Source organism: Lycorma delicatula, chromosome 9 (genome assembly GCF_047948215.1).
Source record: "Lycorma delicatula isolate Av1 chromosome 9, ASM4794821v1, whole genome shotgun sequence".
NCBI classification, from domain to species: Eukaryota; Metazoa; Arthropoda; class Insecta; order Hemiptera; family Fulgoridae; genus Lycorma; species Lycorma delicatula.
The window spans coordinates 3,772,207-3,995,871 of NC_134463.1; the positions used below are offsets into that span (position 1 = coordinate 3,772,207).

At 30.1% G+C, this 223,665-nt stretch overlaps 3 protein-coding genes and 1 long non-coding RNA gene across 6 annotated transcripts; 2 read left to right on the forward strand and 2 right to left on the reverse strand.

Moving 5' to 3' along the window:
* The first annotated feature begins 46,692 nt into the window (after positions 1-46,692).
* Positions 46,693-185,732, forward strand: LOC142330594 (uncharacterized). The gene is made up of 3 exons (XR_012757815.1): positions 46,693-46,838; positions 180,026-180,309; positions 185,591-185,732. It is a non-coding gene; the product is annotated as an uncharacterized LOC142330594 (long non-coding RNA).
* On the reverse strand, positions 174,049-179,728 carry RpS29 (ribosomal protein S29). The gene is made up of 3 exons (XM_075375985.1): positions 179,568-179,728; positions 177,074-177,173; positions 174,049-174,154 (listed from the first exon to the last, which is right to left on the reverse strand). Exons 1-3 carry the CDS (start codon positions 179,627-179,629, stop codon positions 174,146-174,148), a joined length of 171 nt encoding a protein of 56 aa, XP_075232100.1. The 5' UTR covers positions 179,630-179,728; the 3' UTR covers positions 174,049-174,145.
* Positions 185,733-185,995: 263 nt separating the features above from the next.
* On the reverse strand, positions 185,996-204,386 carry Ppcs (phosphopantothenoylcysteine synthetase). Of its 3 annotated transcripts, none has more exons than XM_075375981.1 (7): positions 203,740-204,380; positions 201,458-201,588; positions 200,113-200,213; positions 195,685-195,899; positions 194,512-194,697; positions 191,250-191,447; positions 185,996-190,198 (listed from the first exon to the last, which is right to left on the reverse strand). In XM_075375981.1, exons 1-6 carry the CDS (start codon positions 203,857-203,859, stop codon positions 191,271-191,273), a joined length of 930 nt encoding a protein of 309 aa, XP_075232096.1. In that variant the 5' UTR covers positions 203,860-204,380; the 3' UTR covers positions 185,996-190,198; positions 191,250-191,270. The 3 variants fall into 3 exon arrangements, with proteins under 3 accessions (XP_075232096.1, XP_075232097.1, XP_075232098.1); XM_075375982.1 differs by having other exon boundaries at positions 185,996-190,057; positions 203,740-204,379; XM_075375983.1 differs by lacking the exon at positions 191,250-191,447 and having other exon boundaries at positions 185,996-190,057; positions 203,740-204,386.
* A 2,416-nt stretch (positions 204,387-206,802) lies between these two features.
* Positions 206,803-223,382, forward strand: twr (signal peptidase complex catalytic subunit SEC11 homolog C twr). Its single transcript, XM_075375984.1, has 5 exons — positions 206,803-207,137; positions 209,724-209,833; positions 212,146-212,295; positions 213,550-213,727; positions 218,927-223,382. The coding sequence occupies exons 1-5, from the start codon at positions 207,090-207,092 to the stop codon at positions 218,975-218,977; spliced, it is 537 nt and encodes a 178-aa protein (XP_075232099.1). The 5' UTR covers positions 206,803-207,089; the 3' UTR covers positions 218,978-223,382.
* The last annotated feature ends 283 nt before the right edge of the window (positions 223,383-223,665 follow it).

Below are 223,665 nucleotides of genomic sequence, written 5' to 3' on the forward strand. Positions count from 1 at the left end.
TTGTAAAAGTAAGTAAAAATACTGAGGAAAAAAGTTAAATTATTTATATTTTTACAAAAAGGAAAAACCGATAAAAATAAATAAAATACTTACGAAACCTTAAATAAAGTATTTCTTTCTATTTGAATTTAAAAATAATTATTATAAATTATTTAAAAACCACTTCTGATCAAAAATTGTACGGTACCATTTTTAACAACTAGGATCAAAAGTAAAGTACTAGAATTCCCCTTTGAACTTGCTTAATATTTGGATATTTGTTTTAAATAAATTTGTTTTTCTCCAACTTCGTAAATATTTCTCTTTTGTTTTATTTATTTAGTAGGCTTATGTTCCTTAATGTTATTATTTAACTTATATTAATTTATTTAAATGTCGTTTTTGTATTTACCTTTTCCTTTGTGCATCTAGTTTTACTTTTTTTCTTTTTACAAGGTTTTTGAAAACTTCCTTCGTGATTTTATGAGTTTATTTTATGTGTATCTATGCATCCCCATTAATACATGAATACCTAAAAAATAAACTATTATTTATATAAATTATTTTAATTATAAAATTAAAAAAAATGACTTACATGAAGTTAGTATTTATCTAAACAAATCTATTTCATACAGTAAACTGTGAAAAGCGATAACTCTGAGAGCAACAGCCCGCACATAATTATTAAAAAATTATTTTCAGTTTTTTAAGTTCTATACGCATATAGAGTGGGCGAAGCCGCGATGGGGAATGCTAATGTGTTGCATACAAAGAACAGCTGAACAGCTGAAGTAAAATAGAAAGGAGTAAACAGTCATTACCGCATACAAAAATAACATCAATAACTGCATACGTATTTCATTATTAAATAATAATCAAAAGATATAAAAGAATTTACTAAAAATGCATATAAATAAAAAATTAAAGTATAAAAAAAAAATTATCAAAGCAAATTAATTAACAGCAAAAGCAATGCATGTATAATGCAGTTATCAATGTAATAGTTCTATTATACATATATATATATATATATATATATATATATTATCATTATGTAATAGTAGAAATTCGGATTTTTAATCTTTTAAATGGTTCTTGAGACTTAACTTTGCTGTTTCAGCATTTATATATTGATTGAAAGCAAAATTAAAGTACCTTTTAAAGTGCCTTTTGTTTTCCTTCTGCGTGTACCCCGCCCCACAGAGCCAACCCCTGTAATTAAGTATAAACTCACACTCCGGCGGGGGGGGGGGGGTTCCATTGCCTCAAACTACCTAGGCAGCAACCCTAGGCCCCGCAATTCCTTACTAAGGGCCGCCCCCCAAAGCAGCCGGAACTCAGTTTTTTCTACCATGCCTATAAGGAGGGGACCCCCCGAAGGAATTCCCTCTCCAGGACTCCGGCCTTTACCAATCGCCTCTAATGAGAAACCCCCGAAGGGATCCCTCACTAGGACTACGGTCTTATTTCCCTCCATGACCCTGACGAGCCAAGAGGACACCAGACTCACCTGGCGAATATGTTGTCCTTCACCGTTCGCAGGAGGTCCGCATAGGACTTCCCCGCCGCTTTTACGAAGACGGTCGCTGTAGGCGGCCCCACCGGCCTCTTACCTGGAATTCGACTTTTCAACACTAATTAGCCGGTGCGCTTGCGTCAAGGAAAACCGGGAATTTACAATCATTCCTTCTGCCAAAATATTCCACTAGCCGGCGCAATTAGCTACCGATCTAGCAGGTCCACAAAAAACGCCTAATTATCCGCCATTACCACTTCAGGGATGGCCTTCATAAAGCTTTGAATCCCCCCTTAGCGGAGTTAACGAAAATAATAAGTGGTGCTCTCAACTTCAACAGCATCACCAGATAAAAAGGTGGTGTTCGACTTATCGACAAGCACTTGGCGTGCCTGTAGGCACGCCAAGTGGTCACTGTAGGCAACAGGTCACTGACCAGTTGCCCGACCCGAAATGCTCGAAGAAGGGCTGAAAAGTGTTGAGGGTGATCAACATCCGCCGCTAAGACTAATAGCTACATCTGAGGAGCTCCATCAACTTCCATAGCATCCGTTACCAATGAGGAAGTACAATACGCCTTTTCGGCCAACTCCGTTGAACTAATCGAAAAAGAGCCTCATCAGAGACCCCTTCCTAAATGGCCTGAAGTAAGTCACCCTGATCACATCCCCCATCAGGCATCTGGGTCAAACCCCCCCGGGGTCTGAGTGGCCACTTCCTGAAGCAGCGCAGCCCGCTACGAAGCCCCCTCTCCGCTAAAGCAGGAAAAAAACAGATGATTTAAACTCCGCAGTAGACCCTTCGTACCAGCACTCAAATCCTTCTAACATCTCTTTATCTCCATCTTGGTGTTGACATTCCTGGAGACAAGACAGTCTAGATTACGAATAGGAATGCTCAGTTAACCTTGCATGGAGATCCAATACATGGTCGCGAAGAGACACCTCCTCCTCTTCTACAACCCCTCGTCATCCATACTGGCCATATCGTTTCTCGAATCGGTTCCATCCAGGACCAACGCTCCTACCACCTGACCCTCAGCAGACGATTCTGATCCCCTCTCAACCACTCGCAGCTTCTTTTTATCATCTTCTTCCGTAGGAAAAACCCTCAGTCTCCTCTTCCCCGACTACTTCTCCAGCTGTTCCACACTTAAATCCACGCTGGCGACACTAGAAAACGGTGAAACGTCCCTGTCGAAGCTGCCCATGTCCATATTTCCATCTTCAGAGGCTACTGACGCAGTAGCAGTCTACCGTCGGGGACTGGGTAACCCAGCTGCAAAACTGTCCTCCTTCCGCCTGGACCTCGAGCGGGAAGGCCCCAAAGACCGTCTCAAATCAGCATTTACGCCACCTGACCAGTAACTGCCATTACCACTAGAAGATTCCGCTTGGGATACCCGGTTCTTCCTCCTCCCATGATGTTTTTTAGTTGTTAACTACAGAATTAGTTTCCAGTTTTGCCTTAATTTTTTTATGTGTGTGATTATATTCAAATTTTTTTACAGCAAGACAATTTTTTAAGCTGAGTGCCATTTATGTACTGTTGTTATTCTAAAATTTATTGTATTACTTAAAAATATTTTTTGAAGATAAACAGAACATGGAAGGTTTCAGAAATAATTTTGAAATAATAAATAATTTTGAAATAGTTTGACGCATGTGTTAGATTTATTTATAGTTAAGTAAATAATTTTATTTTTTATGCGCTAGTATTCTTTTGAATTAAAGTATTATTACTTTTTTTTATGGAATGTACCCTTATAGGCTTATTATTATTATATAACTTATAAAAATATTTTTTTTTTTTTTTTTTTTTTAATATTGCAGGGTTTAATTGTTTGTTTTCATTGATATAAACTACTTACAGGTATTTTCCTACATTAATTCATAAATAGAGTAATTCAGTTAGAAATGTTTGACATCTCCCGCTATTTATTTGTATCTATATAGATATATGTTCGAGAATGTATATATATCTTTGTATATGTGTGCGTGTATATGTGTACTTTCGGTGAGGGTATGTTTATTGAGGGTATCCCTTATCGCAGACCCTTGTTCTCCCCTATCATCGAATGGTATATGATGTAACTACATACGCCGGTCGCTCGACAAGCACACCTCCCTCTGAGGACTTGATTTAACATCGGTGTCCAAAGCACACCACATGGGCTACGTACGTATCGATGATTCCCACTCAAAGCTGTGATTGAACTAATGTCTCTTTGACACTTCAGTTTTACATTAATTAAACATCCCCAATTTATAAATAAAAAAAACCCGTTAGTGTTTTGATAAAAAAAAATGTGGAAAATGAGGTTGAATTTTCTGTTAAATATAAGTAAATTCCCTGAAAAATAAAATACGGGAATTTGTACTCTACTTTTAATCGGTATAAAGCTAAATGTATGATGTTTACTCGTAATAATTTTCCCTTTTTTGATTTATTTTTTACAGGTCAGTAGTTTTTTGACTAGTTAAATGCAACTCTTCATTCCATTGGGTTTTATGCTAAACTCTTGATCTGAATAAAATCGTACGTCCCGAATTCATATACTTTATTTCTCTTCAATAAGATACACGTATATATTTTCTGTAGTATTTTATCTTCTATACATCGTTTAATATCTAAATAAACTAAACCTGGATTTGTTAATGAAAGAAATGAATTATCCTAGTACTTCTTTTATGAAATTTTCAAAGGTCTAGTATTGTTTTAAAAACTATTTATTTCATACTTTCCCAACTTACCTCGTTTTTAACATTTTCTTTAATAAAATATTTCAAAAGCCTCAGCTTATAATTTGTTTTTGTAGTTTCTTTGATTCCTTTCTACAAAGCATCCGTTATCCGTTTTACAGAATTTGTAAAACATTCTTTATAATTTCTAAATGATTCAGCAAACCTTTGTTGTTTAAAAAGTTTATAAATATAATTTTTACTTATAAAGTAAAATAAAAACTTTAAACAACCATGCTATGCGTCAGTCCAAAAAGAAAGTAAGATATCTGACTTACCAAGTGATAAATGTTCTATATGCCTTCCATCTACTACACAAATAATACCAAGATTATAGTTTAATTTTTCCCTAATGCGTTTTAAACTGCAGGTATGATCTTGCTTTTCATCTCACCCAAATCAACAGGTACTGGTAGAACATAAACACTTAGTTTCACATATTCCCACTAGAAAAAAGTGTAATGTCTGGGTATGTTAGGAGCTAAGAGTGTATGCAGTACCAAGTCTTGGGCTCTCGTAGTCCTTATCCAACGTTGAAGCAATGTTTACTAAGAAACCGAAAAACTTGACTGTGCCAATATGGTGGGGCTCCATCTTTCTGAAAAATAAATTCATCAGGTCTTCGTGTTGTGGAAAACCCCCTCTTTCATCATTTTAAGATAAGAATTTCCAATTACTGTGTTTCCTTCAAAAAAAGGTAAGGGCCTTAAATGTTTGTAAATGAAACAACAAAAAATATTAAATCTCGCTCCTATTGATTCTCAAGTTCCAGTATGTGAACATTGTGACGTGAAACTTAACTGTTTAATGAAATGTTGCTTTATCACTAAAAACTAACCCTGATAAGTCTTCCGTATCATCTAAGAGCATATCATAAAAATGTGTAAATTTTCTTTTGTTAGAAAAATTTTGTCCAGTTGTAATCAGTACCGCTGAAATTCAAGCGTCTTAGTAACACACGCCAAAAAATCAAATGCGGGAGCGCATATTCTCGATTAAAGTGACGAGTCGAATTTCAGGTTTCGGTGAAAAGTCTTTCGAATTCGTTGTACGTTTTCCTCTGAAGTGTGCGGTCATCCTGGTCTCTTCCCATTATATAAACACCCTGATTCTTCCAACTGTTTAGACTAGGGACAAAATTTCTCAGTAGATCGATCTTGAAACGCTGTCGAAACCCACGCTGAAACATTATTTCGGACTTGCTAAATTGTACAACATAAAACGCCTTTTGTTGCGTAGAAGCTATGTTGTTCAGGACTGAAGTTAACGTACGTTTGAACTCTAAAATTGCGATCTGGCGGCCGGCATTTCAAACTGTAGTAACCCCACTTTCAAATTGTGCAAATTTCATTCATTGACCAAGTGTGGTGTATCATTTTGAAATTGGGTCATTCTTTTTGATACACGCTGTATAAGTAAATAGTTATTATGTATTTTTTTCACAAATATGTTCAATTTTAAATTGTTTATGTATGTACTAATATTTATTTTTCTAATTCTCTTACAACTACCGCAGTTATTCTTCCGTGAAAATGCGTGTATAGTTCTTAATATTTTTTTTAATAGTTCTTTTAGAGTTTTTTAGTTATTTTATTCTAATACTCATTTACAATTTGTTAGTTTTCCTTGTTAATATTGTTTTTGACATTTTTTTTACACTTCTTGAACGATCCTTTGTAATCTTTCTATTTCGTTTTTATAATTCTTTTTTTTTACGTCTTTCTACGGTATTACATTTTCTATTAAAGGAAAAGAGTATATTTCGATTTATCAATTTGTTCCTTTATATACAAAAATTTATTAATTTGTTGTAACGTAGAGATAAGAAATATTTGTGTATTTCTTTCTCTAATTTTAATGATGTTCACTATGTAAACAATTCCTACGATGTAGATTAATTTGTGAGGATGAATATCATCATTTTTTTTTTCGTGTTGATGTATATAATATTTTATTTCGCTTAGAAAAAAAGATAACGAGAAGCAACAATACTCGTCAATAATATTAATTTTTATAATTTTTTTTTATTAATTTTTTTTTCTACCGTCTTCTTCTTTACACCTTCTCCTGATCTTCTATTTCTGTTTTAATCAAACCTTCTCTTCTCATGCTATGTCTCAGCCGGTTGGAATTCCTATTCTGAATAACCTTCGATTCTTCTCATTACTTATTTATTTCTCACTTTGTCTTTCCGTTATACTTCTCCTGTACACCAACTTGAAATTCCTTTAGATATTATTTGTCCTTTTTTCCTTAGAATACATGTTTCATGTTTGAAGTATACGTATACTTCAAACATAACATTTTACAAGACTCTTCTTAATTCTGTCATTTTATTAATATCTTTCTGAGAAACATCCTTAACCATTGCTGTTGTGGTGTTCTTTCATTTTCACTTTTATAATTTTCTATTAAAATTCTTCAAGTATCTTTCTGTTTTACTTATATCTCTTCCTTATTTTCTGCAAACGTTTATCGATGGTATCTCTCATAAGAGGGAGGAATAAAGAAGAGATTAAGATGAGAATTTCAATATCAAAGGAAGCCGTTTTTTTAGAAAGATAAACCTACTGTACAGCAACATGGATGTAAATCTGAGGAATAAGTTGGTAAAATGCTATGTTTGAAGTATACATTTTTACGTAGTGAAGCATGGACGCGGGGAAAAAGGAATAAGATAAGATCGAGGCTTTTAAAATATGGATCTAGAGGAGGATGGAGTAGATAGAATGGGTGAACAAAGTAATGTAGATGTAGTAAGAGTAAATGAAGATACAACAATATCGGCGACTATCAGAAGAAGGAAATGATACTAGATCGTGCATATAATTAGGGAAAATAAATTCAGTTCCTGAAGGCTCCATTGAAGTTAAAAAAGAAGAGTCGGGAAGAGGCAGGCTAAAGTTAATAAATGACACAAAGGGTAGTGAAGGTTATGATGAGACGAAAAAGAAAGCGTGTAATAGAAACTTATGGAGCCAGGGATTTGCCAGCAGGCAGAACACTATATGATGACTTCTCTTAATCTAATTATTTTCTTAAATTTATTAGTGTACTTATATACTTTTTCATCATACTTGTAATATCTTCTATTTTTATTATTATTTTGTGTTTTATTTTCTTAAAATAACATATCATCTTTTATATATATATTTTTAAATACTTTTTCAAAGCTTGATATCCATATTATTTTAGGATAAATAAATTTTCATAATTTATTTTTACTCTTAGCATAATTTGCATGATAATATACCTTTTTAGGTTTTTTTTTTTTGTATATATAAATGTAAACTTTATCATATGTTGGATTGTAAAATTAATTAAGTACTTTTTTTATTGTTACAGGAATAACGTTTTTGCTACGGTCAAACTTCGTAAGACGAAGACTAACGATCGTTCAGCTCCAATTATTCTGTGAAATTAAAAAAATAAACATATTAATTTAATTATTACTGTTAATAATTAAAAGTTATATTTATACTTATAATTTTTATTTATTAACATGCAATTAATTAAAATGTATATAATTTTGTTTCATTATTATATTAAGTTGATTTATTTATGTATATAAATATAAAATATAACTATAAAAAAAATATATATATATATGCATCATTGTAAACATTTTCTTACGGTGCTGATTCAGTTACAATTATTAGCCAGTATTTATATTATTATTATTGATTAAATAAATAAAAAGGAATAAATTTAATGTATAAATTTTATTATTTTTTACTAAAAATGTATGTACAGTTTACTCAAAATAAAATTTTTTTTCTAACTTAACTATCGAAACAGTTTTTGCATATCATATACGTAAAACAGTATAAATTACGTAACTATTTCAAATTAATTATATTAATGGAAAGCTGGGAGGAATGTAAATTAGACTGAAAAAGATATAATTTGATGAGATATAGTGTAATATAAATATTTTGATGTCTATGAATAGTTTTTTAAGGCTATTGTCAATATATAATTATAATAAATAGTTTGTAATAAGAGTAATTACCAATTTATTTATTAAAAATAGATTAAAAAAAGAAATTAAAATATTAACTTCATCCCATGCGTATGCATGTTTCATTTTTGCTCGCTTTGATTTATTTAACAAATTAATATTAACTTACGCATATAATATACTTTATTTAAATTATGTACATTTATTTTCAATTGAATGTTATTACGTAAAAAAAATTGAAAATCAAATATGCATTTAATGTTTTTTTTCTTTTTTTTTAATCAGGCTTATTAAACTGCAGAAAAATAATTTTTCAATTAATTTATATTTTCTTATATACACAAATGTAACCTTAATTATGCTTTCCATCCGTAAATTAGTTTATACTTGATTAATTATTTTTTTTTTTAATTAAATATTTTTAAAAAATCGTTTTACTTCAAAGCATTTTATAAAAATCTTTAATTTATTTAATTTCATTTTAAGCTAAGTTCAAATATTATAATTTGTACATAATCTATACAGTAATATAATCCGTAACTATATCAAAATAAGATAATGAAAAACATAAAATTATTCCAGAATTTTCAATACGTTAAAATTAAATTATTAATTTACATAATTGGAATTACTAAACAATTAATTTGATTTTTTATTATTTAAACACTCATTTAAACATGGGTACAGTAACTTATTTAATAATTGATTTATTAATTTTATTTTTTTAATTGTACCTCCAAATATTTTTAGACAAATAATAATTTTCTCTTAATTCTACTTTCTTAGCGCTACAGGCTTCGGTAGGCCCTAGCTCCTTCACAACTGCATTCTAAGCTTCAGTAACTCTCCGTCTTCTAAACGTCCATCGTTACTAAATCCTACAAAATATTTTGGCAGAGATATGACCCTAAAACATCCCTTTTCCTTTTTTTGTTAAAAAAAATTCTCTTTTATTATTCCTTTCAGTACTCAAATTCCATCCGTTCTTGTAATATGACCTAATCACTATATTTTTTGTGCAGTCTTATCCTTTTTCTTGTATTCAATTCTTGATTCTTTTCTAAATCAAATAAATCTTCAAAAACCGGTTCAAATATTGTTCTAAGTTCTGAAATTTTAAATAGACGATACACATCACACATTATTCAAGTCACCGACTCTATCTTAGTATTAAAGTTATAAAATCGGGCTTCTATATATTTTTAACGTTGTATTTTTTGTTAATAACTGATTATCTAAAGCAATTAAATTTATCAAGAATTTGTAATAGTATGATAAAAACAATTACAGGATAAAAACAAGTCGTATTTCATATATATATATATATATATATGTTATAATTTGTGTGTGTGGTGTGAGTGTGTGCGTGTGAGAGGTGTTACAAACCTCTTTATTGTAAGAGGTTTATATTACTTCTTTCTCTTTAAAAGAAAACACAAAAAGACGTTATTAAATATGTAAATTCACGCTATGCTATTCTATTTTCTTAATTTCCCATAAAAATAATTCCCAATCTTATTCTAACGGCTTTGATTGCGTAAACGACACCTGAACACTCTGAATCAGACTAATCTTTTCCCCATTACTGTACCATCATCGTTTGAAAAGTGCGTAAATAATCTATTAATACTTTAATGATTTCTTTTTCATTAAAATTAATATAATTTTTATTTAAATGCATTCCACAATTTTTTTTTTTTTTAATTATTTTATAATTTTCTATATAAGTTCTATTCCGTCCAATACTAATTAAATGTAATTTATTGATTGATATAATTATGTAGATTAATATAAAAAGAAATTATACAAGTATAAAAAAAGAAAAAAATAATGAAGATTAATATTTAGATGCCAGAAATTACATATTTTTAGATAAAAAATGTATAGCCAAGTAGGACTTGTTATGAATAATTTTATTGGTTTTGAAATGTTTTTTTATTTATAATTATATATAGTGGATAAGTATAAATTAATCGAATGATATTAAGCCATATTTTAAAGAAAATAATATAATTATATACATTTTATATAGTTTATCTGTAAATTTAGTTTTTCTTCTTAGATTGTAAAATATTACCTTTTATTAAAAAAGGAAGGAGAAACATTTTTCTGTTTAATAATTTTTTTTCAATTTTATAAGTAAAATTGATTTTGTTATTAAGTGTTATGTTTGTTTTTTTATGTTTCTAACAATTTTAGATTTTTTATTTTTAATAATTCTATTTATTTTTTTAACTACTTCATGTAATATATTTTTTTTTTTTGTTTGAATACAATGAGTTCGAATTTTAAAGAATAGAATTTAATTAATATTTTCCAGACGAATTAAAATTGAAATTAAATTAAAAAACATACAAATTTACATGAAGATAATATTAAATTTTTTAATTCACTCTGAAAAAACGCATTATTATTATTATTATTATTATTATTATTATTATTATTATTATTATTATTATTATTATTATATTATTATTATTATTATTATTTTTATGAGAATTTTATTTAAATATATAACATACTTCCAGAAGATAAACGTAATTTCACTACAAATAAAATTTCAATTTTATTTTTATTTCTAAGATAGTTCCAGTAGACTGGAATTAAACCTCTCTGAATTAAAGGTTAATGAAAGCATTTTGAATTTGAATTTTTACTTTTTACTTTTTGAATTTGATACTTTTACACTTACAGGGAAAAGTAAATGTTATTCTTTAAGGAAGCCTGAACGTATTTTTAAGAGTATTCAATTTCTGAAGAAAATCAATATAGCGAAATATAGGTAGTAATTAAATTAATCTTTTCAAGACCAAATCGGGATAATCAAAAATTTGGATAATTGGAAAATTAAAAAAGGTTTATTATACGTACTGGACATATAATTCACCTGTTTAATAGGAATTATATTTTATAAAAAAAGACGAAAATAAATGTATGTCAGTAAAATTAAAAAGATCCTCCAGAACATATTTTCAATGGTATTAAAAACAGAGCAGTAATAAGTTTAAAAAAATCCAGTGAGTAGAATACTTGCTAATGAAAGAATCAGAATTTAAAAAAATTATCTGAAAGAAATTATAATTTACTACTTTGCTGTTCTATAAAAAAAAGTCATTTAGATACTTATTGATAAAAGAACTTACAAAATCGTATTGAAGAGAAATTGAACTAAGTTTAAAATTCATAAAAAAAATGTAATTTCATAAAAATTGTAGAAAAAAAGAATCGAAAAAATTACAGAAAGTTTAGTAGAATAGAACTTAGTGACAGTCAGTAGTCAAAATAGTATTTAAAAATAATATTTCTTTTTTAAAAAATCTGGTTATTTGTATTTGCTTTAATGTTGATCTTCCTTTACAATTTACAAGATCTCGTAATCGTTTTAAATGATTACCAGAAAATCTGTGTAGCATCCTTTTTTTGTCATTCCAACCAGTCCACAGCAATAGACTAACATTGAAGAACGTTTTCGAGTGACGACTTTGGATGTAAGTGATTATAACATTCCATTATAATTCACACTTGACCAATTAATATGTTTCCATCAATTTTTGTAGAACTTAATTTTATAATTAATTAGTTTAAAATAAGCATAAATTTGCATATGTTTTATGCCATACGAATTGCAAGAAAATCAATTAAAAAATCCGGTTAAAACAAAAATCAATGAAAATATTTTTCTTGTTGATATAAAATTTTATTTGGATAGTATTTTAGATTTTTAAATAATGCATTATTTTTTTTTTTAATTTCCTCCATTCTCGGAAAATCGGTATTCCACTGCATTGGTTATAGTATATATTTAAGATGGAAAAATTAAAAACATTAAATTTTTAATCGGAGATGTTCTTTTCAATCCTGGATAGAAATTTTATGGATGGAATAAAACCAGTCACTGCTTGAAGAACTTTAACTTTTCCTCTAGTTTGAGATGTTTATTCGATCTTTCAGTTCCTAAAATTACAAATAGCCTTCATAATGAGGATGTTAAGATCTGTAAAGAGTCGTAAGGAATTTTATCGGTAGCTACATAACTAAAATTATTGAAATATTTAATAAATCAAGGCCTCCTAATCACACCTAAAATAAAAGTATTCATAAAATTAATTTCATTTTTAGTTTTCTATCGCTGATGTTTGTTTTAACAATTTATTTTAAATGAATCCCTTAATTTGAATCAATCATTTCATTTCTGCATCGGTATGTAATGCTAATATTAAAAATGTACATTAATTTCTAAATTCATGTTTGGAAGTTATAAATATATATATATTTTTATTTTTTTTTAAATTATTGTGTCTTTCTGTATTTTAAGTAAATTCTGTTTTCAAAGATTTTTTGTAGTTTCTATTTTTTGTTATTTATTTGATGATTTTATAAATAATAACTTTATACAGGAAAAAATATATTTTTTTTAAATGTATAACTATATAAAAAAGCTATTATAACACTGGTTGTAGCGTTATACTTTCTGTTTGATGTTGTAGGAAATCCAGATTGAAATCCAATTAAAGGTTCAGTTAATTGTAAATAAATCTGTTAGCTTTGTTTGTTGGGGTTCAATTATCGGTTTCAATTTCCTTTATCAATATTAACATCCTGATAGGATAACAACTGAATTGTAATTATGCATTAAGCTATTCATTCCAAAGCTCAATTTTCATCAAAATAAAGAGTACATTAATAAAACAATAAAAAAATCAAGATTTTTATTGATTACAACTTAAAAGCTACATCTATTTTTTTTTTTTTTTTTTTGTTTTTTTAGAAAGCGCGTACGTAAAACTTAAATGTCTTCGGTAAGTTGTTGGAAAAGAGAGGAAGTTCAGGTTTGAGGAAGAGATTATATCCCTCTAGTAATTGGTATAGTAGCTAATTAACTGGTATTATTGTTTTCAATTACGTAGTCTATATTGTATTTTTTGCTCAATTGTTCAAACTTTTAGGAACAGATTTTTTTTTTTTTTTAGAAAATATATAATTTTTTAACAGAGAATTTTTTCTTCTACAATCTTTCTTAATTTCATTTTTTTAGTATAAAACATGTAAATAAAATATTTTCGTAATTGTTTTATGATAAATACTTTTTATTATATATTATTTTATCATTATTATTACTATTATTATGTTTGTTTATTTTTTTTTTAAGATAAAATTGTATAATCATTATTAATAATTACTAACCAACCCATAACATACGTTCAAAAAATATTTATATATGATAAATTAACTAACAAATATTTTATACAATATTTAAAAAATATATATATAATTTTTATTATTTTTATGATTCGTATAAGAATTTTCTTTATTATTATGTTTATTGAACAATGTTCATTATTACTTTATAATTTTTTCAATATTATTGCATTTCTTATTAAGAATATACACGTAGAATCCATAATTATGTATTTTATACTGTACTGCATATTTTATTCAAATAGATAATATTGTATACCCCCCACTTAATTCAACATATATATATTCTCTTGTGGAATAGTAAAAAAATTAATTACTTAAAATAATAATAATAAACAGAACCTTTGTAAATGGATATGTCCTTATTATATAGTACTTGTTATTTACTGTTATTGTTTTTATTTTATTTATATATATGTATATTATAAAAATAATATAAGTATATAAATATAACAAAAAAAGGTGTTTGGGTAGTATATTTTATTGAGGGAATATGATGATTATAAATTAACACAACTTATATATTAAATTTCCCTCTCTCTCTCTTATGTGTTATATAAAATATAGTGTAACTAAAAAGCAAATTGTTTCTTTAACCAAAAAAGTATTATAAACAAATATATATATTGAAAATTTAAATAAAAAAAAATTACTTATTGTTACTATATATGGTGTTGTGTCTATTTTCTTTTTTTTTATTGTATGCATATATTCCAATATAAAATATTTGATAGATTTTTTTTTTTAAATGGCATCCCATTTTCAGGTTCCATTTTGTTTGTTCTTTTAATTGCGATTTTCTATTTGAAAATACATAAGTAATTGTATTTTATTTTTTATTATTTATTTTTTTATATAGCAGCAACACCTGACTTTTTTTCTGTTTAGCCTCCGGAATCACCGTAAGGTATTACTTCAGAGGATGAATGTGGATAATATGTATAAATGTAAATAAAATGTACAGTCTCAGGTCGACCATTCCTGAGAAGTGTGGCTAATTGAAACCCAACCGCTAAAGAACACCGGTATCCACGATCTAGTATTCAAATCCATATAAAAGTAGCTTGCCTTTACTAGGATTTTATCTTAGAATTCTCGACTTCATAATCAGCTGATTTGCAATGTCGAGTTCACCACAAGATCAACTCGGTGGGTTAGCAATAACTGACTTACACTCACTTACAGTTACTTACGGATGATAATAAATTTTGTAGCGTCCGAAAAATGCTATGCCTGACCGAGATTCGAACACGGGACCTCCAGAGGAAAGAGTGAGATGACTACTCCGCGATGGAGATCGACGGAATATTGATGTACTCTAAACATAATAAATTCATTGAATAAAATTTTGTTTAGTGGAATCTCTTTTGTTTTAAATAAACGTTATTTTTTTTAATATACGTACATATAAATAATCTAGCAGCTTTATAACTACATATAAATAATATAACAGCTACATATAAATAATATAACAGCTTTATTAAAAGGAAACATTGTGTCGGAGTCTTCTTTGATCTTCAGAAGGCTTTCGATATGACCTGGCGTCATGGTATAATGCTCCAGTTACATGAATGGGGCATTCGTGGCAATCTGCCTATACTGCTCAGCAACTACATGAATGACCGTACCTTCCAAGTACGCGTCAACAATGAATATTCATGTGAAAGAATCTTGGAAAATGGCATACCGCAGGGTTCGCCGTTGAGCGGTACCTTGTTTACCATTGCCATTAATAAATTGATACTTGCCATTCCAGTAGAAATCAGCAAAAGCGTCTATGTTGATGATCTGGCAATTGTGTATGCCAGCAACAAGACTGCTATGGTGAGGTACAAATTGCAACGAGCGATCAATGCTCTAAATGAAGTTGCAAGGAACAACGGATTCCAATTCTCACTAGAGAAAACGTGCTGTGTACACTTTTGTAGGAAGAGAATTCCTCATCAAAGTCCTGCGTTGACAATTGACGATAATCCAATACAATATAAAGATAGCGTAAGATATTTAGGACTAGTATTGGATAAATCCCTTACATGGGGATTACATATACAGGACTTGAGTGATAGATGCAAAAGAGCCCTAAACATTATAAAATGTTTATCGAATTTAAATTGGGGCTCAGACAAAGAGACATTATTGAGATTGTATAAAGCATTGGTTCAATCTAAACTAGACTACGGATGTATCGTATATTCATCCGCTAGAAAGTCGCACTTAAGAAAGTTAGACGTAGTTCATAATAGCGGAATAAGATATGCAACAGGCGCTTTCCGCACAAGTCCGGCGGCTAGTCTGATGTCTGAAGCCGCAATAATGCCACTACATTATAGAAGAGAGATCCTTTTGTTAAGATATGCAGCAAATGTATGGGCTTTCCCTGCTCATATAAATAATAAATTGTTTACGAATCATCCTATGGCTGCAGTATATGAACATCGTGCTACCTATTCCAGACCAACCGGAATTAGGTACCACGAATTAAGAAGAAAATATGAAATTGCTATACCAGAGACACTAGCAATTTCTACTAGAGAAATACCGCCATGGCTCTTGCCAGAGGTAAATACAAGTTTGGATCTCTCTCAAGGAGAAATAAAAAAGAAACCAGCAGTGATCATCCAGCAGGAATTTTTAGCAACCGTCAGTAGTTACGAAGAACATATTAGAATTTATACTGACGGTTCTAAAACCGAACATGGTGTTGGATGCTCGATATATGTAAATGAAGAAGCCCACTTTTGGAGACTGCCAGATGTAGCCAGTGTCTACACGGCAGAACTCACTGCAATTCAGCAAGCTTTTCGCTACACTGAACACTATTGCGAAGAGAGAGTGCTAATATGTTCCGATTCATTAAGTGCACTCGTCGCAATTCGGAACAAGAACATTAAGGATGTCCTATTTGCAAACATCCTGTCCATTTTATACGTACTAAAACAACGAGGACAGCGATGCGTATTTGTATGGACTCCAGGCATGCTGGTATTACAGGTAATGAAATCGCAGACGAAGCTGCCAGAAAGGCAACAGTCTGCGATGACTTGGATGCATTTCCTGTAAGAGTGGCAGATGTTAAAAACCGTCTAACAAACATAGTATGAAACAAGTGGAACGCTGAATGGAGGAGTTTAAATACAAAATTAAACTCAGTTAAAACTTCTCCTTATAAATGGAAAAGCGACTTTAAGTTGACTTGCCGTGAACAAGTAGCGGTGACCAGACTTAGAATCGGTCACACGCGATTAACAAATTTATATTTGTTAACCGGCGAAGTGAGACCAATGTGCGGTGTTTGTAATAAAACACTGACAATCAAGCATCTAATAGAAGAGTGTACAATATATGAGTACCTCAGAAAGAGGTTCCGTCTTACAAATAATATTAGTGCTGATCTGGATAATGGAAATGAAGAAAATATAGTTGCATTTTTACACGCCAGTGGACTTTTTAAAAGTCTATAAAATGGAAGTTTAAAGCTGTGGTAAAAGATACTCTAAGCGGTAGTTTTATATATACATATAAGGGAGTCTCGAAGCGTGGCACGTATAGTGACGGGAGGTAGCCCTCTTGCCTAGGCCATTTTGGCTCACCTGCATTCAAGAGCAGTGAGTCGGGGTGTGTCCGATGATGGCATGGGGGACCCTCAAGGGTGGATTGAGGGCGCGAGGCTATGGGTGTACGCCGTGCATGCCTATGGCCTGATATAAGAAGGATTCAACTGCCACGGCACCCTGGCACGACTGATATACTGCTCAACGGCTCTTCTGGTCGCCCCGAGGGTGCTTAAACAAACTATAAATGAGACTTCGTAGAAGAAAGAAAGAAAGATATGGTATTTATAAGTTTAATTTTAATTTTAATTTCATGGTCTTTTGAGAACCTATCTCAAATTTTAATATTGGGGCCCTTTACACCCCGTAAATGTTTGTGATTGTCCTTGTCTTTTATGTTTTAATGTTTATTGTGAAGTTTGTGTTTTTAAATAAAATGTAAGGGCCCTTTACACCCTTACATATGACGATCCTGATGGAGATAATAATTTCTTTTAAAGAATGTGACGAGGGCTAATGACCTTAGCAGTCGATGCCCGTAAAAATTCAGTTAAAAAAAATAATAATAATAATCTAGTAACGTAATGGATGACTTTCCCAGCTACGCCGGTCAAGTCGTACCTTACACAACGTTTTCACTGAACTGCAAAAACCTTTCTGGCTTTTGCTATTCAATCATTAAAAGTCTTAATTTAATTTATTAACAAACGTTTTAATTTAAGTATAAAAAAAATTTTTCGAATTTTTTTTAAATTTTAAGGCCCCCCTCATAAAGAATAAATAAATTTAAAAAGAATTGTTTAAAAGTATTGAAAAATATAACTTTAATGCTATTAATGAAAAAAAATTGCTACTTATTTTGGATCCGGGGTATGTTATACGTAGGTGCCAAAACTATTTAAATTTTTGTTTCTCTTAAAGCGATAAAGAAATTAAAAAAAGAATTTAATAATAAAAATTAAGAGTTTGAGCTAAAAAAAAAAAAATTATATTTTTTAGAGATGTGGAATAATTTTTTTTTTTTTTTTTTTTTATAAAAATTCATGTATAGGTTAAATTTAAAAAATTTGCTAAAGATTTTCTAAATCTAACACTCTCTCCAACAAAGGCTAAAATAAAACGTAAAAATTTTCAAATATCTCTGTGTTTAAATTCCGGGGTTTATAATTTTCGAAAATTGTAGACATTTTTTGATAATCTTACATATTTGATGTATAAAATACCAAAAACTATTTTTTAATCCTAAAAATCAAAGGGATATTTAAAAAAAAATTAATATGATCAATCCCTCTTATATAGAGATATTTGAGTCAAATCTGAAGAAAACCGGTATAATCAATCCTGAGATATAAGACCAAAAGCAGTGCAAAACATTGCATGCGTATGCACGCGCGTACATATATATGATTTTTTTTATCTAGATGAACTAGTTGGACCCTAAAGCTTAAAGATTTGCACAAAAAAAATCCGATATCCCATTTTTGACACGACCAACATACTTTCCCCTTTAATATAGCTGGAATAGCTATTAAAGGGAATATATTCGCCGGGAAAGTAAAATTTTTCACTGAAATCCATGTAATGTCAGTCCGGTAGAAGAATAATCCTAAAGAAGATCCTAAAAGAGAAAGATCTTGAGAGAGTTCGTTATATATAAAATGTATTCATTATTTTTTTGAATTGATAAAATCTAATAGAATTTAATTTTATGAGTGTTGTCCAAATTTCTTTTCTTATATTTATGTAGTTTCTTTATATATAAAAACATTAGTAAGAAATAAATACTTTTAAAAAATTTATCAAAATTCTATGAGAAAAGTTTTTAAGAAGGGTGAAAAATTAAATACTATTTCTGAGAAAAATTAATAAAAAAACAAAATAGCAGATGGGATAAAAAGATAATCGGAATATTATGCATTTCAGAGATCAAAAAATTAATAGTTTTCATAAAAAAAATAGGCCTACGTAAAAATTTTATATTTTCCAAACTAAAACCAAAATAAAACAATATGACAAATTGAAATAATATTTCATTTAAAATAATGAAAAATTTGGATGAAAGAAAGAAATACAAAGACTATGAAGTGTAAAACTAATTAAACAAAAGATAAAAAGAAAAGTAAGTTAAAACTCTTGGCTAAAAGAAAAAACTAGATTTGAGCGTTTTAAATAGAAATGGTCAACAATGGTCGGAGAGCAGGTTGCTCATATTCGGAATGAAAGATGGACTAAAAGATTATATTTGCCTTAAGACTGTATGAAAGAAAAAAGCTTCGTAGAAGACGATGGATGATATAAAAAAAACAATTAGATGAGAGTTGACCAAGACAGAAGAAGACAACCGACATCTTAAATTTGACGCGGTAAGAATGAACTAAATTAAAAAGTAAAGCAATATAACAGGAAATTACTCTTTTGTATCAGCCACATTAACACTTTAATTGGTTTCCCAGTAAAAAAAAACACATGATCACCAAATATTTTAACCAAACGAGTACATTTTTACGTATTTTAACTTAATGTACTAGGTTTCAGGATCTACACAAATTACGAGGGTTTTTTTTTAAGGTCCGATAGGTCACGAAATTAAAACCACAGTGAAAATAAAAAGTTTTTTTTTTCTAACAAGTACTTACATAGTTACGCTATTTCTCTACATAGTCGCCACTCGGATTTAGACATTTATCGTAGCGTGGTACCAACTTTCCAATATCCTCGTCATAGAACGGAGCCGCCTGTGTTTTCAGCCATGTTCCTACGTTGGTCTGCAGCTCGATGTCTGTGGCAATATGTTGTCCTCCTAGCCAGCATTTCATATGAGCAAAGAGGTCAAAATCGGATGGAGCAAAGCCCGAGCTGTATGGTTGGTGATCAAACACTTCCCAACGAAAACGCTGCAGGAGCTTCTTTGTTACAGCTGAAGTGTACGGCCAAGCATTGTCATGGAGCATTGTCACCGGGCGCAATAGCGATTTGCAATTCTTTGCAAATCCGCTAAAAATTAGTTGAGTTGATAAAATATTGACTAAAGATATTTTTATGTAAAATTTCCCCTGAAACAGAATAAAAACACCGAATTTTGTGTTTAGTTAATAGTAATATATACTGTAAGTCAATATTATTAGTTGACCCACTTCTCATATAATTACAAATCCTTCTTTTCTTCTTGTGTTTTTCTTTTTGTGTGTATATAATTCTTATGTTTTTCATAAGAATTTTCAGCGATAGAATATTAGAGAAATATTTTCATTGGTTGTAGTTGATGGATTAAAGAGCTATAGACAATAAAAAAAGGTTTTAAGGTCAAGACGCTCTCAGCCTAACAATGACGACATTCACCAGTTAATCACAGGAAAGTCATTTTTACGAATAAGGAGCAGGAGCTTAGGAGGTGCTACAGTAACTGCAGCCGACAACAATGATTTGATGCCAAACCGAATCCTTTCTTCGGATTGTATGAAAGAATTGAGAATTTAACAACTGTTCAAAAACATGTGATATATTCTTATGAAAAAGAAAATGTAATAGTGATTTGTACCAACTGAAATGCATATTTCTATATATATTTATTGTAATCTTATTACAATTTCAACCAGAACTCTTTTTTAAAATTTATACATCGAATTATTGTGCCTAATTTTCCAAAGGATTTTTTGTTTTTATTCAGAAATTATAAAAATTATTTTAAAATAAATAGCTCAATATTTTTATGCTACTTCGATTAGATCATTGATGTTGTTATTTTATTATTATTTATTTTTTACCAGGTTGGCGCACGAAATGATCCAACATTTGGATCGATTAAAAAATATATATTTGATTGGTAATACAGAAAAGTAATATATAATGTGTTTACTATATACTGTTACCACATATATGCCTAATTTAATATCGGTGGCAAACACGGTGGCAATTCAGATGCGAGCTGTCACACAGTATACGGATGCGCTGATACAAGCATCATTACGGTAGCACAGATGAGCGCGCAGTTCTCCCACCATAGCGGCGCTGCAGCCCCACCATTCTCAGGCTCCAATAAAAGAGCGTGCACGAGAGTGAATTTTTAATTCATCGTCGATCACCACCTGGAGAACACCAAGAAGACAAAGAAGAAGATGGAAGAAGACAAAAGAAGGTGGGAAGTGGGAACTCCCGGCGGATGCCAGCATCCCCACCGAAGCAGCAGACCAGGCCGGCCCGCCAAGGGAGCTGCAGGACGCGGACGCGGACGCTACCTTCCCGCTAGTGGGCTTCAATCGCCCTGGCCGCGGACTCGTCAGCAGTAGCCGGCCCAGCGTGGGATCACTGGGGGAGAACCGCCTCGGCCACGCCGGCAAAGGACGACCGACGCCGACCCGACACTGCGGGGCTCTGGGGGCCATCACTGCCACACTGTAGTGGAGACCCAAGCCCGCTCTGACTTCAATGGACGAGCCGCAACTTCCCGACTACGCCGGAGATCAGGTTCCAGACACAAAAACTCTTCTCAGACATAACGCAAAAAACGGCCCTTTTCAGGACCACTACAAGGTTATGAATTATGAACCGTCGAAGCCATTCGACGACAACAGCCCTTCTCAGTGCTAGCATAAGGTTTGTAAGTGTCACATGCTGTCGAAGCCATTCGGCGACAATACCTGAAGATTATGTCCTGCTTATCACATGTTCAATATGTCCACCATCATGTCTAGCAACTTCTTCAACACGAACTCCTATGTTTTTAATAACTCGACGACATATCCTCGGTTATCTCGTTGCACGCCTCAATGATCAGCACTCATAACTTCATCATTGTACGAGGATGTCAAAACCTTTTTCATTAGAAATCCTCAAAGAAAATAATCACACAGATTCAAATCAGGATTGTTCGGAGGCCAGTTCTGTCCACACGCAAAACGATTAAGAAATCGGTTTGAAATGACATTTACGTAAAAGTTTCAAGCAGAAAATCTAAAACAACATTAGCTGTGTGCGATCTGGCTTCATCCTGCATGAACCACTCGTTTTCTAATTGAAACCCTTTGGCAAGAAGCTGTGGAACAAAATTAATACGCAGTATGGTTAGATAACGTTTGTTCACTGGCTGTTCAAAAAAAGAATGGTCCTATTACCGCATGACTTAAGATAGCGGCCCGTACCGTAATTCTTAGAGCGTGATGCACCTTATCACGAGGCACGTGTGGCTTTTTGAAAGCCCATAACATTGTTTATACATATATTTTTACATATACGTACATTAAGTTTATTAACAACCCCGTCCAGTTGAAAATGAGCCTCATCTAAATACCAAACATTGTTCAACAATACGTCTTAGCTCAAAACCCATTCAGCGATTGCCATTCTTTGATGTTTGTTGTTATCTGTTAATTTAGGCAACGCTGTTATTTTGTACGAATAGAAATGTAAATTGGTTTTTAAAATTCGCTGCACTCATTACCTAGAAATCCCATATTGTGCTGCTGCTTTTCTTGTTGATTTGCTCGGACTCCTCAGCAACGCTGCTCTGACAACTTCGACATTCTGTGAAGACGAACATTGGCAGGCCGTTCTCACTTTTTATCAAATACAGAACCATCACTAATCAATTTTCCGTAAAGTATACGTATTGTTTTAAATAAGGGCGACCACCTAGTTTGAAAATGTGTACGAAACTGTCTTTGTGTAAACCCCACACTTTTCGTTTCATTAAAAAACAACACAGTCTTTACGTGTCTGTCTTCCTTTGTTAGCCATCTTGAAACGATATAAAAACAGCTCACTCGGAAAAAGAAGGAACTAATTAATATTCATGAACTGCTGTCACTCATGCCATATAAAACACATTAATAATTATTAATCTAAACAATTATTGCCAAAAAAGGTTTTGGGTCATTTCGTGCGCCATCCTGTACATATGATTAAGAATTTAATAATGTGATGAAAAAGACCAGATGCTGCTACATTAGTATCTTACTAGGGAAACGGTTCAGAGACAAACTTTTCATGAACGTGTAGTAAAACGTGAAAAAATGTTATATCTTATGCAGTAATGAAACAAATACCAGTGTTTTTCAGATTCAAATATTAACTAGATTTCAAACATTTATTTCTTTTATTTATTTTAAATAAATATAGATTTTAATGTGAATACGTCTAATGAAATGTCATAAAGATAGAGGAGAATACATGAAATTTCGATGAAATAAATCATGATAGACTTAAATCCCAAATCTAAACGTAAAAATTAAACTTTACCAAAACAAATTGTGTATTGATGTGATAAATATAAGATTAGAATCAAGCACAAAAGATTATATCACATCAGCAAAATTGATAAAGATGCCACTTTTATGATGATCTGAATGAGTTAGAGCATTTAGACAGCGAAAGTAGCTATGCGCCGCCGAGCAGCTCAATACCACACCGGTTTCAGTTGACAGTAATAATACAGAAAATGATGTAGAAATGTTAGACATAATTCAACGATGAAGTAACTTTTTTTTATTTCATCAACCGTGCTTCAAATATAGAGATCATATAAGACTTATTCACATAAACATTTGCGGGTGAGTCCCTCATATACCCTTCCTTAATTTTTTAAACAGTTTTTCTTAAATAAACAATTAATCTAAAGTAAAATTAACAAAATAACACAGGAAAAGTAGTAAAAGTAAAAAAGAAAAATATGTTCAAAGAAATTTTATTTCTTTTTTAAAATGTAATTAAATTTTTTTTTTTAATTTATAGTTATTCTTAATTAAAGTATATGCTTAATATTAAAAATGCAATCCTATTTTTTAGACGATGAGCATTTAAATCTTGTTAATGGTTAAGTATTTCTTTCCTTATCACAATTAAATCAGAAGTGCTGTAAAATCGCTCTTGACAAAATGTTGAAGGCGGTGTGATTAAATATATTAAAAAGAATCCTTTTATCAAAGATCGACGTTATTTTTCCTGTATTCAAATTTTTTTTGGAACTTTAGGATCATGGTTTAGAGTTTTCTGTCCAACCTCGTTATGCTAAGGCAGGTAGTATATAGTGTTATTAAAGATATGAAAATTTTTAATTCTGACAAAAGGTTAGAAACTTAAACTTGGAATACGTTTTAATATTTGAGTATTTCCAAATTGTAGTATTAGTCCGTTACTAATCTTACGCATAGTCGCTTGAGTTCACAATCTGAAAATGTTACATGTCGTCCTAAATAAATACGGTCAGAAGGGGTAGAAGAAAGATTACGTCTTCATTCAATTAGCAGCACTGGGTTGGCAACGATAACACATCTCTCAGATACTTTATCATAAGAAATATGGTAGCCGCCATTTTGAAATTTTTTTTTTATGAAAATCGCTACACGTACATCGTTTTGCCAAAAAGCAAGAAATATTATACCAAAACTGCCTTATCAGGACATAGGCTAAAAAGCCAAACTGCCAAGTTGAAAAAAGATTTCGCTTCATTCGAACAAAAATATTACTTTGCGTTTAAATCAGACCATCTTGGTGACTAAATTATTGAAATTATACTGGTAAATCAAAAGGGTTGGTAAACCAAAAAAATTATTGACTAAAAAGTTTTAATCAGACATGTGCGCTACGTAAAAAATATAAGTTATCAAAAAAATTCTAAAGTATAAATATTTTTGTGTTTTTTTAAAATTTATGTTACAGTTGTAGTTTTATTGCATTTAAAGACTATTTTATAATTTTTCTTCCTTACAAATCTAGTATTTACAATCGGTTCTGATTAACGAACCACAAGTAAATTACATTATAAAAAAGCAAGAAAAGAGGGTTTTCCAACAGCGAACACCCACGTTAAAGCGTATATAAATAAATAGGCATAAACATACAAAAAAAAGTCTAAATAAACAAGTACATTTGCATTAATTGGGATCACAAAGATTCAAGAGATCATAATAGTCTAATAAAAACACACACCAAAATAAAATCCACAACATTATTAAAAAATAAATCCCTTTCGGCACGCCGGAAGGCGGAGGTAGATTTCACCGGTGCTAAGTAGGGGATAAAAAAGATTTCCACCTTAAAGTTAAGAAAAACTACTCCTCAATACGGCAATGGTCGCATGTAAAAAAAAGTTTCACATGCTTAGCATACAAGCTCCATCTTTTTCCAATTCCAACAATAATTTGGTCGTCCCGTAAGGGTTGGTCATATCAAAAATTGTTACAGACAAAAGTTTTAGGTAATGTTTAAAGGCCTAACGATCACTTTATACCGATTCGATGCTGTGCCTATTACAGGAGGTATGATTTTTTTTACGTCGAAACCCCTTTTTTTCCATCCCCTGGGCTAATAGTTGGTGATAGCAAAAAACTTTACTTTAATAAGTTTTAGGTTTTTTTTTCAAAGAATAGTAGAAACTTTAAACGCGTTCAATATTTTACTTAATAAGAAAGTTATAGCGATATTTTATATTTTCTAAAAAGCTCCCCCCCCCCCCATTTCAACCCACGTGGTTCGATTTTGCCCATTAACAAAAATGACCGAGATTTTTTATCGTTATTTTATGTATCAATTTTAAAGTGATTGGCGTAAAATTACGGCAGTTATCGGGCCCACAAGAAAGTGAAATATATACAGTATATACATAAACTTTTGAACTGACGGTGGTTTTGGGGTCTGGGAGATATGAGACGCGAAGATATGTTGAAATTTTCCGGAAGTTGAATCCATGGTACCCATTACAATAGGTAGCTTTCTTATGAAATCTACCTAATAGAAAGAGACAAACATAATACCAGCATAACAATAGCAGAAAGAAATAAAAGGGCGATAGGCTACTCACTAAGACTTAGTAAAGACGTTAATGACATATCTGATACCGAATCGGTTCATATGTTACTCGGCTATCCTTCCAGCATGTGTTGGCGTGTCATTCGCCGGCCATCTTCACTGTTTCTAGAAGATTAACTGCTAAGAAATACAAATGATTGTCTAATCGCTGTCTGTAACTTAAAGCAAACGGTTTGATTTCGTCGGGAACATAAGGCAATTCAAAGTAGTCGTGAATTCCTCTGAGGGAACCACAGTGCCTGTACAATGGATTGCGCCAGCTAGATCTGAAAACGTCGTATAATTTCAACTTACTTTTGCACGTCGTGCCCTATAGCTGTATGCCGTATGTCCAAACCGCTTTTAGCATCACCTTGTATATCTAAATTTTATTGGTCGATTACTGGCGCGAGTTCGTTCCTGACAACCAATAAAGCATCTTATACTTGGTGTTTAAGTTGCTCTTTCAGGTGTTACTTCCATGTTAAACGGCAATCAAAATGGAGACCAAGGTATCGAATCCGGTCAGAGAGAAGGGCGACTATCCCGATGTCCACTTAAACGGGATAGTCGTCCTTCCTCAGTTTTTTCCTCGAGTTTTATAATTTTACTACAATTTTTATTTTGTAAAAATTATAATTTATAAATTATGATAATTTAAAATAAATAAATGCAATAACTTTTTAGTATAAAATTACCATAACCTCTTTATAAACTTTTATTTTAATTTTATGGTAGTAGAATTTGCTCAGTAGTGAAATAAATCACTCGAAAAAAGCGTGCAAAAAATAATCACTCAATCCGATAAAAACAAATTACAGTCTGCTTAAGTAACCGGAAAGAACAATTAACTACAAAAACAAAAAAAAGATAGTGAGAAATGGTTCACTTTCAATCATTTAGTCCTGTAATATTTTTTTTTAGTTAATGACTTCTTTTTCATTCTACCGTTAAAAAAAATACACGCACACCAAACACCACACATATACACTTACACTAAATAATTAGCTTCGGGTGAAAAAAGTAAATTGTAAAAGATTAGTCATTACAAAAGGAAATCTTTTTTCAGATTATATAAAAGAATTAGTGATAAATTGAAAAAAATATATAATAATAATAGAAATATATAGGTGTGGAATTATGTTTTTACACTTATTTCTTGGCTATCTATAAATAGTAGGGTTTTATCAAGAATTGTAAAATCTTCTGAATGGCCTTGAAAACATCTTCGAGCCGGTTATTAGGGATTCATATTTGAGTTCTCAATGAAATTTCCTAGTATATGCAGTTATTAATTGGTCGCTGAGAGAGCTCTGGTTACTTAAGACTGCATTTCTATTCCGACCAAAAACTTTCAACAGAAATATTTCAAATAACTTAAAGTGATTTTCATGCACCCATGTTGCGACAGTCTTCATTGGGCATTAGGTGAGAGTGTATGAAATCAAAAGGAAAAAGGATAACGGAACAAAATGAGATGTTATTTCTCATTTAGTTCCGTTCTCTCTTAACTAATACTAATAAATGTGGCCAGCTTATCTCTTACTCTATTCATACTATTACTTTAATTCCAACCAAAATAATCATGAAATTAATTTTTAGATTGTTATTCTACTAAATACATTTTAGTTTTGACTGATGAATTAATTCTAACAGAAGCTTACAATAAAGCTTGTATGTGGTAATGCTTAGCGTATAAAAAATTCCATCCATGACTAGGATTCAAACCTGGTATCTCCGGATGAAAGGCCAAGACGCTACATTCCTCCATGGAAATCGGCAAAAAAATATTATTTATTTGAAATTTATTTATTTATAATTTAAAAATTAATTTTTAATTTGCCGGTCAAGAAATTATAAAAGCGGGCTGCTAATGTACACGGCTGAATCCCGTTCATTTTATCAGATTATCTTCAACATAGATTTTTGCCGTAAAAGAATGTAATCTATCCTCCCTTTCATCCCTGGTTCCACCTAGTCTAATTATTAATTCATCAGTTTTTACAGTATATCAATTCAATCAATATACTTGTCTTTCTTTGGTTGTAGACGCAAACGATTTAGATTTCTCAAATATTTCTCACAATTTATTTGTAATATTCCTTGCTGCAACAACAATATTTACTTTAATTTTATTAAGCATGGCCCGTTGGTATTTATATGTAATTATTTATATAATAGTTACCACTTACCAACAATCTTTAATGGTAATGTTCGAGCGCTTTCAGATAATTAATCCATCCTCAGGAACTACGATGTATGATACATTATAATTATTTACTTTAAATATATTATTAATTACACTAAATTGAATTTTAAAAAAATATATAAATATAACAATTGATCGTCAAAAGGTAAAATAAAGTTAACGTTATCCGTCATATCAATATGAAGATCTCAATTGTAATGTTTATTCCACTTCATTTCATTTCCATTTTATTTATGTTAAATAAACATTACAATTTAGACCTTCATACTGACATGACGGATAATGTTAACTTTATTTACCTTTTGACGATTAATTATCATATTTATTTTTTTTCTAAATTCAGTTTAGTATAATTAATGATATGTGAAGTAAATAATTATAATGTATAACACATCATTGTTCCTGAAGATGGATTAATAATCTGAAAGCGCTCAAACATTACTATTAAAGATTGTTGGAAAGGGGTAACTATTGTAAAAATAATTTTTACTTTTGCTCAGATTAGCATGATTTGATTGAGTTAGTAATGATCAATTATGGCTTCTACCTGACTATACTATGACGGTATTCTCAAGCATTTTATCAAAATAATACTCTTCGATTGTTGGTTGTACCATAATTATATTACATTTTATACTTAAATTATTTCGTAATTAATTCAGATTTAAACATATTCTCGTATCGTAGAATAATTTTACTTTAGGGAAATTTCAACATAATTATCTTTTTGTGGAAGATTTTGGAATTTCGTTTACCTTCTTATTATCTACTAGGTGGAAGATTTTGGTATAGTTATGTTTCAAACCTTTTTTGTATTCTGAGAATTCATATCATTGTGGTTATCGTAGAACGCTGATGCTGTTTAAATATATTAATTGAACAGTAGAAATTATATCGGTTTCACAGCATACCTGTAAAATAATCGGTCTTCGGTCTTTTATTTTTTTTTTTATGACCTTTCCTTGTGCGTCCGATCACACAAAACCTTTTCTGTGAGTGAAGTGAATGAATATAAAGGTCCTATCAGAAAAATAATTTGTCGGTCTTCTCTTCCAAAGTCTAGTTCATTCTATTTTAAATAGCTAATTATCTTGAAACCAATATCACTTTTCTCCAGCAAACGTTTTCGATTATCCTTGATCAGTTTCCATCTAAATTAGATATTTTTACACGACTGTTCAAAAAGCAGTGTAATGCATTTAAGTTGTATATACAACCTACATACATTACAATAAATGCAAACATACAATATATACAAACATATGGATGTTTGTTCCACTTTAACAGCTCAGTGGCTTACCGTAATAGATCTATGACCTTGCGTTGGAATCCTTACATTACCGAGAGTATCTTAGGCTAAATAAATAATTATATATATATATATATATATATATATATATATATATATGTATAATAAATTTTAAAAAATCAAAAAAAGGATTATATTATATGCAAATACTATACAAAAAATTGTCACCCGCATGCTCTTTAATTATCCTGTATTAGTAATTATCCTTTATTAAAGAGCACTTTTTTGGGCATTCGTGTTTTTTAATTTTTTAATATTTATTTAAAAGTTTTCTTAGCATTTTTCTAAAACTAAAACTACTTTTTTTTAAAAACTATTGACTTTGATTTTTTTTTATACGATGTCGTCTTTTACCGAGTATAGTATTTGTTTATTCTCTCTTAATCTACTACGTTTTAGTCAACTCTTTTCTTAATGAATGGACTGAAATGCTACATACATTGGGAGGTTTTGAAGTCGAAGTTTTCATGAGGCTTTATAATAATAAGAAAATGAATGCAGAAAAATGCCACGAAGAGAATATTTCCTGGGATAAGATAATACTCTTTTCTGTGGTTCGGGAATATTATTTATCGTAAGATTAACTACGGCCAGCCTCCGTGGCGCGAATGATAGCGTCTCCGCTTTTCATCCGGAAGTCCCGGGTTCGAATCCCGGTCAGGCATGGCATTTTTACACACGCTACAAATCATTCATCTCATCCTATGCCTAACGGTGGACCTGGAGGTTAAAACATAAAAAACCTAAAAGATCTCGTTACAGTTTCTTATAAAAGTATTTTGAATATTACAAAATTATAAATCGGTCGTTTTAATATTTAATATTATACAATTGATTTAAAAAAATATATATATACAATGTAATTTTTACTCTTGAATCTACCATTGGGTGCTTGGAGGAAACTTACAAACATATAACTAGAAAATTTTTCTTTACAATATAAAAAAATAATTATTAAAATATTTTATTACAATTACAAAAAAGGATAGAGATTGAATTGAAAACGTCTCTCTTTTTTGTGTCTTTGTTTGTATTTTGAAGTTTTTTATTTTTTTGGAAAAGCAATAGATATTAACTGCAATAGATATTAAGCAATAGATAAATTTACTGCAAGAAAGCTGTATATGGAGATGTTAAAAAATACCGAGTGACCAAGAATTATCTGAACAATTTTGATATCTTATTAGAAAACTGTAACAGTCCTATTATTGAGTGGTTGGGTTCTCTTTAACAGGTAACTCATAAAATTTCCCTTGGCAAATACGAAACAGCGCTGTGATTGCACATGTAACCGAATACGTCAGTCGTCATGAATCCACAGATGTAAACACAATGCGTAAAATGATTTATTGAAACAAAATCAGACGCACAAGTTCAACGCAATTTTAGAATTCGATATAACTTAGAGCTGGGTAGCTCTTTAGAACAAGTATTCGTTCATGGTGTGATAAATTTAAAGAAACTGGGTTTTGAATATCGGAGGGTGCAGGCAGGCCTAGAATATCACATGAAAGTATGGAGATCATTCATCAGTCATTTGGTCGCAGCCCTAGGAAGTCAACTTGAAGTGCAGCGCACGAGTTAGTTAAATATTCTGCGATTTACCACTCATAATATTTTATTCAAGATAAAATTTAATCCTTATAAATTACATATGTAGCAGTACATTACACCACAAGATCGCCCTGATAGAAAGGAATTTGCTGCGGAAATGATGGAAAGAGTTTAAAATGATGATTGTTACCTTAAAAATATTATGTTTCCAGACGTGACTACAATTCTCATGTCTGAAAAAATGAACAATCAGAATGTTTGAATATGAGGATTACAGAACACTCATCTTACACTTGAACATATTAGAGATAGCCCAAAAATTAATGTTCGGTGCCAACTGCTTCACGATAGTGTGATTGGATCATTTTACTTTACGGAAACGGCAGTTAACGAGAATATCTGTCTGGATTTGTTAGAAGGATTTTCTTATCCTCAGCTTGAAGAGTTGCAATCTGAAATCATATTGTAACAAGATGGAACGCTGCCACATTGGGGTTTATTAGTGCGTGAATCCCTCAACAACACAGTCCCAAATCGTTGGATTGGACGTGATTAACTGAGCCGGCCAACTCAATCGCCGGATATAACGCCATATGATTTTTTTTCTTTTGTGTTTCATCAAGAACAATATATACAAAACTCGTGTAGTAAATATTGATAACCTTAAGAAAGAGCGTTAACGCTTTTGAACTCATAGATGTAGATATATTACAACGAACATGGCATGGAATTGATTAGCGGTAAGATATTTTGTGAATTACGAATGATACACAGATTGAATGTATTTGATTATAGTTGAAAAAAGTTTTAATGTTTCTAAATTCATACAACCCGTTTTTTATCTTAATAAATAAATCATTTACTCAATATCAAAGTTGTTCAAATAATTCTCGGACAACCGGTATCTTTATATGCGTGAAATAACTCGGATTGTTTGGCCGGGTAAATTTCTCATCCCGTAAAAATTAATAAATATATTTATCATACGTAAAAAACAAAAATCGGTTTAGTCCTTAAAACCTTTATAAGATTTATTTTTAAAATAAAATTTAGAGATGGAAATTATAAAGAGTGTTGTACTGACAACATTATTTAATCTAAAAAGAAATATAAATTTTTATAATATAAAAGCTCGTTTGAAAGCGAGTGGTGCGTGATAAACAAATGCAATATAAACAAACAAAAATTTTTTTCACAAACACTCGTTTAGTCTGTATAATATTTGCGCTTCGTAAACTTTTGTACAAACAAATAATTTTTTTTATATAACTTACACCAATATTTTTCTTTTCTTATGTTTTTCTAAAACAAACGAACTACAACACAAAAAGTTTTAAGTTTTTTTATTATTTTTTTTCAAAACATTCTACCTTTATTATTTCTATTGTAAATGGAAAATATTCTTTCAGAGATCTCACCTTCAGTATAATTTTTTTTATATATTTACCAAATAAGTATATTTTACCGACTAAAAATTCTGTCCATACAAATCGTGCAGAAATATAATTTTTTTTTCTTATAAAATTTTCAGTCGAAGAATTTTATTCGTAAAATTATAAAACTGAATCTATTGCAAAAATCTTTTTTTTTTATTATTTTCTATTTCAATCGTAATAAGAATTTGTTTATTTATTTGTAATTTATACGGAAAGTTTAATTCACATTTCAAGAGAACTTTTTCTTCTCTTAAGTAATATAACAGTAATTTTATTACATTATTTATTCTTATATAATTAATATTACAAAATTCTGTAAATGGTTATTGATTTTGTGTAATTAAATCAATAAATGTAACTTAAATAATCTAAAGTCATGAGATTAGAATTGGTCTTCTATTTTCAATTTATATTGAAAAAAGAGCATCTAAAAACCTATGATAGAACAAGAGAAAAGAAAGACTGAAACTGTGTGTGTGTGCGCGCGCGCGCGCGCGTGTGTGTGTGTGTGTATAAGTGTGTGTTGGAAGTATATATATACAATTGGAACTTCCTTGAAACCGATGATTCGCTAAAATTGCCTTTACAGGATGGCTGGTTGTGGTCTCAGGAGAGAGCTGGGCAGTAAGGAGTCCCCCTACAGAAAACCACATGAGTGTTTCCAGCTGTACTCTTGGGAAAGAAGAAAAAAGAGGTGTACAAATTGCGAGAGGAAAAAAGAGATACTTCGTCACTTAACGAACTCTTTTCCTTTTCTCCCTAAACACTCTTTTTCTAAAATCACTAAGTCTTCTTTCCATCTCTCCTCTCTTATTTATTCATTTTTTTTCATTTTTAAAAATTATTTAATATTTCCTGAAGTTGCATATATATATAATTTCTGAGCAGAAGCCACAACAAACAAGGCTTACAAACAATATATATAAAATGTCGTGAGTAATTCATAATCAACCGCCCAGCAAAACGAAATTGATGAAAATGTGTATACATGTTCTTCTTACGGTGTACGTGTACACTACGAGAGGATTTTTGAAACATTCAAGTTTAAAAAGTTAAAATGGAGTAACAATGAAATTACTATTTTTTTCTTTTTTTTTTCTCCGAAACAAATGAACATATTAACTTCATTTTTAGTTGTGTATAATCTTCATGTAAATAGATAAAAATTAATTTCAAGACTTGAAATTCGACTTTGAAAGAGGTGAAGAAAGATAAAAGTAATGATTTCAAATTTTCCCCATTTCCAATAGTATTAAACGAGATATTTATTAGATTTGGGCTTGCAAATACTCTTCTGATAAATAGTTAAAAATCATTTCTGGGTCTGTTGAATTTCAATTTTTTAAGGAGTGCAACGATGTACAACCAACACAGCCACTGCTAATGTTACTGTATGTGCGACTGGCAGCACCTGCCTCTGGTTACTTAACTGAAAAACATATCATAAAAAAAACTTGACCACGACGGGAAACCCAAGTACCCATCTCGCGCGGGCGAAGCCGCGACGGGAATGCTAAATTATATATATATATATATATATATATATATATATATATATATATATATATATATATATATATGGCGGTTTCATTTCGATCGCCCTAGGCTATTTCCTCGTGAACTACGCGCAACACAAAAAGAATAACCGAAACATAGTTACTCTGATTAGAGAGGAATATCTCATGATGACCTTTAACTTGACCTTATTTCCAGGTTAACACGATTTTTCCAAATGGAATGACCTATTTTTGACCCCACCAATGAAAAAGCAGAAAACTTTACATTGGAATATATAGTCTTATATATGACTTTCTTGAAGGCCAGCTCCATACTGGAGCTTTCTTGAAGCCCATACTGCTAACCATCAGAGATAGTTTTATACAATAGTGTAGTCAGTTTTATGATCTTTCCCATAGTTTGCGAGATAAATGGCCGAGAACACAAATATTTCAGGAATATCGTATGACCTTCAAAAACTTGTAACCCATATAACACTATCACCCGTTCAACACTATCTGTGATGGTTAGCCGTATGATATTAAAAAAAGGGTCCATTGGAATATGATATCACATATTTCAACAAAAAAAATTAAAATTTTCTGAGTTTTTATTGGTGTGGTCAAAAATAGGTCATTCTAATTGAAAAAAATTGTATTAACCTTGAAATAACGTTTAAATAACCTTTAAATAATTATATGGAAATAATCTTTAAATAATTATATTTAAAACAATGCTGTATAGCTTATGAAATATTATAAAAGAAAACTAGGAATGAATGATTTCTTCTTGTTTCTTTCATTTTGTTTAATTTTATTCGTGAATTAAGTCTTATTTAGCCATAGATTAGGTAATAAAAGAAAAAATGTTATAATTATTAAACTATTATTATTCATATAATTCTAAAACTGAAAATGAGATATTTATAAAAATTAAATTCATTTAACGAATTGTTATATCAGACAAGGCTCCATAGTTTGCTAGGAACAATAAGGTGCACGAGTGTTTTGGGGTGCCAAATGTTCGTGAGGAGATATGGCGGACCAGTAGGAACTACATACCAAAGCTCAACAACTATGTGAATCACCTAGCGCTGAATCTATTTGACAATGGTGAGAAGTAAGACGATAGAGAAGGCTGCATGAACTGGATCTCGCTGATTTTTTGAGAGAATGGTCGATAACTGGAATGCATGACTCCTGGGATATACAATGGTTATTATGTTAAAACTCGTTTAAACTTTTAGAATCTATACTATTTTTATCTGACTTTAATATTTGTGATTGTTCTGGATGATTTTAATGTTTTGTGTCTTTATTATTTATCTGTCTCTCTCTCTATGTTATCTGCCTTTATTATATCTTATCTGTTATTTTTGTTGTTATTAAATAACTGCTTTTTTTGGTGTCATGAGAGATAATGCATATTATTGATATCGTATTCAAGGTGGGCTATCTTTGGATGGTTTCCTGAGATGTAATTCAGCGAAACATTTTAGTTATGGTCGCATAATTTTGGCCACCAATTGTAAAAATAAAACCACACTCATGCGGTTTTCTGTACGGAGACTCCTTGCTGCCCAGCTCTCTCCTGAGATCACAACCAGCCATCCTGTAAAGGCAATTTTAGCGAATCATCGGTTTCAAGGAAGTTCCAATTGTATATATTCTTCCAGAATCACACACACATACATTTTCAATCTTTTTTTTTTCTCTTGTTCTACCATAGATGCTCTTTTTTCAATATAAATTGAAAATAGACCCAAATTCTAATCTCATGACTTTAGATTATTTAAATTACATTAATTGATTTATTATACACAGAAATATATAGTAATCCACTCCGCCGACAATCCTTTTTAGTAATTTCCTTTAAGAACATTTATTATTTTTTTTTTTAAAGTTACATATAACGTTAAAAAATGTTTTGAAATTCATTTACCTGTGAAAAATATATCGTCAAACAAACACATTAAAATTATTGAAATATCAAAATTGTGAGAGAATTTCCTTTGTTTAGACGGTATCGTAACAAGAGTTATTCTTTTGCATTTTATATGACCTCCTCTATGAATCATGAGACCTTGCCGTTGGTGAGGGGGCTTGAGTGCTCAGGGATACAGAGTAGCTGGACTGAAGGTGCAACCATATCGGAGAGGTATCTGTTCAGAGCCAGACTAAGGAATGATTCCTGAAAGAGGGCAGCTCTTTCAGTAGTTGTTAGGGGCGTAAGTCAGGACGACTTAAACGGCCGTATCAACATCACTCAGTCCTCTGAGTACTGCGCAGCTGAAAGCAATGGAAAACTACAGCTGCTTTTTTTCCAAGAAAATGTGGCTCTCTGCATTTTCACATAGCAATAATGGAGGCGCCTTCCTTGGTAAAATATTTCGGAGGTAAAATAGTCCCCCGTTCGGATCTCCGGGTGGGGACTACTAAGGAAGGGGTCACCAGAAAATTAAAAAATAACATTCTACGAGTCGGAGCGTGGAATGTTAGAAGCTTGAAAAAGGTTGGTAGGCTAGAAAATTTAAAGAGGGAAATGGGTAGGACAAATGTGGATATAGTAGGAATTAGTGAGGTTCGGTGGGAAGAGGAAGGCGACTTTTGGTCAGGTGATTTTAGAGTAATTAACTCAGCGTCAAATAATGGGCAGGCAGGAGTAGGTTTCGTGATGAACAAGAAGATAGGGAGGAGAGTGGAGTATTTCTAAACGCATAGCGATAGAATCATTGTAATAAGGATAAAATCAAAACCTAAACCGACAACGATTGTTAACGTCTATATGCCTACAAGCGCCCATGATGATGATGAGGTAGAGTGTGTATACGAAGAGATTGATGAAGCAATTAAACACGTAAAAGGAGATGGAAGTTTAATAATAGTTGGAGATTGGAATGCAAGCATTGGAAAAGGCAAGGAAGGAAATATAGTGGGTGGTTACGGGCTGGGCAAAAGGAATGAAAGAGGGGACCGACTTATAGAATTTTGCACGAAGTATAATTTAGTAATTGCCAACACCCAATTTAAAAATCATAATAGAAGAATATACACTTGGAAAAAGCCAGGCGATACTGGAAGGTATCAGATAGATTATATCATGGTTAAGCAAAGATTTAGAAATCAACTCGTTGACTGCAAAACTTACCCTGGAGCAGATATTGATAGCGACCATAATTTGGTGATAATGAAATGTAGATTGGGGTTTAAAAACCTGAAGAAAAGGTGTCAGATGAATCGGTGGAATTTAGAGAAGCTTGAGGAAGAGGAGGTAAAGAAGATTTTTGAGGAGGACATCACAAGAGGTCTGAGTAAAAAAGATAAGGTAGAAAATGTAGAAGAAGAATGGGAGAATGTTAAAAAGGAAATTCTTAAATCAGCAGAAGCAAACTTAGGCGGAATAAAGAGAACTGGTAGAAAACCTTGGGTTTCAGACGATATATTGCAGCTGATGGATGAACGTAGAAAATATAAGAATGCTAGTGATGAAGAAAGTAAAAGGAACTATCGGAAATTAAGAAATGCTATAAACAGGAAGTGCAAACTGGTGAAAGAAGAGTGGATTAAAGAAAAGTGTTCAGAAGTGGAAAGAGAAATGAACATTGGTAAAATAGACGGAGCATACAGGAAAGTTAAGAAAATGGTGTTATAGAGGAAGAAGAGGAAGTTGAGGAGGATGAAATGGGAGAAACAATACTGAGATCTGAATTTAAGAGAGCATTAAAAGATTTAAATGGCAGAAAGGCTCCTGGAATAGACGGAATACCTGTAGAATTACTGCGCAGTGCAGGTGAGGAAGCGATTGATAGATTATACAAACTGGTGTGTAATATTTATGAAAATGGGGAATTTCCATCAGACTTCAAAAAAAGTGTTATAGTTATGATACCAAATAAAGCAGGGGCAGATAAATGTGAAGAATACAGAACAATTAGTTTAACTAGTCATGCATCAAAAATCTTAACTAGAATTTTATACAGAAGAATTGAGAGGAGAGTGGAAGAAGTGTTAGGAGAAGACCAATTTGGTTTCAGGAAAAGTATAGGGACAAGGGAAGCAATTTTAGGCCTCAGATTAATAGTAGAAGGAAGATTAAAGAAAAACAAACCAACATACTTGGCGTTTATAGACCTAGAAAAGGCTTTCGATAACGTAGACTGGAATAAAATGTTCAGCATTTTAAAAAAATTAGGGTTCAAATACAGAGATAGAAGAACAATTGCTAACATGTACAGGAACCAAACAGCAACAATAGCAATTGAAGAACATAAGAAAGAAGCCCTAATAAGAAAGGGAGTCCGACAAGGATGTTCCCTATCTCCGTTACTTTTTAATCTTTACATGGAACTAGCAGTTAATGATGTTAAAGAACAATTTAGATTCGGAGTAAGAGTACAAGGTGAAAAGATAAAGATGCTACGATTTGCTGATGATATAGTAATTCTAGCCGAGAGTAAAAAGGATTTAGGAGAAACAATGAACGGCATAGATGAAGTCCTACGCAAGAACTATCGCGTGAAAATAAACAAGAACAAAACAAAAGTAATGAAATGTAGTAGAAATAACAAAGATGGACCGCTGAATGTGAAAATAGGAGGAGAAAAGATTATGGAGGTAGAAGAATTTTGTTATTTGGGAAGTAAAATTACTAAAGATGGACGAAACAGGAGCGATATAAAATGCCGAATAGCACAAGCTAAACTAGCCTTCAGTAAGAAATATAATTTGTTTACATCAAAAATTAATTTAAATGTCAGGTAAAGATTTTTGAAAGTATATGTTTGGAGTGTCGCTTTATATGGAAGTGAAACTTGGACAATCGGAGTATCTGAGAAGAAAAGATTAGAAGCTTTTGAAATGTGGTGTTATAGGAGAATGTTAAAAATCAGATGGGTGGATAAAGTGACAAATGAAGAGGTATTGCGGCAAATAGATGAAGAAAGAAGCATTTGGAAAAATATAGTTAAAAGAAGAGACAGACTTATAGGCCACATACTAAGGCATCCTGGAATAGTCGCTTTAATATTGGAAGGACAGGTAGAAGGGAAAAATTGTGTAGGCAGGCCACGTTTGGAGTATGTAAAACAAATTGTTGGGGATGTAGGATGTAGAGGATATACTGAAATGAAACGACTAGCTCTAGATAGGGAATCTTGGAGAGCTGCATCAAACCAGTCAAATGACTGAAGACAAAAAAAAAAAATGCATATTATTGATATCGTATTCAAGGTGGGCTATCTTTGGATGGTTTCCTGAGATGTAATTCAGCGAAACATTTTAGTTATGATCGCATAATTTTGGCCACCAATTGTAAAAATAAAACCACACTCATGCGGTTTTCTGTACGGAGACTCCTTGCTGCCCAGCTCTCTCCTGAGATCACAACCAGCCATCCTGTAAAGGCAATTTTAGCGAATAATCGGTTTCAAGGAAGTTCCAATTGTATATATTTTTCCAGAATCACACACACATACATTTTCAATCTTTTTTTTCTCTTGTTCTACCATAGATGCTCTTTTTTCAATATAAATTGAAAATAGACCCAAATTCTAATCTCATGACTTTAGATTATTTAAATTACATTAATTGATTTATTATACACAGAAATATATAGTAATCCACTCCGCCGACAATCCTTTTTAGTAATTTCCTTTAAGAACATTTTTTTTTTTTTTTTTAAAGTTACATATAACGTTAAAAAATGTTTTGAAATTCATTTACCTGTGAAAAATATATCGTCAAACAAACACATTAAAATTATTGAAATATCAAAATTGTGAGAGAATTTCCTTTGTTTAGACGGTATCGTAACAAGAGTTATTCTTTTGCATTTTATATGAGTATATATCTGTACCTGGGTGGCATACAACACCATGTCACAATTTCATCTTTCTGAGATATAGCTCATCAAAGTTTGCTTACTCATTTCTCCCTTACTGGCTCTATTAATTGAATTACTTTCTGTATGATTTTGGTATTTGTTTCACTATTATGGTCAGCTTTAACACTCTAATACACTTTTATAATTTTATTTGTGTTTTATTAAAAAAAGTGGACATGGTGTTTCATGCCTCTAAATTAATATCTCTTATTTTTCACAAATATTAATACCATCTCCTTAAACATTTTTAAAACAAATTGTTTGTAAAACTAACAAGACAAATTTAATTATTGTTTCTTTTAATAATTAACATGAGTATAATAAATGTTACAATACAGAATAAATTTAAGGTATACATGATAATGTATACAAACTTATTATGAAGATTAACAATTTAATGTAATTAAACTAGAGTTCAGGTGAAAAACGATTTAAGAAAATTAAAATTATGAAAGTATAACAAAAAAATGAATACATAGACTGTTGTAAGTAGCAAAGAAATAAATATGCGTTAAATTTCATTATTTAAGAAAAGTTTATCACCTTTTTCATTGTAAGATTATTATTATTAAGTCCTTTCTTCTAATTTAATGGTTTCTTTCAACCCAATGGTTAAGTAAAAATGTACTTTGTCAATTTAGAATGATTAAAAAACTTGGAATTTAGAATGATCAGGAAAAACATTAGAAATGTCATTAAAATAAGCTATTAATTCTAAGTACACTCATTTAGACTATGTGAGACGCATTCAAGAAAAAAGGAAAAAACACAAGAAAAACAGTAACACATTTTCAATCTCTATCTTCATCTAGGTAGTTGCTGGCACCACTATTGTGTTTTAAGTTTCTAAAGAACATATGACATTCTGTTGGTAGAAATGGTAGTAGTCAAATTATATCACTGTATTTATTGGCAGAAATTGGTTTTTGAATGTTAGAAAAATTTTCTAAGGTCACCCACCGGTAATTTAACATTGTTTATTCTAATATTTCTCTTAAAATTTATTTTTCTGAACTCGTTTGCAGTAAAAGAAGTCTTAAAATAGAGTGTACCAATGTCTGCTTGCCGAACTTGCAGATGAACACTGTGGGATAGTAACACTTGTTCTTTATTTTCATCAACTTTTTGGTGTATCAAAAGTGCATCTTTTGTATAAAGAGATTTAAGTCCTTGAAATCTTGAAGTTCCATGTTGTGTACTGTAAATTTAGTTGAACTACATCGAACAAACTGTTGCCAGTCCCATGGAGTGACAATAGACAATGTTTTACTCTTTATCCTTGTTTTTTCGATAACTGCATGAACAGTGTCCACCTCCATATGAGTGTATCCTTTGAGTAAAAAGTTTTGGTTGATGGTTTTAATTTTTAGATACTTGCTTAAAATAAAAAAAAACACATCACAATTTGTACATTCTTATTCTGCCCGTAACAGTTATCTGACCATATAGTTAATTGTTCTACTTGTGAGTTAGAAATGACATGGTCAGCCCACTTTAATATGCACGAAGCCATTTCATTGCCTCCTCTTTTGCCTTTTGACTCATCCCACATCATACAATGGGATGATCAATCAGATGAATCATATTATGTGAAATTCAGTGTCCAAGATTTTCTTTTATAAAAACTGACAGTGTTTGTTAAAAGAGGTATAGGAAGACACTTCTGTAAGTCACCAGTGAGAACCTTGTATTTTGGGTTACTTTTAGACAATTGTGTCGGTACTCTTTAAATCATATCTGGTTTTAGATTCTTCTAAATGTGAATCATGATCTTTCTTAATTTGATATTTTTCTTCGTTATTCAAATTACCCTTCAAGTGAGCAATGAATGAACCACATGTGTCAGTCTCAGGTGATTTGAACGAAAGATTAAATTTGGTATTAAATGCATGACGATAAGTGGATTCAGCCACAATATGTTCAGACATGACGTTATTTTCAGAACAGTACAGCAAGAACAACTAGTACATTTTCACAACTGTTAGTTCTGATCCTAAATATTGTTTTGCAGTCCTCTCTCTGGTATAATGGCTCTCATAAGCCGGAAAAGAGGAAATGTGACGGATGACAATATCAGTCACCTCTTCTAGAGTTTTATTACTTGGGGTATGTTTACCTTTCATATCTCGTTTGATTAACCCTCCTTGCTGTATTTTTTTCATAATGTTTACTACACCAGTGTTTGAAATTGATAGAGTATTCAAGAACATTATCTTGCACACCCTTATCTTCACATTATTTATTTTAAAATAGTAAATTAAAGAATTTTCCTTTGGCTTACTACCATCATTTTTCCTAGAATGAGCAATAGGGATGCTTTCTATGCAAGAGCTTACAAACTGTCTTTTTGTGTCATTGCTTTTTTCAGCATCCCAGTACAGATTAAAAATCTGTAATCGATCATTTTCTAAGATTTTTTAACTACATTGCATCCTACAAGAACATGCACCTTTTATAGTTCTTGCTTTTACATGCTTATCCTTTTTACTGATGTACTCTTTCTCTGCCGCATAATTTTGTTTTCGTTTAGTATACAACCATTCATCAGTATTTCTTACCCTTTTTCTGCCTTTCTTTTCAATAAGAGATTTGTTTTTAACACGCCTCTTAGGTTTAGCACAATTGTTTTCAACATCACAATCATTATCTTCATTATCTGATGTGGAACTTTGGCTACTTTCAGGTACATAATTCATATCGCAATCAGTATCATCATTAAAATCATCATCATCATCATCGCTGCTTAAAAGTAAATTGAAAACCGCCATTTTGTTTCTATAAATCCTAGAAGGCTGAAATTTTTACAAAATATTTTTAGAACCTTCCTTAGAAGATCTGTACAATTTCAATAGAATTGGTGGAGGAATGGGCAAGTAATAATACTAAATCAAAAGCGTATACCTCTTCGTTGGACACACGGTAAATTTAAAGTTAAATGTATTTAATCGGTTTGCAACTTGTAGTTATTATGAATATAAACACAAAAACCTTTTAAATAATTTATTTATAAAATAAAATAATAAATGCACATTTTTTTCATATAAATAAATATTTAAGTAATAAATAAGTTCTACGTTTTACAAAAATATAACACAAATATGAGTTTTGTTGGGTTTTTCTGATATGCCCTGTTTATTTTGTTACTTCTCGCGTATTTATAAAAATTTATGATGTAATATCGTCTCATAAAAAATGGTTAAATAATGACGTAGATAAATAATCTTGTAAAACTGTTAACTATGTTGATCTGTACGGCTTACAGAAAAGATAGCGATCTGGTATTGTCTATTTGTACGCAATGTTAATATCTCGGTGTTCTATGCACAAACATTAATATGTCCGCATTATAATGTTCTGTTTTTCGATTTTTTTTTTTTTTAGGTTAGTTTTAATTAGTTAAGAATGTAGAATAATGTTAAATTTGTGAGTTAGATGTGTAGCACAATTTTTTAAAAGTACTTTATAAGTTACTTTTCTCCGTATAGCAAATCTGCTTTTGACTAACCTAATTACAAAATGGTAAGTGAAAGTTTGCGTTTTGTTAATATTCTAATATTGTATGTTACTTTGTGAAGTTAAAGTGATACTTTGTGTATCGCTATGTAACAGTACGCTGTAAACCGTTGATGCAAAGTGTTTTTATGGGTGACACGACTGTATGAATTAAAACTTGCCCTACTTTTATGTAAACTCGCAGTGTCCTAGTGGAAAAGTGCTAGTCTTGTGTACGTATGTTCGTAAGTTTAAAACTCAGTGTGTATGTGGAAAAAACAACAATTCAATAAAAAATTATGTATAAAAAAAATTGCGGGACGCATAACAGAAAAGAGCCGTCTTTGCTTAATGACTATTGGGGAAGGAAAACTATCAAAGAGAAACACTCACGAACCGTTCAGTAAGATAAAAAACTTGTACTAGATGAGAATTTAATTTGTATATTAACATTTTTATCAATAGAGAGGATTTGTTATCGTAAAACAACTGCTGACATTCATAAAATAATGATAGCATATCCGTGTTATCATTCGTTAAATTCTGGATACGACTCCTAAGTCAGGCATGCCATTTTTCAAAAGATATAAGTTAACATATTTCATTCTCCTTAATGTGTTTGGTCAGGAACTGTTCCGATAGTAAAAAACTAATTAAATTTCTACTGGCTCACCTTAGAAAAATTAAGTGAGAAAATGAGTCAAAAAGAAAAACTTAAAATAAATACAAAACTTAAAAAAAATTAATTAATATAAAAAATGAAAAACAGATTAATAACTAAAAAAAATAATATTGTGAAATCTCGCTTTTGGGTAGTTTCAGTTGAAAAAAAACAGGCTGGTGGTATATTTATTAAACCAGTATAAAAATTTTTTAATTCCAAAGTAAGGCTGACCTTTTAGGTAGATTTCTTAAAAACGCTACATATTATAATGGGTACCATGATTCGACTTCCGGAAAATTTCGATGTATCTTTGCCAAAACCACCGTCAGCTCAAAGTTTTATACATATACAGAGTGTCCCATATAAAACGTAACCCAGCAATCACTCATCCATGAAATTTCAAAAGTCAAGCTTTCTCCCCTACTTGTTACTAAAATGGACTCGTCCAACATATGAACATCGCGGTGACGCAGTAGAGCACTACCGATAGTAACAACAATGCAATCATAACGTTCAGTGTATTGCTAGAGACGAGATGGTGTTTTCGATAGATGAACGTGTTTTCATTGTTTAATCGTACTTCAGTACTATATCAGTGGTTGCAGTACAACACAAGATTTGGTTTGCCATAAGTACCCAGATAAACCAGCTCCTAACAAAACATCAGTATTAAGGTTAGTTGCAAAATTTAGAGAGACCGGTTCTGTTAATAACAAGGAACACAAAAGATCTGCGTCAGTGTTGAATACAGATACAGTCGCTGAAATCAAAGACCGATTACTCGCCTCGCCAAATAAATCGATCAGACGTTTGTCTGCTGAAATTAATTTGTCTAAATCGACTGTTCATCGGGCGATCAAACGATTAAAATTACGACCTTATCGCATTCAAACGGTTCATCGACTTCTTGAGCCCGACAAAGAAAAACGGCTACAATATTGTCAACGGTTTCGTCGATTTCTGCGTGAGGGAATTAACGTTATGGATTCGTTATTTTTCACAGATGAAGCACGGTTTCATTTGTATGGCTACGTAAACAGCCAAAACAGTCGAATTTAGAGTGCTGAAAAACCCCACGTTTATCACGAAAAACAATTACGCCCGCAGAAGTCGGGCGTGTGGTGCGCGATATCGCGGAAGAAAATAATCGGTCCTATTTTTTTCGAGTACACCGTTAATGCAGAACGATATCAGGATATTTTATTTCAGTTCATCGCACACTTGGAAGTGGAAGACAGACACTGCCGGCTACAACATGACGGTGCGACATCGCACTACGCAGGTTCAACTTCTGATTTCGTCGAGGAATTCTTTGGTAATCGTGTTATCGGTCGAGGCTTGAGGCCACCATGATCTCCAGATTTGACTGCGGCGGATTTTTTTCTACGGGGTTACCTCAAAGAAAAAGCTTACAGCAACAAACCACGAACACTTGAACAACTGAAAGTCAATATTGAACAAGCTGTATTAAATATCCAGCCACAAACTGTGAAAAAAGTTGCAAGAAACGCTGTAAAAAGAATTGAAGCTTCTATTCAAGAAGATGGCGGCCACTTTCAATATTTACTCTAAATGTAAGGTAATGGATGGTAATAATAAAAATTACATTTACATTTACACATGCCTTTTTATTATTTCAATACCTACCAATATAAGGTTGGTTGCGTTTTATATGGGACACCCTGCTTATATATATATATATATTTCATTTTCTTGTGAACACAATAACTGCTGTAATTTTGCGCCATTTACTTTCAAATGGTTCCTTAAAAATAACTCGTCACAAAATCTCGGTCGAGTGTTAACGGCCAAAATCGGACCATGGGGTGGAAATAAAGGGTTTTTTCGAAAAAATAAAATATCGCTAAAACTTTCTTATTAAGTAAAATATTGAATTCATTTAAAGTTCCTACTATTCTTTGGATAAGGGCCTAAAAGTGTTGTAAGTAAAGTTTTTTAATATCGGCAACTATTGGGATCTTTTTGAGGATAGACTATGTTTTTTTGTAATAATGTTGGTTTTTTTTTTGGTGTTTATGTGCATGAATATGATATATTTTTCATAATGTTTTATTTTTTTTTTATTGGCCCAGGAGGTGGAAAAAATTGGGGTTTTGAAGACAGAAAAAGTCATACCTCCCTTAAAAGACACAGTATCGAATCGGTTTAAAACGGTTGTTAGTCCTCTAAATATTACCTAAAACATTTCTTTGAAACAACTTTTTATATGAATAACCCTTACGGGGCAAGGGATGACCCAAATATTGTTGGAATTGTAAAAAGATGGGGCTTTTCATATGCTAAACATGTAAAACCTTTTTTCACGTGAAACCGTTGTCGGATTAAGTAAATTTGAAGTTTTTCTTAACATTAAGGTGGAAATCTTTTTCATCTCCTACTTAGCACCAGTTAAATCTATCTCCGCCTTCCGGCGCCCCAAAAGGGATTTTTTATATAATTTTTGTCACTTACTAATTTTAAGTTTATTTTTTGATTTTTACATTTTTTTTTCAAATTCTTCTGTAATTCACTGATGAGGATTATTAAAACTATAAAAATACTAGCCTAATTTTACCTATAATTTTAAAAACAAATCTTAATTAATTGTGAATCATTTACAATTAACTCCGTGATCATTTATAAAATGTAATGTTTAATTTATTATGTAAAATATTTAAATTTATTATCTGAAATATAATATTTATAAGATAAATAATTAAAATTAAAAATAAAACCGCTAGAGATCACAGAAATATCCATTGTAGGAGTAAATTACTGAGTAATTCATTAGGTACTCCTCTCTAGTTACGCAAACAGAGCTTTTCATTTATATCGTTAGATGGAGTGATGTTGCTAGCGGATTAGACTATTAATCAACCAGCTGGACGTCTGCCATTTAAATAGTGATTTGATACAGGTTAGAGTGTTGCGTATGTCTGTCTTCTATTGTAAACGTAATCTGTGATTAAAAGTTATAATTAATTTTTACGTATAGGTGTCTGTGTAAATGTGTTTATCTTTATTAGAGTTACACTATACAAGAGACATGAATATATAAATTAATAGAAGGTAAAATTATACATTCACTTAAAAATTAATGTAGCTTAAGATAGATAACATATCACTTATCTTTGTTGTATATATTCTGTATTTAAAAGTCGTTTACTCTTTGCGTAAACAACAACCTGTAGTTAGTCGATTGATTAAGCGTAAACAGAAAAATGTGTAGTATAAGATTTATAATTATAATTCTGTTTCGTTTGCTTTTATTATTTGAAAACGGTAGTTTTGCAGCTTATTATGTTTAAGTCCGAATTTTTTATTATTTACCGTCATCTACTGGTTACTAGTTTATATTTTAATTATTTATTACCATCTTGAGACATCATCAAATTCGATTACAGCATTAAAGAACACGTGAATTTCCCAAGACTGAATAACCGATTAGTTTTAGTAGTATCTCTGAACTTCCATTTTATAAAATGAGTGTGCCAAAAATAGAAAAAATGGAAATGAAGTAAGTAAAAACAATACCGTTTAACGCTGGGAAAAATATTAAATGATTGTTATTTAATATTTATAAATATTTAGTATTCAGTAAACAACATGCAGAAAATCTTGTAGATAACATGTTTTTACAGTCATTGTAAAAAAAATGTATATTTTAATTGGGAAATTCCGATAGTGATAATTTTAAGTTCCTGAATCTATACAGTTTTAGAATCTAAATAAAATAACCAACAAATCTCTTATAATTATGTGTGTGTGGGGGGGGTGTGTTGAGAGTCTACGTGTGTGAGCGTGTTCGTGTGTATGTGTGTTGAGCGAGTGTGTGTGTGTGTGTGTTTGTGTGTGTGTGTGTGTGTGTGTGTTGGTGTTGGGGTATTTAATTTCAGACAAGAAAGTAGACCTGATCTTGTCTGGATAAATGAAATATGTTTTACTAATATTTGTTAGAGCTGAGAGCTGCATATTCTATACTTATGTACAAAGTACTATACAACTTTAATAAAACAAGATTACGTACAACAAAATTATCGCATCTCATCCATTATTGATATTGTTATTAATTTAATTAAACATTACTACTAACTTGAAATTTTTGTAAACAGATTGTTTTATAAATATAATCAAAAATATTTAATAAATATTTTTTGTGTATTAAGAAATGATGTCTAACTTGTATTAGAAACTCATTCATTATTTTTCAATCGTTAAACACTCTATTGTACGTATTACTATTATTCTACGCTAATATCAGGGTCTGAACAAAAAAACAAAAATAGGTAGACTTTAATCTCAATGTGCATGACATAGGAATAAAAATTATTTAAAATTCAATTATATTTACAAATTTGACAGTTTCGATAATACTCGTAGCGGTAAACTTTCAGATTAAATTTAAAAAATTAATGCAAAGTAGCATTTATAACAAAATAATATTAAAAAAGGTTGCGCGCCGATAGATTATTTATATGTAAAAAGACAAATTACGAAATTTTTTTTGAGATTCAAAAATAGCATTGATTGAATCAAATTTATTGAATTATTAACACTGGTAAAATAGTATATTAAGCAGGAGCAAGTATAGAAATCGTAATACTACTGCGGTTGCGTTAATAAGAACAGATACGGAAGTAAGGATTGGCCGAGACTCTATTTTCATTCCTCGTACGCATTATGTGTTTTCGTTTTTTAAGTTACATGTAAACATAAAAATTTGACTATGATACATTTATAGCCCGTGAATAAATTGTATATATAACGGCGCTTCTCTTACCATTTTCTAATAATCTATAGACTTCAGTTGTAATAAAATTATAAATACGCCGTCATTCAAAAGAGTAATATTTCTAAATTTCAAGTTCTTTCATCCTTGATCTCTTGTAGCGAAAGAACTTCCGTTACGAGTTAACGGCACAAATTGAATATATCCCGAAAGGTTTTTGAGATTCATGAAACGAAAATGGGTGAAATTAATAAGTAATTCCACTTGATAAAAAAAATTGTATTGTAGTTAAATTATTTAATTATAATCCTTTAGTATTAATCCTTTAAATGGAGTTTCGTGAAATACTAGATTGTGGATACGAGTTTTCTTCGGCGGTTGGGTTTCAATTAACCAAACATCTTAGAAATGGTCGACCTGAGACTGTACAAGACTACACTTTCCTTACACTCATATATATCATCCTCTGAAGTAATACCTGACGGTAATTCCCGGAGGCTAAACAGGAGTTAATCCACTACTGTGGTTGACCAAAATACGCTATAGTCTGAATGGTTATTTGAATAACTTTCTAGGATAGCTGAAGAAAAATTGTTTTCAGACCGGTTGGGATATGTTCTTATCACCGTTTAGTATGCGATTAGGTAAAGGATTAACGATTGTGGTTGTTCAACGTTATTCGTATTTGTGATTGAGCACAAAATAAGGAATAGTGATCGGTTGAATTTAGCGCATTCCAATTTGCCAATCCCTTCCGACGCATTGATTTTTGTTAAATATGCTGATTTTCACTCGGTCAAATGTACTCATTCTTGTGATTGATTATGAAGATTTAGTATTCTAATTGATTGTAAATCGCTGTAATCTAATTTATCTGAACAAATCACTATTAGATTATTTGTGTCGTATGAATGTTTCGCGTAATACTGTCATTGGTTATATGAATACTTACTATCACTGTTTAACGTTAATCAGTTTCGATCGCTATGGATTAGAATTGTTTATCGTATATCCGTTATTTTTCTTTCTATTTTAGCACATCTATATATATAAAAATGAATGTTTGTCTGTCTCTATGTCTCTTATGCCTTCCTAAACCGTTCATCCGATAGCGATGAAACTTTGGGGAATGGTTGGACGCATGCCAGGGAAGGATTCTGAATTAGTTTGGACCCGCTAAGTGTCGCTGGCGTCGAGATAATTCGAAAAATTGTATTTATGGTCCGATTTGCCTCATATTCAGAATACGGGTTACTTACATGGAAAGAATTATCTATGCAAAAAATGAACCCGCTAGATGGCGCTGCGGTTGAGATATTTAGACAAATTTTATTTGTGGACCGATTTGGTTCATATTCAGAATATGAATGTTAGTTAAGTGAAAAGAAATATTTTTGCAAAAACTATACCCGCTATGTGGAGCCAGTGTTGAGATATTTACGAAACAAACAGACTTTTTTATTCTATATATATATATATAAGGCGTATTCGTATGTGTGTCCGCTAAAGACCAAAAAACTAATGGACCGATTTACGCTCGGGCAAAAGTGAAAAAGGGGAAAATGGAAAACGGGGAAAAGGGGAAAAGGTGGAAAAAGAAGGGGAAAAGAAGGGGAGAGGGATGAGGGAGAAATTGGAAAATGAAAAGGGGAAGGAGAATAAATGAAAGGTAAAATTTGCGAAGTTCAGTTTTTTAAATTGTGTTTATTCAAAACTCTCTCTCTCTCTCTCTCTCTCTCTTTCTATATATATATATATATAGCAATATCGAACCATTGCCGGGTCTGCTAGTAAAAGATAAAAATTAATATTCGTATTATCAATCGGATCTCTTTTTCTGTTCAGCCTCCGGAACCACTGTAAGGTATTATTTCAGAGGATGGTATGCATGAATGTAAATGAAATTGTAGTCTTGTACAGTCTCAGGTCGACCCGTTCCTCAGATGTGTGATTAATTGAAAACCAACTACCAAACAACATCGGTATTTACGATTTAGTATTTAAATCCGTAATAAAATTATCTGCCTTTAATAGGATTTGAACCTTAGAACTCTCGACTTTGAAATCAGTTGATTTACGATGACGAATTAAACACTAGACCGTAATACTGAAAATAGTGATTGTGGTGTCTTTCGTAATTTTTATTTATTCATAGATATTTGGGCACTTTTATCGAATACCGGCGCCACTGGTTATTTATTTAAATATCCTACTTTTTTTTTTAACAATATAGGAATGTTATTTGATTAAATTCCTCAAACGGATGGGTAAGATAAGAGTAGTTTCCTAATCACAGTGACATAAATTCAACTTGATATCCACATCTAATGAAATTCAGCCGGTTACTTAGAGTTGATTCAGTGCGTTTATCGTGAAAGCAGTTTAATTTCTCTACTGAAATTTAACATGTATGTTGGGAATTTACCGAATAACGAACAGGATGCCGTTGAGTTTCTGTAACCGAGTGACATTCTACCCGGAACCAGGACACGTTGCAACAGACATGCAATACGTCTTTATGGAACTTATATTGTTGCATGGCGTTTCAAAAACGTAGTTGCCCGTCCAAAGTCAATACACGTTTCATTAAGAACTGAAAAAATCAAATCCCAGCTTCGTGACCGTCGTACTTTTTCTATATAGTTGTGCGTTCGAATTATTAAGTATCGGTGTCACTGTGATCTAGGTTCGGAATACGGTAGTCGACTGGAATTATTTCATTAAGAGAACTGTCTGTCGATTATATTAATAGCACAAAGGAAGGTAAAATTAGGGAAAATAATATGACGGTCAAAGTCGATGATACGCTGTTCTTGAGACGCAAAAATCATATTGGTTACGTTTACCCACAACAATGGGTTTCAGCGGCATTTGTCGTGATAACGAATGTTTCGTTGTGAAATTTTCGGGCAGATCGATTCAAACCCTGTTGAACGTTATTAAAGAACAATATTTGTATGGGAACATATACTGGCATTCCAAGCGTGTGTACCAAAGCGATGCACTGGAAACGAGAAGCCATTGCCAGTTAACCGTGAATCATCCGAACCATTTCGTTGATCCTCAAAGCGGTGATTACATTCAAACCTGTGAACGCTTGTGGAGGTCGCTGAAATTACGGAATAAAGAGCACACAGGAACTGCCACGCCCCATTTGGAATTTTACTTCGCCGAATTTATGGAGCATCGCGTGATAGGGGACGAGAACGTTCAGAAAATAGTCAGTGTAAAAAGAGACCATTGCCACCAGAAGTCGCCATGTAGCAGCAGTTATAAAGTAAATTTTCCGTGATCTTTAAGTTGGAATAAATGTAGTATATAAATTAACAATCAATAAACAAATTAGTTGGAGAAAGCCACCGATTTGAAGGAAACTAGGTATGGCGCGGAACAAGGGAAATTCGCTAAAAATATCTGTAATTCATAGACGGTATAAATTTTCAAATCGCAGATTATTAGGGTTTTATATAAGTATGATTTACGTTTTCATAAATATATATGCGTCCAAAAAATGAAGTAGGATACAGTAAATAACGTCACCTGAACGAACATTTAGTAAAAGAATGGTACTTGTGTATTAACGCCACCGCAGCTACAGCTTTATTTAAAAAGTAGTCAAACGGATCTCGGTGGAAAATGAACAGTCTCTTTATTAATTTTAATAAATGGTTATTTATATTTATTTATTTTATAAATATAATTTAACCAAACTTAACCTACGCTCGCTAACCTTGACTAATTAACACCGTAATTTTTTGAGTATTTATTTAATAAATTCAGTAATTATTGCAATTATTTAAATAATCAAAACACTCCTGTTAATTAGTCATAATCCGATTGACTACTTTGTTTTTAAATAAAGCTGTAGCTGCGGTGGCGTTAATACGTAAGTACCAAAAGAATTATCCTAAGCAATAAAAATTAACGTAATCATAATATAAATGCACTATAAAAAGCAGTTGCTTGAAACTGTAAAGATAAGATTAAAACTAACAAAATTCTTCTAGGTTAAACGAAGCCAACTGTAAAAACAGATAGCTTCTTTTAACATTATCTTAACACATTATATTTTGTATAATGTACTACTTTTAGGATATGTCAATCAATTTGAAACCGCTATGTTTTCCCCACAAAAAACAAAAAATTGCTTACGTTATTTCTAACGTAATGTTGTATCTAAAATTTTTATTTTTTAGACGATAAGTAGTGTATTATTACAAGTTTTTCCATGTGTTTTAATCATAAAAAATACCAGTATTATTTGGCATTATTTAAATTTAATATCAGTGTTAATTTTTTAGATATTTATTTATATACAACTACATTTATTTAATAGAGCCGCTACGCCGATCTGAAATTATATAGATTTTTGCGTTAACTAGTGAACAGTAAATCTTAAATTTGATTGCTGCTTGATTATTATGAATTTAATTGAATTTACTTTAAATTTATTTAAATCTGTTCATTATACTCGAGATATCAACAATTGAATGATAAATTTTTATTCCACCACTATTTTCGTACGCATGCAAACGACGAATTTTTCATAGAAATCGATATTTGTTTTGTTTATTTAATTAATGTTTGTAACGAGTGTTTAATTTCCATGGTGATTAGGCATGTTTCTTTTACTCCGTGCTAGCGTTCGTTTTTACGTACTTTCGGTTTACCCTACTTGTTTTTGTTTGTTATTGTTTTTTGTTAGATCGGTTTGAGTTCTGTTTTATGCTTTTGTTCCCCGTTTTTATTGCTTTATTAATTCAATAAACTTTATTTATACCTGAGTTGTTTATAATAGCAACGTAGGTTAACAGCGACTATTATTCTATTTTTACTTTTTTATATTTTGTTGTATCAGGTGTCGTTTATTATTTATTTATATTTATATTCATTATAGATTATATATTATACATATTTTTATTCATTTTTTGGTGTTTTACATCTACTTTAGTTGGTAAAACTATATTTACATAGTTTGTTTACAACAGCCGTTTGTTGTTTCTCTACTGTTGGCGTTCGAAGATTATCCTCTTCGTTTCTTCTGATGTCTGATTTCGAAGATCCGAAAAGTGAAAAGGACTGCCGTCCGGTCTCGAGAGGAGCGGAGAGGCCGTTGCGGGGTTGTAAACCTCCCAAATGTTCGTCTGGTAACTCTGAGTCTGATCTCTCATTGCGATGCTGTGGTTTATCTTGTAGGAAAGGTAAAGGAGGATACCGGTCGGATTTTAAGCGGAAGGAAGATAGGGTTGCTCGGTTGGAAACCCGCCGGATTGCCGTAGCGGAATGCACCGGATCAGACTCTTCTTCGTGGAATGACAGTCCTGATCCCGGACCGTTGTGCGGTGGAAATGGAAGAGTGTTTTGTGGTGGGAGGCAAATCTAGCGTTAAGCGACAGAAATCGTTGTCTCGCCAACAACGTCCTCCCATGAAGCGGAGATCGTATACGGATCTCCGCTGGTAGTTCTATGACTTTGACGGCTAAGTCCCGTGGTGATTCTGGTCCTGATCTCCAGAACTGTGAGGCTCAGGAGGCGTGCCCGGAGCTGCTGACCGCAGGATTTGCAACCGTCCTGGACGATCTATGTTCCCGGGCTGAGGTGTTGGATTCTCTCGTTAAACCGTGTTCTGAGGTTAAGCAGGATGTTAAGTCGACGTCTGCGGCCCTGGTTGGCTTGGTGCAACGGGTTAGGCTGATTATTTCAACCGGTTGGCTCCATGAACTACCTCGAAAGATAGAAGTGACCGCACAGACAGAGGAGTCTGAGAATCAGAGGTTATGTAGCGTTTGTAGAGCAGGAATAAGGCCAGAGTCTGATAAGGCCACTCAGACACTCAGAAAGATCGGAGCTGACGATATAATCAGCAAATTGGAGAAGAGCATTGATGACGACAATGTTCATGTACTTGCTGCCAAGCATTGGGGTGAGGATGTTTTCAAGATAATAATTATTATCAGGATAATAAGTAGTCTCAAATACCAAATGATATTTACTCAATTTTTCTGAACTTTTTTTTATTAATATGACACGGGTTTTTGCCTTTTAAGTTTCTTGCAAAAGATTTTTTTTTACATAGTTATAGTTTTGGTAGACCTGTCTAAAATTTAAATAAAAAATTAGAAATTAAATGAATTAGAAAATAAATAATTTCTTTTTAATAATTTATAATCCCAAAATGTTGACTACTTTTTACGAATTCGAATAAAAAAAAATAACTTTGTAAAGTTTTTTATTAAAATCTATTTGTCTATTCGTGTTATAATAAATTATAGTAATTTAATTTTAAACTTTGTAAAGACAAAGTAAATAAAATTTCTATAAATATTTAAAAATAGTTTCCTTTTTTAAATATCTTTGTTTTTTAAATGGAAATTGATAAAATATTGGAATTGCTTAATAAAAAATATACATACTGTTCAAAAAATGTTTATCATAACTGTAAACTTTTTATTAAAAAGTAAAATATTTTCAATACAAATAGTGTTACATATCAGTACATATAAATCTCTTAAAATTCATTGGTTATTTATTTTCTTGAATTTTCGGCATGGTGGCCCTCCAGCCTATGTCGCTTAATAGCACCCATCCGCTATCATTATGGTTCTACCATTTCAGTTTTACTTTTCTATTACCTATGTTAGTTTTTGTTTAGTCAATAAATACCTTTTTCCTTCTAGCATTGTCAACTGTTTTAAGTTTTATTTTTGTACTCTTTCTCCTTTGGTTTTTAGTTTCTGCTTTAAACTTTTTTAAATTGCTGCATTTCTTTTATGAAATATTTTATTCTAAGGTTGTTTTTAGTTTACTATTTTTGAAGACCTTCTGGTTCTTTAAATATTTATTTACTATTTGTAAGTCCGTTTTCTTGTTTCTGTTAATTTTAAAACCTTGCTTTGAATGGTTAAGAAGTGTTTTTTGTTTTTTTAAATGTTGTTAATTAATGGACTAAATTTTTTCGATTACTTTTGTTTCTTGTTTAATAAACGTTGATATTTTAATTATCTACGTAGGACGTTTCCTTTTTTATGGCTTTTATTTATTGTTTTAGAAGAAAAATTGTTTATTTACTACTTGTAAATAAATATCTAAAAATAAAAAATATAATTTTCGTGATGGGGCCCTCCACCCCACCACGCTTAATAGCATCTCTCCACTATGTTATGGTTCTATCATTTCTGTTTTTACTTGTCTTTTACTTATTTCTTATAGTATTTTCAACTGTTTTTAAGTTCTTTTTTTACTTTTTCTCCTTTGGCTTTTAGTTTCTACTGTAAGCTTTTTTAAACTGTTCCATTTCTTTTATTTATGAAATATTTTAAGGTTTTTTTTTAGTTTTTTTTTTATGAAGTTTCTTTTGGTTTTTTTTTAACCTCTGGATCCACCGTTAGGCATGCTTGCTACAGAGGATGAGATGAATGATTTGTAGCGTGTGAGAAAATGCCATGCCTGACCTGATGAAAGGCCGATACGCCACCACTCGCGCCACGGACGCCGGCCTGTAAACTAGACTTTAATATTTAAATTGTCTACGTAGGTTTTTTCCTTTTATGTGGCTTTTATTTTCTTTATTTAATTACAAAAGCTCTTTTCTTATTTTTATATAACTTGCAGACTTGTAGGCTTTGTTAGACTGAATTTGAATAAGGTTTTAGTTCTTAAGCGAAGTTTGATTAATGTACTTCTATCAAATATTGAAATAGAGGTGAATTTTAACGTAACATGTCGTTAATATGTTACATTAAACATTGTTAAAGAAAATTTGTAACTTTTTGCTTTGTTAAATTTTTTATTTAATTCTTAATATAATAAAAAAGAAATTCTAATGTTATGTAATACGTAAGCACTTGAATATTCCCTACTGAGATGAAACAGTGTATATAATCCATTGTTTCAAAATAGTAACGGACACATTTACACATAGCGTTATACCACATGTCCCAGTCTCTTTTTACAACTGTAATGCATGTAAAGATAACAAGACGCAAGACACACCAGTTAGAATAGTCTTTTCTGGTTGTAATGATGTTAACTATTCAGACAGCCCCTGTATTCAACATAGTGAAAAGTCCTTTGTCCGCCAAATATTAATTGATTATTTCAGTGGACTTGGCATGCTGATATGTTTGACTCAATGAAGAAGGCAATAGGAAACATTTCAGTCACCACTTTTCTTAGTAAATGTGGCATGGTATGCTTTCTATTCTTGATGATGGCTCTGCCATTTTTAGAAGTAATTTATGACACATTTCAAGTCATCTACAACTATTATGCCCTTATGAAACCTAATCATTCATAATAATGCATAATCATATTTGCTATAAAATATTACATCAGTTATTATGCATATAATATTGTGTGTGTGTGTGTGTGTGTGTGTGTGTGTGTCTGTGTATATATATATATATATATATATATATATATATATGTATATATATATATATATATATATATATGTGTGTGTGTGTGTGTGTGTGTGTGTGTGTGTGTGTGTGTGTGTGTGTGTGTGTGTGTGTGTGCTTACACGCGCGCGTAAAGCTGTTAGAAAATATAAAATAATGGTAAGACAATTAATATTGAAAATGTCAGTGATCGGGATATCTTATGAAAAAAAATGATAATTACAATCAATGTTAATAATATTCATTAAATTCAGGAAAAACTGAAAATATGTGTTTCGAAAATTCACTTGTTTGAATCCAAAAATTATTTTTAAAAAAGTGTGGTTTTTGGTCATACAATTAAATTTTAGTCAAATTTTTTATATATACTCAGCATCAGGAATGATGAATATAATATTCGATGCGATCTATTATTTTTTGCATGAAATTATAGATAGTACATGTACATTATGTTTAAGAAATAAAATTAGTACATTTATATTTATAATTTTGTAATAAAATTTTAACGTTAAAAAATGAGTAAATTAATTATTTAATTATTTTTACTTCCTTGTATCAAGTAAAGAAACTATTGTGATCGCGAAAAATTTCGGTTTTCAGATTTAAACGGAAATATCGATTTTTACCATCCCTGAATTTATTTTGACTTGTTTCGGCGTGACGTCTGTACGTACTTACGTATTTCGCATAACTAAAAAACGATTAGCGGTAGGATGTTGAAATTTTGGATTTACGACTGTTGTAACATCTAGTTGTGCACCTACCCTTTTGATTGCAATCGACTGAAACAAAAGCATCCAAAAAAACTCAAAATCCATAAACAGTTTGGATTATGGACTTTTTCTTAACTGCAGTAATAAGCCCTCATTGAGAGATTTCAACAATATGTCATAAGTGGTACTTATCTTCATCGGTTAAAGAGTTATAGCCAAATGAAATTTTAATTAATGAAATACTTGAATCTTACAAGGGGAAGGCACATCGGTTCGAATCCAACTTCATTTCCTTTTTTTTAATTTAAATATATTGATTTATTAATAATTATTAATTTTTGATTGTAAAATGGTTTTAACAATAAATAATAATCTAATAATAACAATAAAAATAAAAAAAATATGAGAGTTATTAATGAAATAAAATGTTACGTTCTTTTTATTTAAAAAACAAATATGTAATCTAATTTAATAGTCGTAAAGGAAGTCATGTAATGTCCACATCAGGATTTTTGTTTCTAAAATATATTTCTAAAATTTATTTAATTTATTTATTTCGAAAATTCAAGTTCCATTCAATTTTTTCTCGATCTTTGCTTTCTTTTTTTATTAACTCTAGGTTTTTATTTTATAATCCATTACAAATAAAATAATTTCTCATTAAAAAAATAAGGTACTTAAAGTTTGTATAAAGTTTTGATATTTTATTTTATTTTTTTTTTTTATTTAATCAGAAAACTGTCCATCATTTATTTCTTTTTTGTTACCATTTTAAGTTAAAAAATAAATTAACGCTGCATTAAATATTTTACGGTTTAAAAAATTCAATTTGTAATTTGTTTGATTTAAAAAGAAAAAGTATTTTTTAAATAACATATTTGTTTTATAGTTTTTATATGCGGATAATTTGAGTAGACTTGACAAATTTACTTATTTATGTACAATTATTTCACCAGTTGTATAAAAATATTTTTGATGAAAGTCAAATCACGATATATGCGTGCACCTAACCGATAGTATTTTTAACTTTTTCTTTATTTCGGTGTTCATAAATCAATTACGAAGGAAAAAATATCTGTCTTGTTTTATAGTCGGAAGGTAAAAAAGATATATTTCTACTTTTTTTTTTATTCTTTTTCAAAGCCGAAGAGATATTGTAACGTTTTGTTGGAAGCGATTTATTGGCAGTAAGAATGAAGGGGCTTGAATCAGAAAAGAGAAATGTGTCAGACAGGTTGGAGGAAGATAGTTGATACGGTACGATACGATTCGGTTTTGTAGTCGGGGAACGAACGCAGTACTGAATAAGTCATGAGTTGCCGACCGACTGGCTCTTGACTGGAACATTACACGGCATCAGCATGCTGACTGTAACTAAACCAGCAGCTGATTAAAATCGTATCAGGAACCTTTTACCAGAATACTACATACCTTATTATATTGTATTAGAAAACTTATTGGTTAATACGATCAGGTTTTATCTTTGTTTCTACTTAAAACGAATTTTAATTACACAAATCTTATTATTATGTTTTTTTTATATACATCTTATGCTTTATTTTTATTTCAGGTATAAATATTTTTAAATTTTATTTAAATACTTAATTTTTTTCATAAAATTTCAAACCATAATTTAAAAGATCGATCAGTCACAGCATGTGTTAATCTTAATTAGTTACAACTAATTGAGTATTTCAATTAAAATATGAAAACTTTATAACCATGTTTATTTCGTTTTTTTAGCAGTTAAATAAAAATTGTCAAATTTTTATTTCCAAAAAAATCCATAAATTAAGAAAATATTTTAGAGGAAAATTTTCTTTAATTTTAGGAAAAAAGTAAGACGGCATATATATATATATACATTCTTTTTTTTGGATAAATTTTTCAGGGATTACTTTGTTTTATTTTCACTGAAAGATAAATTTTATTCATTAAAATTATATAGATTATTATTATTTAAATTATATTTTTTCATTTTACTTATTCGTTGAAAATTAATTTTTTCATCTAAAGTTTATTTATTATAGTCTCTGTTTGAGCTTTATTTATAATTGTTGGTGTCAGAAAATGAATTAAATGATTTATAAAGGATTTTTGTAATATATAAGTATATATGTTTTGGGTGTACATACGGTATATCTCCAATAAAAAAGCATGGTGCTTTGGTTTTTTTGCTGTATCTGCTCACATTTTTATTTTGAATGAAGCGCTATCATTTAGCGGAAAAATATTGAACTAACAACTGTGTAATAAAGTATAATTACAATTTATTATTAGATTATAATCAATGATTAACAATTTTTATTAATATTTAATTATTTATATAACTATTCTTAAAACTGATTAATAAAATAAAGCTATTATTAGTTAATATTTAGCAGTAAAAAAAAAGGATTCTTTATGTAATGAATTATTTAAAATTACGTTTCAACGGACTGTGGGAAAGAAAGGCTAACAGAGCACAGGGTACAGGAGAGAGTGGGCTGCGCGCAGGCGCCCGGCTCACACGTGTCCGCTCTGCGCCAATGGCAGCTGAGTAAAGAGCAACAGCTGGCCCGGCAACTAATATAACCTCACACGAACACGCACAAAACTAAACGAAGAAGACAGCGTCCCCAAACCAACTCCCTGTTATCAATATGGATAGCGTTAAATATTGTGTTTCTATTAAGAAATAATAAATTTTATATCTACTCTCTCCTTAGGCCCATTTTAAATATAAAAACAAAAAAATGTTCAGAAAAATATTCTTTACACACATATATTTCTTTTCTTTAATGAATATCAGTAAAATAATTAATATTCTCACAAACATGTGGATGCGAACACGTCGAGGGTCCAGCTGGCTCCGTCCCCTGGCAGATGGCCGGACGAGCGAAGCGAGCCTGACTGGCTAGTAGTAATAATAAATTAAGATAAACAATTCAGATAAATCAGTTTTATTTAATTTCACCGGTGTTTAGAACTGGTACTTTCTAAATTACAATCGGACACTCCGTTACAAAATTAAACACTAACCTTATGTATTTTGTATTTTTTTTTTAATTCCAATTTCATTTCTTTATTTTGATTATTCATTTAAAATACTATTTTATTCGTTTAAAGAAATGTATATTTCATCCAAACAAGTTTTTTCTTACAAAGAAATCAGAAGAGTTCCCTATTAATATACTACTTGTCAGTTTAAAAGTGAAGTAATAGTAATGAATAAATAACGTGTAAAAAAGCTTCAGGTTACGTTAAATTCAGTTTAATTTAGAACATTCTTTATCTTTCAAGTATTACTTTATTGTCATTTCATTCTTTTGAAACGTAAAGTAATACGTTTAAATTAATTTTATATTACAACAAAGAATTACCAAGTAATAGTCTGATAAACGCCATCTTTATATTTGTTAATACATTTCCTTAGAAGTTTGTTGAAGAAATAAATTTAATTTCCTAGCTTTAGATTGCATAGGAAAAAGTTTCGGCACCCTTTCGTATACCGGAACAAAAGAGAAATTACTAAACTAAGAAGTGTCTTTGTTACTATGGTAACTGAAGACAATAAATTGAACGCTTTATATGGCCCAGTTACTTCAAGACAATTAAGTTAAATCTTTTAAATAGAATACTTCTCGTTTTGAATAAGTATTTTATACTTTCGTAGTAGATGAAGAGGGGTTGAGAGAGATACAACACATGACATTTTGTATCATGTTTCTCTCTCGACGGTTAGATTCAAAATACAATAAAGTGATCTTGTAATAATTGAATCTGCCTGTGTTTTAATGAATTAATTTTGAGTGTTTTATAATTAAATTATGATTTTAAGTTTGATCTACTCATTACTACGTTTTAAATGCAATTTTTCATTTAGTACTTCATAAATTGCAATTAGCCGTTTTTCCGTTGTTTATAATTGGAATACAAGAAAAAAAAGTATGCTTCCTAATTAACGGATCCGTTTTTTGTAAAATAATGACTTTTAAATAATTTAATAATATTTCTTTCTCTTATTATTATAAATATTACACATTTTTTCTACAACTAAACTGTAAACGTAGACGCCATTTTGTATTAAAATGGCGTCTACGCCATTTTTTTTATTAAAAAGTTCATAGCTAATTACATTGATCTGTCTTTTAATAAAGTCATGATATAAACAAGGCACTGGTATTCTAATCATTTAATTTTACGTTTTATTACTTTATTTTAAAATTTTATTGTAAATAATGGTACTTTAAATTCACGTTAAAATAGCTATTAAATTTATATAATATGCCAAAACAAACATATTCTGATTAAGAAAATTACGTACAATTCTGCTGAATTCCTTAGAATGCTAATCTGAGGATGTTCAATTGTTAGTGAAACACCGCTTTCCACTCCATAACCATAATTTTCGTTATTCCGTGTATATAATTTCTATTCTTTAAAAACACAAGATTTTTTTAAAAGTATTACTAGCATCTATGATATAATAAAAACTAAATATTTTATTACTGTCTTGTCATTATAATAATGCATGAGAAATTCCTAAACAAAAAAAAATAAGAGTAAGTTTTAATATAGAAACTTTTAATCTAAACTTACAACTTCAAACTTGACGTGTTATTTTTTTATTCTATACTTAGCAACACTCTTTTATATTATTTAATTTTTAATACATTAATAAATAATTCCTGGTGATATTTTCCAGATATCGACAAGGTTGTAGAGGAAGGAATTTTGTTCAAAAGCTTAAAATTAAAGTAAATTTAACTGTATACAATTTATCGATATATGATATAAACTACCCCTGTATCACCCCTTCCATCGATGACTTTATAAAAAATTAATGACATAAATGTCTCATAATTTGAAATCATACTGCCCAAATTTTAACTTTATATTCACCCCTTTCGGAGATATTAAATAGACTGACACATACGCACACATTTTTTGTGATGTTTTTCCGGTTTTCGACTTTTCATGGTCCCTAAGTTAAAAAAATATATAATTATATCGATGGGTGAATTTTGATATAATATCAATACTTTTCCTCTGTTACGTGTTATAAATGTAGGAAAAGTGAAATGAATTTTCAAAAAATAAAATTTTAAATTATATTTTTATACTCTAATATTTATTAGATTGCATTTTAAAAATAGTACTGCTTTCATACCATAGTAATATACGAGTAATTAAAAGACAATGGAAATGTTTGTTCTCTTAAAGTGAAAAGATGAAATAACTCATGAAGTAAGTTAGATTTAAGAACAGAAGAGATTTAACAGTTTTATAAATTACTGAAGTTTATCGTAGATCTTTAAAAGCACTTTAGGCAAAGTTTCATTCATAATTATTCTTCCGCGAAGATTATTATGGAGATGTATATATTATATATGTATACACGCGTGCGTACTCACTCTCTCTCTCGAGTGCGCGCGCGCGAAAACACACACACACAACTTCTACATAAATATACCATAAGTTGTAAGAATACTTATGTGTGGATCAAATACTGATAATTAAACCTTATTACGGTAATTTAGTGTAATTTAATTAACCTTATTACGGTTACATTTTAAAACCGAAAATCATATGCTGTGTTGTTTATGTCTTTAAGACATTTTTTTCCTATATGTTTTTTTTTTTTTATATAGTTATATATATTTTCTTTCTTAAAGAAAGAACATTAGAAATATTGAAAGGAATTTCAATATTAAAAAGAAAAAAAGAACAGATAAAAAAAAGTGGCAGTCGTGGGGCTGGCCGACAGAATATAAAACTTCAAACAATCATTACCGATCATTGGTTAATAATGACATTTTATTCTATTACTGATTTAATGCCATGCGCCTTAAATTACAGAAATCTTGTGGACATGACATTTTCTATTTATTTTGCAATAGGTCCAAGTTTATTAAGCATTACTATACGTAGATCTTCATTTATATCTAAGTTTGGATCGTTGTATAATTGTCAAAAGGATTTATTTCTGGAAATCTATTTGCGACATTTTATATTTCTTCTTCATAACATGGAGTTTCTTCTTCATAACATGGAGTTTCTTCGCGGCATAATTCACGACAAATTATATATATCTATATTTATAGATTATATCTATATTTGATTCAAACTCTTTTATTTTTTGTAGAATTAGATCTTCATTGTCGTCATATATTTGAATGAATTTCATGTCTGATAAAATATCTGTCTTCATTGCGGAATGGAAAATGCAAAGTGACGATTTCTTTTTTATATTCGTTGAAATCTTTAACCATATCATAATTTCTATAATGTATAATTTTTGGTTCATCACGAAGTACATATTCTGCTTTGGTATTTTTTCTGTATTTTGATTCAAATTGCGCCAAAGAAATGTCTTCTAAATAATCTGGTATTTTCTCATACTTGTCGAACCAATTTTCTCTCCATATATCAGTACAATCGTCTTCCATATTACTCAATTCTTTCATAGTCTTTTTGATTCTCTGTATTTCAATGGGCCATACAGTAGAAATGAAAACTCTAACTGTTGATGTTTTTGACATTGGCTCTCTTAATAAGTACCATGCTGCTTCTTGACTTATAATTTATGTGCGATTTAAAATATTAACACTTATGTTTTTTGATACTTCGATTATATCAAACTCTGGATGTTCATTCATAGTTTCAATAATTTTTCTTTGCAAATTACTAACGCCTCTATTAATTTTATTGACATAAACTGCACACGAATATTCTTCTGTGATAAAATGAAAAGCGATGTTTGATTTAACCACATTTAATAAAAATGGATTGAATGTGTTGTGCCATTTTTCGCGTGGTTGACGTTTTAGAAATATTCTTGGTCGAATAATACCTGCTCTGATGATATTAACATATTCTTGATTTGTTTGTAAACTATTTTTTCATAAAAATCATTCATATCAATATAATCTAAATTTTCTAAATTGTTTTCGAACTATAGTATATTTTTTCTTATAATGTGCAAATCCATCCCCATTCTTCATCGGTGTTAAAATCATTGTTTTTTTTTAGACGGCATAAAAGGAACATCAAATCTACATTTTTGTTTTCGTTTGGAGTAATTTTTTATAACATGTGAAAGTATGTTTGTGTTTGCAATTTAATATAACCAGATGATTCTGATTCTGAAATGGATATCAGACAATCTATAAGTTCTATAGCCTTGTAGTTTTCATTAATTCCATCTTTAGGACCGTTATCAAGCCATGCTAAAATGTGAGCATGACGGCTTCCTCTATGTTGGAATTCAATTCTTTTAATATAGTGAATTACTCTGTATTTTTTGAAAGGACTCGACCGTTTTGATTGCAATATTTTGAGGATTACATTAAGTAATTTATTAAAATAAATTTCACATGTAACTGCATCCTCATTAATTAATGTACTTTTTCCCACATAGTGTAAATTTGCAACAGCTTCAAGAGATATTTCTTCTTTATTTTTTAGTTTATACAAAAGTAGAAGTAAATTTGGCCATCCTATTTCATTAGCACTTTTGTAAAAAAAACTGTGGGCTTTCCTAGTTGTCTGATCATAGCAAAAAGGTATTTTTTTCCTTTCAGACCAATACCGTGTTGAATTTGGAATAGAATGCAAAAAAGCCAAATTACTTTCAATGCATCCTTGAATGTAATTTCATTTTCAATCTGTTCTTTTGTAATGTTTGTATCTTTACCGACGTGCTTAAATGCAATTGTCTGTGAATCACGTACTCTTAGTCTTATTATTTTCATAGCCATATATAAAAGGTGATGTCTTATTCCCCATCTAACTGAGCATCTTAATTCGCTAGTTGCCATCATAAATGGCGTAACATTAACGCCATCTCTAAAATTGCGGAATTGTCCATAGTATATTTATGTAAATGGTAATTCCTCTGCATGTTCGTCAAACAAAATACTAATTGGAACGTTATTTTCTCCAGGAGCTATTCGTAAATACATCTCATCATTCCACATTAATGTCTGTTGTTGTGACATTAAAGTTTCTTCAATTGGAATATATTCAATAATTTCATGTTCATTAACTGCTGGATAATTTTCTTCAAAAAAATTGTCATTAATACTAATGTTTTAGCCTTCATAAAGAGGAGTTGTTATTAAATATTTTAACCACTTTTTAATTTCTCTTTTGTTAACCAATCCGTATACATAACTTGACTTAAGGATTTTTTTTTATATGAACAGTAACAGTATGGTCATCGTCAACATTTCTTGGTAACTGATTAACCATTGTATTAACTTCTATAGGAACATTAATAACTTCTCCATAGATGCCTAATTGTCCCTGAACATGACTTAACCTTCTAATCCGCATGAATGTTATTCGTGGTAGAATAAATCTTTCCGATACTAAATTTAATGTTAATTTTTTCAAATTATCTGGCATAGGAGGATGTTTGAATCTATTTTAAACAGATAAAGGTGATATTTGTTTTTTAGTAATTGCAAATAGACAAGTTGAGCATATTTTAATTTGTGGTATATTATCAGTAGTGAATAGTGTTGTTATAAAGTGAATGTTATTATTTGATGTAACTTATGTATTCTGATTATTTTTTTAACAAAATTGTTAATATTTTGCGTAAACGAATCGGAATCACTATCTGAATTGAATGTTCAATATTCTGGAATACGTGAATGCTTATCGTTTTTTGTATTTTTCGAAATAAATGGAACATTAACGTTTGATGAACCTGCTATCTGTGATGTGTGAGTTGTTTGCAATTTTTTATTTCTGGTTTTATTTCGAAATCGTTGAGAATTTTTTTTAATAATTCTTTTCTGTCAATATTTTGGTTTTGATCAAGAATTTTTTTTGTTACCTTTATATCTTTTGCAACGCAATTTCGATAATTCTTTTTGTCTGGTTTTTCATCGGACATGTCTGTTTCTGAAAATTTTCTCTTTTGATTTTCCCTATATCGCTCATTACGTAATCTTCGTAATTCTTTTGAACGTCCATCTTTTTTATTCATTTTATAAGCATCATCATAGCTTTCTTCATCTGTATTTCTTTTCTGACTGTTAATTGAACTTAACTACTACTATCTTCATTATCCTCCATAATTGAATTATCCTAATAAAAAATGTAGTGAATTAACTATAAGTAAATTATTAGGAATTGTAAATGTAAAAAAATAATATTTATAAAATATATGCTTTATTTTACTATGACTATATATACATACATAGTATATAATATATATATATATATATTATATATGTACTATATATATATATTTATAGAAGTATAATTTATTGCATTATTTTTAGAATGTACTAATGTACTGTATCGCATGTATTTAGAATTTTATAATGTACAATATACATAGTGCTGGTCTTGGTTAGTTCTCTTAAAATGCAAGAGATGGCGTTGATTGATGTGAGTTATTTTGAATAGAGTTAAAAATTACTAAGTAGGTATTTATTTAATTAAAATAAATTATTACTGCTAAAAATAAATATTTTATTAATTCAAACTGATTTTTAATTGTTAAAAATTATTTCATCTCTAAATTAGCTAAAACCAACTATTTTTAAACATCCTATATTAAACTATTTTCAAGTACGCGGTCACACATCAGCGCCATCTGTTGTATTTTGCGAGAACTAACCCCATTTCTAAAATATGTAGCTCTACCGACTAGTGACGATTTTTTATTACGAGTCAGCTCTTTTTTTTCCCACGCAAAAGTCTATCCCAAAATCTCCGCACAACGCGTCTAAAGAAGTTTTCACTTCAATATTTTATTAAAAATTTTGGTGCTAAATTTTCAATTTTTATTACATAGTTCTTTGAAAGTTCATTATTTTAACTGAGTTCTACTTTCAGACAAATATTTTAATATTGTCTTCTTAATATTTCATCTAAAATATTCCTGAAAAAAATTAATAATTTGTTAAAAAAGCGATTTTATTTATTTCTAAATTTTAAACAAATTGACTTTTTCAATTAAAATTAATTGTTTTGTTCACATAATTTTATAATCGTCATACTATTGTAAATAACACAAATAAAGCTTTTTTTATACTATTGCTAATTATATATCTGATTTACTGAACTTATGTAGTCCGACTATCCCATGAACATATTTACGTGATTTATTTGTATTCCAGTTACTCCAGAAAAATCTGTAATGATTTTCATAAAATCATTTAGTTGTTTTAATTGTTGTCCTCTAAAAATATATATTTACACTAGTGTCCTCCTCGCTCCTTCGCATGCTCTATATGGTTACTTACGTTTCCCCTCGAGGTCAATTTTTTTTTAATGTTTTTAGTTAAGTAACCAAAGGAGGCGTAGCCAATCACGTCGCATACACAATAAAAATAGCAGTGGCTGTGTCAGTTGATCCATTGCGCTGTACTACATCACATCTCTGAAAATTCGAAATTAAAAAAAATCCCGAAAATGGATTTTAGATATTTATCTAAAGAGTATTTGCAAGCCCAAATCTACTGAATATTTCATTTAGTGTAGCTGGAAATGGGGAAAATTTGCATTATTCAAAGTATTTAACCTTTCTTCACTCCTTTCAAGGTCTAATTAGATATTCACAAGAAAATTAACACATCAAAATTGAAATTGATATCTTTATTCGTTACCGAGAAAAACAAAAATAGTAACTATATATATAAAATTGCGTGTTCGAGGTTCGACCAGGATATTGAGAGACTATCAAACTAAAAATTTCTTTTAAATACAATTTATTACTCTAGAAACATGTAAACAAAATATGAAAATAATAATAATAATAATGACAAAAATAGTAAATCAAATAAAAGGACAAGATTTGTTTAATGATAGTTAAATTATACAAACCAGAATACAGTCCAATTTACTAAACACGTTAAAATGTTGATAAAAACCAATATTGCATTAACAACAAGATTACAATAGAACAATATAAAGTTCATACAATTCACTTTCTGGAAATATTATTGCTTTTACTGTTTACAATAGAACTACTCTAACTTTATGAATAAGTAGAATACTGTACTTTACTGTTTCCCAATAACTGATCGAACAAGTTCCTGCATTCACCCACTGTCCACTCGTGAAGTAATCTTCACTTGTTGCTACCACACGCTTACTGGTATCGCCGTCTCCGCAACTGCGTCGAACTCGGGCTTGCAAAACTTCTCTGTTTTCACGTCTACACCGAAATGGCCTCGCAGAACTACTGACTTTCTCCGCTGGTCCCTGGCTGTATTTATATCCACTAGCCTACAGAATCAATATCCTCCTCATCCCTTTAATTGTTGAAGTGTAAGAATTTTTATCATCCGCGCCCTTACGTTTTTCTCATCCCTTCTGGTTGAACAGCAGCTTTTGGAGGTGCCACTGCCTGTATTACAAATAACAAATTTTTAAACGGACCGGTTACTCTGAAATAAGGATTCCTTTTAGAAAGAAATCCGTTACCCTGGTCAGTTACACTGGTCCTGTTACAATATATATATATATATATATATATATATATATATATATATGTGTGTGTGTGTGTGTGTGTGTGTGTGTCCTTTCCTACACTGGTGATGATTGTCTACTGATTATGATAGTTTAACATTCGAAACGACAGTCAATGTTGAGATTTGAAGTTAAATGTTTTTGGAGCTTAATCCTGTTTTCCAATATATAACGATAAATAATAATTAATAAGCAAACATAATTTAAATTCAACACATTTTTCAATTACATTTTAAATACGTATATTGCCGACCGTTAAGTCTAATAACAAAAAACTTCAACGGCTTTACTAATTAGATTACTGACGTTTCTTCATTATTTCTCTCTGGATTGATTAATTGCATAAACCCAGGGTCTATTCTAAGGAACTCTTATTTGTATAAAATCAGTTAGCGCTCTTTTAATATTAATTTAAAAACTATTAACTTAGATTAAAAAAAGTTATATATGTAAATATATAATTTTGACAATCTCCAAGGCGGAGTGGTGACGTCACAGCCTTTCACCTGGAGGTCCAAATTTGAATCCCAGTCAGGCATGGCATTTTTCACACGGTATAAAATTTTATTTCCATTTCCTACGCACAAACTTCAAGCTTATGTGGTAACATCATATCAAAAAAAAAAAAAAATATATATATATATGTAAAGCTGTAAACGGCCTACTAGGCCATAAGCGCAGTACACATCCGTGCGCTTACTACGAAAAAGTTTTAACTAATATTGACTTCGTACTTTAAAATAAGCATAGGTATTCTTAAACTGGACGGTATAAATTCTCTCTCGTTAGCTGGCTTAACTAGATTGCTCCTAACTGTTCAATCTTCTAGCTCGATGATCGTTTATTTTAAGTACTTTTTACACCATCATAATAAAATTTAGCTGTGATTAAGTCCATCTTTGTAGAAGAATTTGGCTTCCCCAACTTTGTCGACGACAGCTGAACATTGCAGATTCATTGAAAAACTCACACGGCCTAGCAATACGGCCAGCCAATGACTGACGCAGACAAACAAGGTGAGAAGTCACGCATGCGTTGTAAGTGTTTATGGTACTAAATTTAAATACCCCTTCTAATATCCAATTGTAAACTTGTGTAACTTACGTATTTTCACGTGCACTGTATTAAAAACGAATTCAAATTTAAAAAATATCTACAATCAAAATTTAAGAAAAACTTTTTAGAATTTTTTATTTATTTTATTGAAGATTGGTAAAATTTTATAACTTTTACCATATCATTCTTGTTTCTTTCCGCATAAATTTTAAAAAGTTTTAATTACATGCAAAATTTTATTAGAACGCACGCCGAATCTATTATATAAATGTTATCTTATAAACTATATTTCAACTTAAACCATAAGTTTGTACGCACAAAACAGGTCATGTTCAGATATATAAATCATACTATTCGTACGTTCAAAACTTTCTACGAAGTGAATCTTCGAAAGGTGTTCTTATGTATATACGGTACCACAAGCAGCAATGCAGTATAAGTGAATTTATGACAGTTTTAATGACGCTATCATTCTGTTTTATTGCCTCCATAAAGTACATTAATGTCCTATTAAGGGTTGTATTCACTTTTCTTGATACCTTTCCACTTAGTGAAACCAAATCTACATTCATTTGTATATATTTGCAATTTACTTTTATAGTTTCTATGTCTTTCGTATAGTAAAGCTTGATTAAATTTTATACAGATAGTCGTATTCATTATTATCTGTTATTATACTAAGTGGTTTTAATGTATACTTTACATACACACACACACACACACACACACACACACACACACACATATATATATATATATATATATATATATATATATTGTTTTGTATCCTGTAAAAGAGATTTCTGTGTGCATAATATTTCTATTCAGTTATAGGGTGATAATCTATTTTTTCATCAGCTGAATAAACGTCTCCGCTTGCGGAAATCGGGTTTTAAACATTTATGTTTAAATAAAAGCTTCATTATTTTTTACGTTTAGTAAACTTATAAACTAACAAAATCTGACAAATTTCATAAAACAAATTTACAGTGAAAAAAGGAAAAATATTTTAAACTTTAAAGTCGGTGCCGATTTTATGAACCATATCTGTAATTATTATTAAATTAATTTTATATAAGAAAATTATAAAAATTTTCATCAATTACCTTCGGTTAAAATCTTAGACTTTTCCACGGTAAAATATATGAATCTTTCATTTAGAAAGATGATTTATAATTCGCAAAAAAAATTCTTATAATATTTTTTCAGTGATAATTTTAAGTCTATCTTATATAAGAACATGTTTTTTTTAATTATTTCTACAACAAAAGTCAAAAGTACTTCAAAAAAATGTTAAATTAGATTTAACCAAATAATTAAACTAACTCTAACATTGAACCAGTTGACTGAACTCTTTTTTTATCATAAATTATATTGATTACAGATATATATATATATATATATATATATATATATATATATACTCGTATTATTATTAAAAATAAATTTTTCTTATAGAGACAAACTAGATCGCTGGATTCTGCACTGAGACATCCAGGTTTAGTTAATTTCATGACAAATGAATGTGTATAGCAGTGACTGATATATGCGTAAATTCTATCAGGAATGTAAAAGGCTAAATAGATAAATGACTTGTGCTTTTGAACACATTCAAATCGGAATGAACAAAGAAGATAAAAAATTATACTAATTTGGCAACGCTGTACATTTGTGTGTTGAACTCACTTTTACCTTCTATAAATTTGGCAACGCTGTAGATTTGTGTGTTGAACTCACTTTTACCTTCTACGGGTAAGTAGTTCAATTCCATTGTTAGTTAAGTATTTTCAGCCTTGCTTAAGACTCGGTGAGCTGCGTGAGATTTTTTTGAGTTCATTAATTAGTAGTACACCGATGAGAATGTCATTCGTGGCATTCGCATCGATGTCATCCTGGCCGAGGCGGTCTAGAATATATCAAAAGCCGAGGTTTCGAAGTTGACCTCCGGTAAAGCCCATAAGGGCTCGAAACGGAAGGGGAGCGGAGGATGTCTTCCCCTAAGTGGTCAGGATGTACATTTGTTTAAATTGCCACCGGTTCGATTAATTGATCGACTTTAAGAGAGTGCGTCATATTTAATTAGAAAAAAATTAATGTTACATATATTAAACAATTTTTAAATGCGACGTTGCCATTTTCTACTATGGTGATTAATTTGTGCTTTTGACCTATAATTATGATTTGTGTTTTTTCTACATTATTTTCATTCATTTGTGTTTTTGTCTTATTTATAATAAATTTTGTGCTTATGTCCTCTATTCACGTATAAACGGTAAAAATTATAGAGCAGGATAGATATATTAATTTGTAGAGTAGATAATTTAGGTCGTAGTATGTAATAAACATGAATGAATAGAGAATAATATTATTTGACTAATGACGTTAAAAAAGAAGTAATCATTACGTGTATCTTTAGCGTCTTAAGTTTATTAAAAGATGAAAAAATATATATATATTTTTTTATAAGATTCTTTCATGTAGTTTTTCGTACATTTTTGTATATTTGCTCAAGAAACAAATTAGTTTCTTGTAATAAATTACATATATTAATATTTTCAGTAATATATTTTTGTAAAATATTTACGATAATATTTAAGATTTTTAGAATTTAAAATTAAACGAGAACTGAGAATTTAAGATTAAACGGGTTTGATTTATCATATATAGATATATATATATATATATCTATATCAAGAGTTGTCAAGGGTTATTAAGAGTTTATATATCTTACATTAAAAATAAAATTAAAAATATTTTTAAAAGATTTTTTCGTTAAAAAAATTGTTTTTATAGTACTATCATTTGATCTCCTAATGTTAAATTTTTTTTTAATTAATTACAAATTTTATGTATCTATGTTTTAACCGTACTCAAAATCTCGTTAAAAAGTCGTAATTTTTTATTTAAATAAAACAAAAAAGAATTTAGTATATGTGTTTTTTGAACCTGTAATTAAATAACTTTTTTTAACAAACCAAATGTTCTAAAGATAATTCAAGCAGAATGGCTGCGATTTTCATTAGGTGAGTTTTAGTAATAATAATAATAATAGTAGCAGTAAGAATTGTAACAATAATAACAGAAGAACCACGAGTAGAGTAGTCGTCCTGTGGTTGATAGAGTACAAGTGAGGGAGTGAGAGAGATGTAGGGCGGATAGGCGTTGGTAGGAAATAGAAAGGGAAGGTGGTAATTGTAATTTTGGCATGAACAGAGAGAAGGCCTGCTGAAACCCCTCTTCTCGCTTGTGACAAATGCTTTCTGAGAACAATTGTTATTAAACACCGACGCATTAATACACGTCCTCGTTGACTAGGTGGTATATCCTTCTCTTTCTGTCCCCTCCTTTTACTATATTATCTCTCTTTATCCCGCTCTCTTGTTTCTAATTCCCTTCTCCTTTCCGGTGGTAACCGCCTATCATTTTCCTTACAAGATCTACGAATACAAACAAACCTCTCTATCTATGTGTTTGTGCAAGTGTGCTTGTTGTTTCGCTCTTAATCTCTCTATTTTCCTCTTCTACCTACTCTTCTTCCTCTCCTACCTCTCGCTGAAATTGAATCTGTATGAAACAATTATCAGTGAATAAATTGAGCAAACTGTTTGGAAAGCAATCAGTTAGGTCGTAAATTGATGTTAATAAAGGAGATGATACTATCTCACATTATAATTGTTGCTTATAAATTTATCTCAAATATCTCTAATACTAACGCTATATAAATAATCGTATTTTAAATGTCTACACCAGTATTTCACTAATACTCATTAAAAATCAGTTTTTACGGTGTAACTAAAGTTAAAAAAATTAATTATTTCGTATAAGAAATTAATTTCTATATTTAATTTTAAAACATGTGGAAAATACGAAATAATTTTGAGGGATAACCCAGGTGGTAATTAATTATTTAATGAATAATTATTTAAGTAAATTATGGAATTGATGTTAATGAAAGTGTACGTGTTGATATAATTGTAATGTTTATTAATTATATGTTCTATGTTTTCGTCTAAAGCAATGAATTAAAACAAAATAATATTAGTTCCATCTGTTTTCAGGTACTTCCATTTTTTTATTATTATTTTAGTAAATAAACATAAATACTTGGAAAGAAATTGTTTTTCATACAAAATAGACTTGAAATAAAAACCAGTTATCAATGAAAAGTCAAGTAAGATTTTTCCGAACGAACATTCTTCTTATTGTTTCTATTCTGCCAATTATTAATTCATTTCTAACGTAACTTTTACTTACGCTTCCAATGCAAGTTAAAAATAATATATGCAAGTTAATATAATTTATTTATTTCGTACATTGAAGGTTTTATGGCATTTTTTTTCAATTATTAAAAAGTTAGTTTTTTTCACCATTTTGGGGTTACATTTGATTTACAAAATTGTTATTCATATATTTTATGCATTTAATTAATCTTGCATTAGTCCGTTTGAACCAACTTGATAGTTTAACACCGTTATTGCGTGATGATTAATAAAAAATTTTAATTTTGGAGACATTTTGAACCAAACCCGACGGCCAATAGCAGCAATCCATGTATTTTTTTATTCCTGTAAGGATGCTTAATCCAAATCCGAGATCAAAATCCGAAACAAAAAGCGTTCACTAAAACACAGACAAATTTAATTCAATAAAGAACTTTTTGTTCGTTGAAAAATTATACCTAAATTTAAAATTTTAAGCTCTAGTATAAAAAATTACCGAATATTTTCCCTCTTATACATTTTTATTCGTATGTATACCGTGATTCACCAAGTATTAACCTTTCTCATGTAGCCAATTACTGAAAAAGTCATAATTTGAAGAAAAATATTCACGTAAATAAAGTTTATTCTCAATTTATGGTTAGCAAAATATAATGCCACTTTTTCTACTGAAGAGGTAAAATACGCGATATATTCTTTTGAAGAACATATTTTGAATTATTTTTCAAGAATGAACTCTCCATCCTTAGAGCTTTAATTGCGAGGAAGCAATAACTGCTTTATATTTATTGACTCCTATTTTTTTATAATAATTCAAGAAATGTACCGCAGTAGTATTCACGGAAATGTTTGTAAAGTTTAAATTTTAATCAAAAAACATTATTTTTTAGGCCTTGTATTCTATAATTTTGTTAACTGCTAATAAATAAGTAATATTTGAAAACATTTATGGAGAATTAATTCTTTATTCTACCTTAAATTAAACGGGTTATGTAATACTTTAAGAAGGGACATTTTTCATCACTATGACTGTAAAAGAATCTTTTTCTTTTGACAATCCATCATTTGATTCATTAGCATTACCCAGTTTCATCACTTCTTCGGTCTTTCTACGCTTCTCTTATTAACTGGCTAATATTTAACTGCTGCTTATTCTGGTATGAAGGCATGCGAATACAAGTTCGATCTATCTTTCCTGATCAAGAATAGCTGCTGTCCAAGATCAGCAGCATTTAACATCAGCATCAGCATTACTGGTCTGCTAACCTATTCGGTAGTCTTTCTTTAGTAATTTTACTGATATATCTTAGAACTGAAATTTTATAGTTCATTTTCGCTTAAGATCCATTTTCCTAGATGCTCAAGAGTCTTATGCAAACTCAGCAAACTCAAAACCAAACCGCTGCAGACTAGTTGTGACATGTAATATTTTAAGAATGAAATGAAAAAATGAAAACTTAAATTAAATTCTGTATTTAAATTAGGAGAAGTTTTAATTTTTACCATAATTTTACAAAACGTTTAAATTGAGCACCCTGCACTGCGATGCATTTCTGTGTTCCAGAATTCTGAGCCACCTGACACAAAAAGTTGTCAATGCCATCGATTTCTTGTTGAATATTCGTCCTCAGTTCATCGATAGTGTGGAAATTCGATTCATAAAATCTATCCTTAAAATAATTCTAAAGGAAAAAATTGCAACTAGACAAATTTGGGAAACTCGGAGGCCAGTGCACTTTGCTGACTGTTCATTCTTCTGTAAAATCGCATGAACGCGTACTAGTGAATCGTTTGATGTGTGACAAATTCTTTGTTCTGTTGAAAGACCCGTATTCTTTTTTAAGATCTGTTAACTGACCGTAGAATTCTTCAAAGATTGTACGGTACATTTCTATATTAACAATTCGCCAAAATATTGACCCCGCTTTAAGTTTATCAGTAACAGTACACCGTACATCATTTTTCTCATCAAAGTAGACGTTAAAACATCCGTGATAATTTATTGCGCGAATTTACATGCTCAAATAAATGAAGTCGTTTTTCGTCGATATGAAATACAGATCGGGTCAATAAACAATGTTTATGAGAAATCAGCCAAAACGTAATAATTAAGACGTTTTATTTTGCAATATACTTTAAGTGGTTGTATCGTTGATGCAGAATATATTTTTAAATTTATATCGTGAAATATCTTACTGCAAGGTGTGTATTTTACATTGCTTTGTTGTGATAACTTGTGTATAAATTTTTTCGGATGGCAAAAGTTCTTCTTTGAATATCAGTTGGCCGATATTCAAAGAATATAAGTTGCTCAACCCTTTCCTCGATCGAATAAGGCATTTTAGAAAAATACAACTCCAAATAATGAAGCTTTACTGCACTGAAGCATAAACAAAATTACAACTGAAAACCATAGTCGGTAGTAGTCACATACACAACCAATAGTGTCACTAGTAAGAGTAGTGACGGTAGCAGCATTGTTCTCCTAGGGTGGTGCAAATATTGGTATTATTAAAAATAAAAATCATTGTCTCTTGCATAGGTTCACAGCCTAAATACCGGAAGTATTGGATATATTACACTACTACATCACCTATGATGATCTTTGATCTTAGGTTTTCAGATAACATTTTTGAAAATGCTATTATTTTAATTCTTATTCCCGAGAACTTCAAATTGTATACCGTACTTAATGGGTGTAATTTCTACTCAGGCAACCACAAATCATCTTCATTTTACTGAAATATGACTTGATAGCAGAAAAGTATAATTTATAATTCCCAATTTTTATACCTATTGCTTTATTATCTAATCTTCCAGGTTCTTATTTGACCATCTAAATACATATTAACAGTGTAATAAAACATTTCACCGTAGTATAAATCATTTATTTACATTTACCTCCATTGTTTTCTCTTTTCCGATATCTGTTATTACTTTTATGAAATAAAATTAAGTAACTGCCATGGATATGAATCTGGCCGGCCTCTGTGGCGCGAGTGGTAGTGTCTCGGCCTTTCATCCAGAGGTCCAGGGTTTGAATCCCCGTCAGGCATGGTATTTTTGTACTGCATGCTACAAAATTTGTATTTCATCTCATCGTCTCAAATAATACCTAACGGTGGTCCCAGAAGCCAGAAAATAAAAAAGGATGAATCGAACTACATTTCGTAATTAATAAAAGTCATAAATGTAAAAACATTAAAAATAACAACGAAAAATTTGAAATCATTTTTTCATTAAAAAAAAAATGATTCCGTTTTTTACTTCCTTACAAAAAGTAAAGGAAGTATTGTCATCGCGAAAAATTTTGGTTTTCATATTTCAATGGAAATATCCATTTTGACAAGTTTCGGCGTGACATCTGTACGTACGTATGTACCTCGCATAACTCAAAAACGATTAGCCGTAGAATATTGAAATTTTGGATTTAGAACTGTTGTAACATCTATTTGTGCACCTCCTTTTCTGATTGCAATCGACTGAACCAAAAGTGTCCAAAAAAGCCCAAAAAGCCCCCAAAAAAATTTAGATTTTGTACTTTTTCTTAACTGCAGTGATAAGCCCTCATTAAGCCCTCAACGATGTATCATAAGTGGTACTTATTTTTATTGGTTCCAGAGTTATAGCCAAATGAAATATTTGGATCTTAGAAGGGGAAGGCATATCGATTCGAGTCAGACTTCATCTCCTTTTTTTAACTTTTTTTAAAATTTAAATTTCTTTTTTTTTTTTTGTCTTTAGTCATTTGACTGGTTTGATGCAGCTCTCCAAGATTCCCTATCTAGTGCTAGTCGTTTCATTCCAATATACCCTCTACATCCTACATCCCTAACAATTTGTTTTACATATTCCAAACGTGGCCTGCTTACACAATTTTTTCCTTCTACCTGTCCTTCCAATATCAAAGCGACTATTCCAGGATGCCTTAGTATGTGGCCTATAAGTCTGTCTGTTCTTTTAACTATATTTTTCCAAATGCTTCTTTCATCTATTTGCCGCAATACCTCTTCATTTGTCACTTTATCCACCCATCTGATTTTTAACATTCTCCTATAGCACCGCATTTCAAAAGCTTCTAATCTTTTCTTCTCAGATACTCCGATCGTCCAAGTTTCACTTCCATATAAAGCGACACTCCAAACATACACTTTCAAAAATCTTTTCCTGACGTTTAAATTAATTTTTGATGTAAACAAATTATATTTCTTACTGAAGGCTCGTTTAGCTTGTGCTATTCGGCATTTTATATCGCTCCTGCTTCGTCCATCTTTGGTAATTCTACTTCCCAAATAACAAAATTCTTCTACCTCCATAATCTTTTCTCCTCCTATTTTCACATTCAGCGGTCCATCTTTGTTATTTCTACTACATTCCATTACTTTTGTTTTGTTCTTGTTTATTTTTATGCGATAGTTCGTGCGTAGGACTATATATATTTAAATATATTGATTTAATATATTGTAAAAAATTTTAAGATTAGTAATAATTCAATAATAATAAAAAAAATATGAAAAAATATCAGAAAACTTTTAATTTAAAAAAAATGTGTATATGTAAATAATAGTCGTAAAGGAAGTCATGTAGTGCCCACACCAGATTTTTTATGTTGTCAATTAAATATATTATAAATCAGTAAAAGTTTAAAAAATTATTTAATGATTTCTTTATTATGAATATCCTTTTGATGTGGTTTATTTATACAGTGTTAGATATTATATCGATAGAAATTGATGAAATTAAAAAAAAAAACTAATACAGTACAATATTGAAAACTCGAATTCCAGAATGTATCAGCTTTTATTTTTTCATCTTAGTATTATAGCCTTATAGATATGATTAATTAATTATTAAACGTAAATTTAAATGTAATAAAAAGACAATAATATTTTTTCCAAAGTCAAATTACTAAAAACAATTATCTCTTCAGCATTCAAGTTTAAAAGAAAATTGGAAAACGATGAGATAAATGAGAATTTGTATGTCGAGTAGAACGGAACAGAACAGAGCAAAACTTAAAATAAGTTAACGCATGAAAAATGAAGCCAGCTATGGTAGATAATAATGAGTTTCTTGTTACTTTTAAGCTATCGCCATGAGCGTTAGTAGCATTTTGTAACAAGTTTTATGTCTGTTTTCTTCCCTGTTTCTTTTATTTTATTTTCAGAATAAATTATCTGTTTGCCGACATTCATTCGTTATAAAGACCTCTTTTTTCGCTTTAAATGTACGTTTATCATTAATTTTTCTTTTATAGTTTTAGTTGAAATATCTCATTGGGAAATTTCATTAGATATTCTCGTGGTTATTTTATGAAATTTCTTTCAATGATTGAAGGTAATAAAGAACCGAATTTATTATTTAAACGCAAACATACTTCCTCTCTTTTTAATTCCCTCTCTCTTTATTTTACACTCTCACCCAAAAACAGCTATTCATTATTTTAAAAATTTATTTTCTGATTATGAAGTTACGATGAACAACTAAATATAAGTAAGTTACGATGGCTTGTAATTGGTTTAAAATTTGGTTAGGCAAAATATTGTTTCACCTAACCACAGAATATGTTGCAAATTAATGTAATCTTACTAATAAAAACCTTAGATATAATAATATCAAAATCAAACATGAGTAAATAAAATAACAGTTGATTTTATTTGTTTGTTTTTTTTTTATATTGGAATATGATAACTTCTCAATAAAAAAGAAATTGAAGTATTAAGTGCGATTTTTTTTTTATCTTCAGTCATTTGACTGGTTTGATTCAGCTCTCCAAGATTCCCTATCTAGTGCTAGTCGTTTCATTTCGGTATACCTCCTACATCCTACATCCCTAACAATTTGTTTTACATACTCCAAACGTTGCCTGCCTGCACAATTTTTTCCTTCTACCTGTCCCTCCAATATTAAAGCAACTATTCCAGGATGCCTTAATATGTGGCTTATAAGTCTGTCTCTTCTTTTAACTATATTTTTCCAAATGCTTCTTTCTTCACCTATTTGCCGCAACACAACTTCATTTGTGAATTTATCCACCCATCTGATTTTTAACATTCTCCTGTAGCAACGCATTTCAAAAGCTCCTAATCTTTTCTTCCTGGGGTACTCCGATCGTCCAAGTTTCACTTTCGTATAAAGCTGCGCTCCAAACATATACTTTCAAAAATCTTTTCCTGACGTTTAAATTAATTTTTGATGTAAACAAATTATATTTCTGATTGAAGGCTCGATTCGCCTGTGCTATTCGGCATTTTATATCGCTCCTGCTTCATCCATCTTTAGTAATTCTACTTCCCAAATAAGTGCCAATAAAGATTTATAACGATGATAAAGCAGGATTTGAGCCTATAAACCTTGAAAATATTATTGTTTGTTGTTTCAAGTGGAAATATGTATGTTCTTGGATTATATTTCTACGTGCGATATTTTTTTGAGAAAATCAGTGTTAATTTTTGTGTTAAATTGTACTGAATCGGTTAAAGACTATTATTATTATTGTTGTTGTTATTATTATTATTATTATTGTTGTTGTTGTTGTTATTATTATTCTCTTGGGCAAGTCCAGTAAAAAGCATCCTGGCCGGCCCAAAGGCAAGGCGCAAGAGCTACAACTATTGTTCTGACATGCATTGTATATGGTAACATGAACTATTGAATACTATGGGTGAGATATATGAATGAGACAAAATACCAGACATGAAAATTTATGAACTGCCAGATGTTAACGGCCACCATACCCCCCCCCCCCCCGCAGCACCACCTGATCGTTCAATAACAAGCGTTATCTTATCGCTCGAGCTTGTGATGTACCGACGGACCAAGCGGCATGTATCCAGCAACACAGCCTTTTGCATTGGTCGGAACAGATTTGCTGGTGCTCCAACGGATCTTAATGAATCATGTAGAGAACATGGAATCTCTCCCATCGCACCCAAAACCACCGGGACTACCATTACGCTCTCCTGGTCCCAAATCTCCGTGACTTGATCTGCAAGATCCCTTTACTTCACTAGTTTTTCCGTGTTTATTATTATTATTATTATTATACAGGTGATTCATGAAGCATGTGACAAACTTTCAGAACATGTTCTACCGGTGAAAATAAACAAGAAAGTTCATTTAAACATAGATCCGTAAACTCTTTGTTAATGAGTATCCGCTGGCGAAAGATTTCTGCATGTTCGGTAAATTAAGCCAAACTTTAATTCTTGGGATCCAAATTGAGGAACCTATGTGGGAATTCCGGGTATCGAACGTAAGATTCCGCTGCTAAAGATGTATGTAGCCAACCGTCTTTCACCACTCGTGTTAATACTAGCGATTTTCATTAATTCTATTAAACACATTCTTCGAGGAAATCGGTAAGGTAACTAGATTGCTACAGTAGATAATAAAGTCTTGTACTTCAAGGATACTGTGCTGCCATGGAGTTCTTCAATCCGGAAAAACCATCGAGAAGAGGTTATTATTTTCCGTTTACGAATAGGGCATACTAATCTTACATATGGACACCTAATGAATTAGACCGATATACCCTTTTGTGTTCGCTGTATCTGCCAAATGACGATACATCACATCGTTTTGGACTATGTATTCTACCCTGCATTGCATCATATATTTAAATTAGGAGCTAACACCCAAGATATTCTAGAAAACAATACGATATATGCCATCTAATATCTTATTGTTTCTTAAGGCTGTTCATCTGTATTGAACAATTTAATAATTACTGAAATACATTTTTTATAATACTGTATTATGTTTGTTCCCGGCGATAATAATGCAAAAGCGTTTTTCGCCCTAAAAAAAAAATTGAGGGATTGTATCTGAAATCTGACATGAAATATTGAAAAAAAAAATAGAACCAAGAACCTAACCTTTTTAATGTTTTGTGAGAAATCTGGGGTAAAAGACAAAAGATTAGAAATCGAAGAACACATGACTTCATGTTTGGCGCAAAATAACTTGTTAAACGGCTAATAAACACTTAAAGTTTTTAAGCAAAATGTGTAAAGAATTTGAATCTGAGTAAACTGGATGAATAAATATGGATGACATATCTTTGCGTTTCAGATCCCCCAGACTCCAAAACCACCGTCAGCTCAAAAGTTTATATATGTATATATATTTCACTTTCTTGTGGACACAATAACTGCCGTAATTTTGCGCCAATCACTTTCAAATTGATACATAAAATATAACGACCCAAAATCTTCATCGAGTTCGTTAATGTACAAAATCGGACCGCGGAATTGAAAGTGATGGATTTTTCGAAAAAAAACAAAATATTGCTATTAAGTAATTTGCTACTAATTAATTTTTATTCGCTATTAATTAATTCTTATTTAGTAAAATATCGAATTCGTTTAATGTTCCTACTATTTTTTTGGGTAAGGGCCAAAAACTTATCTATGTAACGTTTTTCGATACCAACAACCACTGGTCCAGGGAGTGGAAAAATGGAGTTTCGCAGACCAAAAAAAAATCATACCTTCCTTAATAGGTACATTATCGAATCGGTTTATAGTGGTCGTAAGTCCTCTAAAAATTACCTAAAACCTTGGTCTGAAACAATTTTTGATATGACCAACCCTTACGGCAAGGGATGAGCAAAGGTTTGCTGGAATTGTTAGAAGATGGGGCTTGTCGTATGCTAAATATGTGAAACTTTTTTCATATGCGACCATTGTCATATTGAGTAAATTTTAAATTTTTCTTAACTTTAAGGTGGAAATGTTTTTATTCCCTACTTAGCACTTGTGAAATCTGCCTCCGCCTTCCGGCTTGCCGAAAGGGATTTTTTGAAATTATTTTAATTATGCATTTTTATTTAAATTATATAGATTTTTAACCGAATATAGTAATTTATAAATATATTTTTTTTAATTCGTATCTATATGAAACTACGTAAAATTTAATTTACGATCAGTGCATCTCTATATCTTTGTCTGTACGCACACACGTGCGCGCGCGTGCGATACAATCAAAAGATTTATAATAATTGAGAAAAATCTATTCTAATTGGTTTTACTTCCACAATATTTTTATATTTATGACACTGGTATAAAAGAAAAGGTCGTATGTAAAATTTATAATAACTAATATAAAGATAATAATAATTTTTTAAATGCATTTAATTTTCCCTGTATTTACACCAATTATGATAAGATTACTAAAGAAGGAATAAATTAATATTTAATTAAACGTGAGAACGTGACATATGCTTGTAATCGTTACGGTTCAAATAGAATACTTAACCGTTTCAAGATGTTCTCTATATACTTCCTTAAAGTACTGATTTGACCCTTCCTTTCCATCAGAATATATATCCTATGGGAATTCACCCTAGCATAGTCTCTTGTGGGGTGGTTTTGTAGATTATGACCTCTGGGACTTCTTCCAAGACCCAGTCTGTTCTGTAGTAGATATCTTCTAACTAAATCTTAAACGAGTTTAAATGAGTATTTTCTCTTGATTCTTGTTTAACATATTTTTTTATCATTAACCTTTAAAGGGCGATATAGACTTATATAGTATTGTGTGTTCAATTATGTTAAGACATATTTACTTTCTAAATTTTATATACTATACCGTTATATTACGAGTATAAGCAAATTTTTATAATCAATTTCATACTAAAATATTTATTAGAATGATAAAAATAATAATTTTCCATCTATAATGGGTAGTTTTATTTATTATTTAGCAATTTAGAAGACAAATATTAAAATAATTAAATTAAATTTGTCATTAGGAAAAAACGTGATTCCAAAAAAAATTTATATTTATTAATTAATTACTTAATTTCTAAGTTTTCTTAAATTGTTTAATATTATAGTAAATATTACTATACATCTTTTCGTTAAATTAAATTTTAATGTTAATTGAACCGTAAAATAGTCATTTTAGAATATATTTTAAAAAATCCGCTTTTGTTAATAAATTGTAAAAAATTAAAAAAAAAAAAGAATGATAATTTTTTCTTAATTTTAACCACGATTATTTTGTTAAATCCATCTTGAGAAAAGAAGGTGAAATTTTGTTTGAACATTCCTAATATACTATGAAAGATAATATAAAAAATGTTAATTTTTACGCGTTAGCGAAATCTTGTTTTTACTTCCTTGTACGAAAGTATTGTGATCGTGAAAAATTTCGGTTTCCAGATTTCTACGAAAGTATCCATTTTAACGACCCCTGAATCCATTTTGACTAGTTTCGGCGCGACGTCTGTACGTACGCATGTATCTCGTATAACTCAAAAACGATTAACCGTAGGATGTTGAAATTTTGGATTTAGGACTGTTGTAACATCTATTTGTGCACCTCCCATTTTGATTGCAATCTACTGGACCAAAAGTGTCCAAAAAAATCTCAAAATCCAAAAAATAAAATTGATTTTGGACGTTTTCTTAACTGCAGTAATAAGCCCTCATTAAGAGCTTTTCAACGATATGTCATAAGTGGTATTTATTTTCACTTGTTCCAGAGTTATAGCCAAATAAAATTTTTATTAATTAAATATTTGGATCTTAGGGGAGGCACATCGGTTCGAACACAGACTTCACTCCTTTTTTTAACTTTTTTTTTAATTGAAATATATTTATTTATTAATAATTAATTAATTATTAACATCTGATTCTAAAAAATGTTTTAAGATAATAATAACACGACAGAAAATATGAAGAAATATCAGAAGTTTTTAATGAAATAAAGTTTTATATACTTTTCATTTTTTTTGTATTTATTTGTATTTTTAATGTAATTTAATAGGCGTACAAGGAAGTCATATGTTGGTTACATCAGATTTTTTGTTAAAATATTACTTCACTTAAAATTATACTAAGTTTTTATTTGGATTCAGCCCTGAAATTGAGAGAAGATACCAAATATATCAATATTACTCCTTACAGTTTTCTTAGAGAATTACATATTATATGTAATTCATGTATTATTAATGTTTTCAAACATTACAACTTTTCATTCCAACGTACAACTTGTACGTTGGATCTGGAGCTTATTATACTGTATTACTTTTAAAAATTAAAAATAAAGTATGTTTTAAATTGCATAATCTCTCTTCAGCCCACTTGTTTGAGTAGGGCCGTTTGGAAAGTTCTCGGCTCCTTCTTCTCGGCCTGACAAAAAGATCAAAAACTTTTTCAGAGCTTTTTTTCCAACGGAGTCACTGTGCTCGAGTATGATCTTTCTCCAATTCATCTTGTGGATAGAATTAAATACTTTGGTGTGTGGATGGATAAGAACAGGAGTTTTGGTCCACGTATAGAGGAAGCTTGCAATAAGGCTGAGAAGGTGCTAGCGGCAGTTTCTCGGCTGATGTGCAACACGTTAGGCCTAAGGAGCGAAAGAGGAAGGCAATTGCAGCAACGGTGGCTTCGGTGTTATTGTATGGTGCACCGGTGTGGAAAAGAGGATCGGATATCCAAAGGTACAACAGTAAGATGGCATCGTTAACATAGGAGACTGCTCCTGCGTGTATCATGCGCATATAGGACAGTCTCCTATGATGCTGTGTGTATCATAGCCGGCTCACCGCCATCGATCTGTTGGAGGAAGAGAAGGTATTGAGATTCAATGGGACACCTAAAAAAGAGGCGAGGGCGAAAATAATGAACGATTGGCAGGAAAGGTGGGCAGCGTCTTTAAAAGGCGGTTGGACGAGGAGACTTATCCCAGATATAGGATGCTGGTGGACGGCGCCATGGCGAGATTAGTTACAGTCTCACTCAGTTCTTATCAGGACATGGTGATTTCGGTGAGTACTTACATCGGTTTAAGCTCCGAAGATCTGCTGTTTTAGGGATTGCCAAGAGATCGATAATGTTGAACACACTGTGTTTAGATACCATAAGGATGAGACAGACTTATATCATACCATAAGTGGGATGATATAAGAGACACCAGAGACTGTAATCAATAGTATGTTGACGAATGAAGATATGTGAATGGAAGTGTCAAATATGGTTGGGAAAATTTTGAAGGAAAAATTTGAACAGGGAAACCCTAAAAAAAAAAAAAGAGATAAAAAAGGGGTTACGAATTATGGCGGCGTCTAGGGACAGGGAGGCAGCTCCCATGACTAGGATGCCTGGGCATGCTCACCCACAAGAATGGGCATGTCTGTGTACTTACGATGATGTCAAGGGAGACCTTCAAGGTATGAGCGGGAAGGCGCGCTGTGAAGGCCATATGGAATATGTCCGGAACATCAGGATAGGGCCGGGAAGGGCAGCTCCTACATTGAGGGGTATCTGGACTTTCCCGAATGGAAGGTTCGGTTATCTCAGAGATATGAAGGAGACCCCGATGGGTGAGTCCCATAGTGGACGAAGACAGGATGGGTGGGGGTAATCATCCGCCATTACACGCGGGGCCGTCTAACGAGATGCCTAACGGCGATTCCTGGTTGCCCATGTATGTTAAAAGATGGATAAAAAAATTTTAAAAAAAAGTTTAAAGTGATTTAATTTGCCTGCCTCCGTGGCTCGAGTGGTAGCGTCTCGGCCTTTAATTCGGAGGTCCCGGGTTTGAATTCCGGTCATGCATGGCACTTTCACACACGCTACAAATTACTAATCTCATCCTGTGAAGCAATAGCTAACGGTGGTCTGTAGATAAAAAATAAAATTATAAAGTGATTTGACCAGCTCTGCAAAATAAGCGATTGTATGAGCTTTTACCTCATCATTTGAGATGAATTTTCATCCGGCAAGCCATTTCTTTAAATTCTGGAAAAAGAAGTAATCGCTTAGAAGCAAATCCGGTTAATACGATGCATGGGAAACCACTTGAAGTGTAGGTGATGGATTTTTAGAACAACAATCCGAGACTTGTGTTGCAGGCTCGTGGTGAAAGAGCATTTTATTTTTGGATGTTTAGCCTAAATAGAACCCTTCAATCTTTTCTTTTTTTATCAAACCCCGAGTTCACCGTTAGGTATTGCTGTAGAGGATTAGATGAATGATTTGTTGCGTGTGTGAAAAATGCCATGCCTGACCGGGATTCGAACCTGGACTTTTAGACCGAGACGCTACCACTCGCGCCACGGAGCCCGGCGAAATCCTTCAATCTGCCCAAAATTAAAGCCTAACATTCTCCCTGATGATAGTCCTATATTTTTTACAGGTAGTCTATGAGCACAGCACCACGAGAATCCCAAAAATCGTAACCGTAATGCAGATGCAAATCTTCCAAATGGAAACATTTTCGCTTTCTTTTCACTTATACCTGCTCTTACGCACTTTACACTTCTTTTTCGCAATTACACATGCTCCCACCCACTGTTTGGACTGCTGTTTAGTCTCTGAAATATTATGATGAATCCGTTTCATCTACTGTTATAAAATGTTGAAGAAACTCGGGAAATAACGTTTTAAAACGTCTAAACGTACTTTGGGATAGTGTCCAGTCAAATACCTTTTTAGTGGACTGTTAACAAATTCGGCACCCATCAAGCTTTCTCATACCCAAAACGCCGAATAAAATTTAATGTACATGGTCTATCGAGATGTTTTCAATACTAGAAAACTAGCGAACTTTAAGTCGACGATCATTTAATGGGACATTGCGAACTTCTATGACGATTTCATGGATCATAGCGGTTTTTGGACGCTCAGAGTATTCATCACCTTAACAGGTTTAAATTCATTCTTAACAGGTTTAAACCATGTTTAAATTCAGCAGCAGCCTACTTTTTTACTATCGAAAACGAAGGGAAAGAATCCTATATAGTGGAATCTAATTCTTTTTGTATATCTTCGGAAATAAACCTTTAAAAATAAAGTACTTTATAATAGCTAGAACTTTAATTTTATCCATCTTTTTGAGAATTTCAAGGTTTTTTGTTTTACTCGATCGTCACAAAAAACAAACAGAACACAGCATGCTATTTAAAGGACTATCACAGTCATTTGGTGTATCCACCAACTCTGTGGTAAGCCTAACCGAAAGACTTAAGTAAATTCACCTTTAATATCTCCAAGGCTAAGTTGGAGTTGTTTCAAAGATGTTTAATTTTCCTTAGCGGTTTTTTTGTATTATTAATTGCCTACAAAGATAAAAATTCTAATAATTTTTTTATACTTAGAATAGATTATTAAGGTATTTTTAGATGTTAATTTAAACCCCCTTTGTATTGTTGTTATATAATACTTTGGATTAGTTTTAATTATAGTTAAGAGTACTATTAAAGTTTAATTTTTGTATATTGTATGACTTCTTTTTTTTGAAATATTTTCTCATACCAAATTTTAAATTTTATTAATTGTGATTGTTTAATTTTTCTATAAATTGTACTTTTTTTTTTTATTTAAGTACTTTTACATTTAAGTATTTGTGCTTTATATATAAAGTGGCTCTTTAGTTATGAAGGTAAGAAAGAAATTTAAATTGAAGTATCTATTGATCTGTATGATAAATGAGCAGAAGTTACTTACATTAAATTTTCTTAATTATTTTTATTTTAAATTTTGTTATAGATTTAGAGAAAAGAATGGGGTAAAAATTTCACAGTTATATAAAAAAAATGATGTTATATTTGTTTGGGAAAAAATTGAAGACAAGGTTTATAACAAAACGAGCCAAAAAAGTAACCAAATTTACGTTGCATATTTTTTAATAATATTCTTATTTTGATGGCTGTGATCGAATTAACTAATTTATAAATAAAACATCATTAAAAAAAAATGAAAAATTATACAAATAAATAATTACAAATATTATGTATTCTTAATTTGTATTTGGACTTATCGAGGAGAGATCTGGCCCATTTATAAGCTATCTGCGCCAGTATAATCAAAATTGTTACCAATTCAAAATAACATGTACTTAATTAAACATAACACTACAATGTGCTTGTACTACAAGTAATTGAACGCGTTGAAATGTGTTAACATTTTCATCGCAAACCAGAAAGGACGTCATAAAAACAGTCTATTTAACCATCAATTCGAAAAATTCTTCTAGAAGATTGAAGAAAGATTAGAAATGATAATTTTTTTAAGAAAACAACTATAAAAAATAAATTTACTATTAGTTTTTCAATAATTCATTATATAGTCCGATTTTTTAAATATTTCAACACGCATGTACAATTAAACATCTCGGTATGGCTTATCTTTACTCGTTTTAGGTAGATTTCATCACTCGGTTTAGGTAGATTACCTATTGTAATGGGTATCATGATTCGACTTCCGGAAAAATTTGACATATCATCGCGTATCACATCCCCCAGACCCTAAAACCACCGTCAGTTCAAAAGTTTATATATACATTTACATATATACATATATGTATATATATTTTACTTTCTTGTGGACACGAAAACCATAATTTTGCCCCAATCACTTTCAAATTGATACATAAAATATAACAACCCAAAATCTCAGTCGAGTTCGTTAATGGGCAAAATCGAATCGTAGGGTGGAAATGATGGCATTTTCAAAAAAATAAAATATCGGTGTAACTTTCTTATTAAGTAAAATATCGAATTCGTCTAAAGTTCCTCCTATTCTTTGGATAAGAACCTAAAACTTATCTAAGTAAATTTTTTGATACCTCCACTCATTGGCCCAGGGGGTTTTCTCCACTCATTGGGAAAAAATGGGGTTTCGAGGAAAAAAAATCATACCTCCCTTAATAGGCACAGTATCGAGTCGGTTTTAAGTGGTCGTTAGTCCTATAAAAATTACCTAAAACTTTTGTCTAAAACAATTTTTGATATATATATATATATATATATATGTATATAATAATAATATAGTATTAATTGCAAATACAAAAAATTATTACAGAAAGAATTATCTCAATATACAGCATTTTTTTCTTATACAACGATATTGCTTAGAGATGACCGCAGGGAGAGAATTCGTAAGGGTTGAAACTCATATTAAAACTGCACTAGCTAGGGGAATATAGTAATTGTTTTGAACAACCCTTTTAAAACTGCTGTTATATATTTCTGGCGCGCCTGAACAGGTTTTTAATGCAAATTTTCGTTGTTAACTTTGGGTTAGAATAGTTTTAGGCGACAATAACGTTGAGAGACAATGCCGTTTACTGTACTCTCACTGGATGGAATTACTAGAAAAGTTAGAGGGAGTGGTTAATGTTGGGTTTCTGTTGTTTTTTGGTAAAGAGGGAAATATTTTTTATTAAAATACTCTATACTTTTGAATTTTGCTCGTAAAGTGAAATGATCCCTTTTTTATTATCGTTGTTGTTGCTGTGTAAATGCTTTTTAATATAATATGACATGTTATACTATTGTAAAGTACTTGTTTGTTCTTTTTGTTTACACAACATACAAATTCATAAATTATTATGAAACATTAATTAAGCGTCATTATTTTACAAATTATAAATAATTTTAATACGAGAGATTTTATTTCTATTCACAGATTTAAATAAATAACATTAGAGTTCAGAATATTTCTATATTTGTGACCATTTTTTATAATCATGGAAAAATTACACATTTTTAAATCATGTTTTTTTAAACTTACAAAATAACAAATCTACAAGAGGTACCAGAATCGATTTCTATGAGATTAGTGATGTTTATTATACTTCCATCACCTCAAATGAACAGATAACACACTTATAATAGTAAAGTAACCTGAATTTCAATTGGCTTTGCATTTTGATGTATTCAATTGAGAGACCACTTTACAGTTCATTTTTCATATACACCTGACATGGCATGCTTGTTGTTTGAATTTCACCATAAGAACGTAAGCGTTTTGTTTGGTCTTGAGTACCGATTTTAGACAACACATTTTTCTCAGAAGATGGTTATTTAAATGAAAATGAAGTTTAGCATATCACTTCCATAAAATCAGTTTCCATTTTCAATAAAAATAATTTTGGTTATTGCTGTGAAAGCAATAACCAAAATTGTGGAGGATAGTGAATATCCTCCACATAAAACTTCCAAAGAGTCGTAAAAAATAATAAAAAAACTTTAAGAAATCAGAGAAGACCGACTTTTCGTTCTCGATGCCCACACTATTTCGCAGTCAGAAACGCACTAACTTTTAGAATACAACGCACTACATAAGTTAGATTAGACATAAGTTCGAAATAGAGGCCGATCTGCCAATCCCGCTTCATTGCAAGACATTGACATTCCCGATGCTGGAATGACATTCTCGTGCTGGAGAGAGGTTCTTTTTGTACAATTCCGGGCCAGAAGATGAAAACAGAATATTATTTTTGCCACAGTGGAGAACCTGAGATGTTCTCTGCTAGCCCAATAATGTTCGCGGACGGTACTTTTAAGACGGCGCCAAATCAATTCATGCAATTATTTACATTTCATGGTATTTTCCAAAGGCATGTCTTCTTAACAATAATAGATGATCAGCAACAAAATTAACAAGATATCACCCAGCTGGTGGAGGCCACATTAACATAAGACCGCCTGTGAAGAAAACACATTTAGCAAACCAAACACACATTGCTGAAGTTGTTATGTCAACAATATAAAGACCAACAACGCATCACAACTTATTTTTTGACCGTTGCGTATAGACTAAAGGTGAACTCTGCAGAATTTATTGATGAATGAAATCTGTAACAACTAATTAATACGTATATATCATAATTACTTCTGGGATACATACACATTAAATAAATTTAAAAAATATATTTTTATTTACCTTGGTAAATGGACTACACAAATATGCGACGGACTTTATTTAAAGGTCTTCTATTAGGCAATATGGTAAATGGACATTACCTGGAGTGAACGTAGGTGCGATGAACGAAACTGGTATATGGACTAAATAATTAATTGACATTACCGTAAGTGGACCTTACAGTGTAGAACAAAACGTCCTGAAAGCGTTCATTTCTTCCTCCTTTTTGTAGGTATTGAACTTATTTTCTTCTATTCTCAATAATTTTCTTCTTTTGATATTTATTTTATATCTCATTAAAGAGTTTCTGTCCTTCATATCCTAAATCGCGTAAAAACACTTCGCACTGATGAACGTTGTTCAATTTATTTTCCGTCTTTCATCGCTGATCACATTTTTTCATTTTCTGTACCATTTTTTATCATATTTCTTAGATAAGACTACTCGGTTTCTGCATCATTTATTTTCATAGCTGATTACTTAGTCTGAATTTTGTTCCAGTTAACTTTAAAATTTACCCTGTAGCAAAGAATTCAATATTTCTTTCACATTTTTTAAACAAAAAATTCTTAGATCCATTAACTAATTTTTCGAGTAATTGAACACAGACATGTAATTGCTGACGACAATGGACTTATTATTTCATCCCAGTGACTACTTGTAAAAAAATAGAAGTTTAATAAAAATACTTAAATTAGTTTAAGATCTAATTTAAACGCTTCTAAAATGACAAATTAGTACAATTTTTTTGTAAATTATAACACTTTTTTAAAAAAAATTGCTTAAGTTATTAGAATTTTACATCAACTTAATTTTTCTTCTTTATAATAATAAAGATGATAATTTAACTAAAGTCATTTTAAGTAAATTCCGCTTACTTTAGAAAAGTTTTTACATTGAAGTGTGAACAATTTCGTATAGTTTATTCAAGCTTATCTCTTTGTTTGCATACTTATGAGTTTGCAGGCTTCTTAACTGTTTAGTTTGTAGACAGAGTTATATATACTTAATAGTTTGTAACTTCTCAGGTATTCTGGTCGTACTTTAAATAAACGCGTACTTATCTGTAAAATTTACTAAACATTTTCACAAGATTTATTTTAAAATAAAAAGGTTGTTTGCATAAATTAGATAAAATTTATTTTAATATTTTTCAGTTTGAATTTTATTGTCTTTGTATCTTTAATGGTGATTTTAATTTGTTTAAAACATTATTCTTTCTTAAGAGTTTAGTTAGAGTTAGGCCTCTTTTTATATTACCAATTTATCTTAAAATTTAGAGTTAAACGAAATTTCGATAATAAATTTTTATTTGGGAAAAATTAAATAAATTTATTATTTATTAATAATTTATTATATCAACATATAGAATGATTCATGATGACTGAAACAGTCTTTCGTTAGAAATTCGCCGGTAAGAGTCCGCAAAACTGGATGGCACGGCGAAGTCAACGAACTATGTTTACAGTTCTAAACATGACCTAACCTAAAAGTGGAATGAAAATGGGGAAAAAAATAAAAAATAAGTATAAAAACATATTATTTCAGTTCAATTAGATTTGTAATAAAGAATACTTTCAAAAGACACCTCGAATTTTGTTAGACAACATTTGTTTTCTTCCATTTGATGAACTGTGGATCTCGAATGTCACTTTTCCTCAAAAAGGTGAGTATACAAATCGCACCGCTAGGTAGCTATCAAGCAGCGCTTGATAGTACTAGATAGCATATAGAAACTTACTAATGTACTTGAAATAATAAAATTTAAAAGAAAATATACTACAGTTTGATTTAATAGTAAATGTTCTTATGTAAATGAAAATTGAAAAATTTGTTACAAAATTCTTACGGACCCGATTTCATTTGTATGTAATACATATCACATTTACAGAAATTATTACTCGTTGTTTAATAAATGAAATCGGGCCGGTAAGAGTTTTGTAACAAATTTTTCTATTTTTTTTACTTGTTATATGGAACGCTTAAACATTTTTTATTACCTATTATTGTATATATATTGTCTATTACATATATTTAACGTGTATTTTTTTAAACAAAATTCTAAATTAATAACAGATTTTGATAATAGAAATGTAATGAATTGTATACAATGAACTTTTTTTGGAACGAGGTGAATGTTTTTTAGTTATAGTTCATCGATTTCTTTTCTTGCAAAGGGAGTTTTCTGGTAGTTCTGTTATATGTTTTTATCAGATAAGTTTTGTTGAATATTTTTTTTAAGGGAAAAATTCCATTGTAAGTAAAACGAACAATTTGGAAATCGCTTATTTTTTTCCATTATTACTTAGTACTAGATTTGTATAGTTTTGTAATACACCGTGAAGTTATTCTGATGTTTAATTTACATTTTCGAAATGTACGAAACTTAAAGTTTACGAAACTTTAAGAAAATTGTTTAGAAATTTTGACAGAAAATCTTAGCGATTATTGTAGAATTTCTTTCCATCTTTTCTCTACGAGTATATTCCTAATTATATTTTTCTCAAAATATTATTTTTTAAATGTAAAAAAATAAACTCTTCTTTAAAATCAAAGCCGTTTCCCACTTTGAAGTCGGCGTTTAATTCTAATTAATTGTTTGTAAGTTATTATTGGTTGTTTTAAATTTTCTCCCATCTTCTGAATGTCAACGCTTAAAAAAGAATTAGAAATGTTCTTTTTACCTTTTTTTTTATGCGATTCTATTTCTAGAATATTTTTTTTTAGTTTTTAATAAAAAACTTTTTTTGTTCGTAATAGTATATCCATCGTCAAAATAAAACTTTAATAAATTTGTAAAAAAATTAAGTTTGGTTTTAGAATAATAATAATTATGTAATTTTTAAATCTCCTTTTTTGGATGAAAATTGGGAAAAATCATGTTTTAGGTAGACATGATAAGAAAGCTACCTATTTTAATGGGTACCATGATTCGACTTCCGGATAATTTGACTTATCTTCGCTTTTCACATCTCCCAGATTCCAAAACCACTGTCAGTTCAAGGCTTTATATTTCTTCGGAAATGGGGGGGGGGCTTTTATTACGGGGAGGGAGTTTTTAAGCGATCTTGTCTAGTCCACCCCTTTACCGAACACAGTTTAAATGGTGTAAAACTGATAATTATATAAAACTTTTGATTGAGACAGAAGTCATCTGATGGAAAATGATAGAATATTTAGGAAAATTGACCAACTGCAGAAAAGAAAATTCTTTAATTGTTTATTTGGATGAATCGTATATTTTAACGTCCCATTCGACGTCCATTAACGACGAAAAAATCGAAGTTGGATGACAGAGATGCATAGAAAAAGTGACGATTAATAAAAGTGATCAATTAATCATAATCCACGCTGGAGGATAAATAAGATTCATTCTGAACGCGATCTTAAATTGCAGACGAATTCAAAAAGCGATGTATATTACGACACGTCAACAACAATTTCATAAAGTGGGCGTGTGAAAAATTAATTCCTGATCTTCCCCCTCCCAGTCAGTGGCTGTTATCGACAATGCGCCATACCACAATTTTCTTTTAAAGAAGCCTCCGAATTCAAATTATAGGAACCAAAATCGAAGGACATATTAAATTACACAGAATTAAAAAATAAAGTACGATTTTGGCGAACTATTAAAAAAACACAGGCATCAGATTCCACGACTTCCACTTTACTATCCCTATTTAAATCCGATTCTAGATGGTATGGTCGGGTCTGAAAAGATATGTTGGTAGTAATAACACAATATTTTTAATGTCAGATATTAAAAAATTGGCTGAGAAGAAAATGAATAAAGATGTTGGTAAATCCATATTGCGAACGTGTAAAAAAAGCTGAAATTGAGTATAATAAGATGGAACCAATCGACAAAATGACGGATAAATTTATCATACATCTAGAAAATTGTAGTCAAAGTGACTGTTCCAATGAAGACAGAGTAGATGGTGAACTTGCACAGGAACTGGAGATATAATGCAAATTTCAAGTAAGTGTTAATAATAGTACAATCAGCAATGAAAAAAGTCGTACAAAAAAAAATAATAATTTGAAAATTCTAAATATTGTACAAAAAAGAATTGTATTAACATGAAAACGGTAATTAATTAAACGTGCTGCCCTATTAGATGGGTGTAAATGTTTTCAGATTCGGTAGTAATGTAGTCTCGACCTTCTCTAACACAAGCTTTTATTTTAATTGAACGCACTGTACTTACTTTTCCTGTGTTTAGAAATAAATTATTACTGCAGTTAACGTGATTTGTTTTTATTTTTAAAAAGTTTAAATTGCGAAATTTTGCATTGGTCCGCTTTTAAATATAGATACGTACCGATCTGAACTAAATATTAATTTTTATATTTCACGAATAACAATTTGCGATGAAAAAAACAACATTTTATCACGGTTGGATGTAAATATAAAAGCTGGTTTAAAGAAATGTAGAAAAGAAACACCACGTAAAACACAATAATAAAGAAAAGGAGAAATTAAATAAATATTTATGGAAAGAAGTTAATTAAATGAGAAATTAGTACATTTAAACTTAGAGAAAAGAGTAAGCTATAAGCTATTAAATACGCGAGTATAGAAAAAATGAAAAGAAGAAAAGTTTTTGCATGAAAGATTTTAGTGGTTTTCTTTGATCTTACATTTTGATTTATATAGAACAAAGTTCTTTTTAGTCTTTTCTTAGTTTTAAGGAAAAAAAATTCCTCCCTGTTTATATATACCTTGTTTTTTATTTATTAAAAAATAATCATCACGGAGTCACACAGAATTGCGTCATTGATTGTTTTCCTGTAGTAAAAGGTTTCATTTTGTAATAAATTAGTTAAAGTTAAAACCAGTAAAACACAATAATACACTGAAAAATTACTTATTATTTTCTGAGTCTTTATATACCGTGTGGCTGAAAAGTAACTTACATCCTCTAATATTTTTTTATAATTCAATTAACTTTATGCGGTTTGTGTCATTCTTCCTAGTACCGAGAGGCTACTTCAATGAAGGTATATTTTTCACTCTTTTTAATTTTTGGGTGTATGGGGCAACTCAAAAATTTAAAATATACCAATGATCATTTATAATTTCATTTTAAAGAGTTCGATGAGACAAGAAAATGATACAATTAATACTAAATTCTGATCGTCCAATTCAAAATAACAGCCAATAATGTGTTTCAGATAACTAGACCTATGATCGCATGCTCCCCTTTATTATTTTTGTTATTTGAAGTATCTCAATTCTCTCTTTGGAAATCTTCTACGGTAAGAGAGACTAACTCAGTAAGTCCTAATCTAGAGTATTCGGCCTTCACGGTGGATGCAGGGCAGGGATGACTTAAAAATATTAAATGAGACATAGTCATGTGATATGTTGTTTTAAAGTTCCTTGCAAGACAACCGAAACGGTATCAAAACTGACCATTTTAACCAAAATGGTGACCACAAATATCATTACGTTAATTCGAAATTGAAAAAATTAATTATTAAAATTTTTCAAATACTTCTTGTAATTAAACTTGAATTTAAAAATCTGATGGGGGCATCTCATAACTTCCTTGTACGCCTATTAAATTACGTATAAACATTTTTTTTTTAAATCAAAAGTACACAAAATTATATTTCATTAATAACTTCTGATATTTTTTTCATTTTTTTTCAATCAGAGGTTAATTATTATTAATAAATCAATATATTTAAATTAAAAAAGAAAGGTTAAAAAAAAGGAAATGAAGTTGAAGTCAAATTTGAGCCGATGTCGATATGCCTTCTCCTTGTAAGATCCAAATATTTCTTTCATTAATTAAAATTTTATTTGGTTATAACTCTGGAACCAATGAAAATAAGTACTACTTGTGATATATTGTTGAAAAGCTCTCAATGAGAGCAACAGGACACGCTGCTAACATCCACAACACCCACGCGTTACACACCTACACAGCCGTCAAGACAGAAATCTTAAATAATCTCACCACTTACCAGTAGCCACCATCAGACGCACGAGCAGAGTGTCTCCGGCATCCCCAACACGTACGGGGGAAAACCAATTGACACTAACAAAGTGATTACTTTTTACATTCTGATGATGATGTACGAGTAATAACGTAATAAAATCCAAATTACACGAGGACTTATTTATGTGTATATTAAATTGAAATGGTTGATTGAATACTTTTTAAATTGAAAAACTAATCTTTTAATCCCTTTGTCTACTTATATCACAATCCCAGTAGTAATTTGCATCCTATATTACGGGATAAGTTACAGCTAAAAATGGTAAAGCTATGTACAAGCAACACGTATCACCCACGCTTGGTAAAGTTAAAAATGATGACTTCCTGTAACCTTCTGTACTGTACGAAATATAAATTAGGAAAAAAGCATCCCACGCTCATTGAAATGAAGGTTATCCTTTAACCTTTATTTCTGTTAACCAAAAGAAATGACTATTTCATAAAATATCATTATTATTATAGAAAGTAATATTAACTGGTATTCTTTTTTAAGTCCGTTGAATTCGTCAAGTGTAACAGGTTTCTTATAACAAATATTTTCGTACGTATAAATCAAACTTAAAATTTTCACTTTGCAGTGGTGAAATGGCCAACCGGTGTTTATATAGTTCATTTGAATGCTTTCACACAACGGACAACTCTGGGAATAGGTTTTCTAATTTTGCTTAAGGAAGCCTGAGCCTCGTTTTAGCAGGCTTTTATAAAATCTAGAAAAAAAGGAATTTTTGCATCGTATTTAAGCAACTCTACGCAAATTATTAATTAGTAATATGTTGATTTACCCTGAATGAAGATACTACAAGCTAACCTGGAATTCTAGGTGAAACCGGCCATTCTTACCGAAAAGAGATCTGAGATATTCCTTATAGTGAAGTAGCAAACATACATATCTTTCCTTTAACCTAGATCTTTTTCTCTCAGTGTTTTCAGCGGATTTTTCTTATGTATTCATTGGTTTCATGTTAATTTTTGAGCCACTTAAAGTTTTAGCGTCCTTAATATTTACATGGTTTAATTGAGCGATTCTATCAAAACTGATAGTTTCCTAAATAGTTAAAAAAAATGCTGACAACACAGTTGTAGGACTTTACCGCTACGCGGTTTTTTCTGATGCACGGCTTACATATACTATTTAATTTAAAATATTTATATTTTTATTTAAATGTAATATTTTTTGTTTATTTAATTCAATGAATCTTACTAAAGCGCGCGCGCAGATCGTATTTCATTCGCGCCGGTATGGTACTACTAGCGGTCACTTTAAATACTTTGTTACGCTTTAAATATTATTCATTTATTTAAATCTACCGCTCACCTATGACGTTACAACACAACTGGTGCCGGAGGATAACAGAAAAAAAGAAAGACAATTACAGTAGCTCACTTCAGTGCTACACTAGCGCTCCTTCTGGTGAAAGTGGGTACCAATTATACGCTCTACCCTTTTAGCCACTAGTTTATTTAGAGAATTTTTCTGGGATGTGGGTGCGATTTTGCAAAATTTTTTTGCAAATATTATTTTTTAATTGTAAACAAAAGTGCTTAAGAAGAAGAACACCGTAATTAGGCGAAATCTCGAGATACTGAGAGTTACCTTGCTGTACAGCCTCACCCCGTTTACCTTTTAAGTTGAAAACTTAATGTCCCATATATAGAAGTAATCTGTTTGGTCAAAATCGGTCGAGTAATATAATAAAATGATTTAGAGGTCAACATCCCTAACACGTACTTATACACTAAGATCCGGAAAATTTCCATCCGGTTTTCGGGTTCCTTAGGTGTCAAAACGTAAACATCCGGTAAAAACCGCCCAAATTGGACCCATTACCATACTTTTACCTTCTAAAGCTGTAGCTGTGCTATAACATAAGGCGGGAAAGTCAAAGGTTAAGTCAAAGGTTAGGGCTGAGGTGATTATAGGGTAAAGCCTGGTTTTCTAATTTTTCGTAATACAATATAATCAAAAATTATTTCCCAGAATTATATATTAATTAATGTATATATAATTTTTTTTTAATTTTTTTTTTTAAATGTGTAATTAACAAACACGGTAACGGAACAAGCATTACTATAATACAGCAAGTTTTATTATGCTTTTTTCTTTCAATAACAAGTAAAATCGAATTCAACGAGAGATTTTTTTTAATTTAATTTTTTAAGAAATCGTGAAAATGGTGAAATTAATTAACCTATAGCGTGAAAAGTGAGTCCGTTTAATATTATTCAGCTCTCTTTTCTAATTGGAAAAATTGGAATTACCATATTTTATTTTGCTTGGTTGGTTTTTATTCTAAGTCCTTTCAATATACATAGTTCATTAGTTTAATCGATCTTTTTTTTTTCATTTTTATTAATTAATGATCGAGTTACATTTTTTTAGTAATAATTAATTTTTTTTCTTCGCTTTAAAATATTTTATGAATATTATCATTTTAGATTTTATTAGAATAATAAAGTAAAATTTTCACACAGATTTTGCAGTCCACTGAAATAGCCTACTTTGAATTTCAGCTTTACTGTTGAATAGGTAATCAAGAGTAAACGTGACCTTCAGTTGTACGACGTAAACGTGTTGTATATTCATCCAATCAGGAGAAGACAGTTTACCGTCTACCACCAGTTAATGGTAACTTAGGGAATTGAGTTTCTGACCCTAATTTTTTTTTCCAAGTAATCATACCAAATTCAACTAGTACAATGTGTAAAATAATCTAGTATTAATTTTCTTAAGTAATATAAATAGAACGTAAAAAATTACAATAAAGAAGCATGATGTATTTTTTATGTAGTTAATAATTTTACTTTAATTTTTATTCAGATGAGTTCAAAAAATTAAATTCAAATTTGGAACGATAAAATTAAAATACTTACTAAAATATTTTATGTAAATATTTCTTCTAAATTAAATTTAAAGTAATTAAGATTAACTTTTAAAATACAATTTTTTTTCATTCAAAAATATTTAATGACGAAATTATTAATAGGGATCGTAATGTTACGATAGTTTTATTGAATTCAAGACAATCTTAATTTTACTTTTACTTTTACTTTTTTTTAAATTTAAATATTCTATTAAAATAAATGACTCGGTAGCTCATTCAGTAGCAACTGATTGCTAAACTGAAGGTCTCTGTTTCGATTTTCATCAAGAATTAGATTTATAAGGTGAGATATAAATCTCATTTCTATATAAAGAGACAACGTCTTTTTCGTTTGTTCCCGATAACTGCGAAACTACTGAACCAATTATTACGAAATTTTAACTGGAGTTTTCTTATGATGCCCGGAATGTTTACCATAGTTCAAGCCTAACCAATTTTACTGTTATATAAATCTTATATATATAAAAATGAATGTTTGTTTGACACATATGCGTTCCTATACCATTCATCCGATTGCGATGAAACATTGGTGAGTTGTGCACACGCCCGCGAAGATTTCTGAATTAGTTTAAACCCGTTAGGTGGCGCCTAGGTTAAGATATTTAGGAAAAAACAAATACAGAAACTGACTTTTTCTTCTCTATATATAAAAGACAAATTTCTTATGTGTGTCCGTTGTAGACTAAAAAACTACTAGACCGATTTACGCGCGAGGAAAAGGGTAAGGGAGAAAGGGATAAAGGTAACGGGGAAAAGGTAAGGGCGAAAAAGAAAGGGGGAAATATGAAAACGGGGAAGGAGGAAATGGGAATAGAGATACAGAGAAATAGGGAAAATGTGAAAGGTTAAATTTTGTAAAGTTTCGTAATGTTCAATTTTTTAATGTTTTACCAAACTTTCACTTGTGTTCATTTGATCTATATATATATATATTTTTTTTGTCTTCAGTCATTTGACTGGTTTGATGCAGCTCTCCAAGATTCCCTATCTGGTGCTGGTCGTTTCATTTCAGTATACCCTCTACATCCTACATCCCTAACAATTTGTTTTACATATTCCAAACGTGGCCTCCCTACACAATTTTTCCCTTCTACCTGTCCTTCCAATATTAAAGCGACTATTCCAGGATGCCTTAGTATGTGGCCTATAAGTCTGCCTCTTCTTTTAAATATATTTTTCCAAATGCTTCTTTCTTCATCTATTTGCCGCAATACCTCTTCATTTGTCGCTTTATCCACCCGTCTGATTTTTAACATTCTCCTATAGCACCGCATTTCAAAAGCTTCTAATCTTTTCTTCACAGATACTCCGATCGTCCAAGTTTCACTTCCATATAAAGCGACACTCCAAACATACACTTTCAAAAATCTTTTCCTGACATTTAAATTAATTTTTGATGTAAACAAATTATATGTCTTACTGAAGGCTCGTTTAGCTTGTGCTATTCGGCATTTTATATCGCTCCTGCTTCGTCCATCTATAGTAATTCTACTTCCCAAATAACAAAATTCTTCTACCTCCGTAATCTTTTCTCCTCCTATTTTCACATTCAGCGGTCCATCTTTGTTATTTCTAATACATTTCATTACTTTTGTTTTGTTCTTGTTTATTTTCATGCGATAGTTCTTGCGTAGGACTTCATCTATGCCGTTCATTGTTTCTTCTAAATCCTTTTTACTTTCGGCTAGAATTACTATATCATCAGCAAATCGTAGCATCTTTATCTTGTCACCTTGTACTGTTACTCCGAATCTAAAATGTTCTTTAACATCATTCACTGCTAGTTCCATGTAAAGATTAAAAAGTAACCGAGATAGGGAACATCCTTGTCGGACCCCCTTTCTTATTACGGCTTCTTTCTTACGTTCTTTTATTGTTACTGTTGCTGTTTGGTTCCTGTACATGTTAGCAATTGTTCTTGTATCTCTGTATTAGAACCCTAATTTTTTTAAAATGCTGAACATTTTATTCCAGTCTACGTTATCGAATGCCTTTTCTAGGTCTATAAACGCCAAGTATGTTGGTTTGTTTTTCTTTAATCTTCCTTCTACTACTAGTCTGAGGCCTAAAATTGCTTCTCTTGTCCCTATACTTTTCCTGAAATCAAATTGGTCTTCTCCTCACTTCCGCCACTCACCTCTCAATTCTTCTGTATAGAATTCTAGTTAAGATTTTTGATGCATGACTAGTTAAACTAATTGTTCTGTATTCTTCACATTTATCTGCCCCTGCTTTCTTTGGTATCATTACTATAACACTTTTTTTGAAGTCTGACGGAAACTCCCCTTTTTCATAAATATTACACACCAGTTTGTATAATCTATCAGTCGCTTCCTCACCTGCACTGCGTAGTAATTCTACAGGTATTCCGTCTATTCCAGGAGCCTTTCTGCCATTTAAATCTTTTAATGTTCTCTTAAATTCAGATCTCAGTATTGTTTCTCCCATTTCATCCTCCTCAACTTCCTCTTCTTCCTCTATAACACCATTTTCTAATTCATTTCCTCCGTATAACTCTTCAATATATTCCACCCATCTATCGAATTTACCTTTCGTATTATATATTGGTGTAGCATCTTTGTTTAACACATTATTAGCTTTTAATTTATGTACCCCAAAACGTTCCATAATTTTCCTGTATGCTCCGTCTATTTTACCAATGTTCATTTCTCTTTCCACTTCTGAACACTTTTCTTTAATCCACTCTACTTTCGCCAGTTTGCACTTCCTGTTTATAGCATTTCTTAATTGCCGATAGTTCCTTTTACTTTCTTCATCACTAGCATTCTTATATTTTCTACGTTCATCCATCAGCTGCAATATATCGTCTGAAACCCAAGGTTTTCTACCAGTTCTCTTTATTCCGCCTAAGTTGCTTCTGCTGATTTAAGAATTTCCTTTTTAACATTCTCCCATTCTTCTTCTAGATTTTCTACCTTATCTTTTTTATTCAGACCTCTTGCGATGTCTTCCTCAAAAATCTTCTTTACCTCCTCTTCCTCAAGCTTCTCTAAATTCCACCGATTCATCTGACACCTTTTCTTCAGGTTTTTAAACCCCAATCTACATTTCATTATCACCAAATTATGGTCGCTATCAATGTCTGCTCCAGAGTAAGTTTTGCAGTCAACGAGTTGATTTCTAAATCTTTGGTTAACCATGATATAATCTATCTGATACCTTGCAGTATCGCCTGGCTTTTTCCAAGTGTATATTCTTCTATTATGATTTTTAAATTGGGTGTATATATAAAAAGTTTCTTTTACTAAATTTAATATCTTTGTCTCATCCATCATTATTTAATTAATATCGACTTCATCAGTTTTTATGTGCTTTACTAGATTTAATGTCATCGTCTACAAAAGATCAATTTGTATTAGTACCGTAATATTCGTTAAAAAAAATGTTTGATAACAAAATTAAAGGGAATAACGACTATTTACATATTTTAAAAAATTTTTATGATTTGAGGAATACTGAATTTTGATATCAATATCGGCTTTTTCAGAAAGTTATGTGTTTTACTAAATTAATGTCATTGTCTAACATGGCGGCGACCCGCGAGAATTCATCCCCACACCAGTAAAGTAGCACTGTTGATTTTTATAAACTGAACTAAGAAGTTCTATCAAGGTAAGCCATACACATTATTGGCATAGATTCGACTTTAAATTCGGTATTAATATTTTCATGACGCCTAGGTCGACGAGGTCACATATTGGAAGAAGAACTTTTAGAGCTAATAGAAGTTATGATTGTAGTGAAATATACACCAAAGCGTTCTCAAAAACTTGAAGAGTAACGTATACTCTCGGCTCAATATCGAGTTCAATATTCGAGAAATACCGTAGGTTTCAAATCAATTTTTGATTATTACCCTGAAAGCAACCTGAGAACGATTTACAGTCAATGAATACCTAAACAACAAACACAGTATCTCACCGACCAGTTTCCGACAAGTAAGTTTCAAATAAGTAAACTTCAAATAGTTAAAAGCTGTATTGTGGTTTTCCCCCTTCTGATAACTCCCACAACAAATAACTCAAAAATTCGTGTCTTTTTCTCTTTAATATTTTTTTTTTTTAATAGACTTCGAATTGTCTCATTAAACCGCAGTTCAACTAGTTTCTCTTATAAATCGATTACATCAACAACATTTTACCTTAAATGTAATCTACATCTACTCTAGGTTGTTCAGTTTTAGTAGGTCCTTGAACCGAACTTACATGTCTTCATAAATTTATTTTAATAATCAACATGCACAACACCATCATCATCATCTATTAAATCTCTGCTAACTGAAGCAAGGTTTATAAACTGGTCAAACGCACGGTGTGATAATATTAAGACTATACAAGTTGAGTTTTCCTAGAAATGCATTAATGGCTTCTTTCCTAAATATTAAATGGCAATTGTCCTTGTTGGAGCTTATTAGGAGAATTCAGTTTTTTAAACACACCTGAGAGATAAAGTAGGTTTTTTCATGGCAACATGGCAATGTTGCCTTGAAAAAACCTACCCGAATTACAGTTTTTTGGATCCCCTCAAACTTTCTTGGGATCCCTGGAAGTCTTATGTGGATCCTGGCTGGGGTAACGCTGATCTAAACGAACGGTAAATAAGTGATTTATAAACAATAAAACGTTATTAATTTACTTATAATTGGTGGTTTTTATATGACCAACTTGTATACGGCTGTAGCTGAAACAGTCACAAATAAATAAGAAGAAGAAATACATGATGAATACTAATCAATCTTTTCCAAACACATGAAATTTTTGAAGAAAGTCTGGTCAAGAAGATAAACTACATAAATCTCCTAACTGTAGGAGTGTGTATGACAGATATATATATATATATATATATATATATATATATATATGTGTACGTGTGTGTGTGTGTTAAATTATCCTCGTACTTTACCTCTCCATCTTCTTGACCCATTTTTGCTTGGGTATCTACCCAAGTAAAAGCAATGAATCGACCATTACCCCTCCATCTCTAATGCTGAAGAGGCAATAATCGGAGGAGCAATAGTTTCCTTGTAGTGTGGTGAAAATATAACTTTAGCACGTTATCTCGGACCAGAGTAACTATGACTGGAAAAGAGTACAAATGCAAACCGAGGATTTGAAAGCTCATAAAAATTTATAATCGTTAAAATATGACATCACTCTAATTTGGTTATTTGCCGCCAGTTGTAAGCTGAATTTATTTGCTTTTCCTGCATGCCCACCCGATCACAAATCACAGCAATAGAAGGCATAACGTTGGTTCTTCAGTGCATTTCGTTCCTATTCGAGGTTTGTGTAAAGAATCGACTAATTAATTTTCCAATTCGTAACAGATTATAGTTAGATCCCGCTAAACATTCTGCATATATTTTACGGTCGGAGAAAGAATCTCTTCATGTCGTTTCTGTTCGCAATAATTATATTTTAAGCATCACGCGTAATGTAGGACAAAATTATACTGTTTCACCTATCGTTACAATTCTTCAAATTACCTTAAGGAATATCATCGGTTGATAAATTGTAAATAGAAAGGTCGTGTATATGTCAGTGAGGCTCATAAGACAATAAAAGATATAACAGTGGTTTAATTTCGACAGGTTTAATTTCATAATTTGTATGAAAGGAATAACGCAGCTGGTTCTTTTTACACAATAAAAGGATTTTTTTGTTGTAAGGTATGACCTAACGGAATTAGAATAAGATTAAAATTTGTAAATATAACCGACAATTAATTTTAGTATTTTTGTATTAATTTAAAAAACTCTCAACGTTAATCAATAGTTCTTAAATCGAATAATACAAATATCAAACTGTTTTATGTTCGCTAATAAAATAAACTTTTTTTATTCGTTGTTATTATTATTTTTAACAATAACAAGGTATCGTTGGTGTTTATTCAAAGAATAATGATTTAATGGATAAATAAAAAGGGGAAAGGATAAAATAGAAGAGAAACATTATTTAGAATAAGGGGAAAATAATAAAACAAGTGAGTTAGAAGAGGTGCGTGACATAGCAAATGTAAACTGTATTACGTTACAACATCCGGTTACAGGGGAGTAAGATCAGATTGTCATAAAGTAACTATTAACCAGATAGACATTCTAACCCTTTGGTCTTCCGAAGTCACGTGCAGAGTATAACCATTAGTAATACTTATACAACCCCCTATCCTTTTCATTAAAATCCTCTAATATTCTGTTTCTATTACAGTATTTACATTTATGTAATGTACATTTTTATATCGATAAAATGTTTAAATAATAATCTGGATCGTTCAAAATTATGTGTAAATATTTTAACATAATTTGTTTTTAATTACCTCACACATAATAAACATTGTAATCATTTTTCAAATTTTTTTTCTCGGTAAACTAATTCACCAGAATAGCTTACTGAGAAGCTTGTGCGTGGAAATATGGAAATGGAATGTAATAGTATCGTATTAAAATGCCATACCACACCGGGATTCAAACCCGGGACTCCCGTATGATACGCTATCACACCGCTACGGAGATAAACGAGATGATAAATTTTCACTGATTTTTATAGTTTTTAGTATTAGGTTAATATAATTATCATCTTATTACAACACAAATTTTCTTTTGCACAATAAATTTTCCCCTTCTTATTTAAAAACGAAAAAGTGGAAAGATACAAATTTAAAACTGTTTTTCTATAATATATATGCTTAACCTGAAAGATTATAGGCGATGTACAAGTCACATCACATAAAATAAAAATCAATACATCCACAAGTTAATACAAGTCTGTTACATGAGAATTCGAGACATTTTCTAAGTTATGATATTTAATTTTTTTAAATTAATGTATTTGTAAAATAGCATAGAATAGTAGGAAAGTGTACAGGTGATCAGGTGATATTAAAGTATGGAAACGACTTCATATTTTAAAACTGAGTTACAAGTGCGGATCTACATAATTAAAAAAATTACTACTTTATGCTGTGTTTGAAAGTTTTGTCTGCCATCTTGGATCCGCCACATTGAATAAAATTTGTTTATATAGTAAGGTTGACATGTGGTATATGATTTTAATGAACTTATAGGAGAAAATCTATGGCCAATTTCTTGATAAATGCTTTCGTTTTCCAGTTAGCAATCGAAAGTAACTAGTAACTTTATTTCATATTAACTTCAGAATTACATCCAGCAACAATTTTTTAACAGTTAATGCTGGAATTAATGACCAAACACTAATAATAATAATAATACAACAGCCTTCACGGTAATAGATAATAATAATAATAATGCACAAAACAAATAATTTGTAAAAATACTACAAATTAGATAGCTAGATCAACTTATATTATTTAATTTAATCATCACAATATTTAATTTTAAAATTTAGGTAAATGTTCGATCCTAAATTACTTAATACAATTAATTTTGAATAATTTAATCGATCAAAAAAATTCTCCAATTAAAAAATGTATTACAAATTTTAGAGTAAAATAAGTAATTTTAAAGTAGTAAATTAGTTGTTACTTTAAAACAATGCAATTTGTGTTACGTTACAACAATCCAAGTTATTAGATTGTTAGCAGGCATTCCCCCTCTCACCCTGATTGCTCGCATGAGGAAGAGAGTTGAGGAAGGGGAAGACTGGATAGTGGCGCGTAGACGGCTGTTCCAGGAGTGGCAGGAACGGTGGGACCAATCGACGACTGGAAGATGGACCCACCAATTAATAAGAGAGGTCGAACCGTGGGTCAACCGCAAGTTCGGGGACTTGAACTACTGGTTGACCTGACTACTGACGGGCCATGGCTTGTTCCGAACTTACCTCCACGGTAGGAGAAGAGCAGATGACGAACTGTGTCGATACTGCAGAGAGACCGATACCCCAGAGCACAACATGTTCGAATGTAGGCACTGGGAAGGTGAACGGCGCAGATGCGTCAACGTCACCGGACCTTTAACAACTGACACGATAATACAGGTGATGTTAAGCACAGAGATAAATTTAACACTGTGGTGAGATATGTAACACATGTATTCACAACCAAAAGCAGAGAGGACGGAATGACAAGAGACGAGGGATAACCTCCACAAAACGCGTCAATGAGTAACATACACTACTGGTGGTTAGGAAGACCACAAGACGTAAACTAAACAGAGAGCGAAGGGGTGAAGGACAGCCCTCTGCAGAGCCATCACTCGTCTGCATCTGTGCGGATGGGTGCTGGTGATGAGGCACGGGGACTCTTGACCTCCTGAGCCCAAAAGACACCCCCGAGGTTGTGCTATGCTTGACTGTTGATCCGGCCTCGGGTCGGGAGATACGGTGAAATAGGAGTTTTAGTCGGTAGGGTACGGGCACACATAGGTTCTGATAACAACATCTAGCCGAACCTGTACGAGTCCGACACTCAAAATGGTATGGGGGCACGTAAATGGTATTTCTCCGCAACACTGATAAAAAAAAAAAAAAAAAAAAAAGTTATTGGATTCTAATTTTCGCTTCTTACTTAAACAAACAATGTGTTTGATTATCTCTAAATTATTTACCTATTGGAGAATTAAGTTATTAAATTTCTTTTCTCTAGTGAAAATTTTATTATTATTATTATCTTCGTTTAATCATTTAGTTGTATCAAATAATAATACATCCTAAGTGAAACCAAAAGAATAACTTTCTTGATGATGTACGGTTACAGTAATACAGGACAGCCTTTACAAGAGATATGTGATTTTTTAATAGATTTCAAAACAGAGAACCACTAATTAAATCAACTGTGACCAAGATAACACAAGGATTTGAAGAAACCATAACTGGAAGAAATCGGTCGTTTTTGCACTAATACAGTACGATTTTTCCTCAAAAATTATTTTCCAAAGCTAAAACACTGCTTTTTTGTGCATGATACTTCAATAGTTTTAACTAGAAATTTTGTGTCGTTCTTTTAAAATAAATAAATAATTATTTTATTATGAATTTTTTTCCTAATTTGTACAGTCCAATCTGTTCAACTACTGAACAATAAGCAACCCCTTCCCATGGGTTCACTGAGATGATATGTAAATGAGGTGTAGACTTGTACAGACTCAGGCCGATCATTCCTTTTTTTATAGAGGGGAGGAATACCATTACGTACAAAGTGTCGGACTCGCTAACAGGTTCCGTTAAGATGTTATTGAGTGAGTATGTGTGCCTGCTCCCTACCGACTAAACCCTCACCTCTAACAGTCTTTCCCCTTCTGAAAACTGCTTTGGGGCATAACTTCAGAAAGAAGGAGCTTACCTTCCTGCATCGGGCATCAGGGTGACCACGGGTTCACCGCATCCAGGCGACCCCCACAGGTTCGGGAAGGCCCCCTGGACATTCACTCGCAGCCCTGTTCTCCGCACAGAGCTCGCAGGCGCCCGTCCGCTTTCTTGCTTCTTCCTCCGTCCGAAGCATCTTCATATGGACTAAGCCAAATTAATCACAGCAAGCTAGAGCTCTTCTTCGGTTAGCCTGGCAACCCATAAGTCCCTCTGGCGGGAACATAACCTTCGTACCCAGGAGTACTTCTAATAGGATTCAAACCTCAAAACCTTCGATTTCGAAAATCTACTGTTAAACAACTGATTTGCGACGACGAGTTAACCGCTAAATCAGGCTGTGACGTATTATAATTTGTTTTAAATTTTTACACAACTACCCAAAAAGGAACTAATGAATTTAGGATGTATGTATGTTTGTTCCACCGTAGCAGCTCAACGGCTTAATCGATTTAGATGTACGACTCCGCGTTGGAATCCTTACGTTCCCGAGAGTGTCGTAGGCTATATAAATACGTATATATGTATATATATATATGTACACACACAAACACATATTTATGTTATTTAAAAAATTTGAAAACAAAAATGTACTATATGCAAAATTGTCACCTGCTCGCTCTTATATTACTATCCTGTGTGTTTTATTTGGTAGTCATGATTTTTTTTTTAATTTTTAATAATTATGTATTTTAAAATTCAAAAGTATTTAAAATTATATGAGTATACTGCCTATAAATGTTAATAGGTATCAGTTCTCTTTAAAACTTACACGATCTCATAATATTTTTTTTACTAATTCAGACAAATTTTAATGTTAAATCACTGTAATAAATGAGTGCGGTATGAAGTTAATAAATATCTAAAGAATTTCCTTTCATATATATATATATAATAAAAATGAGAAAAAATTTATTAGCGTCTGTGTGTGTGTGTGTGTGTGTGTGTGCACGCGCTTTCAAAACGCATTTTGCTATGAACATCTCAGTACAATAGATAAAAAACAAAAGGCAAATTTATTATTCCTAAAATATATATATATATATCTTTTTTCATAATAAAACTCGGTAAACTAGCGAGAGCGATTTTGTTTTATGAACCAACCCTGAAATGAGGGATAAAAATATATACGCGCACTCGAATACACACACACCGAGCAGAGAATTTCTGTACACATATATCCGTACGTACATAGTTAACTTTCCACTTGACATCGTACTCTGAATTTCATTTAAATGGACAAAAATCCTCTAAAACACACTTATACACATGCACACACATATAAATCTGACTCATTTTTAAGAACGTTAAAATAGGATTCTGTAGTCAGAAGTAATTCCATTTTTAAAGCTGCGTGTGAAAATGCAGTATTACTTTAGTAATTTATTTAAATAAATATTATTTATTAAGACAGCTAAATAAAATACTAATATTACTTTAGTATGCAGCATATAAAATTTAGTTAAGATCCTGGCCGAGTGCATCTCATATTAGAAAATAAAAATGGTACGAAAAATTTACATAATAGCATAATTTTTTTTTATTTGTGCGTGTCTATTTTTTATAAAACGTTCAATTATTAATCATATAACTCCAAAGGTTGCCAAAATATTACCTTTATTATTTAATCCTTTAATGTTTTTCCTGTGTTTCCGTATTTTTAAAGTTTAAAATAACAAATAAACTTAACCGAAAATTACTGGCCATAATTTTTTTTTTTTTTTGTCTTCAGTCATTTGACTGGTTTGATGCAGCTCTCCAAAATTCCCTATCTAGTACTAGTCGTTTCATTTCAGTATACCCTCTACATCCTACATCCCTAACAATTTGTTTGACATATTCCAAACGTGGCCTGCCTACACAATTTTTTCCTTCTACCTGTCCTTCCAATATCGAAGCGACTATTCCAGGATGCCTTAGTATGTGGCCATAATAATAACCAAAATAAATTTAAAGTATATTAATCGATTTTAGTTTTTTATTTTTTAATTATTAATTCATGTTAAATATTTTTGCAGAAAATTTACAATTATATGATTTTTGAATAATATTTGAGAATACTGAAAACTTTACAACTTTTAAGATAATAAAATATATATTAAATCCTTTTTTTATAATATTCCTGGTTTTCCCTTTCTACCGCGCACATTTTCATTATTAATCTAGTCTTATACGAAATAATATGACTTTTAGTTTAATTATAGATAGAATAACCGTATTAAAGGGGAAAGTATGTTGATCATGTCAATAATGGTCTCAGGGGTTGTAACTCAAATATTTTAAACGGTATAAACCATTTATGAGAAATCATTTTAAAGGTCTCTTTAAGCCACGAAAAATGGCATAAGTAAAACATTGGTACGATATCTTTACCCAAAATGGCGACAGGATAAAATTTGTTTTTTGAAAAAATTACATTATAGTTTAAGGCACTGTTATCGCAAATAAATCTATAAAAATTTGATTACATGGATATTATCGAATAAATTTAATTATTATTTTTTAATTATTTAAGCATTACACGTTTGCTTATTTATTTACATTCCATTTTAATAAATGTTCGAAATGACCTTTTTCTGTTGTTTGATAATATGCCAGTCGATCGTAAAATGATGATACTGCATTACTCAATGACTCCCTGGTGATATTTTGTGCTGATCATCGAATTCTGTTTTGTAAATAATCGATATCTTGGGGTTTATTATAATAAATAAACAATACTTTTTAAGCGGTCCCAAAAAGAAAATAATGCAAAAGAAATAATCAAGAATAATAATAAAGAAATAATCCAATGGTGACAAGACGGATGACAACTCACTGGCCATTCTAAAAAATGTACCATTTAAAATCTCATGTATCAGAAAGCTTTTTTTACGTAATTTACTAAATTTTCATAGTCATATTTGTGCATTATAACAATCTTTTTTTTTATAAATAAATATTTGGCAACAAAAACAAGAAAATTCGTTTAAATAAATAAAACAACTCTGTTATAATTGAACCAATTTGTGAAATATAAGATTTTATTTGATCGTTATTTTTTTTTTGTCTTCAGTCATTTGACTGGTTTGATGCAGCTCTCCAATATTTCCTATCTAGTGCTAGTCGTTTCATTTCAGTATACCCTCTACATCCTACATCCCTAACAATTTGTTTTACATATTCCAAACGTGGCCTGCCTACACAATTTTTCCCTTCTACCTGTCCTTCCGATATTAAAGCGACTATTCCAGGATGCCTTAGTATGTGGCCTATAAGTCTGTCTCTTCTTTTAACTATATTTTTCCAAATGCTTCTTTCTTCATCTATTTGCCGCAATACCTCTTCATTTGATCGTTATAGACATACTAATTATTATTTTTTTCTTTTTTGTTTGAAGCTTAAACCTTTTGTAGCGCATGAAAAATGTTATGGCTAATTTAATTTCGAATCCGGGAACCCCAGATAAAAAGCCAAGACGCTACCACTCTGCTACGGAGATTGGTGGAATACTGATTAAAAATATTTAAAAATAATTATCTCTATAAAATAATAAATTATTAATTTTGATTGAATATTTTATTTTTATTTTGTCATTAAATTTATGATCGCATTAAGAAATAATATCATTTGTCAGGACAATGTTTTTTTTTCGCACGTAAAAATTGTAAAAATAAACTTTTTGTTGAAATTTATTACCATAAAATACTTTACTGATTAAGGAAACGTACATTTTAAAAGACATACACCCTATGCAATTATGGCATATACTCAATAATCTAAAATCTCTCTCCAATCAGACAGTTCGAATAAAAAATAATATTATTTACGTAATTCATAAATTTTAATAAAAATAAAGAGTTGAAAATCTTAAAATAATTTACATGTTTGGGGAAAAATACATGTTTACTTCTTACTTTTTATTTTATTATTAAAGAAGTATTAAGTAATATTTAATCTCTCTCTTAGGAACATTATTTTCCAAAATCTGATGGAATTACTCGTGAAGGAGAAGGAATCTAAACCAACCTTTATCATATTCTTACTTAATTTACGGGCGACCTCTCTAACCTCTTAGATATAACGGATAAATTCTGACATCTATCCTATCAAGCTTCTATCATCACCCTGGCATAAAGAAAATCACGAAGCAAATATTGTCAGCTGTCAATATTATGATAGCGCATAAAAAAAAAATAATACTGATATGATATATACTAGACGAAAGTTTTAATGGTTTTTTTTTTTTAACGCGGAGGTGATAAATAATGTGACAGGGATACAACTGTTTGTATAAATGTACAGTTAAATTTTTATTTCTGAGTTTTTTGTACTTACTTTTTATGCAAATCAACCTGGTATATACCTACTGCTAATCGACCGCGGTAAGAATAGTTTTACTAACCGAACGTTGTGCTGAAATACAAGGCGTTTATTTTCATCAGCTCTAAATATAGCAGCATTATGAAACAGTTCATAATAGCTGTAACTTATTAAAAAAGGTAACGAAGTATAACGAGGTGCTTTTTTGTGGACAATACATGATATTCAACAATATTATTTGTGATAATTTTTTATGTATTATGTTTCACCTAAAAAAAATTACGAGATAAAATACAGCGTAAAATATAATGAACGAATGAAATTCTAGAATGATGACCGTCTTAGAGAAATAATTTAAATCATTCAAGGGTTAATACTTAAATTCAAAGCACATACAACCGCCAAAGAAGGTTACAGTAAGTTAATCTTCACAATCTTCACCGAGCGAGTGATCCATTCCCGTTATAAGTGCTTCAAAACGGTTGAGAGTGAGCAGTTTACAGTTTTGTCAAGAATAAGATTTGTTACATTATAGATATTGAATTGTGTTGGAATTACGTATTAGGAATTAGGTAAAAGAATAATTATATAAACTTGTTTGATAGAGTTCATATTATTAGCATTTATCAGCTGTGTTGCTTGTATCTTTGTAATTTTTTGTATTCATATTTTACGAAAATAGATTTAATGTAATGGAAATTTTACTAATAATATATGAGTATGTAGTGCGTTGTACTATGAAAATCGTGAGTTTTTGACTGCGAAATAGTGACGGGGTCGGAAATGAAAAGTCGAATTTCTTGCATAGAACTGCACAAGAGATATTTTTATTTTATTTTATTCGGTGAGTATGAATTTGGGTTTCACGAAAATAGATTTAAAGTAAATAAAATATGAAATAATTTCTAAATGATTCTTTTTTTTTTAATTTTGACAAAGTTCTATATGAGGATCAGATAAATTCAATCCGTAAATGAACGCCGTATAAATTCAATTTATAAAAGTACAAAACCTTACGAAATTTACTAATATTAAGAAAAAACTTTTTTCAAATATTTCCCTTATAACATTGACTATTAAACACATGTTATAATTATAACTGTTTTATTTATAAAAATGTTATTTTAACTAATTACAAACTTTTATTCCTTAATATTATTGCAAGCACATTTTCTTTAGTAAGGTAATGTAATAAGTAATACAGTTTAATTGAATAACTTTGAAAATTAGGTTTTGCGATTATACAAATAACTTTACTGTAAAAAGAAATTAAATTACTTTAGTAGCTTTTTTTTTAATATTAAAAAAAAACATTTAGAGAAAAAGTTTCTTAAAGGTTTATAAACCTAATTTCTGTTGAAGTATAAAATCAATTAGCTAATGATATCCTACGAGTTTAAACTTTGTCTTTAAACTTTTTTTTTTTAAATTTAGGAAAAAAATATAACTTTTATTTTATTCCTATATTCATTCATTTCCATAACTTTTATTCGTAAAAACAATTTTCTCCGTGAAAAAAGTTCATATTAAAATTTACTTTAATTCGACAAAAAAAATATATTTATATAATAATTATAATTTACTAACGAAATCATAAAATACATGAACATAAATTATATGTTTTTTTTATATCTTATAACATTCATAGTATATACATATATACATACAAAACAACACATGAAAAACGTTTTTTTTTTTTATTATATTTTTTATTTATAATAAAAAAAAATTATATTTTATATATTTATAACTTAAGTTTCGTATAATATAAAAAATGTTTAACTTAAAAAAATTAATAAATAAAGTAAAAGTTTCACATTTTTCTTATAGTAATATTAATTATAATAGTTCAAAAAAAAATGGAAGTAAACAGTAAGAGTATACCAAAATTTAAGGAACTGAAATAAAACATTTTACAATAAAGTGTACTGTCATAGTATACTGGAAGATCCAACAATTTCAGACAATTCTAGAAAGGAAGTAAAGTCCAGGAACAACAATGAAACAGTGACAAGACAAAGTGTAGTAGAAAGGACTTTGCTGCTTCCTTTAGAATGAAACTCGTTCCTGACAGGCTTTTAACTACGTCGCTTTCTTCGGTTCCTTTCTCTTTATAAGATAATTTTTCTCCTTCGTTATCTTTTTGTGCTTATGAAATCTGTATCTATGTAAAAAAATATTTCTTTAATAATTAAAACTAAATATGAATTTTTTTTTTTTTTTAAATCTGTTAACCCAGCTAAAATGGTTTTCTTCTTTTACGGAAATATATATTAAAAATATTCCCAATTACTTCTATTTTTTTTTTTTATTTCTGTACTTTAAAAACGTTAGCAAGAATTTTATTATTACATAGAAGGTAAGTAGTAGGTGTCGTTTTAAATAGTATTAACGATATTAATAATTAATCAAAATATTAGCTACCATTTTGAAATTTATGAACTTGTTTACACTGTAATTTCTTAATTTATTAAACGATGTTGATATAAATATGTATATCAAATGTTATTCTGATTCCTCAATCCGGTCTGGAGATATAGATTTTTCATTAATAAGCACAAAACGGTGGTCAGAAGGAAGAAAAACGAAGAGAAATCGACATTTTTGTTTATTTTACACGTAGAATTCGAAAATGTATAGTCAATCTATTTTCCCCTTTACAATTGTTTGCTTATCAATCAGTAATAATACCAAAAAATTCCCGTTCAATTAATAATAATAAAAAACAGTATTTGGAAAAGAATCGCCAATCTCGGCCTTTCATCCGGGGGTCCGGGGTTTAAATCCCTGTCAGGCATGGCATTTTTCGTACGCTACAAAATACCATTTTCACATTCCAAATTCCCAAGCACAAGCTTTAAAGCTTCTATGGTACTTTCTGTGTCCGAGAATATAAAACACAATCATATTTTCCACTTCCAGTATTCAACAGTTTTGTCTGCCTTGTCAGTTCGTACCAGCAGTTCCTCATTTGTACAAGCTCCTCCCATATTTGGGTATAGGAGCAGATGCCCCATTGTCTGGATCTCCCATAATCACACCTATCACTGTCTGCACATTCTCATCTCATCATATTACTTCGACTTCAACCCTAAGAATCGACTTAGTCCCTAAGTCGATTCAGCACCTGTCAAGTACTTATGGCAGCTGATATCTTCTACGGAGTTCTTCTTTGGGTACGAAGTCCATTTCATCTAGTAATATCTCAGAGCTAGATCTTAGGTTGAACCTTCAGAGGTGCTGTTCTCTGGATGAATCTTCTGTGGTGAATTAATTCAAAGCAAAAAAAATAATTTTTACTTTTGGCCATTTCAACTTAATTTTTTGCGTAAATGATCATCACCAAGGTAGAAATCACCGTCATTATCAGGAGATTATTATTACTAAGGAGAGGAGTTAATATTTCTCATCCTTCAAAACAGGATTTTTAAAAAGTCTGTACGAGAGAATAATTTAAAACTTCTTAGTTAACACTAAAAAAATAACACTGAGAAAGTTTTTCAGTGTTTGGAGGTAATAAACCAATCAAACTTAATTTATCATTTCTCTGTGTTTTACTGTTTCAACCCTAAATATATATTCCAAACTTCATTTTATTTTATTTTTAAAAATTAGACGTTTCAGGGTTGAAATAGTTTTTTTTATTTTTATTTCCTTGTACAAAATAAAGGAAGTATTGTGATCGCGAAGAATTACGGTTTTCAGATTTCAACGAAAATATTCATTTAGATCATCCCTGAATCCATTTTGACTAGTTTCGGCGTGACGTCTGTACGTACGTATGTATCTCGCATAACTCAAAAACGATTAGCCGGGGAAGCTGAAATTTTGGATTTAGAACAGTAATAACATCTAGTTGTGCACCCTCCCTTTTGATTCCAATCGACTGAACCAAAAGCATCCAAAAAAGCCCAAAATCCAAAAAAATTGTATTTTGGACTCTTTCTTAACTGCAGTAATAAGCCCTCATTTAGAACTTTTCAACGATGTATCATAAGTAGTACTTATTTTCATTGCTTCCAGAGTTATAGCCAAATAAAAATTTAATTAATGAAATATTTGGATCTTACAAGGGGGAAGTTACATCGGTTCAAATCCGACTTCATTCTTTTTAACTTTCTTTTTTTTTTAATTTAAATATATTGATTTACTAATAATTATTAACATCTGATTGTAAAAAAGTTTTACAATAAATAATAATTCAATAACAATAAAAAAACAATGAAAATATATCAGAAGTTATTAGCAAAATAAAATTTTACATACTTTTAAAAATGTGTATATGTAATTTAATAAACGTACAAGGAATTCATGTGGTGTGCACATCACATTTTTTCTCATGTAATTAGAAGGTAAATTTTAACTTTTTTTTAATAGGAATTAAAATTGCATATAAAAAATTAAAAACATGTATCATCATCTGATTTTATTTACAGTTTCTTATTTATTACTATTATTATTATTTTTTTTTTTTTTGATGTGTTTAGGGGCATCGACTGCTTTGGTCATTAGCCCCATCCCACTTCAAAAAAAAGGAAAAAAAAAAAGGTTCAAATATTCACATTCTTATGAACCAAAAATTTACGTTCTTCTAACTTCGAATCCAGAATATTACTTTCTAGGCTTTCCTTTCTGCCATCCTTTCTTGCGTTTCTCCATTCTTCTGACGGCCTCAACCTCTGATGACAGCGTATCTGAGGCCTCAGACATGGCATCGTATTCCTCTCTTTCGGATGCCAGTGACGTTCTGCGGCTGACGTCAATTGATGAAAGTTTCGTCGGTGCTGTTAGCATCTTTGCTAGGGAATCTAAACTAATAAGCGATGCAGTCTCCGCGGCGGATGAGCTGGACTCTATCTCTACTGCAGTACTGGGTCCAGCTGAAATAGATGCTCTCACCGAAGCTGATCTTTGCGCTTTTGGAGGCTCTATTGGTACAGGTTTTATATTCTCTACGTCTGGTGGTTTCTCAATAATAACTTGCACCTCCATTTGCGTAGATTCAGATTTTCTTGTCACAATTTCTTTAAACTTGTGACTAGACGACGGAGTGATCCGTTTCTCTTTGCTAGATAAGTCAAGATTTTTATTCTTACTTCAGTCGGTGGCTTAGTAATCGCAGGTTTAGCTGGTGATTTAAACTGTGCTGGTGCGTCTCTGATGTCAACGGCGTCAGTCCGGGGATGAGCCTTCTCATCTTTAATTTGTTTTCTCTGATGAGTCGACTCAATCTTTGAATCAATGAATCAATGATTCTTTCAATCATTGTCGCAAGACTTGGTGCCATCGTGCCCATCGATGCCCTTTACAGTTAACGCAGGTTGGAGGGTCTTTACATGGGTCCCTCTCATGTGTTTTTTCTCCACATATGCATATTTCCTGCGCTTCACATCTAGCTGTTGTGTGTCCGAATCGTTGATACTTAAAACATCTCATCGGCTGCGGAATAAATGCTCGTACATCAAGCCGATGGATGCCAGCTCGTACCTTTTCAGGAAGATTCGGCCTATTAAATGTTAAAACATGCGAGGCCGAAGGAACAACTTCACCATTTCTTCGCACGGTTAGTCTGCGACACTGAGTCACTCCCTGACTCGACATTTCTTGTACAATTTCTTCTTCTGTACAATTAAGAAGATCGCGACAAACAACAACTCCTCTGGATGAGTTCAGTGTGCTATGCGGTTGGACAGAAACCGCAAATTCACCGATCTTCTTCAACGCCTGGCTTTGCACGTCGTTGATAGTTTCGATGACGTGTAAATAATAATAATAATTATTATTATTATTAATAATAACAATAATAATAATTATGATTCGTGGGTACCCTTATAACAAATATTCAGCTGCATGGTTTTGTAGATAGTAAGACACGGCAAGAATTTTGACGGTTATCAAAAAAATAAGCTTAATAGAAAATTATTTGGATAAATAATTTTGAAAAGGATTTACGGAAAGTGGAAAGAATCGCACACTTCCAAAACAGAAAATAGAGAATCAGATGTTTATTCCTTCAAAACAAAAAGGATGAGTGAATATAGAAATATTTAATTAATTTAAAGATCCAGGCAACTCTTAAATATTGCAGAATAATGAATTCGTTCAATAATCAATGACGGTAATCCGATTTAATATTAAAATTCTCTCTAAGTCGTCAAAAAGAGGGGTTTCCGGTTTTAGTTAACCTTGAAAATATTTTACAGGTTAAGGTTTTTTCCTGTAACTCCGGTGCCTGTGAACCGGTTCTCTTGAAGATCAGTAGGGGTCTATTCCCAATAGGTTTACTTTATTGCAACTAACTTTAGTCAAAATCGATTAAAAATTGCTCCCAGTAGAACGAAAAAAGCTGGAAATCTACCCTAAAACTATTTTTGGCTCTATTTCCGATTTCTCTGATTCAATTTGCTTGAAAATCAATAGAGCTTTATTCCCAGTAAATTTACATCATTAACCCACCAAGTTTTGTGAAAATTATTTAAGATTTCCAAAACGTAATGAAAAGTTGGTCCTCGTCCCGTAGACATCCCTAATTAAATTTTGATCGGGTGCAATAACGATTTCTACAGTTCCTTTGAACATCCAATAAAAAAATATTTATTGTATTATTGTTTAAATATTTATGTTTCTCGGTTAGGATACCAAAACTTAATCAAAAAATATTTCTAGTGACATATATAATTGAACGTTTAATTTAGTTATTTATTTAATCACCTGACAGTAATAAAATATTATGTATGCTTGACCAGTGCTACATAGGCTTTTTATATGCAGTTGATAAGCATCAAACCAATCTCATCTCATAAAATAATTATTTTTAAGAAAATAAAAGGAAATGTAAAAAAAATTCGCCCAGTAGAACGATAAAAAGCTAAAAATTGACCCAAAACCCCTTTTTTTGGCTTTAACTTCAATTCCTGTGGACTGATTCGTTTAGAAAACATTAGGGTTCTATTCCCATTAATCCTCACTATTAACCTCACCAAGTTTCGTCAAAAATTAGTTAAAATTTGTGTTCAGTAGAGCGGACGAAAAAATCTAATACATACATACATATGTATATAAACATGAATTTTATGTAGCGATTTCCAATTTTTTTGGAAACCCGCTACTCTAATAAAGAACGCTTTGATTATATTTTCATAAAAAAATATTATGTTGTGAAAAAATATTATATTAAATAATATAAAAATAAGTCGGAAATATTACGAAATATTTTATTAAATTCTGTTATGAAATAATTGGCAATTAAAATTTTAATTTGTAAACAAATTGAATCTGAAAATGCTCGTATAAAAATCAAAAGACCAAAGAAAAGATAGTTCAAAAACTGTTCAGCCCACACACATTGAGTACAGTATTTGATATTCAGGAACAGTAAGGTATAGTTTTAGCCTCTACAAGATGTCAATGTTTTCAGTATACCAACCGTTTTACCCTCAATTTTTACAAAAGGATAATAGTTTTTTCCCCGTGGATTATCGGTTATGAAGACATATATTACCATCTTCTAATGTATAACTGGTTTTAAGTTTATTTTTATCATCAATTAGAAATTATAGTTCGAATTTAAAAATTTAATATTTTGCCGACTTTTCGAAGAAAATTACTGTGTTACTTCCGGTTGCATTGTGTGAGTGAGGGTGAATATGAATTTTCTTTACGTTTTGGGGTTTCCTTATACATCTTTATATAAACCATGACCCAAAAACAATGTAACAAAGTTTACATAAAGTAACATAACGTTTTTTTGTTTTTTTTTTTTTTGTTTCTTGTTTCTTTTACCTATGTAAAAGATTTTGTGGCTGGAAGATCTCCAAAACTACTTGATCAGTTTCATTGAAATTTATATATGCTGCAGTAGTATATCTGAAGTTGTGCATGTGAAAATTTTGATGAAGACTGGTTGAGTATTCTTGGGCTACGCTTAGTTTAAGATCGAAAAAATTTGAGCTGGGCAAGTTAGAAGCGTGGTTTGTTATGATGCTGCAAGAATGTTGGCGTTTATTTTTGTAAGCGATTTAATTATTTACCAACAGATAGTAAAACAAGAATATTAATTTTCTAAAACAAAATTTTATATATAAATAGTTGAATCAATCATTTTAAATTTATTTTGTATAAGAAAATAGTGTAATCTTTGTTTTTAAACGTTAAAAAAAATTATACGCGTTTGAGTTTTCCCATTTTTTTGTAAACTTTTAGATTTGAATGACTTGTGATATCTTTTCAAACAAAATAAAAAAACGTAAAGTCGGTTTACTTGCGCAGAACTGCATAAGATTTTTTTTAATGAAATATCGTTTCTTTTAGTTTAAAAATTGAAATAGAATATTTCAATTACATATTCGAATATATCTAACCGTAGTAATTTAAATACTGTTCAGATTTTTAACGAGTATATGCTTCGTTTTTGGGGTTTTTTTTAATATAAAACGAATTAAATGATATTGATCAGTTAGAGGTGACAGTATGGTTTCACATGAGGGGTGAATTAGTAGTGAGTGACAGTTAAATAGCAACAAAGGAGAGGTGAGATTTTGCAATTGATGTGTTTTAGGTAGGGGGCTTGAGGGATGTTAATAATGGTAGGGATGAAATTTTCTGTCACATTAAATGGACTGAAATAACCGAAAGGGTAGATTTTTTTTTATTAAAGTTAATTGATAATAGGTTTATTTCCCATTTCTCTTTTTCAAAAAAAAAAAAAATATATATATGTACATCTGTCTCTCTTTTTGTTAATTTCACACAAATATGCAACGTATAAAAAATATTTGTAATTTTATTACACGTTCAGTTAATAATGCAATTTTATTTTTGATCCTTGAGATAAATTATAAAAAATAAGTAAATTAAATTGCGAATGCTTACATATAGTTACGTCATACCTTTACTGATGACGGAAAGGAACTGAACGCAAAAAGAGCGGGAGATTTATGTATCTCCCTACTAATCGCAGAACCTGGATTAAAGTCCCTTGCTGCTATATCACTCCTTCATCGAAGGGGGGGGGGGTAATTATTTAACGGCGGTTATAATTTTTTGTTTTATTTATGGACGAAATTATGTATTACGTCCCGATCCTTTAGATCGGGGAGAATTTATTTGGCAGGGCCTGACCTTGGGTGACTGACCGCGTATGAGCTTCGTTCCCGCAGCGTGAATCCCGTGAAGGTCTTTCAGTGCTAAAGCCTTCCGGCCTTGCGAAGACTCATGCGCCAGCGGTGACATAATTGTGAGATTTTTGGAGGTTTGGATTCCAGTCCACGGTAGCGGGTCGATCATTATTATTCTTTCTTCTTGTCTCCTTTACCCCGCCTTTCCGTAAAACCGGTTGTAAGTAATTTACAAACCGTAAACTTTGAATTGTTTCGTGGCCCTGAGAAGGTTAACACGTGGGAAAGTACAGATCTCTTCTGTCTTCCGTCGGGCGGCTGCTGGGCTTTTTCTTCATCAATCTTTGCTGACCGTCGGCAGTCTTCTTCAACTTCTTCAGTTAGGAAAATAAGATGGTTCTTACAATTGATACAGCAATTTTCGCGTTCGCGAGAGGGGAATGCGGCAATCGCCTTATTTCTTATTTTAATTATTTCATTTAGCAAGATGTTTTCATAAAAAGAATATTTCTTATTTTCTCTAGGCGCACGTTTACCTAGTAAGAAAGGTTTCGGAAGACCGCGAAGCCGATTTATTGATGAGTTTGAAGCTCAGTAACTTTCTTTGATTTAACTGTTAAACATCATGGTGATCTTATTTGATTCCTCAGTCGTGTCTTTGTTATAAAAAAAAAAAGATTCAAATACTGTTGAATAAATCTGATAACAATTTTTTGTTACTTTTTAGATTAACAAGTGTTTACGTCTGTTTACGATACGAAAAGAAGTGGGCAGTTAGATGACAGTCTTACAAGAGAGATGCTTACTGCAACTTGTTTTTTTTTTGTCTTCAGTCATTTGACTGGTTTGATGCAGCTCTCCAAGATTCCCTATCTAGTGCTAGTCGTTTCATTTCATTTTCCCCTCTACATCCTACATCCCTAACAATTTGTTTTACATATTCCAAACGTGGCCTGTCTACACAATTTTTTCCTTCTACCTGTCCTTCCAATATTAAAGCGACTATTCCAGGCATCCTGGAATAGTCGCTTGTTAGCCAATAGAATTTTACCAAATATCCGGGAAAATTTTTGACAAGAATTAAATAATAACGTACCGTTTCATAAGATAAGGCACCATCTCATTATTATTTAAGGACACGGCAAATTTTAAATGAACGATTTTCAAATCGCCGGGTAGGTCGTACAGGAGTCGTAGAATGGCCTGCCATGTTCCCAGACCTGTCCCTTCTGGATTACTTTTTGGGAGAACCTAAAACATAATGTTTACAAAAAAAAACCTGCAGAAATTGACGAATCTGCTTATGTACTAACAGACATCATACACGTTAGTTATAAACGTATATTACTTGAGTCTATCACATTGCCAAGCTGTAAAGGGAAAGCATTTTGAACATTTATTGTAGAACGATATGCTTTCAGTATTTATTTCATTAGTAATTTACGATCGAAAACATTTATTAAAAACTTTAAAATAAATATTGTGATATTTAAAGTAATTAATATTAGCTGTTTAATTTGTTGTACTGTTAATTATTAGTTATTGCTTATTATTATTAACATTATAGCGCAGTTTAAAGTTCATTATTTTATGCATTATGGATGAAAAATGCAATAAAATTGTTCTTGCAGCGCGTTTTACCTCGATTTATTGTTAATACCATTTTTCCATTACTGCAACTTTGAATGTTTAAACTCGATAACTAAAACACCAACAGAAAAACGGGTTTGTTTTTTTTTGTAAAATTTTAAATCAAAATCAATATGTCAAAATCATATGTTTACCTAACTAATTTATAAAATTAAGTTTAATTCAATATGGCGGATCCAAGACGGCGGACAAAAACAAGAAACCCACGATAATGCCAAATTTTTAACTATGTAATTCATTTCTTTCTGCCTCCAAATGCCTCTCAGATATGCAGTATAAAGCTGTTTCCATACTTAAATATCACGCGAGATATATATACATATTAACTGTGTTAATCTCAATGTTATAGCATCAGAAATACAAAATTTAATTGTCTTAAATTATTGTCAATAATCATTTGAACCTTTGGGATTTTATTAAATATATAAACTTTGTTACAAACTTTTGTTGTAAGTTAACTTTTTATAACGTATTTTTCTACAGGATAAAAATGTACGTAAACTTATATTGATTTATTTTCTTTAAATCTGTTTGAAAGAACAACTTTTTGGATCGACAAGCTTGCTTGGGTTACGAGAAAGGGAGCTGTAGGTTGATATTCAAATAACGCAGGTGTGCCAACTTGACAACATTAATATTTATGACTTAATTTTAGTGTTGGACAAAAACTCTTCGTATACTATATACTCACACGTATACTGAACGGCGTTATCTTTCTGTTCCATGCTTCTTCTTTATGAATACAATCCCAGTTTAAAAACACACATACACGCCCCACGTTTATGCGCAAACACTCACATTTAACACATACATACATGAATTTATGCGCATGGTATATGCTGATTTTTTTTTGTATCAGCAAGCTTAAATCTGTATCTGTTACCCCTCGCTTTATTATATGAAGGATTAACATTTTACTTTAATTTTTGTATCTATCTAATTTTTGTTGTATAATTTTAAACAGATTTATCCATTTAATCTTTGTTTAAATTCTAAAATTTACCAAATTCTTTTTTCATCTACAATAAGTAAAATTATCTATTAAGCGTAATATTTTACCAACCTCTCAATAAAACAAAATTTTATACTGTATTAAGATCTGCTATTTTCTGCATTGTTATAAGTTGATATCTGTTTGCCGAAAGTTGGTAGAAATTAGGAAAATTACCGAAAAAACTCATCTCGTTCTTTCCTTGTTTTCCAAGTAGTGAAATTTCGTTCCATTACCTGAGATAAAAATATTAGTATTTAAACATATTTAAGAAAAGAATTTTATCAATTTTACATATTTATGCCATTGGTTTTTCCATTTCAAAATTTCAACCATTTTTTTTTTAAATATTGTTATTTGTTTCTCATTAAAAATGAGAATATTTTTTTTTTAATATATTTATAATTTACTTAAAAAGTTAATTAACTTAAGCCTACAAGTAAAATATATTTATAGAAGTTTATAATTTTAATTAACAAAGATTTGGAAAAAAGAATTGAGAAGAAAGAAAAATGTCAATTAAAACTCCAAGGATCGCAACCACATACAGTGAAGAGCTTTACAACTAAGTATGAAATGCTATTCTAAATTAAGTACGTATGAGATGCTATTCTACCATTACGTGAAATTACACTTTACTGACAACTGAAATAGTATCATTTAAAAAAAAATTATTGCCGTATTGCAATTCCGTAAGGGAAAAATTTGTTTAATATGTTATCGTTTCGAAAAATTCTATTCTTGAGTGCATCAAATTTTTTTTATATTACTTCACAATGAAGTTATGAAAATTTTAACTGCACTAATGAGGAAACGGGGTTTTTCATATTTTTTTTTTGTATAAGTACAATTGATAAATAAATAAACTTCTTCTCGTAAGAATTATTGAGAAAAGGAATTTAATTAAATACGAGATAAATATTAAAAATTAAAAAACACGACAATCAACAAAAAAAATATTGCTCCTCAATATAGAATAATTAAAGAGCGTGCGGGTGACAATTTTGTATATAATGTAATTCTACCTTTCAATTTTTTTAAATTTATGTAACATATAAATATGTGTATATATATATATATATATATATATTGTTACCACATATATGCCTAATTTAATATCGGCGGGCAATAACGGTAGCAACTATGTGAGAGAGGCGCACAGTGTACGGACGCGCAGATACAACCACCACTCCCACCGCGCAGATGCCTGCTCACTTCTCCCACCATAGCGGCACTGCAGCCCCACCACTCTCAGGCTTCTATAAAAGAGCGTGCACGAGAGAGAATTGCAATTCATCTTCGACCACCACCTGGAGAAGACCAAGAAGAAGAAGAAGATGGAAGAAGACAGAAGAAGTTCCTTGGCCGGCTCAACGTGGGACCTCCCGGCAGATGCCAACATCCCCGCCGGAGCAGCAGGCCTGGCCGGCCCGCCGAGGGAGCCGCTGGACGCGGACGCTACCTTCCCGCTCCAGCTCCAGCTCGCCGAGCTCAGCAGCAAGAGCCGACCCAGCGTGGGATCGCTCGGGGAGAACCGCCTCGGCTGCGCCAGCGAAGGACAACCGACATTGCGGGGCTCTGGGGGCCACCTGCCGCTGAGGGAAAGCCCGGTCGGACTTCAATGGACGAGCCACAACTCCCCGACTTCGTCCGAAGACCAGCTTCCGGACCCAACAGCTCTTCTCAGAGCTAACGCTAAAAAACGGCCCTTTTCAGGCCATCGCTAGGTTATGAGTTATGTGCCGTCAAAGCCATTCGGCGACAATATATATAGGCCTTTGATACTCTTGGTAACGTAAGGATTCCAACGCGGGGTCATACATGTAAATCGGTTTAATCGTTGAGCTTCTGCGTTGGAACAAACATACGTACATACACATGCCAAATAAGAGCTACCATGTGACACGATCGAAGAACATAATTTAAATCTATATAAATATAATTATTAATATAATTTGCCTGAATTACATCATTTTTGGAAGACTGGTTGCGAACATATAACAACATTTCCGAATAACCGTGATCTGTTACGTCGAGAGTATACCTGATGCATACAAATTAGCCTTCAACTTACTAAAAAATATCCCGTTTGAATTTTTAAAATCGTACGATTAATTGCAAAGACATTATAAGAGCACCCAACCAAAACAGCGCCCCACGAGGGACCCTGTTTCTTACCAGTTGATGGTGATGATTGGTCTAGCCTCGCACGAGATGCTCGCATCATCTCACCCACCTGTCCTCACACACTATGACACTATGCTACGGTAGAACAGACATACATACAATACATACATCCTAAATACATAACACTCCTGTTTGGGTGGTCTTATAATAAATCTTAATACTGTCTCTAAACATTAGATACTAAGATTTTTATAAACTTTACAGATTTTTCACAATCTACAAAATTTCCATTCCATCTTCTCTCGTACTAACTTAACGTTTATGAAGAGAATTAATTAATCAAAACAAAACAAAAGTTACCTTTATAAAATTACCCAAACGTTACTCGTAAAATGAATTATCGTAAACTGAATCTAGAACTTAGAATATTATTATTATTATTATTATTATTACTATTATTAAATCGTAACATAATTTAAAATATATATTTCTTTTTATAAACAAACATTGAAATTTAATATAAATGTTTGAAATATGCAAGCAAATTTTATTCTAAATATTTATACTATTTTCTTTTTAAAAGAATTCTATGTTTATTTCTTACAAAATAATATTTCCTATACTTTATTGAATATTGAAATGCAATATTTTTGTATTCTTTATCGAACGTTGGCTATTTCTTTATATTATTACCTCTGCAACATGCTATTTTGCTGTCAAAGCCAAATAAACGTATACGGCATGATCTCTCTGCAGTATAATAAAATTTCAACACATTACACAGCAGTAGCTCATGACTTACACACTTTTTTTTTTTTTTAAAGCGTTGAATGCTAACGTAAAGAGGAATAAATAACCTATTAGTAATTCATGTGGAAGTTCATATATTTCAATATACGCGCGTGTGTGTGTGTTGTGTTTTGTGTACACACACGCACAGACATAGTAATTAATGATATTACTCGGACATTACTCGTCATTTTTATATTATTATCCACGTAAGAAATTTGAATTAAGTTTACAAAATTGTAATAAGTTTTATATTCCAACTTTATCACTACTTTTCTGAAAAACAGTCTACGGGCTCATTCATCAGAAAAAAATAGAAATATATCGATATTCCAGAGAATAAACTCTGTAAATTGCAAGTTCTTTTATTCTGTAGGGATGAGAACTTCCGTTTAAAGTAATTGACGTAATTGAATATTTTCATAATTCTATAGGTTTTTAAGGTTGGTATGAAACAAAAAGAAGTAAAATTTCATGTTAGCGAAAAACATATAAACCCCACCCCGAAATTTGTAAACATTAATTTACAGATATTCCCATGGATAATGAGAAAAATTAAAGTTCCAAATAAAAGGCTGACGTAATTATTACAAAATTTCTTTTACGTGTAAAACTATTAAACACAAACAAAAATTAAACAGCTGGAACGTTAACTTATCATCTACAATAAAGTATCTTTTTTTTTCAGATGTAATTAAAAAAATTAATTCATAGAATTAATCCTTTACGTATTTAATGAAAGTCGTAATGATTAAAAGAAAGTGTAATCTGTTTTCATTAGATGAACTAAATGCGTACTAAAATTTAATTTATCCTTACCGGAAACTTTAACATAGTAACAGTCTAAATAATTCCATATTGCGGTTGTTCAAAATGTTTTTCTTTTTTTTGTTGTTTTGAGTAGTTATAAGTCTTAATAGTTATTTTGTGTTTAGTTATAATACCGTATTAACGTCGTTGATATCGCAATTAGTAAAAGGAGTGTCGTATTGTGATTGTCCAACCTTTGGTGTTTTCCAATTGGCCAGAGTCTTTCACTGTTGTGATTGGTTAAGAAGAACCATTATTCTTATTGGTAGAAAATCGATGTAATCTGATTTGTCTAAACGAAATTAAATTATTCAGAAGAACTCCGAGTTGGGGGGGTAGCAAAAATTAAGTATCTGTGAAATTCTAGAATAATTATGTATAATAAATTACAGTTAGACTACATATCTTTATCCTTTTGGTACCGAATGAGACATGAAACAAAACTCGGTCATTCGCTCGGACTGTGTTTGAGCCCGGAACACAATTTTTACCAGTTGTAATTCCACCTCTCTTGATTCGTTAATAAAAACAAAAATTAATTGAAAGTATAAAACTAGTTATGGCGTTATTATAAATACTCAAAGCTCTTTCATTGCAAAATATAATTATTTTCGTGTGATATACCCTAATTTGGATTTAAATATTATTAAAGTTAGACTTCGGCTTTTATATTTCCATGTAACACATGCAGGTGCTTAATTTAGAAGGAAAATTATTTAACCTTCAAAGTTCGCAAGAAATGCTTATACCTTAAAAACCCCTAAGTAATAGAATTTTTTCTTTTAAAGTGAGTTTAACATTTTAAGATAAAAAGATCTTTTAGTTGTCATTTTGCCGCTTTTTAGAACTGTTTTTCTAGAATTAAATAAAACGGTTTTTTATGCTATTATTTTGTGTGTTTTTCTTTTTTTTTTATTGTAAGTCACGTAGATTTCATTCAATACACATACTCGTGCATTCATATATTCTAGGTTATATAAACAAAGCTTATATATAAAATTTTACAAAGCACAGGCTTAAACGTTTTTATTATATTTATAAAGAAAATGTTAATATATTTTATATTTACGAAAAATGTTTTTTATTCGCTTAAACCTTTGATTTTAGACCTTAAAATTAAATAATTGAGGACTGGAAAAGGTTATCCATGTGATAAATTGTTCAAAAATAAAATCTTTAAAATTTACATAATTTTTTTTCATTTACATAAAGATATTATATTTATATTATATTTTTCCTTTACTAAGTCTTTCTTTTTTCTCTATGACATAGAAAATGAGAGCAGATTTGTTTTTTATGGCGTCCTTAAATACTATTGCGATCATAGATATATCAGCTATAGGAAACAAAAAAATATTATAGACGTTTAAATCATTTGTCATATTCATAAATTTATTAAAACTACTGCATTGTTCACCAAATACGTATGCCAGATTAAACGGGACCATTCGTTGACCATTGGTACAAAATGAGTTCCATTAATTCTTTTCGAAGATAAAACAAACGTACCGTGATTTTTTATATTAGTTATTCAATTGTTAATGATCTTAAAATAATTAATAAATTCATAGATATTCTTTAATCCTCACCATCTGACATATGTAACAAAAAGTGCCACTCACTATGTTCCCAACTTCTCAGGACGAATTCAACTCATTCAAATGAGTTTAGTGTTAACCGTATGACCTGCAGTTTTTATTAACAAAGAAATGATCAGATTTTAACAATCTTTAGTATTTTCAAAAATTCGGAATGAATGTGTGACTTTTTTGATTGAAACGTTTTAAACAAAGTATTGAAACGATTTTTTTTTTTAATTATGTACGCATTTGTAGTTCATTCTTAAAGATTTTCTTATAAATCTATAAAATGAATATTTTTGTGAATAATCAATGAGAATTAAAATAAATTTCTAATGTATATTATTTAAGTTTAAGAAATTAAACGTAAATAATTAACGTTTATAGTATACAATGTACATAGTTAAACTAAATAACCTTTTTTTTTCTTTTTCCTGTTTAGTGTCCGGTAATTACCTTTCAGATAATACTTCAGAGGATGAATGAGGATGATATGTATGGAGTGTAAATGAAGTGTAGTCTTGTACAGTCTCAGTTCGACCGTTCCTGAGATGTGTGGTTAATTGAAACCCAACCACCAAAGAACACCGGTATCCACGATCTAGTATTCAAATCCGCGTAAAAATAATTGACTTTACTAGGACTTGAACGCTGGAACTCTCGACTTCCAAATCAGCTGATTTGGGAAGACGCGTTCACCACTAGACCAACCCGGTGGGTTAAAAAACTAAATAACCCAAATGTTAACTACATAACGTATATGTAGTATATATATATGTGTGTGTGTATGTGTGTAGGTGACGTTTAGCTTAGGTGATTAATACGTTTATAATATTACAGAATACATTATTACTATTATTATTTTTAGTAAATTAAAGTTAAAGCGCTCCCACAACCATACACACGCGCGCCCGCGCGCGTGCACATAAATCACATTTCCTTTCTGTCTCTCTGTATATACTATATACTTATGTATATACTTACATGTGTTTGTATGTTCCGTGTGTATACATGGAAATCAAATCACTTATTTTCTTTGTATCTGTATATCTCTCTCTCTCTCTCTCTCTCTCTCTCTCTCTCTCATTCTCTCTCTCTCTGGATGTGTTTGTGTCCACGTGCGTGTGTGTGTGCACGGAAATCAAATCACATATTTTCTTTGTATCTCTCTCTCTCTCGATCTCATTCTCTCTCTCTCTCTCTGTATGTGTGTGTGTGTGTGTGTTTGTGTGCACGTGTGTGTGTGTGTGTGTGCACGGAAATCAAATCACATATTTTCTTTGTATCACACTCTCTCTCTCTCTCTCTCACTCACACACTCACTCTGTCTCTATCTCTCTGGGTGTGTATGTGTGTGTGTATGTATGTATGTATGTTTGTGTGTGTGTGTGTGTGTGTGTGTGTGTGTGTGTGTGTGTGTTTGCGTGTTTGTATGAACTCAAATTAATTTTATATAATTAATTGATTGTTTTTAACTTAGACACGTAAAATGTAGCAGTTTATATTTTTTATCATTTTTCGATTAGATAAAATCAATTATTGTAGGAAAATTTTATTTAATGTTAAAGATATTTTAAATTCAAAAATAATCTTTTTTTTGCAAAATTTAAAATAATAAAAGTATTTTATAATCTGTATTATAATAATACTATGACAATGAATAAGCAATGCATTACCAAAAGCTTTAATTCTTCATGTGTAATAAATAATCAACTCTAGCATTAACGATATAAATACGTTTGAGGAAAAAATTATGATCTTCAATAAAGTGTACCGCAGAATGTTGTAAAACACTTCTACAAAAAGATTTTAGTAAGACATTGAAAAAAAAGATAGAATTTAATTTAAAAAATTTCTAAATTTTGCTTATTAAATTATACTCAGAACCACCTACAAAATTATTCTCATAATGATATTGTAGCACACGATTACATAATATGAGCACACTCATATTAAACATACAATTCCGTGTTTAAATTAAATGGTGGTTTTAATTTTAAAACACTTAGTTTAGGTTAAAATATAAGGTGTATTAACACGTCAAATAAATTATTTTTTTTAACATTATTATTAATTTCCACCTTTTTTCCACTTTAAAATTATGTTTATTTTTATTATTTTTTTTTTTACGAATAACAAATTTTATAAAACACAGAGGAAGTTTTCGACTTGTAATTAATGTTCCAACTTAATTCAGCCACCCTCCAACCCTCAGTCAGACAATCAGGAAGCCTAATCTATTAGGGGTGGCGAGCACTATGCGAAGCATTCAGCCTACCGTATTTTGCATAATCCTTCCCCCGCAGGACTACTTGACACCCGTCCATTGTCTGACCCTTCACCCTACTCTTGTGACCGTTACTCCAGTACACAGACGCACATATATATTTTTCGTTATACATCGCTAGCTAACCTTCACCCTTTATAACTCTTTTGTTTATAGCATATGTACCGCTATCACATATGTTTTCATCAGTTACCACGTACATTTATCACAATATCCAATTAATATTAAACAATACAACCTATGATATTTTATATTTTTATAATAAAAATAAAATTTATTATATTGTAATGACTTTTATCTTGTAAACATTAAAGTTTCGCGTTTTTAAAGATTATTTATTGAGTTTAGAGTTCAGTTTGTTTATTATTCTGTGACAAAAGAGATAAATAATCAAACTAAACATTTTTATTTTGGCAGATACATAGTCTTTATTTAAGAATATATATTTTAGAGAAAAAAGAGAATACAGCCAAAAATCTAATCTTTTCTTAAAAGGTTTTTGAAAAACTCTGATAAGATGAATCGATAAGAATAAATTTATCAATTAATATTTATGTTCTTAACGGCTGCTCAAATTTTTAAGAACGAGGTATTAACCTTTTTGTCTTAATCCTACCAAAGTCACTGGATAACACAAATTTAAAAGAAAAGATAAAAAAGCATAAAATATTCTTATTTAAAGTCAATAGAATAAATACTTCCATCTAGAAAGTGCCGCCGTCTTGAATTCACCGTTTTCTTTTCTTCTTATTTCATCAGAAAAATATTACATATTCTTTCTGTAAATATATGCACGTAAAGATTGATTAAATTTAAGGATTTTTACCGACTTTTCGAAGAAAAGTAAGGTATTATTTTCGGTCGCATGGTGAGAGCTGGGAGTGAAAATTATTTTTTTGTCATTTTAAGGTATGAGGAGCACGAAAATATCAATCATTTAAATTGGGGTTTCCTTATATATCTGTATTTATTTATAGGTTTATCTATAACATTTTGTGGCTCCAAAACTACGAATAATTTCATTGAAATTTAGTTATACTGTAGAAGTGTATCTGAAATTGTGCGTGTGAAAATTTTGAAGCGTAGTCTAATATCACCGGCTTCACCTTCTCGCCTGAGAAAACAAAGTGTGTACTCTTTTCTCGCCTTCTAGATCCTTTTATTGCACAAGTTTTTCTCAACGGAGAGCCAGTTGTATTATATCCTGACGGTAAACCTTTAGGTTTGGTTTTTTAATAGCCGTTTTACGTGTGTCAAACATATAAAATAATTACAACCAAAATTTTCTGAAATTTTAGATATGCTGCGAGTCCTTTGCAACACCAAATGGGGAGGCTATCGATCGTGCATGTTGCGTTTTTATTCCTTTATTCTAAAAAGCTTAACCTAATATCTATATCACTGACGAGAATATTACGTAACAGTACTGATAAAATTCATACCGGCTATCGGGTTTAAAATACTTGTGCGTAAGTAAACAGATGTATTGTTAAATCATGAAATAATGTCAAACAAAATGTTGCACCTTAAACGTTCGATATATCTAACGGTTACTCTACCTAGTTGTTAGTACTGGGAACTTATGGAATAAATTATTTACACAAACTTAGATAAAACTAATTTTTAATTAGTGATAAAAATGTCTAATGAATAATTTTATTGGTGTGTTGTTTTATTTGATTTATCATTAGTTTTTAATTTCGATTATTTACTTTTCTTAAATATTTATTTCTTTTATTTTGTAATATTGAAAATTTAATTTAATTTAATATAGGATTGAATTCTATTATATTTATATGTTTTATGTTCAATAAACGCCGGAATTCTTACCTTTGTATTTAGTTTCTGCAGACTTTAATCAAAGTATTTTATTCAGAATCAAATTTTCTACAAGATTTGGGAAACCTTTTATGTGTTTATTATCCATTTAACAGAGTTATTTTACGCCAAACGTAAAATAGTATATTTTTCGGCATTTTTTTCTATTTTACCACAAATCTCTCAAAACTACTAAATATACACTTCTGAAACCTTATTTTTTTAACTTTTCAGGTAAGATTTCATATAAAATTACTAAATTTACCCCTTAATTTGGGTCTTAAGAATTACAGTCTGACTTAATTTTACCAAAGTTGAAGAAATTAAGGTAAATATTTTCGTCATACTTCACTCACTAACAAAGCGTTTCCGAACCTATGTTTATATGAATTCTCTTCTTTATTTTTCTCAGTAGAATAGATCCTGAACGTTGTTACATTCTTCTTGAATGACTTTGTATAATTAAAAAAACTATGCTTCAATAACATAAGAGAAAGTAATAACAGTTTAAGAACAAAAGCTTAACTTATAATTTTACTTGTCAAACAGGGTAATTAGAAGTAGTAAAAGAGTAGCAAAGTATAATTACATACTAAGTAGAACTTATTCGCATAAAAATCCTGCCTAAACAACACTTCTCAAAATTTATAACACTGAAAAAACATCTCACTGCCATCACTCTTAGGCAACTGAACTTATAGTAAATTAAAAAATGTTATCATGCGCAGGCACATGGATGATAATGAATGTGTTAATTACCGAAAAAGATAACTCAACCAAAATTTAGTAATTAAATAAAAAATCGAATCATTCATTTATAGATTATTTATAGAAATAATTGTAATTTATATACTTGGTATTTATATCGCGTATAAAAAATAAAATAGTTTCTGAAATGTGATTTTTTAAAACAATTTGTGTAACTTTTAAATAAAAATATAAATTTTTTAAACAAACCAAGGTTAAGTTGTATGCCATCATGGCTACAGAAATATAATTAAGTGAAATGATTATTTTTTTTTTTTTTTTTTTTTATTATTCTTATTTAATGAATATCTGTAAAATATTAAATATCTTCACAACCATGAGGATAACGAATGCATCGGAGGTCCAAGGGACGGAGCCGTAGCCCACCAGTTGGTCTAACGGTGAACGCGTCTTCCCAAATCAGCTGATTTGGAAGTCGAGAGTTCCAGTGTTGAAGCGCTAGTAAAGTCAGTTATTTTTACACGGATTTGAATACTAGATCGTGGATACCGGTATTCTTTGGTGGTTGGGTTTCAATTAACCACACATCTAAAGAATGGTTGAACTGAGACTGTACAAGAGTACACTTCATTTACACTCATCTGAAGTCATGCTACAGATCTGTATACTTATTACCCGAATTGTAGCAAATTAACTATATTTTCAACTTATCCAAATATTAAACTATTCTATATTATAAGGTTTCAATTCCTTTAAAAATTGTTTGAGCCTCCAAAAAATGCAATTTGCTTAATGAGAGTTTGCCTTATAAAAAATAGAAATAATACAAAGGGAAAACATTATTTGTAAAAATAAATAATACAACTAATATCGTGATTTTAAATTAGATATATGCGACAGTTAATTATTGCAAAAAGAAAAAAGGAAAAATATATTCAAAGCTATTTTTTAAATAGCTTTTTTACATTTAATCTTATGTAAATTTAAAAATTAATTTGTTATAGACTTATTTTTAATATTTTCATTTTTGTAATTTCCTTATTCAACACACAAACATCATGAAGTTATTTATGTGAGGAAAACCAAAGATTCATTATAGGATCAAGTAGTTTAGTACTAAGAAGTATGTAATTTTTTATTTATTTATAAGAAAAAAATACATTTAACATTTGTAAGTACAGAGTTGTTGACGTTGAAAAAAGGGTACTTTGGTTCCAAAATTGCTTTTTGAGAGAAATAAACAATTTTCCTTTCATATAAAATTTTATAATCGTTGGATGAAGTCATTACTCGATGAAAATTTATCACAGAAAATATGTTTTATGATGGTACATAACATCTGAATAAAGTACAGTGTGCCGAAACAGCTGTCGTGATTTTTTAAATAAATTTTGGGAAAATCAAATAACATATTTTGTTTAATTTATTTTTATTATAAGGTCTGGCCTAATATTTATTATTACATGACGTATGCATTCTTATCATATTTATAAATGAAAAATATTATCACTTCCTTAAATGATATGTGACAAAGGATACTATTGTTGCCTAAGCACGGGACTCAGTGACCCGTTTGTTTACGTCTATCAGACATGTCTAAAATTATCCTTCGAAAACACCAAACTGCAGACGATATCTCAATGAGACAAGCAAAACTAATCACTTTAGAGAATTCCATTCCATTTGCTAAGTTTTTATAACTGTATGGATATGTGGGCGTATCAATAGTATTTCAATGAATAACATTTTGTACTCTGATGTTTCAAACATTAAATTTTAAATATTTAAATGTTCATGCATTAAAATTTCTTGGTTTGATTCCAAACCTTGACTTTTATTTTTATTGATATGTCATTAAAAAATTATGAAACGATCAAAAATATAATCTAAATTATAAAAAACAGGAAAAGATTTTTGAAAGTATATGTTTGGAGTGTCGCTTTATATGGAAGTGAAACTTGGACGATCGGAGTACCTGAGAAGAAAAGATTAGAAGCTTTTGAAATGCGGTGCTATAGGAGAATGTTAAAAATCAGACGGGTGGATAAAGTGACAAATGAAGAGGTATTGCGGCAAATAGATGAAGAAAGAAGCATTTGGAAAAATATAGTTAAAAGAAGAGACAGACTTATAAGGCCACATACTAAGGCATCCTGGAATAGTCGCTTTAATATTGGAAGGACAGGTAGAAGGGAAAAATTGTGTAGGCAGGCCACGTTTGGAATATGTAAAACGACTATCACTAGATAGGGAATCTTGGAGAGCTGCATCAAACCAGTCAAATGACTGAAGACAAAAAAAAAAATATAAAAAACAGACCGCACGAAAATAGTCCTTTCTTTTGGTTATCCGCAGGCAGACTGGGTCTAAATAAGTCGCTAATTTACGAAAAAAATTAAATGTTTGACAAGAAAACGGTTAATTTTACTTCTTCTCAATGTAAGCATCGAAATGAATGCGCATTTTTCATAACATGATAATGCAGCCAGTCGCCTGTGGCTGTAGACCACATTCTTGCGGTCCGCTATAATACAAAATCAAACGTTCTGATACTGGAAAATTTACGAGAACAACCCTGTTGAGAAAATTTAAAATTTTAAGCAAAGTAGTAGTTAGCAATGTACCGAGATATACACAGTATTATTAAAATATTAAGTGGAAAGCCTTAATTTTTTTTATGGTTAAATGTAGAAAAATGAAATTTACCAAATGTCCCAAACTCAAAACGATCTATTTTTTAATATTAGATCACCACAATCCCAATCCACCATGTTTCCATGATGGCTTGGGATTATAACTCAAAAATGTTAAAAGAAAAAGGTAGAGAGTGAGAAATCATTTTTAACGACATTAAAAAACATAAATTTCTACTAAAAAACTTCAGATTTTGACATCATAGCCAAAATGGCAACCATTTAATATTTTTAACATCTAGTTTCAAACGTTTCCCCCATTTCACCACCAAAAGTAGGGATTTCATTTCGGAAACTAAATAATTTTGAGGTAAAAGGACTTGCTAATTTTTACTTGCTTTTCTTTAACTCATAATGTTTTTTTTTTCATGTTTGCCCTGAAATCTTGCATCTTTAATTTAACATACTTCCTGACATTGCCTATTGATGAACTCTTGCACCCTTACTAAATGTCGAGTGACAATACAATATTCCACCATAACTTTTGCGAACATACCTCCGTACATGGGTAAATTAAGGGTGGAAATCAACGGTGCGGGTGTAAAAAATTGTAAAATCTGAAAAACGGCTATGCGTGGTTTTTGGGGTACAGACGACAAATCCGATAGCCACTTGACATAAAAAAATGACAGACTCATGCACTGAATGATAATAATTTTATTAAAATATGACTAAAAAGTATAAAAAGCAAGTTTTTAAAAATTTTGAAACATTTTTGTAATATTCCAAAAATTTTTAACATCTAGTTTCAAACGTTTCCTCCGGTTCACCACCACAAGCCGGTAATAACTTAACCGGTAATAATTTAAGATTATTTTTAAATTTTATTACGTGAATGATGCTTAAATCTAGTTTTATATTATTTACTCCAGTTGTTTTGATAATGTTGTAAATAAATTCTTTCATAATAAACAGAATAAAGAAATTTTAAAAAATAAAGTGGAACTGAATGAAAAGAGAATGAAATTTTGTAAAATTGATGCAATGAAATTAAATTATAGAGGGGTTAAAATAAGAGACAGAATAGATTGTAAGTAAGTGAGGGTAAGTTTTCCTTAAGGGTAATGGAATAATGCAGTTAGATGTGCAAACAATGTTTTCTCTTATAAAAATGATAATGTACACTGGTGCTGAGTGATGAATACCTGACAGCAGCGTCTGATAAGGATCAAATTTACATAATCCGACTTATCCACTTCCCATCTTCCTTCTTCTATCGCTTTCGTTTTTATTATAACGTTTTATTTTTTATTCTTTTTTTTATTATTTTAGCTTTCAGTTATGTTGTTTATTTCATGCAGGCTACTTTACCCGATTTCATATGTTTATCATCTTTTTATTTTATTATAGTATTACCTTCATTGTTGTTTGTCATTAGAATTAGATTTACAAATTCTCTCTATTCCGTCTTTTACACCCCTCATCCTGTTATCGTAATTACATATATCTTCTACCACCATAATTTATCTTTGAACATATTAAATCTTTCAAAATACTAGGTAAAACTTACTGATGTTGTCTTACTGATCGTTGAAACCTTTATAAAACCGTTTGTCTATCACTTTTAGCATTTTCAACGGAAGAATCTTACAGGCTTCTCGTCGTTTGATGTTTATTATATTTCTCTAAAATTATACATCCGTATAGGATTTATCCGTCTAAATTTTCTAAATATCAGGTGTATATTGAAGTCGTTCAAGAACCGCTTTTACCCCGGCACATCACAGTCCAAGAGTTACATCATTCAATTTTTTGGCCTACAATCTTTAATATATTAATCATGTGCCTATTTAAATATCTTTCATATTCAGATAGTCAATTTCAGGATGATAATCAAAGGTTGTAGCTCTCTGTAGATTTTTACATACTGAACTAAGAAGTTAAGCAATACACATAATCGGCGTAGATTCGACTTTCGATTTAGTATTAATATTTTCATAACGCCTAGGTTAGCGAAGTCAACCACCGGGTTGATCTAGTGGTAATCTCGTCATCGCAAATCAAAGTCTACAGTTCTAAGATTCAAATCCCAGTAAAGAAAGTTACTTTTATACGGATTTGAATACTAGATCGTGGATACCAGTGTTCTTCGGTGGTTGGGTTCCAATTAACCACACATTTCAGGAACGGTCGACCTGAGACTGTACAAGACTACGCTTCATTTACATTCATACATATCATCCTCATTCATTCTCTGAAGTAATACCTTACGGCGGTTCCGGAAACTAAAACAGAAAAAGGAAGAAGGTTAGCGAGGTTACAGAAAAAATTCTATGGCCACTACAATTTATGATCGTTGACAACGTGAATCTACACCATAGCGTTCTCAGAGGCTTGAAGAGCAATGTCTACGCTCGGTTCAAGGTGGAGTTCAACCTTCGAGAAATTTTTTAGGTCTCAAAAAAGGTTTTGATTATCACCCTGAAATGGACTATCTGAATATAAAAGATATTCAAAAAAGGTAGCATTATTAAAATATGTAATCATGGAATTGTCAAAAAATAGAATGATCATACCTGGAATTTTCTCTGAGGGCGAAAAGTAGTTCTTAAACGACTTCAATATCCTTCTGATTTTATTAAATATTTAGTTTTATGAACACATTTTTAATCATAATCATTATATTTTACCCGGTAAGTCATGCATAGCCATAACTCTTGAGAGCAACAGCCCATACATAATTACTATAAACTATTCCCAGTTTTTTTTTTTGTCTTCAGTCATTTGACTGGTTTGATGCAGCTCTCCAAGATCCCCTATCTAGTGCTAGTCGTTTCATGTCAGTATACCCTCTACATCCTACATCCCTAACAATTTGTTTTACATATTCCAAACGTGGCCTGCCTACACAATTTTTCCCTTCTACCTGTCCTTCCAATATTAAAGCGACTATTCCAGGATGCCTTAGTATGTGCCCTATAAGTCTGTCTCTTCTTTTAACTATATTTTTCCAAACGCTTCTTTCTTCATCTATTTGCCGCAATACCTCTTCATTTGTCACTTTATCCACCCGTCTGATTTTTAACATTCTCCTATAGCACCGCATTTCAAAAGCTTCTAATCTTTTCTTCTCAGATACTCCGATCGTCCAAGTTTCACTTCCATATAAAGCGACACTCCAAACATACACTTTCAAAAATCTTTTCCTGACATTTAAATTAATTTTTGATGTAAAGTTTTTGATGTTCTGTAAACATGTCGGGACGGAAGGCTGCTAATACATATATATATTTATATATATAAAATAATAACTAAATTCTTTGGTTAGACAAATATAAAAAAAAACTAAAAAGTTAGAAAATTATCCAAAATAATAGAAAATTTTCCAATGCAATTCATTAGGTCAACAACCAAACAAATAAAATAAAAACAAAAGCAGAAAACCACGACGTTTCGTCCAAGATGTAGTTTATAAATGTTTGCTGGTGTTGTTTCTTCTCATTTGTGGTATGTCTTGATGAAGTCCTACATCTTGGACGAAACGTCGAGGTTTTCTGCTATTTTTATTATTTTGTTGGTTTAGTTGTTGACCTAATGAATTGCATTACAAAATTTTCTATTATTTTTGATAATTTTGTAACTTTTTTAGTTTATATATATATATATATATATATATATATATGCAGGTTATCATCACTACGAGGTATTTAAAAGAGTTATGAATCATTTATAGACATTTATGATCGGTAATTGTTCTAATAATTATCATATTATTAAAAATCAATACATTACATTTAAAACACCAAGAAATAGAAATATCTAGAAAGAGCGTTAGCAGGAGTGAGATAATATCTTGTCTTTTGACGCGGGATTGAATTAACAAGCTGTTGCAAGACAGCGTAGCATGGTGGCGGCACGAACAGAAAACTCAATGCAGAGGGGAAAATTAGTTTTAGGCGGACGTGGAAGGGAGTAAAAAGGGTAAGAAAACTGACACTCACCCTTTTTATCCCCCACCCCCTACTGTTACATGTCAAGTGCAACCCTAGAAGCAGCCTAACTCTTGTTCTATATAAAGCAAGGATCATACTATACTATTTTATTGTGCTGCCATCTATCTGTCTTTTATGCAAACACTTCCATTTTATTCCGTTTCACCAATGTTCTCGTGTTGATTTAAAAGTTTATTCAGAAGTATTTTTATCCTTTTTTATTATTATATGCGTTGAAAGATATTTAAAATAATATATTAATAAATTTACATTTTTAAAAAAATTAGAATTTAACTATTTTTTTTAATTATTTATTAAAATTCTCTTATTAAAAATTATTGTCATTTTTTTTTTTTTTTTTTATAATTGCCGTAAACTGAATCTATTAATTTTTCCTGAAACTATTCCACTAATTTTGGAATACAAATGAAAGACGGTTTTACTTTCAATGCCAGTTTTGTATAATTATTTCTATTAAACTAATCTCAAAAAAAAATCAGAGCTACATGAAATTATTTCAAACTTTAAAATTACTACACTTTTAATTACTTACTTCTTTCTTAATTTATTTTGGATTAAACGTATGAAAAATAGTAAATGGTTTTTTTTTTTAATTTTTATTTACATTTATTTACCTTCTGATATTTAATGATAACATTAATGAACTATTAATAAAAATTAAACTGTAAATGCACGAATTTTGTTTCATCTTCAATCCATTGCATTTTAACGTACATTTTATTTTAAAATTAATGGCCTTATATTCTGAGACAAGATTTTTTTTATAAATCGATAAAAAAATTCGTACAAACAGAAGTTACATAAATAATGATGAAAATATCAAATCTAAGAAAGATTACTTAAAACGTGTGACCTAATGCTTAAAAAATAGAACCCGAAGATCCCGGGTTCGAATCCCGGTCAGGCATGGAATTTTTCTTACTCTACAAAAATTCCATTTACAAATTTCGCGTACAAGCTTCAAGCTTATGTGGTGATATCATCAAATCAAAAAAAAATTATGTCATACATTTTTTTTGACGCTTTTATTTAGGATATAAATACAAAATATCCTGTTTATCAAAAAAAAGAGGGAAGAACTTCCCAGATATTTTGACTTCTACGTATATATTTAAGGAATTGTTAGAGATTTTTTTAATTTCCAAAACTGAAAGATTTTAGATATGTCTGTAAAAACAGATACATTATCTGGAAATGATACCTCAGATAATTCATATAAATCTGAATGAAATCTAACAAATTATTTAGTAGTAAAACCCACAGATATTCACAGACTCTTAGACCATCATTAAAAAAAGTCATTGTAAAATTAATAAGAGGCTCATTAAATCTCAGAATTTATTGAAATCTGTACAATCGAATTGAGAACATCGTAATTAGGCTTTCTCACGACATACCCCCTTTTCCTTATTCTTGTTCCTTTATTGGTTTCCATTTTCGATTTTGTGAGTGTAAATCTCTTCTAGGTTCTCTACACTGAGAATACTGGAACCTGAACAATCAAGTGCGTCTTTGATATGAGGGTAGGTTGCTGCCTGTAAAGCAACGCCGAGATTCCCATCCAGTGGCTGCACAATAATAAATCTAATGATTTAAGTGCTCAGATAAAGTCGAACCTCCTAAAGCCCTAAGAAAAAATTTCAAATGCAAACCATGTAATTTGCTTCGCCAATAATATTTCGACTTTCTAAAAAGATGTTTCGTCGTTAAACTTTAGTAATGAATTTAACCAAAGTCAAAACCGAATTCTTAGAAAGCTTATTTAATAAGTTTTACATTGTAGCTATTCATTAGACACATTCTGACAATATTAAACTGAGTTTCTGATAAAATTAATAAAAATAATCTTTCTCGATTAATAATGAGGTCAAATTTAAAATGAAAAAGACAACATGGCGTTCATGACAACTACTGTTGCACGAGTAGTTTTCTGTCTTAATTAGGAAAATAGGAAAAAAATTAAGATCACAAAACCAGAAACCACAAAACCAGATTTTGTGATCTTTTTAATGATCTTTTTAATTTTTTTAAAGAAATCGTTCAATATGTTATACTTATTAATTTTTTGCTAAAAACAATAATCAAGAGAAAGTTGAAAAATTAATTTACTCAGTAAGGAATATACTCCTTCCAGATTTATAATTTTAGAAAAATCTTCTATTTGAATTAGGACCAAGACCAAATTAACCTGAAATTTTAATAAAAAAACAGATAATAGTTCGAAGTGATCATTTCTACCTTCAGAATCTTTAAAAAACAATCATTCTAATGTATTATTTCTATCTATGGAGTAAGCGAGAAGTGTCCCTTTACACAGTAATAAATCCATGTTAATCGAGCTCTCCGCTGATATCGCTCATTGCTGCTGGAAAAGGTGGGAAGTATAAGCCGTGTTGGGGATCGTACGGTGTGTTCATTCGTGGAGGGATGACCTTAGTCATAGTCGATTGTAGAACGATGGCGGATGCGAGTGTGTTCACTCTTGAAGAGTTTTTGTCAGCTTGTGTGTGGGTTCACGAATGTTCACACGCTGGTAAAACATTGGAGTATATTATGAATGAATGAATGACTTCTTTGTGCGTTTTGGGAAATTGTCATTATCACGGTAAACGTTACTGACATCGGAGAAGAATGTTTTTCCAACGCAAAGTGTTCTTAATGCACCACGCAATAGGAAGCTGAGCATTCAAGCTGGGATTTTTGCTGTTGTGGAGGCATCAATTCAACGATCATTGATGATATCAACCCACAAACGTTCTGAAGAGTTAGGCATTCCAAGATCGACAATACGAGACCATATGCCGAAGGACTTGAAAATTAAATGTTTTCGTTCAGCCACAGTTAATGTGTTTGTTGAGTGACGTGCACGGGGGACCCCCTAGTCACTCACTCGCGAACCTGTTCCCCCCCCCTTACCCCTTACTTTTCTCCCGTGCTTGGAGGTCTCTCATCATGATTTTCACATACGTAGTGATTGCCTTCCAGTTTTCTTTCTTTTCTACCATTATGTCCATCAGCTTCTCAGGCTGGAACATCACTTCCCTGCCTAGTATATCAAGTAGCTCTGTCCTAGGTCCTTTGTACCTTAGAATCCCTGACCTTACCACACCTGACAATTCACTCTAATGAGTACACAATTTGCGCCAATATTAGTGAATGTTCGTTCAATTTCTTTTTTACAGGTACGATAGATACTTTCAAATAAATTCATTCCAACTTGAAATAATAAACTGAATACTTATTTTTATTTTATTTATCTGTTGTTATTTTCATCTGAATGAATAAAAAAAGATGTCTTGTTTTCAAATGCAAGAATATATTTATCTAAATACTTTCCCTTTTCCTTTTATGGTGGGTTTCCTTTTATAGTAAATTTTATAGCAAAAAATTTGTATTGAATTAGAAATCTACCGGAAATATTTCTTAACTTCTGTATCTTTACAAAACGGTTGAGTCGGAGAATTTTTATTAAATTAAGGAAGTAGAGACTGCAGTACTAAGGAAATAGATTTGTGTTGGATTTAACATTTGTAATAGTAGTGGTTGAAGGGGAATTAAATTGGTTGATTGAAATTGGTTGGATGTAAAATTTGATTTGCATTTAATTAAGAAAGTAGAATTTGAGAGCAGAAGAGGGTTGTTAAAAATTAAGAAATAGCAAGAAAAAAATATCAAGATACAAAGAAAGGTCTGAATTAGTTTAGTTTTGTTTTTTTTTTTTATAATTTTAAAAGTTAAGTTTAAATTTTAAATATTAAATCTTAGCGCATATTTTTTTAAGGAAGTAAAGAAATTACATTTTGATTGAAGATACTATCTTGTAGTGATTAAGGAGTTTGAAGTTTAACTTTAAAGTAGTGTAATTAAACCAATAGTTAGGTTAATAAACGTTACGGAGTGATATCCAAAATTCTAATACTGTTGATAGTTTATTAACATTTAAAAATATAATACTGCTTGCTATCTTATTTGTTTTGTTTTTTTTCCTGAAATTTTCACAAACGACTTTTAGCGTCTTATTCAATCTGATAAGAAAATCTTTTGTTTTTTTTTCTTTTCACTCGACTACACTTCTACCAAAGTGTTTATTTCAAAAAATAAATATCAAATCGTAACTCTGATGGGCAGAGGTTAACGTGAAACAGATTGAAATTATGTTTTATTTTCATTTACAGAATGTTGATTATAATATATTTTTTTTTAGCAAATTTAAAATTACGGACACAGAAGTTAATAGAAGGATTTTTCTATAATATATGCAAGTAAAAGATAACCTCACTTTTATTATTCATATCTATCTTAATATTTATCGATTTTTTTTTACTTTTATTTTATGAAAACAGTTAACCGTTTTTGATCAAATAAATAAAATTATTTAAAATCATTTTATATATTTTTATTATTTTTTTTTTAAATAATAAAATATTTTTTACCCCCTAATACAAAGATTACTATGTTGTATTAAGTCAAACAAAGTTTTTTTTGCACTTAATACTGCAGTTTTGTTAAAAACAAAATATTGGTCACAGGGATTCAATTACACTATTTTCCTGAGATACCATGCTCGTTAAATCAATTATCATGTTAAACATTTTAGTAAAAATCAACTGTATATTGAATTGTTTTGAGCGAACGAATCAAGGTCCTGTTTTAATTCAACCTTTTAGCATCTCATCTATTGCCACCCAATCTGATGGAATTTGTAGCGCGAACGCTTTTTCCGATTTTTATGAAATTTTGATAATTTCCTTTTAAAATTAGAAGATCAAAGGATGTGTAACGATTTTTCTCTAAGCTATTCGATTCAAAATAACGGTTGTTAGTATAAAAAGAGCGCCGACTGTTGGTTCTCGCTTATTGAGTAATCGCGTCCTTGAGTATGCATATATGTTTTGTACATACTTGATGAATATTAATTTCATTGAATAATTATTTTATTTTCTGTAATTAAAAAAATAATCTAAAAATATAAACAAAAGCCAGTAAACATATGCAGCTGTGGCTATGGAAGGCTTTGCCCTTGAAAACTACTACTTTAAAAAGAAAATGAAATGAACATTTAAGTATGTGAGTGTGCAAATAAAGAGTTGTGTAAAAAAATTATTACACTCAATAAAATTCTGAGATACGGTGAGCTGTACTTCCTCAACCCGGACTGACTGTAACCAAAATTAAATGCCACCAATGTTCCATATTCAGAAATCACCCTACAAAATTTAATAAAAATTGGTTAATTCAGTTTGAAGATATCAAGAAAAAAATTAAATTACGAAAATAAGTAACAAAAAAAAATACGCTTATCTCTTCCTAACCCCGGGAGAATTTTTCCAAATAAATAACCATGAGTTGTATTAAAAGTCTGATATGGACAACATCTGACTTCCTTGTACGCCGCCTATTAAATTACATTTACATATTTTTTTTAAATGAAAAATACATAAAATTTTATTTCAATAAAAACCTCCGATATTTTTTCTTTTTTTGTTACTACTGAATTATTATTCATCGAAAACCGGTTTTACAATGACAAGTTAATAACTTAGTAATAAATCAATATATTTAAATTAAAAAAAAAAAAAGTTAAAAAAGAGGAGATGAAATCTGATTCGAACCTATGTGTCTTCCCCTAAGAGCCAAATATTTATTAATTAAAATTTTATTTGGCTATAACTGTGGAACCAATGAAGATGAATATAAGTACCACTTATATCGTTGAAAAGCTCTCAATGAGGGCTTATCACTGCAGTTAAGAAGAAGTTCAAAATCTATTTTTTTTTTTTTGGGGGGGAGGCGCTTTTTTAGACACTTTTGGTTCAGTCGATTGCAGTCAAAAGGGGAGGAGCACACCTAGATGTTACAACAGTCTTAAATCCAAAATTTCAACATCCTACGACTAATCGTTTTTGAGTTACGTGAGATACATACTTGTGAACAGACGTCATGCCGAAATTAGTCAAAATGGATTCAGGGATAGTCAAAATGTATATTTCCGTTGAAATCTGGAAACCGACATTTTTCGCGATCACAATACTTCCTTTACTTCGTACAAGGAAGTAAAAATGGAATCATCTTAATAATACAAAAATATGCTTTGAGTAAAAAAAGAAGAAAAAAAGTTTTTTTGCCTCCATACCTTTACAGGAGTTTGAATAAGACCAAACTGCATCAGAGATTATCTTAGTCACCTAAGGGGCAATAAATTATGTGAAAAAAATTATCTACTTTCAAATAAAATTTTAAGATAAGAGACCTTCCTTATTTCCTTATTTCCCTGCCTCCTTGACTAATTTTGACCAAAATTAAATTGCATCAATCCCCCATATAAGGAAAATCATCATACCAAATTTCATCCAAATCCATCTATCCATTCCGGAGATATTAAAAAAAACAAACAAAACTAGTATACATCCTTCTGAAATTTTTCAATTCTAAAATTATGTTGTTTTGTTAGAGAAACGTTTGTAAAAACTCTGATATGCAAAATTTGACTAGCTTAGCATAATTTTCCTTATACAATATATATAAGTGTATGCACTGATAATATAACTAAGAGATTTAATTTCTTAGCCGCGAAAAGTAAAAAGTTAACAATATACTTTTGTTACATAAAGTGATTCACGAAATGAATCGACGAAGTAAATCATGAAGTGAACCACAAATAATTATTTTTTAAAAAACAATAAAAAAAATCATTTGTTCCGTTAGTTAGCTATACTGTTTACTACATAAGGGAAAGTATGCTATTAGTGACACGTTTTGCATATCACAGATTTTGTAATTTCATGACCTAACAACAAAATACAATGTTATCTTTAAAAGTTTTGTTTAACCTATAGGAAATTTGATTTTGAGTAAAATGGTCTGAGTAAAGTACACAGAAACTAAATACAAATGTAAGAATTTCGAAATTTATAAAAAATAAAGCATATCAGAATATGAGAGATTTTAAAGGTGTTAAACGAAACGGAATTTTCAATATTACAAATTCTTGGATCTCAAGAATTACAATCTGACTTAATCTTATCTTAGGCGCAGATATCAGGGCGAAATCTTTAGCCAGCCGACACTCACTAAAAAGGCGTTTCCCGAACTTTTATTTATATGAACTTACTTCTTTATTTTCACCAGTAGAACAGTCCTGAAAGTTTGTTACATTCTTCGTAAATCACTCTATTTTTTTTTTTTTGTCTTCAGTCATTTGACTGGTTTGATGCAGCTCTTCAAGATTCCCTATCTAGTGCTAGTCGTTTCATTTCAGTATACCCTCTACATCCTACATCCCCAACAATTTGTGGGCTGCCTACACAATTTTTCCCTTCTACCTGTCCTTCCAATATTAAAGCGACTATTCCAGGATGCCTTAGTCTGTCTCTAGTCTTAGTCTTAAGAGGATGTCTTAGTCTGTCAGGAGGCCTATAAGTCTGTCTCTTCTTTTAACTATATTTTTCCAAATGCTTCTTTCTTCATCTATTTGCCGCAATACCTCTTCATTTGTCACTCTATCCACCCGTCTGATTTTTAACATTCTCCTATAGCACCGCATTTCAAAAGCTTCTAATCTTTTCTTCTCAGATACTCCGATCGTTCAAGTCTCACTTCCATATAAAGCGACACTCCAAACATATACTTTTAAAAATCTTTTCCTGACATTTAAATTAATTTTTGATGTAAACAAATTATATTTCTTACTGAAGGCTCGTTTCGTTTGTGCTCTTCGGCATTTTATATCGCTCCTGCTTCGTCCATCTTTAGTAATTCTACTTCCCAAATAACAAAATTCTTCTACCTCCATAATCTTTTCTCCTCCTATTTTCACATTCAGCGGTCCATCTTTGTTATTTCTACTACATTTCATTACTTTTGTTTTCTTCTTGTTTATTTTCACGCGATAGTTCTTGCGTAAGACTTCATCTATGCCGTTCATTGTTTCTTCTAAATCCTTTTTACTCTCAGCTAGAATTACTGTATCATCGGCAAATCGTAGCATCTTTATCTTTTCACCTTGTACTGTTGCTCCGAATATACATATTAAATCACTATATACATATTTGATTTTCCACACGCATTTATGGGCGACAATATTTCTACATTATTCATTTAATTTCATTTTCAGCCTCAATTTTTAAAATCCAGTGTAAAATGAATTGTTCACATAATTTGTATTTTAATAGCTTGGTTAATTTAAATTTCTTACAACCTATTCATTGTGTTACCCTGATGAAACAATTTTCTTTTTCAATACGGGCTGCAGTACAAAAGTAAGGGCCGATGAATTATAGTCATTGGCAACATTGTTTGATTCACGCATGCGCAGTAGCTATAAGTGGTCTGTTTGGGCACGTAACCGCCATCAGTTCATTGTTGTTTGTTTTTTCCTTTGTGTTAAAATGAATGCGGTAATAACAAATCCCACTAGTTGTGAAATTCGATCAGTGATAGATTTTTGAACGCAAGAGGACATAATACTGTTGAAATTCACCGTCAGTTGTATGAAACATACGGGGTGATTTTTTAGTCCTGTTACCCAATTGTTAATGTCTGGTAATTTTTTTCTAAGAAACGGAAATTTTGTTTTGTAACACGAATTTGGTAGCGCTACTCAACCGATATATACACGGCAGTGTTAGTTGATTTTCCTTGAGCTGTATAAACCGGTCGTGTTACGAACAGAATGTCTTTTACCATAGAACAGCGAGTTTTCATTTTTAAACAATATTTTGCTACGGAATCGTACGCGAGTGTAAAAGAATCATTTCAAATTAAATTTGTTGGTGTTCCTCCGCCAGAAAAGATGTCAATTTCTAGGCTAGCAAACCGATTTCGAGAGACAGGTAGTGTTTGCGACAGAAAATGTAGTGGTCGACCAACTCGCTTGACAGATGACGTTTTAGAGAATGTGAAAACAAGATTGCTCAATTCTCTACGGAAAAGTTTACGAAAACTTTCCACGAAAGTTGGTTTGTCATATTCGAGTATTCAGAAAGCTGCTGAAAAATTGAAATTGTATCCGTATCGCGTACGATTAATCCAAGATCTTCAGTCTTCAGATTTAAACAAGCGTTTACAATATCGCCGTTGGTTTAGTATTGCCGTCTCTCGTAAATGATAACGGAATCAAATTTTTAAACACAGTGTTCTTTAGTGATGAAACTTGGATCCATCTCGATGGTAATGTGAACAGTCAAAACTGTCGAATTTGGGCGGTAGAAAATCCTAACGCTTTACAAGACAAATTTTCGCATCCTGAAAAAATTGATGTGTGGTGTGCGATATCTCGCCATCGTATAGTCGGACACATATTCTTCGAACAGACAGTAAATGGTGAAGTATACAGGAATATTGTGCGCCAATTTGTGTCCCTCCTGGAACCTCAAGAACGGTATTGCTGGTTTCAGCAAGACGCCGCTACATGCCACATGTCTCGTGAAACCATGAATTTTCTGCAAGAGTTCTTTGATGATCGAATAATAAGCAAGGGCTTACGGCCTCCAAGGTCCCCAGACTTCACATCTCCTGACTACTTATTGTGAGGCTATATTAAGTCTGAGACCTTCAAAAACAATCCTCACACTATTGATGAACTTAAAGTCAATATTACAGACTTAATCACGAAGAATATTTCCAATGCAACTCTTAAAAAGGTTTCTCCTAATATGCTGAAAAGAATCCGTGCGTGTATAACCTCAAGGCCATATTCTTTAACAATTATGTAAGTAATAGCTTTTTATTAAATCTCTTTTGTAAGTAACAAATACATTTTTTTATACTACCTAAATTTCCCTTTCTTAAATTACATTTAAAATTGGGTGACAGGACTAAAAGATCAGTCTGTATAAGCCTACTGCAATGAGTGAAGGAAAAGTGTGCCCAATGGTATCGTGAGTTTAAGAAAGCCCGTTTAAATGTTCACGAATTGATTTGCATCTCAACGATTCGAGGAAAGTGAAGAGTTTAAAATATCGGTGTAAAATTTGCTTCAATCCCAGGCAGCAGAATTTTACGTATGTTACAGAATATCAAAAGTGTCTGGAACGAAATGGTGATTATATAGAGAAATATATAAATATTTGAAACCATTAATAAATTTATCATTTTTTGAACCGTTTTCATTTTGTTATTGATCGGCCTTACTTTTGAACCACGCCTCGTATAACAACGTTATTTTGACGTGAAACTCTTTTTCGGATTATTTTAATACCAAAAATTTCCAATATGTTGGGATTTAATTATAATAAATGAGTGTGAGCTTACATATAAAAGGTAGCGTATTTCCAGGTATACCTATTTTTATCTGTCTTTAGATTTAATAAATTTTCTGAATAAAAACAATATTGTGGCACATTTTTATTATGTTAAAAAATATAAGTAGAAACACTGAATGAAAAAACAAGAAAGAACAGCCCTACAAAGGATTTTCTTGTAGCCATTTGTAATGTCATTTTTTCCCAAGAATAACATATAACACCTGAATATTCTGCGGTTATACATTCAAGAAATATAATAATAAAAACAAAAAAAACGAAAAATAACAGCTAGATAGGCTTTTGAAATATCTCTCTGTTCATTCTATTATTCCTAAGAGTACAGTATTTTGTTTTTTTTTTTCATTATTTCTTAAAACTCTTTCTTGATGCATTTTTCTTCTGCTTATTATATATTAAGTTTTAATTCGTTCTTTTTCATTCATGTTACTAGAAAATGAAAGACTTTTTTAAATAAAAATAATATTTTTAATTAGTTCTTTAAAGGTTTTCCCTTTTTTTATTATGAAAGATTTTTTCTTTTAAATTAAAAGGTAAATTTTTCTGAAATGATTGTTTTTCATTGTTTGTTATTATTATTGTCATAACTGGATGAACTATTTTGCTAAACTAAAATTTTACCAAATTTTAAATTGAACAATGGCTGCAAAAAAATAACATTTTGTTCAGTGTTTTATTTAAATAAATTTTAGGCGTTTTTAAAAAATTAGATAAATCGATTTAGTTCAGAATTTAGTAAAATAAGAGGACTTTTTACTTAATTTAAATCCTAAATTTAAAATCAGAATTAAAATTTAAACAATTGAAAATATGTTTATAACATTTTAGTTCGTTTATTAAGTTACTTTTAGTTTTTTAAACTATTTTTTATCTAATTTTGAACCACAGTAGTTAGAACTTTATTTCTATTTATCTAGACATGGACTTTACTAATTTACATTAATTAACCAACTCTTGTGTGTAACGAGAAGAGATGAATGGATGTATATCATACATGTACTACAGTTTTTGAGAAATTCTTTTTATTGTTCAGTTAACTTTTGAATAATTCAAACAGGTTATTTGAATATAAATAACAGAATATAGAAATATTAATAAATTGTTATGTCCTTAAAAAAAAAAAATACTTGTACCGACTTTCTACCCTTATACATATGATCCCCTCAAAAAATAAGTAAGTAATATCAGTTAATTTATGATTTATTAAATATATATAAAGTTAAATTAAACATTACCGTGATATTTTTTTTAAGAACATTCTGAAAGCTCAAAATTATCTTTACTGTTTTGTATATATGGAATCAGAGATAAGGCACCAGATTTGTGACAATGAAGTGGAAGGGAGTGTAATAAAAACTCCTTTTCTGCCCCCCCCCCCCCCAAAACCAATCCCTAAAGATTGGGAAGTTAACGCCCCTTTCCAACAGCACAATATCCTTTAATGATTTCATCCCCTTACATTCATTAATCGTCTCTGAACAGCTTCTAACCATAGAAGAAACAGAGCTTCTGCCAGAATTCTCAACAGTTCAAATTACAGAATGTTTCTTTGTTACAATACTCTGTACTCGTTTTTTAAATTAATATTCTTTGTAAGAAAATTTTCAGAGTCAAACAATTAGTTTGAAATAAATATATTTGTATCGTGAAATTTTCATAGAAATAATACAATTAGTTGAAATATATCAGGAAAACAAACCATGGTATGTCACTCTAATGTCATAGAAACAATCATTTGCATTTGCTATTAATCTCTCTCTATACCTGGATTTCTATTTTTTATGAAATTTAAAAATTTCTAGATGGAAGAATCTTTTATATCCTACACAACCAACCAAAACACCAATTACCAAACATTGGATAATTACATATATCAAAAAATATAGAAACCTGGATGATATCAATCAAAAGGATATAAGTGTTAATAACAAAAAAGTAAGTTGTGTTTTTAGTAAGATTTTGTTGTTTTCAGTCAGAAACTGATTAAATAATAATTTTAAAAAAATATTTTAAAAATATTTATATTTTTGTTATTAAGAAGTAAAATGGGAAATTACAACTGTGCAAACTTCAATACATGTACATAATTTTCATCAAATTTGTATCAGAAATACAATCCGTTGTATGTTACTCTAACATCATAGAAACATTCCAATTATTTTCAGTTATCATCCCTCATTGGAATTTTTATTTTTTAAACCAACACCACATCAAAAATTCTTTACTTAAGAACCATTATCTAACTATAATTTTGAGAAGGAAGAAATGCCCAACATAAGAGATGGCTCCAAGAGGCTAGTGATAGAAAACCCTCAAAAAACAGAAAAAAATCAATTAGGAATGTCTCCAATGAACACTTGTAACAAAAGAATCGAAACAATAGATCTGTTAATTCCTCATAATAATGGATATATTCATACAGTGTTCCTTTCTAAGTAAATGTTCCTCCCAAGGATAAATTAGATGAATTCTTACCAAAAAATTAGTTTTAACTGTCTACCAACAAGTAATGTTTACTTTTATATATGTTTTAAAGATCATGATAAATTGTTAATGTTTCCTTACAATTGAATACTATCTCAATCATTGAGGATATCTTAAAACATCTCTGACTACTTACTGTCAGATACTGTTGAGATACTGTTAAGAGTATCTATATTTGAGCATCCCTGTCAAAGGTTTATTTTAAGTGTGTGTGTGTGTGTGTGTGTGTTTATATATATATGTGTGTGTGGGGGGGGGGGGGCGCGCGCACAATGATACATACATACAATATGGAAAATGTAAAACAGTAAATGAATTCAAAAAAGACGAAATGTATTAGCTTAAATGGAAATTAATTTTTCTCCAATTTGCAATGCAAAATTTTTGGACTTAGTGCTTACATCTTCCACGTTCATCGCTTTGTTAATTAGTTAACTTGTGAAGAAAAAAAAGAAAGGAAAGTAAAAATGGGAAAGAATTGTACCAAGCTAATTTCAGTTTGTTAAAAAAAAAAAAAAGAAAAAACTTTTCTTAATCCATTGAATATTACATTACAATAGTATGTATTATAAAGGTTGTAAGAAAAAACAATACGAAAGAGTGTCTTTTCTAAAAGAGCATCACTGTAACTTCTACTAAGTGGACTTTTTTCATTTACTTTTTTTTGTTCCTTTTTAATTCAGAAAAAAGGAAAAGGTATGAAACAATATCTTTTAAAAAAGTTAACTTTAGCTTTTAGTAGCTGCTAAATGACAATTTAAAATACTCGTTCTATTTCTTTTTTTACACAATTCATTAATTTAATACATTAAACAATTGTGGTTAAATTTAAATACCATACTTTATCTTTAAACGTCAAGAAATATTTCTTTTTAAATATACATAATAAATACATAATTTTATGGAGAAAAATCTTTCTGTTTAATGTCATGTAAAGACTAATCTAAACAGAATAAAATTAATGTTCTGGAAAAGTAGAGATAAAATATTCATTACCAGATTTATTTCTATAAAATTATGTGAGAATATATATATGCATTTCATTCATTTGAAACCAGTTAAACATGATTTATAGCCTGGTTCATTACTAAATATGTCAAGGATATGATCCAAAACAGACCAAAAAACAACACTCACCCTATCATTATACTGGATGATTTTTATTTCCCCTGTTTAAAATTGAACTTTCCCTTGTAGATGAATCTGTATTATGCTCTGTTGCACAACAGAAAGAGGTACATTAATTTGTTGCTTTATATTATCTGTCACAGTTTTTCTTTTGGCTGTAATGTATGTAAAGCATTTGAAATAGCATTTACTCCAACCAGAGTTGTTTTCTCTTAGAGAAATAATGTTCATTATCAGTGGCAGCTTGCATATAGGCACTGTGGAATTGCAGCACTCCTTATTTTCACTTTTTATTATCGGTTACATTTAATATAATGAGTCCTTCTTTCTTTATACTCGTACAGTATATAATCCTTCAGCTTAATATCAGTAGCTATCCCCCAATTTATGAAAAAGATACAAAAAACTTTGTATGGAACTGTGCACTTCACAGTTCCAGCAGCGTGATGTTTGACTGTTGTGCGCATGCACACAGAGGAAGCTGCACGTGAGGCTGCAAGAAAGAAAAAACATTGTTGTTCCCATAGTGTTGACTTTGGCGTGCTGGTAGAAGGTAGTTCTTTTTTTACTCCAGATATGTATGGAATATTGCTTGTTCATTCCCTTTTCTAGTTTAGGTGGTGGAAAGAATATGAAAGTGGTTTAGTTGTTTTTTCAGTGATGATCAGAAGAAAGCAAGGGCTCTTTGATTGCCAAATCTGTCAAAAAACAAGCTGGAAGGGTGAAAGAGATGGTAATTAGTAAAAACTAATTATGTATTTGTTTCTGTGTACATAGAAATTTAAATTAAGCACCATTGGACTATAATGTTTTTAAGCAGACATTTTACTAAGTTATTGTCTAATAATATTATCTGTATTGACATTTTATTATTTATTTAGTTAAACCAAATATGGTTTTTAAGCACAACGTGCTTAAAAACTGTGTACCATATTCTTGAATGTGAAAAAGTGTAGAATTAGTTTATTTTCCTGCTTCCAGCTATCTTATTTGAATCATTTTTTTTTTTTTTGGTTCTTTTATTTTACAGAAAACTTTAACCATGGCCTTATAAAGGCCCAGGAAAAAATCTTCTTCTGCAGCACCCCTACTAATTTTAGCTACGAGCCGCCACTGTTCATTATATCCACCTGTAAGTGACAAAATGATATCAGATGTAGGATTAGTATTTCTACAATTCAGTAGGCTTGGTTTGCTGGCATATAAAAATATATTTAGTTGAGTAAAGAAGGTAGTGGGAAATCTCTGTCTGTTACTCTTCAAAATTGCTATCCTTTTTTCCAGAAAACTGATGTCTTATGTCAGGTTGACTACAATGTTTGGTTTTTTTTTTTGTCTTCAGTCATTTGACTGGTTTGATGCAGCTCTCCAAGATTCCCTATCTAGTGCTAGTCGTTTCATTTCAGTATACCCTCTACATCCTACATCCCCAACAATTTGTTTTACATACTCCAAACGTGGCCTGCCTACACAATTTTTCCCTTCTACCTGTCCTTCCAATATTAAAGCGACTATTCCAGGATGCCTTAATATGTGGCCTATAAGTCTGTCTCTTCTTTTAACTATATTTTTCCAAATGCTTCTTTCTTCATCTATTTGCCGCAATACCTCTTCATTTGTCACTTTATCCACCCATCTGATTTTTAACATTCTCCTATAGCACCACATTTCAAAAGCTTCTAATCTTTTCTTCTCAGATACTCCGATCGTCCAAGTTTCACTTCCATATAAAGCGACACTCCAAACATACACTTTCAAAAATCTTTTCCTGACATTTAAATTAATTTTTGATGTAAACAAATTATATTTCTTACTGAAGGCTCGTTTAGCTTGTGCTATTCGGCATTTTATATCGCTCCTGCTTCGTCCATCTTTAGTAATTTTACTTCCCAAATAACAAAATTCTTCTACCTCCATAATCTTTTCTCCTCCTATTTTCACATTCAGCGGTCCATCTTTGTTATTTCTACTACATTTCATTACTTTTGTTTTGTTCTTGTTTATTTTCATGCGAGCGTAGGACTTCATCTATGTCGTTCATTGTTTCTTCTAAATCCTTTTTACTCTCGGCTAGAATTACTATATCATCAGCAAATCATAGCATCTTTATCTTTTCACCTTGTACTGTTACTCCGAATCTAAATTGTTCTTTAACATCATTAACTGCTAGTGCCATGTAAAGATTAAAAAGTAACGGAGATAGGGAACATCCTTGTCGGACTCCCTTTCTTATTAGGGCTTCTTTCTTATGTTCTTCAATTGTTATTGTTGCTGTTTGGTTCCTGTACATGTTAGCAATTGTTCTTCTATCTCTGTATTTGAACCCTAATTTTTTTAAAATGCTGAACATTTTATTCCAGTCTACGTCTAATGTTTGGTTATGGCATCTATTCAAATATAAATAAATATATATTTATTTTTATTCAACCAGTTTTTCCAGTACTGCCAGATCTACATGCGCATGTGCGTGTGTGTGTGTATGTGTATGTATGTGTGTAGGCAAATGAAATTACTGCTACCGGCTTGCCAGGTCTGCAGCTGCAAATGTAAATGTATTGGTAAACATGTAGTCCCAAATGGACTCAGGTCAATCACTCCTGAGACATGTGGTTAATTAAAATCCAATCACCAAAGAACACCGGTATCTACAGTCTAGTATTCAAATCCATATAAAAAAACTGACTTTATAAGGACTTGAACTTTAGAACTCTCAACTGAAAATCAGCTAGCTAATTTTATCCTATCTAATTTTACCTATGACGACTTTAACCATTAAACTAACCCACCAGGTTATTATAAATATATATATATATATATATATATATATATATATATATATATATAATAAATGTATACAAATTTTTTTTTTTTACAAATTTTATTATAATTTAATTATGCAAAATTTATCATTTAAGTTTTGCTTTCATGAATATCCTTTTTCATATCATTTCATTTCATATAAATGCATAAGAAAATTAGCAATAACTATGTAAAAATTTGTTCTCTTAATTAAAAAAAAATGAACAAATTTTAAAGAAACTTACTGGATGAAGTATCTCAACAATTTAGAAAAATCTTTTTACTTTACATTTACATTTACTGATTTCTATTGACGCCACTGTTTCTCCATACCAGTATCATTTCAGATGATCATGAAGATTTTCTAATTTTTAATCTCTGATCTGAAATGGCCCCAATTACTTCATTCAGATATATACTGTTACCCTCCCCCAGGAGGACCTCTATGTTTTCTTCATGCTGGAACACATATCAAAATTTTATGTGGCAAATTTGCATTTTCCTTTGTTCACATGTCCAAATTAAACCTGTTGTTACTACATTGTATACTAGTAATATGTAATATATCTAATATTGTAGTATCTAGTATATCTGAAGCTTTTCTCATACCTTGCCATATCACATCATTCTGTACATAATCCAATCTTGTTCTTTGTAAGTTCCTACATAAAAATTCCATTTCTCTTGAGCCAAAACTCTTGATTTATTCTTTAATGGAATTAGTATTTTAATAACTATTCAGAGGACATAATTTTTATTAATCTATTCATATAGGTTTTTTATTTGGCTTTAACAAATGAAATTAACTGTATTGCATTAGATTTAAATTCTAAAAAAAGTCTTATAGCTCTGCTGTAGATTTCTGTACACTCTTTTCTAAAACACAGATAAAATTAATGCAAAAGATAATATGCTTAATATGATTAAACAAACAATTTAAATTGTTAAGATAATAATCAAAGGAACCAGGTGGTAGCTGATGGGAAAAAATGTTATGAAAATAGTTAAATAGTTCAAAAAATTTATTGAACTTTAATTTTACTTCATAGGTATTTTTTTTTTTCAGTATTACTATACACAAATGATAAATTAAAGAATATCTAATAATTACATCATAGCTCTTCCAAGATGTAATTAGACTGATTAATCTGACTGATCAGATTAAAATTGAAAAGGTTCATGGTTATTTGAGTATTTACTCAAATCACTAGTGTTACGTCATTACAATCTTCAGCATCCCAAAATAGGGTGATCTGAATCTGAGTAAAAATAATTATTATTCTACTATAAATTGAATTTACAGACAATATGAAGCTCTATAATACCATGCTTTTTTCTATCTTTAGGAAGATATGCAAATTAATTAAGCCCTGAACATCTGTACCTGCATCTTTTTCTGAAAAATGATCCTGTATAACATTTGTTATCGCAGAATTTACATTTATTCTTGAAATACCTTTAAATTAAAATCCTACAAAGTTGTTAAAATTATAATAATAATTTTTGGCTACCTTGGGAACATTTTTCAACTTGTAAACCTATTGATATCAATATGTTCCTACCTGATAATTTTATTCCTAAAAGAAAAATATATATTGATACCTGAAGTAGCAATGAATGATGTTCTTCATTTCCAAGAACTAATATTCTAAGAGAAAATTCTTTTTTAAATGTAATTTGTGTTGTATATGATTAATCCTTCACATAATTTGTTGAATACACAATAACCATTCAAAGTCATTTATTTGTAATTATGTCTCCTCTTTCTTCTCAGTAAATAAATATATTTTATTAATTATAATACAAAAAGGGCCTGTAATATGTTTTGATAATGGATATAATTCATTACAGCTGCAATGCATGTAAAGGTACCTGAAGATCAAAAAATGGTGTCATAGTTTCTATACCTGAAAATAATGATTCACTATATATAGTCAGTCCACGTGGTGAACTGAGTAAAGGTCATTTCCATTTTAGTGGATTTAACATACTAACTTGCAATGACATAGTCAGTTCAGTGCAGAAGGTAAAAACTATTATGAATACCAGAAATAGTAATGAATGATCTTCATTTTCAAGAATTAAAATTCTAACAGAGCTTGGTGGTTAGTAGTTAGTTGTTAGTAATTTTTAGATGATGGTTAGCATTAGTGATAGTGGTTTGTGGTTATTAGTTAATAGTAGTAGTAGTAAGTGGTTAGTAGTTAGTTTTTAGTGGGTACTGGTTGGTGATTAGAGATTAATGGTTATTGATAAGTAGTTAATATTTAATGGTTTGTTATTGGTAATTGGTGCTTAGTATTAGTGATTAGTAGTGAATGAAAGAAACAGCTTTTCACTTCCACAGGTTCTCATGGTTCTTAAGAATAGTTATGCCAATTTCTGATTATCACAATTTTTAATTCAGGTTACAAGATAAGAGGTCTATCTACAACAGATTACATGGCTTAAAATTTCAAAGAGAAAAAGCTTTTCTAATGAATAAAGATAACTAACACGACCAAGGAGATAAATACAGTTCAGCTGGTTAAAGTATGAATGGACTGTCCCCTATGATGGGTGCCATTCCTTCTGGATTACAAGTGATAGATTAGAAAGTGAGTCTTTGCTATACTTAAAAGAAAGGATATCCAAATTTGATTTCTTTCATGTTGAAAGTATGAAAATAATTAGAAGTTTTATAATGCATTTTGTATTTTCTTGTTATTGTATTCTAGATAACTTACCTTTCTTTTTCCTGTTTAGCCTTCGGTAACTACCGTTTAGATAATTCTTCTTCAGAGGATGAATGAGGATGATATGTATGAGTGTAAATGAAGTGTAGTCTTGTACATTCTGAGTTCGACCTCTCGACTTCCAAAACAGCTGATTTGGGAAGACGCGTTCACCACTAGACCAACCCGGTGGGCATAGATAACTTACCTGTTTGTCCTAAAACTAATATCTAGCATTAATACTAACTTAAGCAAATAGGAAATCACCTTCCCATTTACCGGTTGAAGAAGAAATACCATTTTCTTGAAAAATACAACTCTCTTTGAGAATCTATTTATTAATTTGCTACATTAAAACATTACTTTCTAAACTACTACATAATTTTGAAATATGCATATAAAAATTAGAATTAAGCATTAGAAGTTAGTTATGCAGCCTGTTAAAACCAAAAGTCCAAGACTTGTACTGGCATAAGAGAGTTAGTATTACACATATATATATAATAATAATAATAAGTTAACTTCAACAAAAAAAAAACAAAAATAAAGTTAATCCTACAATTAAAATAAATGAAAATTATTATAATGATATTAATCAGAATTATAGTTGATCATAATCATAATAAATTATTATAATAACCAATTGCTGTTCAAGACCTAAAAAATCAATTTTCAGAAAAAATATTAAATTATTAATTCATCAAATAACTCAGATTTCTTAAAATTTTTATTCAGATACATTCCCTTAGATTTTTACTACATTTAATAAGCAATCTACCCCTCCCCCTTAATAAGGCAATATCACAGTGTCTTCCTAAAAAGATGTGATATCCTGAATTTCAGGATATATTATAATTACTTACCATTCTTTTTCTACAATTTTGAGTTATAAAACATTTTGTATTTTTATAAATAGCAGTAAGGATTTTTCATACAGTGAATCAATTCATGATACACTAAAATTATTATTTTAAAATTGTATAAAAGTAAAAATATATTAATGTAACTAATACTATCTTAAAATAGATAATGATAAAGAATGAGAAATTATAAAAATAAAATTAGTTTAAAAGCAGAAACAAAGAAAAAAAAATCAATAACTCATTGAGAATTGGAAGAAAAATAAATACTAAATAAACTAATTAATAACAAATTTGAAGTGATGAAACTTTTTCTTTTTCCTAGAATTAACATTAAAATAATTACAAAGAAAAACTTTGCTAAATAGTTATTGAAATAAATTTGTAAATAGAAAACACTCAAAATCATATATGGAAAATATTCAATTTTTTTTTTTAATAAAAATCTAAGAGAGCAGTTTTATTTCATATTTTTGTTTATTTTTTAAAGTAATTGTTGATACTTTATATTTTCTATTTAGAAATAAAAAAATCGGTTAATTAATGAGGCTTTAATTGTACATAAGGCTATTAAATCTTGGATAATAAGAATCATCTTAGAAAACTATAAATAAAAAAGAGGAAATAAATAATAAGATCCAGATTTTCATCAATCTTTAATAAACTATTTTTAGATACAGACTGAAAGAATAAATGGTACATTTTTTTAAAGTTATTCAACTAATCTCAATGCTTAATATTGTCCTGGAACAATGTTCCAGAACATGTAAAATAAATACATGTATTTTTAAAATATTTTACAAATAGTGTTATTTATTACCCCATATGTACATTTCAGAAGTGAAATTCTTCAAAATATTTTTATTTTTTTTTTTTTGTAGGCATTAAAATAACATCTACCATTTTGGTATTTACTCATTTTTGTATAGTTGGTGAGAAAAATTATTTTTTTTTTTGGTTGATTGAAAAAAAAATATTTTATATCTATTTCCTAAAACTCAGTGGAACCTTGTGGCATTCAAAGCCACTAACATCACAATTCATTATTCCCTCTTATCTATAGACAATCAAGAAATAAACATAATTGTGTTTAACAGAAAATAATTTGTTAACAGAATGAAAAACATAGCATTTTTGAATATAAAAATTAATGATTCACTTTCAACTTAATGTAATTTTATCTTCAAAAAACCTTCCAAAGCTATGTTTTTATTAATAAATTTGATTCTAAAATAAAATAATTGTTTTTTTTAGAATATTAATTATTACATCCTGCTGCTATAGTGCATTTTTATTTTCAAGACTGATTGTGTAATTAAAAAACATCTATCACATTGTACTTTCTTAAAACATGTTCATGTCAATAGTTGTACAAGTTAACATATTTTGATTTCTTGTCAAATAAAGTTGGTACATTTACTCCTAATAAAATTTATGTACTTGAGGTAGTATATGATAATAAAGGGCTAGTCTTGTTTGAAAGAGGTATAATCTGCATGTGCCAGCTGGTTTAATCAAATTGGTGGAATGCTACATGAATAATTCACATCAGAATATCAGCCTCAGTTATTTCGTTACAGAGAGCCCACTTTGGCATGTTGTTTTCACAAAGACCAAACTCAGCGTATCACAATATATTGTTTAGAGAACTAGAATAAAATGAATATAATTATTGTTCAGAATCTACATTTCTTTTATAAAATAAAATAATAACCTCATCATTATTTTAAATATAAAAAATCACCAATCACGGTAGACAAAACTAAATGCTCAAAATGCGATGTTTAATTTTAATTTATTCACTTAGGTCAGTTGTATTATATCTGATTTTAGACAGGTTTTTCAGTAACAGGTTTCCAGTTAAAACTGGAAATAACTGGTTCAACCCAAGTTGGAACTACTTATTTCCAATTTTGCAGTTATTTCATAATTTTACTGGTTACATCTAGTTTTACTCTTGTATTAACTTGTTATATCCTGGATTGAACCAGTTAATTCTGGCTGCACACTTATTTTGGTTTTAACAATTTTTTTCTGGATTATTTCTGATTTTAGACACTTATTTTGTTTTTAATCAGTTAGGTCTAGTTTGAATATATTTTAAACTGAAACGGTTTCAGGCATTACATCAGATTTTATATAATTTTATATGGCTAGTTCTACTTTTTTCAGCTTTTAGCAAGTAACTTTCAGATTTTAAGCCGGTTTGATATGATTTGCTCCAAGTATTTCCAGTTTTAGAACTGGAAATACTTGGAATTTTTGTGTTAACGAATTAGATATAGTTGAGTAGGTTTTAACCTATTAATATCCAAGTCAAAACAGTTATTTCCAGAGTTAGAAAATGTTTTCAATAAATATATATATATATATATATATATTCTGAATTTGTTCTCCCATTTATATTCGATTTGAGCCATTAATTTTTGGACATTTATTACAATACAACCAATTACATCAGGTTTGTACGGATTATTCCAATTTTTAGAGCCATTTAGGTTTTAGCCTAAATGGCTTAGGCTTTTTTTATTTTTATCTTTACTATTTTTGGGCCAGACCTACTTTTTTTATGAACTCAGCTGCAAAGAAATAACAGGGGACTTCATTCCTATACTTCTTCTGCCATCTTTGTTCTTGTAGTTGACACCAATATCTTAGACATTGTCTATTAAACCCATTGTTCAGCAGCTTAGTCCCCGTGATGTTGTCCAGGGTTTCATGCCAAATTTTCTCAGACATCCTTCTTGTGCTGGAAGAATCTGTCACATTCAAAAACTGTGTGTTCTGCAGCGTCCTCCTTTCTGTAATAATCACACTAAGTGGAGGGTCTCAGCCCCACAAACACAGGTACACTTTGAAGTAACTGTGGCCAGTAAGGAACTGGGCGAACTCATAACCCAGTTCCCATATTTGCAGTCCATTCTGCAGGTTCAGGATCAGTCTACGAGTTCATCTTCCCTTCATCCACTGGTCCCATCTCTCCTGTCACCTACAATCAAGTGATGCCTCCTCCTCCTCCTTCTCTGCCTCACCACCAAGGAAGGCCTCATTCACATTACTTACTCCCTGCAATATTATCTCCCTCTTACAATTAGGTTCAGGGGTTAGCCACTTCACAGGCTGAATTTCCCAAGATGGTACTCTAGCCACAGCATACCTGAAGGAAGACAGGCCTATTCTCTTGGTATAAAATTGCCCAGGGTCTTCCTTTTTCTAGCACAATCAAGCTGGTGCTTCACACAACAATTTTGAGAGTACCACCTGTGACAAAACCCTCCATTTTGGTGTAATTGTTATCACCAATGTTGATCACTACCTGATCAAAGGTGGGTGCTATTTTTTCGGCCTTCTAAAGCACCTCAGTCAAGTGCCTTAGGAGGCATTTTTGTCTACCCATACCCCTAGGTACTTCACTGCAGTAGAAGGGTGGATGACCATGTCTCCAACCCAACATGAAGTCAAGGTGAGCTACCTGAAACCACAACCACTAGGGTCTACTAAGGCGGGTTTGGTCAAGATTGAACCATTTTTAAATCTGTTTTAAACTTAGTTTTTGCAGATTTAACACATTTTTCTTTCTTGTGAGAATTTAAACTGCTGTATATTTGGTTTGAATTGGTTGTATCTACTTATAGATAGTTACTTTATTTTATTTGTAAAGTCAGGTTTGAGCAGGTTTTAACTGGTTATTTTGTGAATTTAGCAGTTATTTTTATTTTATTTATTTTTTTTTTTTTTTTTTAACTCGTTACATCTAGTTTTAATGGTTGTCATCCTTTATATATAACTTTAACCTGTTACTTTTTGTTCTGGATTTATAATTTGATTCTAAAAAGTCGTTTCAATTGTTATCTACAGATTAAATTGCTATAATCAATTTCAACTTTGTTCCTGGTTTTATGGTTTTTATTTTGTAACAACTAGTATCCCGTTTATCAGTTATTAAACACTTAGAATCCAAATTTGAAATAATCATGAGACAAACAATCAACTGGAATTGAAATCGAGACAAAAGTATGAATTTGAATTATTAACAATAATTATAAGAGTAGTTCAAACAAAAAACTATTGTTTTTAACTAAAGTTAAAGAATAGTTTATCTTTAGTCTGTAGAAATGCAATCATCTTTTTGACATGCTATTTAAGAAGGAAAAGCATCTGTAATGCTACAAAGTAATATTGAGTTTGAAATTTTCACTTTATCTGGCAGCAAAAAAAAATAAAACATAAATAAATAAATATATAAAGCAGGAAACTAAGATGAGCCAATTTCCTTTGAGAAACTGTTTCTTTAAAACATTTTATAAAGAAGTGCTTCCTAGACACTGGTTATTTTTTAATGCCATGAAACTAACTGGCTTCAATTTCTTTACAAATTTTCTGAAAACTGTAAAGAACTGAAAAGAAACCTTAGATAAAGAATGTTTTGACAAAGTACCAGAATAATATCAAGCTTATGGTTTATTTTTGTCATAAAAGATTGTTTTCAAAATGTGACTAATTTGTGTACTTTCCATTTTTATGATATTTTTTCTGGTACAATAATTATCTAACATAGTTACAACTGCTAAAAATTTGTTGGATACTTATGAAAAATGTATAAGTAAACAGATAGGTAGAAAGACTATGCACAAAAATAATCTTTACCTATCTCTTTTTTGTCAAATTAAGTACTTGAAAATATTAAATACTATTGGCACTAAAAAAACGTAAATGTATTTGTCAAAACAAGTTGATGAGTTCTGGGAAACATCATGTATTATTTATTATCTCCGTATTACATAAAAGAGGTTTATTATTACAAAAAATTCCTATTCAGAATAAAAGTAACATATATAATTGCATTTTAAGAGGAAAAAAGACATTTCATTAGCAAAAGCAATATGTGTAATAAAATATATTACGATACCTAACAAATTTTTCAAAGAGACTTCTAATACAATAAAATATATTCAGCAATACAACCTTTCCAAAGAAAAGGATTACACTTTACTAAACAGAATTATTTAGCAGTGTGTAGGTAGCCAGCATAGTTTAAATTGTATGTCCATAAACCACATATTGTATTACATTTTGCAAACAACCACTATAGGAGTGCTGTAAACGACTCTTTTAAAGAAAAAAATATAATTTTTAATCAGTATACAATTAACTGTACTAGAATACGGCTGGCCTACATATATATAGCAGTAGTTAACAGCAGAAGCTTAAAGGCTTAATGCATCAGTAATGCTCATACTACCAGCCATGGGGAATTTTTTGATATCAACACTGCTAGTTACCATATTCTACCATCCATTTAACTGTTAGCTATTGTAAATGCAGCTTGTTTCCTATAATTAATGAAATTAGTTACATTACCATTTAAAAAGTTCTGCTAGAGAACTACAACACCATTATTTTTTGATGAATTATTGGTTTCAATTTTTTTTATTGTGACTGTGTCTTACCCAGTCTTCTTATAACAAAGATTTCTCAACTTTTATTTATACTTACATTACTTTCTGATCTGAAGTCCATCCACTGAAATTTCTGTAATAAAGGTTTTTCTATGAAAATATATTTTCTTTGTTGTGCTTGGTAACGTAACATTTTACTAGCAATACGTAGTATTAGTTCACTTAATTATTCTGTTTTAACCTAGATTCAATTAAGGATCAAAAGTATAATCTTACATTTTTCAAAAGTATGACTTCCATCTTATAAGTCATGTTTTTACTTCATTGGTTTTCATCATATTATTTAACTCTGGGGAAATGAAATTGATGTGAAATAAAATTATATTTTTATTTTTTTTAACCGGTCTACATTATTGCTTTATTTATGTAATATTTGGTGCTAGATTACAAAATGGGTTTTGACACAAACGTTTTTATAGAATATGACTACAGAGTAAGATGGTATGCGAATATTCCAGTAATTAATAATAAAGGCAAAAGAAAAATTTTATTATGAAAACTATTGTACTTTGGTCTTAATTATTTACAATTACAGTAACACTTCACAGCTTATCTAATAGTGAATGCTGGTGTTCTTTGGTAGTCGGGTTTCAATTAACCATACATCTTAGGAATGGTCAACCTGAGACTGTACAAGACCACAATTTATTTACATTCATACATATATCATCCTCTGATTTATTAATAGCTTACAGTGGTTTCAGAGGCTAAATAGAAAGGAGAGAGCTTATATAACAATCACTGTTTCTTTATTCCTCTTACATGAAATAATTTTTTATATAATCTTAAATACTGCAGATATAAATGTATTTTTTTAAAAAGGAACTGAGTTTTGATTACAGTACTGCTTGATCTTTCATGCAAAAATTTATAGAATTAATGTTTATATCACCTTTAAAAAATATAGTATAAAAATTACTGCAATGTTTATTAGTTGTATATCTGTAATAAATAACTTTTCAATGGAATTTTGTTGGAGGACATTCAACATTGGAAATACATTAATAGCAATAAAAAATGACTCCAGGATTTTGTGAGAAACTTGGGCAAATGTTATTTTTAACTGACAGCCAATGAAACTTTTATACTGCCATCTGAATACTATTTTTTACAGTTTAAACTTGTGTTACTAATCCTTTCTTAAATGTATATCTGTTTTCCTATGTTGTAACACATTTTTTTTTTAATTAGTAAAAATCTATTAAAATATAAATGCAATAAAAGTACATATTCATATAATAATATGTAATATACATCCATTTATCATTGCAGTTAATTTCCAGATTAACTCAATCCAAAAATAAACCTTCCCAAGTGTTTGGACAGCAGCACTCTCACCTTATCATCTTCACATGCAAGAAGCAGACCTATTATCAACAACCCCCTGTCATATCATATACTCATTATCTATTCTATTATTTTTATTTTATCATTGATCTGTATTTTATCCTGTAATAACAATCAACATATTTTTCTTCAAATTTAAAGACCACAATTTTTAAATACATATTTTTTTATTAGTGTATACAGAAAATTACTTCTTGAAAAATTACAGAACACGATTCATTTTTTTTTTACAATACAAATATTAGTTTCATTTTCCTTATACTGTCATAAATATTTTTTATGTGTTAAAGTTATGAACCTCCCTTATATAATAAGAGAAATATTTTTAAGACTTTTTGTTATAATGACTATTTTATTACAAGAAAATAGGATGCTTTTAAATTACCGTAAAGTTATTTTATATTCAAACTATATAAACAAATAGACCCAACCCTATCATGCTATGTCTTTAACAGCTGTTATAATTCTATAACATCATATTAAACATTTTACTAGCTGCAAGTTATGTCATATTTAAAAAATGTCACGTATAAAATATTTAATGTACAAACAAAAATTTATTTTTAAACAATCATAGTTCTTTCCATTTAAAAAAATTTTACAAATAATTAAATACAATAAAAAAACGATTAATTATAAAAAAATTGAATAAACATTAGCATGAATAAAAAAACTTCAGCTGTTTACACAGCACAACAATAAATATTTCATTATGAAATTTAATAGGTGTGTATATATATTATATATATGTACCTTTAAAACATGTCCTGCATTTAAAATGCCCAGCAAAAACTGCTGAAGATAAATTAATGAAAATTTGTACACATGTTCTTATGATGTAAATGCACACTATGAAAGGATTTTTTTAAATTCAGAGTTTAAAGGGTTAAAAGGAGTAACAATGAATTTACTTTTTTTTAATTTCTCAGTAACAAATAAAGATATCAACTTGATTTTTGGTGCATCTAACTTTCATGTGAATACCTAAAAACTAATTTCTAGATTTTTTGAAATTCTGAGTTTATAGAGGGTTAAAATGGATTTTGTTTTTTTTTTTTAACCTGGCTGTTTTTAATTTGTTGGTAACAAATTGATATAAAATTGATTTTTGGTGTGTGTAATTTTCATGCAAACATCTAAAAACCAATTTCCACATTTTTCAAAATTCAACCTTGGAAAGGGTGAAGAAAGGTACAAAAAATTTAGACAATGTTTGCAGTTTCCCCATTTCAGACTATACAAAGTGATATATTCACTAGATTGGGACTTGCAAATACTTTTAAGATAAAATATTTAAAAACCATTTTTGGGTTTTTTGAATTTTTATTTTTTAAGGGGTGCAACAGTGTACAGCATCACACATCAACCAATACAGCAGCCACTGTTACTGTATATATGATGCGACTGGCTGCATCTGCCTCCAGTTATTTGACTAAAAAAAAAAAAATTAGAAAAAAGTAGTAGTTGCTTCCTAGTGCTGTTTGTTGGGTAATGAAAAGAATTGTGCAAAATACATTTACCTGTACCAGTTATAACTAATATTTTTAAGATTGAGACTTACCGTTTTGAAACCCACATTCTTATATAACTCGAAGTTAAGACCCGTACTGACCAATCTGTTGCTGTGAAGAAATTACAATATACTGATGATAGTTTTATAAATTGAACTGGCTTTAATTTTTATCTACTTATTATTCTCACAAGCATGAGTAAAATTAATACATGGGGGTAGACCATCTCATTGAAAACTGCAAAAACAGGCAATTGGATTTTGTAATCAATGCTGTAATTCCAAGAGCTACCTTCCAACATACCTATTGCATTCAAAGATTGACACTATTACCACAAAACTCACATTTTTTTACAATGTCTTTAATCAGTATTTTTTACTTTTTTTTTTAATTTTTTTAAAACTTTTTAATCAACATATTTTTAGCATTGAATTTTCTAGTAATGTTTATTTATAGTATCTTAATTTATATTTTCTTTAAAACAAATTTTTCAAGTATAAAATAAAGTAAAAAAGAATAATTTTCAATTTATTTATTTAGCTATTTATTCAGTTAGACCAGAGCAAAAATTTTGCAGTTAAGCCAGAACAATCAGTTTCATAAATTCAGGGCAAAATGATTCATAAGATTTGTATCAATCTACATAACTTGGAAATTTCAACCTAGTTACAAATAACACGTTATTAATAGCATCTAAAAACCACCTTTTCTCCATATATTTATACAACAAAAGGGAGGAACAAATATTTTCTAACCTATAACATTTTGGAAATTTAAAGAACTTCCTAAAACAATTTACAACATTTTGGAGCATTGTAGATCATTCTCAGATATTCCTTAACATTAGTGTATTTTGGAACCAAAGAAGGAAAGAAGAAAAACATTTACAGGCAAGCATTGTATTATTGCTTTATTTATTTGAATGTGTATTGTCAATTTGTACTTATCTGTACAACTGCATTAATTAGATGTATATTGTACATTTGTCTCTGTGTACAACTTATAGCTGTCTATAGCAATCTTTCTTTATGCTCATGGCAGGATTAATTAAATTCAACATATTTGTGTAGTTGCATAAGTTATTTATACATATTATATTTGTGTAGTTGCGTTAGATATTGTACTCTATATCGTTTGAAAATTTAAACGATCTATCTTCAAACTCCTCACATTTTCAATCAAACCATACTTTGTAGAGTATTAAACAGGCTATATTAGAAAGGTTAAATTCAACAAGAAGAAATGCAAAGGAGATTTAGGTTTGTTCTAGAAAGTTAGTGACAACTTTTGTAAAAAAATAATGGATGGGTCTATGAAGTAATTATGACCCTGAGAAAGCCAGTTATATAACCTGGTTATTTATAAAAATTAATAGTTTCTACAATTTTTAGAACTTTTGCAAAGTTAGAATTCACTAAATGAGCCCACTGGGCTGGTCATCATCACAAATCAGCTGATTTCAAAGTCGAGAATTCTACAGTTCAAATCCTAGTAAAGGCAGATATCTTTACTAGGATTTTACTTTTATACAGATTTAAATACTAGACCGTGGATATGGGTGTTCTTTGGTGGTTAGGTTTCAATTAGCTGCACATCTCAGGAATAGTCGACGTGAGACTGTACAAGACTTGATATACATTCAAACATGACCTATGAAGTAATACCTTATGGTGGTTCTGGGGGCTCAACAGAAAAAGAGATTACACTAAATGAAATATTTCACAAGAAACTATAATGAATATTTTTTTCTGATAAATTTTATCCTTAAAATATTTACTAAATCACTTCTATTTTTTTATTTTAAAACACTGCTCTTAACAAGATTTTGCTAAAGTTCCCTTCTTGACTCATCCAAGCAAAAGCTGGGGCATATATACACATTTTATATATATATATGTGTGTGTGTGTGTGTGTGTTTTCAAAATGAAATATATAGCTAAAAAACCTTCTCAGTTAAGCAAAGAAATATTTTGAACATTTGGTTGCAATTAATCAGGTATTTTTTTTTGTTTATCCCAAACAAACAAAAACCCTCTTCCTCTTTATATAATAGTACAGATTTTAGACAAGTAACAATGTTAAATATATAACTCATTTATGTCCTTGTTTTAATTTTACAATTTAATTCCAAAAACAAATTTTTGTTTCAGCATTTTTATATATTTCCATAAAGAATTAAACAAAAATTCAGGAAATTGTTTTAAAATATGTAACACTACTAGCTTATATAAAAAAATAGTTGAAACTTAACATCCAATTAAATCTTAATAAAATTCAATTGTCCTGCTAAACAGAACTTCACTGATGCCAGTTTTAGGGTTAGTAAAATAGACTTGACAATGTCAGGGATAAGATCAGGAAAAACTGAAAAGGAAACAGGAGATAGAAAAACACACAGCCACGGCTTCAATGAGCCTAGATCCAATTAACAAATAATTATTAACAAATTATAGGAGACTTTTTTTATTTTTTAATACATTGAAAACAAATTATAAAATTATATATTATAAAATAAAACAAGAATCCCTTAAGATAAAGTCCAAATTAATCCAACTGAAACAAAAAGAAAAAAACTGTTATAAAACCAGCATAACAGCTACATAAAATAAAAAAATAAAATTATTTACCAAGACCATGTATGTACCTTTGTAGTAAGTAATTAATCCATTTGTTTACTATGACGAGCTGAGCTTGTCATAGGTTTTGTAGGCCTAGTTTGACAAGCTCACCTCACGCAATCTTTATGTAGTGTGACTTTGACGTATCCTGTGTTTTCTTTATGGTTTAACATTGGTTTATAGTAGTTTACTTTGATCCCGTAAGATTGCAGCACATGTCAATCAGTTTACAAGAAAACATATGGTAATCATATTGACTGAAAATTCCCTACAGTTCTGTGTTTTTTGAATATTTTTTCTCTTATATTTCAATTTTTTTGCATATTTTTGTTGTTTATTATTTTTAACATTATTTTCTAGCTTTTTGATTATTTGATACTAATTTTTTATAAATTATGTTCAGGTTGTGTACCTGAATGAAGGTACTGTCTCTTTGCACATCTCTTCACATGTATTCTGTTTCTGTTTATGACAGTTACGAATAAACATATTAGGTTATTTCAATCGAAGAGCTTCAAAAATATCTTTAAGAAGGTGATGTATCAAATGAGAATAAATGTAAAAGTGATAATGATGATTGCAAGAGATCGAGTGATAATGAAAGCGAGCACCCAACATTCATGTAAACATTGTTTACGAGTCTGAAGTATGCGAGTTTGTGGTTGACGAACAAAATAGGTTATGTTGATGTTTGGGATTGGTCTGATGGAAAAAAATGTTGTAAAATATGTTGCTATCACTGGTGAAAATAAAAGTGTACGCACATTATGTTTTTTCATTTTAATAATTTTTTATCAACTTTTTTTTTCATTTTATTAGTTATTTATTGTTTCATTTTATTATTACTGTAACCAAGCATAGTAATATGTAGAATATAAAATTTAATAAGAATTTTTTTTGTTATTTGTCCTACTTTACAAACCATTAAAATATCCTTCTCTAAAATATTTCTCTAAAATTTTTTTTAAATAATAAGACATTCCTGGTTAATTTCATTCCAATTATGTAGGTAACCAGCGAATGGGTTAAAAATAACATTTTTATCTATTAAAAGATTTATTTTTTGATTGATGAATTACAAAGAAGCTTGTATATGAATAAGGAATATGGAAATTTAGAAGGGGTATGCCTGACCAGGATATAAACCAGGACCTCCATATGAAAGGCAAAGACACTACCACCCGGGAGATCAGCATTAAAAAAAAACCAAAAACAATACTTTTTCATGAACCCATTTACCCATAAAAAATACAATTATGTATAGAAAAAAATTTGATTGAAAACACGTAAGAAGACTAAGGGTATCTAAAGGAGGTAGTCCAGAAAAATGACCAAAGTAGTAAGAGTCAAAAATACAAAGTAATGGAATTAGATTGATTTTTAATTTGTAAAGTTAGTTATAATTTTATTTTTTTAAAATGGCATGTACAACACGTTATCACTATCAGGACATGACATAACTTTCAAATTGATGAAAATTCAAGGTCACATGTTGCAAAATCAATGTCCAATACAAGAGATATGCCTCATTTAACAAACTCACGTCAATAAATTTGAAATAAAGTTTACATTCTAGTTTTTGCTATTAAGTTTATAACAAATTCAATGTATAATATATATCATATATTTTAGAGTAAAGGAAATATTTTCTTTAATTGCTTCTTTTAAATCTTAACATTTAGTTATTCACATAAACTGTAAACAAATAAAAATTTATAAACACTTTTCTCTCTTTCTTAAATTTAAATCCTAAATTAAATTCTTTGATGCATCTATTATGAACATATCATAGCAGAACAAATATATTATTTATTTCACTAATACATGAAAATGAAGTATCTTAACTCATAGAAACATAGAAGAAATACAATATTCAATATAATCAGATGCATGACATGTCATACACTGCAAAATAATTTTGTCAGAAATGTTAAGTGAAACATACAGTATAAGAGTTATGCTAAATGATTATTTAAATAAATTTGAAAAAAGATTGTGTTCAAAAACAGTTTACAAGTTTGGCTTGGGCAATTTTAAGTTAAATTTATGTTTAGTATTATAAGTATTTAAAACCTTCCTTAGCTTCATTCTTTTATCACTCATTCTTTTATTGTCAAGTTTTGACAATATTCCTAGAGTAAAATAAGTTTTGACAATAGTAAGGTGCCAAAATGAGTCAACAAATGATAAAAAAACGAAGCTAAGAAAGGTAAGCAGTATTCAACATAGAAACTATAGTGATCTTAACACAAAAAATAAGAACAATTTAAACAATTTTAAATTTATGCTTTTTATTGTGAATGCCTAGAACTAAAACTCTTGTTTATATTACAGAAGTCATTTTATAGTTTTTTTTTTCACTAATACTGTTTACTTATACTTTTTTTCTATTAATCTTTTTTTTTTCAATTATTTTTTATTTATGTACATTTTTCACAGTTGTCTACTACTGTTGACTGTTTAACCATCAAAACAGCATGCAGTGGGTAACAAAAAATAACTGATACAATACATTCATTTTATTTTTATACAGTGGTGTGGTGGTATACTACAACAGTAGAGTACACTATAATAGTAATGGTACATTTTCGTAAAAATGGAGAGTATATTGATGAAAATAAAAATTATAAAAGTAACATTATAAGACCCTATAAGAGTATACAGGAAGAAATCACTATTGTTATTAACAAGATACCAAAGAAATGTCTTTCCTTAAGAAAATGCAATGAAAAGACTGCATTTCTTTTAAGATAATCAAAATTTCATACATGAAAAATACCTAAAAAGATAATTAAAAAAAAAATAATTATAAAAAAAACTAATACATAATAAAAATATTATTGGTAAACATCACCTTCTTGAAACCTATTTCTGCTGCATATTCTCTGAAGCACTGACGACATAAATTAAGTCCATACTTCCTAATTAAACCATGACCATTGGCACATGCTCGGCTAAAAAAAAAACATAATGCAAAATTAAGTCACCAATATTAAATAGTGATCATAATCATCAATATCTGAAGTTATTACAGATGTGGGTATTCCATTTTAATTCAACAAATTTTTAAATATTTTATTGCACCACTATTTTTTACTTTGATGATATTTTGTAACTACCCACCTTGTAGTGACCAAAAATATTTTTTTATATTTTTTAAAATTTTTTTCTTGAATAGACTACTTTCTAACTCACAAACAGGTAAAAACAGCATTTTCATCACTTTTTCCATGAGCTGCAGAATTCTTATTTTACATCGTACAGAGAGTCAAAAAGGGCTTTATGGAAAGAGTAATAATGGAACTTCATCTCAGTCTACTCTAGATTAATTTGTTACATAACCAAATCTTGTAATGTTCACTGAAATTACATTTACATTTGTTTTTTTCAAATTTTGAGCCCAAAGTAAATGTAGGTCGTACAGTAACAGGCCTGTTTTTTACCTTTTAACTCTTACGTACTAGTAGTGCTTATAAAAAAAGTAAACTGTTAGTGTCCTTCATTTAAAAAAAAAAAAAAAAAAAAAAAAAAAAAAAAAAAAAAAAAAAATGGCTACCAAATCATAAGATTTTGAAAATGTCTCATTTGTGGGGCCCAAAATCCACATGTGAGACAGGTGGCAAAAATTTGAAATCTTTACAGCAGTAAGTACTTTTTATGAACTTCAAAAACCATATAAAATTTATTTTGTTACTCTAAGGGGTTGACAAGTAAACCATCAAAACCGTTAAAAACACAAGCAGTATGTATTTTTTTCAGATAATAATGTAGGTCTACACAAAAAATTTTATAAGTCTATAATGAGATAGCTTATATTCTAGACAGTTTATTGCTTAAAGTATGACACAAGCATGAATGGACATGAATAATTGTGTAATCCTGAATGTAAACATTGTAGAAGGCTCAGTTACTGTTTTGATTTCAATGATTGATGTTGTATATTGTTGCTAGTGTTAAATACTGTGGTTAGGTAATCTACACTTGTTTATAAAGTAATTTTATTAGCAGCGAATCTCTATCTTTTATGCATTATCTTTTATTTTTAATTTTATTAAGTAGAGAATTTTTTTTTTACCTGTAGAGAAAGTGAAGTGCAATTAGTTAGTTTTAAAAGTTATACTAACCGTAGTATTATTGTAAGAACTCTTGCATTTTATAAAAACTAATTATGGAGTATTCAATTGGCATTCACACTGAAACAGTATGTCACAAATTGACTTACAATAGAGCTACCCAAAATACATAATTTTGGGTAGCATTTCTTTTTTGATAGAAGCATTTAAAAAATATTATAAACGATATTTACCAAAACCACTGACATAGAAAATTAATAATGACAAATTAAATATAATTGCATAACATGAAAAAACCATTACCAAATTATAGTACAATGAAAAGAACCCAAAGCTGCCCAATCATTTGCCTGTAATTTAAATAATGTTGAAATAATACAAAATCCAAACTTCATTGCTGACATTTCCAAGAAATAAATTCTCCATAAAAAATACCAAAATTAAATCTTTGTTGCCATTGTGGTAGCCAACATAAACTAAATTTAAGACTATAAAAACAACTGCAAATTACAATTAATACTTATCAGAACTATAAAAAATGTTACATTGAACAATGATCTACATTTAATTGATAAAATAGAATAAATATCTTGCATCACCAGGTTAATTGAACAGGCTTTGCTTCATTATACCCATATAATCAGACTATGCAATTGGAAACAGAAAATAATATACATTATTACCCTTGAACAAGTTTTACAAAAAAAAAAAAAAAAAAAAATATATATATAATAAGTATAATAACTAGAAACAATCACGTCCAACAGAAAGGTCAATGTGTGTGTTTATGTGATCTAAATAGGCAATTTTGGCAATTACAATGCAGCTCTATTAGGCAGGCAGAATAACATAATGCAATATCCCATCTCTCCTATAAGAAAATAAAACAGAAATTTATAGAGAAACTATCAAACGCCTTATCACAGCAATATACTTTTTCTTACCGTAAAACACGAACACGAATATTCAACATATGTAGAGCAAAAATGCTCGTTTTCGCGAATCGAAATAAACTAATAGCTTCAAGCACGTCAAGTTATGATGAAACACAACCATAAATACCGTTACAGTTCTGTTTAATAAAGTACCCTCAAATTAATTTAATCACCTATCGATTATTGTAGTAGTAATTACACAGTGTTTAACAAGAACGAAAGGCAAAATGAGTGAAAGACAAAAACGTGATAGCACCACATTGCTACCCAGAACCTCAAAAATAAAATCATTAATTAACCATTTCCCCTAACATGTAAAAATAAATTAATAAAAAATTACCATGAACGTGAGCCTTGACCATACTTCCTTGGGTGAGAATACCAGATATTTTGATGACCCATTGCGAAAAAAAATCACTAACGCCACTTTAGAAGTACGTAACAGCGGAAGAAGGCTTGCCGTTTCACACGCAGCCAACCCAAAACTGGTGTTTGTTAACCTATTATACTCGTAAAAGTGAAAATGGAGTATAAAAGTAAAAATTATATTATACTACTTGCAATTTTTTATAGCGGTGTATTTCGACAAATAAACTTGTCGTCGTAAACTTATTGATGAGTAGAAAATGAAATGCAAACAATATCTTAGAAAATAATTTTATAAATAAAAAATTATAACTTTTACTGTAGTTATATGAATGTTTTATATATATATTATAAAAATATTTTATATGAATTCATATAAATATATGAATTATACTTGTATAAAAAAATTATTTTCACAATTTTCATTTTTAGATTTTCTGCGGTGTATTTTCTACCTGTACTTCCGACACTTCTTAATGAGAGGAGGGAAACATATAATTTAACTCTTGAAAAACGGCAATTGTCGGTTTTTTGTTTCGATACGCAAACAAAAGTTTTTGTATCGGTTTTTTGTTTCGGGCTTTGTAAACTTAAAAATCAAACAAAAGTATTTATACAGTACGATTTGACACATGGTCAATCAAGTACAATCAGCTTAACTAAAATGCTGATTTAATCTTCACTAATTCTGATATTAGAATTCAAGCAGACTTTAAGTAAGTACATTTTGTTTTTAGTCAAATTATTAATAACTATTTTTAAAATTACAGTTAAAGTTAGTAACTACAAAGTTATTTTGAAAACAAGTCAAATTATTATTAACATTAAAAGTATTAAATATATTTATGCATGTTAATCTTCCATTCTTGTTCCTTCCATAAAAATGGCTCTGAACTTAAAAAAAAAATAAATAAAAAATAGGCCAATTCTGTTATTTTTATAAAATTATTTTATAGTTATACAAACAGATTTAGAATTTCTTGAAAACTAACATTCTAACTCATCTTCAACATGGTTTCAAATGTTTTAGTAAATTTTTTTCTACAACACGATGATTTATTCATTTCTAGAGAATATTTTAAATAACAGACAAAAAAAAATCCCTTTTCTAATTTTACAACCTTAATAAAAGTTTTGACCTAGGTGAACGCTTCTTATTAATGAAAATCTTATTAATTATAGAATCAGAAGGCTGTTACTGTTGACTGGAGTCATATCTTACAGGCCATAAACTCAAAGTTGAAATTTTATCTTTCAATGATAAACACTTACAAAAAATATAGTCTTCATTTCAAAATATTGAACAACAGAATCCCTCAGAGAGAAGTGTGCTCAGTGTCTTGCTCTTCTTTGGCCCTTCTAAATAAATGCTTCAGCAGTTCTTTTTATCATTTGAGAAATAACAATCCTATCATCTTTATATATATATATATATTATATATAAAGATTGTTTATATATAATATAAACCCACTGGGTTAGTCTAGTGGTTAAACTCATCGCAAAATTAACTGATTTTGAAAGTCAAGAGTTCTAAGGTTCATATCCTTGTAAAGACAGTTGCTTTTATATGGATTTATATATATATAAACTAAGCAAAATTGTAACTATTTAAAATTTTAACATTTCTTCAGGGCCCTATGATTATAACCACACCTAGTATTGTCATACTACTGCCAATATACTGCATTGTCAATTCAAAATAAAATGCATAATACTTTCTATCTACCACAATATATATATATATATATATTCAAAATATATATATATATATATATATATATATAGTGAATTTAATATCTTGTGCTTTCATACATTTATTATTTCAAAGAGTAAATGAACATTCTACTTTTATAATAGAATCTATTTTAACTATTACAACTGAATTAGTCTTTAGTTCTTAGGGTTAGTTGATGGCATTATCTCAGGACTCTTCAGTTTGAGTTTAGATAATACCACCTACAAATTTTCACTATATATTTCTTTATTTTGAAATTTCTTAAAAAAATCTTTCTTCAGTAGTATGTACATTCTTTTCAATCATAGACAACGATAAGGATAGACAGTAAATTCTTGAGATTGACTGTTTTATATATATTATATTGATATATTAAAAGATTACAGATATAGTAGAAATCAGTAATAATGACATTCAAGGGACGGGGTGAATTTGGTCGCTATAGCCGATAGTCATTAAAGAAGATATCAGCCAATACATGTATGTTCTGTAAAGAGTATCCAGTACTGTTCTGAATACAGTACTGGATACTCTATTAAATCTACTTTTTACTTTTGCTGTATTTTATATTTGTGGGTTTTTTATTTTTATATTTATATTTTCATTCATTAAAAATAGAGATACATGGTATAATTATGTATTTTACAGTAAAATATATTAGAAAATATAATCATTTACAGTACAGTAATTTAAATAACTTTAATAATGGTAACATATTTTACATCATAAAAAATACTACACTTCCATATAAAAAATATGAAATTAACAGTACAATTAATTACAAAAGAAGTTTTTGTAAAAAATAAAGTACTTTATGAAATAGGAAAACTCAACAAACTAGTGACACAAACATTTCTGATAAAAAAAAATTTGTTAGATATCTGTCTTTTTTTCTTAATGTTTATGGTAAGTACATATTCTTTAACTTTCCATCTTGCAGCCGTCTCATCTGCGTTACAAACTTCAACATTGGTATTCCTCCATAGTTTAGGCCAAACGGTGTTTAACCAGTTTTGAGTTACTCTGGACAGAACAAGAGATGACACACCAGAAATTTTGCTGAACACAATATTGTGATGACTGCGAAAGTGTTGGATCCATGAAGAACATGGATAAAAATTTAAATCTATTTTAGATGCAAAATCCCCATCTTTCTCCAATAGAAATATACAATTTAATTGGAACACAAGAATTTCTTTGAATCTTAAACCACAGAAACCAAGTAATACTTTGTCAAGCCCTGGGTACTTATTCATGACTTTTTTTTCAGATGAAAAAAGTCATGAATGACTTTTCAGATGAAAAAAAAAACAACTTTTCTTGGATGCTTCTTTATTTTTATCCTGATTTTTCCAAATTGCTGAGATAGGTGAGATTTCAATAATTCTTTACTGATATTGGGGTTTTTTCACACATAATTTCCAAATTATGTGTGCTTTTTCTCTACAAACAGTGATTTTCTTTTAGACATTTTAAAACCCATAATAAAAAAATAAAAGGTATAACCCTATATCAAATTAGAAATCAGTACTGTTTGTAACAGTGTATGTAATGTTTTATGTTAATTTAACAACTGTTGAATACAAAATGGTAATATTTATGTTATGACAGTGCCTTTAAAGGAAGCTAATAAGTGCAGAATTCAATTCTGAGAATCAAGCAATGTAGGTGACTGATTGTCGGGAAATAGCTTATTGTGAACATATTCATGCAATACTGTTACTACTGTAGTTACAATTAAAATGTCATACACACAAATTACTACAGTTCAAAAGGGATGCGGAATATAGTACAGTATTTATTACAAAAACATCTGCTCTATATTTTAACAATATCAACGTTGCTATAGGTGAATAAAAGTGACTTATCTAAAGATAAACATGGTCATTACTGCCACTTTTGTTGTTACAGCCAGCGTCTTTATGAAAGGTATTTTTTTGTATAAGTGGTATCAAATTCAATGCAAAACAAATAGTGACCAATTTTTTCATCATTACAGTTGATTTGTTGTTATAAGCAGTGCCATTATAAAATGTTTTTACTGCATACTAATCAGAAATTAAAAGCTTATTACATTAAAATAAAATTTCTAGTAAAATATTAATTAATATCCCTTTTTTTTTGTCTTCAGTCATTTGACTGGTTTGATGCAGCTCTCCAAGATTCCCTATCTAGTGCTAGTCGTTGCATTTCAGTATACACTTTACATCCTACATCCCTAACAATTTGTTTTACATATTCCAAACGTGGCCTGCCTACACAATTTTTTCCTTCTACCTGTCCTTCCAATATTAAAGCGACTATTCCAGGATGCCTTAGTATGTGGCCTATAAGTCTGTCTCTTCTTTTAACTATATTTTTCCAAATGCTTCTTTCTTCATCTATTTTCCGCAACACCTCTTCATTTGTCACTTTTTAACATTCTCCTATAGCACCGCATTTCAAAAGCTTCTAATCTTTTCTTCTCAGATACTCCGATCGTCCAAGTTTCACTTCCATATAAAGCGACACTCCAAACATACACTTTCAAAAATCTTTTCCTGACATTTAAATTAATTTTTGATGTAAACAAATTATATTTCTTACTGAAGGCTCGTTTAGCTTGTGCTATTCGGCATTTTATATCGCTCCTGCTTCGTCCATCTTTAGTAATCTACTTCCCTATCATTCTAATTCTAATATCCCTTTTATAGAACACAAATTTTTACATCTATTAAGATTACTTTTTATTGTAACGCTATTTTATATTAATATGAACTAATCTTATGGAGATTAAGATAAATATTTTAATGAACAGGACAAAAGAAGAAATTCTGGAAAAGGTAATAAATATTCAAGATAGACAAAACATGCATACATAATGAATTAGTATTTATGTATTACGCATACATAAATATTAGTCATTTTCAAAATAATGATAAAGTTTCTTTCAAAGGTCTTAAAGGTCTACTGAAAAAGGAGTCACTAACAGATAGCTCTGAAAGGCTTTTGAAAGAATAAATTTTCATTATTTTGAAAGTGATTCATTTCATATTTAATCATTTTACTACATCATGTTTTATCATGCATTTCAACAGTGTTCACAAACATAAATTAAATTACCAATTCATAATGGTAATTGTATTTTTATATAAAATGAAATAGAAATGAGGAAGATTTTATTGTAAACATAAATTTATGAAAGAATGATAAAAAGGCTATGAACAGAAAAACCATAATTAAGAATTTATCACTTGATATCATTTGATGCACATTTTTGCGATGTAAATGGTACCAAAAAAGTTTGACTCCTGTAGTATCAACTTAAACTGCATAATAATAATTTAGTGAAACAAATTTAGTCAATCAAAATCTGATGAACATTTTTATTTGTGTAATAATTTAAAGAAATATGAAATGATAAAGAAAAAAACAACTATATATTTAAATAAAAAGGATAGTAAAGATTTATCACTGTGTTATAGAAAGAGCCCACAGAATTAAAATCAAAAAAGGGTAAAAGAAAATGGAAGTATTGCAGGTTGCTAATAATTTAAGTAGTTAAGAGGATGGGAGTTTTAATAGAATAAGAATATTAAACTGTTTTTACACAAGGCAAAAAACCTAGAAGAACCCTTTCAGACTCGATGTTGTTAATATCCAGGCTCGGAAGAATGAATTTCCACTGACTCACAGAAACAGACCTTTGAAGATTATGGCTTAAAACAGTGTCTGTCACATGGTACAAATACCAGAAGTAGAGATAGTTGTCCCAACAATGTGCAAAAGTAAGTCAGCAGTGAATAGGATTCAAGAAGTGTGAGAGGACAGTTCTTAAATAAGTAATTCATAATTAAATATTCAAGAATGATAAATTATTTATATTTTATATTTTGGAACTTTGCTGATATATCCAGTATATATAACTTCCAAGTAAAATAAAACAAACTATTAGATTTGTGTAATTCTATTGGTTTAAGTAAAACCTGGGAACACAGATATTTGGATGATTTGTTAGGTTTTGAAAACTATATGTAATTCAGAAGGAAATAAAAGTAGTATGCACAAATGGGCTAGTGGGGAGGGGGGATTAATTTGACTAATTAAAAAATTTCTAGATTATAACATTACTCAAGAGTAAAGATTATTTATTATTAGCACAGATAGAGATAATTTTTGTGAGGACTAATTTAATCTAGAAAGACGTCATGAAATAGAGGCTTATTTATTTCATGACGTCTATTTATTATTTATTTATTTATTATGACGTTATTTATTTCAGAACTTGAGAATAGACTTAGATCATCAGACTGATTTAAATCTAAACAATACATCATAGATGCAAGTACAAAAACTGATATTTCTGTAGCACTCATGGACTAAATTTATAACCTCTTCCAACACTGAAAAATACATCTGTCAGTGAAAGAGAGCACCTAGAATGAAAATTATGTGAAATTTCATGTTTACATTGTTTTTTATGCACTGAAATTAAAAATGATGTAAACAGTTAAAGTAAGTGGATGTGTATAGTTCTTTCATATTCACATCTTCTATGCCAAGTGTCAAGGTGTGTATAATTAAGTGTATATTTATGTATTTACACATATGCGCAAACTCTGTGACCACACTTCACAATAATGAAAAAATGTCTTAAATAATGAAATAAAAAAGTAGTCTGTATAGATAGATATATTATTTAATAAAATAATCAAACAATGATATATAATTAAATATTACATAAATCAGTATAAAAAAAATCACATATATTAACAAATGACACTGTATTTTAATAGTTATAAAATATATTTAACTAACTATATTATAAAGGTTATAATATTTTACAGTGTGTCTGTAAAATAATAGTGGGATTTTAAATGGTTATAGCTTCAAAACGAAGCATTGTAGAGAGATGAACTGTTTGTTAAATGAAAGAGAAACACTCCAAGTTAATGTGTGTGAAAGCTAGTGCAGGCACATTGTGTTTCCAGTACATACAAGCAGCACGTGCACATTGGTCATCATGTTTGCAGTGCAGAGGAAGGTTCAATGTGTTGTGACTTGCTATGTTTGAATCAGTTACATGTATTAGGCATGAATACTGCCTAACATGTGACATGAAGACCCCCTGCATAGAAATAACATTCAGTGATGAGACAAACAACTCAAAGAAACAGGCAGCCTACTGAACCAAACACGTCCAGGATGGTCTTCAGTGTCTGATGAAATAATTGAAGCAGTGTGAACAAGTTTCTTGCCCGAAGAAATCCATATGGAAGTGTTCTAGACAGTTGAATATTCCTAAAGCAATTGTTCACAATGTGTTAAAAACAAGGTTATATTTCACTGTAAACAAAATTCACGTGTTACAACAACTTTATTCACACGACAAAGTGAAATGATTTGATTTTACTGCAGACATTCTGGTTAGGTTAGAGCAAGATGATGATTTTTTAAACAAGTTCAATTTTTCAATTATAAAGCAACATTTCATGTTTCTGGGTGAGTATATTGGCTTAATATTCACATATGGGATACTGAACTTGCACATGTGTGCAAGTTATTGAATGTTTAGTGTGCTATTGGACGAGACAGAGTAATTGGCCCCTTCTTTAATTCTGAAAAACCAATAACAGGAAACATATTCTTGGATATATTAGAAGGGTATACAGTGCCAAAATACCATTTTCCAGTTAGACAGAGCTCCTTCACATTTTGCCGCAATCATGCATGATTTTCTTAACAAAACATTTCCTCAGTGATGGGTTAGAGGTCTGGCCCTCACTGTCTCCAGACCTTACCTCCATGGATTTATACTTTTTGGGTTTGGGGTTACATAAAAACACAATTGTATTTGAAGTTCAAAATCTGGACCATTTAAAGGAAAGGATCACTGAAGCTGTTTCTATCACGCCAGATGTCCTCTGCCATGTACCACAAGAGACTGAATATTGCCCTGAGATCTGCAGGGTAACTAAGGGAGCACACATTGAAATCTACTGAATAGGTAAGAAACTTTGAGTGTTTCTCTTTTATTTAACATATAGTTCATCTCTTTACAATACTTTGTTCCGAAGTATTGCATTGAGATACTTTGTTCCAAAGTATTGTTTAAATGGTTACCACTATTTAAAACCATTTAAAATGCCACTATTATTTTACAGACACACTGTATTATGAATTACATATTAATATAACTATTTTGTATATATAGGTAGATAGATATATATATACTTGTATTTATGCAAGGTAGTTTTAAAAAGTTCCTGGAATTGCTCCTTAAGTTTAAAATAGCAATTGTTATAAGGAAAGATTTAGTTTTTTGTAGGTAGCTCAAATGATCTCATGACATGGCTGCATCTAATGCTTTCTGTTTCATATACAATACTAATGTTTTTGTTTTGTCTATTATATACATGGTGGTGAAAAAGTAAGCAATTAACCACAAATATAAAGTTTTGTATTGTTTAAAAAAATCACTATCAGAGACATTAATACTGCTTGAATAAGCATACCGAGAATTGGCAAGGAAGAAAGTAAGTTTATGATTGGCATAAGCATTTTAGTGAGGGCCATGTTAGTGTTGAAGATGGCACTCACAGTTGGCACCTATCCACATCAGGACATAAAGAAAATAGTGAACATGTTGAAATCTTTTCAAAGTGATAAAAGAGAAATTGTAAAAGAAACAAAATCAGTAATTAGGATAGCAATTGGAAGTTGCCACAGTATTTTCTATAATACATAATCTAAACATCTACTGCTTTTGTCAACACACTATTCTAAAAATGTTGTCTGCAGATCTAAAAGAAACTCACATGACACTAACAAGCAATCTCATCACTACGACTGATCAAGATCAAAAGTTTCTCAGGGCAATTTTCTCATAACAGTAGATGAAACATGGTGTTTTTTATATGGTCAATAGACAAAATGCCAGTAATAAGAGTGGAAATTAATATCATTTCAGCAATTACAGAAATTCTGTTTGGAAAGGAGCAAAAGAAAAGCTATGTTTAACATTTTTTTTTTTTTTATTTGCAGGCTATTCATTATGAATTCATATCTGACAAGCAGATAGAAGGTAAGTAAATATCCTTCATTGTTTACAGGATTTAGTAAGAAGGAAGCATATTGAAAAATAGGAAGGAAGGTCCTGAAAAATAGAAAACAAAGATTCTTTTGCATGACAATTTACTAGTACATCGATCCATACTTCTCAAACTTGATCCATATTGAGACCATGTAACAACTCTCCAAACTTGGTATTAGCTCTTTTCTACTACTTTCCTCACTTGAAAAATGTTGTGAAATAGAAATGACACCAGAATACTGAATAGGGTGATGGCCACTGTGACAAAAAGCTGAGAAAGATATCTCATAATGGGTTCTTGGAATGTTTCCAACAATTTTACAGATGTTGGACAAAAGAGTACACAGTCAACTTCCAGTTATGCACATTGTAGCTTAACCGCAGTGCATCTTGGAAAAAAATAAAGATTTTAAAATTTAAATGAAACTAAAAATTTAAAGTTTTTTCATTGTTCTGCAATAGGTTTCACTCCTTCATTCATTTGGTTCTTGAATGTGTGCTTGTTTTGAATATAATAATTCTGTACTATAGTTTATTGTGAGTATGATAGGATGATGTTATATGATACAACATCGTGAACTCATAAAGTTCAAAAAATTAAAAGAAAAGTGTTAAAAGAAAGTGTTTTTAGCCACTAAACAACAATCAATCGTGTCTTACTTTAAAAAAGAATTTGAAAGAGTAAAATGCACAATTTCTTTTTAATGTCTACATACTTTTTTCTCGTTAGCTACTGTAGTTTTAATAAATATTTGTTAATGCATTACATGGTATATATTACTGTATGTACAATCTGTTTACGTACAGTATTAGTGATAGTGAAAATTTGTTATATGTAAGTACATATTTAGAATAAACTTCTGAATATTACTTTTACCAGGCATGAAATAGTGTAGTGTAGTGTTCTGTATTTTATTTTATTATTTACCCTTACACCTTACTATAATACTGCATATAAATACTGTACTGCGGTACAATATTAGTTCATTTTAACAAATATTACTTTATTAAATATTATTTTTGGATCAACCGTGCTTTTGCTTTGATTTTAGATAGCTGCGATCCTCTTCCCGGTCATTATTACAGATAATTGGAAGTTTTAAGCAGTTTTGAAAAATAAACCAATTCCAGGGAACTTTAAATCTACCTTATTTAAATGTGAATGTATATGTACTAAAATATATATATACATATACAGTTTCAGGTTTAAAACTGGAGTGGTATCTCATGTTATACTGACATAGAGCAGGAAAAAATTTTAAGACTTCAAAACAGTCAGTTTGAAATAGTACATTTCACTTATTACATAACAAAATAAAACAAAAAATAAAATTAAAATAAAAATCTAATCAATTTTTCTAAACTAATCTTGAAGTAAATTTCCTGTTTCTGTTGATTATATAACATTATGTGATATAAATATTACATAATATATTTTGCAACAGCATCCAATAACATAGCCAATTAGGAGTTTCTCATTCCTGTAATCTGGCAGTTATACAGAACATGATTACATCATGTTAAAGGGCCTTCAGCAGAGAGTTAAGATGACATCACAGGAAGTGAGGAAGATAGAGAAGACGTTCAGTGCACAAAAGTTCAACTACAACTCCACTTAAATGTTGACTACCCCAGCAGGTTTCTAACTCCAGTCACCTGATGGCAAGCCAAAACAGTTCTTTTCAGAATTATTCAAAATTAAAACTCACGGCTCACAGACCAATCAGTTCTTTTCATAGCCAATCTATTAAGACTGATACAGCTTGCCTCATCTTCCTTGCTAATCATCCCAGCAACCTACAAATTAAACAGCCTTTTTCAGGGTTATCATTATTCAAGATGCCTTTAGTCAGCATTTTTTATTGCAATATATAAAGAACAAACTTTGTTTCCTTAAAATCCAATTTTAATAAAACATTAACACTAAATTAAACATTTCTTTCTTATTTCATTTTCCATCTTTATAGAAAGGCCGCTTAAGAAGTAATAACTCAAAAAATGGGACATGTGGTTGACAAAATTTGGGAATAATTGGAACACATCTATCTCGTTTAAACAGAATTTACTTTTAATACTGTATCAAGGAAACAATTAGTTTAAAGCAAAGATTTCATTAAATCACAAGGACAGATTTTTAATTTTCTTAAACAGAAAAATACAAAGAATTATATTTCTAAATATTATTCATAAAAACAGCGTAACAAAATTTTTACAGAATATGAATTCTGAAAATCTAACTGAGTGAAGAAAAAATCAAGAAAGGTTTCATTATACTTATAGTAGTAAGAAAATTGTTCAATGAAGTTTTTTAATTCAATAAAACAAAAGATATATGTAAGAACTGCTTAAAATAAAATGGTACTTATAACTCTGGAAATTAACTTAAAGAAATATCCTGTCTCTCAACAATGTAAAGATTTTATGAATAAAAATATTATTTTATTCATTTAAAAATTAGAATTAAAATCTCTGTAAACAGTTGTGACTTAAAATGGAAAACGATGCTCCAAAAATAAAAAAGAAAGAACATAAGCTACTATATCTATCAGCTAAATATAGTAGGCATTTTAGGTACATATAACAGTCATTTCTTCATCTGGGTTAAAATGAAAACAGACTAAACCAAAAATATTTCCTTTGCTTATAAAAACTCTTCTATAAAAAAATCCAGATTGAAGCAGAGAAAATAACTCTTAAGTACAGTTATGAAAATTACACACCAATATGTCAAAGATTTCAATATGTTGATTTCAAAAAGTCAAAGATTTCCAAGCACCCTGCAAAAAACCAGTGGTCTCTCATTGGAGTACATATGATTTCAAATAATTTCTGAATCATACTAACATACCTGTATTAACTACATACATATTCAAAAAGTTCCTTTAATAAATAATTCATGTAGATTTACAACTTCATCAACTATTTTTTTATCAATTTCTAGACCTGCTTTCATTTCATCTGGTGTAACAATTAGGTCATAGGAGGAATCTGTAGTAACCATTACAACTCTCTGCTTTCGAGTTTGTAGAATATTCCCAATTACCAACTACAAAAAAAAACAATTTTAAAATGTAAAATTTCAGCATTAAGATAATAGATTTAAACTATGATAAAATCCAGAATAACAAAGAATATTAAAAGTAATTTAACATATTTTTTACATTTTTAATATTTGTTTGTTAACAGAAATTACAAATGATGGAACAGATTTCTGAAACAAAACTCTGCATGAATATTCTTATTCAATGCAAAGAATAAGAATTAATACATTATTAATAATATATTATTAGAAAGATAAAGCTAGCAAGAAGATTGAAATACCTTATTAGAAATTGGTGGCTCAAGCCCTTTAATGAGGGCATTATTAGGTAGATTTCATGAGAAAGCTACCTATTGTAATGGGTACCATGATTCGACTTCTGGAAACTTTTGACATATCTTTATGTTTCACATCCCCCAGATCCCAAAACCACTATCAACTCAAAAATTTATATATATATATATATATGAGGTGTGTTCAAAAAGTAATGAGAATTTTGAAATTTCACAGGTTGTATTAGTCCGAATCTCGGGATTTTTTCATTGTTGTATTGGTAAACATGTCTGAAAAGTATCTATAAATTTTTAGCCATATTGTATGTTTAGTCTCTTGTCAGCAATCAAAAGAATAACATGTGTTTTGGTACGATCGACGATTTTTTATTTGTATAAATAATGGATCAGAGAATTTTCCTATAAGAATAGAATAAGATGCAGCAATGTTTTAAAAATGTTAAATATTGCTTTTGGTGAGTCTGCTATAAGTAAAGCAAGGGTTTACAAGTGATATAAACATTTCCAAGAAGGTCATGAAGACGTTGATGATGATGAGCGCCCTGGATGCCTCAGCATATCAACAACCAATGAAAACATGGAAAAAGTAAAAGAAATGATTAAGAATGATCGCCGAATCACAATCAGAGAAGTCGCTGATGATGTTGGGATATCAACTGGCTGATGCCGTGAAATTTTTTTGGATGTTTTGGGCATGAAACATGTGACAACAAAATTTGTTCCAAAATTGTTGAATTTTGAACAAAAACAGCGGCGAATGGAAGTTACCCAGAAGTTGCTACTGAAGTCAACAACAATGCAGAACTACTGAAATGTGTCATAACAGGTGATGAAACATGGGTTTACGAATATGATGTTGAAACTAAGGCTCAATCGTCCCAGTGGAGACATTCTGGATCACCAAGACCAAACAAAGCTCGACAAGTACAGTCAAAGGTTATGCCCACCATGTTCTTCGATTTTAACAGCATAGTGCATCATGAGTTCTTGCCACAAGGTCAAACGACCAATAAGAAGTATTACCTACAAGTTCAATGCTGTTTGTGTGAAGCAATCCGAAAAAACGCCCAGATTTGTGGTGAAACAATTCATGGCTTTTGCACCACAATAATGCACCTGCTTACACTTCATTGCTTGTTCGTCAATTTTTAGCCCAAAACAACACTGTAATGATACCTCAGCATCCATATTCGCCAGACATGGTCCCGTGCGACTTTTTTCGTATTCCCAAAAATAAAGAGAACCTTAAAGGGCTGTCATTTTATAAACATAGATGAGATTAAAAGCAAATAGCTGAAAGAGCTAAACATTATTCCAAAGATCGAATTTCAGAAGTGTTTTGGAGATTGGAAAAAGTACTGGCATAAGTGTATTAATAAGTCTAATGGGACTATTTTGAAGGGGATACCACTAATGTAGCCATGTAAATAAAATTCTTTCAAAAAAAAAAATTCTCTTTACTTTTTGAACACATCTCGTATATATATTTCACTACCTTGTGGACACAATAACTGGCGTAATTTTGCACCTATGACTTTCAAATCAAGTTCATTAATGAGCAAAATCAGACCATGAGGGTGAAAAGCCCCCTGCTTTTAAAAAAAACAAAATATCACTATAACTTTCTTATTAAGTAAAATATCAAATTCGTTTAAAATTCCTACTATTCTTTAGATAAGGACCTACAGCTTATCTAAGTAAAGTTTTTTTATATCACTAACCATTGGTCCAGGGGTGGAAAAAATGGGGTTTCGAATACAAAAAAAAAAAATCATACCACTCTTAATAGGCACAGTATTGAATCAGTTTAAAGTGGTCGTTATTCCTCTACAAATTACCTTAAACTTTTATCTAAAACAATTTTTGGTATGACCAACCCTTAAATCAAGGGATGACCAAAATGTTGCTGGAATTGTAAGAAGATGGGGCTTGTCATATGCTAAACATGTGAAACTTTCTTTCACATGCAACCATTGTCATATTGAGTAAATTTTAAGTTTTTCTTAACTTTAAGGTGGAAATATTTTTTATCTCCTAGTTAGCATCAGTGAAATCTACCTTCGCCTTCCGGCATGTCAAAAGAGATTTATTTTCTAATTCTTTATTTCCTACAAAATATAATAATAGTCTGATATAATTCAGCAAAGTAATATATACTAACCTCCACACTAAGATTCCTTACATAACAAAGTCTTTCCAATCTTCAATAAGCAGTATTTGCTACACATAAATGTTATTATTAAAAAATCAAGATCATTTACCACCATTTCTAGCACCATTTCACTCAAATCTAATTTTCTATTAACTTAAATATTTGTTAAACACCTTGATTTAACTAAATAGATATTTAAATACAAGATACCTTTACTTAGATGGATAAAAACGTGGAAACAGTATAAAATTTAAAATTATAATTACTATTTTTTGAATAAACATTTATTACATTTATATTAAGTATTTTTCCAGCTGTAAAGATTTCATAATATTTGGAAATCTTTGAAAACAGAAAATTCTGTTTTCTTAAATTAAAAATAATTAAAAGTTTAAAATATCTATCATAAACAAAAACTAAAATGTGAAAATAATATTCATACATAATGGAAAAGAAGGCCTATGATTGATTTTAATGTAAAGCAATCCAGATGACTATTGCTATAAATAATAACAGTAATCGAAATAGAAACATCTTTTAGATATGAGTTAACAAAATATTAATTGGGTTAGTAAGTAATGTTAAAACTTAATTATCAAACGGCTGATAAAAACAAAATAAATACCTTATGTTTATACTTTTCTAATGCAGCTCTAGCTTTTGAAATAAGAATTGACTCATCAGTTTCAAGCTTGAATGATATAACAAAAGCATTAGGGACCCATGCATTTACTAGAGGTTGTAAAATCTTTGGCACCAAATGAAGAGATATTACTAAAGCTCCATCTCGCGACTGAATTTTATGCTCAGACTGAAATAAGAACAAACACATATTATGGTTTTTAAATTAAAAATTCTAAATGTTATCAAAAACAAAAAATAATATTTATTCATAACAGGAAAAAAGGGGATTATCTTCAGATTTTCCTCAAATTTAAATTAAATCATGCAAACATTTTATAGCAGATAAACAATATTCTAACATAATGCATGCGTTATAAATGTTATATGCCTCTTATACAGTTAGACCCTTACTGCTCAGCAATAAAGTTTCTGTTTCATTATAGATAAAGTAACTTCCCAACTACCTAATTCCAATTTATTAAGTACTCATATTAATATTTAATTTTTTTTTAAATATCATCTCTAATAAACTAATTTTGTAACCAGCTTCCAAGAAATAATGTGCTATAATTATTGGTTTTCTGTTTTTATAATGAGCCACATGCTCATTTATTGTACAGCTTTATTTATGTTGAATGGTTTGTTACTGAAACAAACAACTGTCATTGCATCTTTTAAGCCCCCATTAGATAATAATTACATAATAAGTCTTAAATATTCTAAAAATAGATTCTAACTAAGGTTTATTGAAATCTATGTTAACATAATATCTGAATAGTAATGTTAATGAAATTTTACACTTCCGTTAGTAATTTTTGCAGTCTACATATTCCATGAGATACAAAAAACATTTTTCTTCTAAAAGAAAAAGTAATTAAGGATAAATAGTTTACTTTAGTTTATTTTAGATGTTTAATTTTACAGAGAGTTTTCTGGAGTAGTTTTGCACACTTTTAAGAACAATAATTTTGACAATTACATAAATTATTATACTTTAATATATATACTTTAATTATTATTATTATACTTTATTAATTATTATTATACTTTATTAATTACTTTATTAATTATTATTATTATACTTTAATATATATATTTTATTACAGGTCATATGCAAGTCTTAAACAATGAATGGTTAAATATTTTGTTTATTACAGAAAAATATAATAATTACCATTTCATTAGGAGGAATATAAAAATCCGACACTGCAGCAGCAAGATACAACATTACATTTTCTCCAGCCTTTGAAAAGACTTCAGCAGCTCCTTTCAATAACCAAAGATAATCAGGCAGATTTACGAACGGTATTTTAATTAATCTACCCTCAGATTTAACTGTCTCATACATTTTCAAAATCGGAAGAACTTTATGAATACTGCTATCCTGAACTAAGACAAATGAAAAATTATTCTGCATAGTATAATACGTATGTAATGGAACAACACACATGCAAGCAGTTCAATCCTACAACCTCAATTCCATTAAGTTTGAATCTCCCAATAATCAAAAATATTTTTTATTAAAAATCTAGTTACAAAATTTTAGTTTTATAACTCTTTTAAACTAATTGTATTTTACATTTTTTATTTTATTTTAAAAGTATGATTGAGTTACCATTCATATAGCCCATATGAAAAAATACATTTCCAAAAAACAAAATTGTAAGAAACTTGCATCTTGATAAAATAAAATTAGAACAGTCTAGTATAAATAGACTCTAGCTACTGAGTATCAGCTAAGGCCATCTGCAGTATGAGTATAGGTATTTTTTTTAGTTAACATAATAATTTTCTTGAATTAAATCACCATATTATATCACAGTCAGGCTGTATATATCATTAAGAAAAAATATCCAGTTATAAGTAATACCAAAAAAGAGAAAAATTCCTTCAAATCATCTACATAGAAAATTACATTTTTTATTTAAAAATTGTTCACTCGCGTTATCTGGAAATTAATAATGCACTTATAATGGTATTATTATATACATAAATAACTTGAAATTAAATTAGATACAAATATTTCTATCATTAAAATTACCTAACTTCTTTTTCCCAGCACATATTTTAAGATGAAATATCCCATAATTAGATTGGTATTTTAAGCTTTATTTAAGCATTTAAAAAGTATGTAAGTTCAGTACATTAGTTTTAATTATGTACTTTGGTTGTATATTTTTCTTTACCACAGTATGAATAATTTTATTAAAGTTGTACATAAAATAAGTAAATAAATAATGTTTATGTTCATAAAGGAAAAGTACATAAGAAATTTAAAAATACTCTGTAAGAAAAAAGCTCTATTATTTAATTTCAATGAATATTTTACGATAAGTCTCATTCAAGTTATGTATGATAAGTCTTATTTAAAAAGCTTAAATTTCAATGATATGTGTAGTAAAATCATTATGTTACATGTAAAAACACTAAAATAGAAAAAAGTTTTTATATTTATTATTTCCTAATAGAGTATTTCATTTTAATCCCCCAGGTGATTTTTTCGTAAACTACACACAATACAAAAAAATGCCTTAAACAAACAATTGGAGGGGACATATCAAGATAACCTTAGATTTGACCTTGAACTAGATTTTGATCATTATTTCAAAGTTAACACACTTTTTTTAAATGTAATGACTTATATTTGACTCCACTAATGAAAAGAGCAGAAAGTTTTACACTGGAATACATATAATGGTCACACATATAATCTTGAAACTTTATTGATGGTCATACGGCTAACCATCAGATATTGTGTACAGGTGCTGGATTCTTTGCAGAACTTTCTAAGTTATGAGAAGAGGGTAGCTATCTAGTACTGTCTTCAAAATTCAGCAAATTGTGCTAATCAGATACACATAATGTGATTTACTTCTAAACAATGAACTTCAAGAAGCTGGAAAAAATAGAATATAATCATAAAATGTCATGACTACTAAATTCAAGTATGTTGATGTGATATTTTTCACTCTTTCCATTGGCATTATTGAAAAATGTAATTTCATTTGAAAAGCCTTGATTACCTTGGAACTACCTCCAAAGAGGACCTCAAGGTCATGGTTAAGATCACTGTCAGATGTCCCTCTTACTTACATAACTTCTGCCAAGTAATTTTTTGCTTTTTCCCAAAGTTTGCAAGATAAATAGCCTGGAATATGAATATTACGTTATATGACCTTAAACATGTACTGTATAACAATATCACCCATATAACACTATCTCTGATGGTTAGCCATATTATCTTCAAAAAATGTCAAGGTCATATGTGTGACCACATATTCCACTGTAAGTTTTCTGTTTAAAAAAATTATGTTAACCTTGAAATAACCATCTAGTTCAATGTCAAATCCAATCACCATGAGGTGACCTTAAGGTGAGATATGATGGTGAGGTGAGTTGAGGTATGGTGACCCTATGAGGTCACCATAAGGTGTGCCCCTTCAATCCAAGTAACTTTTGTTTAGGTCATTTTTTTGTACTCTGCGTAGTTTATGAGAAAATCAGCTGGGGGTATTTAAAATGAAACACCTGGTATACTCGTATGTAGTAAATATATAAAAAAGAAATACTGAAAATAATTACATACTAAATTTCAATTTTTCTCACTCAAATATTATCAAAAAGAAATACTGTTATTCATGCCAAATTACTGGTATCAAATGTCCTGCCAAAGAAAAAATAAACCTATATCAAAAACAACTTTTAGAAGTTATAAATTCCTACTATGTAGACCTAGCAATCCACCAATCCCCATGTCAGATTGGTAGCATCTCTGTTTCTTATCTAGAAGGTTGGGTTAGAAGCCTGTTCAAGCTTGGAATTTATATACGAGATGCTACCCAAAAGTTTGGGGAATTTGAATTTCGCGCACGAACCACTGCTGGTACGACCTGCTGCCACTAGATGTGGCTAACAGTACTCTTTGTGAATCAGTGTTCCAACAGCTGTGACAGTGAGAGGCTGCACTGTTGACTTTCATGCGGTTGTGTATCGTTGTGTTTTACTGCTTTGGTGAAGTTCTAAATGGCAGATTTTAAAGACCAAAGAACCTGCATTAAATTTTGCTGCATGCTTAAAAAAACTGATGCAGAAACCCATCGCATGCTTGTGGAAGCATTTGGTGACAATGCTAAGAGTAAAAGTAAAACTTTTTTGTGGTACAAATGATTCAAAGATGGACGAACGACAGTCGATGACGATTAAGCTTTCAGGAAGACCATCAACAAGCGCAACACCGGAAAACATCATGAAAGTGCGAGAGGCTGTTGTTGCAGATCATAGAGAAACAATCCATGATGTTTGTGCAATCGTACAAATGTCATATGGGTCCATGCAATGCATCTTTTGTCGGACAATTTGAACATGAGACGCACTGCTGCAAAATTCGTACCGAGACTGTTGAACAGCGACCAGAAACAAAATCGTGTAGCTGTCTGTAGTGAATTGAAAAATTCAGCAAGAGATGACCCTAACTTCATTTTCAACATCATAACCAGTGATGAGACATGGATGTACGGTATGAGACCCTGAAACTAAGCAGCAGTCGTCGCAGTGGAAGTTGCCAAGTTCACCACGGCCAAAAAAAGCACACCAAGTTCGCAGCAACGTGAAGTCCATGATGATTGTTTTCTTCGATATCAAAGGCATTATCCATAAGGAATTTGTTCCTCTTGGTCACACTGTCAATGGGATGTTCTATTGTGAAGTTTTGAAGCGGTTACGTGAAAGCATTAGGCGCAAACGTTCCGATCTGTGGGGTAACAACAGCTGGGTTCTGCACCATGACAACACGCCTGCGCACACATCGCTAGCCGTTTGGAATTTCTTGGCTTCCAAAATACGGTAGTGATTCCCCACCCAATCACCCACCCACCCTATTCGCCTGACCTTGCCCCGTGCGACTTTTTTCTCTTTCCGAAAATAAAATTTCAATTGAAAGGCTGTTGTTTTAACACAATTGAGGAGATTCAGGAAGAAACGCAGAATGTGCTTCGAACACTTACACCTGCAGACTTCCAGGGATGCATGGAATCATGGGAAAAACGCTGGAATCACTGTATCAATGCCAAAGGGGATTACTTTGAAGGAGACAGTGGAAATTATAAGTTATGGTAAGCTTTATTTTTATGGTAAAATTCCCTGAACTTTTGGGTAGCATCTCGTATGCTACAAGATTCATCTCTTATCCTAAAAATGGAAGTAAGGTAGCTATAATTTGGCATAGGTCAGTAGGTCCACAATGACTACACATAATATCCTCATTCATACATATCCTCCTTATTCATCCCGTAAAGTAATAACTTACGGTAGTTGTAGAGGCTAAACAGAAAAAGAGAGATGTGTGTGTATATATATTTAATATTATATGCAATTATGATAAGCTAAATTTACCATAATAATTTCCAATCAATTTTTGTGGTATCCTGCATCTTCAGTTGGTATTGAAATTTATAACTACATTAAAATATATTTTTTTAATAATTTGTCATTTTATTTTAATTGTTTTCAGTTTTGAATTGTATTATGAACATATATACAAATTTCCTGTACAATACAGTAATGATTTAATCTTTAGAACATAGTATTTTCATATATATCTTACCTTTAACTTGTGTTTCTCCAGTTTCATTCTGAACAACTTCCAATAATTCAAGCAATTCTTGTCCTTTAAAATGGCGAGCATATGGTTCTAATGAACCTTGCCTAAAAAATATTTAAAGAAAAAAAAATCAATAATGTTTAACATAATACGATCACAAACTTATTTCCATCAAACCAGTGTGACTAACTCATTGAAATTTTAAACCCCCATTTACAGACATTATTATTAAGTGTATTCATCTTAAAAAAATTTCTGTTAATTATGTGGCCAAAACAGTACATTTAATTTAAGCCGGTTTTTCATTAAGTTGTTTTTTTTTTTTTTAAATTTGGTGCTTTTAAATTATAAGTTCAAATTGAGTTCATGATTTTTATAAATAAACCTTGTATCAAATTTACACATAGTTAATATTTTTGATGTAGTTCAGTTTCAATGAATTTATATGCAAAGATTTATTACATCATGTAAACATGTCCTTAATTTGAAGAAAATTATGCGTCTGCTTTCCCCAATGTATTAATTATTTAGTTTAGTCTTTGCACACCCTTAAGTTGCTGAATTTATTGATATGTGCTTGATATTTGATCTTGTGTAACTTTTTAAAGGTTTTGAAATCAACAAAAAATCCTCCATCCTGAAAATGAAAAATGTAATTTTATAAATAATACTGGATTCTATAATACTATATTTTTACCAAAGCACAATTTTTTAACTTTGTTTTGTATTTTGTATGACATATAGCTTATAGAAACCAGGTGTGAGCTGTTAATATGTTCTAGACATTAATTGATAATATAGTTGCCAAATGATGTGAGTATGAGTAATAGCCGATATGAAATATCTGAAAAACCAGCATGTTTATGAGTGGGAGATGATTAGATAATCTATGAATGATTTTTCAATACATTTTACATTTTCCAAGAACCAGTCTAGATAATAATTCATTAAAAATATTATCAGCAAGGCATTTATGTCTATGAACTAGTCCAGATAGTTGGACAAATGTTAAATAAAATAGATCCTGGATTACTTCTAATTCAAATTACTTCCATGATAATAGATCATCATGGGTTACTTCTTCTCAGATAAATAATGAGCTAAATCAATTATCATACTGGTTCTGTCCACAAGGTGAGGACGCTGGACACAAGCTGATGAAACCTGTTAATGGTAAAAACTACACCTGCAAGCTTGTACTGGATCTCTGTTTCTGTTTGAGATTTCAAATGGAGAGATGCCTAAAAGCTAAACCTTCTACTCTAACCATAATATAATTCCATTTATAATAAATTTTATAACAAATTAGACTAAATCATAGAACTACTATGATATAAAAATTGTATACCGATGCATAAAAATCACAGCATAACCAGTTTGAAGAAAATACTCTGCTGATGCAGAGCCTCTGGTTCCTGCACTGAAGTTATCAACAAAACGAACTGTGTTATGTTCTAAGGGAACTGCAGTGCCTCCAGACTGAAAAATGTAATATTTGTTAATCACACTATACATAGAAAATACAACAATAAAAGTTAACTCTAATAAAAAAAATTATTACTTTTATTTTTTTTAACAGAATTGACAAGAGATTTCTGCTGTTGTTTGGTAATATAATTTTTAATCTTTCTTGATTAAAAAAAGAAAAAATATCACGTGTGATTGTTACTTACGAAGTCAGTAGTACATGCTACAAAACTAATTAAAAAATATATATATATATATAAAATCTTATATTTTACACTCCTAAAATTATCGACTGGAGAGGTTTTTTAATTCATTTAATTAAGTAGTGTGCAATTTAAATTCTTTTAATGACATTTATATATCTGATTTTTTTTTTGTTTTTAGTCTAAAAGTTTATTCTTCTTCATATTTACTGTCCAAGATTGCATTACTGTTTTTATAAGACCTGGGTCACTGTAGTACTACATACTATAACTAGCTGGTCCAAATCTCTGATATGAATTCAAACACAGATCCTTTCTTATGTGATGCAATTATAGATCATGATTACATAAAACATGCTTTCAAAGCAAATTTGCTCCTTCTTCTTTAAAAACTGGCTTTGGCAATGATCCAATAAAATTAAAATGTTTCAGGGGTTCTACTTATTTCCTACGCACCCACAAAAAAATCATTTTAAAAAAATTCAACCTATAAATTATAACATTAGAACTGAATAGACCGACTTACACAAATATTCCTCCTTCTTAAACATAAAATGAGCATTTTAATTTGTCTGTTACAATTCATCTGAAAGCTGAATAATGAGTAATAGGTATATGTCTGAAAATATTCATTAACAGTTACATATCAGTAAAATTTACCAATTTCTAAATTTTTTTATAGTATGCAAGTTAAATTTTGATTTAGTTCTTATTCAAGGTATGCTTGGAAAATCAACTAGAAATAATACCCAACCCATTAAAAAAGTTGCTTTCCCACACAAACATACAATACCAATCATCCTATACCCAACACAATATCTCTGAAACCCCTGATAATAGTAAACCGAAATTTTTTAGCTGCATTTTATTTAGTTTGTAAGTCACTGATTTTTTCCAAAATATCAATCCCAGAAGATTAAGCTATTTTTGATAGACTTTTAAACAAGTCTGTTAAAAGAAATTAGATACTACATGAAGGATACCATCTACAAATGAATACTATTATGTATTCAAAATACATGTTTAATATATTCCAATGAATCTTATACTGAAGCACAGATTCCAGTTTAACAATAAAGTCAAGAGTAGTTTTTTGTATCATATTTCATTAAACTACCCCTATTATAAAAAAACTAACATTTTTTTAAAACTCATTTATTCCTGTATCACATAAAATATGAGTTTCAGTATAAAAATATGTCATTTTTAGTAGGTTCTATGTAACATTAAAATATAAATAAGTTTTAGTTTCCAATGTAATAATTTGATAAATCAAATAAATCTGAAAATTCATTTTAAACATTCAGAAAATATTAAATGTGTAAACCAAGTAAACATCATACAAAAATCTGAGCTGCAATTCTCAATCAGTTTTCTCAGAGATAAAACATAATGGGAATTGGTTATGCTGCAGCACATGAACTGCAACACTCAAATTCTCAACTTAGTTTATAAAATGCAAACAAAATTGGTGTTATTATAATTAGTAACAAACTTAATGGTTACACAAACCATACAATAAAACATAACCAAACCATACTAAGTAAAAAAACCTTCTGCATTAACAACACCGATAAATAAAACTGATTTTTTTTTTTAAACTTTATTAAATAAATTAGAACATTAATTTTAAAAATGCCAAATTATTCGACTTGACTAATATCTTGCAAAAATACTAGTTCCATAAAAATTTCGTAAAATATTCACAAGTGAACTTCTAAGTGTTATAATAAACAAATTTTTCATTTAAATTACACACAAAAATTGAATTTTCACGCATGCGCAGTTACAACTTCCATCCCACATTAATTCGGTTTAATATTAACAAATAAAGATATCATAAAAGTGCTGAAATTTTGACTTCGTCCATTATATTAAAATTTGGTTCTTTCATTCTATAACGTTGTATAACTTAAAATGCTTAAAAATCTAATATTGAACTATACTAATGAGAACTTACAGTTATTAATACGATTTTCTTATCTTTATGTATTTCACAGAAAGCAGATATTTTTTTAAGAGAAGAATTGTAATCATTGGGTGGTGGATACGAAGAGTAGAACTTTTCCCACTGCGACATAGCTGAAAATTTTCACGAAATGTGGTGGTGCAAGTTATGTGAAAGGCAAAATCAACGGTGTAATGAAATTTACTTCTATTTAAAAAATTATCTAATCAGTTTTAGGTTATGTCATCATGACTAGTGTAATTGCTCAGCACGTTACTTAAGTTTTCTGTTAGTGACTGATATTTACAGGATTAGAAAAAAACATTGTTAATTTATTTTTAGGCTGTAACGCATAGCTTCTTTTGAATTAGGTTAGTCAAATTATAAATACAGTAAATTTTTATCACCCTTTGATAAAAACTACACTGTCGAGCAATATTTATTTGTTGTATTAGTTTAATTAACGAAATCGTGAGTTCGGAACTATCTTTGTCTTTACAATCACTTAATGTGAAAAAACGCTAGGTGAAAAACATGCCAGAATCGTTAATAGAAGAAAGAGACACTGTAAAATCACGAATGAGGCATTTGAATTAAATTTTTACTGGAACAAAATAATTTCAGATTAGTATTTCTGATGTTAAGATATATTTTAACATAAAAGAAGGAAACCCGTATTACATTATATTCATCAGATGGTAAATACTAGCTGGATGCTATTCGAAGCCTTCTCTATATGCTGACCAATTACATACACAAGGTAGTATTAGCTCATTAGAGTAAAAAGTAAAACAAAACTCTCTCTCTAGCTCCATACGTAAATTAAATCCTTAATAACCTTATTCATTATTTCTCAACTGTTTATGATAAATCAGTTTACAATCAGCTTTTAATTATAAGGAAATAATTATTCCTTTTATTTGCTGTAAAGTTTATTTTCTGCCCTGTAATTTTATCGAATTTATTTTTGTTAACAGAAAATCTGAATACTTGAATAATAAATTTTGTCTATTATAGTCTTCTTTTTCTTATCTTTACGTTTCTTTTTTCCGTTTAGCCTCCGGAACCACCATAAGGTGGTACTACTTCAGAGGATGATATGTATGAATATAAATGATATGGTCTTGTACAGTCTCACATCGACCATTCCTGAGATGTATGCTTAATTGAAACCAAAGCACACCGGTATCCACGATCTAGTATTCAAATACGTATAAAAGACTGCCTTTATTGGAATTTGAACCGTAGAACTCTCGACTTCGAAATCAGGCCATCTTTTATCTTTACCTTGCTTTACTAAATAAAATAATTTTTCATGTTTTCGAAGAAAGATGTTTTTCTATCGCTCCCGCATTTGCTTCTTGAGGAGATTAAACATATGGAGCTACACTCAATTCATTGAGTTTCCAGATGATTAACACACACAAGAGATGGAATGAAATCCATCTCTTTGTATACATGTAGTGTAATTCATTTTAACCTTTCGAAATTGTTATGCACCAATGTACCCACCATTGCTCATCCACCCTCTCAGGAAGTCATTGTCATTTGCAGTGGGCAAATTCCTTATACCAGGAGAAACTCGGTCTCTTAATTCGTTAGCTGCTTGAATATACTAGAATTTGTTAATGTTTACAATCTTGCTCCCTCTCTACCAGGGAGAAGTGATTTTCACCTCACCGAATCTCTGAGCTAAAATGCATTTCCTAAATTCCTTAGTACTTTTAGAAAGGAAGGAACTAGTTATCATTGATTAAAATAAAATTTGTTTATCCAGATGCAAACGTAAAGTATATACAATCCAATCAGCACGAATAAATCTGATGTTATACTGGTATGAGTCAAAAATTTTACAACGGGTAGAACTCACGGGAATTAACTTTGAAAACTTTACATAACAACCACAGCCACATGTTAAAGGAGGAGCAGGAATAAGGATGGACTTGCGAAGCTGCAATTTTCTGGTTGTGGAAGATTATTCAAAGCGCAGTTCAAAAAAAAGTTGTAAAGGATAAGAAGGATTCGCTAATTTCTGGATATATTTTTAACACGTTATACAGAAAAAAATTTTCAGCATGGATTCTGATTATGATATTATATAAAAGTGTATTATGAAACTTACTATTGTTAAGGAGGTGAACTAGTATGAGGGCCATTAGGAAAACTCAGCCTGACAAAGAAGACATTTTTCGGAAAATTTTTCAACGTAGTCGTCTTGTAATTCGATATAGTTAGATCAATGACTTTAAAAGTATAATGCAATTTGCGCGACTCTGCAAAACCAGAGTGCAACAATACGATGTTAGAAAGCTCTTGTACTTTTAATCGGAGATCATTCACTTTGCTTTGCTTACAAGATCGACCACAAACTAGCAACTAAATGCAAACATCTGAAACTTTACAGCATGCTATCTAAAGGATTATACTTAAGACAGTCATATTTTCTCTACTTTTGTGTCAGATAGAGAACTTTCCAAACGATCCTGGTGTTTTGTATTTCAATTTATATCTCAAAAGTATTGGAAATGCTAAATACATTTGCATAAAGAATAAAACTTTAAAATTAGATAGCTCCTCTTACCTTTTGTTTAAGGATCAAACTGACTGACTATACAAACTGGATACTGGTTTGCAAATGCAAATTGTTTTCTTGATCTCAAAAAAGAAAGCTTTAGTGTCCCTTCGAAGAATCGGTACCGATTAGTTTTACGTAGATGAACTATAACAAAAATGAATCAATTGTTTATGTCCTCAAATAACAGGATGCAACAAAAATGAATCAATTGTTTATTTCCTTAAATAACAGGATGCAAAATATGTTTCGAAAGAGTAAAATTGAGACTTGCAATGTGATTTAATTATTCAGAAGAAAAGGAACCAAAATTTGTTCAGTCGTAAATAAATTTTAAACGTAAGTTTTGATACTTAAAAATCAAGCGTAGTACTAACAGTAACCTCAATGGTACACGTCACGTACTAAATCGAGATATTGACGTGGAATGTTATCAAAAGGCGATTAATCGAATCCAATATTCATACAAATTAATTTTACAGGTGTCTGATTCAATAGAAAAAAATCATTGTTATCCAGGAAAAATTCTGAATAATATTATATTTCAGCTTTATAGATATTTTTGTTTGATTAAAACAACAAGAACCTAAAAACCACGTTCGGCTAAAAGTGTTTATATATCTTTGAACAATTATATCGAAGTTGCTTTGTTCGATTTTTGATGTCGCGTCAGTGTTGAATGTGAAATGTGTTGCGGACCGGTTGGTTGATGTCTGTAGACGTAAACTTTATTTATAATATATACTAAATACTGATTTATTTATCTTATTGGTTCAATAACACTGCCAAAATGATTCAAGGTGCTTTTGATGAATTAAAGCGCATGAATAAGAGACAGGTAAGGACCATTTTATTGATCTGAAAGTTCTACCATAACCCTAAAACATAACCTGTTCTTCCTTTAAAAAAATGTTAAAAATGAGTAAATTAAAATATTTCATGTATTTCTCCTCATTAATGTATAATTTTAAGGTTACTATTGAATAACTAATTTTTTTTAAATTTTTTCTTTACTTTTAAGTAAATTCTTTTGTAACTTACAGAGATGATAAATGGATTATTTGATTTCTTCCCATAATGTTATTTCAAATTTTGAGTAGCAATTTATTTATTACTTTTGAATTAATTATGGCATTTTTTACACTTTTAGCATTCCATACTTAATTGAAATTAAAATTTGATTAGGCTCCTTTACACCCATATGTTGCAATTTCAAGCTCTCTTAGAAATCCAGCTAAACGAGTAATTTTTTCGGAAAAGTTTATTTCTATTTGTCAGATTTACTGTTCTCGAATTGGGTGATATACCTAAATTTTTACAGTTCTTTGTATAATGTAGAGAAGTGGGCAAATTCTTTTCTTTTTTTTTTTAAATTACATACCCAAGCAATACAAACAATAGTTTGTTTGAAGTTATTCTTTACCTGATAGGCATTTTAGCCGTTAGGTTTATATATACAGCCAAGGGACATTATCGAAGACAAGTTTCCTCCACATGTCCCTAGCAGAGTCCTGAGATACACTTAAGAAATCAAAGAGGAAATAAAGGATCAACTAAGGAGAGTGGTTAAATACTGAAAACGACAGTCTACTCATAGAAGAATTATGTTTCAAAATGAATTATCCTCCATATAGAAGTTAGTTTTAATGCCCCTTCAAGGCAGTGTACACTCATCCTTCCAAAATTCCATAGGTAATTGAGGTATTTTATTTTGTTCATTAATGGATAAACCATTATGAAACATTTGACTAAACCATTGTTTAAACAATTATGTTTTTATTAGATTGTTATAATCAGAACCATGTCGATTAGACAGTCAACATTATTATGGTATTATTCACTTAGGATGGGAACAGCAAATTACTGAGTTACAATTTCTTTTTCAGCAGCTTAAATGTTTGTTACTATAAGTAAATACACAAAAAATATAAACCAGGATTGGTTTTCGTGTAAGAGTACTGTATGTCAGTGAATTATGCAGCATATGGAAGTATCTTTCAAATTACAAATCATTTGGCCAGATGCCACTAGATTATGGGTAAAGGCTTAGCACATTAACGTTTACTTTTTTCATCTTTGAAAAGTATTATTGTATTAAATGATCACCATTTCTGATATTTTCTGATTGAGTGAAAAAGTTGTCATGAGTTATTTATATTTGTAGATTGAAATTTTTTTGTATTATGAAAGAGTGGAAATCAACAGCTATGGTCCTTAACCCCATGGAAATTGGTAGTGTATGAAAGGATGCCTTGCCTGACTGGGACTCAAACCTGGGACCTCCGCACGAAATGCCAAGATGTTTCCTACTCAGCCATGGAAGTCGGAAAATTATTGAATATGATTGTACATTCCCATTTATTCTTACAAAAGCTTTGTTTTTGTTGTTAATGTGTTTGCTTTAGTATACATTCAATAAGACTTGATGGTATTTATTGAATGTGCCCTATATGACTACATTCCATTCCATTCCATAAAGTTGAGTATATTCTTGATTGAGGACAAGTAAGAATACCTTCTAGATGGTTAAACAAATTTAAGCATTTCACTTGTGGTGGTGTTATGTGTTGTTGAGGAATGTTGAGATAATTATAAAAGTTAATATACATGATTGTTATCAGTTTTATAGTTATTATTCATATAAGTGGCATTCATACGATTGTTATATTTTTGAAAAAGTGAATAGAAGTATCTCAGTGATGCTGAAATTTTGCTCATGTCAAATAATTTTTGTGTCATTATATGTGTCATGTGTTGATTAAAGATAATAAAAACATTTGCTTTCTTGTAAGCTGTAATAAATTATTGACATCCAAAAGTTAACATACTTGCTAATGCTTGTTCATTATTTAAGTACTGCTTATATTGTTGATACTAAAAAATAATTAACTTATCTTTTATGACTTAAATAATTACTTAAATTTGTGTAAAATAATTGTAAATTTATAAGGGCACCATTTAAGTTTTTTTTCATTAAATGAATAATTCACTAAACCTGTCCTATCATGAGTAGTCAACATAATGTAATATTGGTAAAATGAACTGAATTTTTAATATTATGTAAAATGACAAAAGAGAAATATTATGAAACTGAAAAACATTAGATTGAGTTTAAGTTGTATTTTGACTACTTATTGTGCTGTTGTTGATCAAATAAAATAATCCAAATTTTGATATATTTTAATACTTTTCAATAAAAACTCACTGCCTTTCAGAAGTTAATATATTAAGTGTAAGTAATAAATGTAATCCTGCTTTAAATAGATTTATTTACTTGTTTCTTTTTTCTTTAGACCTATATTTCTCGTTCAGCCCAGTTTTGTGGCCAATTCTATTACCAAGCTAAAGAATATTTTAATTTTATATTGTTTACGGATCTTACAGCTGTAACTTATTTTTATATTTTGTAAATAATTTTTTTCAGTTTCTCTACCAGGTTCTTAGTTTTGGAATGATTGTTTCATCAGCCTTAATGATATGGAAAGGTCTTATGGTTGTTACTGGTAGTGAAAGTCCTATTGTAGTTGTACTTAGGTAAGTTATATAAAATTTGGTTTACTTAAAAAATGTTTATATTAAATATTTTTTGATATATATATATATATATATATATATTTCATCATCAAAGACTAACTGACTACAGTTAACACATCAAAATAAAGTATCATATATAACAATTGTCAGTTGTAAAACCTATTTTAATCATGGCTAAGAGAATAATATACTGATCCCCTTTGGGAAATACCTTATTACGATTCTGGTCACCACTACTATGCCATATATTCCAAGCCCTGAATGACTTTGTCAAAGAGTTAGAACTGTGAGATTTATTTAACCTAAGTGTCACAACATCATGTTGCACAAGCAACCTGATCTGAATTGTAAGTCATTCCCAAAATGGTACTACCATCTTCAAGAATCCTATGCCATGTTTAATAGGACACATAGGAGTGAAGTATTTGTTATTGCTTTTTTCACTGCACCAAATATGTTGTTAACATATTCGTATGCTAAGCTCAACAAAGTGCACATGGTATTCAGGCCTATGCGTGACATTCACCACAAACTGGCAGTTTAGTGAAAATTATTACAGTTAAAAAAAGAAAACAGATAAATTATTTTTAAGTGCTTTATAAGTGTCACAGCCATAAAACATAATGTAAAACAAAAAAATTTTGTACCTTGTTCTACTATGAAATTAGTGTGTTAAATATGCTGCTTCAGCGTAGAAAAAAATAGTGAAACAATATAACATTTACTATAAGTTATGTAATCAGTTTTATCTAATTATCCATCACTCAATTAATTTTTTGAAAAATTTATTATATACAAAACTTATATTACTTTTCGACATAGTCCCAACCCACATTCAAGCACTTGCCATATCAAAACTCCAGCTTCTCTCTTCTCTTTTCAAAGAATGGGGCCACAAAAATAACTACCCATTAATTGACTCTGTCTGTGAGTTCATCATTGCTTTTGAAATGTTGAATAGCCAACCAATGTTTCAATTTTGTGAACAGATGAAAATCAGATGGTGGTAAAAGGAGCTGGTGAAAGATTTGCCACTTAAACTTGTTTAGTATAACCTCAGTGTATACTAAGCAGTGCTAGATGTGCTGTGAGGCCTATATTTATCATGCAAAAAATGATCCCCTTTGTTCACATCCCTTGCTATTTATTCTGTATCCCTCCCCTAAGCTTTGTCAATGTTTCACAATAAATGTCTGTGGTTACTGTCATACCTGGCACCCTAAATTCTGACAACAGAATTTTTTTCCCAAAACATGGCAGCCATTCTTTTTTTTGTTAGAATTTGTCATTTGAATTTTTTGGGCATGTTCGTTAAGTGCATAACCGTCCATTTTAGCACTGCTTTTTTGCCTCAAGGTTAATGGATCAAATCTTTGTCTTGCCCAAATTCTTGACTATGCTGTTAAAAGATTTACTTCCTTTAGTCTGGTGTTGCTGAAGAAAAGTCAATGCTACTTCCATTCTTTTTGTGTAATAGTATCTGTAAATTGTTTCGATACCCATTATACAGAGTACTTATAAAAACCAGTCTGTTTGTAGCAAGTTAAGATGGACCTTAGAATTTGAGGATAATTTTTCACTAAGTGTTGTGAAGTGGCATTCATCACTAACAATATGTCCAAGTTTTTCAAAAAGGTAATCACTCGCAACAAAAGCTGACCTTTTCCATGCACGTTATTTCACCCTTCCTTGGATTTTCTGCACCATTTTCTTACAGAACCATCACTTATTAAATTATTATTGTAAACTGCACATAGCTGATTGTGGATCTCATTTGCAGATGTTGCTTCAGTTTGCAAAAAAGAGTAGTGCTATGTCCCTCACAATTGGTGGGACCTGCAACATTGGCCTCCATGCTTCACCGTTTATTACTTGAGCAGTACAGAATGAAATTGTGACTGACTGTATATGTGATGATACTTAAGCTTAGCTGAGGTCTACTGAGTAGAATGCTATGATTTGTTAAACTAACCAATGTTTTGTAATGCCTTAATTTGAGAGATTATTTGTAAATAGCTCTTGTAGAAGCTGCATGTTAAACATTATATCAGGTAGTCAGTCAAACAATTATACTATCAGGTGCATAATTTATTATGATCAAAAGTAAAAAAAGATATATTTAACCTTTTAAAAACACTGTGCAGTTTTACGCATAGTTGTATTTAAAATTGTGATCAAATTCTGTTAAAAATGCTCATACTTATCATTAATTGCGATGAAGTATAGGGAGTTTGTGTACTTTAATCAGTTAATTGTAATCATTGTTTACATAACAATAATTGTAAAATGTAAAAATTTATTTTTTACTTCAGTGGCAGTATGGAGCCTGCATTCCACAGGGGTGATCTTCTGTTTCTTACAAATTATCAAGAAGAGCCTGTTAGGGTTGGTGAAATAGTTGTATTTAAGGTTGAAGGCAGAGATATACCAATTGTACACAGAGTTCTAAAATTGCATGAACGGTAAGTATATTAGTGAGTTTTCTTAATGATGTTAATGATGTCTTAATGAGTAAGGGATGGAATTGCTGCTGAGGTGTACAGAAAATTTAGTGAGAGAGATAGTGATATTGATAATTGAATATAAGTGATACACTAAGCTTTGTTAACCCCTTGACTACTCACTTCATGTAGTGAGTAGTCCATCTTCAGTCTAGTGTATTGAGATTATTACCAAGCTGTTAGAATAAAACCTTAGTTTGATTATGTTGATGCATAATTAATCTAGTTTGAAAATGTTACACAATGGATGGTACACTTCTCCGTAATCAGTCATTGATAACTATAGTTTACTGGTTTTTTTTTATACACATTATTTTAATTGTTTTTCTTTTTTTTTTAATTTATTGCAACTATAATAAAGATAGAAAAAACTATTGCAACTAGAATAAAGATCTCGATTTTTTCACAAATGCAATTTTATTAAATAAAGATCACATTTGTTCTGTGATTTTATTAAAATCAGTAAATTTCTTTTGGAGATAAAAGAATTTAATTAAAAATTTGAATAGACATTGTTTTTCACAAAAAAGGGAGTAAGGTTTCATTTATTATAAATTGTTATTTTTACATTATTTATTTACAATAATTTACTATAAGATGTGGAGCAGAGGCAAGAAATATGATAAGAAGGGATTGAGAAAAGATTCCAACTGAAGAATAGAATTTTTAAAAGAGATCTATAAAAAGGAAAATAAAATGAAAAATCCCTATATAATTATTTTGAGTATGAGTTACGAGAGATTACAATTTAATCTTTCTCCATCTCCTCCTTGCCAACATTTCAAAGGCCTTCTTCGGCATAATTGCTTCTACAACTGCCCATGTTTCTACATAACTGCCTCTTTCTATTAAGTGTTAGCCAATGCTGTGTTATAAATTGTACAGAACCTAATTTTCATGTTTGTATTTAAGTAAGATTTTCTTATGTATACATTTATTTTTGCAAGTGTGATCCTGAGTATATGAAGTAATTACTGTGTGTATGTGTTTAATTGCAGCCTAACCATATAACCAACTACACATTTTAAAATTGTATTACTCATTTCAAAAATATAATATTTTTCCCTTTATTTTTATATTTGTGTGTGTGTATTGCAAAATTATTAATTGTAACCTAACTATAAATAACTATATATTTTTAAATTGTATTATTCATTTCAAAAAAAAATTTTTTCTCTTTATTTTATATATATATATATTTTTTTTTTGTTGTAGTGAAAATGGAACAGTAAAATTTTTAACAAAAGGAGATAATAATAGTGTAGATGATAGAGGCTTATATGCTCCAGGACAATTATGGCTTACGAAAAAAGATGTTGTTGGTAGAGCAAGAGGGTTTTTGCCATATGTTGGTATGGTTACAATTTACATGAATGAATATCCAAAATTTAAGGTAACACTTTTTAAACATTTACTATTTTAATCTATTTTTAATAGTAAGTATTAGTATTATTATATTTCAAAGAACAAAGTAAATTTTTCTTTTGTTACTTACATCTTAACAGTAATCAAAAATTAAATTGATTAAATATTTAAATTTTGTTAACAATTTGCTAATTTAGGTATACAAATATAAACAAGACGCAATAATGAATCCAACACATTTAGTTAAATGAGAACACTAGAAAATAAATGAAAGCAGTCATGTCCTGCATTAAAAGATACATAATTGTAAAGGATAACCATTTATTTTTCATGTAATTGCTATCATTTGAGTTAGCATTGGACTTGATCGATACATAGCAAAAAAAAATACTAGGATAGGGATTTTTCCATCATTACACACAATGGCAAATAATTATAGACAGTAAATTTCCATTATTGGAAGAGTATATGTTAAGATTATCATCTTTTATTGTATTATCAACTGTACAGATTTTTTATGTTCAATTTTAGATTTATAAAGGAATGCCTATAATAGATTAAGTTTTTTGTATATATATATATATATATATATATATATATTAGTAAAATCAATTCTTCCTTTATTGTTGTCCATATCTTCCTCTTTACTAATTATATTAAAGACTAAAAATAAAATCAGAAGTCCATCACAGTACAGAATCCAATAATATTTGTTACCTTATTACTTCTTTATTTGTACATCAAAAGCGCTTTCGAGGATTTTCCCTTGTCAGTTGATCAAAAAAAGAAAACCCTAAAATTATACATTAAGAAATTAAAATTATCGCATATGTAGTGTAAAATATGCAGTCAAAAATTAATATTAAAAATTAAACATTCTTAATATTAACTTTTTTTTTTTTAAATTTCCTATACATGTCTGTGGCCAGCCTCTACAGTACTGCATGTAGTGGTACTGTGTGTAGTGGCTGGCCACAGGCATGTATAGGAAATTATGAAAAAGTTTGTTGTTATTGAGAATGTTTAATTATTACCAAATTCCTTTAAGCATTTACATATACAAAAAGGACTTATAGGTGGCATTTTACACTATATATGAATAATTTTGTTTTCTTAATGTGTAATCTTAAAGTTTTTATCAAGTAATGATGATGGAAAATCCTCAAAAGCGCTTTTGATGTACAAATGAAGAAGTAATAATAAAATAAGAAATATTGGATTCTCTACTGTGGTGGATTGCTGAATTTTACTTTTAGTCTTTAAGATATATATATATATATATATACACACACACACATTTTTTTTCTTCTAGTCTCTTCTTTTAAGATCATATTCCTGTTTCCTAGTAATAAATTTAAAGAACTTGATCAACCTAAGTACAGAACAATAAACAAAGAAGGATGCCACTTACCATATTTTATTGTATGTACAAAAACTTACATTTTGTGTTATAAGTATAATTTTTAACTTTAAATTATTGATTTTTATTATTTATATTTTTTTTTAATTTTAACTAAGTATTTATTGTATTTTATTAAAAAAAAATCTGATGTGACTTCCTTGTACACCTATTAAATTACGTAATACATATTTTTTTTTAAATGAAAAATACTAAATTTTTTTCATTAATAACTTCTGATATTTTTTCATTTTTTTTTTATTGTTATTGTTGTTATCCATCGTAAATTTTTTTTTACAATCAGAGGTTAATAATTATTAATAAATCAATATATTTAAATTAAAAAAAGAAAAAATTAAAAAAAAAAGGAGATGAAGTCTTGATTCAAATCCATGTGCCTTCCCCTTCTAAGATCCAAGTATTTCATTAATTAAAATTTTATCTGGCTATAACTCTGCTACCAATGAAAATAAGTACCAGTTACGATATATCGTTGAAAAGCTCTCGATGAGGGCTTGTTACTGCAGTTAAGAAAAAGTAAAAAATCCAGATTTTTTTTTTGGACACTTTTGGTTCACTCGATTGCAATCAAAAAGGGAAGTGCACAACTAGATGTTACAACAATCCTGAATCCAAAATTTCAACATCCTATGGCTAATGGTTTTTCCATTATGCGAGATATGTATGTACAGATGTCACACTGAAACTAGTCAAAATGGATTCAGGAATGGTGAAAATGGATTTTTCTGTTGAAATCTGAAAACCGAACTTTTTCACAATCACAGTACTTCCTTTATTTTATACAAGGAAGTAAAAAAAGAAAATAATGTATTATTCTTGATAATGTTTGTGTGTAATTTGATGAGAACAATTTTTAAAAAAAGTGGATTACAAATGAGTGCGAGAAATTTGAAAAACATTTTTGTATATATATGGTAAAATAAGGTAAGTATCATCTTACTTTATATATTGTTTGTACTTAAGTTGATCAAGTTCTTTAAATTTATATATATATATATATTTATATACGAAAGCAGGTCAAAAAGTGAAGTGAAGTGAAATTCAAAAAATCAATATATTTATTTGTACTTACATAAGTGATACATGCATTATTTTTTGATATAATCCCCACCTACTTCTGTGCACATAGTACATCTTTTAACAAACTTTTGAATTCCTTCCTGAAAGAAAGTTTTTTGTCTGGTGTGCAGAAAATTTTCCACTGCTTCTATGGGGCCTCTTCATCAAATCAATAATGATTTCCTCACAACTCTTCTTTTAATGAGCTAAAAAAATGAAAATAGCTTGGAGCCAGGTCCAGACTGTGTGAAGGGTGGTCCAGCAACTCAAAACCAAGATGTTGAAGGCAAAGGACTGTTTTTTGGCCATATGAGGTCGAGCATTAAATAAAGCAAAATCACACCTTTAGAAAGGTTACTGTGTGTTTTGGATTTGATTTTTTGCTTCAATAAATGCAGTAGCTCAAAGTAGTTGTCACTGTTTACTGATTGACTTTTAGGTTTGAAGTAAACCAAAAGTGAACCTTCCATATCTTAGAATATCGTCATCATCATCTTTCCTGCAAACATCTAGGTTTTGAACTTTTTTACTGTGGGAGATGAAGAATGTTTCCACACTAAACTTTGTCGCTTACTCTCGGGTTCAAATTGATGGACCCATGTCTCATCAATGATTATTATTCACTTAGGAAATGAGTCTCCTTCATCTTCGTAACATTTCAAAAGCTTCTGAGAGATTTTCAAATGATTCTCGTTGTGGATGTTGATCAACTAACGTGTAATCAGTGAGCACAGATTTTTCAAAAGTTTAAAGAATCATGGATGATTGAAAATGCTGAGCCATGGCATTATATTCCACTTACTTTCAATGTCATCAGCTGTAATTCATCGATTACCAAGAATCAATTGTTTAATTGCTTCAATATTGCCATTAGTCTTTGAAGTGGAAAATCTGCTGCTGTTCATCACAGAGAGAAATCCTACCATTTTTAAACTGATCAATGAATTCGTAGATCTTGCTTCCACTCAAACAACTCTGTCCATATTGCTACTACATTTTATGGATAATCCCTGCTGGTTTCACTCCTGAACTGAAGAAACTTATCCGTGCTCACATTTCTTCCTTGGTGCAATCAGACAAATGAGTAATCATTTTAAACAAACTTTTAAACACAATCACAAATAGGTAATAATGAAACAGAAACAATACTTTCAATGAACAGCTGATATAGGTTATGAGTTATAGCAGAACAATCATTGCTGTCCATACATGTGATTGGAAGGGAAATCAAAATTTCCTTTTACTTTTTGACTTACCCTCATATATCATTAATTAATGGAAGCTAACTAAAATAGTTTAGTTTATTTTTAAAGGTACCATAAGATGCTGTAACATTTTTGACAATGATCAATTAGCAGATATACTGGTGCATATGGCATCTGTGTTCTAGGAGTATACATTAGAAGAGCTGTTTACTTTCATGCAATTTTTGTGAGCAATAGAACTTCTTCCCAAGGATATTCTTGAAGAAATTTTTCCTGTTGAAGTTACTGTGGCGGTTATCATTACTCATCCATCAACTCAAATCATTTCTTCTGTTTGTCATAATCTGTAAATGAAGACCAAATAGGTCTATGTAAATAACCTTTGAGAATCCTTGAAAAAATTTCTTGACCCCGTGCGTGGACTTCTTAATATAACAAATACTTTTTACAATGAACATGGAAAATATAAATAAATATTATTCTTACAATAAACAGAAATGATTTGAGCTAATGGATGAGTAAAACACCAACTTCAATCTGCTATTTTTATGATTTAGCCTACAGCAGCAAAATGTTCGATCATTTTCTAATGAGTTTAAAGTTTCTAATAAGTGTGTTTCACTGAAGGTTTCTAACTAACTGTCCAAAGAATACACTGAATTGAACAGGCCTCTACTTGTAGCCATATACACCATTGAAGGAGAAGATATGCATAACGTGTATGTTAGTAAGACTAAATCATAGATGCATCACTACCAATATAAATCAAAGTGTGATTCATTGCAGTGGAAACATCCCTTCACTTTGGTGCAAGAAATGCAATGTTAAGTACCTAGTAATTTTATGCTGATCGTGTTTTTGGACTGTAAAGGAGTGCTACTAGTCCATTTTCAAAAGCCAAAAATCCTTTGGACTACAATCTGAAAAAAATTCACACCTAGTAACTAGAGGAGTATTGCTCTGTTACTACAATTCCAGACTTCAAACGGTTCAGTTAACATAGGAGATAATTGTTAAATTACAGCAAGTAACAGCTGCCATACAGCTCCACTTAGCCACCAGTGATTTTCATCTGTTTGGTTTATTAAAAACTAATCTGGTCAGCAAATGTAATATGAATAATGAAGATGTTAAATTTGAGGTGTAAATCTGGTTGATTCAGCTCCCTAAAGACTGATGCTTTAGACTTAGGGATACTAGGCAATGGGATAACTGTATCAATTTGTATGTTAGAAAGAATGGTTTTCAAGAAAGAATTTTAGTGTTTATTACTTTTTTAAATACACATATTTAATCTATTTATTGACTTTTCCCGTGATTTTATTTTGCAGAATGCATTATATCCATGAGTAAGTGGTTTCATTTTGTAAACAATATCATGGAGTTCATAATTTTTATAAATCAAGAATCTGATATACATGATTTTTATAGAAATTATTTAGGGACCAGGAAGTTTTACTGTTTTAAAGAAATCCATTGTAGAGAGGTTTGATTTTATGTTAAAAGATAATCTTATTATAACTATTTTTTTTTTCTTTTTCAGTATGCTGTTCTCGCATGCCTTGGAATGTATGTACTTGTACATAGGGAATAATATTTATAAGCTTTTACTAGAATGTTCATGGACTTACATGTACGTACATAAACCACTGGATGTGTTAAATATTCCTAAAACAAAAATTTTGTTTTACAAAAAAAAAATGTGCAGAAAAGAAGTGAATCTATTCATTTATTTTTACCTTCTTGAATCAGAATGATTGATGATCTTTTTATAATCTTATTTATCTCTTCTAACATTTAACTGTTTATAATTAAAAAAATAAAAACCTTTATAATTAATAATCTTTATAACAGATTTGTATTATTGAACAAAATATCTAAACGTTTCTTGGAAAAAAAGAACATTATAGAAGCCCTTAGTAAAAATGTTTAAAATTAATATTTTTTAATGTATATTTTTTTTTTACAAGCAGTTTCATATGATTTAAAAAATTGTCGTTTATAATTAATAATTACTTTCCATTTATTTTGTTTGAAATGTTAAAATATTTTTACAATGGTTGAAAAACTGTGGTGTGAAGATTTATATAGGTAGTTATACCTAGTTATATCTAGTTTGTATAGGTTAGTTTTATTCAAGTTTTTTAATTTTATTTATATTTTTCTAAATTGGGGAATTTTGTTTGTTAGTATATTATTATTATTATTTTTTATTTTTACCTATAAATCTGTGGAAAATGCGTACTTCTGTGTATTTATAGTCAAAGGTATTATTAAAATACATGATTGGTTGAATTGCTAAATTGTTCATGAAAGTTTAAGCTTATTTTGAAAGTGCTTTCTGATTACCTCATCTTTTTATTTACTCCATCTCTTGTTTACTGAGAGAATTTTGTTTATTGGGAGAATAGATTGAATGTAAAGGGGAAATTCAAATGATGCAGTACATTTATAAAATTATATTAGTACTTCTTTAATAACCTTTTCTCATGTTGTAAAATATCAAACTGATATACATTTTTCCCATCAGATTTTGATATAAGTTTTTATTTATTTGTAAGCTTAAAATTTCATGGAGTTGTTTTAAGATGTCTATTATTTCATTGTTAGTACATAAAGTAATAATTTTTTCCTTACCCAAGTGACAGCTTCTTGGTAGTTTTACAAAGCAGTTATATAACATTATTTTTGTTGAATGAATTTTCTGCACCTCTCAGTAGGTGCAGTTTTTATTGGAATTACATATATTCAGTATAACATATTTAACATAAATATTGAGAAAAAATTGTTTTGTTATGTTGAAAATTATATAGGTTTAAAATAAAATTGTGTGTTTGTACTTAGTTGTAACAGTATACTTACCACATTGTAACTTGTGATACCTATGACCTCCATGTCAGAACTTACTGATCTCTGCATATAGATTTACCAGTTTGTACTGTTACTATTTGTATATTGATTATTATTTTGTTGTACATTATATGTTCTAATTTGAAAACATATTCTGTATAAACATACAGAGCCCTCCTTTTCTTTAACAGCACTGAATTCTTAGTTTTCCTCCTTCATGTTTTTTCTAAATTTAATATATACTTACAATATTATTTTATATAGTGAATCAAAGATATTCAAAATGCTACTCCAAAATTAATTGTTATTATCTACAAATGATACACCTGCTACTTCTGTTATAGAGTAGTTATAATTTATTGAAAGTATGACTTTATTAAAACAAATTTTTTAAGCACTTTGCATATCTCTTATAAGATTACTACTCTTGATTTAAGATCAAACTGCATCCTTGTTCTATAATATCCTCTTTTTTCAACATAGATGTTTTTGCCATCAGTTTTCCATTTTCTTTATACAATAAACCTCCTAACCTGGTATACAAATGTTTGTAATTTGTACCCTTTAACTCAGCATTTTAGATGTGATGCGTTATTAAGTTATCAGTAATCAGTAATTACCATTCTGAAATGTCAATATATTTACATTCAAATAAATTCCGATGTAGTTCACTCTTTTCATCAGTTTTGTAGTGAATTCAGTACCAGTTATGACTGACACTTATATAAACACAAACTTTAGGTAGGATCTATCAGAAATTAAACTGCTTTTAAAGATAAAAAATAATTTTTAAGAATGTTGATTGTATATCATAGTCAGTTGAGTACATATTATGACATATAAACATAGATTATGGTGATGGATCCAATGGTGGTGTAATTGCTATTGTAATTCATTACAGTTTGTAAAAGAGAGATTTAAAAAAAAATTCATTATATCAGTTATAATGTTACTATTAATGTTGTTAATGTAACTGTTATTACTGGTATTTTTTAATTCATTCAAAACAATGTTGGTGGCCCTCTTTTTATAATTATTTTTGTTTTCATTATTATTACTGTTCTTATTAATGCCTGATTGTATGTGTGCTGAATGATTACCTAACCTAAGCCTTATTAAATTAATATTTAATTGCCTGCCTAAAAAATTTATACAACTCAGATTTATCAAAATTAAGTTACTCATAACAACTAAAATTTGGATATTCATGTTATTATTAAAACATAGTTTTAATAAAGGCAGTTTATAGAGCCACTTTTCTTAAAAACATTCCTTCTGAACAACAGATTTAGTTCTGCAATTTAGCAATTATCTACTTCATTAAACTGGTAAAAGCCCTATGAATATTTGATTTTTATGTTTCATTAAAATGTTGCATTCTGCTAAAAGTTAATAAAGTAATAATATGTCAACATATTTTTCAAATTACAATTTTTTTATGTTAACCAAGTATTAATACATACGAAGATCTTTTGTTATTTTATGTAAAGTGTAAAAAATAATGTATTTGTTAACATATTGAATGATTAATTTGCTCTGCTGAGAATAAAGTATATAGAACATTTTATATCACTTTTGTAGCTGCATTAGACTATATTTTCAGTAGAAGTTTAAATTATGGGGAATAGTTGAAAGTTGTGTTTAATGTATACAGAAAGGATATTTTATTTTATTGGTATAGACAGTAAGTCACAGCTGTAATAGATTATTAATTTACTGATTTTTGCATGTTTAGCTTAATTTTCAATTTATAAGTTAACACGATAAATATAGAAACGTAATGTAACTTTATAATAAAGGGGTGTAATAGTTATCTCTCTCTCTTTCTCTCACACACACACACACACATTTTAATAGAGACAGCTGTAATTTTTTAAATAAAAAATTACCAGTAAATTATAAATTGCTGAGAGTAAGGTGATTGCCTTAAAATAACTTATCATTTAATTTAAGTTGTGTGATCTTATTTAATTAGTTCTGTCTTTAAAATTACAAAACAATATATATATATATATATATATATATATGGCAATTGTCACAAAAACTTAAGCATGATATAAATATATAATTAAAAAGTTATAAAAGACTGTTTTGTTTTATGTTTTTGTTGTTGTAGAGATACAGTCAGTTCTCCTGTAGTGCAGGTCTCATGTGTTTCTAGTAGATCTGACATTGTAAGGAAATTATATTTTTAATAAGAAATAATAAAATTACTTATTAACTTAAGAAGTATAATTACCTCTACTACAGATTTAATTAACTACAATAACTCAACAGTGTGTCAGATAGATATTCACACAGTTTTTTCTATTTTAATTTTGTTTGTATATGTCATGAAGTCTCTTCTTGCAGTAGTATAAAAACGAGAATGGTTTTGTTACCTTAAAGTATTTTAAGAACCACATTATTATTTACCAATTATTTTAAGCACAAGAAATGTCTACATTGTTAGCATGATATAAATTTTCTTCTTGATTCCTTAAATTTATATTTTCTGTGTGCATGTTGCATCCTTTCCATAGTATACTATTCTGTGCTATATGTTATAGCATTGTAAATAAATAATTAAGCATGTTGAACTGTATAACTTGATATGTGTGAGTATTGAAAGTACCCTTTCATATATACTGCTCTAAGCTTCTCTCAGTTGCTTCACAGTGATATTATTTTCTTTGTAATTTTCATAATGAAATTTTAAAGGTTTACAAATTAATATTTTGTTAACATTTAACTGCTGGAGAAATGACTGTATGAAATATGTAAAGAAAAGTTTTAGTCGTTATTGAATTATCTTTATTTTCTTTGTTTACAAAGTTTTATGTTCATTAAAAAACAGAAGAGATGATTGGCACTTTTATTCATTTTTTAGTATGGTGTTCTTTAGCTAGATGAAATTTCTTATATATAGAAATGGACAATTCAGATTTAAAGTAAGGAACTTTCATAATAATTGCAATTTTTTGATATGAAGCAAAAACATTAAAAAAAATAAATAAAAATAAACTGTGTCCTAAATGCATTGATAGTATTATTTTATATTAATTTGTATTAAATCATTAGTGTGAGTGAAGTTAATTATGCAACTCTTGGATTTATTATTGTAATTTAGTTTGATTGGATACAATAAAGTTTTGATGGGATAATAGTTTCATTCATGAATTTCCTTTTTTATTATATATTTAATTTTTTTTATGTGTATAAATTATATGAGAATAAATATATACATATTAATATATATGACTAACATTGACTGCTTTGGTCATTTTGTCATATGAGAATGGAAATTTGTAGCATATGAAAAATGCCATGCCTATAGTTTCCTTGAGTTAAGATGTATCTCTTGACATATAAGTCATGCTTTCCTGTTTATTGAATATCAAGTTTATTAATTTATGTTTAACGAAAAACAGTCACTTTTTTAAAAATAAACAA

What these genes read in the sequence shown, in the direction of transcription:
- RpS29 (XM_075375985.1), bottom strand. Translation starts at nt 179,629, where the DNA reads ATGGGTCATCAAAATATCTGGTATTCTCACCCAAGGAAGTATGGTCAA. An exon ending in GGTCAAGGCTCACGTTCATG is followed by an intron (nt 177,174 to 179,567) that starts GTAATTTTTTAT and finishes TTTTTTTTTTAG; the next exon opens with CCGAGCATGTGCCAATGGTC.
- Ppcs (XM_075375981.1), bottom strand. Translation starts at nt 203,859, where the DNA reads ATGTCGCAGTGGGAAAAGTTCTACTCTTCGTATCCACCACCCAATGAT. An exon ending in GCTGTGATTTTTATGCATCG is followed by an intron (nt 200,214 to 201,457) that starts GTATACAATTTT and finishes AATATTTTTTAG; the next exon opens with GCAAGGTTCATTAGAACCAT. An exon ending in TAGAAAAGTATAAACATAAG is followed by an intron (nt 191,448 to 194,511) that starts GTATTTATTTTG and finishes TTTTTTTTGTAG; the next exon opens with TTGGTAATTGGGAATATTCT.
- twr (XM_075375984.1), top strand. Translation starts at nt 207,090, where the DNA reads ATGATTCAAGGTGCTTTTGATGAATTAAAGCGCATGAATAAGAGACAG. An exon ending in GTTCTAAAATTGCATGAACG is followed by an intron (nt 212,296 to 213,549) that starts GTAAGTATATTA and finishes TTTTTGTTGTAG; the next exon opens with TGAAAATGGAACAGTAAAAT. An exon ending in ATGAATATCCAAAATTTAAG is followed by an intron (nt 213,728 to 218,926) that starts GTAACACTTTTT and finishes TTTCTTTTTCAG; the next exon opens with TATGCTGTTCTCGCATGCCT.